The 226,212-nt window shown below is 37.3% G+C and overlaps 2 protein-coding genes and 2 pseudogenes across 2 annotated transcripts; 3 read left to right on the forward strand and 1 right to left on the reverse strand.

Annotated features, from left to right (window-relative positions):
- Positions 1-60,040: 60,040 nt before the first annotated feature.
- Abcb7 (ATP binding cassette subfamily B member 7) lies at positions 60,041-201,268 on the reverse strand. The gene is made up of 16 exons (XM_034485184.2): positions 201,015-201,268; positions 125,690-125,767; positions 123,704-123,790; positions 107,202-107,321; positions 81,923-82,055; positions 80,781-81,049; positions 79,664-79,752; positions 79,487-79,574; positions 78,031-78,205; positions 76,955-77,112; positions 76,235-76,398; positions 75,954-76,083; positions 73,199-73,370; positions 72,394-72,497; positions 70,363-70,470; positions 60,041-63,415 (listed from the first exon to the last, which is right to left on the reverse strand). The coding sequence occupies exons 1-16, from the start codon at positions 201,255-201,257 to the stop codon at positions 63,200-63,202; spliced, it is 2,334 nt and encodes a 777-aa protein (XP_034341075.1). The 5' UTR covers positions 201,258-201,268; the 3' UTR covers positions 60,041-63,199.
- LOC117694217 (large ribosomal subunit protein eL13 pseudogene) lies at positions 141,593-142,211 on the forward strand (annotated as a pseudogene).
- On the forward strand, positions 148,766-149,625 carry LOC117694343 (TIP41-like protein pseudogene; annotated as a pseudogene).
- On the forward strand, positions 162,958-163,705 carry LOC143435570 (uncharacterized). Its single transcript, XM_076918747.1, has 2 exons — positions 162,958-163,187; positions 163,373-163,705. Exons 1-2 carry the CDS (start codon positions 162,996-162,998, stop codon positions 163,601-163,603), a joined length of 423 nt encoding a protein of 140 aa, XP_076774862.1. The 5' UTR covers positions 162,958-162,995; the 3' UTR covers positions 163,604-163,705.
- Positions 201,269-226,212: the final 24,944 nt, after the last annotated feature.

Below are 226,212 nucleotides of genomic sequence, written 5' to 3' on the forward strand. Positions count from 1 at the left end.
ACAGCGCTGCTCTCGCTGCGCTGCTCGCCCGCGCCGGCACTGCTGGGCTCGCCGGCTGCGCGCCGCGGTGCCCGGAGGAGCCCGCTCCGCACGCGGTGGCTGCAGCTGTCGGCGAGACGGAGACGAGGAGGGCGGTTGCGACTGCCGCTAGCGCTGGGAACGCTACTGCTAAATGCTGCCACTGCCGCTACTGCCACTGCTGTGGTGGTGGCGGCGGCGGTGGCTGCTGCTGCTGATGCTACTGGTTTTCCTTCCCGGGTTCTCCCCCCACTGCCTCGGCCCCCTCCTCCCCCTTTCTCCTCCTCCTCCTCTTCCTCCTCCTCCTCCTCCTCCTCCTCCTCCTCCTCCTCCCCCTTCTCCTCCCTGAGCTGCTTGGCTCAGAGCCTCAGCGGGCTCTGCCTGCTCTCCTCAGCTTCCAGAGCTGCCTCTGCCCATTCAGAAAGGTGCCCAGAGTGGGGCTGCCTCGGCTGCCACCATCGCTATTGCCCCTGCCATTGTTTCCTCCAACACGGCAGTTCTTGTTGGACTCGTTCCCCTCCCTATCCTCCTTCCCCACCACAGCCCTCCCTTTCTTGCTAGCTCCCTCCTTACCCTCTCTGCGGTCCCTTCCTCGTGTGTGCCCCCTCCCACCCTGTCTGTCTGTCTGTCCCTCCCTGCGGTCCCCTCAGACGTCCGGGAGCGCGCACTGCGCGGCCACCTGTCATAAAGGGCGCGCACCCCCCTTCCCCACCCCCACCCCGCCCCCCACTCACATTCTTGCAGCCCGCCCAGTCCACAGCGCCACTGGCTTGTTCTTCCCTTAGCAGACACGCAGCCGGACACCACTCTCCCACGCCTTTGAGGGCAGTTATGTTTTCAGAGAGGGGCGCTCTGAAGTTTTAGGAAGAATATCTGAATGGCTCCATGTATTAAGCATCTATCCATCCAACCTACCCTTAACTTCAGAGCCCAAGCCCCGGGAAGGTGGATTGTGCTGGAAGGGTTGTAACAAGGCAGAGAATTGGCAAGAGATGAGTTTTTTGGGTTTTTTGTTTTGGTTTTTTGGGGTTTTTTAGGAAGTAAAGGAGAGAAAAGGGGATTCTGAATATGGCTGGGAAGGAAATGGGATCTGACAGCTGTCACAGGAAAATTCCTTAAGTGGTCATTTCCCTTTTGACGTCCTGGGAATCCAACAGTACAGGAATGGAAAGCGACCCACCGGGAACACGTAGTATTCAGTGAAGCCCTTGGTGTAAGGTTGGGTCCTGAGAGCCACAGTCATTGCCACTAGAAACCAGGGTGAACGATTAAGTGTCGGCGCTGCTAGAAGGAGAGAATAAAGCTAGCTACTTTGTGTGCACTTGCTCCAGCAAGTCCATGCCACAACCCAGCTTCCCCAATCACGGAGAGCTCAATTTCAGATTTCTCTGCTTCCACCCTACAGTCTCATTTTCTAAGGTCAGACTTTGAGATCTGCAGTGTGTAACTCCTATAACCCTTCACAGAGCCTCTAGCCTGTCACCTAACCCCTCCCCAGAAACAGCACAGACACGGATAATGTGTATGGGTCGGGAGGATGGGGGGGGGGGATTTTTCCAGGCAAAGTAAAAGATACAGAGGTGGGGCTCAAATTAAAGGAACACAACCATGGCTTTTTCATCCTTGAGGAATAGAGTGCCTGTATGGGGTGGGGGCAGGCTTTTAAAACGTAGTCTCGCTTAGGGGACACACTTCTGGGTGTATTTTCAGGGAGGTTTAGCTAAAGTCTAACGTTCCACCTTCTTGGAATACTCCTTGTCAGTCCCCTTTTATATTACAGAAACTGATCCGTAAATAACGGCCCATTTCTCGAAGAATCCAAACTTTGTGAGTGTTTACCTGTGTGACAACCACTGTGGCAAGCAACCTACAGCCATCCTTTTGTTTAATCCTCATAACAAACACAATTTTACTACTTTCATTTTACAGGTTAGAATAGTGAACCATGACAAAATATACACATCTTGAAAATAGGAATATTGCTTACAGTGCAAGTGCATGTGCCTCTTTTAGGCACTGAGATAAAAAATAAAATACAATTTGACATCCACCCTCAAATGCAGAAACAAATGTTAAGCATATGAAATGCCACCATCTATGGCTGGATTTCAATTGCCAGAATGAATTGCTCTTTGCCCATTTGATTTCACCTTGGCTAACCACATATGCTATTATTCTTTTTTTTTAAGTTAGTTGCTAGCCAGTGAGATGGCTCACTGAGTAAAAAGCATATGCTTCAATTCTGATGGTCTGAGTTCCACCTGAGGCCCCCACATGGTTGAAGAAGAAAAGCAACACCCAGAAGTTTTCTTGTGCTTCTACACATGTGTCATAGTATGTACAAATGTGTGCCCACACACATGCACACACAAAATGAATGTACAAAGGTTGTTTATTGGTAACCAGTTACTATTTTGTCAGTGTCTACACTCAAAGACAGCAAAGAACACACATTTGTAGTGAAATGGTTTCAGTTTGTTACTAGTTACAGTGAAGGAGAAGATACATCATAAGTCTACCTATGACTGAATTGTGTCCCACACCAATACTGTGCTGAAGCTCCAACCCTTAGTATCTCAGGCTGTGCCGTTTTGAAATAGAGTAGTTAAAGAAGTGATTAAGATAAAATAAGGCCAAAGTGTGGGCTGCAAGCCAGTCTTGCTAGTGTACTTAAGAAGAGGACATTTAGACACACACAGAGATACCAGGAGCTCCCACACTGGGAAAAAGAACACGTGGGACACCATTAGAAGGCAGTCATCTGCTAGCCAAGGAGGCTTTAGGAGAAATCAAACCTGCCAACAGATTGCTCTCAGATTTTTAATCTTCAGAATTGTGAGAAACCAATTTTTTGTTTAAGCCACTCTATCTTACAGTATTTTGTTATGGCACCCCAAGCAAGCTAATATAATAACTAACCATGGCATAAAGAGATGGAGTAAAGGGTCTATTATACAATTTGGGATTTGGTCAAATAAACTGGACAGAGGTCTAAGGAAAGTGGAGATTTGTTTCATGTTGAATACTGTCACAAAGGAAGGGATATGTATAAAATACCATTTTAATAAGTCTTATCTATATAGAGGCCAGACTAAAGTGGGAACAAGGCTTCTATTGGTGGCACTATGACCTTTTGTCTATGGTTAGCACTATGAAGCAGTCGTGTTTTGTCTCTCTTTATCATGCTCTCAGAGGAATTTTATCTAAAGTTGGTATTTTTTAAAGGTCATTTCATCCAACAGAAAATTATGGCTTGCCTATGAGTACCAGAGGCAAGTTGGATCTGGTGGCACAGGCCTATAATCTCAGATAGTTGGAAGGCTATGGTGGGAAGATCAAAAGTTGAAAACCTGCTTCAGCTACATACAGTATGAGAAAATTATTGAGACTCTGTCTCAAATTTTAAAACAAAGAAGCTAGAAAGAAGAAGCTTTGGGATATAGACCACAGATAGTGTGTGCCTCATGTGCACGGAGCCCTAGGCTCGACCAACCCCACGTACCAAAGTAAATCAATAAAAAGACGTTAGGAGCTGCTGCTGCTTCTTTCTCACCTGTGACATATTAATGCCATTCATTAACTTTGTGGTTTTTAGCAAGTTTTTTAACCTCTCTGTGCCTCAATTCTTTACCTGTGATTGAGAAAAAGGAGAGTAAATATAGGTTGTTATGGGAGCTGAATATATATATGAAATAATTATGAAATAATTAGTTGTATATCACCTATTATACATTTTTGTTATAAAATTATATATAAATATATATTCTAAGGACTACATAGTCTTTAGAAAAATGCTTGGCACATAGGCATCCTTCATCAAATGTGGATTTTCACCATGTTCTTTTCTTTGTCTAGGGTGGATCTCACATCAGGTCAGCCTTTGCACTATTCATCACTCTCCATGTTTTTTTAAGACTAAAGAGGTGACAGAGAATCTCTTATAGAGTGATCTTTCTTACAAAGCACATCCAAATGACAAAATCACTGTGAGTCTACAAAGAAAGATATTTTCATTTGTGAGCCAATGAGCCCTGTTATTTAAGAGCCATCGGTAGTGTATCTATTAGGGTTAGGTGGGATAAAAAGAATTTGAGAGTAGGCCATAAGAGCTTGGATTTTGACCTTTATTCTGTCAAAACCAAGCTGTGTCATATTCAATTAGGCAGACTTCTTTGAATCTGTGTTTTTCTATGAGGCATGCAGAGAGCACAACCTATGTATTTACTAAAAATTAGAGCTTGGTAAGAAAAAGTAGAGTTTACTGTAAATATTTCTTTTTAGAAAAAATATTTAACTCCTTTATTACATTCATATTTCATATCAAGGACTCTGGAACTAGTATTACAAAGTAACCAAAGCCTTTCAGAATGCTAACCAAAAGCCCAAAATACAATGTTTTCCTGCTGACTTTATCACCACCCTAACGGTCCCACAATACCACCTGCTCTTAGTAAAAGGAGGTACAGTGTCTGGAAATGTTTGAGGGCTCAAGAGGTGCTGCCATCCTGGAGTTCAGTCCAGAAGCATCTTTCTATCATGCTGAGGATAGAAACAGGGTGTTATTCAGTCCAATTTAATGTAATGCCAGAAGGGTAGAAGTTGAATGACATAAATAACATTATTTTGCTATCATATACATTTACAATAAAGGGAACCATCATTTTTCATATAATGTACTGCCATGGTACCCAGAGACTATATAGAAGTCATAGAAATGGCCTCTGGCTAAGGGTTTATTGGACCTTTCCCTGATTACTTTCAAAGAATGAAACAAAATAACTCAAAGACATCCAGATTCAGAAGGTTGAACAAATTGAAACCAATAACAGCTATTCCAGTTGCTTGAACTGATACACCTGACATGTTAAGAGAGTCATTTAAATGCAGTGGAACCAACAAGCTGCCCCCAATAACCCTCTCCTTTGTCTTTAACAGCACTGGAAATGTATAGACCTTGTCCTCCTCACAATGGACAAAAGTTTTCATTTTTTCCTTTTCAGCAGACCTTGGAGGGGCCAAGATATCACTACTCTATAGGTTATTCAACTATGATTGTTTGAGGCCTGTATTAGATCTCCAAAGTTGAAAGAAATAACTAAAAGTGCCCCCTTTTTGCTTCAAAGAGGCCTATAGTCTAGTGGATGGAATGTAAACAACGGAAAGGTAAACTCTTAAGCTGTACAGAATGAGGGCTAAGTGAAAAGTAAAAGTATCCCAGAGCTTCATGGGAACAAAGAAGTTTCAAAGATCCCGGAGCATTCAGCAAGTATGATAGCCCCAGGGAAGTAGAAGCATGCTACATAGTGAGAAGAGCAGATGGGGCATGTGAAAAAGCATGGGCTTAGGAAGTGCTGAGGCAGGATAGTGAGCAATGTGTTTGGGAATTAGTGACATTTCCAGCATGACTGAAACCAAGAACTTGCTCCAGGGAACAAGCAAATCTTGGAGGGGATAAGTCAGACCCACTAAGTAGGCGTTGAAACTCTAGAATACTTTACCCTTAAATTCCCATTCTCTGCTTTATAAATGTGTAAAAGAAAGATCATGGACACACACTAAATTGGTGGTCATGTCAGTGAGTGACCTTTAGGATTCACATAATAGCAATGATGAACCTCGTGATTTATGATGTGTTTTTACAAACATCACGTTATCTATTCATGACCATCTATTCAAAGGCCCTGCTGCAGAGAATCTAGTCTCCACCCTCCTACTTCCTTGAAATGAACATCCATAATTATCAAGTTGAGCTCACTGTCCTAAGCTGCTAAGTCTGCTAAGTCTTAATTGCTGGAGGAAGAGACAATGATGGGGCCCACAAATCAAGCCACATAAGGAAAGCAATGGTACTTATCAAGTATCTGGAATATTTTATCCCCATCCCCACTTCCTTAAATGATTTGAATACTGTGTTTGAAATCAGTCTGAGAAAGGACAGCTACTGCTACTTGAAACATTTTCTTTACAGCAGTGTTTTTCAACCTTCCTAATGCTGCAACCCTTTAATACAGTTTCTCATGTTGTGGTGACCCCCAACCATAAAAGTATTTTTGTTGCTTCTTCATAACTGTCATTTCACCACTGTTATGAATCAGAATGTAAATATCTGTGTTTTCTGATGGTCTTGGGAAACACTTGTGAAAGAGTCATTCAGTCCTTAAAAGGGTGTCGACTCACAGGTTGAGAACTGCCTTACAGGATGAGACCTTGAAACATACTAGAACAGGCTGAGTCACTTAAAGTTATAAAACTGAAATCTGGGGAAAACTATTTTCATCTTCAAGAGCAAATAGCCACTGGGAGAATCCCCAGATGAAGCCAGCACAAGCAGTTCAGTATGCCCCCCTTTCACAGTTCCAGACTCTGTCCAAAGATGTTTGTGGACTGGCAGCACTGGAAAATTTAGAAGTAAGAGTGGGGTGAAAGACTATCAAGACCCAGGGCAGGACCATGGACAGAGATCAGCAGGCCTTATTAGCAAGATCTCATGAAGTGCAACTCTCCACCCATCATGAAGCTCTGTGCCTCAGTGGCACTGCAGTTTGGAGGATGGTGTATAGAATGTGTGGTGTCAGTTTGGAGCTACCCTGGGTTGTGCACCTCCATAGCACCATGCACAATGTAAGCTCTTTATTCCGCTCTCAGGCATAATATGGACTTTATTTGGTATAGGAGATAGTCATTCATAGTGCTAGATGTGCACTCCTGGGAATTACAATGTTGTATCATGGATTGAAGAGTAGTCCTAAAGTGAAGAAACAAATACACTAAGCTTAGTTAGTTCTATTTCTGGCCCAGGGCTTCTATTCCATTAATAGAAGTACCTCAAAACTCTTTTATTCATGTAAAAAACCAATACCTCAAAATACCCCCACCCTTCTTTACAACAACAACCCACATGAAGAAAAGAATGAGCTGTGTTTTTGGAATCAAATAACCTGACATTCTGCCCCTTATTAATATAATCTTGGAAATAGTTACTGAGTTTTTTCAAAGCTGTGTATTCCCTCCATTAGTAAAAAACATACTGACAGAAATAATCTCTATATCACAGAGGACTTGTAAGAGAAGCTCATGAGTTAAGGTATACAACAAACATCTTACAAGGAGCTGAGGTGATGCTGAGTCAATAGAGAGCTTAGCACATGAGGATGAGGACCTAAGTCTGGATTCTAAGTACCCACAGAAAACTCAGGACAGGAGAGTGCACATCTGTAACTCCACTGTTGGGAAGGCAGAAATAGGATTCCTGATACTTTCTGACAAGCCATTTTAGACAAATTGATGGTTTAGTGAGATGCCCTGTCTCAAAAGACAAAGTGGTAATGGGGCTGAAAAGATGACTTAAAGATTGAGAGTTCATACTTCTCTAACAGAAAGGCCAAGTTTGGTTCCCAGCACCTATGTCAGGTGGCTCACAACTACCTGTAACTCCAGCTCCAGAAGTTACCCCTTTTTCTGGATTTTCTGTGTGCACCCCATACACACAAGTACACACAACTAACTGACTTCTGAACTTCACATGCACGTGCACACACACGTGCACTCACATACACCTATGTACAAACACACACATGGTGAAAGACTTGCATAGAATAAATGTCTATTTACAGAAAAATTCCCAAAGCTCTTGAAATTTCCCTTCCTGCAAGGGGCCGCCTCAATATTTTTTGTGCAGAAGGTGTGAATTTGTTTCTGTCTGTACTTGTAATTCTTAATCTGTTTTCTTTTTACTCTGTTAGTAGCTGTTGATGTTGATAATAGGGGATAATAATGATGGTATACTCTGGAGAATAATGACTGTCTGATACTATGGACTAAATGACACCAAATAAAAGACAGTAAAAGATTAATTTAGAAAGGAAACAGAATCTCTGTCCAGTTTTAAGATCTTACTTTTCCTGAGCTAGCATCCCAGATTCATTCACATAAGCGTTCAAGCTAAAGTCCCAAGAATATTACACTAGGGATTCCAAGCAAAATGTGTCTTAAGAAACCCCTACCAGGGGAAATGTGGAAAGGGGATGGCATCATAAATGTAAATAAAATATAAAATAAAATAAAATAAAATATCCTCATAGAAGCAGGAGGAAAAGGGATGGGATAGGGGGTTCCTGGGTTGGAAGCAGGGAAGGGGATTAAATCTGAAATGTAAATAAAATATCCAATAAAAAAATTTTAAAAAAAAGAAACCCCTACCAGAGGGGAGGATGACATTGTCAGGCATAGGTGGGAGAAGAGATCCTTGGTCCCCTGAAGGCTGAATGCCCCAGTGTGGGGGAATCTGAGGGTGTGAAGGTGGGAGTCCGTGGGTGGGTGGGGGCACATCCTCATAGAAGCAGGAGAAGGGGGGATGGGATAGGGGGTTTCTGGGTGGGGGAAATGGGAAAGGGGGATAATATCTGAAATGTAAATAAAATATCCAAAAAAAAAAAAAAAAAAAAAAGAAAGAAAAGAAAAAAGAAAAAAAAACCCTACCAGGGATGAAGGGTGTGATTCAAAAGAGTAAGTGCAGGATAAGGTAAGGAAAAGGATGTTTTTATTCATGTCTAAAAAATGCAAATTTTGTGGCCATACACAAGCTAACCTACTGGCACCTATGACATGTGGAGTCAACACACACCCTATGTGACTGTCTGCTCAGAAAAGACAATACTTGTCTATAACTTGGTTAAGTTACAGAAAATTCTCTTTTCTTTTTTTATTGGATATTTTATTTATTTACAAACACAGGCAGAAATTCTCTTTCCTTATTTCATGCCCTCCAAATCCTCAGTGGCTCTTTAAAAACTCAAAAACAAATGTCAAAATCCCTAAGCTAATAATCATGAAACAGCCCCAACCTGTTTTTCCAGCTCCACACAGCTGGTGTTACAAATCCAGGGACATTCTCCATTTTCTATCTCCATGTCTTTGTTTTGGTTATTCCCTCAGTCTAAAATGCCCTTTCTGTCTCTTCCCACATCAAAATGTTTTCCTTCCTTTAAGATTTAGCTGAAATATCATATCCTTTTTATGGCCTTTCCTTGATTTTTCCAGGGATGCTACCACAAATTACTGCACTCTTGGTGACTTTAAACAACAAAAATTTGTTATTTCATAGTTCTAAAGGTCAGAAGTCGCCAGAAGAGCCACACTTCCTCCCGCGTGTCTAGGGAAGAATCCTTACATACACCATCCAGATTCTGGTAGTTCTTTCTAGTCTGTGACTTAAGGCAACATAACTACAATCTTATCCTCCATCTTCCTGACCTTCTTCCTTGTGTTTTGTATTTCTTATTTTATATTGGCATTTTTATTGGGTTTAGGCACCACTGTGTTAAGCTAGAATGCTCTTATCTCAAAAAATGCCACTTAATTATTTCTGTAAAATCTTTTTCCTGAATAAGTTTATACCCAAAGTGCCAGGGACTAGAACTTGGACACACTTTTAGATATCCACATTCAACTTACTACCCTTTCTAGAACAAATTCATATTCTTTTCTTTTGACCTAATGCAGCACATATTTTTGCTCATAAGATTTTGACTTGGCTATACTTTCTTCATAACAAGTATGTGAATACAAACCCCCATCTCTCTCATACACACAAAGATTTTTGGGCAGAAACTATCTTATTCATCTCTGTGAAACACATTGCTAATCCCAGTGCTTGACACACATGGGTGTTAATTCTTGTTTAAATTTTAAGGTGGCTGGCTTTTCTTATAATTTCAAGAGACAGAGGGAAATAGCTATAAAAAGGCAGTAAGGAAGTAACAATAATGAGGCAGGTTATCACAGTAAGTGCTTGTCTGTGGGAAATGAGCAGATTTTCTATAGAAGACAACTCTAACTTCCTATGATATTATAACCCAAATAGGAAGGGTTTCTATAGAATTCCCAACTCAAACTATTCTGTCTCTGAATGTTAGTATATATTTCAGTGATGATTTACAGGTATAGCTATGAAAAGGAGATGCATATATGGCATAGAAACAATCATTTATGAAAGGATAAATGCATACAAGTTTAGCCTTTATCCATGAGAAAGACATGATCATCTATCAAGAGATACAACTAGCAAAATACTGTCAATGATAAACGTGAAAGTCCATTGCTCCAATAGCACATACACTATAGACTTGGTCAGGAATACCTACCATTTTTTCTTAACACAACATCCATTTGGGGAGAGGGCTCCCCATGAAACAATACTTAATGGTATATATTCTGCACCCACTGCATGGATCAGAAAACATATTTGTTTACATAATTCTATCTAATCACCAACCTTTTAAACACCAGAATAATCCGGCCATTCATTTTACACTGAAAGCATATGGGTTTACAGAAGACCACAAGAAGGTATATTTGTTATGTCTGCAAGGCTCATAAAACTCTGAAAGAACATTGTGAATAAATCCTTTAAACTTACCATAGGGATTCCAGATGCTGGAATTAAGAAAAAAGTGGTAGGCTAAAGTCTTGCTAGAATTCCCAGAGTGAAGGGTGGTGGAATGAAGAGAAGTTAAAGTATTTATTCAAAAACATAAGAAAGAAATAAGAATATTTGGACAGGAGAAGGGAAACATTCTTGTCACATATTCTCCAAGATATACTGAAGAAAAGTACCCATGGGGGTGAGAGTATGGAGTGATTGGCCTCAACACTAAGCTAGGCGAGAAGAATTTGGAGCCAAAAAGCTGAAAACAGAATTCATATACTTCCTTTGGGGTTTTGGTTGTGGCCCAGAAGATCTGTAGGATTACCAGTGCACATGCATATAGTGCTTTCCAATTATAGCTATTTCACACCTACTTTCATGTAGCGTTTAAAAGATGGAAAGAATAGAGAAATCCACACCCTCACACAGTATCAAAATTTCATGTTAACTATTGCATTTGATACTCATATAATCTTTATGAGATATATAATGCAGACAAAATTATTATTATTATCAGCATTATTACACTTACCAGTTAACAGAAAAGGAAGCAAGAAGGGCAAGTGATTTGTTCCCAGGCACACAGTTGATAAGTGACAGAATTGAACCTTTACCAGAAGAAAGCAACCTACTGCTTCCAGAAGCTGTGTGCTCTTTCATACTGTTGTACTTTTGTACACGCACTTTGCTCTGCCTGGAAAGTCTTTCCCTCCTTCTCTGGTGATCTTCTGCTCACTATCAAGGCTTAGTTTGAATGGCACAGCCTCAGTGAAGCTTTCTTTGGCCTCTTACATCATCAAGAAGAATAAATGGAAAAAAACTAATATGTTCAGTTTTTAAAAATAGACTACTTATTGATGGCTATTTCCTCAGGGCTCTTATGCCACCTTGTACAGTATAAATATTTGTTAAAATATTTACCATATGCATTTGGTCATATTTTCTAGACTAAGAATTTCTAGCTCCCTGAGGTTAGGGAACATGCTTTCTTCTTATTACTTCTCCATTATTTAGATGTTCCCAGAAACATTTCAAGAATTAGGTGTCTAACAAATTGAAGATTTCCTGCACAGTCTACTCTAGCAATAGCCCCACAGATGACTGCTCCCAAGAAATGTCACTAAAGAACACTAAGTTCTTTCTTGTACATGACTCAGTCAACAAATTAATAAAAAAGAATTGACGAATCCGGGCCAATTGCCAGGTTCCTCATTCAATATGAGGTCACTTTGACCAGGACCACTATCTTTGTAAAAGGTTCATTAAGTTTCAGGGTTGATGTGACCCTGAAGGCAACTCGTCCCACTGAAGATGTCCTCATGTCTTTCTGCCTGAATTCAGATGGTCCTAGAAAAGGAGAGCGTTTAGGAGTGGAACCAAGAAGGGGAGATAGGAGAGTAGGAAAGAAAAGAGAAAGGAGACAACAATTGATATAAGGGTGAAAGACAAGAGCTAGAAGGAAAGGGATACCAGAAAGCGCCAGATGTGCCTCCTTAATTCATAAGGTGGACATCATGGGAGTTTGAAAGTGTCAGCTAATTGACACCACCTTCATGTAAAATAGTATTAACTGAACTCCCCAAAGCATACAGTTGCTGCATTTAGTCACATACTCCCACCCACACAGTGCTGGTGATGACCTCCTGTGCTCCTTACACTTCATATGATTGGTAGCAAGGTGCAGTAAACAGAGGCTATGGTGTGAAGCAGATGTGAATTTACATCCGGAGCTGTGTGATGTTGTCAAGTCAATGTCTGAGGCACATTTGCCTCATCTGTCACATGAGCATAATAATATTTACCATGTAAGGTTAACTAGATTATGAAGATTAGTGGTGCTGTACACAAAGTACTTAGTAAATATCCAGTCAACTGATGCTAGCTACCATTATGATGCTGTAGTCAGAAAGCTGCACAAGGGAAAAAAATCAGTCTTTGGAATCAGATTTTATTTGAATTCTGTTTCGGCTATGTATTTAGCTGGATTCCATATCCCCTCAGAGCAATTAACTCCTTCCTCCATTTCCACTGCTACTTGTGCAGAGTTGTATGAAAGTTACGAGTACAGCTCCTGGAGTTCTAATCTTAGCTCTGCCAGTTAGTGTGGACCATTAAGTAAATGAGCTAATCAGCCTCTCTCTTCTTCTTTCTGTCTTGGTGCTAGGATTTAAACCTGGAGCTGGATGATATTGTCAAGTAATACTCTCTAATGTTCATTTTCCTCATCTGTCACATGAGGATAATGTTTACTGTATAAGGTTATCTACATTATGAAGATTAGTGGTGCTGTACATGAAGTACTGAGTAAATATGCAGTCAATTGATGATAGCTTCTATTATGATGGTGTCAGAAGGCCACATATTCTGAGTGCTGGGATTACAGGCAAGCATCAGCATATCTGGTACCCTGTCCTCCACTCTAAGCCCTGATGCCTACTCTATTTCTCAGTGCTTTTCTTGGAATATCATATAAAATGTCAGGAACTCATTCTGGATATGCAATATAGGTTTATTCTTAACAAACATGTTAATGGCATCTGACTTGCCTGCTTGTTAAAAGAGATGTGGCTTCTGAACACTGAGCTACACATAGCCCTTCCTATAAAGCCAGGTATACTGCTCCTTGTCTAGTAGAAGTCATAGAATAGTGTCTATCCACAGATATGAAAATTGTCTTCCTATGCACATTTGGTCATTACATCAACATGCTTGAAACTTTGTCTGACCTAATAAACTAGAATTTAAAGTTCTAAAATGTTAATGTCCACAAACACATTTGCAAAACAGCAAAGTTTACTAAAAGTACATTTCTGTACAAAGAATCCTAATTTTCGGATTTTTTATTGACCCCTGCTATAAAGTTGAAAGCGTGTTCCCATGGAAACTGTCCCCAAAACACACTGAGTCAAAGCTTTTGGTGAAGAAGGGTCAGCTCTTCTATGTTGGCAAGGACTGGGCAAGATTGGGCAGTGTGAGAAATGATGTACATAAAAGCAAAGTGATACATAAATAGAAAACAGTCTGAGGAGTTAGCAGCAGGACAAGGATCCACTCTCGGCTGCATAGCTATGCTTGCCTCCTTCCAGCCTATAGGAAGGATTAGGAGCTTCTACTTTTGGCTTTCATAGACTGCATTCTAACCCCTTTTTTCTAACAGTACCTTCTCCCATCCTTATTCCTTTTATTACAATCTCCAAAGCGCCTACTACTTAACATACCAGTTATTTTACACATTTATTTATTTTCTCTTCCTTTTCTGTAAAAATGTAAGTGACACGAGAAAACAATTTAGGGTTTTTTTTTCCTCCACCTCTGTATCCTTATCATTTGGAACAATGCATAGTAGATGCTCAATAAACAGTCGCTGAAGGAGAGAAGAAATCAAAGAATATTGTTCACTCTACTCAAGAAGTACCTTTCTTTCTCTCAAACTCCTTTACCTGGCTAACTTCTTCATTGCTGATGCATCAGATCTTCAGGGACTTTCCTGAATCTTACATCTTAGCCTGAAACAATTCTCTGCCACAGAAGTCTATGCCTTCCTATGAAATATAACTAACGTGTAAATATGTTTTCTTGTTTGTTTTCTATGCCACTTGAGACACAAGTTCCATAAGGGCAGGGATTGCATTCATTTACTAATGCCTACAACAGAGCCTGTCTTGTGTAATTTAGTCAGTTACTCACTGGAACAGGACATTTAAGCTCAAACACTTATGGCTCATTATTGAATTTGGACATAAATTGACATAATTTGGACATAAAATGAAAGACCCTGAGTGGTCTTTCAATGGGTGGTTTTAGAAGAGGGACTGAGAAGCCTTCTGATTAAGAATGCCCTAAAAAAACAGGTAAACAGTGAGGGGAAAACGCACTAGAGCACTAGTTGTAGGATCTTACCATTCTGCTTGTTCTTTGATACAGATCTTGGGACACTCAAGCCTGAATCAGAAAGGGAATGTGACATGAAGAATAACAATGAAAACAGGCCAAATACAAAAACACCAGGCAGTCTTGTTTGGAGATCTTTCTTTTGAAATGCAGCCTGAAAATGGAGGCATGGCCTGGCTCAAAAGACAAGCCACTGCACAGACAACATGGCCACCTAAATCCCCTCTTCATGGCAGTCCCATCTTTTACATATATATTGACAGAGGTGGTTGTAACAACAGCTGTGCTGGAATACTAGAGACCTACAGATAAGTTCCATAGGAAAGAAGAATATGGTAGATAACACACTGTGATTAAGATTTAATTTCCTAAGAGTGCTCTGAAAAAATTAAGGAAGGTAAGATGACTCAGAGGGTAAGATCAGTTGGCACACAAGCCTAACAACCTGGATTCAAAACTCTAGATTTTACAATGAAAAGAGAGAACCAACTTCTAAAACTAGTCCTCTGGCCACACATAATCTAAACAACCATGAATCTGTAGTCTGAATCTGCAGATTTGACTATTCTGGAATTTTTTTATATGAATACATGATACTATATTTTGACTTCCATCTTTCATTTAACGTGGATTCCAGATTCATGCATCTTATGCCATGTACCCCAAAACAAAGCAAAATGAAACATAAAGTCTATAAACATACCATGGAGTCCATTTTGTGTTGGCCAGGTACTCCTAGGCATAATGCCTACCCTGAAGTATGGTTGATATATATCCAGTGACATTTCATTGGGGAAAACTGATTTTTCCTTTCCAAGCAGTTATCAAATATAACTTGTTTCTTGGTTAGGGGTGGAACTTTGTGTTCATTTCCTCTTCTCAGTGCAGGGTTTGATTGGGTTTGAACTTATGTCAGTTTTAGTTCATGCCTTCACTGTCTCTATGAGTTCACATATGTATCATCCCTGTGGTGAATGAAAGACATATTTTTCTTGGAGTCACCTATCACCTCTGACTCTTAGAATCTTTCCATCTTCTTTTCTGCATATATCCCAGAGCTTTGGTGAGAAGTGGTTTGATAAAGACATCTAATTTAGGGCTGAGTGATCCATAGTCTGTCACTTTCTGCACATTTTCCAGTTGTGAATCACTTTTATAATTCCAATCTGCTGTAAGACACTTCTCTGATGAGGACTGATTGATGCTCCGCTTTATGGGTATACCTATGTCATCATATATACCTATATGTTCCTTTGGCAGAACAATAGGAGTAAGTTTTCCCCTAAGCACATGAATTATATAGTCTCAGGTTCTTGGCCACATCAGTGATGTAAAGTGGGTTACATGTAATCTGGGTTCTGGTGTGGGGCTTAAATCAAATAAAAATGATTGGTTGCTCCCATAAAATTTGTGCCACTATTGCACCAGCATATACTGCAGTCAGGTCTCAGTGTAGGTCATAAGGTTTGTATGTAACTCAGTAAAGTTGATGATTACTTTTCTCTTCCAGTAGAGTTCTAAATTCCTTATAGCACTATGAATGCTAATCTGTAGGAGTGAAGCTTCCAGTTAGGCAACAGCTAGATTTCTCAGTGTTTGACTACATAAATAAATTTAGCCGTCAGTGATATGTATGGCCTTGTCATTAGGTTAAGAAGAGTAACCAATAGCCATGGCAATATCCTGTGATATTTGAGGGGGGCATCTATGAAAGTCCTTTGGCCAACAACTTGAAATTCCTAGCAATGGAGATTTTACTTTGTGGCATAAGATGTCTAATTTTAGGCACTACCTTCTCCATTATATGGTTACTCCATTTAAACTCCTTTCATAAATGTGCATACTTTGGGAAGTTTCTCTGTTAGTAGGTTTCTACATGGCTCTTCAAAGAGCCCTTAGTATTTAATTGTCCCTCCACTGTTCCTTTCATTACCCTAGAATCCTATTTCCCTCCCCATTTAATACCCCCTATTTTAGTTTCTTCTTTATCTTTTTATAAAACTACATCTTATTTCCCCTTCCTTTGGAAGGTCCCCATCCTCCTCTTCCCCATCTCTTGCTACTACCTAACTTTGGTGGTTATTTAGATATAAATACACATATATAAAGCTTAAAAATGAACATTCACATATATGGGGAAACATGCAATATTTGTATTGGGGGAGAGGAGTTTGAATCACCTAGTTCAGGGTGTTTTTTTTTTTTTTTCAGCATCATCCATTTACATGAAAGTTTCAGAATTTCATTTTTTTAGCAGCTGGATAGTATTCCATTGTGTAAATATACTACATCTTCATTATGTATTCATCAGGTGATAGACATCTAATCTATTTCCATTTCTTGCTATTATGAATACAGTAGCAACAAACGCTGATGAGCAACTGTCTCTGGAGAGGTGCAGAGTCCTTTGGGTATGTGCCCAAAAGTGCTATAGCTGGATTTTGGGGTAGACATATTCCTAGATTTCTGAAGAATTGTTACATTATTTCCATAGTGGCTGTGCCAGTTTGTACTCTCTCCCCTTTCCTGCATCCTCGTCAGCCTGTGCTCTCATTTGTTTTTATTAATCTTGGCCATTCTGACTGGATAAGATGAAATGTCAAAGTAGTTTCAATTTGTATTTCCCTGATGACTAAAGATGTTGAATATTTTTTAAGTGTTTTTCAACCATTTGCATTTCACCTTTTGAGAACTCTGTTTAGTGCTGTGTTCCATTTTTTAAATTGTTTTTTTTTTCTTAAAGTTCAGGAAGGATGTTAGTTTTTTATAAATTCTAGGTATGAACATTTTATCAGTTCTATACTTAGTAAAGCTTTTTTCCATTCTGTAGGCTGCCACTTTGCTTGAAAAAGTATCCTTTGCTATATAGAAAATTTTTAGTTTCATGGAGTCTCATTTGTTAGTTGTTGGTCTTAATGACTGTGCTATCAGTGTTCTGTTCAGAAAGTCCTTTCCCTCACCAGTGAACTATTTCCTACTTTTTCTTCTCTTGGGTTCAGAATAATTTGTATTACAATGGGGTCTTTGATGCATTTGGAATTGAGTTTATGCAGTGTGGTAGGTATGGATCTATTTTTATTCTTCTACTTGTAGCTATGCAACTTAATCAGCACCATTTGTTGAAAATGGTGTCTCTTCTGCAGTGTGTATTTTTGGCTTCGTTATAAAAAAATCAGGTGTCCACAGGTGTGTGGAATTATGTATGTATCTTAATTTAATTTCTATCCCACTGATCAACTTAACTGGGTTTTATACCAGTATCATGTTGTTTTGTTGTTGTAGCTCTGTGTGGTACAATGTGAAATCTGGGATGGTGATATCTCCAGATGTTCTTTTATTATTCAGAATTGTCTTTGCTATTCTCTCTCTCTCTCTCTCTCTCTCTCTCTCTCTCTCTCTCTCTCTCTCTGTGTGTGTGTGTGTGTGTGTGTGTGTGTTTCCATATGAAGGTTTTTTCCAAATTCTGTGAATCATGTTGGAATTTCTATGGGGATTGTATTGAATTAGTAGATTTCTTTTGGTAGGTTAGTAATTTTCATATTATTCCTACATATCCATGAGCATGCGATATTGTTCCATCTTCTTTATCTTCTTAAGTTTTTTCCTTGATATCTTACAAGTGTTTTACTATACAAGTTTTTCACTTGATTGGTTACTGTTATTCCAAGATATTTTTGAGGCAACTGTAAAAGGTATTGTTTTCCCAATTTCCCTTCTTGGTTTGCTTGTCATTATATATAGGAAGGCTATACATTTTTGTGTATTAATTTTGTATCCTATTACTTTGCTGAGAGAATTTATTTACCTGGTGAAGTTTTTAGGATCACTTATGTATCCTATCCTATCATTTGCAAATAAAGATATGTTAATTTCATCCCTTCCTATTTGTATCCCCTTGATCTCCTTCATTTGTCTTATTGCTCTAGCTAAGCCTGCAAGAACTATAGTGAATAGGTTTGTGATGGTGTCCTTTACTGTGCTATGCTCCCATTTATTGTTACTCTTAGTGCCTGTGCGATCAGTATCCAGTTCAGAAATTCCTTTCTTTTGCCAATGAGCTCAAGCCTATTCCTTATTTTTTTCTTTTACGGCACTTGATCTCAACCTTCCTAATGCTATGACCCTTTAGTATAGTTCTTAATGTGATGAAGCCCAATTATAACATTATTTTCATTGCTACTTCATAACTGTAGCTTTGCTACTGTTTGAACCCCAAAAGAGGTCTTGAACTACAGGTTGAGAACTGCTGTCCTATGAGATTCAGAGTATCTGGTATTACCTTAGGGTCTTTAATCCATTTGGAGTTGAGGTATGAAGAGAGATTAGACATTCTTGTCTTGTTCATACTTTTAATGGAAATACTTTGAGTTTCTGTGTTTGTGATGATCCTGTCCATGAGCTTGTGGCAAATTTATTGTGTTGAGGTATGTCCCTTGTGTTTCTATTCTCTCCAGGACTTTTGTCATGAAGGAATGCTGGATTTTGGTAAAGGTATTTTCTGCATCTAATGAGATGATTATATGGTTCTTGTCTTTGAGTATGTCTATGTGGTAGACTATATTTATTAACATAAGTATGTTGAACCACCTCTGTATATCTGGATGAAGCCAACTTGATAGTGATAATTTTATTGATGTGTTCTTGGATTTGGTTTTCAGGTATTTTATGGAGAATGTTTACATCTATGTTTATAGGAGATATTAGTCTGTAATTCTATAATTTGGGGGTTTGGGGGAATTTGTGTGGTTTTAGTATCAGAGTAATAGTAATCTTTCAAAATGAATTAAGTTTTTCTTCAGTCTTTGGTTTGCAGAACAATTTGAGGAATATTGGCATAAGTTCTTCTCTGCAGGTCTGGTAAAATTCTATAATGAATCCATAAGCGTCTGGGATGTTTAGGTGAGAGGTTTTAAATTATGACTTCTATTTCTCTAGGTGTTATAGGTCTATCTAAACTGTCTTTTAAGGTTGCATATATCAAAGAATTTGTCTGTTTCTTTTACTCTTTCCAATTTGGTGAAGTACGGATTTTTAAAGTATGCCCTTATGATTCAATGAATTTCCTTGGTGTCTATTATAGTGGCAATTTTCATCTTTAATTGTATTAACATGGATCTTCTCTCTCCATTTTAAGTTAATTTTGATGTTTGTCAATTCTGTTGATTTTCTCAAATAATCAACCATTTCATCAATTCTTCATATTGTTCTTTTGTTTCCATTTCATTTACTTTTAGTACTGAATTTGATTATTACTTCTTGTCTAATTTTTTGGGGGTGGTATTTCTTCTTTTTATTCTAGAGCTTGCAGGTGTGCTGTTAAGTTTCTCTCTAATATTTTAAATGTAGGCACTCAGTGCCATCAGCTTGCCTCTTTAAACTGCCTTCATTGTGTTCCATAGGTTTGAGTATGTTGTGTTTTTATTGTCATGTAATTCTAAAAGTTTTCTTTCTCTGTTGATAGTGAATGATAGTTTTGCTGGATATGGTAGTCTGGGCTGGCACCTGTGGTCTTTTAGAGGCTACAAAACATCTACCCTGGCTCTTATGACTTTCAGAGTCTCCAGTTTAAAAAAAAAAAGTCAGGCATTACTCTTCATATATGACTTCATCTTTTCCCTTGCAGCTTCTAATATCCTTTATTTGCTCTATATATTTAGTGGTTTAATTTATTGTGTGTCATGGGGAGGTTGTTTTCTGATTTTTATTTATTTAGTGTCCTGTATTCCTCTTATACCTTGACAGACATTTCTATCTTTAGATTGGGGCAAATTTCTTCTATAATTTTATTTAAAATATTTTCTGTGCCTTTGACCTGAGTTTCTTCTTTGTCTTCTAGTCCTAGTTTTAATTTTTTTGTCTTTTCATACTGTCCCAGATTTCCTGATTGTTTTCTGCCTGTTTTTTTATTTTCTTTAGCTTTTCTTTCTTTCTTTCTTTCTTTCTTTCTTTCTTTCTTTCTTTCTTTCTTTCCTTTGACTTAATATTCTCTTTGACTGAGCTATTCATTTCTTCTACTTTTTCTCCAAGACCTGAAATTTTCTCATCCATGCCTTTAATCTGTTAGTGAGGATTACTGTAAGGTTTTTGTTTGGTTTCCTGAGTTTTTCATTACCAGTTTTATTTCAATTCAGGTTTACTTTAGTGGTTTCATTTCTTTGTTAATTTCTACTTTCATGCCTTGAATTATTTTCATTATTTCATTCAACAACTTGTGTTTGCACAGTCTTCATAAAGGCATTTATTCATATCCTTTTAAAGGTCTTTGAATATACTCATGCTATTTAGAAGTTTGTGGCTTCTGCTTTGGCTAAATTGTTTTCCTTGAAGACTGCTGGCTTCTTGAGGAGGCAACATTGTCTTGTTGTTCATGTTTGTGCTTTTGTACAGGCATCTAGGCATCTGGAATTATGATGTTTGAGGTACTTTGTGGTGTAGATATTTGCTCTTTCCTTTGGTGTGTGGGTGTTTCATTCTTTGTTGTTGTTGCCCAAACTGAGGCAAAGCCAAGTGTTGTGGCTGTGGCTCCCAGGACAGAGAGAGTTTCTGTGAGTCAGCGGAGTCAAAAAGGACTGGAGATGGGCGAGAAAGAAACAATGGAAGTCACCATCAGGAAGAATTAGCAGGACCCTTGGTCCTCACCAACAGGCCAAGTCTCAGGGATACGGATACACATTGTAGTGAGTTTTCAAAGTAATTGAATGAAACTAAAGATTCTGTGTGAAAATTTCACCTTGGCATGACCGTGAGTTAGAAAGACACCGGTCCTTACTTTTAGAAAACTAACTCAGCCTTTCTTAAAACCAGAGTAAAACTCCAGGAAAATAAAAAGATGACCTCCGTGTTTAAGAGAATATCAGGAAGATTTCTGCATACACCTCACTAGGTTCTCATCATCTGGAGGGCTAGAACTTAATCCTGTCTCTATTGAACACTTTCAAGTCCTAGCCTAAAAGAGTAAGCACTTAACCTAATGACCATTGGTAACCAATGTATATGCACTGACTGTGTATGAAGACTCAGTAGAATATAAATGATAGTTTCCCATTATTTAAAGCAAAACAAATCAGAAAAATTTCTTTGCAAATCAGCAGTTCTCAAAGTTTTGTAAAGTATTGAAACATTGGACTAGCTCTATTTATCTTTTGTTCTCTTTTAATAGATTCTAGCAAAGGTGAAAGACAGTCTGGCACCAATATATGTGAGCATCTTGCCATAATACTATCTCACATATATTTCTGAACCAAATAAACATACCAACATGACCTCTTTACCTGTTTCCTACAAGTGTACCAGACTACATTTATCTTCTTTGTGATTATTATACCCTGTGTCCCCTGAACCCCAGAATCATCCTTTCCTCTTTCATCTCCCTCATCTATGTTTATTCTATCTCAGAATGTCCTCACACTTTTTCACATTTTGTTCTCTTTGCTCAGATTGCCCTCTCCAATCTTTCTGTGTAATTAATAAACCTATTTATCCACCCTCTCAATTCATGTCAATTTCTTCATGACTTCCTAAGGAGAAGGAAGTAGGTAATTTGTCTTTTATGTTACATACATCTCAATGATAATATATTGTATTACTATAGTTTTTTTTAAATCTCTGATACTGTCACTAAATTCAAGGTTCTCGAGTAGATTTAGATTGAAATCATCTTTATATTACCAGGTCCTAGTACAGAAGCCATTAAAGATTCAGACTCCTGAAAAAATTGTTAATGATCATTACAACAAAGTTACCCTGGCAAATAGATAAACACTTTAAAAACACTTGTATTTAGATGCCCATAGTGATGGATACAGGATTTAATAGTACAACACTTTATATACAAATAAAGGGAAATTTCTCTTTATTAGTTATGTTCTAATGTTATGATAAAACCATGACTAAGGCAAATCATGTAAGAAGAAATTTGTTTGAGCTTATGGTCAGAGAGATAAGAGTTCATGATGGCAAAGTGAAGGCAATGGGATCAGGAAGCTGAGGACTCATAAGTTGGACTACAAGCAAGAAACAGAGAGAGTACACTAGCAGTAAGTAAAAGCCTTAAGCTCTCAAAGGCAACCTGCAGTGACATATATTTTCCAAGCAAGGCTATACCTCATAAACTGCTCCAAACAGCTCCAAATAGCTGAAGACCAAGTATTCAAACAGTCAAAACTATAGAGTACATTTCTCACTCAAACTACCATACCTCCCATAAGGTTTTTAAAAGATACTGTCTCATGTAGCTAGTGTTGAATTCTTGATCTTTTTTCCTCTACCTCACAATGCTGAGGATTACAGGGCGTAGGCCACTGCATCATGCTCAAAGAAATCTATTTTTATCTGAGATTTAAAAAAAAAGAAAGAAAGAAAAGAAAAACAGTAGCCATGTCTTCAAGTATACAAAAAAGGAAGCTGTGGATGAACACTGGAATTTTTACATAAAATATTTTTAATTCAAAAAAATGAAAACTTTATTCAAAATTATGGTTAACACACACCCCCTCATTACGTAAACAATTTGAGAGTTCATATTCACATCTTGTTAAAGCAATTATACATGTTTTAGCAAAGAAAAAATCCCATAATAAGTTGGTTGTTTTGTTCACATGAAATATCTTAATTTTCTTTTTAAATATAGTCTGGCAAAAGAACTCATCACCATTATTCATTATTAACCTGCTGAATAGTAAATGATTTTCCTCTGGATGACCTCCCAAGTATGTGCTTCAATTAGCTTTGGAAAAAATTCATTATTTACTTTCCTTATGTAGATGTGAAAATAGCCTGAAAAGAATAAAAAAATGAGTCATTGCTTTAAGTTTTATTAGAGTGTACCTTCTAAAAGGAAGCCTGCTTCTACCACTAAGTTGAAGAAAGTGCATTAGGCTCTAGCAAACAACAGAAAAGCACTTTTCCAGGAAAAATGTCAGGACTGTTGTAGTTAATAATCTGATTCATGAGTCAGATAGAAGGCTGCTCTCAGTGACCTCTAATTTCCATTTCAATGCCAATATTTGATGGTCTATAAAATCAAATCTTCCCAACCTGCAATTTGAATATATTTAGTTTAAACAGAATCTACCTTACCACAAGCCACATCTGTGAATCAAATCATATTGTCAATGTCTTTCATTACAAATCCAAAACCAAAAGATGCCTTTCATAATACAATGACCAGTTTAAAAGCACACACTAGTTCTTGGTGGTAGGGAGAAGAACTCTATGATATAACAGTTACAAGCATGCATGAAGCTGAGAGTTTCCTATCTAGCATTGCAAGAAAAAATAAACAGTACATACTCAATAATGCAGAACACTGAGATAAATATGATGGTACACATAGAATCCCAGCATGTGGAAGGCTGAAGCAGGAGGATCCTTGTTAGTTTGTAGCCAGCCTGGGCTACATATAATAAATGCTGAGCATGCCAGAGCTGTATGAAGATACCTTGTCTTAAAAAATACAAATGCAAAGTGTGACAGTTCATATCTGGGAGCCAGAGGAATGAGAATCACCTCAATTTTGAGGCCTACGAGTCTACATAGTGAAAGCTAAGCCAGCCTGGGCTATACAGTGAGACTTTATCACAGGAAAAATAGCACTGTGAGGACAGCTATTGTTAAATTATCTGACATGTAAGCATTAGGACCTGAGTTTGGCTCCCCAACACCCACATAAAAGCTAGCGTGGTACATGAGAGAAGACAAGAGGATCCCTGGAGCTCACTTGCCAGACAGTCTGGCTGAATAAGTGACCTCCAAGTTCAGTGGGAGACCCTGAGTCAAAATACAAGGTAGAGAGAAACTAAGAAATACATTCAGCATTAACTTCCACGTGTGTGGAGAGCAGAAGACAACTTTCAACAGTCAGTTCTGTCCTTCCACCATATTGAGGCAGTGTGTCTCTTATTTCTGCTCTACTTGGTCCACAACCTGAGTGATTCTCCAGTGTCAACCTCCAAAAGAGTTCTAGGATTGTGGATGTGCCCATTCTAGCATTTTCTGTGGGCTCCGACATCATGCCATCATGTTTTCAAGGCTTCTACTGTTACTCACACAGTCACCACCCCACCTCAAGCACTGATCTTTGAAATGTTTACAATTTGAAGATACTTTCTAAAATTTCAGACTATACCCAGGGCACTTTTTGAAAGGACCATCTCTTATCTCATTTTTTTTAGGGCTAATTTCCCCCGTGCCTTTGTCTTAGACATAGAAATGTCTTGAGAAAAGCTTTAAGAAGCACATAATTTTGGCAAATTCACCACTGGTTTTGATACTAATCAATTTTGTGGATTTAAAGTCCCCCGTGTCTAAGGCAGACTCGTTAATTTAACTGAAGATCAGATTCATTAGCTATAAACTGGAAAGTAAAATTATGTTTTTCAAATAATGTAATCATTATTTATTTTGCTGAAGTCCACAAATGATCAATAACATCTGGCACTCTTTGAGATTTTCACCAATGCTCTTTAATTTATAAACATTTCACTTTTAAGTTTTTCATGTGGAAACTTTGCCTACTGTTGTAGCACAAAGAGAAAACAAAATAGGGCAGAGATTTTAAAGACGATTTTGTGTGATGGACTTTCCTGGAGAAAACAACAGAGAGAGAGAGAGCAAGAGCGAGAGCGAGAGCAAGAGCGAGAGCGAGAGCGAGAGAGAGAGAGAGAGAGAGAGAGAGAGAGAGAGAGATCTACTCACCCCAGATAGGGAGCCTACAACAGACCAAAGTACAGATACTCAGATACTACAAAAGTCCAACTTGACGAATCAATGACTTTTGTTGGGGTTAGTTACAGAATTGTAACTAACTTATAGCAGCAGAAAAGGCTCTAAGATAGTTGCACTGCCAATGCCCACCCCAGCATCGGTGAGAGCTCACAAAAGTTAGGAACCTGGAACACCGCACAGCCTGCAAGCAGCTCAACAGGTTGCAGAGTGTTCTTTCCAGGTGCCTCAGTTGGTTTAAACCTCTTCTGGGCAGTTCAGCAGGTTTCTGCCCCTTTTATAGGTTACCTGGCTGGTTTCTGCTTCTTACAGGTAGCAGGTCTGGCCTGAGACTTCTTTGCAGCCTGGTTCATCTGACTGAATCTCAGCTATCTTTGTTTACTCTTGGAAAGGGAGGTGTCTAGTGTATCTGATTACCTTTATAGCTGAATATATTTTAAGTTGTTTACTTTCTGTTTTAGGGAGCTTCCAGGCAGGATGGAAGTTTTTCCAGTTTTGATCTGGAAGAAAACCACTACAGAACACTGGGCTAAGCTTTCCTACAGACCACAAGCTACACCCACTGATCTCTAAGCATAGAGATTTTTTTAAAACCTCAAGCGATATTCAGTTAGAGCCTCTAGAGATATTAGCTGTCCACCTAAATTTACAAATCTAATCTTATTATGTGATTGCTTTTCACTATAGGAGGTGTCAGATATCCTCATTTTACATACCCAAAACAAGGAAACAGAAAGAAAAATCACTAGCCTAATTATTTTTAATAAAAAAAAGAGGGTAGTGGGCTTGATTACTGCTGGTATAACAGCTTTAATTACATTAATTGCTAGCACCACTGCTTCTGCAATTGCTGTGACACAAGAAATTAAGACAGCTACTTTTGTTACTAATGTGCTGAATATACAAGAGGATTTAGATAGGCAGTTGGAAGAATAGATTGATGCTCTTTATCCTATTCAAATTATTGGAAGGAGGTTCAGAGTTTAAGGATAAGGAGCCATCTCGGGTGTCATGCCAAATACCATTGGATTCATGTTAGTTCTAAAATTTACAGTGCTAGTCATTATAATTAGGAAGAAGTTTAAAAAACACTTGCAGTGTATTTGGCATAATTCTAACACCTCTCTGGATGTTTTAATGATACATAGTGAGCTTATGAATTTCAAGAATGCTGCTCTGCTGACTGTTGATGTGGTAGATACTACAGATAAAATTACCCATGGCCTGAGGTCAGTATATCTATTTTGATCAAGCTTCAAGAATGGCATATATAGCTTGATCATGCTATCCCTTTTTGTCTTGGGAATACTTTTATTCCTGCCCATCGTGTTAAAGCTTGTCTTTAACAACATCAGCATGTTGGCAGCCAAAGTACATGGCTTGAACCTGAAAATGTACCCCCAGACAGAGTTATTAAATTAACAGGCTTGCAAGCCAAGGACGTGTAAGATTCTGCACAGAGCCTTACCAACCTAAGACAAAAGTATATTGCTTTTGATAATGCATATTCCATGACAGGTAAGGAAGGCATTCTTGTCAGAATGACCTAAAACAGGCTCAGTCTTGTTAATGAAATAAGAAATGGGGAGAGGCAGAGATCCTTTGGGGCTGCTTGGCAAGAATCTGACATGGGCCAAGGACAAGGAAAAGGGATGTTTGGCAGAGTATGACATTGGCCAAGGACAAGGAAGTAGGCTTCAGGCAGGAATCTGACATTAGGCTAGAACAAAGAAGTGATTTCAGACAGGAATCTAAATTTTAGGCAAGAACAAGGGAGTAGGCTTTGGACATGAAAATGACTTTAGGCTAGCACAGGGAAATACACTCAGATATTTTGGTCATCCTGATAAGCCCTTAGAAACAGTGATCATGGGAGTGTTCACATAATTGGGTTTAATGCCTTGCTTGTTCTTTGACTATTTGTGTTTATTGTCTTGCTTGATTCTTGACTATTTGCATCTATTGTATTGCTAGACTCTAAACCTAGAACTGACCTTAATACTTGCATGTGATTAAAATGGTATAAAAGAAAAAAGGAGGAGGGGTGGGATAGGGGGTTTTAGGGAGGGGAAATGGGGAAAGGGGATGACATCTGTATTGTAAATAAATAAAATATCCAATAAAAAATTTATAAAAAAAGAGCCAGCTGATTCACTGAGTGGGTAGTTATTTAATTTGTGTCTGTGCTGTGTGGTTATTGTACACATGGTTTTCTAAGTTCAAAGTAGATTACCATCATAGAAGACACAAATTTTAAAAGTTTTTAAAAGATACAAATTCTCAAAGAGACTCTAGTTCAAAAAACACTACTTAACGGCAGGTCCTATATGCTAAACAACAAATGGAGTAAACACAAAGTAAAGTCAGTTTTTCCTAATGTCTGGAAATAGCTTTTGACATAGCAAAGATTTTTTTTTTACTTATTTAAAATATTCATCCTAACAAGATTGAAATTTTCTTTCCCATCTACTTAAAAACAAAAATAGTTTAGCTATCCATGCCAACGAAGAAAGCAGAAAGTCCTCAAATAAACAAAGTGTCCCATTTTTTGTAGTGGTTTTAAATTCTCTCACACAAAATTCTGTTAAATATTATTATTCAATAGAGAGCCAAACAGTCTTCCACTTCTCTGGAAGGTACAGTATGCTTTTCTTTTTTATTAACTTGAGTGTATTAACACATTTCTAGGTCTCTGAATAATCAAAAAGATGAATTGTCCTGGGAAACGCAAACACTGAACTAGAGACCTGAATTTAAGTGCCATTTCCATCACTAACCAGCTGATACACATAGTAGGTAAAATCCCTTGCCTGGCAAGCCTTTCACCCCGTGGTTGAGCCTCAGAACCCACACAAAAACCCTGATGCAGTAGTGTGAATCTATAATTCTAGAACTCCTACAGTGAGATGGGAAGCAGAAACAGGAGAGTCTGCTAAAAATTCATGGGCCAGATGGGCAGTAACAGAATCAAGAGAAATCCTGCCTCAAAACAAGTATCAGTGAGAATCCACATGTGCAACACACACACATACACACAAACACACACACACATACCACAAATAAGTAAATGAACAAAATAGGGATAGTACTACTAATTTTGTAAAATTAATTACAATTACTATAAGATCCAATTATGAAAGTTCCTCATAGTCTTCTTGTTAAAGACTAAACATTTTCATTATCTGTCACCTGTTGTTTCATGTCTTGACTACTCAAACAGTGCAGCAGTGAGTGAGGTAATGTAGACAACTATTTATCACACCTGCTTTATTTGCTTGGATATAATCTATAAGGGGACTGATGAATTACACCGTACCTATAATTTTCAGTTTTTTGAAGGATCTCCCTAATGCAGACTAGCTATGCCAAATTACATTCCTGTCAATGATGTACAAAGGCTCCATTTTCACCAATGCTTCCTAGCTTTCATCTTCTCACATGTGAGGCAATATCTCATTGTGGTTTTGGTTTGTGTTTTCCTGATGAGGGTAAACATGTATCATCTGTAAGTCTTCTGTTTGGATCCTTTACATATTTTTTCTTTTACGTTTCATTGAGTTGTTTGTGTTCCTTATGTATTTTATATATTAATTATTATCAGATCTATGCTGTAAAACATCATTTGTGTTTCTTACCTGAATTAATCCTATTCTCTCTTTTGAGACAGGATCTCACTATGTAGCCCTAAGTGGCCCGGCTCTCACTACATATATAAGGCTGGCCTCAAACTCACAGAGAGTCACATGGCTGTTTCTTAAGTGCTGGGGTTCCATTTACATCACTATGACCAGCATAAATTACATCTATTCTTTATTAAATTAAGCTCATGATTATCCTAAAAGAAGCTGACAGATTTTTGGTGCATCTTGTTTACACATCTGTGTGAAATACTTAAGAGACTGGAAATTACTTATAATCTTTATGTGATTAACCAGCTTAAAGATAGGATTATGGCTAGTATAATAAAGGAGACTACAAGGTGATGGTGATGATAATGGTGATGATGATAGTGATGATGATAATGAATCTTGAAGACATCAAAGTTTTAGAAATTAAATCAATGTAGTCCAGCTATCTCATTTTATGTTTAAGAAAACAGTGCTAAATGACACAAATGAACTGTTATCATAACAGATAGCATTTGCTGACTATATACTATATGCCAAGCACAGTTTTAAGGGCTTGATATGCATTATCATATCTAATCCTCATGATAACTCACTAGTATAATTATGTTAGAACACAGTCCACGTGAGTGGAGTCATGTGAGGAGTATTCTGAGTGCTTGTGAGAAAACTCCAAGAAAGCAAGAGTCTTGTGACCTCTATTTCTTCAAAAACCAGAGTTGTTTTTGAAATGTGATTGCATGCCCCTCAGGTTTATCAGATAGGAGTAAGTTTACTTCAGATTGTTCAGTATAATTGGTTTTTGTTGTTGTTGTTTTGTTTTGTTTTCTTCTCATTTTTAAATTCTTACTTGATTATTTGGGAATCTCACATCATGCATTCCAATCATGCTATGGTCAAATCCCTAGTGGCCAGCCCCACCAACCCACCCACTGGGGAGGATGAATCTTTCTCCACCTGCATATGCACCATAAGTCATCAACAAAGAGCCATGTGGCTGTCAGCTCTCCCTCAAGCGGTGGGGGCCAGCTCTCTCATGAAGGGTGGGGCAGGCTCTCCCATACTGGAAAACATTAGTGTGGCTTCAAGCAGCAGCCCAGACCACAGACATCCACATGGGCTTCGGTGGTAATAAAGGCTGCATACATCTACACAGCCCTTGGGCATATCAGGACTACTCACCAGTCACTCAAGGCCCTCAGTAGCTACTCTGGCCTTGCATCTTAACATGGACTTAGGTGGCTACACATGCAACTCACATCAGAATGCTTCCCTCCCTGCCCCCTAAGACAGTAAAGCCAGAGGACATCACCAACTGCATACACCCACATGGATCTCAGGCTTCATCAAGCCCTGGGGCAGCAGCATGGGTCACAGTCATCACGATGACTCTGGTGGCCACCATGGTCCTTTGAGGAGGTCAGATCCAGGAACTGAACCTTTTTTCATCTCAGGCTTTCATCTTAGCTCTGAAGCAGGAGGATCCTGCTCCATCTGCATAAGCTCCAGGCCGTTGGACACTATCCAGTTGACCCTACTGGGCAGCATGTCACCCTCAGTCTGTCACTGCCATCATGTCCCCAGTTCCTCCTCACCTCATAGAGGTGTAAGAGTCCATTTTTCTATCTGTTTTATGTCTCCGCCACATATTTGTTTATGGTAGTGGTGTCTTCCTGCCCTGGGTTTCACGGTTGGGGCCAGGGCTTTTTTTATTTTTTTTTTTTTTTTTTGGTTTTGTTTTTTGTTTTGTTTTTGGTTCTCCCCACCCCCACCCCCACCCACCCATGAGACTCGGGTGGAGCTGCGCGCCAGCCTTAGCCGCTGCGCCACCGCTGGTTCGCTGGGTTTTGGTTTTTTAAGACAGGCTTTCTCTCTGTAGCCCTGGCAACCCTGGAATTCACTCTGTAGACCAGGCTGGCCTCAAACTCACAGAGATCTGTTTGCTTCTTCTTCCTGAGTGCTGAGACTTGTTATTGTTTTTTCATGCTTCTATGGAAATACATGTTTTCTCCACGTGCACCTTATCCTTGTGACTGTATAATTTACTCCCATGACTTCTTAACCTTCACAGTATAAATCATCTAATGCTCTGATAAAATTGGCTATTGCATGAGACTTTAGTCTGCCTCATTTACGGCTCCATTCTCCCTGGTCCCACTAACTTTAGAGTAGTAAACACTAGTGTATGCATTTTAGGGATGAAGAAGTTGAAGCACATGGAGGTTGACCTGCTTAAAGTCATATCATTAGTGGGTAACACAACAAATGTTGAAAGAAATTTCCTTGGTATATTCTTCATATATACATACATATGTGTGTGTGTGTGTGTGTGTGTGTGTGTGTGTGTGTGTATGTATGTATGTATGTATATGTCACTCAAGAGCCTCCATGATCTGGTTCCAGCCTATTTCCACAACCTTGATTCTTGGGCCTTATCTTCACAAAGCTTATGCTCCAGCCAACAGTTTATTGCTGTCTTGGTGGTGATTGATGTCATCTATTCTCTTTCCTGCTACTTCAACAGGTCCAAAGGTACCTCTTTGGTCTTCTGAGTCCCAATCAAATGTCATCCAGTTCACTTACAAGTGACTTCAACCTACTGTGTTTATCTAAGGGTCTTCACAGTGCACTTTGGCACAGGAAAAGCTTCTGTGATGGTTTTGCCAGGGACAGGGGAAAACAATAGAGCCTGTACTTTATTGAGTCAGTTTCCTGAAGCCCTATCAGCTGGCTGGTTTATCAGAAAATATGAGACAATGGATTGAAATGGGCCTCTTAGGCAAAGACAGGCGGATTTCTGAGTTCGAGGCCAGCCTGGTCTACAGAGTGAGTTCCAGGACAGCCAGGGCTACACAGAGAAACCCTGTCTTGAAAAAACAAACGAAAAAGAAAGAAAGAAAGAAAGAAAGAAAGAAAGAAAGAAAGAAAGAAAGAAAGAAAGAAAGGGGTGTCTTGAACCATGTCATCACTGTTTGGCAAAGCAGACAGACCCCTTTGGATATGGGATTATTTTCAGATGAGCAAATTTCCATTTTTCATCTACATTAAAGAAAACTGGAAATGTCAACATTGAACAAAGAGGCAAGTAGTAGAAAGTAGACTTTTAACTGATGCATACGCAATCATGATCTTGAATTTATGTTGTTTGTATGACAGAGAAACATGGAATGACTAGAAAAGTGAGAATAGTTTCTTAGAATTAAGTATGTAAACTCATAGTTTGTGTTTAATTTCAAAATCTGTGTTCATTTAACAACTCTAAGGAGAGGGCTTATGCCCTTTGCTGTTAGAGTGCTAAGGCCATAATGCTATGAAATGAAGGGTGGCCACAAGCCCAGGTTTTATTTATGTCTATGTGTGCACGTATAAAAACTACCTCCTTGTTAAAGGATGGCACTCAAAACCCTTTAGAGAGACAGTGACATCTGCTATGGGGGAGTCACACTTGGGACAAGTTGATTGACCATTTTTGGCATATGCTGGTCTAAATTGGCTCATCTATTGGCTAACAATCTTTTCTGAATTAGTTCCAACTCTCCAGCAGGCACATTTCCATCTGGTTAAGTTTAGAACTCAAGCTGTGTTTTTTTTTAAGGGGAAAATACATACCTTACACTGATACTAGTCTAGGCAAAAGGTTCTTACTGCTATCACCACTGTCCTCCTTTAAAATACATTTTTTTCATTTCCCTTTGTTTAGATCTTGAGGTGAATGGTGTGCTTGTTGTGATTTTTAGAACCCAGGTTTTGAAGAGGAGTAAAGATGGTAGACTTTTGAGTTTGTCTTCTTTTGAAAATAAAGACACAGAAGGAAATAGGGAAGAAAAATGGATACATCTGCAAATCCTGTTACACTTGCAGGTATGTCAGGTGTCTGCATTCTCTCAGGGGAGGGAGCTGGACCTGATAAACAGATGCTTACTGGAGACAGAGCCTTCTGCTGTGCAGTTCTCCCATTGTTTCTACCTCATATGCTAGCCTGTGAGACAGTATATCATAGTGTAAAGTCACACAGATGATAAGAAGAGAGATGACAATAAGAAAAGTCATTCGGTGCCTGGTATATACCAGCAGGATAGTAAATCAGAACCCTGAAGGCTTTGTGTTACAATCAGCTTAACAATGAACCTGTTGACCTTTTCTTAACAGTCTGTTCTGAACTTCAGGGTATAAATTCCCATAGCAGAGTTGACTGGGTTAGCAATGGAAGGGAAGGATGACTTAGAAGACTGAGAATATGTTCACAGCCATGATCTTGACAAAATAGTCAGAGGTGCATCTAAGTACTCTGTGGCTCTGTCATAGAGTTGGGGTTTAGCAGGTATCTCACAGTTGTTAGTGCATGAAGCTAACAATTTTGGGTATGGAGCCAGAAATCTAAGTGTTCAGATTTTTTTCAATCAAATATTTTAAATTGTAAAATAAATCAAGGCTCACACAGTGTTTCAAAAATAATGATATAACTATAAGCATAACTATTTAAACCAGAAAACTCAGAGTACCACAGGACTACTAACTGAACTCAGATTTCATTAAGATTCATTGGTGGGGGTGGTATTCCTTTTTACAGTTTGGGGAATATAACACAGAGTCTCACACACAGTAGGCAAGTTTTCCACCAGTTAGCCCTTGGAATTATAGTTTTTAAGTTAAATTTTATTACATGTAACTATTATTATCACCTGGATTCAGAAACTATTTTAGCACCAGACAGAAACCCCCTTTCCTTTTATAATCAGGTCCAACAAGAGTTCTCAATCTGAGCTAAGTTTTAACCTCTCTAATGTGGTGACCTCTGTCAGGAAATACTCCCTTGAAACTGTGTTCCCAGGTCAAACAGCCAGCCATACCTGATCTCTAGAAGAGCATGATTTTTCTATTATATCCCTGGCATAAGTACGAACAGTTTCTACATTGCTCGGTTTCCCTTCAAAAAGCTGCAAAGTGAAAGATTAACATTTTTAAAATTAATTTGTTATTTTATTTGTTTACATTTAAATGTTGACCCTCTTCCCAGTCGCCCCTCCACAAACCCCCCATCCCATCCCTCCTCCCCTTTGCCTCTAAGAGGGTATTCCCCTAACCACCCATGCACTCCCACTTCACTCCTCTAGTACCCGCCCTCTACGTTGGGGTAACAGTTTTAAGAGTTGGAAAAATATATGAAGAAAGAATACAAAAAAGCAAAATACACCATGCATGCACATATGTACATCAATCATCTGAATTACTTATTTCTCACTTCACATTAATTAACTTGCATCCAAGTGTCTCAAGCCATGTTTGACAGTTTATTCTGTTTTCTTAGATGTTTCTCCTTCAGTCCTTGTGTTTTGCCATTATAACTTCCTAAACCCCTGGGCAGCTCATTTGCTTTCCAAATTTCCACAGGGCAGGTGCCAATCTATATCCTGTTATTTGTAAAATGGCTATTCCTTCCTTTCTCTTCTTTAATCCTATGTAAGTCATCCACTAGGTATGGTTTCCCATTTGACTTTTTAATCTAAGTAATTGGTGGCTAACATAACCTATATTCTTGTCTTGTAGATGAGGCCTCTGGTAGTAATTAATATGGTAGTGACATAAAGCCATGTTAAACTATCCTAGTATAGACTTCCATAAAATGATAATGGCTCAAAGTTACACTAAGAGGCTCTTCTCTATACATATAGACCGACCAGGAGAAAAGGCTATATTAATTTTTACTTGCAACGTAACAACAACAACAACACCCTACAAACTTAACTGCTGAAAACTACACTTATTTATCACTTTCCAGTTTGAGAGCAGCCCAGGAATGGTGGAGCTACAGTTCTCTGCTCAGAGTCTCATGAGACTGAAATAAGAATGTTGGCCAGCTGCATGCCTTTCCAGAGACTCTGGGGAATAATTTGCTTCTTAGCTCATTCAGGTTATTGGAGAATTCATTTCCTTACAGCTATATGACAGAAGTCCATATTTTTCCTGCTAACTGTTAGCTGGGAGTGTTCTCAAGTCCTTCGGGGTGTCTGTCTCCATAAGAAAATCACAATAGAGATGGTTGTTTTAGTCCAGGCTACATGAAACACATCTTTTTTACCACCTCCCCCAATCTCTGTACCTTGAGATTAAATGTGCCACATGACACAATCACAAAAGGAATATGTGTCATTTCCATGTTCATTTCATATGAAATGTACTCAAGGTAAACAGCAACTTTATGGGAAACTTTAAAATCCTGGTTTACATAGGACTTGCTTTTTTTAAATGCAAGGTCTCTGTAGTCATTTCCATGTTCATTTCATATGAAATGTACTCAAGGTAAACAGCAACTTTATGGGAAACTTTAAAATCCTGGTTTACATAGGACTTGCTTTTTTTAAATGCAAGGTCTCTGTATGCAGCACTGGTTGGTCCAGAACTTGCTATGTAGACTGAGCTGGCCTGAAAGTCACAGAGATCTGACTGCCTCTGCCTTTGGAGTGCTAGTATTAAAAGGTATGCACCATGATGCCGGCACATTTTCTTTCTTTTTAAAATTCTTTCCTCCCTCTCTCACTTTTATTAGTTCTTTGAGATTTTTGTACAATTATTTTTATAACATTGCCCGACCATACCTCCTACTTCTCCCAGATCCATCCTCTCCATCCACACCCAACTGTGTACTTTTTTATTTTTTTAGACCCATCAAGTCCAATTTATACTGTCTGTATACTCTTGGATGAGTGGTCCTCACCAAAGAAATCTGACTCTCCCTTTCCCAGCAGCTATCAATTGCTAATAGGGGCTCACCTCCCCTTTCCATACTGGAATTTTGCTTGTGTGTGCCATCTCGACTGTCATGAATTCATATATGCAATTGCCCTTCTGTTGCCAAAAAATACCCAAATTGTTTCTTTGCCATCCACCTTCTCTCACTCTTAAAATTTTCCCTCATCCTATCCCACAATGATCTCTGAGGCTTGGGATGAGGGGTGTGATGGTAATGTTTGATTTAGAGCTGAGCATTCCAAAGTCTCTTATTTTCAGTACCTTGACCACTTGTGTATCTCTGTGTAAATCACCATCCACTGCAAAAAGAAAACTCTTTGTTGAAGGTTGATTAATGCATTAATCTATGGGTATAATGATAAGTCATTAGAAGTCTGTTTAATATTATGTCCATTTAGCAAAATAACAGTAGTATATTCTTCTCTAGGAACTATAATCTGTCTAGTCACAGGTTTCTGGCCTCAATGATGCTAAAGAAAGACATGTCCATCTGGGTGAAATAGGCCTACAGAAGATCAAATAGACAGGACCAGGAAAGAAACTCGCCATGACACATTGTAGTCAAAATATTAAAAGCACAGAATAAGGAAATGTTATTGAAATCTGTGAGGAAAAAGGTCAAGTCACTTAAAAAGGCAGACCTATTAGAATAACACCCGATTATTCAGCAGAAACCTTTAAAGTCAAAAGGGCCTGGAAAGATGTACTCCAAGTCCTAAAAGACCACAACTGTCAATCCAGGCTATTAATACCCAAATTAAAGCAAATGGAAAGAGAAAAAAAATTCCCATGATAAAAACAGATTAAAGGAATTTATTTCTACAAAGCTAGCTTTTAAAAACTCCTTTGAGTAGCCAATTCTCCATCAATAGGTAACAAAATCGATCCCACAACAATTATTTCAGCCCTTGGGAACATGGATCAGAGCTTGCAAGGACATAAACTCCTAAGCCAGAAACAAATTGTAGAATCTGCCTTACACACTTCAAGAAGCTGCAAAAATCCCAAAATTTCCTATGTGTGCATGCCAGGAAAAGTGTCATGTTTCTGCATTTACTTCATATGTACTCACATATGAAGGTTTAAAGCTAGGAACCTCAGATGATACAGAACATGCACCATTTGGCCTTCTGGGTCTAGGTTACCTGATGTGTACATAACATGAAAAATGTCAAAAGAAACTATTCAACCAATATGAAATATGCTAAGAACTTAGATCTGATGTCTCTCTATTGGAGGTTTATCATGATATTCAACATGCCTTGAACTTGCAGGGTACTATTTAGAATATAGTAGTCATACGCCTAAGATTTGGGTGTGTTACTGGAGGATGTAGGGAAAAAGAACCCCCATTTGCTGTTGCTGGGATTTTAAACTAGTGCAGCCACTCTGAAAATCAATGTAGATAATCCCCCCAAAGCTGAAAATAGATCTGTCATATGACCAAGCTCTACCACTCCTTGGCATATGCCCAGAAGACTCAACATCCTACTTCACAGACACTTGCTCAGCCATGTTCATTGATGCTCTATTCACAAAAGCTAGGAAAGGGAGCAGGAAACTGACAAATGGATAATGAAGACGTGGCACATATACACAGTGGAATGCTAGTCATCTGTAAAGAAAACTAAAATTTTTAGTTACATTGATAAAACTAGAAAAGATTATTAACACACTCTCTGTGTCTCTTGCTTGTGTATCAAGATGTAAGCTTTTAGCTACTGTTTCAGTGCCATGTCTGCCTGCTGTTATGCTCCCTGTCATGGTGGCCATACATTGACCCTCTGGAGTTGTGAGCCCAAAATTAAATACTTTCTTTTGTAAGTTGTTTTAGACATGGCATTTTGACCCAGCAATAGAAAAGTAACCAAGATATTTACTAATTGCTGAAATGTTATTGTTTTCTTGTGTTTCTTTTCTTTTCACTGATGCCTCTTTTGATTTAGATTTCCCATTTCTTGTCCATCATCTCTTGATTATCTTTATCTTTCATTTATAAAGTAAGTTTTGTTTGAATATAGCTCTCATGATTCTTTCCATTCTTATCCTAAAAGGAAAGAAATCTCTACTATATGTAGTTTACAATTTTCTAAAGGGAGAAGGAAAAAGAGATAGGAGCCTCATCAGGATTTTTTCCATTTGAAAAGTTGTGAATATAGTTCAGGATTTCAGTTAACAAGAGTTTAAATAACAGAAGCACAATGAGAATATAGAGGAAAGGAAAAACTGGAGATCTCACAGGAGCACATGTTTAAATGAATAAGCAAGGTTAACTTAAGGGGCTACTTTGGACAAAATACTGTATTTAAAGTGATTGTGAAGGTGTCATAAAGACATGGACAATGGAGCTGATTTTAACCAAGTTAAAGAATAAAGGAAGGATTTGCTTGTGACTAATCCACAAATCTAATAAAACAAAAACCATTGTTTTGTTTGTTTCAAATATGTCCTGTTCTGAACATGTCTTTGGACAATCAATGGAGTACCAAACAGGCACTAGAGTTTAAAATAAGAAAAAGTTCATACTAGTGTTAGTTGGGCACATCTTGTTTTTTCTTAAATCTTTCATTTTTGCAGTTAATCCACAGGATATTTTTCTGCAACATTCAGATATTTTAAAATAGCTCTCCATACAATTTATAACAGTAAAAGTCTGAGCATCTCTTATACTTGAATATAATAGTAAGGAGAACAAGCTGGGAAAAGAACAGGAATTAAAATAGAGCCTTATTTGTTCATTGGAGGTAGGGAAGACACTTGACAAGCTATTACAGGAATTAAAAGGTAAGAAACTCTACAGTCAGTGTTACACTGGAAATCAATTTTATATAACATACATTTACTGACTGCCATAGCAAGGGCCTTACAATATGATATGGGAGTTACAGCAGTGAACAAAACAGTATGTAAAGAAAATACAGCACGCAAGTTGGAAAAACTGGAAAGGCAGCTGATGCTTTAATAGAGGGAAGAAAAAGCGCTACATTTGTCTTGTTTTTCATAATGAATTGCTTGATTCTCTTGGTTTAGATCCATAGTTGTTGCCTGCCTTAAACTTTACACTTTATTTTAATAGCTCTCAAGTCATGTAAAAAATAAGTTATCCATCAGAATGTAAGAGAACTTTATTCTTCAGTCTAGTTGTATCACTAAACTTTTTATCTTAAGAAGTTCAATATATATGCTTTTGCATACATTCTCACTCTCTTCTGCTATTTCTTTAAGACTCCAGGAAACAGACATGATTTAGAGTATACAATGAAGTCATCTCTCTAGGGATCCTCAGGAAGAATCCACAGCAGAGCCAGGCCTGGATGCATCCTTCTTCACTCCGCTCTAAACTTTACTTCATTCTTTCTGTAGACTATACTTTTTAAAAGTTAAGTCAAACTGTTGTCATTTTGGAAACTGTTGACTATAGTTTGTTTAGGACAGTTTATTTGTTCCAAACATTAATTTCCAGAAACGTTTTAAAAGATACTACAATCAGAATTTACTGGAGGCGGATTTCCGAGCTTCCACAGCCCTGACAAAGTTTAGAGTCAAAATGTTCAACAAGTTCCACTATTAATGGGGACTTTTAAAAGTGTGAGGTGTGTGATATTCCCTGTGAATTTCCTGAAGGGTAGGGCAAAACCTGACCTTAACAGCTGCTTTCCCTTAAAACTTGGATCCCATTTTGATGCAGGGAATTATTGTCCAGATGCTTTTGTTAGTCATGTTCCTATGAGACTACTCACTCAGTCAACAAATTGAGTTTCTATTACCTGCTGGGTGTGATATAAATTATAATCTGGCAAGGATACATGTAATCAAAGAGGAATAGAAAACCTACCTTGGGATTATTAAACATCTGACCCTTTCTTGGGATGCCAGTTCTTGAACATGATACATACATGGTTATAATTTCTGTGTGTTTGTGGGTCTATATATGCTATATACAAGTGTATACATAAATGCAGATATGATATACTTGAATATGCATATAAAAACATATTTGAAATATTGTTTCTGATGACTACATTGATACAACACAGACAAAATAAAACTGAACTCAAAACAGTATTCCAAGTAAAATGGAGAAGAATAAGGTATAAGATTTTGTGTGTTTTTTTTCTTCTTTTGAAGAAAGACACACTATAATTTTATATAGAGAAAAGAATAGAGTGGGCCTTAAGTTACCGAAATGTTTTTTTTTTTATTGTAAATAATCTGTCTTTCCTGATATAAGTATATTTACTCTTGTTTTGCCATAATATGATGAAGCCATGTAAGAGTAGGAAAATACATTTATTTTCAAGCGTGAACTTGCTTAACCTGCACAGCATTCATATATGTCATTCAAAGTCACAGTTAAGACCATGGCTGTCTCTGCCCACATTTGACAAGAGGCTACATTTCTGACAAGGCTTGGAGCTTCAAACCACAAATCCGCATCTTATATTCCCCAAATGTTTTGTTCCCAGGATTATTGTCTTCAGACTACTTGGAGATGCCAAACCACAGATGACTGTTTAGGTAGATAAATATTTTCTATACTAGATATTAAATTTTAGAAAATTTAATGAATCTGTTTATTACTTTTACTTAAAATAGGAAATCTACAACCCAACAAAGTTATATTTTTAAACATTAAAATGTGGCATTTAATGGAGAAAACAACAATTTACAATATGCTATTGAGAATAGTGTTATTGTTTTACCACTTTTCAAATCTCTTTTCATGTGTAGCTTGATTTCATGTCTACTTGTAAGTTCAACCTTCTGTTTGAAAAAATTCAGATTTAAATAATTTTATGGTTAGAAAAGAAAGAAATGTTTTAATAGCTTTGTCTGATAATTTTGGATATTCCCTTTTGATTCTGTAACAAAATTGAAAGTTAGTAGTGATTTCTAGATGAAAGATGACAGCATGAACTCTGAGATGCTTATCAATTCAGATTCTATTACAATGTTATACATTGGTGTATCTTATGCCTTGGGTGGAACTTTTACCATGTGTGATTTCAGAACAACATACATTAATTATATGGAAAATATTTTGAAACTTTGGACAGGTCTTCCAAATACTGCATTTCATTATAAGATATCTAGAACACCATACATGTGACCATCACTGATCTCTTTAGAAAAGTCACTGATTGGGAAGCTGTCAGGCTCATAGCGGTAGATTCGGGTTTTTACCAAAAGCTTAAATGTCACCTTTAGTGACAACTATTGTCCATTGTTTTCCTTGCAGTAACATGGCTTCTTCATTCAAGTTTGAGGCAATGCCTGCTAACTAGCCATGGTTCTTTTGCCAGTTCCCAGAGGACTAAGCAAATCTTTGTGGCCCATCCTTCTTTCCTCCCTCCTTTGGACCTTCCTCAGCCCTAACTCCTAGACCATCCCCATTCCCAAGTGTCAGGCCCCAATGATAACACCTTGTATATGGGAACCCCCAGTAGTGTCACTTAGCAAGATTTGAGAAGAATTACCTACCAGGCAACATACAGTGACTTTTTTATTCACAGATGATATGAAAGTATACATAAGGAATCCTAAAAATTCCACCAGGTTACACCTACATCTGATAAACACTTTCATCCAAGTGTCTGGATACACAATAGCTCTCTTATGTGGAAAAAAAAAGACTGAGGAAGAAATTATGGAAAACACATCTTTCATAATAGCCTCAAATAATGTAAAATGTCTTGGGGTAACTCTAACAAAGCAAGTAAAAGACTTGTATGAAAAAGAGACAAGTTTTTGAAGAAAGAAATTGAAGAAGATATGAGAAGATGGAAAGATCTCTTATGCTCATGGATCAGTAGAATTAACATAGTAAAAAAAAATGACCATCCTACCAAAAGCAATCTACTGATTCAATGTAATTTTTCATCAAATTCCAACACAATTCTTCTCAGATCTTGAAAGAGCAATTCTTTTTTGTTTGTTTGTTTTTGTTTTTTGAGACAGGGTTTCTCTGTGTAGCCCTGGCTGTCCTGGAACTCATTCTATAGACCAGGCTGGCCTTGAACTCAGAAATCTGCCTGCCTCTGCCTCCCAAGTGCTGGGATTAAAGGTGTGGGCCACCACCACCCAGCAAGAGCAATTCTTAGTTTCATATGGAAATAAATACACACACACACACACACACACACACACACACACACACACACACACACACAAGAAAATAGAATAGCTAAAACAATCCTGAATGACACAGTCCTTATATCAGACAGCGGTATCACTGTCTTTGATTTCAAGCTGCATTGCAGTAATATAAACAGCATTATACTAGCATTAAAACAGTCATGGTGATCAGTGGAATAGAACTCACGACACACATATAATTCCACAAACCTATGTACACTTGATTTTTTTTTATAAACAAGCTAGAAATGCACACTGAAAAAAAATAGGATCTTCAGCAAATGGTGCTGGTCAAATTGGGTATCTGCATATAGAAGAATCCAAATACAAGCATACTTACTAAAAACTCAATTCTAAACGGATTACAGACCTCAAAATAAGGCCAGATACACTTAATATGAAAGAAACAAAAGTAGGGAGATAACCTTCCACACATTGACACAGGAAAAAATTTTCTGACCAGAACACCAATGGCTCAGGCTCTAAGATCAACAACTAATAAATGGGACCTTAATAAACTGAAAAGCTTCTGCACGACAAATATACCATTATTCAGAAAAAGTTGCAGCCCACAGAACTGGAAAAAATTATCGACTTCATGTCCAATAAAGGACTAATATTCCAAATATATCAAGAACTCAAAATACTGCATATCAAGAAAACATCTCAATCGTTAAAATGAGATACAGATCTAAACAGAGAATTCTCAATAGAAGAAACTCAAACGGCATCTAAATGTTAAACATCCTTAGTTATCAGGGAAATACAAATCAAAAGTACTTTGAGATTTCACCTTGCAGCTGTAAGAATGGCTAAGACCAATCAAATAAATGACAGCTCATGTTGGCGAGGATGTGGAGTAAGGGGAACACTCCTCCATTGCTGGTGGGACTGCAGACTTGTACAGCCACTTTGGAAATCAGTATGGCAGTACCTCAGAAAGATAGGAATTGAACTGCCTCAAGATGCAGCTGTACTTCTCTCTTGGACATATACCCAAAGGATGCTTCATCATACTACAGAGACACTTGCTTAACCAGGGTTCAGAAATTGAAAACAGCCTAGATGTTTGTCAACAGATGAATGGATAAAGAAAACACAATGGAACACTACTCCAACAAGTAGGAAGGGGGAGGGAAGAGGGGGATGAGGGAGGAAATATGGAGAGGGACATCTAAAATTTAGGGGCATTTGAAGGATTGTATGGAAACCTCTTACAGAAGAAGCTTCCTAAAATATGTATCTATATGAAAGTGATCTAAATGAAATCATCAAATAACAGGGGAGACAGAGCCCCAGTTGGATATCTTTCATCTCTATATGAAGTTTCAGTACTAGAAATGGATTGCATCATATTGAGTTGTTGGCCAAAGGGATCCCATGTGAATTCCCAAACAAACCAGGCTATAAGTTGTACTCCACAAACTGATGCTGAAAATAATGCCCACACAACTCATTGAACATTGAGCTGCTGCCTGTTTGCAGCCTTTACCACTACTGGTTAGTGTTCTTGTTCTCATAAGGTTCTCTGCATGCTACCAAAAGAGAAAAGTAAACACCAACCCAGTTCCAAACTCTGGGGTTTACACTGGTATCCTGCTTGGAAGATACACGATTGCAATGGTAGCACAAAGCTTGTGGGAATAATCAACAAATATCTGATTTGATTTAAGACCCATGCCATGAGATGGAACACATACCTATTGCAGTTTGCGTAACCAAGAACCTGAGTCTAGATAGCCCATTGACCTAGGAGAATACCAAAGACATCTGTTCTATAAAAGGAATGTGGCAATAAGATGATTTCTAATACCATTCTTCCATACCCATAGATCAGTGACTTGCTGATTCATCCTCAGAGAAACTTTGCTCTGCGGTAGATGGGAACAAATACAGAAACCCATAGCCAGAAAATATACTGAGTATGAGAGACCTTGGATCATTCAGCCCTAAATGGGATGTCTCGATTAAATCCATGACGTCATGGCTCAGGGAACCCTGCAGAAGAGGAGGTAAAAGATTATAAAATCCAGAGGGGATAGAGAACACCAAGAAAATGACCTTCTAAACACACAGAGAGGGGGGCAGTGTACACAGGAACTGCACCAGTATGCACCAGATGGAGCTTTAGAACTGATAGGAGATCATATGCCAACATTCCTATCTCCAATTGATAACCACTTGCAAGTGAAAATTTAATTTTCTTCAAGGGAGTCTCACTGGGGAAACAAAGCACTCTTAAGGGTGGGCCACTGGCCCTACAGAGACTTGATATGCCAGGGTAGGGTGATATTCAGGGGGGGGGTCCTTCCTCTTATCAGAGGAGAAAGGGGAAAGGGGGGCCAGCTATGTGAGGGGGTTATTGGGAGGAGAGGAAGACCTGATATTGGGATGTATAGTGAATGAATAAATTATTGGGAAAAAAGGGTAGGCCGCATGCCCAGAAATAGATGGCCAATAAAAAACGAACTCAATTCCTTGTCTTATAATGTCATGTCAGAGCCACCAATATTCTGTTTTTCTTCCTTCCTTCCTTCCTTCCTTCCTTCCTTCCTTCCTTCCTTCCTTCCTTCCTTTCTCTTTCCTTCTTTCTTTTCTTTCTTTCTGTCTGTCTTCATTTTGCTGTTTTTATCTTTCTGTCTTTATTTGATTTATTTTTACCCTATAGGTTTTGTATATATATTAGGGCTTCCAGCTTTATGACTTTATGGGATTCCAGAATGTGATAACAAGTATGTCTCTGTGTTTCTGTTTTCTGTGCCTTATTTTGGGATCTTTTCCTTCTGTTTGTTTGTTTTGTCCCATTCCACTTTGTTCATTTTTATTTTATTTTATTTTATTTTTTGTCTCTTAGATTCTTGCTTGTTTTCTGATGAAAGACAGAAAGGGGGTGGATCTGGATGGGAGGGGTGTTGCGCGCACCTCCCGTGACCCCCCTCACCCATGGAAGAGAGTACACATGAGGCAGAATTCGGGTAGTTACCACAGACGAGGCTTTACTCTGTATCACACACGTGGAAGACGCGGAAGGGCTGAAGACAGGAAGAGGCCCAGCTTAAATACACCCTAGAGTGACGTATTCACTTCTGATTGGCTGTTCACTCATCACCCAATATTACGCCTCAGGATTGGCCAGTGACTTTGGTGGGCTTTCTGCCTTTGCAGCTGCGAATTGTTTACTAGTGGGAAGGACACGATGTCCATGCCATCTTGGAATGGCGAATTATACCACAGCTTAACAGTGGCTTCCTACAGAGGGGAGGTGAAGAGGAACTAGGAGGAGTAGCGGGAGGGGAAACTGTAACTTAGGGAGGGGAGGATTGATTTTGACTCACAGTTTGAAGGTATAGTCCGCTGTGGCAGGATGGCATGGCAGCAGGAGTGTGAGACAGCTGGTTACATGGCGGTCATATTCATGAGCCAGAAAAAGATGAATGCTAGCATTCAGGTCAGTTTCTCTTCTTCAATCCAGGACATGGAGTGATTCTCTAGAGTTAGGGTGGGTCTTCTCATCTCAATTAACCCATTTTAGAAACTTCCTCATAGATATGCACAGAGGCTTGTTTCCTAGGTGATTCTAAATCATGTCAAGTTGACAATATCAAGCATCACATTCTACTCTTTATCAGTTCCACACGTTGTCCTCATAGGCTCATGGTCATCTTATAAAGTAAATACATCATCTAACTTCTAAAGTCCCCCTAGTCTTTAACAGCTTCAACATTGCTCAAAAGTAATTAATCTTTTCTAAGACTTAAGAAATCTATCAACTGTGAGCCCTTTTTATCATCGAAAACAAATCACAGAGTAAAGATTCCTGTTCAGTGAGACAGGAGTGGAGGAATGACCAGATGTCTGTCTTTGTAAAGCCAATTAAAGACACAATTAATAGTGAAAAACAGGAAAAATGTACTCAATGTGGCCACATAAAGAACAAAGAGATTCAGTAATTGACACCCAAGCCTATCTTCAGGGTGTGAACATGAGGTTCAGATACAGATATCCAGAGGTATTCTTAACTCAGCGGTTAGGGCAATGTGTGATTCTACCTGTCACCAATGTCTCTGCTCTAGTCTCTCCTAAAAGGTCATCTGACAAACTATAAATCTTTTTTTCCAGGACACAATTTCTGCCTCGAGCTGACCCAGGGTCTCAGACTTCTCAAACATTTTTTCTCCCAACATGAAATTCTTAGAAGAATTTAAGTTTCTTGGGGTCCATTGTTTCAATAATTGGATAATCAAAGGTAGGGGCAAGCAGGTCTGTTTTAAAATATCTTCATTCCTGTCAGGACAGTTAAAGCCCGATAGCCTATCTGCAGAATCATGGGGTTGCTGGTCTCATGCATCTATATTCAGTAAGGAGAGAGAAAGACAGTGAGAGACAGAAAGAAACAGAAAGAGACAGAGAGACAGAGAGAAAAAGAGGCAGAGAGACAGAGAGAGAGAGAGACAGAGACAGAGACAGAGACAGAGACACACAGACACACAAAGACATCCAGAGACACACAAAGAGGCAGAGAGAGGAAAATACTGGTACTCAACTTGGTTTCTCCTTTCTATTCAGATGGGGACCTTAACCCATGGTGCAACCCACATTTATGGTAGATCTTCCTACCTCAATTAACTTAATCTATTAACTCCCTCACGACCTTATGATGTTGGCCATGGAAGCACAACTGTAACCCCAGCACTTTGGTGGATGAGGCAGGAGGACTGTGAGCTTGAGAGTAGAAGAAAGACCTCATGTTCCCAGATATGGAAGAGTAGTTCCCACACAGCCTCAGTAAGAGAAGTAATGTAGCATATGGAAAGTTGGGGTTGTTGTTAGGCTTGTTTTATTGCCTTTATTGTCACAATACAGCTAAATTGTATAAGCTAGTGATTGGGCCAAAATCATCAATGAAATAAAGCCCAAGAGAATATATTAGATCACTCATTGCAACTGATGGTCTCCTATCCTAGTAATTATGTAACCTAATTAGCTCTGTGGTTTGACACCATCAGACCAGAATGAATTCTCACATGGCTTTTTCTCATCCTCATCACATCTTTAGAAATTATGACACATTAGACCAAGGTTTCTCACTCTTCCTGGATCCTTTAACTATGTAGTCTGAATTAAGGAACTAAAGAGCATTCTCTGACTCCTACAAAACTCGAAGTCCTTTGGGCATTTGAGATTCAAAACAGATCCTGCATCTGCTTAGTGTTAGTTGGCAGGCTCTGGGCTTCTTACTTAGTCACTCTGGACCTCTAGTCTGTCAAAATCCCAGAGGCTAGAAATCCAAAGCCAAGTATATATAGGGCCAAGACATTGTGTCTTCAGCTTCTTGGCAGCCTCAGCATTTCTTGTGTTTATCTTTACAATTTTTCCTCTATGATATTTACTCAGTGAGTGATATTACTGAAAAGTCCTTCACACAAGTCCCAATTACTAGAATCTGAAACCAGTTCACAATCAGGTTAAATTTTATTAGAAATCTCTACCATATTCATGTTCTATCTAGTCAATAAAATCAGCATGGCACTTAATTTGCACAAATATTTTTTCTTTTTCTTCTTTTTCTATTGGATATTATATTTAAATTTCAGATTTTATTCCCTTACCCCATTCCCCCCACCAACCAGGAACCCCTTATCCCATCCCCCTCCTCCTACTTCTATGAGGGTGTGCACCCACCTACCTCCCATTCCTACCTCCCCACCCTCAGATTACCCCCCCACACACACACACATGAAGTGCTCAGCCTTCATGTGACCAAAGATTTTTAGGAGTCAGATGTTAACCACCACTTCTTAGGCTACTAATTATAATTTCAAACATTAAATTGGGATGGCTATAAAGAGAGATGCAGAGACCACACACAAATAAGTTGTGTTCTAAGCTATAGGTTAAGTTAATGTATTTCATGTCATCATAAAATATGAAGAGTAGTATCAGACTTCTGAGATTTTGTAGATGACCATTTGAAATTAAAACGAAGGCTTCACTTGAACATATTATATTTTCCACTTTTTCTTTTTCCTAAATTCAGACCACAAGAAATGGCAGGACTTTAGGTAAACCAAAATTCTGTACTGAAATACAAGTCCTGAAAAGGACACTTGTCAATAAATCCAGAAAGCTATATCCATTTTCCTTTGAGTGCTCACCCCAACAATTCTGCATTTAGGACAAGGTGTTTGTATCTTCATCAGAAAGCCTGACTGGCAGAGATTTATCCAGTGAGATGTCTGCTGGGGAACCAACTTGTTTATTTGAGCAATTCTATTTCTTGCATAGCAAAAATTCCTTCCCAGGCTGCTACTGCCTCAAAAATTTCCCTCTGTTTTGTAGACCTTTGGTCATTTTGTTGGCCCATTCTGAGTAGTTTTTTATGTTAATTACTCTGATTTGGCTTAATAATTATTTATGTATTTCATGTATTTCTCAGAATTCTTGACTCCCATGAATTCATCTGATAACTGCTTCTGTAATCACTATTATTGTATAAAAGTTTGTGATACCCCCTTAAGAGGAAATAACATGTATGGCTAGAACATATACAAGCTATATTAAGGAAAATAAAGAAGGTATTGTGTGTTTGGATGGGTTTTCTACAGACAGTAGGTAAGATTATGTTCTGAGAAAAAAAGCATTAGATAAAGACAAGAAAATTACCTTTTGATATTGTTTGATTAGAGAAAAAGCGGGAGGCAATTAGGTTTTTTATATATTCACAACACAATAATATTCAGTATTGCACACTAGTAACATTTAATGACAATAGATTCATTTATAATAGGTAAACAGCACCAAGACTTTATTACCTTGATGCCAATTAAGCAGTACTTGGAAATAGCCTTATCTTTTAAAAGGTCAAAAATTGGTCACAGTAGCAGTACTTACTTATATTTAGTATGACATCTGAAAGCTTTGACAAGATGAAACATGTAATAGGACAGCAGGGTTGTTATTTTTATTATTGAAAACACAATATGTTTTCTTATTAAAAGTTTGGAGTTACTCCGTTTTCATTACTAGAATAAAATATTTGAGATAGCCATCTCTATGAAAAATATGAGGTTTATGTAGCTCAGTTTGGGGGGTTCAAGGGCATAGTGATTGCATCATCTCAATACTGAGAAGGGGGCTTATGTGTGACACATCTTGGTGGATGGTAGTGCTGGCAACCTTTGTTGGAGTAAGCACATGTTAGGAGGCTTGCTCCATGTATAACAGCTCTCTCCTAAGAACTTACACTCTCAATTTCCATGGTGAACTGGGCTAAAGTACATCTCTTCTATTTGCCTTTGCTTTCTAAAAGGGGAAGTAGGGGAATGGCTGGTACTTGAAGGTGTATTTTGTAAATAAAGTCTTACTGGAATCCAGTAACCTTCATTCATTTCTGTACTGTTTACATAGCTGCATTTGCACTACAAAGTCAATTAGTTGTGAAACAGATGAGCTGGTCAGTAAAGTTTCAATATGATCTGTTCCTGTCTAGGAAAAGTTTTTTGACTAAACTCTTAGATTTCTTTCTACTGTGATATTCTACACAATATGAAAATATTAGTTACATACTTTACAGTTGGATTCTGTGCATAAAATTTCAGTTTCTAATTTATGCAATAGCTCTTCTTTATGAATAACTGGGCTTTGTTCTTCATTTTTCATGACTACAGTCAAAGAGGCTACCATCCCTGAAGATTTTCTATTGCTTCTTTTATATAGAGATTACAACAATAATTACATAATTTCCCTCTTCCATTTTCTCCATCCAAACCCTCCCACATAGACCATATTATCTTAGACTGATTTTTTTTTTTTTGCTTGTTGTTTTGAGACAGGGTCTTGCTATGTGACTCAGGGTAGTCACAAACTGTATTCATACTGGCCTTGAATTCACAATCCTCCTGTGTTACCTTCCAAAGTTCTGTGAAGACAAGTGTGTGATATTATACTCTGATCCTATGTAGCCCAGGATATCCTCACACTAGCTGTCATTCTGTCTCACCTTCCTGAATGCTGGGATCACTCACAGGCATAAAGGGTTATGAGGATCTCACCATATATGGCAACTCAGGCACAGAGTATAGCCATCTGAAAGTCTATTCCAGCCAGCTAGGACTATGCCCAAGTGTCCAGGAACCTAGGTATGGCCCCAAGAGTCCGGAACAAGAGTTTTTGAGGGCAGAGACCAACCGAGCTTCTTGCTTGGCAGCTTCAGGGGGAAGCTTTGCAAAGCAAGCAGTTTGAAACAAACAGTTTAACAGAGGCCAAGATAAGTGGTTAGCCAGAGGGAAGGGGTTTCTTCATAAACAAGCAGCTAAGCTGAACAGTTAGCTGTAGGGGGTTCTGCATCAACCGGCAGTTTTAACAAAGATAGCTAGGACATCCTGACCTTTGGTTCCTAGAATAGAGTTGGCTAATTTTCCATGAGATTCTTTATCAAGGAGATCAAAGTCCAGTTAAACCTAGAAATGGCCTCAGCAAGACTACAAGATGGAGGAAGCTCCGCACTGTCTTTGCCTTGTCAATAATCCACCATACCCAGTCATATGATGATTTTAGGTATTGTGAATGAACCTTATAATGGAGCATCTAGAGACTACTATGATTAAAATAAGAAGAAAAACCTATTTGGGGACTTCGGTTTGTTATTTCAATGGCTTGACTTTTAAAAAGAAATTCTCACAACATATTATAGTATCAGTATATGTACAAAACACATTTTGTATAATGAACAACATACAACATAGTCCATTGCCAGTAGTAAGCCATCATATGTGTTAGCTGTAATCTCCCCATTCTCCCACGACACACTCTAACTCAAAGCCCAGCCAGAGGCAAGCTCTAAGATATCTTCCAATTCCATAGATCTGTATATCGTAGAATTTCAGAAGAATACAGCATGTGGGCTTTTGTGACAGTTTCTCCTTCCTTCTTTCCTTTCGTTTTCCAGGACCAGCATTTCGGCAAGAGTACACAGTGGACTACTGCTAAGAGCAGCTGTGAGTAGGGGATAAGGAAGTCTCTCCATTCTAAGAGGATGAGAATAGTCATGGTGACGAGCCAGGAGGTTACCAGACCTTACATTCTTTATGAACTATACAAGATGAGTTTGTATATGAGTCAATTTAAAAAAAAAGTATTTTTAAAACCTTGCACTTACATTAGAAAAGATCACAGAACCGTCATCTATGTACTATATATAGTTGCTAGACCAAAGTATTGAGGAACTAAATTACCCATTTCTAATTTTTTTTCAAAACAATCAATATCTTTAAAGTGCACTTACATTGCTTTCCATTAGGAAAATCCATAAAGAAACTGAACAGCCTAAGCTTCCCTCAGCTCCAGAGACCTTGAGCCACAAGTGGCCCTGCCAGATGACAGTGGCCATGGTTTGAGCTTGGCACAGCTGGAGAACAGAATGCTGAAACACAACAAAAGAGGGAAATGTCTTTGATTTCAACTGTGGCATTAACTAAAAGAATCAAAAAAGATGAAAGCATGCAGCTCTGCCAGCTAGGCTGGGCAAAACAAGGGACATAGGTGACCGTGGAAGCTGACTTCAAGACTGCTGGAAAGTGGACCTGTTTGGAAATCTGCGTTTCAACGATGATTAATTCCTTTGAGTTTTACAAGGTTAATCAGTGCTATGTTATGTAGTCTCAATCCACTCTTTTTCTATTATCAAATAATTATATGTAGGCTTGTATCATAACTGAATTTAATTTTTTTGACATTGTTTAACAAAGCATTTGCACTTCTGTGTGCCCACCAGCAGCTATAAAGGTTCCAATTTGTCTACATTCTTACCAGTATTCTCATTATCTGCTTTTTGATGACAACCACCCTAGTGATCCTGAAGTGGCAATTCACCATTTTTGATTTGCATTTCCATAATGGTTAATAATGCTGGACATCTTTTCATGGGCTTATTGGCTACTTACATATCTTCTTTGAAAATTTTCTATTCATTTCTTCCTCCAATTTTTATTGGGTGAGATCCTGGCTTGTTTTCTATTGCTGTAGTGAACACCATAACCAAAAGCAACTTGAAGAGGGAAAGGTTTATTTCACTTCCACTTCCCCATCATATCATCACAGAGGAAACTAGAGGCAGAAACCTGGCCAACCTGGGCCCTCCCACATCAATTAACCAAGAAAAAGCCCTCTAGACTTCCTCCTGACAACATTTTATCAGTGGAGGTTCCTCTACCCAAATAACTCCTTCTTGTGTAAAGCTGTCAAAACAAAACAAAACAAAACAAATTAACTAACAACTAACCAGGATGTGTGACTTTTTAGAATTCTAATGTAATTTACAATCATTTTTATGTTTCTAAGGCTGTCATTTTACATTCTTAACAATGTCTTTTAAAGCACAAAAGGTAATTTAGAAGGCTGGAGAGGTAATCCACCAATAAGATACTTGCTTTAATAAGCATGCTGACCTGAATCCATGTTTTAAAAAACGTCACAGTTGGTGGTACCCTCTTGCAATGCCAAATCTTGGAGGTGGAGACACAAAGGTCCGGGCTAGCCAGCCGAGCCTACTTAATAAGTTTCAGGCCAACAAAGAGACTTTGTTCCAAATTAAAAATGTGGACAGTATCTTAAGAACAACACTTGAAGTTATGTGTGACTACCACATGCACTTGTACACACATGTACACTCCTTCATCCCAACACACACATCAATTTTTCTTTTGTGTAAATTTCACTGCTTGTATCATATCTACAAAACCGTTACTTAACCCAAGGTCACAAATATCTACTCAAGTATTTTCTCCTAGGAGTTTTTTGGTTTTGGCACTTACATTTCAGTTTCTTATCTATCCCAATACTGACATTTTCATACATTGTGTGGACTCCACCTTCTTTAATTTGCATGTAGATATGCGGTTGTCTTGGCACTCTTTGTTGAAAAGCCATTTTTTTCCATTATTGAATGATCATGACAATTTTATCAGAAATCAATTCACAATTAATATGAGGGGTTATTTTGGGCTGTAAATTCTATCATAGCAATGTATATTTCTAGCTGCATGTTGATGCCATATCTTGGCAAGTTAGGAAGTGAGGGTTCTCCGACTTGGTTTTCATTCCCCAAATGGTGTAACTAGAACATTCAGGAAAATATTTAATTGAAACAGTTAACTAGAAATACACATCCTTGTCCCACTTCTGACTTAGGAGCTCAGAATTTAGCTTTTCTCCATAAAGAAGTACTACCTAAGTTGGCTCAGCAGGTAAAGGCACTTGTCATGCAAGCCTGACAACCTGAGTTCAATCTGAGTTAATTTGTAGGGCTGGAGAGGTAACTAGAGCTTATGTAAAAGTGGAAGGCAAGAACTGACCACACAAAGTTGTCCTCTGACATGCTCATTCATGGCATCTGTCCTCACCATGAACACACACTCAATACTAATACATAAATAGATAAATATCCGGGGGCTGGAGAGATAGCTCCGCAGTTAAAAGCACTTGCTCTTCTAGAGGACCAGAGTTCATTTTTCAGCACTCATATCTGACAGCTCACAACTGGCTGCCACTCTAGCTCCAGGGGATCCAAAACCATCTTCTAGTCTCTGTAAGCACCCACACAAGTGGCACACACATACTCCTAGGTAATGAAAATAAATCTTTAAAAGTCTATGTTTTTTAATGACCTTTAACAAGTTAAAACATTTTTCTTCAGTGCCTAGTTTATTAAGCATTGTTTTCATGTAATGGTACTATATTAATTATTTTTTTCTGAATATTGAAGTGACCATATCAATTTAGTCATTTATTTTATTAGAATAATTTTTACAATGATTTTTTTAGATGCTAGATTATTTGGCAGATCTGAGATAAACCCCTCTTGGCATATTGTACAATCTTTTTGAAACATTATAGGATTCTGCTATGGTTTGAATTTGCAATGTTCCCCCAAAGGCTTCTGTTTTAAAATGCTTGTTACCTAGCTGGTGGTGCTATTTTAGCAAACTGTGGAACCTTTAGGAAGTAGGGACTAACTAGCAAACAAGTCACTAGAAGGCAGCCTTTGAAGGGTATAGCCTGGTCTGTGTTCCAGACCTGGAGGTCTGTTCTATGAGCAGCTTTACACTTCTTCCTGCTGGCACATTTGCTAGTACTTTAAAAAAAAACTGCACTTACTAATGTTAGAGATACTATTCTCTGTGTTGTTGTCTTTAGTTGTATATCAGAATAACAATGAACTGTTAGGAGTTTCATTGTTTGCAGTTTGGGGCAAGTTTTTGTTGTACTGGTATTAGTTAATTGCTTCTTACTGGTGGAATTCAGTGATGAAGCTGCCTAGGCCTTGTTTGTTTTAGTGGATAGTTTCCATTACTTAAGGTATTTGTTACAGATCTATTCACAGTGGGTATTTCTTCTTGCATCAGTTTTGATGGGTTGAGTCTTTCTTCATTTATTATTTCTATTTTTATCTTCTGATCTACATCATCTTATTTCTTCTCCCCAATCCTGACTCTGGCAAGCAGTTTTATTCATTGCTATTCATTTAAGTTTCACATGTAAGAACATACAATATTTTCTGTTTCTCTAGTATATTTAAGTAAACATACTGTTATCCTCTAAGTTTACTCATGTTATGGAAAATGGCAGAACCTAAATATATATAATGAAGTTTAGAAAAACTCGTGATTTTCGCTGTTTACTCAGTTTCTGCTGTTTCCTTAGCTTTTGCTGTAATATTTGTTAATTAATTTATGATCACTTATTTTGTTACAGTTTCTTAAGATGAAAATTTAAATTATGCTCTCAAAACTGAAAAAAATACAGACACGTAAAAGATGAACATCCCTGGACCAAAACCTCTCACTGTGTTTGATCATTTTCACTACTCTTGGAGTATTTTCTAATTTCTCTCTCTCTCTCTCTCTCTCTCTCTCTCTCTCTCTCTCTCTCTCTCTCTCTCTCTCACACACACACACACACACACACACACACACACACACACACACACATTTCTTCTTTGGCCTATAAAGTACATTGTTTAATTTCACAAATCTCCAAGTTTCTTTGTAATGATGGTTTCTAATTTTATTCTTATTGTATATTTTCAATTATTTTAAATGTACTGAGGTTTGTTTTATGTCCACCACATGTGCTATGCAGAAGGATGTTCAGTGTGCACAAGAAGATAGAATATATTGGTCTGGGGTAGCGTGTTCTGTAGGATCAGTTAGCTGATGCAGTGTTCACATTATAAAATCACTACTTCTGGTTGTTGCTATAAAGTATATTGCCTAATATTTGCAATATACTTTATATAAATTACCAATTTTATGGTTGATATTTTCATGAAACACTTTCCCTACCCTTTTACTTTTAACCCATTTAGGTAACATCTCTTACAGATGACATACAGTAGGACCTTGATATTTCAATCCAATTGACACTCTCTACCTTTTGTTTTTATATTGTTGAATAGCTACTGATAGTGATCTGATATCAACAGTTGTTGAGTAAACTTTTATACTTTTGATTTTTTCTATATGCTTTCTCCTTTAAAAAAATGGACTCCTCTTCCTCTTATATAGAATTCTTTAGTAATTCATAACCACTGTCTAGTATATCACTTTATACTATTAATGATGCTTTAAGTATATGCTTAGAGTTATTTTCTTATTTTTTTTCTGGGACTTCCACTATATAGTGTAACTTAAAAGAATGCACTTCATAATTACACTATGTAGCCCAAATGAAATAAAGCACATTCCTCTATTGCTCCTTTATAGAGTCCCATTTTTATATTATTGTTCTTGTCAAAAATTGATACAATATAATCACTACTATAAAATAGCAGTGAGGAAGGTATAGATAGGCTTGTGATATTAACTTGTTGTGTAAGATGTATGGCTCTCTTCGCTTGTTCCTATGGATCTGAGATACCATTAATAACCCATTACTCTAAGACAGCTTTATTTTCACTCCAACAAAATAATGGTATAGATTGTTTTATGTAGTTCCTCGTAAGTTAAGGAAAGAAAAAAGAAATGTTATATTTTTATGTTATGCATATAAATGCTATAGAAAGTATAAATGTTATACTTGTTACACTGTCTTAGATTGTCTCTACAGGTACTGTTTTTCTCCTGTATATTTGAATTACTTCCTGGGTTGCTTGTTTTGGACCTGCAAATGTTCATTTGTATTTCTTGCAAGTTTACTGACAATATATTTTAATGGATGGTGTCTGGAACCCTTTTGATTTTATCTTCAATTTAAAATGATAGCTTGAGATAAAATTACAAGTAACATTTTGTCTTTTTTGAAAATTCCACACGTATATGCAATGCATTTACTCTCCTCCTCCAATTCCCACCAAACCCTTCTAATCAACACATCCCCCTCCCAACTTCATAGCTTTTTTCTTTATAACCCACTGAGTCCAATTAACACTCCCCATATACACATGGATATAGTCATTCGCAGAAGCATGAATAACCTACCAGTAGTCTCACTCCCCAATAAAAATTCCTCTTTCCCCCAGTAGCCATTCATTACCAATAGTTCCGTGATTAGAGTGGGGCTGTGGGATTCCCTCTAGTATCCATGTGGGAATTTGGACTGGCTTGATCTTGTGAAGGTAACCACAGTTGCTATGAGTTTGAGAACAATGGTCCTGCCATCTAGAATTACACAGCATTTCTCATCTTCCAGCTTACTTTCTTTCCAAGCTCCTTTTCCACAATGTTTTTGAGCCTTTTGTGTGTGTGTGCATGCATGCATGTGCATGTGTAGAGGTGGTGGTAGTGAAGTTTTATATTTATACACACACACACACACACACACACACACACACACACAATTTAAAGCTGAGCACTCAGTCACATAGTCTCAGCATTGGCTAGTCTTTTTTTTTTTTTTTTTTTTTTTTCATCAATAACTGACTACTGCCAAAAGTTGTTCTTCTGACCAAGGTGGAAAACACGAATATCGAGAAGGCAGCTTGACAGAATATTCATTTAGCAAAGCAGTAATAGTAGGCTCCTCCTAGGGCCTATGACCTCAACTAGACATGGGCATTTGACATGAATTCCTTCTTGTAGAATGGGCCTTAAATCTAATTAGAAGGTAATGGAAGTCATGCCACCACTGTACCAGTGGGCACATCTGGCTGGAATATAATATTTTTGAATGGAACACTATTTCAGCAATTTGAATGTCACTAGTTTGTCTTCTGGATTTTTTTGCACCTGATGAACTGTTGTTAGAAATCTGGGATTTCTTTGTATGTGATGATGACTGCCCCACTATGGCAGTACCTAGTATTATGTTCTCTCCATGTTTGGAGTAAATTCTCTTGTTTTCTTTTGTGCCCTACAACATTCTTCTTGTACCCTGGATATTTTAGATGGACTCCTGTGGCAATTATAGAAACAAATTTTCTCCTTGATGATTTGTAATTGTCTCAACCTCTAAGTTGACTGCTCCCAGGAAGGCTTTCCCTCTTTCATTTCTGCTCCTAACATCCTGGCTACTCCTCTTTTTTTTTCTGCCAGTTCCTCCTAATTCAGCAGGTCTCAACTTGCATGTTGAGATCCTTTACAGGGGTCTTCTAAGATCATGGGAAATAGATATTTTCATTATGATTCATAACAGTAGCAAAATTACAGTTATGAAGTAGCTATGAAATAGTTTAATAGTTGGGGGGGTCACACCATGAGGAACTGTATTTGAGGGTCACAGTATTAGAAAAGTTGAGAGCCACTGACCTAATTCATCTATTCCAAGACCTCTACTGCTTTTGACAATGTCTTTCCTAAAGGAGTTCTCCATGCTTTCAAATGAAGTCAGTTACCCAACAAATGGATCTATGAGTTTCTCTGACCTAATCACATACATTTCCCCTTGATCAGAAATTCTGCAATATTGAACTGCACTGGAGTAGGACCAATTTTGAGTGAAATTTCCACCCTATGAGTAAGTTGGAGAAGAAAAATTAGCATCTTGTCCTCATACATGGAATATAGCTTCTACTCAACCATAGTTTAAATGTATACTTCCAAGTTTCACGTGTTGAAAAAAGTTCATGTTAAGTGTATTTGGTGGTGGGATCCCAGGAAGGTAAAATGAGATCATGACAGTGTGATGCCCATGATGGTACCATTGTCTGTGTAAGAAACATGACCAGCATGCTTCCTCTCTCTCCCAGCTTGTGTCGCTTCTACCATGCTATGACACAGCAAAAAGGCTTTCATTAGATAACAATCAGATATTGGCATCATATGATTAGCATCACAGCCAAATAAAATTCAAATCTTTATAGCTTACTTGTTCATGTTTCCCTATGGCAGCAGAAAATGGGCTAAGACACACATAAGGGAGGAAAAGACAGGATGTAGATTAAAGAACACAGGTAGCTCTGATGACAGAAGAAAACTTCAGTCTCAAGTAGGGAACTGGGAGAAGAGGTTGTAGGTACCCCCACTATCTTCATGTCTTTCCCATACCTGCTCAGAGCAGAACGCCCAGGGTAGAGCTTCCAGCACAGAGCATATGGAACATAGCATTTCTTAAAGGCCACGGTTTCTTGCTGTTCTTAAGATGAGACTGTCTTAAATGTTTCTCCATTTCCTATATGTCCTTAGGGCATTTTCAGAAGCTTTCAATAGACTATTTTTTCAAGCAATTAAAAATAGATTTATTCATATTTTAAAGTATGTGCATGCAAAGTGTGTTTGTGTGGGTATGTGCACATGAGTATAGGCAGGTGCCTTCAGAGGCCAGAAGAGGGTGTTGGATTCTTGGAAGTGGAGTTACAAGCAGTTGAACTGCCTGATGTAGGTGCTACGAACTGAACTTGGGTACGTGTTCTTAACCATATACTGGAGCAATCTCTCCAGCACCTAAAACAAGTTTTAAAAGCAGTTATATTTTGAGATGGGTGAGTGGCTCCATTCTGCAACCATGTCTATCCACTGGACATGGTCCCTACAGGTTGTCTCCCCTTTGTTGGGTATTTCAGCTAATATCATCCCTGTTGGGTCCTGGGAACCTTTTGGGTCCCTGGCATCTGAGACTTTCTAGTGGCTACCCCCAGTTCCTCCATCCCATTTGCCCATCTCAAAAATATTAATCCAGAATTGCTCCTGTCAAAAGGAAATGCAGGGATAAATAGTGAAGCAGAGACTGAAGGAAAGGCCATCCAGAGACTGCCCCACCTAGGGACCCATCCCATCTGCAGACACCAAACCCAGACACTATTGGTGATGCCAAGAAGTGCTTGCTGACAGGAGCCTTATATAGCTGTCTCCTGAAAGGCTCTGTCAGAGCCTGACAAACACAGATGGGGATACTCACAGCCAACCATCAGACTGAGCATGGGGACCCCAATTAAAGGAGTTAGGGGAAGGACTAAAGGAGTCTGCAACCCCATAGGAAGAACAACATTATCAACTAACCAGAGCTCCCAGAGCTCCTAGGGACTAAACCACCAAGCAAAGAATGAATATACATGGAGGGACCCATGGCTCCAGCTGCATATGTAGCAGAGGATGGCCTTATCTGGCATTAATGGGAGGGGAGGCCTTTGGTCCTGTGAAGGCAGGATGCCACAGCGCACGGGTGGTGAAGTGGGAGTGAATGGGTGAGTGGGTAAGCACCCTCATAGCTGGGGGATAGGGCAGGGGATAGGGGCTTTGTGGAGGGAAAACTAGGAAGGAGGATAACATTTGAAATGTAAATAGATAAAATAACCAATACATTTTTTAAAAAGCCGGTATATAGTTGCTTTGTTGACTAGCAGGCCTGTGGAGTTGCTACTTTTCCATTCTCAATGCTGACCTCAACTTATTTTCAAATGTGATTTCTGGGTGAAACTGTGGTATAGCACAAGGACTCTCAGGAACTGGGGTTTTCATCCAGTGTTGCAGTTTCTCTTGAAGCTCAGATTCCTCATTTATAGAATGAGAAAAAAAATGTATTAAATGACCTTTCAACCCTATGGTTTTATGAAATAGAATCAGAAAGGTACCAGTGAACATTTTACTGTAGTTATATGAGAACATGAAATATGGAAACAATCTGTATTTTTTTTAAAGTTCCAATCTGTTTTTAATTAGAACATAGTTTGTCTCCAATTCTATCTAGGTAATCAAAATGCAGGCAAGCCATTTCTGCACCCCAAGCTTTACCTCCTAATCATTAAAACTGAGAAACTCGGGACAAGTAAGAAACTAGGGACCTTTCACTGGTTGGCTATCAAAAAATATGACAGCTTAAGGCTAAATAAAGCCACTATAATTTGCCACCATTTTACCTACATAATGTACTCTGCAAATGTTTACTTTGCTTCTGAAAAATGGCATGTTTTCACTTTTTGTTTAAGCTGAAAGGCCATATTCTCAGAGTGCTTAGTAATTACTTGTGTTTATTCCAAGTATATAAGGGACAAAACATCAGCTTCCCTGAACATTGCAGAAAAGTGATTTCCATCGGATACTCATTTCTAGGCACAAAGACATCATGTTTATTCAGTAATGATTATCTGCATAGATTGCTATAAACATGAGAACTGTGGTAAGGTAAATGCTTGGCTGAAATGTTTTGTCTTAATCATCTTTATCCAGAGTGTTTCACTCAATGTTATGATTTACCGTACAGTTTACATTCCAAATCAATACACTCAAAGAGAAGAAAAGAAGAAATTTTTCTATAATTAAAAAGAAACTATACAAACATATTTAAACACTTTAAACTGCTAATTCACAACAGAATACCTTGTAATAAGTTACAAGATGAGGAAATTAGGAATATATACTGGCAAATTGCTAGTTGGTGATGTGTTCAGAAAGTAGGAAGAATAGGAACAAGATGGCAGTAGGGTCTAGAAACAAGGAATCACAGAATTTTTAAATACCTGGCCTTTAGACCAAAACAAATTTTAAAGAACAACCATCTATGGAAACTGAGATCTGTCAACATAGAGGGGAATATAAGAGACACAAAGCCCCATAGAGGAAAAGTCAATGCGTATCTTGAGCTTGTTTTTGCCCAGATGTAAAGATCTCAGTGATGACAAAGAGGCCCATCTGCGCACCAAGAGAGTCCTATGGTAAGGACAACCAGCAAGGCATCTGGCCACCTTTTTTATGATCTTAAATTACCTTGGTTTCAAGTTAATCTTTGTAAACTGAAATTCCCATAGGAAGTAATGTTTTTAATATTTAAAATAAAGCGATTGTGAGAAATGAACCCCATCATTTTCCTCTATTTTCAGAGCTCAAATTTGAAAACTATAGTTTATTCCTAATACATTTAAAAAACATTGCTGCAGCACTAATTTTTTTAAAATGTATACACATTATCCTTTTGTGTAATTATGTAATGCTGTGATGTAAAATTAGAATATTATAATTAAATGCCCTTTTCTTAGCATTTCCTATAACTGAATCATCCTAGGAAGCTTTTCTTTCATCTCAATCTATTATTTCCCTCTATAGAACTACCTAAGGATGATGTTGTTTTTAAAAAGATGTCTTTAAGATTTAGTTATGGCCTCTGCACTAATTGTTTTTTTCAGATAATTTAAGTTTTGTGAGCTGATAATAGGTTAATGACTACAGTGGCTTAGGGACCATCTACAATCATATGAAAAAGTATTTTTAAAATCTTAGTGGGAAAATTTTCCCTACCCTGAAAATATTCCTACTTCCCAGGAGTCAAATATTCTCCATATCACAAAATAACTTTCTTTGAACACTACTGTGTACTGTCAAGAACAATTCTTCCTAATAATTATCACACACTGCTAGTCTGTGGAACTGACTTCCATCATGTCCAGCAGCATCAGTGGAAGTGTAGGAATTAACACAGAAGTACGATTTTTATAGAAGTTTAACCACCTCTCCAGTAATGGAACCGATTTATTCAAAGGATGTGCTCCCTCTCCCCTTGAGAACAGCACTGATATCTATGTCTTGAAAGTAAGAAATAGCAACAAACCAAACTAAAACTAGTTCCTAGTCCAGGACACACTGAAGTATTACCTCCAAGTTTAAAGGCAAGATCCCACATAACTTACTTTGCTATCAAAGATTAACTGAAATACTGGCCTCAGATTATCAAACTAATGTAATATAATTGAAGATATTTATTAACTAATACTAATTTACAAATCAAAATATTAATTTCTCCCACTCTAAATTGTCACTTAAATACATTAAAACCACAATGTAATAAGCAGTTTAAGACCTTTCCTGAGAAATAAAACCACATTACAAATGATTATGTGGCAACTCATGAGATACACAGGTTTTGAACGGAATGGGTACTGTCAAACAAATTTAATTCATACTGAATCAACAGAAGAACTTTTTTTTTTCTTTTTCAGCTTTAAGAGACAGGGTCTCCCTATATTGCCCAGGCTAGCTTCCTGGCTTCAACCTCCTGATGCTGAGGCTTCAGGTGCATACTACCATGCCTGGCTTAAGAGAACAACTTCTAAGTGAAATGTGTATCTCATTTTAATAATTATTTCTAATAGGTAAAATGATTTTCTATTTTTTTAGTAAAACTTGAATATATCACTTAGTCTCTTTTTTATATTAGACTTAACAGAATTCATTAAATTATGAATAAAAAGCCTTATAATAAACATAGCAATTCTGAGGTATCAATATAGATTAAGATACCTGGTCATCTAAAAAGTATATATGGAATCCCTTCCTATTTACTGAATGTTTTATAGTTTTAAGTGGGCACTGATTTATATAAATGTATGAATTGTGTACACAGACACGTGTGGTGGACACACAACATCCTTTTTTCTTATGTTTCTGTATAACTTCAGATAGCAAAAGCAGTGCACTTAAGTTGGAAATAGAAAAGGCTATTAAGCATTAGGGATCATTCGCAGTATAATAACTCTCAAATGACATCAAGGTTTGTGAGACTTTAAAGAAAACTTAATTTTCATCCAAAACAAAAATTTGGGGGTAAAAATAAAATACTAATCACTAGATAAGAGCAGCAGTGGTGATTACAGATAATATTCTATCCATCAATATGAGTTTTTCCTCCAAAAAGGGCACAATAAAAACTATAATTATAGGTATCTAAAAGTAAAATGCCCAACGTAAAAATATAGTTCATTTTTCTGTAAATTCTAACTTACGTGTTTTCAAACAAACTTTCAGATTGACAAGGAAATATAACTGGAGGGAGAAAAACTACACTTCTCTTTGTATTCCTGTTTAATTTTAAGAGAAAAAATGGTCTCCCTACAACTTGTCAGCTTAAAGGAGTTTTTAAAAGACTACTTAAATTCAGAAACCACTATAATTCATCTGGTTATTGATATCAAATGGATGTCAGACTTCAAACATAGTTGTAGGGTAAAATCAAATGGTAACAAAAACTATGTACTGAGCACACTTGGGGCAGTAACAAGAAAATAATTTGGGGATAATTATAGATGTCACGTTCAAAAGATGGTGAAAGACATAAAAATCAAACCCTCCTTTAAATAAATCATATTTAATGGGATTAAAAGAATGGGAATGTATGATTTGTGTTTTTGTGAACTGGTTTTACTTCAGTGCAAATGCATACTTCAAAGCCAAACAAGACAACAAAAAGAAAGATGAGAAAATGTCTGTGCTCCTTAGCAGGAGCAATTCCCACAGCCTTTCACACTGTTGACAATTTCTTCTTGGAGCTTCTTTCTTTCCTCCTCTTTGGAGAGACTCTCTTTCTTTGCATCCCATCCGAGGCTATCCTGGTTCTGTACACGGCTGCTTTGTGTATGCCACATCTCTGAATAGATACTGCTAGAGTTAGCAAGCAGACCATAGTGGGTACCACGTTCAGCTACCTTCCCCTACAAAGGAAACACAAGGTAAATGTGGACAAATGTCAGTTAACTAGCATAATATCTAAAACTATATAGTAATTTATGAGGAAATATTTGAAGGACCTTTATTCATTAAAATACTTCTAATTCCTCATCCATAGCCCCAGTGAGGAAAAACTGAGGTAGGAATGCTTCTTTGCTGATACATTATCCAGCCCCTGTAAACAGAAATGATGAGATTTCCAATAGCATAAACACCACTTTATGTAAAGAAAATTAAGCTTTATTGTTTTATTTTCATTTTGGAAGGCATAAAGAGAAGATTAAAATTCTAAAAAGGTGATATTTTCTGTAATCGGCAAATGTTCAAATCAAAAAGCACTGTTATTTATACAGGGATTTAAAGGATTTAAAATCAATATTGTGAAATCCATGATAATTTTGAAATAAAATTTCATGAAATAAAGAAAACTTGAAAATGAAGTCCATCCAGTATCTCTCTCTGCTAACAATACCTATTAAAGACGGCATTTCATTAATTTGATATGGGTTCCAAACATTGACCCACAACTAATTTGTTAAACACAATGAGAGACAAAAGGAATTTGTCACTTTCATAGGCATTTCAATGACAGGATTTTTCTAAGTATTTCTGCAATATTAATGAAGTTTGTGGCAATGCCCAAGTGCTGGATTTGCACACATATGGCTATACACATATATGTTCCCATTTGTTTCTGGATTTATTGACTTCTGGCATTTTTAATCAACTTGTTAAGGAAGTTGGAGAGTTGGCACTCTAATGACCCCACATCCCCTCTGCTGCATTTTTCACACATTCTGGTTCTCTTTATTTTGTTATGACTATTCAAGTGTTTTGTGTTGTTTACTTTATGGACTACAAAGTTTCTGTTGAATCATGTAGGTGCTGGGATTTTATATACATTTTCTCACAGGTTTTTTTTCTATGCAGACTTACTAATTACTTCATTTACTACTATCATGTATATGTGTGTGTGTATGCACGATGTTACTTTACCTATATACACACACTATTTTTTGTCAAACAATCTGAGAATGGGTTGTAGATATCAATTATATTATAATCCTAAATATTTCATTAATATGTATCTCTTAAAAATAAGGAATAATTTTATATGCCTGGTATAATAGAAATTTAACAATGACACATTACTCTTATCTAACATATACTTCATTTTTTAACTATTACTGTTAATCCCCTTTATTGCTTTTTTCCATCTAGGATCTGATGGAAACCAACATATTGAACTTAAATATTTTTAATTTTTAAAGAAATGAGTGTAAATCATGGGACGTAGATAGAGGGAGTGACCTGGGAGGGAGAGAGGAGGGGGAGGGAAAAGAAAGGGGGCAGGATCAGGTATGGGAAGAGACAGGAGAGAAGCTGAACAGAAATATGTAGCAGTGGGGAATGGGGAACTGGGGTAGCCACTAGAAAGTCCCAGATGCCAGGAAAGCAAGAGGCTCCCAGGACCCAGTGGGGATAACATTAGCCGAAATACCCAACACAGGGGAGATAGAACCTCTATAGACCATATCCAGTGGATAGTCACAGCCCCCAGTTGAGGGATGGGGCCACTCACCCATCTAAAAAATTTTAACCCGTTATTGTTCCTGTTTAAATGTTGAGACAAAAAAATGGAACGGAGACTCCATCCCATCTGGAGACAACAAACACAGACACTATTGTGGATGCCAAGAAGAGCTTGCTGACAGGAGTCTAGCATGGCTGTCCTCTGAGGAGCCTAATATATTTGTCTCCTGAGAGGCTCTGCCAGCACCTGACTGAGACAGATGCAGATACAACCAACCATCGGACTGAGCACAGAGATCCCAATGGGAGAGCTAGGGACAGGACTGAAGGAGCTGAAAGGGATTGCAACCACACCCCCAGCTCCCAGGGACTAAACCACCAACCAATGAGTACACATGGAGGGACCCATGGCTCCAGCTGCATATGTAGCCTTGTCTGGCATCAATGGGAGGAGAGGCCCTTGGTCCTGTGAAGGCTAGATACCCTAGCATAGGGAGATGCTAGAGCGGTGAGGCAGGAGTGGGTGAATGGGTGGAGGAGCACCCTCATAGAGGCAAAGGGGAGGGGGGAGAAGGAGATGGGATGGGGGGTTTGTGGACGGGTAACCGGGAAGTGGGACATTTGAAATGTAAATAAATAAATAAATAAAATACCCCCCCAAGAACTGACTGCAATGCAAAATTCACATATCAAGTTGGTAACTATTACTAACTTCTTTCTTTTCTCTTGTGGCCCTGACGTTTCTCAAATGTCCAGGTCTAAATGGTTTATAATTTTTTACAAGGACTGCCCTTCACTTTGGATTCATCTAGTTGCTCCTGATTATTAGATCCGGGAGAAGCCTTTTTTATAAAATTAGAAATAGGTCATGTGGGTCCAGACATGGCTCTACTGTTCCTCATCTTTTGGAGGATCTGAGCCCACCTTGGGCAGCTCATAATGGCCTGCAATTCCTGCTTCAGGAAATCCAAGGCCGACTTTGGGCCTCTTCTGACTCTGTACTCACACTTACAATCCCCATACCCCGCAGACAGACAGACAGACAGACAGACAGACAGACAGACAGACACACACACACACACACACACACACACACACACACACACAGAGAGTCAATTTTTAAAAGGGTAAAAATGTCTTCAATGCATCATAACATCAGAAGGTACAGAAACCAGTTTGTTCCATTACTGATAGGAAATTTGATCACATGCTTAAGGATATCTACACAATTTCTCAAATTAACCGTCAAAATTTATCTCTGCAATAATAAGTAATCTATGGGATTTACTTTTAAACTGACTGAATAATCTCTTCCTCAATAGTTTAATCAGCCTGTGATGACTGTTTTCTAAAACAATTACTACAATGGTAGTCACAAAATCTGATCCCCTGAATTTATCATTCCTTCTCCAGGCTGGCTGGTGGTATTCTTAAAGGGCTTTCCTTTTCCTCTTGTTAGTTCTTGTTTTAAAAGTATCATCATGAATAGAGAAATTAGTTTTTTATTCATTGTGTTACAACTCATTAGTGCCATTATTCTTTTTACTGCTCTAATTATCCCACATTTGGCCAGTGGGAGGTCATTCAAAGTGGTTCCTGTGTTCCTGTGACATGTGTTCATTAGTTTCCCAGCCCCAGAGCAGCTTTTATCGAAGGAGGTTTGGTTCCTTTTAGTGAGAAACAATAATTTAGTCCCCAAGATCTGTGCACCAGGAATGCTCATTCCTTACAGACTTTCATTGCTCCCAGGCTTTTCAGTGGACAGAAATTTATATAGATAATTCTGTTAAAACATAACCTTGTGAGAGTCTTCCTTTCCTTTGATGATTTTTTACTTGTATCTTTCTTCTCCCAAGTAAGATCTCTGATCTAAGAGCAGTGCATTTACCATATGCTGCTCAGTCTTGTACAGAAAATAATTTCAAAATGGGTACCTCCACAAAATCACCAACCATTTCTTTTGGATTATTTATCCTTATAATACATTTCTGCTAGATCCAAAAATATCCTGGGTTTTTTGTTGTTGTTTTGTTTTTGTCAACTTGACACAAGCTTAAGCATCTTGGAAGAAGAAACCTCAGCTGAGAAAATCCTTTCCTAAGATTGGCTTGTAGGCAAGACTGGAGGGCATTTACTTCATTGATTATTGTGGTAGATCCCAGCACACTGTGGGTGGTGCCATCACTATGCAGGTAGTTCTGGGGTGAATAAATAAGCAGGCTGAGCAAGCCAGGGGGAGCGAGGGAGTAAGTAGCATTCCTCTATAATCTCTGCATCAGTTCCTGCCTTAGCTTCCCTCAATGGCAGACTGTAACTTGTAAACAAAGTATAATCCTTTTTGGTCAGTGTTTTTATCACAATAACAAAGAAGCAAATTAGGACATTTAATAATAAGAGTGTATAATTGGAGTACTGTGTTAAAAATTACATGGGTTGGTTCTATTATTAATGTAACAGTTCTGCTTCCTGTTAGCATTCAATATTTATATTTTTGTATCTTTGATTTTATTTTCATGATTTTAGTTAGCAAACAATGAGCTTCATAGATGCTATCATTAAGTTATATACCAGGGCCTCTCTTACATTTTTACTTTTAGAGTCTTAGTAAGTTGCCCAGGCTTTCCCTCCCTAGTAGCTGGGATTACAGGCTTGTGTTAACAAGCCTGGCTTCTATTTCTTATTATAAACACGAATTCTGCTATTTTAGCCTCATACTCATCTTCACTTTCCATAATATCCTGATGCCTCCAGTTTCTGAGCCATTTCAGGTTTTTATAGTATGAACCAAGTCACTTTTAAAGATTGCTTTCTCTCTATTTTGGCAAATCATACTATTCAAATTTCTTAGTCCTTTTAATCTACCTACTTAACATCTTCCCCATATCTGCTGATATCCTTCGTCCACTGTTAATTCTTTCTCTAGTGCATTTGCTGATTTATAATTATACTCATTTTATTCCTTCAGTTTTTGTTTTATTTTGGATAGAGCAGGGGAGACAAATGTGTCCAATCTTCCATGTTCAATCAGATCTCTTGTAGATATGCCATTTTTATAGAAATGTCATCAACAAATTTTGATAGAGTGCCTGAGGTGACAGATAGACCATCAGTTGAAACTAAGGTCATATAACTAAGCAATTTTACAGACCCAACAAACAAAAATACTAAGATTGTATATGTATATATAGATACTATTACTGTATTAATACACTAATTCTAACTCAAAACCCAAGGGTTTTGAATGCTGTGAAATAACTGCACAGATACATGGAGATAGAGTATTTGCTAAGAAAGTCAAACACTTTTTTTTTCCTTCCTCTTTTCCTTCCTTCCTTCCTTCCTTCCTTCCTTCCTTCCTTCCTTCCTTCCTTCCTTCCTTCTTTCCTTCCTTCCTTCCTTTTTTTTTGGTTTTTTGAGACAGGGCTTCTCTGTGTAGCCCTGGCTATCTTGGAACTCACTCTGTAGACCAGGCTGGCCTCAAACTCAAAAATCCCCCTGCCTCTGCCTCCCAAGTGTTGGGATTAAAGGCGTGCGCCACCACTCCCCGGCTAACATTTTCTATTACTAAGTAAAAGCTTGAAGAGCACAATTGCATACAGTTGGTTAAGCTTAGTTAAAGATCCAAAATATCAGATTTTAAATAGCAAAGATAAAGTAAGGTTTAAGTTACCATTTAAGATACTCTGGTATAATCATATTGGGGACAAACATCTTGTCTAAAGAATGTAAACATTTATGAACTAACTAATATGTTTAAAGTCACAAGCATACAAACCCCTTATAGAGCAGAATATAGCCATCACAATACCGAATACTGTCTAAGCTTTAGTAGAATGAAAAAACTACACTCTCAGGCTGGGAATATAGTTCAATGGTAGAACACTTGCTTGCATGTATAAGGCTCTGAGTTCAATCTGCAGCATCATTAAAACATCCCTCTTGATTACTCAGAATTATAGAAAGCACATAATTGCTTCCTATCTCTTAACTCTCAGTACACAGGCTTCCAAAAACAATAAAGAATTGAAGTATTGATTAGAAGAGAAAAATAATAATGGAAAAGGCCCTGAATGTTATATGAAAACTGAACAATGTTAGAAATAATCAAACACTAACAGGTAGGGAAAGAGACCCTTACAAAAAGGAATAAAGGGCAATAATTAAACATTTTCAACTCTTCCAATCACAACAATGATATTTTGATTTGCTGAGAACATGTGGCTAGTAGTAAGCTTGTATAGCAAACCCTAAGACATAAAATAGGATATCATCTTACTTTGTGTATAAGAAAAACAAAAATGTAAGTGGTCATGTTTAGATGATCATTTTTATTTTACTGTAATGTTTAGAACATTAAGGTTATGTACAACACTAGAACAATGAAAATACATCAAAGACACCATGCAAAGATTTATTCAAGACTAAAATAAATGCAGAAAAATTATTTTTATATAGACAACCCTTGAAAACATGCTTCCATCATGAAAAATACTTTCCTGATCAAAACTTTTAGTTTACTTTTAGTACTTTAATCAAGAGTGAGTTACTATAGTTTATTCTTCTTCAAAATTTCATGCATTACTTCCTACAAAAGGGACTAATCCCAGTATACTATTAGGATCGAATGTCATCCAAAGAACACAAATTCTGTAATATTATTTTAGACACAATAATTAAATTTCAGGTATCTATAACTTGTTTCAATTTTCTTTGAATACTATCATTTTTTCTTTTTATATCTTCTATTAAGTTTGTTTTTTGGTAAGTTTACACATATATTTAAAATGTATTGATTACTCCCACCAACCCTCCTGTATCCTTTCACCCCTCCTACCTCCCTACAAGTGCACTGCCTTCATTCATGTCTTTTGATTTTGTGACCCATTGATTTTTACCAGGTCAGTCAATGTGACAATTGGTTTCAAAATACACACTGAAGCCTGGTAGGTTCATCTTTGGGTATAAAAGTGAAGACAATGACTGCCCTCCCCTCCCACATAATCTATAGTCAATAGTTCCTTGGGGAAGGGTATAGCCCTGTGAGTCCTTCCTATACTCATGATTTGACTGCTGACTGGCCCAGTTTTGTGCAGACCTAGTTCAGGTAGCTGGAGCTGCTGTAGGATCATGATTACAAAATGGCTAACATCATTTCATAGCTGTTCTCACTATCTTTTGGTTCTTTATCCTCCCAATCCCTGCCTCATTCCTCCATGTTCCCTGAGCATTAGGGCAAGTGGTATACATGTGCTGTTTAGGGCTGAGCACTCAATTGTCAGATACTTTTCTGCACCTTGAGCAGCCACAAGTTCCCAAATTCAACTATCATTGCAGAGAGAAACTTCTCTAATTAATGTTGAATAGCAATGAATACTAAGTTTTAACGTTTATCTCTTACCTGGCTCAGGACGATAATTTCATCTGCATCAACCACTGTTGACAATCTATGTGCAATGAAAATAGATGTTCTGTGCTTGACCACATCCCTCATGGCACCAAGAATAGTCTACAAGTTTGACAAAAGTAGGAGAAAACCAAACCAGAGCTCTAATTAGGTTAGTGTAAATGAAAACAATCATATTTTCCCTAAAGGAACTTAGGATTTTATAGCACCACTAAATACTTCTACCTCTAATACTTACTAAAGGAAATAAAACAATGACAAAAATCAAAGAATATTGGGAAGTAAACATAAGTACACCATCATAAAATGATCATTTAGATAGGCAGCATGTCACTAAAATTTGTGGAAGAAGGCAATATTTTCTGTTTTAAAAACCTTTGGTGATATGAGGAACATAGTCATATATAATCTTATCAATAAGAACACAAGTAAAGTAAGAAACTATTCAAGAAAATAAGTTCAAAGAAAGACAGCAGTCTAATAACTTAGAGGAACATCTGTTCTTCCTTAGTTTAAAGGCAAAACACATCTATGTACTTTTTTCACTCGAGGAACCCCCTTTTTAAAAAAGCATTTTGAGTTCTTGTTTGGTTTTGAGACATAGTCTTAGTATGCAGCCCTGGCTAGCATAAGACTCACTACATAGATCTGGCTGGCCCTAAACTGCTAGGTCCATATCACTGTACCTGGACACATTAAGTTTTTAATACCTTCTAGAAAATAGATTTTGTTTACTGCCTATGAAGTATGAGACAATTATATACATATTCAATTATCCTTGGAAACTTGGGTCTAACCAAAGCCAGTTGGGTAGAGAAGACAGTGTAGGTGATGAAGATATACTCACTAACTTCCTTCTCACATGTATTTCTAGACATTTAATTTTTAAAAGCATGTAATTACTGGGAGCAGACAGTTTTCTTTACTAGGATAGACTAATGATCAAGTATACAGCCAATATTAAACAAAACAAAACAAAAACCTGATATTTATAGATAGTCCCTTTCCTATATAAAAACTTAAATTCTGAATCCCCTGTACCTACTAAAAGCACTCACTGAAGCCCATCAAAACATCTTCCTCTGAGGAATTTGTTGTAAATGCTTACTGGGTTATATTCTCTGACATAATAATGCTATGCGACTTAAAAATGCTGTTATAAATTCTATCTTGTTTGCTTGAAACATATTGTACAACATATATTTAGATCTAAAGTTCTCACAAATAGGCTGCTATTCTCTTTTGAATGGGATCTAGTCCTCTTAAATGCTCACTCAAAATATAATACATTCTCAAATGAATCTATTTTGAACAGTTTACGTATGCTGCTGATAAAATAATGTTTCCTAAAAAACTTAATTCTAAATGAAAATATTATATTATATTGCTGGTAAAGCTGAAAGAAGACTTCTACCTTAACACAGTTCTATCACATATTAAGTGAAAAGTAGACACTTGCATATCTTTGGTTGTAGATTAAGCGACTTGAAATTATCATTGCTGTTGAAGCTTGTGTGCATATTGTAAAGATATTGTTACTAGCTCTAAGGGTTGTATGTGCTTTGCTTGCATGTCAATGGTAAGTGAAAAGCATTCTGGTATGTACTGTGTCACAATCACTTACATGACTTCTATTAAGGGTTGCTAAATGACAAGACAGTGACTAAAAGTCTCTGTGATGTGTACAGCTTTGCAAGATGCAAGTCTATAATAATAGCATAGAACATTACAAACTTCCAAGTAAAGAGGTTGTGACCTATTTGCGGGGGTTGGATGATTACACAGGGCTGCATATCAACTATCTTGCACATCGTATCTTTATATTATAATTTATAACAGTAGCAAATTTATAGTTATGAACTAGAAACAAAAAATAATTTTATGGTTGGGGTCACCACAACACGAGGAAGTATATATTAAAGGGTTGCAGTATTAGGAAGGTGAAGAACCACAATATAAGTAAGGCAGATATTGTACTGAAACTTCCAAGGAAAAGGTTGTTTTGTTATTTTCATTGTCATTTACCTCTTCAGTAATTGAATCTAATGATGAAGTTGCCTCATCATAAAGAATAACTGGGGGATCCTTCAAAATGGCTCTTGCAATTGCTACCCTTTGCTTTTCTCCTCCTGAAAAAGAAAAAAGGTTAATTTAAGGACATATAATACAAGAATATTATGTTTCTAGCATTTCTGTTGATTAAAACCATCAAGTTATATTTGCAACATTTATATCAACTCTTTATCACTCATTATTTTACTGAATTTTATTGTTCAGTCTAACTCTATATATGATATCCTTTGACAAACTATATTCCTTGGAATACAAATACAATCTTAATGAATCTGATTCATGTCAGTGAAATAAATAATGAGAAGTAACAACTTTGATTCTGAAATTATTCTTACCAGAAACATGTTTATCATATTATTTTATATTATAAATATTTCAATATGCAACAACCTTAGATAAAAATTCCAATAGCAAAGAATCAACAAAGCAAAAGGCAAATCCAATATCTGAAACTGGAAAACTGAAGAACATGAAACCATAAGTATGAGTATCTAAATTTATGAATTATAAGTGGGAGGTTTAAACAACTGAGCCTAATCTAGGAAATGAAATGAGAGATACACGATTCAGCAGTAAACTACTTAACTCTACTTTTGCTCTTTTCCAGGTGAGTAACAATCTTCGCTTTCCTTAAATATAAGGGTTATGGATCATATATTAACACTAATATACCTGAACTTCTGTCAATAATATAAGTGTTCCCAGTAAGTAAGTCTGAATAGAATATGCAAGTAAAAAATTTAAAATCTTTGATCACCTGATAGCTTGAGTCCTCGTTCTCCTACTTGCGTGTCATATCCATGTGGCATTCGAAGAATTGCATCATGAAGACCAGCTAATTTTGCTACTGCATATACTTCCTCTGGTGAAGCGTTGATGTTTCCATATAAGAGGTTGTAGTAAATAGTATTATGGAAGAGGACGGCATCCTGAAGCAGATTTATATAGACACACATGTATGTGTATGTACATATATATTTAAAAACATAAAGTAATAGTAAATATCAAACCATGGCAATCCTTTTTATTTGAGAAGAGTCCTGAAGTCTCAGGTCCCTTCGTGGACCTAATTACCATATATGATTTGTTGTGTTCATTCCAGACTTATTTCTAGACATTTATATGTTTAACCATATACTTTTTCAATACAAGGGAACTCTACACAAATTATTTTTAAAAATTGCTTTTTAATTTAACATTTGGTAGAGACTGTCCATTCTGAATAACAGAAACATGCTTCATTGTTTTAACAGTAATATATTTCCTACTACAGATACAATTTACTTATTCACCTATTAATATACATTAATGTGATTAACATGTTGGAAGAAAATAGCATTTTATAAATGGCTTTACACAACTGAGTCCTACATTTCAACTGATAGGTCAAAGGTTAAGTTTATGTTTACCTGACAATATTACTGCTTAGCTATCTTGCAAACGTAGCTAGTAATGTATGTGCATGCTCTACTCAGTGCTATGTAAGGCTGCTAGATCTCCACAGGTTTAGCAACTCAAGTTATTACACATTTTCACTTGTTGTGACTTTTAGAGTGAAGTGTGCTTTTTGTTTACATTCGCATTTCCTTAATTACTGATGAGGCAAAATATATTTCCATGCATTTGTAAGAAGCTTTTACTTTGGACTTGAAACTCAGCAAACAAATAATTTGTTCATCATGTATGTATGTTATTAGAGGAAGTCTACTGCAAGCTTTCATTGGATAATTTAACTTGTTCTGATATAGCATAGTAAAGATAATTTATTTCAAGTGAGCATTCATCTGTATTTTTTTATCAGTCTCTGAATGGCTCTAATTGTTAATATTCACCAGGGAACCCAATAAGGTCTTTTACATAATTTTCAGGCTCAGAACTTCAGATATTATTTCAAAAAATATTCTAATCATTTATATATCTACTATTAATATAAATTTGTCATACTGAGTTGGTATCAAATAAATTCAAAGTTCTATATATAGAACTATTTTATAATATTTCATATTCTGAAAAAATTAACAAATGCTAACTGAAAAAAAGAAAAACCTAACAGAATTTGATAAAATGAACACACACTAAACAGGCACGGTAGCCCACTCTTGTAATCCCAGCACTTGGAACTGGATATAGAACCATGAGCTTGATACTAGCCTGCACTAAAGAGTGAGACCCTAACTAGAAACCATAACACAAATGAAGGATTTTCATGTTTTGCTAAATATTCTTAGCACACAGTAAATATGGGTAACTATGGGATATGGTTAAATTGGTTAGTTTAATTTAGATAAGCATTTTATTAAGTAACCACATTACTATCTATAGGTTATAACATGGTATGTAACTTATAAATAGAAATTTTACAAATTTAAGAAACTAAATAATGTATTACTTTATTATCAACAGAGGTTGCTGGGCTCACAATGTACTCCACCATTAAAAGCAGAGCACATGAAAAAGGAGTGGAATTTCAACAATTTCCCTAGGGTTATACCCACTAAAATTTGGAATTGTCAGGAAAACACAGGATAGAAAAGAGTGTCATATGCTGGAGCACTTGGGGACCCTTGGGGTGTGTGTGTGTGTGTGTGTGTGTGTGTATGTGTGTGTGTGAATGCGTGTGTGTGTTTTAAAGACAAAATCTCACTCTGCAGTTCCTGGAACGCACTGTAGCCCATGCTGCCTCAAACTGAAGTCAATTATCCTATCATCACCTTCTGAGTGCTAGACTTCACGTGTGATCACCACTTCCTTCCTGATGACTTTGTTACAGGTTTTCTCCTCTCCTTTCCCGATAGAATCTGTTCTCACAGAGATCTGATACTGGTTTCAGGAATCAGATAAGTACTCTACCATTTAGACAGAACCTCTGATTCCTTTATAGATTTTCAAGATAAAACCATATACCCTATAAGACTATTTACTTCTTGTCTTCTCAGGCTTTGCTTTAAATTTAAATTTCCATTCCTGGCCCAACATCACTCACTAGACATTTAAAAATTATTACAATGAGTCACATATTATATGCCTCAGCAAAGAGGGCACACAATAAGGCATAAAACTTAAGTTTGGTAGATAAACTACTTTGTAATTATAAACTTAATATGTTGAAAGCTATTCAAAATTACTTTTAACTTTCTGAACATTTATATTGTGAGTATTGTGTTTGGTGTGTGTGTATTCTCTAGAATATAATAATAAATAATATCTATTTATAATGAGGAAACTGAGATGAGTACCACAGAACTGATTAGTCTTAGACCTAGGGTTAGACTCCATGTCTGCTTGATTGAGGGAGGTGGACTACTATGAGGACAGTTTCATTCATATACTGAGTTACATGCCAGCTAGGACTACATGGTGAGCCTGTCTCAAAAAAATATGCTCGGTAGCAGAATTTTACTTGAGAGGTCTAACATTATCTACTTCATTAGCATATGGTGACTCTTCAGATTCAAATTATTATAGTAATATATCCTACAACCCTCTAAGAATTACATTCTGTTTTTAAATACCTGAGGTACTACTCCCACTGCCCGCCGAAGACTTTCCAGGCTCACATCTTGTATATTTTGACCAGCAAGGTAAATGCTACCCTTTTGAGGCTCATAGAAGCGAAACAGCAGCCTCACTATCGTGCTTTTCCTGAAATTGGAGATGAAGAAAGGTTAATCAGCATCTGTTGTCATTAGGGAAGCTCTATTTAACTACAGTAATTATTTCCCTATGATAAAAATTCACATCCAGAATTATAAAGTCAATAATGTAGAATTTTATAAATAACTAAATTACCCACCCTGACCCACTACCTCCTACAATGGCCACTTTTTTTCCTGCAGGGACTTCAAAAGATACTCCATTAAGGACTTTCTGTCCTTCAATGTATTCAAAATGCACATTATCAAAGGCCACCGTGGCTGTCTGTGGTGTTATTTGAAGGGGAGATGCCATCACTTTGTCCTAGCAGGGAAGAAAAAAAAACAAAAAACAACTTAATATACTACTTTGAGTAAGCTCTGCATACAATGTTTTAATTAACAGACAGACAAGGAAAACTATGGGAAAGGAGGTTTATGTAAATGAATAAGGCCATGTACACATTCTTTTTTTTCATTCCTCAGTGCATACAAATATGTGGGTAAGAAATTCCTATATATTTTGATTACTAGGAACATATTCTTGGTGAGGAGTTGTGGAAGAAATGATGGTAAAGAACCTGTTTGTCTAACATAGTGATATAAGAATAGTCTTTTAGAACAGTAGTTCTCAACATTCTTAGTGCTGTAACCGTTTAATACTGTTCCTCATGTTGTGGTGACCCCAACCATAACATATTTTGTTATACCTTGATAACTGTAATTTTGCTACTGTTGTAAATCTGATAGGCAGGATATATGGTATGTGACCCCCTAAAGGGGTCATGGCCACAGGTTGAGAACAGCTGTTCTAAAACAACCCAATATTCATGAGAGAATGTTCATGTTCTTTTGAAAAGGCTACTATATGCATTACTTACTTTAATCCGCGTGTCTACCTTGAGCAGAGTGAACAAGGTGTTCATATCTATGAGTGCTTGCCTTGTCTCTCTATATACAGTTCCCAGGAAGTTAAGGGGTAATGAAAGTTGAAAAAGCAGTCCATTCACCATCACTAGATCTCCAACAGTAAGGGCACCTTATTATACAATCAGAAAAAGGAAATGGTATAATCTTTCCTAGCTTAGGACAGAGTTTTATAGCCAATTTCTATGACAAATAGTTCTAAGTCTACATAATGAGCAGCATTTAAACTGACACAAATTATACAGCATATGAATGCATAAAGTAGGTAATGTAGGAACTTGGTGTACATTATATAAAAAGGAAAAAGCATACTTATACGCTATGTTTAATATACAAAAAGGATGATTTAAGTAATGATAGAAGTGGAAGGTTAAAAATACTTCTGTTTTTTCCTCTAAGGTGTAAATAAATATTTCTTGTACGGTATAAAAAAGAAAAATTTTAAAAGAACATATATTAAAATTTGGAGCAAATGGCTATCATGACCAAGAATAATGATATATCTCATATTAATGTCATACCAAATGAATGAGGAGAAGGCACAGCTATTACTTGTAAATGAAAAAACTACAAGATAGATACTGGTAATTATAAAACAAGTCCTTTGAACTAAATAGTAAATTAATGTCATTACTTTCCTGGTCTCTAAGAAAAATTAAACATGTTAGATACTAAAAAGGTCTCAAATTGATTTGATGTCTCAAATTAATAAAAACATTTTTAAAAGGTATCATTTTACATGGTTATCATTTACATGGTTAATTTTAAAAAAAATGTTTCTCCTAAACAATCAGGTTACAGCCCCATAAAATGCATAAATAGTAGAATTCTTACCTTCAATGAGTAAGTCAGTGTTAACCAAAAGGAAATAAAAGAATTATCAATAAAATACATTCTGATAGGAAAAGAAAAAGACTCTAAGATGACTAAATATTTTGTTGAACACACTTTACAATTAACACAAAACATTTATTCTTTTCATTAACACATTTATAATAGTCTCTAAATGTGATACCCATGGACCCATTACCTGCCATAATTCCCTGACTGGCAAGCACCATTATAGCTGTTAATCCGACACTGAAGATAGCATTTTGGCCAAAATTCAGCATAGCAAGAGTAGAGGTACTTTTCAATGAAGCAGTCTCATATGTCTTCAAGAATCCATCATATCTTTGTGCTTCATATTTTTCATTATTAAAATACTACAAATACATAAAAATAGTAACTATGGATTAATCAGAACATATACAATTGGTATAAATTTTATTATACTTGGTACATGGATATACTTTACTACAGATTCTTTATAAAACTGAATTTTGAATTTTGATGAGAGAGAGAAAGAGAGAGGGGGGCCAGACATGGAGACAGATGTTCACATGTCTCTGGCAGTGAAAGATAGTTGATATATCTAGGTTGGGTATTGGGTTACACTTCTGATTGATATTGAGCATTACCAAACTTATAAAGCCTTTGGTTAACATTAAAAAAATTGTATAAAAGCAAAAAGGAGAAGGGTGCATGGGATAGGGGTTTTCTAGGGAGGGGAAATAGGAAAAGCGGATGGCATCTGAAATGTAAATAAAATATCCAATAAAAAGTAAATTAAAAAAATGGGTCAGCAGGAGTGGGAAGGGGATGAGAAGGGATAGTGGGGGGGGGAAGTGAATAAAATCAGAATACATTATATACTGTATGAAATTGTCAAAAATAAAAACAGAAATATATATACATATGCATATATATATACACACACACACTTTCAATATTAAATTATGGTATTTCTGAAAGCTCTCAAATGATGGATTATGTTAAAAATTCATCCAATAAACATTTAGTAACTAGCTAATCAATTGGAACCTAAAGCTTATTATTTAAACATGCTTTCTATTTGTGATACTTCCTTCACAAAGCCTTGCCATGATGCCTTGAATTCTCAGTTCCCACTGTCCTCACCATATCATCATGCCTTTTTGATGAGTCATCTGAATACTTATTTTATTTTTCTAGCATATTATAAAATTACAGGAAGTCAAGGATAACATTGTGATGTACTTTTATCACCTTCTCCCATTATAGCACTTAGCATAGTTTTTTTTGCATGAGAAGAATTCAGTAATTATTCAGCAAATTAATGCAAAAATGAATGAAATAATTAAGGAAAAGCACTATACTAGGTACTCTGAAGCATAAAAAGAACGTGCACATCAGCTTAATTAACTAATATTAATTTGAAGTCAGGATGCTAATCATATTTATGATCATTTATAAACTAATTCAGAAGGTAAAATTCTGATATTTCCAAATAAAAACTGAAGAGGAAAGACAGAGAACATTTCTAAACAAAAGAAAAATAAAGTAGTAGTATTTCATCATACCTAGAGATCCTATTCTAATCTGATATTCTTATGGTGACCATTAAATTACATAGCAGAAAAAATCTTGGTGTGAAAGGCAGACAACAAGATACTTAAATAGCTTACCTTCACAGTTTCATAATTCAGCAGCGAGTCAATAGCAGCATTACCTGCATCATTATCTGCTTTGTTCATTTCTATTCTAAATCTAGTTCTGTAAGACAAAGATTTACATAGCATCAAACATATGCTATACCATAACTAATTTCTGCACTCTTGACTAGCCTCTGGGGAATATCATACCTCCACCGTGTAACTGCAACTGTGAATGCTGTATATGCACCCAGTGTTCCTAGGGTTACCAATGCGAACTGGGCACCACATTTGTAATACTGAAAAAGAAGTCAAGAGAAGAAATGAGAAGTGCTTAAATTGTCTTTGACTTTAATCATTTACCAATAAATGAGAGATTTATCATTTCAATTTATGGACCCTAACATGTTAAACCTGTGTAATCTTTTAATTAATTCCTCTTTAGGCTTAAACTGTTTCGGTGTTAGAATTTGATGGTATAATCTCTGGCAGTATTCTCTGTCATGTTAAATAAAATGGAATAAAGTAGCATTGTAAAAATGTGAAAGGTTATTTTAGTAAAATATGATTATGAATCATGTTTAATTATATTTTGAACCAAAATTATAACTGGATATAGCAGTTTCATTTAAGTCTAAAATTTGGCAAAATAGAAAGACTGTAGAGAATATTATTACTTTCCTTGAAAGTGTTATTTAAAATACTATCCAGTTCAGATAAATACAAAACATTGCTTTTCTTAAAATTGTTTTAAAAACAATAAAATTAAATAATTTTTTTTGAAAAAAAAAAAAGCAGTTGATGTTCTTCTCACTTTAAAGCATCACAGCAGCAAGTTTCTGTCAAAAGATATTTATAAAGACTACGATGCTGGTATGTTACCTTAATCAATAGTGGATTGATAATTAAATACCTTAGACAATCACTCAAGTTAACAAGAAAAGAAAGTCAAATTGTACCCGCCACAATTATACCATCAAATTCTAACACGGAAACAGTTTAAGCCTAAAGAGGAATTAATTAAAAGATTATGCAGGTTTAAAATGTTAGGGTCCATAAATTGAAATGTAAATACTCTGAGCACATCAATCCAATATGTGACATACAAAATTCTCGAAAAAAATTTAGAAGCACTAATCAATGATCTAGGCGTTTAAAAGAAAAACAGAGAATTTAGACAGTCCTTTGATGCTTGTGGCAAAATAATGAAACAAACTGCATAATCTTTCTGGCATCATGGTGTGCAGAAGCATAACAGCTTCAAATATTCACTTGCTATTAATAAGACTGTAAGATAAAAGCTTACTATGAAAAACGTATTACTTACCAAAACACTACTGACAAGCGTCATCTCAAACACAATAGGGAGAAGATTAAATACTAATGCACTGAGGACAAAGCTAATGCCCCTTGTTCCTCTGTCAATAGCCTTAGATAAAGCTCCTGTCTGTCTGCTCAGATGGAAACCCAGATCCAAGTTGTGAAGATGAAGAAATACATTTTTGGCTATTCTTCGGATTGAATTTTGTGCTACTTTGCCAAATACTGCATTTCGAACTTCATTGAAAAAGGCAGCTCCAGCTCTTGATACACCATCTAATACAACAAAAGAAAAAATTAAGGGGGGGCATAGAAACGCTAGAATCATAGCAGTGTAAGTGGCAAAGCTGCAGGAAAAAAGATTTCCTGTACAATGAACAGTTCATCCAATAAACAAATATAACAGAATATTTACACTAAAAGAAGCCCAGAACTCATCTACTCTAATGAATACTAACCTTTTCATCATCACAAATCCTTTTCCATGTTATTTGACCCTAGATTTCAGATTCTGAAAGATTTTTTTTCCAATTAAAATACTTTTAATGTAGAATAGCCCAGATGGCCTCATTGTGGGTAAGTGCACAATATCTAATTCAATTCTCTCAAATAACAAATGTGAAAGGCTTAGATGCTGAAGAGTCAAGTGCTTTTAGCAAGCCCTTGCTTCTGCTCTGAAGTATTATAAAATGTCCTTTCAAATATACGGGGCTCCAGTGCATTTGAAAGAACATTCTATTATTTTCAAATTGTATTTGTTTGTCTTGGTCACTAAGTATATTTTAACAAAGCATGAATGTTCATATATCATTAATTAGCTACTTTCATATAATATTAACAGTGAGAAAAGAACTGGGTTTCCTAGAAAGGTATCTTATAAAAAGTCTAGTGAAGGTGGCAGCAATGCATTTAATGTCTTGTTTTATATTATCCTTTTTTCAAACATGGAAAATATTGCCGTATCACAGAAGTTTTGCAAAGCATATCATGCAATGAATTTTTGAAAACAGATCAAAAAAATTTCACACAAAATAATAAAAATCCAAAATGCTAAGTTGTATTTGTAGTTAAAAGGTCATCTGCTCAAATATGATGAAACCTTCTTGAAGAAAGTCAACACCTGTAGACAGATTAAAGAATCACACATACAGCCAATCAGAACTGCTGTTGCCATGGTTGCAACTGTATTTGGTGCATCACTCAGGTTCAGCATGTTTCCCGACATCTGGTTGAGGCTGTCTACAGCATATTTAAACATGAAAGGAACCACAATATTCATGGCCTAAAAATATAAAAAAAACATCAATTACCCATCATACATAAAACATTTATTATAAAAGTACAAATATTTTCCTTAAATTATTATTTCTGGTAATGTTTACTGGAATACATTTGCTGGAATTGAAATGATTTTTCCAATTTATAAAGATAAAAATCTTTGGCACTGGAAGCTCTGCTATTTTAGGATTCCTATAATACACTGCCATGTTAATATTAATTTACAAACTATGTTTTATATTATAGTTATCTATGTATATATTTTTCTTTCCAATTATATCCTTGAGGGTTTACATCATATTACTCTTTTTTTTTGTTCTACCCCTATAGAGTATAATGTTTTACATATAGGAGGGGATAAATATTTCAACATGATTTTTTTTACCAGGCAAGTTGAAGTTGAAATTATATACCAAAGAGGATCATAAAAGCTAAAATGTGATAAGTATCTGTGATTGATTCACTATTGGGGAAAAATACCACTGCCAGATCTGTTTAGCCCACAATAGTCTTTGTTCTACCATCATACAAAAGAAACCTATCAAGCATCAAATGGTTCCATTTGCCCTGTATTTCTTTTAAAATATACTAAAAAGGTTCTAATACAGAAAGCAACACTTAAGTTCATCAAATTTATCAGACTATCAAAGTACTTCTGAAAAGATTAAATTACAGACCTTAAAAAACACAATGAATATGGCCTATTAAACATATTGAAAAGGTACCACCTGCTTTATTGCTATGCTACTCTCTTGTTAAACATATGAATTAACTATTTCCTAATAGAACCTATGTAAATCTCCCTGATCAAGATTTCAACTAACTATGTACTACCTGTACTATGGAATGGTACCAGGCTTGACTTTTTAAGGTTTCTACCTATCCACTCTTCCCCACTATTTTTTCACTTTCCAAAGCTCAATCTAAATCTCTTATCATTCATAACACTTTCTTAGAACTTGCAGCACATTTTATAGTTTATACTTCAATATTATCACTCTTAGGATATACTTATGAACTTTTAGGCATGTGCATGTTATACACAATATCTGAGGAAAGGCATGTGCTATGGGGTTTAATGACATTAGTGGTAAGCAGCAGAGGTGAGATCAAAATAGAAGCCTGGTACCTGAAGTCAGAAAAATTTCCAGTATGTTACAGCTTGTTACAAGGCAGAGCCTATATATTTTACTTCTTTTGTAACTTAAAATTAGTGTTTTCATAATACACTATTGAAGTCATTGTAAATTATATCATAAGTAATTTAAATAAATTTAAGATGATTCCAGATTTTCCATATAATGAAGTATAATTTCCTCATCTGCATTCCAATACGGTTTTTTTGAGTAGAAAGAAAAGTGATAGTTAAAACAACCATGCAATTCTCCTAATTCACAGCTTATTATACCTTTGCCCAGCTACAGTGACTAATGACAGAATTTAACACATTCAAGTTGTACTATTTTACTTTCTTGAAAATGTTTTTTAGGTTTGGTCAATTTGGGGAGCACATTCCCTTAAGTATGCAGAACATGTAAATGTCATTTATCCTGTGTTGTTATTGGCAGAAAAAGCATAGCGCATAGCACAGAACAAGCACTAAACCTAAATGTAACTGGGGAGTTATATTATGATTTTTTTCCCATGAAAATACTCTCAAAAAGCAAAGAAATCTGTGTACTTAAATACTAATAAAGTAGGAGAGGTTATCTTCCATGTAGATCTTTCATTTTGGTATGTTTGTGTTAGTTTCCTGGCCTTGCAATACAGTAGGGCAAGGTGTGGCAAATGGCTTTCCATATTATTCCACTTTCAGCATAACTAGAAATTAAACCATCCAGACAAATGTGAACCACTAATTGAAACCTTTTATTTCAAACAGTCATATCCTCAAAGGAAGAGAGTTGACCAAGATCTATCTACCCTTCAAACAGCAACCTGTATGATATCTAATATACTTCCAGTTCTATATCAAAACCAGGAATTTAACATTGGTGCATTACTATCAAAAGAAAATATAGAACTCATTCTGCTTTTCAACATATGTAACCTGCACTCACCAATATATGAATATGATGTATGTGTTTCTATGCATCACATGTCTAGATTCAAATAAACATTATCACAATCAAGGTACAGAACCACAGCACCACAGAACTCTTTGTGCTTCTTTGTATGTACTCTCCTCTGATCCTGTTCTGAAAACTTGATTCAATAAAAAGAAATATAGAAGAGAACAGAAGTTAAAAAATGAAATGAATTTTTAAAAACTCAGTAACTCAGGTAAAAACCTCAGCGGAGGGTGGGGGGATTAAGTTGTACAAGTAGAAAGGATTAAGTAGAGGATAGAATATCAGGACTTGAAGGTAAAATAAAATAAACTAGCTCACAAATATAAAGACTATTTAAAAAGTTAACAGATGAAAGGAATAGGCATGAAATTTGAGACCATACAAACATCAAATCTTTGAATTATAAGTATGGAAGAGAGAGCAGAACCAGGTCAATGACATAGAGCAGATCCTCAGCACAATTAGGGAAGAAAAACTCCCCAAACTAAGGAAAAACAAATGAATACAGATATAAGAAACACACAGAACACAAAACAGAAAAGATCAGAACAGAAACTTCCTATGGCATACCATACTTTAAGCATTACTAAATATATAGAACAAAGAAAGAGTACATCATATATCAATAACTACAAAACTAAACACACACACACACAAATCCAAATGACCAATCCATAAATAGGTTAATAAAATAAAGAGTTCTCAAAAGATACTTCTGACAGAATTTTAATAGCTAGAGTATATAAGCTACAAAATTAAATAACAACAAATACACCCAAATGTAATCAATAAATGTGTTAATGAAATGACCAGACAGTTCTCAAAATAAGGGATACAATAAACATATTGAAAAGAGTATAACATCCTTAGTTATCTGGTAAATGCAAATTAAAACTATGCTGAGATTCCATCTTATTCCATTCAGAATGGGTATCAACAAGAAAATAAATGATGGCTTGGCGAGTAAAATCACATAGCTCACTCAGCAGCAAACCAGGGTGACTGAGTCAAGCAAGGAGCAAGAAGAGAACTGATAACTAGGATGGTCCTCTAAGAAAACAAATGACAACATATGCTAGTGAAGATGTGGGGAAAAGAACCTTTAATCACAGCTGGGTGTGTCACCTGGTAAAGCCATTCTGGAAATCAGTATGAAGTTCATATATATAACAGGACTACCATAATCTTTTCTTTCTGAAGTATCAACTTTGGGTATTTTGTTATATCAATAGAAAATGGACTAAAAACTACGGTATACTAAAGATGGGAAAAATATAATGAAAGGGCAAATCAATGTTTTCCAGCTGTTAGGGTTCTAGAATAGGGTAATATAAGGGAGATTTTTTGAGGGCAATGGCACTTTTCTGCATCCTGACTTACAGTGTGTACATGTGTGAGTGCCTGTATGTGTGTTAAAAACCAGAGATGTATAATAATAACTGTTCTGTAACAGGTCACAGCAGTCCTAGGTATAGAACATACATGAGACTAAGAATATATCATGTACTTCTAAGTTTCATACCTCTATTTCCTTCCTCAAATAAATAAACTGATTATTTTTTACTAGATTTAAATATGTGAAAATATTCATTTAATCTGTAACTACAATGTACAATAACCTAAATATTAGAAAAATAAAGGGACTTATCGTTATAAAACTGTTTCCTCTCTTAGACAAAAATTTAAATCTGCTATTAGTCTTGAATTTCCAGAGCCTGCTATATCTGTAGGAAACTGAACTTATATGGGCAGGGTAGCTCTTATCTGTAATCTTAGTACTTGGAGAACTGCTCAGGGAGATCATAGGTTTGAGACCAGTCTGGGCTACATATTGATACCCCATCACAAACGAAATAAAATGAATTTGCCTAATTTCTAAAATTGGGGATACTAATTACTTAAAGAACAGATTTAAGGAAAAAGATAAAATTAACATAATGTGGTGTGGGTTAAAAATGGATCAGGATGTATCTCTCAGCTACTGCTCCCACACCATTGAGTGATGACATGTTCCCACCACGATAATGAACTAAATTACTAAAATGGCAAGCAAACACCCAACTAAATGCTTATTAAAAATAAGAGCTGCCTTGGCCATAGTATCTCTTCACAGTAGTAGAATAGTGACTACGAAGTTGGTACTAGGGAGCAAGGTATTACTATGATAGGTTTGGTCATTTTGTTTGTTGGAAGAATATGGAAGACTTTGGGATTTTGGATGAGAAAAACAGTTGGACACTTTAAGTGGGGCTTAATGGGCCATCTTAATAGGAACATGGAAGACAATACTAAGGGAGATTTGAATTGTAGGGACCCAGACCAACAGGCTTCAGAGGGGAAGAAGCCTGTTAAGTGCCTTAGAGATCATTCTTGTGATATTTTGGTGAAGAATTTGGTTGTTTTTTGCCCTTGTCTTAAAAATATGCCTGAAGCTAAATTGAAGACTTTTGGATTAGTGGTGTGGGCAGAGGAGATTTCAAGATAGCTCAGTACTGATAGAGTTCCTTTGTTATTGGTAGTCACCTTTATGCAGATCTATAATGAAAAAGAGCTAGCTGAGTAACAAAAAATGCAAAATGTACAGATTGAAGAGAAGGAGCACCAGAAAATATAATGTTGGAGCCAAGTCGAGTGCTCAAGGAGACAAAAAGTTTAAATGGAATAAAGGGAGTGGTGGCCTCAGAGCAGGACCTTACTATAGCTAAGCTTCCAACTTATGAAAATGAAAGCTCAATCAGTTAAGGAAGCCAACAAAAACAGAAAGCTGATGAAAATATAATTGAATTGGGGGGTGGGTCAAATTCCAGCTACAGCAAGTAGCAAAACTTGGCAGCTTTGGTCACATGGTTCTGGCTTTAGAGTCAAGAATACAAGAAAAAGGGCTGTAAAATCTCCCTTGAAGGCTAAGGAAAGCCAATGAAGCCACCAGGCTTAGGTCAGAATTGTCCCTGCATGGAAGCCCAGAGAGGCCATGTTGGGAAGCAGTGATGCCTGGATTGCCTTGGAGATCTCAAGATGTTGGAGATGCCAGAGTTGTGGGGATATCTATCAAGCAAAACTGGAACCAGTCCAAGAGAAAAGTAGAGTGTTGTGCTCAACAAAACTGAAAGATGTTGGAGAACTGAAGAGTGTTTGATATCAGACATGGAGATGCAGAATTTGGGAGTTACTGCTTTGTCCAGTATTTCCTCACTATGCTTCATTCTCACCTTTTTAGGGTGTTAATGCATATCCTGTGCCATTTTATTTTGGAAGTATGTGGTTTTCTTTTTGCTTTTGATTTTACAGGGGGTAACTGTTAAGACACTGCCTGAGTCTCAGAAGAGACTTTGAACTTTTGACTTTTCAATAGTTCTAAGACTGAAAAACTAGGAGGACTTTTGAAGTTGGACTAAATGTATTTTGCATTATGATATGACTACAAGCCTATGGGGAATGTAGTAGTTTGAGTAAGGATGGCACCCACAGGTTCATTTGTTTGAATGCTTAATCCCCAGGATTAGGAGGCGTGGCCTTGTTGAAGAAATTATGTCACATGGGGGGTGGGCTTTAAAGGTTTCAAAATCCCATACCAAATCCAAAATCTTTCTCTCTACCTACAGAGATCATTATGTAGTTCTTCCATGTTGACATGATCCTTATCGTTATGGTAAAGGGTCAAACCTCTGAAATTGTAAGCAAGCCCCTAATTAAATTTTTTTTATAAGAGCTGGCTTGGTTATGGTATTTCTTTACAACAGTATACTAGTGACTAAGACAGAACATCTCCCTAACAAATCCATGTGGGAATTTGCTTGTTACTGTGGCATTGTTTGGAAACAGTACCTTTTAAGGAGAAGAATCCTGAGAAGGATTTGTACAGGCCTTATGGAACTCTTTTAATTCTGGAGGCAGTTACTATGGAGCTCTAATAGGTTTCCTAAGACTGAGCTGCTATAAAACAAAGCAATTGCTAGGGACTGTTCTATACACATCCATTTGTCTTGCCTTTGTATTTACTAGAGTTGATGCAGCATGATGTCACTACCAGAAGCTGACTAGATACCAGCTCTATGCTTTTGAACCTCCAAGCCTTCAGAACCATGATCTAAAATAAAATGTTATTCTTCCTCTCCCCCCTCTCTCTATAATCATAGCTGTCCTGGAACTCACAATGTAGACCACCAGGCTGGCCTCAAATTCACAGAGATCCACCTGTCTCTGCCTCTCTAGTGCTGGGATAAAGACAAGTGCCACAACATTTGGGCATCAAACTACCTCATCTCAGATACTCCACTGTAGCAACAGAAGCTGTAATAAGGCACCATAAAGAACAGCCAAATATATGCTATATGCTCTATGTATATGATACCAAAGTTACTAGCTAATAAAGTCAGTTTGCTTAGTCCCTCAAGAGCCAGTTAATTATGACTTTCCTTTTTCTAATCATAACTATGTCATGTAAGGAACCTGATTCTTTCAGACTCTTCAATATCTAAAGTCTTCGATAATTAATTTTGTTCACTGTGGCCTCTGTTAACTAAGGGCACTGAAAGTACTGCTGCCAAGAAAGAATAAGTATCTGAAAAAGCGAAAGAGAATTTTGTTCCTTTGTTAACTGCCTCTCTAGTCACAAAAGGAGGGAAAAAAAGAAAAATAAAGACCTGCAACACTACAGGGATATTTGATGAGTAAGACAAAACAATGAAAAAAAGAGAAAGAGAAAGGTTGTTACACACTTTGTAAGGATTATCAGGTAGTTGTAGGGCCTTAACACAACTGAAGTCTTTATTCATATTAAAGGGAAAATCTGAGACAAATATAAAACAAAATGATTTGAAAAGCTCACATGTAAAATCTTTCATGTTTTATAAAGTAAGTAATTAACTCACTAAAATTAGGTTTGAGAAATAAAGCAAATGTCTTAAAAGAATTCTATCTCTTAGATGAAGAGCTACAGGAAATTAACCATTGCTTAAGAGAGGAAGAATCAGTCTTCTCTGGAAATGAGCCCTGATAGGTTATGTAATCTCAAGTGATTAGCCACAAACACATGTCCATATGAGCAACATTAAATAGAAGCAGCAAATTTTACTTAAATATACAGACCTGTGTAAGTATGCATGTATATGTAACAACAATAATTAAAGAAGACATGAAGTTGAAAGGAACTAGGAAGCACTCAGCAAGAGTTGTAGAGGGGAAACTGGGTAGAAATGATATCAAGTACTCATATATAAAATCTTAGAAAAATGTGAAAAAATAAAGATTTTTATCATACAAATACAATTCTTCTAACTTACTGTCTTAGCAAGGGTTACAATCGTTATGATAAAACACAATGTGACCAAAAGCAACTTGGGGAGGAAAGGCTTTCATTCAAACTTCCATATCACAGTTCATCACTGAAAGCAGATAGGACAAGAACCTGGAGGTGGGACCTGATGCAGAGACCACTGAGAAGTAATGCTTACTGGCTTGCTTTCCCTGTTTTCTTATAGAGCCCAAGAACAGCAGTCCAGGGAGTAGCCATAATGGGCTGGGTCCTCCTTCCCCATCAATTACTAACTTTAAAAAGGCCCTATAGGCGTTTCTTTGGCCCACTCTTAAAGAGGCATTTTCTCAATCGAGGAACCCTCTTCTCAGATGACTCTTGCTTGTATCAAACAGAATATAAAGCTAGCCAGCACACTTGCATTTAAAGTTTATATTGGGGAACTGATAAGATAACTTAATGGGCAGGAATTTGTCACCTAGTTTGGCAACATTACTTCAATCCATGGGACTACACAATAGAAACAGAGTTGTACTCCAGCAGGTTGTACTCTGACCTTGCAGGTATGAACATACATGCACAAATATGTGTACATATAATCAAATAAGTAAATAAATAAAAAATGTTTTTAAAAGTTTACTTTGCCTATTAAAGAGTAACCAGAACAGTAAACAACCTATTAAATCATACTGTTGCAGCATATTTGAATATGGACTTTGAGAAAGTGATGTACAAATGATTTGCAAGAATAACACATAACAAATCTCCATATGAAAGTGAAACGTTATATTTGTAAGAAATTAGCTCAATGTTTTACTCAACATAATAGTTTAATCAGGGAAGTATTACACATACAATGGTAAGAAAAATACAAAAAATATGTATTTTGTTGGCAAATAACAGATACCAAAACCATGCTACAGACAAGTCAAAAATCTATGGGTCAAAATAGCCACAAGAAAATGATTTATTTGATTTCATAGCTAGAACACAGAACCAAAAACAAATTAAAGGACATGGGAAAGCAATTAGCTCATATATCTTTACCTCTAATAATCAAATCTAGTAAATATATTTTCTTATATAAGTCATCTAGGAGACAAAACTTTAGTATATCAGACTGATATTTAACAAAAACTACAATGTAAGCATCTTTTAAAAGTTACATGAAGTTTTTACTTTATTCATTAATTTGTTTGAAGCAACATCAGCATTTGGATTAACTGCTAATATAAGCCATCCTGTCACAGGCAGTTTCCTGTTTGATATATAAAGAACATAGAAATCACTCTTATACTTACAATTATGAAAGTTATACTGAATAACTATAACTTTTCTTGGGTCTAACAGAGAATTGAGAACAAAGGGCACTCTATCACCCCAAAACAAAGAGACAGATAGATGTATTTGCAAAATCATAAATTTGAGGGAGAAACTATATATATATATATATATATATATATATATATATATATATATATATATATATAATTAAAAAGGGAAATCACAGGTAAACTTAAAGTCTAATTGTTGGAGATAGGGAGGGCTAGACTAAGAGAAGATACTACTGGGGGCCCGTATAGTCATGACTTGTAAGTCATATTTCTATAGAAATATACTGATTGACTCAATTAGAGAAAAATGTTTATTTTGGCTCATAATCTTGAAGCTTTCCATTTATGGTTGTTGGGCACCAGTGGGTTTTGGCCTGTGATAAGTACATCATGGTAGGTATACACAGATGAACAAGCTGCTCAACCCATGAAGGCCAGGAAAGAAAGGGAGATAGAGGAGGAAAAGGGAGAGGGGCCAAGATCTTAAGCCCTCATATGACCATAAGATTTCCAAATAAACTCTATCTCTTAAAACCATCTTCTAGTGATGCTATGGGCTGGGGAACAAGCCTTCAATACCCAAGCTTTACAAGAGGAAAAAATATCCTCATTACTTAAAAAGCAGGGTGAAGGGGAAAAATAAAAGTTTTGAAATATGTTCAAAGTATTGGGTTCTCATTAATAAAGTATTTTCCTCAAGGGAAATTATTTTACTAAAGACTAACTGACTTGAGTTTTACAAATATATAGTAAACCCTGAAGAAGGGAGATACCCACTCTGCCTCTCGAGCCTCCCTGTCTAAGCTAATTGCAGAGGTAAAAGCTGAGAGGCAATTGTAAAAGGTGACAAAAGAGTCAGAGACTCATTCCAAATCTAAGACCTGATCATGGGATTATAGAAGTATTTTCTTTAAACCACTTATAACCACATCAATAGAGATCCTTAAGAATAGCAAGGGATTACAGCTGAAGAGACTTCAACTTTGAGAACCCATTTTAAAAGGAAAGATGGAGCAGTAGTTAAGAGCACTTGTTGCTCTTGTAGAAGACCTGGATTCTGTTCCCAGTACCCATGTAAGGAATTCATACAAATCTGCAATGCTAGTTCCAGTGGATAAACTCCCACTTCTAGCTTCTGCACACACCAGAACTACACACTGTCCACATATACATGCAAATAAAATACTCATACTAATAAAATAAAAACAAATCGTTTTAAAATGAAGACTCTAGTAACAATCAAAAATAAAATAAAATAAAATAAAATAAAATAAAATAAAAATAATTCTAAGGAAAAGGGACTGGAGACACGAATCACGTGTTACTCTTAGAGAGGACATGCGTTCAGAATTCAACACCCTCTTCTGTCCTTCATGGGGACATACATACATGCAGCATTCACTTACACAGTTACATACACATTGATTAAAAAATGTTTTTTTAAATCTTAAAACAAGTAGAGACAAAATATGAAATTTTGGCTGTTATGTATAGCTACAATAGATGACAGACAATTCTACACATACAAATATAAAACTTCACACTAAAGGCCTATTTACCTTAGTACCTTTTATTCAACATATCATGTTCAGATTTCTAAAACAAAATTACTGTGCAAAATAAAAGGCAATAAAAATCTAAATAGACAAAATAAACATTAGAGTAAGACTTGGATGGTTTGTAATCAGATCAAGAATATATTTATTTTTTATTGCAATATTGAACCTAGGCTTTGCATATACTACACAAGTACTCTTTTATTGGACTATATCCTCAGTTTAAAAAAAAAGATGATCTTTAACAAATTTGAGATAGTATGTCACTAAGTTCCCTAGACTGGCCTTAAATTGCTGGCCCTCTTGTTTCAGTCTCCCAAACAACTTAAATCACAAACCTATAGAACCAGGCCAGGCTTCAAACAATAAATTTAAAATTACTTTTAATATATTAAATGCATGCTTCAGTGAAAAAAAGATTGAATATAAGAACAGATGGGTAATCTATGTAAAGAAAAGGACCCTCCATAAGAATCAAAAGGTTAGGCTAGAAATCATACTATAACAGAAATAAAGAGTATTTGGCAGATTAATTCATAGGCATAAGACAATCAAAAACGTAGTGAACTTGAAGACATATTTGAACAAAAATTTTACAATGTGAAACAGAGGAAATGAAAATAATAAAAAAAATTAGAAGAAAATGTTCAAAACCATGGGACCATTTCAAAAGCTGTTTTACACACACACACACACCCCGAGAATATTATAATAAAAGGAAAAGAAATATGATATCATAATGGTTATGTTTTCTAAAATTATTAACATCAAGCCAGAGATATAGGAAACTTATCGAACAAGCAGGAGAAATAAAATGTATACCATAGCCGATCACTTTCAAGCCACAGGAAATCAAAGACAGAGATAAAGTTAAAAGAAGCCGAAGAGAAAAGCACTCTATCTGTAGACGATAAAATATCATATAAAATATAACACAGATAAAAATAACATTAGACTTGTCTTCTGAAAACATTTAAACAAAAAGACAGTGAAGTAAACTACATAAATTATAAAATTAAAAGTAAGTTCTACAACCTAGAATTCTGTACCCTTTATTTTTATTTATTATTTTCCTTTAAAAGTAGAGAAGAAATACTTTCTAAAATGCAAAATTTGAAGGAATTCATTGTCATGACCTGTGGCCTCTAGGAACTATTTTAAAAAGTTTATTAAAAAGAAGAAACAATGACCAAAACTTTAATGTACATAAAATAGATATTTGTTAAAGAGAAAAATAAATGTACATAAAACAGACATTTGTTTTCATTATTTAACCTAAAATATAACCAATTCTTCAAAATAATACAACAATATTGAATAATCAGAGCTCATGAACAAACCAAATGAATGACAACAATGCCTAAATGACAGGAGGACTACACTAGAAACACTATTCTTTACATTAGCCATGCAACAGTACCATGCTATATGAAAGGAGACTTAGGTTAGCTATAAATGTTTAGTATAAGCTTCACAGCCAACAGAAAACAATAATTCAAATGTTAAGAGACACAGAAAATAATCATAATGCTCAATGACAGAAGAAATAGATTAAAAAGAAAGCAAAAGCAAAGCCCAAACAAAAGAACAATTGTCTTACTTGCTTTCTTACTGCTATGACAAAACATGGCGACCAAGAAGGCAACTTATAAAAGAAAGGATTTAATTTGTGAGGGTCGGGGGGGTCATGGTCCCAGAGGGTTAGAGTCCTTGACCCTAATGGAGGAAAGTATGGCACCAGGCAGGCAGGCATGGTGCTGAAGCTGTAACTGAGACTTATATCTGATCCACAGGAAGGAGACCGAGAGATACAGCACTACTTGGGAATGTGGTGAGCTTAGTGATACAGTTCATCCAACACCATACCTCTTAACCCTTTCCAAACAGTTCCACTACTAGGAGCCAAGTATTCAAACATATAAGCTTATGGGGCCATTCTCATTCAAACCACTATAACAGTAAATAGAAAAATTACACATATGGTCAATATTAATAAAACAATTATAACAAAAGATGGTCAGGATGGATTAACAAGCATCACGACAGAACTTTAATTTAACTAAAGCACAAAATGTATTTAAAGAAAATAAAGGAATACATACCATAGTAATATTAATTGAAATTAATTTAAAAAGCTGAAGCAAATTTGATCTTAAAAAGCGAGTTTCGTATCAAAGAAATATATCAGAAATAAAGAGGGTCACTGTCATCATGAAATGACCAATTCTAAAGAATATAACAATAGTAATGTGTAGACACTTAACAAAAAGCCAAAATGTCTGAAGTAAAATCTGATAAATAGAAAGAAAGAAAGAGAGAGAGAGAGAGAGAGAGAGAGAGAGAGAGAGAGAGAGAGAATCCTCTATTATAGTTGGAGACTTCCAGAACCACTTCATTAGAAGTTACTAGAAGTAACAGGCAGAAAATAAGTAAGGATATGGTTGAAGTAAACATTATCAATCAATGATATATAAAATATTAATACTTGATCCAACAATAGCAGAACACACATTCTTCTCAAGTTCACAAAAATCGTTCACCAACATAAAGCACATTCTAGGCCAAAAATAAATCCTAACAAGGTAAAAGAAATACATATCATATAAAGTATGTTCTTAGATAACAACAAAATTAAATTTAGATATCAGTATCAAAATGATAGCTGGCATATTTCAGATTAACCAACACTTCTACTAGCATATAGGTTTAAAAAGTTTCAAGAAAACTTTTAAAAGTATTTTGAATTATACAAAATAAAATTACAGGCTGGAGATAAAGCTTAGTGGGCAGAGTGCTTGTCTAGCATGTATAAAGGTTTGAGCTTCATCCCTAGTATTGAATAAACTGAATGCTAAGGCACACAGCTGTAATCCCAACACTTGGAAAGTAGAAACAGGAAGAGCAGAAGTTGAAGGCCAGCCTTGGCTACATTGAGTATTAGAGACCAACCTGAGCTACATGAAATCGTGTCTCAAAAAATCCCAAAACAATAAAATAGAATTTATACCCTGTTCTGAAAGATATCTGTACTCCCCCTGAACACCTATGCTCCTGTGTCATCCCCTTCCCCACATCCTGAATTTTTGTGTTTATAACCCCTGTGTTAAAAAGTAAAAATTATGATTTGATAATTAAAAAAATAAAAAATGTTCATAAGCAAACATAAAAGTAATAAAAGACAGAAAATGAAAAAAATACCAAATGACAAGCAATACAAGCCCATGGGAAAATTAATCTTGTGGGGAGGGGCTCTTTGAAGGAGGGTCCAGGAAGAGGGAGGGACTCTGTGAGGAAGGAGCCAGGCAACATTTGGGGTGGTAAAAGAAAAAAAGAAAAGAAAAAATAAAACTAATCTTTGTCTTCTAAAAAAAGAATTTATAGTTTATCATTGTGTGTAGGACACAGACAGACAACACAGGGGAATTTATATAATTCAAAGTATATATTATAAAAGATCTAATCTGGATGGTATTCAATTCAAACTGAGAATATGAACCTAACACTAAAAAATAGACTATATGGAGGTTAGAAAAACTAGCATATAATGAAGCCTACATTAGTACAAAGTATTCGTAAGTCAAAATATGAATTAAGTTTTGAAGAAAAGTAATCATGGGATAAAAAGCACAACAATCCATCTTTGCAAATCAACTACAAAACAAATGTACCACAAGTAAGATGGAAAACAATTATCATTTTTAAAAAGATTTGGAACATTAATAACTTTTAGAAACTAGAAAATGCTGTCTAGAACGATCACTGATATACTACTATGTTCTAATGTCTCAAATTACCCCTCATAAAAAGAAAGACTTTTTTTTCAAATAACAGCTCATGCTGACAAGGATATAGAGCAAGGGGAACACCCCTCCGTGGCTGCTGGGAGTACAAACATATACACCCATTATAGAAATCAATATGGTGGTTTCTCAGAAAACTGGGAATCAATCAACCTTAAGATACAGTTGTGCCCTTCCGCCCCTGGCCCAGATACCAGTGGCTGGGGCAGTCTCCCAGCTGATCTGCTCCCCTCTGGAAACTGAGTCCGAAGGCACCCAAGGAAGGTCACAGACACAGAGCTGCAGAGGTACCCAAGAGAGGTCAAGGACCGCAGAGCTGCAGGCATCCTAGAGAAAACACTGCCCACAGAGCTACAGAGCAGGGGACACCATATCCTGAAGGATCATAGAGGAGCAACTACATTCAGAGTAGCAAACCTAGCTGGTCTACTACCGTGGAGACACCATATCCTGAAATATCCTAGAGGAACCACTGTACCCAGAGCAGCTGGAGCAAAGGATCATAGAGTCATCTGGACCCCGAGGAGTTCTGACACAAGCAAGATAACTGGAAAGGCAGACTCTAGTCAGAACCAGTGAGTGGGAGTAGCACTACAGCTAACCAAATGGCAAAAGGCAAGTGTAAGAATGTAAACAATAGAAACCAAAGTTACTTGGCATCACCAGAACCCAGTTCTCCCACCATAGCAAGTCCTGAACACCACATCACACAAGAAAAGCAAGACTCAGAATTAAAATCACTTCTCATGATGATGATAGAGGACTTTAAAAAGGACATAAACAACACTCTCAATGAATTTGAGGAAAATGCAGGTAAACAGGTAGAAGCCCTTAAAGAAATGCAAGAAAACACAACCAAACAGGTGAAGGAATTACACAAAACGGTCCAGGATCTAAAAATTGAAGTAGAAACAATAAAGAAATCTCAAAGGGAGACTACCCTGGAGATAGAAAACCTAGGAAAAAGATCAGGAGTCATAGACACAAGCATCACCAACAGAATACAAGAGATAGAAGAGAGAATCTCATGTGCAGAAGATACCATGGAAAACATAGACACAACGGTCAAAGAAAATGTGAAATGTAAAAAGCTCCTAACACAAAACGTCCAGGAAATCCAGGACACAATGAGAAGACCAAACCTAAGGATAATAGGTATAGATGAATATGAAGATTTCCAACTTAAAGGGCCAGAAAATATCTTCAACAAAATTATAGAAGAAAACTTTCATAACCTAAAGAAAGAGATGTCCTTAAATATACAAGAAGCCTACAGAACCCCAAATAGACTAGACCAAAAAAGAAATACCTCCCGTTACATAATAATCAGAATATCAAATATACAAAACAAAGAGAAGATACTAAAAGCAGTAAGGGAAAAAGGCAAAGTAACCTATAAAGGCAGACCTATAAGAATTACACCAGATTTCTCACCAGAGACTATAAAAGCCAGAAGATCCTGGACTGATATCATACAGGCCCTAAGAGAACACAAATGCCAGGCCAAACTACTATACCCAGCAAAACTCTCAATCAATATTGATAGAGAAACCAAAATATTCCATGACAAAACCAAATTTACACAATATCTTACCACAAATCCAGCACTTCAAAGGATAATTGGTGGAAAACTCCAACACAAGGAGGGAAATTACAACCTAGAAAAAGCAAGAAAGTAATCTTCCAACAACCCTAAAAGAAGGTAGCTATACAAACATAACTCCACTGCCAATAACAAAAATAACAGGAAACAACATTCATTTTTCCTTAATATCTCTTAATATCAATGGACTGAATTCGCCAATAAAAAGACATAGACTATCAGATTGGATACATAAACAGGACCCAACATTTTGCTGCATACAGGAAACACACCTTTGTGAAAAAGACAGACAGTACCTCAGAGTAAAAGGTTGGAAAACAACCTTCCAAGCAAATGGACCCAAGAAACAAGCTGGAGTAGCGATTCTAATATCAAATAAAATTGTTTTTCAACCAAAAGTAATCAAAAAAAGATAAAGAAGAACACTTCATATTCATCAAAGGAAAAATGTACCAAGTGGAACTTGCAATTCTGAACATCCATGCTCCAAATGCAAGGGCACCCACTTCTTAAAAAGAAACTTTACTAAAGCTTAAAGCATACATTGCACCTCACACAATAATAGTGGGAGTTCTCAACACCCCACTCTCAGCTATGGACAGATTGTGGAAATAGAAACTAAACAGAGACACAATGAAACTAACAGAAGTTATGAACCAATTAGACTTAACTGACATCTATAGAACATTTCATCCTAAAACAAAAGAATATACCTTTTTCTCAGCACCTAATGGTACCTTCTCCAAAATAGTTCATATAATTGGTCACAAAACAGGCCTCAACAGATACAAAAAGATTAAAATAATCCCTTGTACCCTAACAGACCACCATGGACTAAGACTCGTCTTTGACATGGCCAAAAACAACAGAAAGCCCACATACACGTGGAAACTGAACAATGCCCTACTCAATGATAACTTGGTCAAGGAAGAAATAAAGAAAGAAATGAAAGACTTTTTAGATTTAAATGAAAATGAGGACACATAATATCAAAATTTGTGGGACTCCATGAAAGCAGTACTAAGAGGAAAAATCATAGCTCTAAGTGCGCACAAAAAGAAAATGGAAAGAGCATACATTAATAACTTGAGAGCACACCTGAAAGCTCTAGAACAAAAAGAAGCTAATATACCCAAGAGGAGTATATGGCAGGAAATAATCAAACTCAGGGCTGAAATCAACCAAGTTGAAACAGAAAGAACTACACAAGATATCAATAAAACCAGGAGCTAGTTCTTTGAGAAAATCAACAAGATAGACAAACCCTTAGCCAGACTAATCAAAGGGCGCAGAGACATTACTCAAATTAATAAAATCAGAACTGAAAAGGGAGACATAACAACAAAAAGAGAGGAAATTAAAAAAAAGTCAGATCCTACTACAAAGGCCTATACTCAACAAAATTGGAAAATCTGGATGAAATGGACAATTTTCTACATAGATACAGGTACCAAAGTTAAACGAGGAGCAGACAAACCATCTAAACAGTCCTATAACCCCTAAAGAAATAGAAGCAGTCATTAAAAATCTCCCCACCAAAAAAAGTCTGGGACCAGATGGTTTTAGTGCAGAATTCTATCAGACCTTCAGGGAAGACCTAATACCAATTCTCTTCAAACTACTCCACAGAATAGAAACAGAAGGAACAATACCCAATTCATTCTATGAAGCTACAATTATGCTCATACCTTAGCCTCACAAAGACGCAACAACGAAAGAGAACTACAGACCAATCTCTCTTATGAATATTGATGCAAAAATACTCAATAAAATTCTTGCAAACTGAATCCAAGAACACATCAAAGCAATCATCCATCATGATCAAGTAGGCTTTATCCCAGGAATGCAGGGATGGTTCAATATTCGGAAATCCATCAATGTAATACACTACATAAATAAACTCAAAGAAAAAACCCACATGATCATCTCACTAGATGCTGAGAAAGCATTTGACAAAATTCAACATTCTTTCATGTTTAAAAGTCTTGGAAAGATTAGGAATTCAAGGTCCATACCTAAACATAGTAAAAGCAATATACAGCAAGCCAGTAGCCAACATCAAACTAAATGGAGAGAAACTTGAAGCAATCCCACTAAGATCAGGGACTAGACAAGGCTGCCCACTCTCTCCCTACCTATTCAATATAGTACTGGAAGTCCTAGCTAGAGCAATTAGACAACAAAAGGAAGTCAAAGGGATACAACTAGGAAAGGAAGAAGTCAAAATTTCACTATTTGCAGATGATATGATAGTATACTTAAGTGACCCTAAAACTTCCACCAGAGAACTCCTAAACCTGATAAACAACTTCAGTAAAGTGGCTGGATATAAAATCAGCTCAAACAAATCAGTAGCCTTCCTATACTCAAAAGATAAACAGGCTGAGAAAGAAATTAGGGAAACGACACCCTTCACAATAGTTACAAATAATATAAAATATCTTGGAGTGAATCTAACTAAGCAAGTGAAAGATCTGTATGACAAGAACTTCAAGTTTCTGAAGAAAGAAATCGAAGAAGATCTCAGAAGATGGAAAGATCTCCCATGCTCCTGGATTGGCAGGATTAATATAGCAAAAATGGCCATCTTGCCAAAAGCAATCTATAGATTCAATGCAATCCCCATCAAATTTCAAATCACTTCTTCATAGAGATAGAAAGAGCAATTTGCAAATTTATTTGGAACAACAAAAAACCCAGGATAGCGAGAACTATTCTCAACAACAAAAGAACTTCTGGGGGAATCACCATCCCTGACCTCAAACTATACTACAGGGCAATAGTAATAAAAACCGCATGGTATTGGTGCAGAGACAGGCAGGAAGATCAATGGAATAGAATTGAAGATCCAGAAATGAGCCCACTCAACTATGGTCACTTGATCTTTGACAAAGGAGCTAAAACCATCCAGTGGAAAAAGAACAGCATTTTCAGCAAATGGTGCTGGTTCAACTGGAGGTCAACATGTAGAAGGATGAAAATCAATCCATTCATTTCTCCTTGTACAAATCTCAAATCCAAGTGGATAAAAGACCTTCATTTAAAACCAGATACACTGAAACTAATAGAAGAGATGGTAGGAAAGACCCTCAAATACCTAGCACAGGGGAAAAGTTCCTGAAAAAAACATCAATGGCTTATGCTCTAAGATCAAGAATTGACAATTGACAAATGGGACTTCATAAAATTGCAAAGCTTCTGTAAGGCAAAGGACATTGTCAATAAGACAAAATGGCAACCAACAGATTGGGAAAAGATCCTAACCAATCCTACATCTGATAGAGGGCTAATATCCAAGATATACAAAGAACTCAAGAAATTATACTCCAGACAACCATATAACCCTATTAAAAAATGGGGTACAGAGCTAAACAAAGAATTCTCAACAGAGGAAACTCGAATGGCTGAGAAACACCTTAAGAAATGCTCAACATCCTTAGTCATCAGGGAAATGCAAATCAAAAGAACCCTGAGATACCACCTCACACCAGTCAGAATGGCTAAGATCAGAAGCATGAGGAGGGGGGATGGAATAGGAGGTTTCTGGGTGGTGGGAGGATGTGGGGTAAGGGCATAAAATCTGAAAGGTAAATATAATACCCAATAAAAAAAGAGAGATGAGAAAAAGGAGAAATAAGAGAGAAAAAAAGAAAAATAGGAGATTTAATAACACCAAGGGAAGGATTTAGAAATTTAGGAGGCAGTTTATGTTAATGGAAACAGTATCACAGAAACTGGAAAATCACACCCTCATAGAAGCACAAGGAGGGGGGATGGGATAAGGGGTTCCTGGGTGGTGGGGGGAATGGGATAAGGGGATAAAATTTGAAATGTAAATATTACAACCAATTTTAAAAAGGGAAAAAAAAGAAAAGTTGTTAGAACCAACATATTTTAAAAAATGTCGGCCCTCTAGGAAAAAAAATTTTTTCTTGATACTAAAGTTGTTCTGAGAATTGTATATTGCAGAATACACAACCTTGGTGTATCTACTCATCAAGCATACTGAGCAGACCTGCCCAAACCTCCGATGTCCTGGAATTCCATTGGGATGCAGTGAAGACACAGTGTCAGAGGCTTATCAATTTACTCTTCCCTCCACCCCCTTCTAATATCTCAACGCCCATAATCAGCTTGAAGAAGTTAAAGAAGAGTCAGCACCCCTATTCCCTGGGCTTGGGGACTAAGGTGGTTAATAGTGGTCTGTCTTTCTAGGGAAAAGTAGTGGTTTTGTTGGAACAGGGAGGATTAGGTAGGACTTACTGCATAGCCATAACCTATTGGTAGAAATCTGTATAATTAATATCAAGATGAAGTTATAATTTCTTAAATGGTACAAAATTTACTTTGATTTCAAATTTAAGGTTTTCATTGGTATGAGCTTCTTATTGATACAAAAGTGAGATGAATATTGATACTCTCATGGGCATTGTGCCTGTATAACACATTTAGGAATACAAGGCTTGGACCCAGTCCTTCTTTAACTTTTTTAATTGATTTGGGACAGTTAGCCTATGAGTTAAGGGACTATAGCAAATTCAGGGCTTTGAGTTTATTGTTAGGGTGTTTTCCATATTTTATTTAGAAATAGCTGAGAGGAGTTAACAGACAACAGTTCAGGTTACCTTACATGGATAGTTGGTTTTCAAAACGTCAGAAGTCCATAGAATTGCCATTACAAATATTTCTATATTAATGTTCATTTTGATTAGAGACCTGTCTGCTCCTGACAGCTTCCTGTCTTGGATTCTAAGAAGAAATTGAGCATCCTTGGAGTTACTCCAGTTGTGTGGTGACAGCCACTAGGCACGAATTGCCTCTTTCCATCTACAGACAAATTACTGTCCAGAAAAGGACACACTTGCAGAATAGTCGACTGATTCTATCTGCCTAGAAAGAGTAATCAGCCCTTAATAATTCTGCATCACTAAGGTCTGTCAGATGATTCTGGGCCAGAAGGCTGAAGATTTGATGCTCCAATGTTTGATAGTATAGGGGCTTTCCAGGTGTTCAGCGGTCTCTATAAATTGACTAAGTTTTAGAAGCTATGCTTAGTGCTTCTCATAATTTCAGTTAACTCAGTCATTCTGGATTTCTGATGGGGTTGAAGACCTATAGTCTCATAGCCAATCCTGGCTACTTACTTTGAGAGAATAGATCTGAGTGGATGGCTTTCAGCTGACATTCTTTCTAAAGCCAAGAAAAAAGCCAGGTTCAAAACTAAGTGTTTTAGTTAGGAGAGATGACAGAGGTTCTGGTTAGTCAACAAAATGATGGACTGGGTATTAGGACTATCTTGTACCTCACTGGTACAATTAGGAATAATTATGCTCTAATTGCATTTTGAGAGAAAAGTTTTATTTTAACAGGAAGGGTGAAGCTAGGTGATGAGAGAAAGAGAGAGAAAGAGAGGGGTGGCATGGAGGCAGACGTTCACGTGTCTCCACCAGTCAAAGATAGTTTATATATCTAGGTTGAGTATTGGGTTACACTTCTGATTGAGCATTATCAAACTTATAAAGCCTTTGATTAACATTTTAAAAAATTGTATAAAAGCAAAAAGGAAAAGGGGGCATGGGATAGGGATTTTCTAGGGAGGGGAAATGGGGAAAAGGGATGGCATCTGAAATGTAAATAAAATATAAAATTAAAATAAAAATAAAGAATTGAAAAAAATAGATTCAGCTGTACCACACCTGGGCATATACCTGAAAGATATTGTACTACTGAACATATACCACAAGGGTACTTGCTCCACTATGTTCTTAGTAGCTTTATTCATAATATCCAGAAACTGGAAACAACCTAGATGTCCTCATTGGAAGAATGGATACAGAAAATGTGGTACATTTACACAGTGGAGTACTAACTACTCAGCTATTAAAAACAATGATGACACCAGGAAATTAGAAGGCAAGTGAATGGAACTAGAAAATATCATCCTGAGTGAGGTAACCCAGACCCAGAAAAATAATGCTGTGTTCACTTATAAGTAGATATGAGCTGTTAAATAAATTATAATCATGCTATAATCCATATACCCAGGGAGGTTAAGTAAAGAGGAGGGCTCTGGGTAGGGGGAGGGGGCAGGCCAGCATTTGCCTGGGAAGGGAAATAGAATAGATTTTAAGGGTGGAGTGGGGGGTGGGTAGAAACAGAAGAGGGGTACCATGTGATGGGATGAAGAGAAAGTGTGGACAGAGACGGCTGGAATTGGGGGATATTTGATGGTATTGAGTAGTAATGGGGACACAGAGGCTGAACTGGCCGTCTCTAGTAGCCAGACAAGGCTTCCAATGGTGGGACTAAGTTACATTCAGTTGAGTTTTTGGCCAAGGGGGTCCTATGAAGACCTCTAAACACCCTAGGATGATGGTAGGCCAAAGGTTGCTTTCTAAAATTTGACAGCAGGGGCCCAATTGTCAAGGACAATTTCCACTCAGGTCATTGAAAATACTTGTAAATAAGTGACTTTTCCAATCAGCAACAGAGAGGCTTCCTCCAGCAGCATATGGGAATGGGTGCAAAGACAGTCAGACATTATGCATGTGCATGCGCACACACACACACACACACACACACACACACAGAGAGAGAGAGAGAGAGAGAGAGAGAGAGAGAGAGAGAGAGAGAGAGAGAGAGAGAGAGAGAGAGAGAGAGTTAGAGTTGGAGGTCTCTATTGGGTCCGTCCCCTGGAGCTCAGAGACCCTTGTCAAAAAGAGGGAAGAAACACTGTAGGAGTTGGAGGGGATGAAGGACACAAGAACACAGCCCACAAAATCACTGAAGAAGGGCTCACAGAGACTGAAGAGACAATCAGGGAGCTAGGTCTGAGCTAGGTCCTCTGCATGGATGTTATAGTTATGTAGCTTGGTGTTCTTGTGGGACTCCTTACAGTGGAAGCATGTATCTGACTCTTTTGGCTTCTCTTGGGATTTTTCCTCCTATTGTGTTGCCTTGTCCAGCCTGAATAGAAAGACTTTTGCCTTGTTTTATTGTATCTTGTTTGGTGGTTGTTTCTTGGAGGTCTGTTCTTTTCTGAACAGAAATGAAGTGGAGTGAATCTGGGAGGGTAAGTGGGGAGGAGCTGGGAGGAGTGGAGATAGGGGAAACTGTGGTTGGGATATATTGTATGAAAAAAGAATCTATTTTCAGTCTTAAAAAAGTATTTTCTATATGCTACTTTCTATAGGCACTCATAATGTCCATTTACCTCTTCCTTTTCCAGATCTAAGAGAAAGCAAATATAGTTTTAAAAGCATTTCTCTATACATTTTAGTTGCCTTCTAATTAGCTTGCAAGAATTTGGAACAGCAATTTTCATTCTATGAGTTTTATTTGTTGGCTAAAGAATCAAATATTAGGGTTCTAAAAATATTTTAATCATCAACGATGTTAGCTTAGCTAGATTTCACACCTTGATATTGACCTGTCACCAAGCAACAGAAATCTGTATTTCTGAAGGACTGGGATTCACTCTAAAAATAAATCCTAATGTAAATGTCATTACTGAAGGCTCCTCCCTTTAGCTAGACTAATTAGTCATGTTCTAACCTGCCCTCTTCAATTCACAAGAAAGTCCAGAAAACCATCTGCCTTTTACTTGTTAACAAGGTATATACATTTAGCTAATAAAGAAATAAAGATCAATTCACTATTTCTCCCTTAAATAGTAGCTCAGAGTCATCTTTCTCTTTAATAATGTGTATGTAAAGATAATTCACCAGCCAACAATGTGGAAAAGTGTACATGAATGTTAAAAATTTCAACATTAGCTACAAACTTAATTTCTAATAATGTTCTCTATTCAGCTTAAACAAATACAGTGACGTATAGACTGTTGCTCAATCACTTGATTGATACTCTCCTCAGGAATGGGACAAGTGCAGTGGGAAGGTCCTCAACAGAACCCTCAGGCGAGAAAAATATGAAAATGAAGAGTCTGGCTATGGCTTTACTCTTTCTTTCTGCTTACTTCTGTATGGAACAAAGGTTCTGTCCTCAATTGCCCTGTTCATGTCTTTGGCAATCTCCTTAATTTGTAATCTTTCAACTATCATCTCTTTGTTTCTCCAACCTTGGTCTGTCTCCTGGGCTCGCTCTGCAGTTGTATTCCTGAATGCACTGCTCTCTATCTAGACGTGCTAGCATCTCAGCACGTCCAAAAGTGCTATCTCCATTCTACAAACACAATTTGACTTACTACCTACTTGTGTTGAAATCATTAGTGCATTCCTGGCATCACCTTTGATTTTTGTTCCCTGTCACCAACCTGTTGCTATGTCTTAATACTGCCTCACAACATTTCTGATATTTTTTCCTCTCATAATCATTTTTCTACCATGACTTCAGTACAGTCTACTGTTACTTCTTGCCTAGACTATCACTGGTTTCATGACTAGTTGAAACTATTTGCCATATGAAAGCATGGAATGGATGGATGGCATCCCTAGAGTAGATCTGGTACAACTTTAATCCTCTTCTACAACAGAGCCAGATTAACTTATTAAAGCATACTTCTAAACATATTAGTATGTTTACTCAATATTAAAGCTCTTATTTTTCACATTATGAATCTTACATTATGGTGAAGGTATTTTATATTAGGAACATATTCTCTCTAGATTTACTACTACTGTTTCAATGGAGCCAAGATGGATTATGCACTTCTTACACATACTATATGTTCTCACTAGGCCACTGTCCAAATTATCTCTACTTCTCTAACAATCTGACTTATACAGGACTTTAGTCATTCCCTTTGCAAAATCTTTCCTCATTCTTCACCATGGTGATTGTTACTATCTTTCCTCTAAAACCCCACAACAGTAGAATAGTACTTCTTTAAATCATTAGTGTCCCATGCTGTCTCTCAGTAATAAAAGAAAATTGCTTTGCCCTTGTATGATTTGAGAGAAGAAATTTGTCTTATCTACATACATCACTTACATTTGAGTATCTATACTCTGGTTTCTCTTCAGATTGTATGAATCTTTTAGCTTTTTCATTTGGATACTACATAGTGAATATCAAAACAGGATTTTGTATACATTCTCAAGATATTTCAGGGCAGGGGAAAGAATGAGCAAATAATAGGACACATGAATTTAAAACTGAGGGGTGTCTTTAAAATATCCCGTGGGTTCCTACACTTAAAACACTGAGAGCACTGAGGTTTTGTGGCTCTTATGACCACAGATGTGCTTTGTCTTTTCCTTTTCAATTTATCAGAAATAAGCTCCACCAAGGCTCTAAGGAACTTCTTTTATAGAATTCAATATGCTTTCTTACAGACAACGTTTTTGCAGCTTATATACTTATTTTAAGAATGAATTCCATTAACTTATGACTCAGATTTTTGATTCAGAAATCATCTTGTATCATACAATTTCTACTCAATGAATAAAATAATTATATAAAGAAATGAAAGTCCTCAAAGTTGACCATGTTCCACTGACAGTAACTTGCTTAGACTAACCCAGAGTTTATCACTAGAAAAAGTTATAGTATCTTTTAACAAAACAGTCTTACCTTTGCACCACCCAAAAATCCCAGGGAGATGGCAACTCTGGCTCGTAGATCTGGCCTGTCTTTGGGCCACACATAAGAAAGCATGGCTTTAATAATTTTTCTAGTATCAACATCCTTTAACTGTTGAAAGAGAGAAAACAAAGCAGTAAATAATGCCACTTCAAGTATAAACAATTTTCCCTATATTATAATGAAATTATTATAGTATATTCATTCATTCATTCATTCATTCATAAATCTCTCTCTCTCTCTCTCTCTCTCTCTCTCTCTCTCTCTCTCTCTCTGTGTGTGTGTGTGTGTGTGTGTGTGTGTGTGTGTATGTGTGTGCAAGGCAAAGCATGCATGTGGATGTCAAAAAATGGAATTTTTTAAGAATCAGTTCTTCACTTCTACCAAGAAGGTTCCTGGGAAGGAACTCAGGTTCTCAGGTTTGGCAGCAAACACCTTTATCTGCTGAGCAATTTTACTAGCTATAACCAAAATTTAGTAATGTAGAATTGTATAAAAATCTAGGAAATGCAGAAAAACATTGCAGATATCCACTTCTGAAAACTTCTGCTAAAAATAATCTGACTACTGTGTTCTAAATTGAATTGATTTTACCTGAAAGATCTCTTGAATCTGTCAAATTCTTTCCATTTCCAATCACTAGTATAATTCAAGTAATCATTAATTCTTACCAAATAAACCCCCAAATCACTGTAATAGCCTCCTAACTTATCTCCCTGTATTCACTCTATTCCATATCTAGTAAGTTTACCCTATAATCAAAGGTACCTTTTCTGTCTTCGTGATTCCTTTCTTTAAAAGGATCTATTTCAGTCAGCAACTATATAAATAGGGCCAGCTAGCATCAGGTAAGGACACCTGCTACCAAGGTTAATGAAGTAGGTTTTATCCCTGAGATCTACATAGTTAAAAGAGAACTATCAACCTCTAATCTTTCCCAGAGGCACCATGGCATGCACCACCCCCAAATAAAAAAATAAGCAAACAAGTAATTTTTTTAAAAACTCAGTGTGTGTGTGTAGCAGTACAATTATTTGACATCTGCTTCTACTAGAACACAAATTCCATTTGAACATTAACTCTATTTTGTATTCATAGTTACAACTCAATACCAAATGGAATGGCTGACAGCATATATTTAGTCAATACTGAATGAAGAACACATATTCAAACATATACTTTGTTTATATATAAGTTAGAAGGGGGACTATGTGCTAAAAGGAAAGGGTCTACAAGAAGAGAAGACAATGACATAAGGCAGTATTGCCATTGGTGAAAATGAAAATATCACATTTTTTATATGAATAATTGAAATTTAAATATGTTGTGTAAGTGGTCTGTACATGTGAAAGCAGGTGAAAGGAAAGGGACTAGTAAGCCAGAGAAGAGGAGTTGATATAGAGTAAGTACAAGCCGTGCACAGTAAGATATGTGTTTGAAAATCTCATAATGAACCTCACATGATGAATAAAAATAAAATTTTAATAAAGAAAACTTTACACCAGAGTTAACTAAAATTTTAAAAATACTAAATAAGGAAACAAAAATTTGTCTATAATAATGTTTATGCCTGGGTTGTATTAATAGAAACAAAATTTTAAAAAATACTCTAAACGCATTAACAAAAGAGCTCAAGTGAAGAGAATAACTAATAAATGTTTATATTCTTTTACAAGTTTGTATTTCCTGTAATTCGTATTACATACAAATTCAAATTGATTTCTAAAAAGAAAAAAGTTATACAACTTAATGTGATTTTGTATAGCTTTGAATAGGCAGAAGCTAACATACAACAAACCCAGGACAGTATATCATAAAACATAGGGGACTTTTATATCATGATCACCCTCATAAAGTTCTGAAAACTCCTTTGCTTGTATTTTAGACAGTTTATTGTACAAAGAGGAAGAGAAATAAAACTGTTCATATTATACAAAACAGAAAGACTGTCATCCTGAGCTGTTTCAAATCCTTAAGATGGCACAAGTATAGTTCCTGTGTTTTATTTTACACATACACACATACTCATGAGTTAGTAAGGCATTTTAAAAAGGAATAAGGCAATAATTTTAAAATCCACTTTTTCCAATTGAACAATCATAAAATAAATATAATTTAATGCATTATAACATAAACGGGGGCATTTCAACCATTTTCCCATTTTACAAGTTTTGTCTGCCTAATTTTTCTTGATGGAGTAATGGAAAAAGGGTCCTGTTTCCACATATCTTTAGGAACATTCCCTCCTGTCAAAACCTTCTACAACACACCCCAGAAATTTTTCAATAAGGACACAGAGAAGTTACAGCTAAGAGCAAGAAAATTATTCTAGTTGGCTTAATAGTGCATAAAATGTCACCACTTCATTTAACAAAATGGGTTCTGAAGTTGTGTAATCATGCATTATGAGTCCATTAAGCTGTAAAGGACATGACTTCAGTTAGAGTTTTGATAAACTATAAAGTTTGAAAAATGATTTTTTTTAAAAGTAGAGGCTAAGTCAAAGAAGTGTTTTAGGGCCTGAGATAGTTTTAAAGAATTTTAAACCAACTTATTCCTACTGCACCAGAAAAAATAAAATTGGGACCATCATGTAGACCCTGAAAGGTAATACATCATCTTCCAAAAATACCAGTTATTTCATGCTAGACAGCCAGTAGTAATCCTGACAAACAAACGCATTTTATCTACAGCTAGAAAGAAACCAGCCAGTAGCTTAAAACTAATTTATCACCTTTAAATCAACTATGCATCATCACTTCAACTCAGTTGAATATAGTTGTATATATAAATAATGCTGAAAGAAATATACATACCCACTTTAAGATAACATTCTTAAAGAAATGGAATTATCAAGATGATGACAATAATTGTTTTTTTTTTTTTTTTTTTTTTTTTAATGTGAGATGGTGCTTGCAACCAAGTCTGATACCTGGGTTCAATCCCAGAAACCCACAAGGTGAAAGAGAACTGACATCAGCAACAAGTGGTCCTCTGACTTTCACAAATATCATGGAACACAGATAAACACATATAGACAGGCAGACATATACACATAAACACAATAACAAAAGGATTTTTTTAAAGATGAAAATATACTTTCTATACTTGCATATAAAATATAGAAAAACTATCAAGCAATAATTAAAGAAAATGAAAGGGTAGAAGTTGCTGAAGTAACTGATGATATTCTAGCAGCTTTTCTTGAAGTGACTGATATTCTAATACCTTTTCTTTTAGTATCCCTTACATATAAGCAAGAACTATAAAATTCATTTTCAAAAATAATTTTCACAATAGAATTTAAAAGCAGTATTTTGAAACATAATATTGGAGGCAGAGGCAGGAGAATCATAGGAAACCAGCCTAGACTCCCTAGTAAGATTCTAAATAAAAAATAAAAAACCAAAACAAAATGTACTGATGACTCTAACATGACAGCAAAAGCTCTCTAAGGTTGAGTGCTATAGAGATATATTTTAAAAGACTACAAAAGTTGGAGTGGCTCTTCTTTCCTCCACCACTACAAGAATGTATACACTGTAGCTCTCCTGCTATAGCTAAATAGCCTTACATTTAAAACCTGGCCATGATACTCAGGCCTCATTACACTGCAAAACTAGTAGTGAGTATGAGTCTTAACAGGCACTTAGAAGCTGCTTTTGCTTACAAAACAAAACACCCACCAAAGCTTTGATTCTTTTGGGACCCAGAGTGAGTGAAACCAGGATGAAAGTTTGGTAATTCTACATTCACTTTATGTCTCCTTTACTTTGGCTGATGCCTCAGACTTTTTGTTTGACTCTACATAGACATATAGAATGTAAATGTAGCTCAACTCATCTTCAAAATTGTTTTTTTTTTTTTTTTTTTTTTTGAAAAACGAGTTTACAAGAAAATATTTGGAAATCTCAGTGAGTTAACAAAGGGATGAAAATTATCAAAAACAAGTTGGCCCAAAGGGGAGAAAAATAGATACAGTTATTAGAAACACAAACTTACTGCATTTAATACTCTTTCTTTGTTTTGTGTATTTGGTGTTTTGATTATTATGTGACGGGAGGTATTTCTTTTCTGGTCTAGTCTACTTGGTGTTCTATAGGTTTCTTGTATGTTCATTGGCATCTCTTTCTTTAGGTTAGGAAAGTTTTCTTCTATAATTTTGTTGAAGATATTTATTGGCCCTTTAAGTTGAGAATCTTCACTCTCATCTATATCTGTTTCTAAGGGTTTATCAGGATGACCAAAGTATCTGAGCCTACTTCCCTATCCTAGCCCAAGGTCATTTTCATGTCTGAAGCCTACTTCCTTGTTCTAGCCTAAAATTTAGAATCCCATCTGAAATCACTTCTTTGTTCTGGCCTAATATTTAGATTTCTGCCTGAAATTACTTCTTTGTTGTAGCCTACGATTTAGACTCCTACCTAAAATTACTTCTTTGTTCTAGTCTAATATCAGATTCCTGCTTGAAGCCTACTTCCTTGTCTTTGGCCAATGTCATATTCCTGTCAAGCAGCCTATTTCCTTGTCCTTGGCCCATGTCAGTTTCTTCCGATCTGGCACGAGCACTGAGCAGATCCTGGGCAGCAGCTCTGCCCCCAATCTCACAGAATCCAGAGGAAGCGGGGCTCCCAGGAGCTCTAACCCAGGCAGTATCTTAGGTAAGGAGAAAGCAACACCTGCCCCAAATGGAGTAGCTGGGACCCACTAGGACCCACAAATTCACTGCTGGCCTGGAGCACTGGTTCCTTCCTGTCTGTGCCTGAGCACTGAGCAGATCTTGGGCTCCAACTCTAACCCCAGTAGTTACACCCACCCCACAAAGTTCTGATACAACCAAGATAATAGGAAAGACAGGCTCCAGTCAGAGACAGGGGAGGTACCACTAAGGAGATCCAGATGGTCAAAGGCAAGCACAAGAACATAAGCATCAGCAACCCAGGGTACTTGGCATCATTAGAACCTAGTTCTCCCACACAAGAAAGTCCTGAATTCCCCCTATCAACTAGGAAAGCAAGATTCAGATTTAAGATCACTTCTAATGATGATGATAGAGGACTTTAAGAAGGACATAAATAACACTCTCAAAGAACTTGAGGAGAACACAGGTAAACAGGTAAAAGCCGCCCTTAAAGAGGAAACACAAAAATCCCTTAAAGAATTACAAGGGAACAAAACTATCCAGAACATAAAAATGGAAGTATAAACAATCAAGAAATCACAAAGGGAGACTACCTTGGAGATAGAAAACCTAGGAAAGAGATCAGGAGTCATAGACTAGAGCATCACCAACAGAATACAAGAGATAGAAGAGAGAATCTCAGGTGCAGAAGATACCATAGAAAACATTGACACAACTGTCAAAGAAAATGCAAAATGCAAAATGCAAAAAGTTCTTAACACAAAACATCCAGGAAATCCAGGAGACAATGAGAAGACAAAACCTAAGGATAATACGTATAGATGAGAGTGAAGATTCCCAACTTAAAGGGCCAATAAATATCTTCAACAAAATTATAGAAGAAAACAATTCTTAATGTGTCAAATTAATGAACTTACACATTTAAGTAAAATCCAAAACATTGGGTTGGATGGTGACCAGCATACAATGTGTATTCTACTATTTTCAGAAACATTAGGGAAACTGATAACTTCCTCAGGACATCATTTATTTTTCCTCTTTTCAGTGGTTTATCAACTCAGATATTAGCTTGAAAGGGATGGGTTTAAGACATTCATGACTGATCAGAGGATTAATTTACAAGCAGACTTGGAAGTCCATAGAGAGTAACAAACAGTCTTTTACAAAATTAATTTGTTTTAGTCAAAGGTATGCAATTATTCAGTTAAGAAGTTTTAAAATAGAGCCAGATGTGGTGGTGCATTCCTGTTATCCCAGTACTTGGAAGGGTGAGACAGAAGGATCTCCATGAGTTCAAGGTCAGCCTAGACTACACAGTTAGACCCTGTCTTAGTACTCTCCCCCTCCCACCAACAAAAACAAAAACAAAGAAAGAAACAAAACAAAAAAAAATGAGTTTCTGATACCAAATAAGAATAGCACACCGACTCACTCCTTCTATGATAGCTCCTTCCTTGATTTGATCTAGAGGGTGTTAAACATGCTGCCACCTATGAAGTAAAATTTATTCCATTGTTTTTACTTCCTAAACTGTTGTTTTTTAACATACGAAACTCAACCAAATGAGTGCTAATTAAAGATAATGCAGGCAAAACTTAGGGAAAGAAAGCTTCCCAATGACACAGAGAGTCCCTGGGATAATCAGTCATTGTAATACAAGAATCATTTTCCTGGTGGTCTCATGTGAGGATGATGTCTATCCATTTACCTATGAATGTAATAACTTTGTTTTTCTTAATAGTTTAATATTCCATTGTGTAGGGTACCATGTTTTCATTACCCATTCATCAGTTGATAGATATCTAGGTTGTTGCCAATTTCTGGTTATTATGAATAGAGCATCAGTGAGCATGAATGAGTAAGCATCTCTGCAGTAGAATCCTTCATGAACATGCCCATGAATGGTATAATTGGATGTTGAGATAGATCAGTTTCCAGCTTCCTGAGAAAACTCCATACTGATTTCCTTAGTAGTTTGTAACCATTGGCTTTTCACCCATGCTCCAGTTCCCAAATAACAACTCAGAGTTTATGTATGCATGAATAAATGCCTAGGACATAAGCATAGGCTTGTTCCCCAATTAGCTCATAACTTACATAACCTTTTTATTCTAACCTACATAGGCCACATGGTTGGTTACCTCTCTTTAGTTTCATATGTCCATTTCCTCTGAGTTCAGGAAATCTTTCCATGCCTGTCTTTTCCCAGAGTTCCTATCTCTCTCTGCCGATGTCCCACCTTCTAATCCTGCCTTAGCTCATTGGCCATCAGGTTTTAATTGACAGGTAATGCTTCCACACAGTACACTAGAGATTCTCTCTACAGTAGCTATAACATTTGGTACTTGCACAGGCAAGTGCTTCCCTTTGCCCCCTAATCACTAGCATGCACTGTCATTAGTTTTATTGATTTTGACCATTCTGACTAGGGAAATATACCATATCTTTGTACCCCATTTTTAATGAGGTTATTTTTTCTTGACATTGAGTTTTTTTTCAGATTTTTATGTATTCTAGATAGCAATCCTCTATTGAGTATGTAGTTGGGAAAAATCTTTTCCAGTTCTGTAGGCTGTTGCTGCTTTGCTCGAATGATGGTGTCCTGTGGTGTTCGGAAGCTTTTCAGCCTCAAGTGGCAATTTCATTTATTAACCGTTGGTCTTAGTGCCTGTGCTAATGATGTCCTGTTCAAAAGCCCTTTCCCACGCCAGCAAGTTCAAACATGATGCAAATATGAACTCACAGAGACTGTAACAACACGCATAAGAATTGCACAGGTTCAAGCCACATGGAGAAGGAAGTGGACTTGGGGTTGTATCCCTAAGCAAGAAGCTATATGTAATTGATACCCAGTGGTAAAGGGGAAAAAATCAGTTTTCTTCAGTGGGATGTGTGTCAAGCACACTCCAGGAGGACCTGTGCATGGGAGTAGTTGGCCAACATACAATGAAATCAGTGGTGTTTTTGTAGATTTTCTGTCTCAGCTTGCTCTGTTTGGGCCTTTTTGTCTTATTGGTCTTTTGCTTGTCTATTTTGATTTCTGGCTTTGTGTGGAAAGAAAGAAAGAAAGAAAGAAAGAAAGAAAGAAAGAAAGAAAGAAAGAAAGGAAGGAAGGAAGGAAGGAAGGAAGGAAGGAAGGAAGGAAGGAAGGAAGGAAGGAAGGAAGGAAGGGGAGGAGGAGGAGGAGGAGGAGGAGGAGGAGGAGGAGGAGGAGGAGGAGGAGGAGAAGGAGAAGGAGAAGGGAAAGGAAGGAAGGAAGGAAGGAAGGAAGGAAAAGAAATACAAACTTGACCATTATAGGAAAGAACACTCAATAAGCATTTATTGTGCCATTTTTAAATGCACAAGGACCATTTTTTATATTATTGAGGCCCATGCAATACTTGATTTATTAAATCACTACAAGTTTTGACAGTTTTAAGTGTTTATTTAACTTGGTATCAATACACAGCTTCATAAGCTTAATAAAGATAGGCAAGTAAAACAAATAATAAAAGAGACATCTACTTGTACACAGGAAAACAAAACAGCCTAATAATCACATAGGGCACCCAAGACAAACGTAGTTATACATTTACCTCTTAATAGGAATACATTCTGAGAAATGTAGAATTAGGTAATTTGGTTGTGTGACTATCACAGAATATGCTTATAGAAACTTAGATTCTTTAGCATGCTCTACACTTAAGCTCACCAGTAAACCCCATTGCTCCTAGGCTAAAATCCTGTACAACATGTTACTGGACTGAGTACTGTTAGAAGTTATAGTATAGTGGTAGCTATATGTGTCAAAACATAGAAGGGATAAGGAATATGTACACTTTTTTAAACTATGGTATACCTGTCTAAGGCACTTAAAACCAAGAATGAAGCTTGTAGGATCACAAGTTGTTCCAGTTAAGTCCACGAGTAAAGAGCAAGTAGACATGAAGAACTAGGAAATTAAAAAATAGTATTACAGATTTATCAATGCTCTACACATGATATAATAAATTTGCAAGAAAAAACATAGTAAATTAACTCTGGCTTATTAAAACTTTTTACTTTTAATTTTTTGGAACTTTTTGGGGTAACAGTCATGATTAGTAGATGAATCATGTCTCCAAAAGGCTCATGAGGCTTAGATTTTGTCCTTAGCTGGTGGTGCTACTGAGGTTACTAGATTATAAGGGCACTAACTACATCAATGGAATAGTCCATTGATAAGTTCAAAGACTAATGAGATCTTAAGAGGTAAAGCCTTCGGAACTTAGGCAACATGAGGCATGCCTTTAAAAGGGGAGACTGTGTTCTCAGTCTCCCCTTTATTTGCTAGTTTCAAATTTTGTAAAACTATGAGCCAAAATACAATTTCCTCTTAAATTGTTCCTCTTGGACGTTCTGTTATAGCAGTAAGATGTAACTAACACATGTAGCTTAAACCATATTTTATAGCTGTATAGATGACATTACATCATTTTATATAAGTCTCTCTCTTTCTCTCTCTCTCTCTCTCTCTCTCTCTCTATATATATATATATATATATATATATAATATATATATGTATATATTAAGCTTTTAAATATACAAAAAACACACAACCACATACATTGATCTAAGCTTATTTACTCTCAGTGAAAAATTCTTAGACAAATGGAGCTGTCATCTCCCACAATGACAATTTTTTCTCTGGAATATCTCCAAAAGGACTAACTATGGTTCATCTTGGGAGAGTGTCACTATTTTCAGACATGTGCTCATGGTAGTTTGCTTAGTTTATTTCCTCTTCCATCAAAAACTTGCTTGTGATGAGATAACATGCCATAAACATTCCTGTCTATTAGAGACAACCTTACAGTGCATGTTTTTCAACTTGGGAGGGGGAGCATATGTGGTGTATCTGTGTGTTTGTTGTATGTGGTATATGTGTGCACATTGGGAAGCCATAAGGTAATATCCAGATATCTTCCTCAATTGTTTCTCCACCTTCTTTTATGAAGTGATGTCTCTCACTGAATCTGGAGCTTATTAGTTGGCTAGAATGGCTGGCCAGTGAGCACAGATTTTTCTGTCTCCACTCCACAGCACTGGGGCAATAAGTATACATTATTACTACAAGCTTTGTTTTTATTTTTAACATGGGTGCAAAGGATCTGAACTCATGTTCTCATGCTTGACCAGCAAGTACTTTACCCAAGGAGCCACATCTACAGCCCCCAGGTTTTCCAAATAAATTTTAGTAGTTTTTAGAATTTCATACATGGGTACTGTATTACAACATCTCCTTTCCAACTCCTTTTATGCCCTTTCCCTCTCCAATTCAAGATCTCTTCTTCTTTAGTTATCAAATCCCAGTGAAGGAGAGTTTTTTTCCTTTTTATTCATGTGTTTTTCTTTTCTCTTGCCCCCTCTTCAGACACATAAGTTTACTAAGAAGTATGAATTTTTCAGTTCCATTAAAATCTTAAGAGACCACCACTATCCTCTGCTGACCAAAACCTCATTATGGGGCATGTGATCATGCATAAACAAATGTGGAAGTGTATGAGTTAATAGGATATAACTGTAAAGCCACAAATCATACTTATTACATGAAACAGTATTCATCATAACAATGGATCTTCAACATGGCATAGTACTCAACTTAACAGCAGGAGAGAAATCTCATGATTAAATGCACTACAAAAGGAGACCTATAGTTAATAACTATAAAAAGGGTACAAGAACTTAAAATTCCAAACATCTAAACTGGTTCACTTGGGAGAATTTTCAGATATTAAATATATCTATATTAATAAATTCAATACATATTTTGCTGTTTGGGCAGCTTTGTATTGGTTGCCAAAAAAGTTGTCAAACATAAATAGCAAATGCTTCCATATGGAGTTCACTCATTTCAAGAGAATGCAGTCCACTGAGCTTTGACAATATGAGAATAAGAAATCAGAAAATAGTATTTTGACAAGGTTATAAGAAGTGTCCTTTTCTTAGCTGATGAAAAATGTAAGAATCCTGATTTTACAGACATCCCTTTTTTTTTTACTTTATTTTTATTTTATGTGTACTGGTATTTTGACTATATGTATGTCTGTATGAAGGTATGGGATCCCCTGAAACTGAAGTCACAGACAGTTGTGAGCTGGGAACTGGGTGCTGAGAATGTGGATGCTGGGAATTGAATCCTCTTTAACCACTGAGCCATCTCTCCAGCCCCAGAGATTCCTCAATGTTAAAAGTAGGAAATGGACTAACTTACAAAATCAAGCTGAATTTCAAATAAACTATTTATACATAAAACTTCTCGTTAGAAAGGATTCCCTCTCCCCCAAAAAAGCCCCCAAACCCAAACTTTTACAATAGTTTCTGTTCTGTAAAATCTGGCATATTGGCTGAATGTCATCTCCCTAAAGAACTAATTTAGTATTATTTTTGGGACAGTCAAACCATTCAGGGAAGAAAACTGTCTCTTTAACCAAGCTAAAGGCAACTTCAATTAAAAGAATAATTAAAATGGATACTACAGTTCTGTTAGAGATAACAGTGAGTTGATAAAAGCTAGGTCAAAAGAAAAGCAAGTTCAGTTGATGTCTAACAGAAAGCCCCAGAGAGCAAGCAAAGAAGTCCTCCTACATTATTATAACTGTAATGTGTTTGGAATAGGAGAGGAAAATATAAACCGTCAGAAAAGGCTAGGTAATTATTGTTATTTTCTCTTTACCTCAGGGTTTGTTTTCTAAGCTCGGTTAGTCTGAAATCTCAATAAAGACTTTATGCAGTGGTGATTAGGACCGGAGGTGATAGATTATGCTGTACATGAGATGGATCTGTACCTGACAGTCCATTTAACAACTTATAATAAAAAAGTAACTATCAAGCAGACTGATGTTCACACTTGCCAGTCAGTGAGTTCTTTATCCCAAAAGTAAGTCAAGTCAGTAAACAAATGAAGATCCTCAGGGTGCCTGATGATGTAGGAAATCAGAGTCAGAAAACTGGCTCCCCATGTCCTCCAGGTATTCTTCTGCACTGGTTTGTAGTCTCACTCATTTTAGCAAGCTAAGATATTATTTTCCCAATTTCCAATTTCCAATACTTCAGGATGCCTTTTCACATCTTCTGGTTATATAAGATTTATGCTAAAGTTCTCTGATTGCTCTAGCAAGTGCCTCTTACTATCACCAGCTTTAGACCGTATCCAATCAATGAGAAATTATTTCTAACATAAAAAAGACTATGAAGCGGAGTACTTCTTTTTCAATAAGTAGTCCTTTCCTTAAGTTCAAACTACATTCACCAGCAGTGTGATGTATATTATATTGGTAAATTGTCATATGCTATTTTATCTCACTGAGAAGGCAGCTCTAGAAAAGGACTCTGCTCTGTACCCCCACCTTTCAGACCCATGCATGTTTATGTCAAGTGCCCTCCATGGCATCTAAGGGGAATGACCCTGCTAACTCTGTAACAGGGAGGAATGACAACAGCAAAGCAGCCCAAGAATAAAAAAAAAAAAAACCAAAACATTGTGTCCTTGAAAACATCTAAAAGGTAAGCTATTTTCAACAAGAGGTTACTATTGTTTATCCCATGATATAAAAATACCTACAGTAAGAAAGAGAAGGCAGAAGCTTAGCCATAGCAGGCTCAGTCATAGAGAAAATGCTTAATCAGGAAATCTAGCTGACATCCTCAACATTCCTAATTGGTTTTTGTTGTATAGTATGTTTGATTTGATGCTGTTACTTCTATTATTATTTGTTCATCTGAAGCCTCACCTTAGGGGGTACTCTATTTTACCACAATCTTTCTTGGGAATTCCAGTTGCCTGTCTTAACAGAACTTTCCCCTTTGATTACTGCTGAATGTTTTAAATACTTGATCTGATAATGTATTACTATGTGTGTATGTATATGTATCTATCTATTGACCATTTATCTACCTATATATCATACCTAACTCCCTGCTTGCTATCTATTACTTATTATGGCTTGTTATACACTTAATGAACTTGCTCATTCAAAATAATGATGATGATGATGATGATGATGATGATGCTACTGTAGTTCATCCTACAGATCATACAGGACAGAAGCTCCTACATAAAAGTGTCACTAAAATTCCCAATTATGGCTGGCAAAATGGCTTAGCAAGTAAATGTGCTTGCCATAACGGTCTGGCAATCTGTGTTAAACTCCCCACACCCAGGTCAAAATGAAAAGAATACACGCTACAAGGTTGTCCCCTAACTTCTACATGTGTACTGTGCCATGTACATGCTTGCATGTATTCATACACATTCACACAGAAATAACAAATCATTTTTAAAATATTTTTTTAAAATCTCAATATTCTAGAAAACAATTTATTCATCTATTTTACAAAGCAATATTTTCTTTCTTTTTATTTTTATTTTATATTTTATTTACATTTCAGATGCCATCCCCTTTCCCCATTTCCCCTCCCTAGAAAACCCCTATCCCATGCCCCCTTTCCCTTTTTGCTTTTATACAATTTTTTAAATGTTAATCAAAGGCTTTATAAGTTTGGTAATGCTCAATCAGAAGTGTAACCCAATACTCAACCTAGATATATAAACTATCTTTGACTGGTAGAGACATGTGAACATCTGCCTCCATGCCCCCCTCTTTCTCTCTCTTTCTCTCATCACCTAGCTTCACCCTTCCTGTTAAAATAAAACTTTTCTCTCAAAATATAATTAGAGCATAATTATTCCTAATTGTACCAGTGAGGTACAAGATAGTCCTAATACCCAGTCCATCATTTTGTTAACTAACCAGAACCTCTGTCGTCTCTCCTAACTAAAACACTTAGTTCTGAACCTGGCTTTTTTCTTGGCTTTAGAATCCATGACAGGAAGCAGTCAGGAGCAGACACGTCTCTAATCAAAATGAACATTAATATATAAATATTTGTCACGTCAATTCTGTTTTGAAAACCAGCTATCCATGTAAGGTAACCTGGACTGTTGTCTGTTAACTCCACTCAGCTATTTCTAAATAAAATATGGAAAACACCCTAACAATAAACTCAAAGCCATGAATTTGCTATAGTCCCTTAACTCATAGGCTAACTGTCCCAAATCAGTTAAAAAAGTTAAAGAAGGACTGGGTCTAAGCCTTGTATTTCTAAATGTGTTATACAGGCACAATGCCCATGAGAGTATCAATATTCATCTCACTTTTATATCAATAAGAAGCTTGTACCAATGAAAACTTTAAATTTGAAATCAAAGTGAATTTTGTACAAAGCAATATTTTCAAGTATTGAACTACCATTCCTTTTTCCACAAACCCTTTATGATAGCCATGTGAGATAAATAGACCACTTAAATATACTCTGAAATCAATTGTAATTGTTAATAGCAATATTTGTAAAGAATATACAAGTGCAAATTAATTTAAAAATTAAGCTGTAAGTGTTTCAGTTTCTGTTATTTGTTATGCTAGTAAATATGCTATCTAGTATATATATATATATATATATATATATATATATATATATATATATTCTGAGATCTCACCCGTTAAATTTTAGACAGGAGGGACTTTGTCTTGATAAGTACTGTAACGCCCATACCTATCATAAAGTTAGGCACAAAGCAAGTACATAACATAAACTTTAAAAAATTAAGTTTCTTCATATATATATATATATATATATATATATATATATATATATATATATATATAATTGTGTGTGTATGTATGTACACATGCACACATGCACAGAAGCCAGAGGGAAACACAAGGGATGTCAGGCTTGACAACAAGCAATTCTACATGCTGAGCCATCTTATTGGCTCAGACATATACTTTATAAATGAATACACTGTGATTGAGGAAGACCTCACACTATAACTGTACCTAACATTTACTGAGCACCTCCTATATGCTGGACAGTATTAAAAGTTTTAACATGGTGAGAAGAATCACTTCAGTTAAGTTCCTTCTAGTATGATTAGTAACTCTATTTTACAGAAGACCCTTAAGCATCCAGAATTTCAGGTTTTGTTCAAGGCATTAGGAAGTGATGGAGGCCAGACTCAAATCCAGTATCAATCCAGAGCTGAGGCTCTCAACAACAATTACATACTAGGTCTCTTTCTCTTTTCCATTTGAACAGCAAGCCCTATTATTTTATGATTCCATTTAACCAACAAAGTTAAGGTTATATAAAGATAACAAGAGAAAAAGAGCTGTAAAGAATAATATAAAATGTGACAATTACAATTGCTTTGTTCTGATTTTTCTGAAAAGAAATTATCTTAGAGTTTATTCTGTGTCATTTTTTAATGTACCAATATAAAAATTGTATTGTTGGATGAGAAAATACCGTCAACATTTAAACAATACAAAATGTATAAGATTCTTGTTCAGTGCAGGTTAAGAGAAGTGCCTGTTTCTCCTTTATTAGTCACCATATTTTTGGTCATAGAGCATTATTACCAACTATCCTTAAGAGTCCGTACTGACAGATGCTCCTGAAAACTGACAAATATCATGCCAAAGAATAACACATGGATAAACAAATATCACTACTTGGATAACTTTTAAAAATTTTATCATATTATACTGTGTTAGTTCCAAAGATACCCATGAGGGTTAGTGACATGTACAGAAATGAATGGAATGAGTATAATATACTTTCATTTACTTGAAAGTAAAGAGCAACACTAAACATCAAGAAATAGAAAGTTCTCTTACTAATTATCCACTATCAATAAGACAGCTCATATTCACTTAGCACCTATATTTTACAGATATTCTTCATAATATTTTGTTTCATTAACTCATTGCTACTTCGAAATACCATTATGTCTATATGAGAAAGTGAGAGAGGGAAGGGGGAAGGAGAAACAGAAAAAGAGAGGTAAGAAGAGAAGAGAAAAAAGAGGAAGAATGAATAGGTAGAGGCAAGCCCCAAGAAAAAGAAAAGATGAAGAAATATGTAACATTTTCATTCACTCAGTGAAAGTATAGTCCAAATAAATCTTTTTATTTCAGAAGCTCTACTATTTAACATGCCTATATGATAATATATACAATGATAATGTTAAAGAATATCAGTAGTAGCTGGATCATGCAGATAGACGATTTACTATGAAACTAATATTCTAAGAACTAAGCATGTAAAGGGAAAATACTGACCTTAACACACACAAATTCTTTATAATTACTAACCCTAATTTGCCTATTTATTTATAAGGTTAGGTTACATAACAAAGTCAGCTAATGTTACCTTAGAGATCTAAAACATTTAGAAAAGGCGTGATAGCATAAACCAGTGTCTGAGAGATTAAACATCAAGATCCTGAGTTTGAAGTGATAATGAGATGTATATAGTAAGACTTTGTCTCCAAAAAAAGCAATAATAAAAGCAACCGCAATAGAACACTGAAGTTGATGGATAATTTTTTCCCCTTTTCAGTGAATAACAAAGATCTTCTGGGAGGTGGGGTGGTTCAAGACAGGATTTCTCTGTCTTGGCTATCCTGAAGATCACTCTGTAGTCCAGGCTTACCTCAAACTCAGAGATCTACCTGCCTCTGCCTTGTGAGTGCTGAGATTAAAGGCATGCCCCATGAATATTGTTTTTAAATTTTACCCAGTCATGAAATTTTGTTACAAATCAAAGATCTCATCTGTATAATATTCGCCAGTTTCTATAGGGTTTTGTGCATGAGAAAGCATCATTAGATGAGCTAATCAAACAGTATTAGACTATGACAATGTTAAAGACATATCTTCTACTCAAATACAGTCATCAACACCAATTTCCGGTTACCTGTCATCACTCTTTTTAGAATTAGTTTGTAAAGTTAGCATAGGAAGGCTTGATAGTCCTTCTTACCCCTTCTTTTGGGTCTGTGTGGAGTCCTCCTCCTGCGTGTCCATGCCAACATGTTCTCTTTTCTATCAATGGCCATGCCTGGAGAACCTAATTAAAAATGATACCAAGCCATCTATTTATTAGGTATTACAGAATTTCAGATTGTCTTAATCTAATGTAACAATTGTCCCTAAAATAAATTAAAGGCATTGCATCTAGCATGGCATAGTAAAGCAAAACACTTTTAAACTTAGCATACAGATAAATTTATATGAGGAATAATTAAATATAACAAACACTCAAGTTACTTTCTCTAAATAGCTTTTGAAATTAGTTTAAGTGATTTAGCTAACATTAGTTTTACTTAATTTATCCTGACTCCCCTTCTATCACTCACTATAATGCTGTAAGCAAGCAAGCAAAGCTAATACAGTTAATGACTCATACTTCACTTGCTTTCCTTGCATAGATACTTAATAATCTAACTTATGATCTACTATTTTACATACATGTTTTTGTTTTTTCTATTGCACAGTAAATTTCTTAAAAATTAAGATAAATACTTTTTGAGTCATTTTTATCTTCTATGGTACATATTATGTATTAGGCAAAATAGATGTTAACACTTCTGGATTCACTTAGAAAATAAGAGCTACATACACTCTCCCAAGTAGCCTTATATAATATCTTATCTACTATAAAATTTTCAAAGGTTTTAATATTATTGCTAAAGTCAGAGATATAAAATAAAATCATTTGGAAAAATGTAAGAATTAATAAGATAATGACAAATAGGCTTAATACTTACATTTTCTAATACTGAAAGTTTTCATGATTAAAATACTAAATGAAGTAAATAGACTTAATAATGTTTTTGTGGTATTCATAACAATCAACAATTAATGCAGAGAGCATTGTTCTTTATGAACACAAATATATATTGATACTATATACAGTATAACAATATCAGCTTAGAGCCAAGGTATGAAAATAGAAGTATAAAAAGCTAAACTATCTTCTTATTCTTACTAATGAGACATAGAAAATAACTGTCATAAATGTGTTATTGATTTTTAGATTAACACTCGTAAAGCACTTGGTAAGAGGAAAACATCAAAGGGCGATTTTTATTCTGACAGCATCTTTTTTTGACCTTTTCCCTTTAAAAGGCTAAGCAACAAGTTTTAGTAAGGGTTCTGCTAAATGTCACATAAGATGTTGAGGTCTACAATGAAGTAGAAGATCGAAATATAAACAAATTCAGTGATATCTTGGATAATGAGAAGACTGAACATATTTTCTACTTAAAGATTTAATTTAATAGTGAAAAACAAATTCATTTGCACAGTCTCTGCATAAATTAGAACAATGCTTTGTGCCTTAATGGCAAACCATTACTAAACAAAGGGAAAAAATAGAGTTCCCAGGATGCAAATAGCCTTATAACTTTTTGTTCTTTTTCTATCACAGAGATTTACATGTCTCATTTTGAAGCAGTGGTAATTATAAAAGATATCTTTCACGTAAATTAACAATGAAAATAAGCCTCATCAATATTTAAACTCAACATCACTTATCCCCGGGGCTCTAACAAACTTAAAAATCCCATGGCATTCTACTATCTGAACATCTTCTAAGGTAAGGGAATGTTCTGCATTTGAAAAAAATGGCAATATTCTATGTATTAGTCACAAATTAGGATAAATTTAGATGTCAACAAGCTGCCATTACATTTACAAAAGCTTTCTAAAAATGTTACTCTAGTTGGCACTAATCTCAAGGGATGCAGACAGATTTCTGCAGTGGTAGATAATACCAAGATTTTTTTCCGCATTCTTAATAGAAACATACCTTTCTGCCAGTATCTGTAAAAAGAAAAAAAATAAGAAAAAGGAAAAGCATTTCTGAGCTGTAAAACCTGTAGTAAATATACAGCATAAATTGGTAAATGTTCCATGGGCTTACAAACTTTTCTTACTAGCTGTACAAATGTTGGCTAAATCTTACCTTTGTAGCATCTAGTAACTGTCTTGAGTTGTCTTTTCCCCATCTCTGTTGTGTAGTATTTCTTAATGATTCTGTAGTCTATTGAAGAGATTAAAAAGTTAGGATAGAATTTCAGGGTGGATACTTAAGATTATTATTTTGTTCAAAAGCATACCTAAAGTTAAAACCATTGTCAATGTTAACAGGGATGGTTATATCTTTAATACATGCCTAAAATGGCAGATAAGGTTTAAATTATATTACTCATTAAAATATCCAAGTAGATTTATTTACATATCCTATCTCCTTTACTTGTCCTTTTTATTTGTTATTATTTTATACCTTTGCTTTTAAAATCCCCAAAATCTTTAACATCACTTCCTTTTTAAATGGCTTTTACATACCAACCAGTGCCTAGCCACAGTATGCTGCCAGACCAGAGTTTGAGTAAGCTGTCAGGCAGGTACTCTCTCCTCTTGGTCATGGGTTTCACAAGAAGAAAAAGTTGCAGAGAGACAGACTTGGCTAAAGACACACAACCAGGTTTTGGATATACTATAACATAACCAGAGATATGGCCACTGGAACACAGATTGGGGTAACAGATGTAGAAGTGAGATACAGGAGTCTGGAGATGAGATTTGTTTCCCTACATACCCTAGAGTTAATAGCTTAAGAAGACATCACACCACCCACTGCTTGGGCAAGCTAGGGGAATGGGAGAAGAAAGATGCTCAACATGGCAAAGCCAATGGATGCTACCAGAAGAAGCTAATCAGTGAGAAGCAGGCAGGCCCTCTACACTTCCTCAAAGCCTTAGTCACAGAATATTCTATTAGTAGAAAAAAAAATTATAAAATACTAGAAACAAAGTTGTAAATAGTAGGTGAAGAGTCTCAATCTGGGGAATTATGGGAAAGTATAACATACACATGAAAATGTAACACAGCTACAGAAGACAATCCAAGAGGAGAGAAAGCCACATCATGCTGACTAGGAACAATAATAACTGTGGTTATAATATCTTTTATTTTATTTTATTTCTTATTTTTGTTGTTTTGCTCTAGACTTTTATACTATAATCATTGTTTTATTTTAGCTTGTATCATAGCTGAACAAGCTTTTAGGACTAATGTCCCCTCCATGTGTGTGGGGGGGTGTGTGTGTTTCTTTGTTGTGTTTTCTTGTGTCACAGCCAGAAGCTCCTGAGTCCTCAGTACCAGAAAACAAACATCAGAAAGGTACCCCATAGGAAGAACAATATCAACCAACCAAACCCCCCAGAGCTCCCAGGGATTAAACCACCAACCAAAGAGTACACATGGAGGGACCCATGGCTCCAGCCACATGTGTAGCAGAGGATGACCTTGTTGGGCTTCAATGGGAGGAGAAGCCCTTGGTCCTGTGAAGGCTCGATGCCTCAGTATAGGGGAAAGCCACTGTCTTTCCACTAGGAGACAACCATTGTTGAAATAGCCAGACCACAGCCTATAAGGCATTCTAATAAACTCTCTTTAATACATTCATTCTCTCAGTCATGTTGCTCTAGAGAACTCTAATACAACAATCATGCTGACTTCAGTCTAGGAATGCTCAACAAAGGCAAATGTGATACAATATGTAAGATGACTTAAGACAAATTACAAAAAAAAAAAAATACAAAACCAAAAACCAAAAACAAAACAGACAAATTACATGATCATCTCAGTAGACTCAGAAGACAACTGACAAAATGTTCAACTAAAAAGAAACAAAACTATAGCCAAAATTATATGAAATGGCGAAAACTCAAAGACATTTCCACTAAAAACTGAAATGAGACAAGTGTCCACCTTCTTCACTCTTATTCAATATAGCATGAAGCTAGAACAGTAAGACAATAAAAAGAAAATAAGTAACATCAACCCATATTCAGACATGATCCAATCTTAGAAGCATCCCAAACACTCTACTGGAAAACTCTCAAATCTGACAATACCAACATTTAAAAAATCAGCACTGTTTCTATATACAAATAAGAAACTCACTAAAAACAAATTAGAAAACTATTTCATTTATAAGAACTACAAAAACCCCTATAACTGAAGACTTTACAGCAGTTTAGAAAGAGGTTGAAGACATTAGAAGGTGGAAAGACCTTCCATGCTCATATTAGTGGAATTAATATTGTAAAAATAGCTATATTAGCAAAAGAAGTTTATAATTTAACACAATCCCTATCAAAATTCCAACTATATTCTTCACAGAAATGGAGAAATATCCTAAAATGTGTAAGGGAATATAAATGATCACAAACAGCCAAAGCTACCACAAACAGAAGGAATAATGCTTGGGGTATCCCAATACCTGACTCAAATTACACTGTAGTGACAAAGAAAATGGGGAGTGTCGCAAAAATATATACACAGGACAACAGAACAGAGAACACAGAAATAAACTCACATAGCTAAAGAGAAACACTTTTAACAATTTATGTGTATATGTCCATGTGAGTTCATTTATGCTATATGTGTGCAGGAGGCCATGGTTGTTAGAAAAGTTGTCAGTTCCCTTGTTGTGAGCCACCTGATATGGGTGCTGGGAAGCAAACTAAGATCCAAACCCAGCAGTAAACCCTTCTTTTAAGGCATTTTCTTGATTAACAGTTGATGTGAGGGGGGCATCCTACTGTGGATACTGCCATCCTTGGGCAGGTGGTCTTTGTTTATGTAAGAAAGCATAATGAGCAAGCCATGTAAAACAAGTCGTAAAACAAGTCAGTAAGCAGTCTTCATTGTCTTTGCTTTATCTTCTGCCATGCTTAAATCCTTGTTGTCTGTAATTAGGACATGTAAGTCCAATAAACCCTTTCCTCTCTAAGATGTTTTGGGCCAGTGATTTATTCCAGTAACAAGAAGCAAACCACACACCCAGACAGAAATTAGTATGGGGTATTGCTGTGATGGACCTGACTATGTTGTGTTTCCTTTGGGGGTGGGGTGTTTCTGGAAGAATTTTTTTTAGAACTTTGGGATATAAAAGATTGTTGAATGAGATGGTTTGTGGGAGCTTGAAAAATAAGAACGCTGAAAGCAATGTAAACGATGGAGGCTTGACTTACGAAGTTCATAAAGACAGTTTCAAAGTCCTTCAAAGAATGCACTGGGGATGTTTGTGTGGTGTTGTGGATAAAAAATTTGTGGAAGTAAACCTTTGCTTCATTATGACATTAGATGATAGTCATCTATGTTGAAAAATCATTTGTGATTAAGAGTTCAGGTAAAATCTTCTGGGGAGTATTTCCTCAGGGTCAGACCACAAAAGGTATGGTTCAGTGTAGCCACAGCTATATCTTATACTGGCAGCCAAAACTGGTAGTAAGAGGTTCCCAGTGATGGTGGTTTTGGCAGCATGGATACTTCAGGACTGAAAATGTCATGGAGAAAGGCTGAGGCTTGACACCATGTGACAAGGTCAGAGTTCCTGAAGAAAGATCAGAAGGCCATTGGTAAAGGGGCCTAGGTTGCAGCAGATACTACAAGACTTGAGGATATTGTAAATGCCAAGACTGGGATGACAACCATGAACAATAGCAGGTATGAAGAGGAGCTGGTATGAGCCTGTGTTACAGATGCCAGAACTGGAGAGAGGGGGCTACCTAAGCCCTTTGGAAGCAAGAAGACCACGAGTAAGTCCCAGACATCAGACATTGCTAGACTTGGGTTTTACTTTGGTCTGAGTACGATATTGCTCTGGTTATTCCCTTTAGGAATAAAAAAGTATTTAACTTGTTTTTGTTACAGGAACTTACAGTTAAGAACTTTGTTTTTTTAAAAGACTTTTGACTTTAAAGTGTTTAAAAGTTTAAAGGTTGTAGGACTTTTAAAATTATGTTTTGTACTATGATGTTAATATGAGAACTTGAGGATAAATGAGAAATAAAAGTTTATGACTTAGTGGTTATGTGTTAAGAGTGTCGAGTTGGCAAAGGTTCAATTGTGCCAGTTGGTTTTTGCCAATTTAATATAAACTAGTCACCTTGGAAAAGGAAACCTCAATTGAGAAACTGTTTCCATCGGATTGGTCTGTGGGCATGTCTGTGAGGAAATATATTGATTGATGGCTATGTGAAAGGGTTCAGCCCACTGTAGGTATGTACCACTCCTGGGCAGGTAGTCCTGGGTTAAGAAACCAGGTTGACCAAGCCATGGAGAGCAAGTTAGTGATCAGCATTCCTCCATGGTCTGTGCAGCAGTCTCTGCCTCCGTGTTCCTGTTCAATGATCTATCAACCAATCCTGATTATGATGTCTAAGCCATATGAAATAAACCTTTTCCTTCCCAAGTTGCATTTGGTTTTACCACAGCAACAGAGAAGCAAATCAGGACAGGACTCTAAATCCTACCATAATATACTTTGATACCCATGTTTTACTCTTCACACTAGCCAGGAAATGGAACCATGCTAGATGTCTAGTAATAGATTAATGGATAAAGAAAATGTGATATATTTTGTTGTCTCCATGCAATAAGTGTTTCTGTGTGTATGGGGTGGGGGTGCAGGGAAGGTATATTATAAAAGTAAATAAGGGACCATGAGAGAAGAAATCACAAGTGAGGGGTGGGAAGGGGAAAAACTAATGGAATACATATAACATGTAATCAGACGGGGGCTAATATGGGGTAAAATAGACCACTAAGAGGTCAGCCTTTTGAGTTCTTGGCCAGAGAAGTCCAAGATAAGCCTCGAATATTACAGGCTATTGCAGTTGCCCTTAGTTGCTGTCTAAGAGTGAAGGTAAGTATCTATTGCTGAAGATGTTATGTACTTTGGATACAGACCCTAGAAATTCTGAGCTCAATCAGACCTGAAAGCTTTTTCCCTGAGAACTGGCTTCCATGTCACCAGAAGGGGCAGTGCAAGCTACTAAGGTAGAAAGGTCACTAATAGTCCTACTCAGCTATAACTCCAATGAATCACAACCAGCATAGCACATCAACCTTAAGGATTTTGCACAACAAAATAAATGCAAAATGCCATAATAAAGTCAATTACTTTGTATGGTAACTTAGGAAACTAATTTTTCTAAATAAAAACAAATGAAAAAATAATTTGTCTGTGGTATCACCAGATAAATATCTGTAAAATTGACAAATATTTATCTGAAATACAGATCAGCTCAGTGAAAAGGAATGTTTCTTAGGTTCAGTCTCTCACCAAAGGCAAGAAATAGACTTTACTTAAGCCTTCCATGGATTATATGTCAATGTTATACATTACAAAAATACCAAAAAATCTAAATCAATGAAAACGTGACATATGCAAAAGAGTGGACTACGAAAGTAAGTTCATTTGTATATATAAAACCAGAGAAACTCTTGATATCTATATGCAAAGTGTCATGATAAACCTCTCTTATTTCAGATAATCTCTAACAGATCATCTCTAACTAAACCATCCATCCTCAATGTTAGTTCTAGTTTCATGTCTGTTGCTGTGATAAAATACCCTAACAAAAAAGCAACTCTGGGTAAAAAGGGGTTTATTTCAGCTCATAATTTCATTCAGGCCATGGCCTATCATTGTGGGGCAATTAAAGCAGGAACTTCAAACAGCTAGTCAAATCACATCTATCATCAAGAGTAGAGGGAAATAATTCATGCATGCTTACTTGCTTGTACTCAGCTTGAATTCTCTACTCTTATACAATTCAGTATCTCATGCCTAGGGAATGATGCCACTCATAGTGAGATGGGTCTTCCCACATCAATTAACTTAATTCAGACAATTCTACATAGGCATGCTTACAGGTCAAAAGAGTTTATTTGTGCTGGCAAATAACTCCTGAGCATGTAGCCTACCCTGAACTGTGGTTAATATAACCAGTGAGATTCCGTACCACCCACTTTCAGCACTGAGAACCCATTTGGCTTGAACCTGTGTAGGCCCTGTGCATGCTGACACACTGTCCCAAATGATTCTAGGTTGTGTTGTGTCAGTAATTAAAATGAACCATCACAATGTGTTTCAGGCACTTTACTTCTTTCCTCACAGTTCTCCACATTCCGACCTTATACAAGCTTTACTCCATCTTTCTGTTTCTTGTAAGCTTCTAATTCAAGAAACTGGACATCAAAAGAAACAATAAATTACATATTACTAAAGATAATGGATGTGACAAACATGCACAAATACCAAAGAAATTCAATATGCAGAAAATGGCAACCTGTCTCTCCATTTTCGGAGACAGTTAAGATATATATATATATATATACATGTAACATATATGTGTGTATATATACATGTATATATATTATATATATGTGTGTATATATACACACCCTGGAGACCTATATTTATTTCAACTTTTAAAAGCTGGAAAAACTGAATTTTAAGGAATCTATGATTTAAGCATATTATATACTCCCACTCATACTAATAGCATTCATCTACTAACCATTAAGCATACCATGCCTTATGTAGATGTTCAATAAGGATTTTTAAAATGAATACCAATACTAAAAACAAAGACCTACTAAGTAAAACTATCTCTATGTAAATGTGACCAAGACCCAAGAGATTAGACTAACAAAATCAAAATTTCTTTTCATTACCACAGTTCAGGGTAGGCCACATGTTCTCTCTTTCCATGTTCTCTCTTTAAGGCAAAATTCATCCTTTGCAAAAATAATACTAGTAATATTTATTTAGCAATTATTGTTTATATTATTTTACAATAGTTAACTTTTATAATGAAGCTCATGTTCATGATTTATGACACCTAAAGATTTAACTAATAGCAAAAGACATTATAAAGGTTGGGATTAGAAAGGTATGTAGGTCAATGATAAACAAACTACCTGGTATTCACAGGCCCTAAGTTGAGTTCTAAGCACTGGAAAAATAAAAGAGAAAAAACCCACAAGGGATCTGAGTCATTTACATATTCTCCATTCGGGAAACTTTAGGAACAAAAGTAAGCTTACAATTATGTATTCTTGATGCTTGTAATTTTTAACACTATCTATAAGTCATGTGTGAATACTGTTATTATCTGATCATTAGTCATTTGTAATCAAAACATAAACATTTAAAATTAACCTCTCAGTACATTCTTAAAGAAAAACAGCTGTGATATAAACCTATTATACATTTAATCAACTTTAAAGTATTAAAAATGTGACTGCCATAAAATCTGGTTTTCTTTCCAACTACTGAGAAACTAGAGGTGAAGAGTAGGGGGAGTAAGTGAAAACAAGAGAAGGGGGAGAGGAAGAGAAATAGCAGGCAAACTTCTTTTGTAATTACAATTCTCAAATGAAAGCTGGGCGAAAAAGGACTTTTACTGTGTTGAGTACTCAAAATGACTGATGAATACATAGAAAAATGGTAGCACAGCATTAAGAATTTTGGACAATCATTACTTAGTCACAAAACCGTGATTCTAGAATAAATGTTGGTATTTTCAAATCTTTTAGAATAATAATAATTATTAAAAGTGGTAAGGCCTGAGACACATAAGAACTCAGACTGTGTCAGCATGCACAGGGCCCACACAAGTTCAAGCCAAATGGGATGCCAGTGCTGAGAAGGGAAAATATGGATTCTCACTGGTTATATTAACCACAGTTCAGGGTAGGCCACATGCTCAGGAGTTGTTAGCCAGTACAAATAAACTCAATTGTATTTTTGTAAACTTTTTGTGTCATATTGCTTTGTTTGGGCATATTTTTTTGCTTATGTATTTCAGATATTCCATATTTTGTGAGGTTGTATGTGTGTATGTGTGTGTGTTAAGAGAGAGAGAAGCAGAGAGAAAGAAGCAGAGACAGACAGAGACAGAGGAAGAGACAGAGACGAGGGACAGAGAGAGTGTGTGTTTTGTTAAGAGAAAAGAAAGGGCATGGAGATGAATGGGCAGGAAGGATCTGAGGGAGAAGAAAAGCATGATCATAGTGTATGAAAAAACTTTTTTCAATAAAAATAATAAGGGTACAGCTAACTTTATGGAATATCACATACAAGTTAAATATAAAGCAAAGCATTTCCCTCTAATTTCTATGCCCAGCATTGTTGTATTCAAATGAATATGTACAATATGATAAATAAGGAGACAATTACATGTAAGTTAATTAATCGTGTAGCTATCTCCTCACAGTTAACATTTTGTATGTGGTCATAGTACCTCAAATCTACCCTTAGCAAATTTCTTATATACAATATGGAATTACTATGGCTAGGAATATGGCTCAGCAATTAAGAACACTGGTTATGCCGGGTGTAGAGGCACACGCCTTTAATCCCAGCACTTGGGAGGCAGAGGCAGGCGGATTTCTGAGTTCGAGGCCAGCCTGGTCTACAGAGTGAGTTCCAGGACAGCCAGGACTACACAGAGAAACCCTGTCTCGAAAAACAAAAAACAACAACCAAAAAAAACCAAACCAAACCAAAACCAAAAAAACCACTGGTTATTTTTCCAGAGGACCCTGAGGTTCAGTTCTCAAACCCCAATGGCAGCTCACGTGTATCTGTAACTCCAACTCCAGGAGAACCAATACCTCTGTTTGGCCTTACAGGCACTGCATGCATGTGATGCACAAATATATATATATATATATATATATATAAACTTTAAAAGATTTTTAGTGAAAAGAAAAGCAAACCCAAAACCCAATATGGAATTGTTACCAACAGTGGTGCTGCTGTACTAGCCCTGCTTGTTTTATATTACTGCATTTTTGCCCTTTTTGGCCAACACCTGCCATTTCCCTTGCTTCCTCGTGCCCCTCCAAAAACTGTTGTTCTACAATGTATATCTACATACTCACAGTTTTAGCATTCAATACAGGAGTGGAATTGTGTGATGTTTTTCTGGATCTGTTTTGATTTTACATAATATTCTCCAGATTAAGTACACTGTTGCAACTGGCCAATTTTCCTATTTGTTTAAAGCTACATAATACTCCATTACATGCAGACACAAATGCGCACACATATACACACACCAATTTCTATTCCATGTATTCATCCACTAATACTATGAGCAATGCTTCAATGAACATGAGAGTGTCAGCATCTCTGTGACATGCCAAATTCATATCCTTATGGTATACAACCATAAGCAAGATTGTTGGACCATGACAGTTTCAATTTTGATGAAATCAAAACCCCCATACATAACAGATATAACAATTTATGATCCTATAAGCAGTGTACAATGGTTCATAGTCTCTGTTCTCCACAACCTCAATTATTTGTTATCTGTTATTTTCTTTAAAATAGTCATCTTAATAAGTATGATTTCATTGCTGCTTTTATTTGAATTTCCATGGTGATTTAGTGATTTTGAGAAATTTTTCATATAGCTGTTGGCCATTATATTATTTCTTTTTAAACAATATCTATTCAGATCTTATACTCATATTTTAAATTTAAAATAGTTTTCGCTACTATGTTGCATGAGAACTCCTCACAGAGTTATAATAATTGTTACTCATTAGATATATAATTTGTAAATAATTTCTCACAATTCATAGGCTCCTTTATCACACTGTTGGTTGTTTTTACTGCAGAAGTGACTTTTGATCTAACGTTATCCTATTTATTTTAATTTTGGCTGTCTAAGCTTGTGATGTTACAGGCAAAAAGTCATTGCCAATGCTAACTAAGTCAAGGATATTTTCTCTTTCTTTTCTTTAAAAGTTCAGGTAGCTTCACTTCCTGGAAACACACAGGCCACTCTGGTCAGAGAAACAGGTAGGCTAAGTGCAGACTTCACCTCTGTCTCACCTCTTCACAATCCAGTCCCCAGCTGTACGGCCAGCTCTGGAGCAGAAACCTGTTGCAGCCTCCCCAACTCCGATCTCCAATGGATCACACAGATCTTTCCCTAACATCCCTCTCAACATTCATTGCTTTACCACAGCCTCCAAATGTTAGCAGACACTCCCTGGAAACCCACAAGCCACTCCAGCAAGGGAAGCAGGTAGGGCAGATGAAGACCTTTCCTTCTGCTCCTCCAAACCAAATGCCCCAGTCTCATCCCCAGCTGTGCAGCCAAACAGCAGTGGCAGCTTCCCAGCCCCAACCTCATCTCCAGAGGATCTCGGAGATCCTCTTAACCTTCCTCCCCAACTCATCACTTAGTCCCCCCAACACACACGACGTTTTATTGGATATTTTATTTACATTTCAGATGCCATCCCCTTTCCCCATTTCCCCTCCCTAGAAAACCCCCATCCCATGGCCCCTTCTCCTTTTTGCTTGCATACAATATTTTTTAAATATTAATCAAAGGCTTTATAAGTTTGGTAATGCTCAATATCAATCAGAAATGTAACCCAATACCCAATCTAGATATGCCAACTATCTTTGACTGGCAGAGATGTGCAAACATCTGCCTTCATGTTCTCTCTCTCTCTCTCTCTCTCTCTCTCTCTCTCTCTCTCTCTCTCTCTCTCTCCTCTCATCACCTAGCTCCTCCTCTGCTTCTCCTCCTCCTCTTCTTATTCCTCCTCTTCCTCTCCTTACTCCTCCTAACTTAGCTCCTCCTACATATCACCCTTCCTGTTAAAATAAAACTTTTCTCTCAAAATACAATTAGAGCATAACTACACCAATTTGTGTCAGTAAGGTACAAGATAGACCTAATACCCAGTCTGTCATTTTGTTGTCTAACCGGAACCTGTATCGTCTCTCCTAACTAAAAGACTTAGTTCTGAACCTGGATTTTTTTTCTTGGTTTTATAATGAATGTCAGTTGAAAACCATCCTCTCAAATCTTTTCTCTCAAAGTAAGTAGCCAGGATTGGCTATGAGGCTATAAGTCTTCAATCCCGTCAGAAATCCAGAATGACTGAGTTAACTGAAATTATGGAAAGCACAAAGCATAGCTTCTAAAACTTAGTCAATTTATAGAGACTGCTGAACACCTGGACAGTCCCTATACTACAAAACATTAGAGCATCCGATATTCAGCCTTCTGGCCCAGGATCATCTGACAGACCTAGTGATGCAGAATTATTAAGGGCTGATTACTCTGTCTTGGCATATATAACCAGTTGACAATACACACAACTTTAGTAGGCTCTACCTAGGAACCCTCAGGCTACACTGGGCAAGAAACAGGTTGGCTAATAGCAGATCTTTACCTTCCCCCTCTGTCCTCCAAAACAAATCCACTACTCTTATCCCCAGTTCTGCAGCAGATCAACAAACCCCTCTTCCCCTTCTGTACCCATCCCCCATGGATCACCAATATCTCTCCCTTCAATCTTTGTCCCCACTTATTGCTCTATCTCAGCCCCCAACTCCAGCAAGCAGTCCCTGAGAACACAGTGGCCACTAAAACCATGGAAACAAGTAGGCTAACTTGAGATCTCATTCCTCCAAGCACAATCCCACAGTCTCATCCCCAGTTCTTCTGCAGTGGCCTTTCCTCACTCTCTGCCCCCATTCCCAGGGAACTGAGAAGATCCTGGCAGAACACCATACTTTCCTCCCTTTGTGAAGCCCCTCCACTGCCCCCAGCCAATGATCATTCCTAAGTCTCAAGTTGCAATAACCAGGAACACATTTTACCTGGAAAACCCAATGCCCACACCTATCAGGATCCCAGAAGATTTTCCTACAGAAAAGGCACAGCTGCCACACACTCCTAAAATCCAGAGAAGAAACAGAAGCAAGGAACAAAACACCTACCCAACAAAGACAAGACCAGATATCAGCACCTACAATAACAATTTTCCCAATCCCAGAAGACTAGACATCAGCATAAAAAACAATAAAATCACAACCAGGACAATACAGTCTCCACTAGAGCTCAACAACCCGACCACAGCAAGCCATCAATATTCCAACATAACTGAAGCACAAGAAAAATATCTTAAATTAGCTTTTATGAATATGATAGAAGTCCTTAAAGCGGGAAACGAATATACGCCTTAAAGAAATCTATGAAAACAAACAGTGGGAGGAAATGAATAAAACAATTCAAGACCCGAAAGTAGAAATCAATATAGTAAACCCAAACTGAGGTAAATCTGGAAATAAAAAACTTTAGGAATGCTGAAAGGAACCACAGAGGCAACCTTCACCAACTGAATACAAGAGATGGACTAGAGAATCTAGGATATTACAGACATGACATTGTCTTCTTTAGTCAAAGAAAATGTTAAATCTAAGAAATTCATGGCATAAAATATCCAGGAAATCTGATACATTATAAACAGATCAAATCTAATGGTAGGAATAGAGGAAGGAGAAGAAATCCAGATGAAAGGCACAGAAAATATGTTCAACAAAATCACAGAAAAAAGTCTCTAACCTAATGGAGATGGCTGTCAAAAACAAGAAGCATACAGAATGTCAAATAGATTGAATCAAAAAGAAAGACTTCCCGGCAAATAATAATCAAAACACTAAACATACAGAACAAAGGAAGTATATTAAAAGCTACGAGGGAAAACCACCAAGTAGCATATAAAGGCAGACCTATTAGAATAACACCTGAGTTCTCAATGGAGTCTGTATAAAACCCTAAGAGCCTGGACAGATGTACTTCAGATTCTAAGAGACTGCAAATCCCAGTCCAGAATGCTATGCCCAGCAAAACATTCAATTACCATAGATAGAAAATAAGACATTCCATGATAAAACCAAATTTAAATGCCATCTATCTACAAATCCAATCCTACAGAAGGTGCTAGATGGTAAATTCCAACCTAAAGAAGTTAATTACAACCATGAAAACACAAGAAATAAATAATTTTAGACCAGTAAAATTAAAAGAAGGGACACACAAATAATAGGGGAGATAGCTCCAACTAGTTATCTCATCACCAAACTAAGTTTCCAGTTCTAGGATTGGGTAACATCTAATTGAGTTGTTAGCTAAAGGGGTCCCATGGGAACTCCCAAACAACCCAGGCTTTTGCCAAGACCCACTGCTCTTCGCAAACTGATGGCAAGACTCTATTGCTGAAGACAGCACCCACACAACTTATGGAACATGGAGATGTCAAGCTGGTGCCCACATAGAGCCTTCATCCCTATATTCTAATGTCTTTGGTTCAGGGAGGTACTCTGCTGACTACCAAAAGAGGAATGTAAACACCAACACAGCTACAAACCCTTTATCTACAAAGGTGTACTACCTGTAAGATCTGCTAGGGCAATGGTGGCACAAAGTTTGTGGGAGTAATTGAAACTGGGATCACTCCCTAAGATAGAACTTATATATGACACTGCTTGGGTGACCAAATACCTGGGACTAGAAACCCAGTGACCTAGGGGAAAAATCCAGGACTGTTTTTTAATAAAAAAAAAAAAAAACATAGAAATAAATTGACTCCTAATGACATTCTGCTATACTCATAGATCAGTGCCTTATTCAGCTATCATTAGAGAAGCTTCCTTCTGCAGCAGATGGGAACAGAGACCCACAGCCAGACATAATACAAGAGTGAAAGACCTTGGAACACTCAGTCCTAGAAAACAAGGCCTTCTAAATCAACATGATCAATGCTTATATGAACTCAGAGACTAAAGCAGCATACACAGGGCCTGCAAGGTCTATACTAGGTCCTCTGTCCTTACATTATGGCTTCCGGTATAATTTTATGGGATTCCTGTATGCAAATTCCTGTATGGGTCTCTGATTCTTGTGCCTTCTCTGGTGTCCTTCTATTGGTCTGTCTTGTCCAACTTCAATAAGATAGTTTTTTGGTTTATCTTATATTTTATTTTGTTATATTTTTTTAAAAGTGATTGAGAGAGACAGAGAAAGAGAGATGGAGAAAGACAAAGCGGGGGGCGGGGGAGAACATGTAGTCACTAAAATAAAGGTAACAACTAAACTATCATTTATATATGCTGGGAGAAGGAAAACTGGTTTTCTCCAATGAAGAAAGGCCTTATGCTCAGGAGTAGTTGACCAACAGGGTTTTTGTGTGTGTGTGTGTACATGTATGGTTTTTATTTGATTACTAAAAGTTTAGTGTTTTTTTTCTTTTTGGGTAGCATTTTATTTTTTTGTTCCCTTGTGTGTGGGGGGGTTGTTGTTGTATTGGGTTTTTGTTAAAGTAGAGTGAGTAGAGAGTATGAGAGGATATGTAAGAATTTAAGGGAGAGAAAAATATGTTCGAAATATGTGTAAAATTTAAAATTATTTTAAATAATAAAAATATTAAAACATTATAATAAAATAAAATAATTAGTTGTCTTCAAATCTTAAGCCATTTTTCCATTCTTAGGTGATTCTTCTCCATGGTGTAAGGATCCAAATTTTTTTTCTTTTCTTTTTTCTTTCTTTCTTCTTTTTTTTCTGCAGGTACATATATATATATATCTAGTTCTCTCAATACAATAAAGAGACTATTCTTTGCACACTGAATTGCATGCATGTAGGTTCTTCTCGATTGGTCTGTGTGTCTGTATTCATACTAGTACCCTACTGTTTTATCACTATAGTTTTGCAGTACAATTTGAAATTAAGAATCATGTGCTTTCAAGACTTTCCTTAATCAGAATCTTTTATGGTTCTATACATACATTAGGATTGTTTTTCAAATTTGGTTTTAATAATTCTATGAAAGTACGTGTGTGTGTGTGTGTGTGTGTGTGTGTGTGTGTGTGTGTATTATCAGAAATCAAGCTCAGGGCTTCTGCACACTGGGCAACTCTTCTAGAACTAAGCTACTTCCCAATACAGAAACTGATCTGATATAGACTTAAACTAACTATATAATATTGTTTGGGGTATTATTGAAATTTTGGTGATATTAATTCTTCTAATCAATGAATACCATGCAGGATACATTTCCTTTTACTTCTGTCATCTATTTCTTTTATCAATATTTAACAATTTTGAATTCTGAACAATCTTTCATCTCCTTGCTTATATTTATTCCTTTATCTATTCCATGGTGAAGTATTTTACTCTTTTTTGATGCATAGTAAATGAGAGTTCTTCAGTTCCTTTTCCAAGTAGTAAATAGTTGAGGGTTTGCAGGCATACACTCACTTATACAACTATTCATCATGGCCACTACAGTATTAAAGCAGCAACAGATAACACATAAATGCATATGTAAGGCTCTTGGTTCATTTGACAGAATCCGAAGAGTATAAAAAGACAAGAAAAAAAACTAAACAGTACAAAAGTCAGAACCAACTATTTTTTAAAAGGAAACTAAGGAGCAAACACAGTTTACTACCACACCATGTAAATTTACTGAGAGCCCAGTTAACAATCAATTATCTCACTAAGCTAAGATCCCAAGAATTTTAGAAAGTTCATAGCAATCTCACACTACTCTTAAAGTTTCCAGCTATACTATGCTTATATATAGTTTATACATACATATATATACATATATGTGTATATATATATATATATATATATATATATATATGAGTCATTATTGCACAATATTAATACATTTCCATGTGCAGCAGAATCCTGAGATAATATGAAAAGAATCAAAGAATATGGAATTGGGCCTATTTTTGGTACTTAACAATTTCACATTTGGGCAATATGATAACCTTACTCTTTGTGTTTACTTAGAAGAGAATCCTCAAACAACATTTCTAACCCTCATTTCCATAGCTTTTATGGAAGATCAACCACTTTGTTTAGTTATATTTTTCTATAAATGCTCATTTGTGTGTGTTGCTTTCTAAGCATGCATCTAAGCTACTAAGGACTAAATTACCTGGAAAATTACCCTAAATTCATAGAAGACATTTTTCTTTTATGTGGGTCATTCTACCAGGCTTACTATACAGGTCATATCCAAAACACCTCAATTCTCTTTATAAGCATTCCAGCAAATGCTGATACTTGGTACCCCTTTGGTATGAAATTCAAGATATAATTTGCTTATAAGAAAGAGGTGTAGACTAGCCTTTCTGCTTGGCCGTTCTCCTGTACAGGAGGCAACCATGGTGCCCAGGCAGAATGGCATGACCCTGAAGCCCCACTTCCACAAGGATTGGCAGCAGCGAGTAGGCACTTGGTTCAAGCAAGGCACATAAGATCTGCAGATGCAAGGCCCAGCAAGTGAAAGCATGCCACACTGGCCCTCATCCCGCATCTGGTCCCATCAGGCCCATAGTGAGGTGCCCTACAGTTAGATACCACACCAAGGTCTGGGCTGGCAGGGGCTTCAGCCTGGAGGAACTCAGGGTGGCTGGTATCCACAAAAAAAAATGGATTGCGCCATCGGCATCTCTGTGGACCCAAGGAAGTAAAACAAATCCACGGAATCACTGCAGGCCAACGTGCAGCGTCTGAAAGAGTACCGCTCCACGGAAGCCTTCTGCTCCAAAGAAGGTAGACAGTTCTGCCGAAGAACTTAAACTGGCCACCCAGCCGACAGGACCTAGGATGCCCATCCGGAATGTGTACACAAAGGAAAAGGCCAGAGTCATCACAGAAGGAAGGAAGAACTGTAAGGCTTTTGCCAGTCTCCGTATGGCCTGTGCCAATGCCCGGCTCTTAGGCATTTGAGCAAAAAGGGCGAAGGAAGCTGCAGAACAAGATAGTGAAAAGAAAATGTAATGCACGGTTGGGGAGTTGCAATAAATTTTCCTTAAAGACAAAAAAAGAGGTGTAGACTAGGAGATTATCAATGTAAACACAAATCTAAGATCAGGGATTACAAATGGTACCTAATGAGTTCCTGATTATCTCTAAAATGAGAAGGAACATTAAAGAACATATTTGGTTTCCTGAATTTTAAATTGCTTTTAGCTTATATATACACAGTGTTTACAGCATGCTGAAAGCTCCTTTGTACTAAAGAAATAAGTAAAAACAGGCCTTTGATGTAATTTCTGATACTACTCTGCTATTCTCCTCAAAATGGTACCTTCTGTCTCCTTCTAACCCATGTTTTGTTTCTTTTTTTAATGTTCATTGATTTTTCTTTCTTGTTTTTAATTGATAGTTTAGTGTTGCTAATGGCACTCAAGCCTGAGGAAGGTGCTAACCCTTCTTCCATTATCTCCTCAGAGCTAATTGTACAAGGACGTGGAACAAAATGGGCTGTCTTTTTCGGATAAAAGTACTATCAGCCAAACCAACTGAATCAGCTCCTTCAATTAAAAAAAGGGGTAATTTTTCCAAAATATATCACAAAATCACCCTCAAAACAAACATATAGAAAAATATCTTAATTTTGCTCCCGCTCATTTTTTGTAGGTCTATTTAAGCTCTGAAAATCTGTCACCTTTTTTTCTAAAAATATCAACTCTTCTTTACAACTGTACTTCAAAAATTCTCAAAGGTGACCATAATTCATACAACAGTTAGAACACTTGTTTTCACGTAATGCCAGGAAGAAATCTGACAGCTCTCCTAGAAGCATTTTAAAAGCTGAAAGTTTAAAGCTGCCTTGAAAAGAAGTACCTAGAGCCTCCAAGTCACTTTAGAATGCTTTAATGGTAAACAAACCTTGGACCAGGGAGACGGCTCAGCAGGTAAAAGCACTTGCCACGCAAACCTAATGACCTGAGTTTGAGCTCCTGAACCCATGCAAAAAGTCAGAAGTCACAGCTCACATCTGTAACTTCAGCACTCCTACAATGAGACGGGAAATTTGCCCAGAAGCTCTCAGGATAGCTAAAGTATGATGTGCAGTGAAAGAAATAAGACCCTGTCTCAATGAGATGGAAGATGACAACAAATTCCCAAAAGCTATACTTGGACTCACTTCTACATGCATTCTCTCCCCCTCCCACATACATTAAATTTCAAATTAAAGGTAAACAAATAGTAATGTAAACTGTCCAAACAACTTTGTTAAATGGAGCTCACTTTTGCAATATAAAAACCAATGAGTTTTGTCTTAGACATTGGACAGAACAATGATTTTAAACACATGGTCTTTATGCTTTTAGCCTAAAAGAGAAAGATGCAGAAATAAATGCCACAGCAATACAAATATAACAATGAGATAGTACCTTGACTACCTTACTACTATCATCTACCCTAAAATTCCTGCTAGTTTAGTTCAGCAAATCTATTGTAGAACAATGTAGTATTTTATTACATTTTATAGTCTCATTTTGATCTCAGCTTGCTAAGGTATGCTTACATTATATAGACTATTTATTAGGAATAGCTATTCTATAATCACTTTAGTAGAAACAAATATGGCCACTATTTCTTAAGTACATGCTACTTGGCAAGCACAAAGCACAATATTACATTATATCATTTCCTTCTTATAGCCCTGCAACGTAAGGTCCTACTGCTGCTCCTGTTATTAATATTCCCATTTCCAGGCAAGAAAGCCAGGCTCAAAGGCTGCTTGATTAAGACTATACTGTCAGTAAGTGGCAGCCTGAATATATCCATCCTTAACCCTATCACTACTAGCAATATCAGCAATTCACTTGAACTAGTGAATTTACAACTTAGGAATTGTCATCTTGCAACATCTAGGCTGATTTTTCTGCTAACAAGGCACCTCTCATGAAAATGATAATTAACCTTACAAAAATTGTCAGACATGAATCAACTTTAACTGAACTCTGGAGTCTAATGAAAAACTAAAAACAACTAGAGAATATCATGAAAAGAAGAAACAAAAGGTGTTGCGAATTCTCAGAAAATAGTGTATGAGATTTGTGCTTACTCACATATAAGCTCCATCCTCTATAGACATAGAACCTACATTTCCGGCATGGCTTACTGGACCACATGGGAAAACATGGTAACTGTGGTTACATATTTTGACCTGGCAGGTTCCTGAAGCACAGATTCACAGGCTTACCAAACTAAACTGAACCTGGACTGGACTTCTATGATCATTTGCTGAAATTATATAAAGCCATGTGCCTGAGGCAAGAAGGACACTAAAAATCCCAGGAAGAAAGAGGCTAGGAGAAGATAAGGGCTTTGAACAGAGAGCAGAAATATTAGCTACTGAAAATAACAATAAATCAAAGGACTCAATACTCTATATTAGTATCTATTTAATAAGAGGATAGAAAAAAAGAAACGGCTGAAATGGAAAGAAATATTTACAAAAAATGCCAAAACTAAAGATAAAAGAACTCATACCTAGAAGAGGCCATAAAATGCCTAGAGAAACAAAAACCACCTAAACACAGCCACAATAAAACTTAAAAATATCAAAGGTGGGGTGGGGGCAGGCTGGAGAGATGTCTCAATGGTTAGAGCACTTACTGCTTTTCCAGAAGACCTTGGTTCAATTCCCAATACCAATATGCTGGCTTAAAATCATCTGTAACTCCAGCTCCAAGGGACTGATGCCCTCTTTCCAGACTCCATGGTTGCAGGTTAAACATCCATATACATAAAAGTATTTTTTAAAGCAAAGTAATAATGATATATTCTAAAAGATTCTACAAAAAGCAAGTAACAAATTAAGTTTAAAGAACCAGAAGGACATCAAGATTTTTCATTGCTATACTGGATGAAAATAAAAAAGATAATGGAAGGAGGTTTTCAAAACACTAAAGAAAAACATTGAATTAAAAAAATGTTCTTTTGAGACATTCTTGTTTTAGACTCAAGTATTAGGATTAACAAACATGTGCCACCACACAATGAAACTAGATTTTTAATATAACTAAGTTGTTTGTTCTATTGTCATGGCATTGTAGACACAAATTTGCATGGAGATATTCAGTTTTTTTTTTTAAAAAATATAAATCAAGTTGTACACTGAGGATACCTGCATTTTCTAACTCATTTCAACAGTGTTAAAATCATAAGACAGGATCTTGAGATAGTAGGATAAGTAGTGGACTCAACTACATAACAACTTGAAAGTCTGTCTTGACTACATAAGCCCCTATCTCAAATATTATAGCAAACAAAACACATACCAAACAAACAAAAGAAGAATGGCGGCCTGGTAAACAAGAGATACAACAGAAAGACCTGCTTATAAAATAGATCAAAAGTAAAAGTGTTAGGACTGGAGAGATGGCTCAGTGGTTAAGGCTCACTGCTCCTCCAGAGAACACAGAGTTTAATTTCCAACACCCACATGGTGGTTCTCAACCAAATGCAACTCCAGTCCTAAGGGATACAGGGGCCTCTGCTGAAATCCTCAGGAGCCAACCATGCAAGTGGTACACTAACATACATATACATAAAATAAAACTCAAGTAAATAAAAAATGAACTTTAAAAAAAGGTAAATTCTTTCTCAATAAGATGAAAAGAAATTAAGACAATAATACAAGGTATAACATAAACCAAATTATGTAAACTCAGAATAAGATTAGAGAACTTGAAAAATATTAGAAAATAATATTTTTGAAGCTCAAATCTGAAAAAAAAAAGAACAAATAAATAAACAATGAATAACATTGTAAGGATGGATAGGATTTGATAAAACTTAGAGATAACACATTTGTCTACCACTAGAGACAATCAGCACTACATAAAAATAAAAACAAAACAAAAAGGGAAGTGTGAAAAAAAATGGGCAGTACTTTAGAATACACAGCCTTGGTGTATCTACTCATCAAGCAAGCTGAGCAGACCTGCCCAAACCTCTGATGTCCTGGAATTCCAGTTGGATACAGTGAAGACACAGCGTCAGAGGCTTATCAATTTACTCTTCACCCTGCCTGCCCCTCTTCTAATATCTCAACGCCCATAATCAGCTTGAAAAAGTTAATGAAGAGTCAGCATCCCTATTTCCTGGGCTTGGGGACTGAGGTGGTTAGTATTGGGCTGTCTTTCTAGAGAAAAGCAGCGGTTTTGATGGAACAGGGAGGATTTAGCTAGGATTTATTGCATAGCTATAACCTACTGGTAGAAATATGTAAAATTGTTACTAAGATGAAGTTATAATTTCTTAAATGGTACAAAATTTACTTTGATTTCAAATTTAAGGTTTTCATTGGTATGAGCTTCTTACTGATATAAAAGTGAGATTAATACTGTTACTCTCATAGGCATTGTGCTTATATAACACATTTAGGAATACAAAGCTAAGACCCAGTCCTTCTTTAACTTTTTTAACTGATTTGACGTGGTTAGCCTGTGAGTTAAGGAACTATAGCAAATTTGTTGCTCTGAGTTATTGTTAGGGTGTTTTCTATACTTTAGAAATAGCTGAGAGGAGTTAACAGACAACAGTCCAGATTGCCTTACATGGATAGTTGGTTTTCAAAACAACAGAAGTCCACAGAATTGATGTTACAAACATTTCTGTATTAATGTTCATTTTGATTAGAGACCTGTCTGCTCCTGACAGCTTCCTGTCTTGGATTCTAAGAAGAAATTGAGCATCCTTGGAGTTACTCCAGTTGTGGTGAGACAGCCACGAGGCAAGAATTGCCTCTTTTCATCTACAGACAAATCACTGTCCAGAAAAGTACACACTTGTGGAATAGTTGACTGATTATATCTGCCAAGACAGAGTAATCAGCCCTTAATAATTCTGCATCACTAGGTCTGTCAGATGATCCTGGGCCAGAAGGCTGAATATCGGATGCTCTAATATTTTGTAGTATAGGGACTGTCCAGGTAGGTATTCAGTGGTCTCTATAAATTGACTAAGTTTTAGAAGCTATGCTTTGTGCTTCCCATAATTTCAGTTAACTCAGTCTTTCTGGATTTCTGATGGGGTTGAAGACTTATAGCCTCATAGCCAATCCTGGCTACTTACTTTGAGAGAAAAGATTTGAGAGGATGGTTTTCAACTGACATTCATTCTAAAGCCAAGAAAAAATCCAGATTCAGAACTAAGTCTTTTAGTTAGGAAAGATGACAGAGGTTCTGGTTAGACAATAAAATAATGGACTGGGTATTAGGTCTATCTTGTACCTTACTGACACAAATTGGTGTAGTTATGTTCTAATTGTATTTTGAGAGAAAAGTTTTATTTTAACAGGAAGGGTGATATGTAGGAGGAGCTAAGTTGGAAGGAGTAAGGAGAGGAAGAGGAGGAGTAAGAAGAGGAGGAGGAGGAGAAGGAGAAGAGGAGCTAGGAGACAAGAGAGAAGGAGAGAGAGAGAAAGAGAAAAAGAGAGAGAGAGAGAGAGAGAGAAAGAGAGAGAGAGAGAGAAACATGGAGCCAGATGTTTGTGTGTCTCCACCAGTCAAAGGTATATCTAGATTGGGTACTGGGTTATACTTCTGATTGTATGGGCATCTTGATATTGAGCATTATCAAACTTATAAGGCCTTTGATTAACATTTTAAAAAGTTGTATAAAAGCAAAAAGAAGGGGGATGGGATAGGGGTTTTCTAGGGAGAGGAAATGGGATGGCATCTGAAATGTAAATAAAATATCCAATAAAAATAAATAAAAAAAGAGAAAAAAGAAAGAAAAAAATTGTACAAAAAATTCAAAGCCAAAAAAATTCAGGAAAAAATGACAAGATTGATTCTAGATAAAATGACACAATTGAACATAGGCAAAGAGAACCTAGAACAATATCCATGAAGAAGAAAAAGAAAGTACACTTCCCAATTCCTAAAGTTACCACAAAACTACAGTAATCAAGACAGTGGTATAGCTTGATGGAATAGAACTGAGATTTCAGAAATAAATATGTAAACATTCTGGATTTGTTTACTTTTGTATGGATGCCATGAATGCTAAAATAGACAAAAACGGGTTTTTTCATCAAATACTCTCATTATAACCATATCCACATAAAAAACTTTCAAAATATCCTGCATACCACCCTGAAAGAATATGAAACATAAAATGTCTAGAAGAAAGCACATTGAGAATCTGATCATGACCTTGAATTAGGCAAAAGTTTATCACACAAGATATAAGCATTAGTAATAAAAGGAAACATTTGGATAAGCTGAACATAGTCAAAAATTAAAACCGTTGTGCTTCAAATTATGAAACAATTCACAGAACAGGAGACTAAGCATGCCAATTATATCACCAGCAAGGAAGATATCAAAAATATAAAATGTACATTTATAACATGAGAAAGGATAACCAAACATAAAAACATTCAATCAATGATTCAATTGATGTTTCTCCAAAAATGTTCTAGAAAACCTAAGAAAAGATGCTTAAAACCACTAGCCATGAGGGCCATACTGTGACAGCTGCCACAGGTGCTTGCTCCAAGTAGCCCTTGTGGCTCCACTTCTGCCATGATGATCCATGGCTTTCAGAGCAACCACCAGGACTTTTCCATGGAAGCTGACTGCATCCAAGACCCACATCATGAAGTCTGCAGATGTGGAAAAGTTAGCTGATGAACTGCATATGCCATCCCTCCCTGAAACGATGTTTGGAGACAATGTTCTAAGGATCCAGCATGGCTCTGGCTTTGGAATAGAGTTCAATGCTACGGATGCACTGAGATGTGTGAACAACTACCAGGGTATGCTCAAAGTAGCTTGTGCTGAAGAGTGGCAGGAAAGTAGGATGGAGGGTGAACACTTCAAAGAAGTTATTAAACCATATGACTGGACCTATACAACAGATTATAAAGGAATGTTGCTTGGAGAATCTCTTAAGTTAAAGGTTGTACCTACAAGAGATCATATAGATACAGAAAAACTGAAAGCCAGAGGACAGATTAAACTTTTTGAAGAAGTTCTCCTATTTGAAGATGAACAGCATGATCATGGCGTTTCCAGCCTGAGTGTGAAAATTAGAGTAATGCCTTCCAGCTATTTTCTGCTGTAAAGGTTTTTCTTGAGAATTGATGGAGTGCTCATCAGAATGAAAGACACAAGGCTCTACCATGAGACTGACAAGACCTACATGTTTCGAGAATATACATCCAGAGAGAGCAAAATTGCTAATTTAATGCATGTTCCACCTTCCCTCTTCACAGAACATAATGAAATATCACAATATTTACCAATTAAGGAAGCAGTTTGTGAGAAGTTAATATTTCAAGTAAGAACTGATCCTAACCCTGTGGACTCACAAAGTATGCCCTCAGAATAAAATGTGGTACAGCATACTCTCCATGTGGAACCTGACTGAATACCTTGGCTATTTGTAGGGGTATTTTTATTATGAGAATTATTTTCCTTGCTTATATGCAGATTTTCTGTAGCCTTCAAGGAAAATAAAAGATTGTTGCAGGCAGGTTCCACTCAACTCATATTTATACTGTTTTCAAGTTCCTACTCCAGAGAGATATGTGCTCTGGAACTTAATTTAGATTCTTAACTCATCACAAATTGTGACCTCAACAGGGATGGTATGTGTCTCATGAGAGGGACATAATCTGCATCCATCATGAAGCATCATCGTCTTCTACTGTGAAGAGGCTGACTTGTAAATGCCATCACTGAGCCCCGTGCCCGGTGACTTTCTTAGGATTCTGAATGCATGCTGATGTGCTACTCTGGCTCTAGGCTGTGGGCTTTCTGGTGTTTATCCGCACTTCTGGAGAGTTGTGACTCATCACCTATGAAATTAATCTTGTATTATTCATTAGTTGGAGTTTTGGGGCAACATATTTTGTGTGTTTGTACACACATGTATTTTTTAAATCTTTTCATTTAAATGTATTTGTCTCTGAGTAGTGTTAGATTACTTACTTTGATAATTCATTGTTAAAATCGTGGAGAATTACAATAAAATAATTGACTTTTTTTAAAAAAATAAAGAGGTGGGTGGTGGGGAGGAGGAGTGTGCTTCTGAAGATTGTATTGGTGTATCCCTGTGAGGAGTACGAAGGTGTGTCCTTGGCCATTTCTAAATATGACATGTGTCATTTTATATTTATTTGTCCAAGTGTCTTTTGTAAGAGGAGAATAAATAAGGAATTATGAAAAAAAAAAAACATTAGCCATTAGGAGACTGCAAGTTGAAAGCACAATAAAACACCACTCTATTTCTACCAATACAGCTGAAATACAAAGGACAAATATTAACAAGGATTGGAGAAACTAGATTTGAGAACCCTTTTACATATACAGAACTCCCTTCTTTATCTCTAGGGGCATGTTTCTACTGCCTCTGAACAGTACCAAACCTCATACAGTTTCATTCTTATAGTAGATCTTTATAACTTCAACTTACATATATATTTTATTCTCATTAAGTTGTAAATTTTTGCCTTTTACAGGTAGTGCTCTGAGGCTTGACATATTATTGGCATATTCAAACTTCCAGAATCACTACTCTAGTGCTTTGGAAGACAGTACTCTATAAGAATTACTTGCAGATAAGCAGTGTGACACTGTAGTCTATCAGATAACCCAGGAAGCTAAATGACTGGTAGCACATGCAGTATAGAAAAGCCAGTGTTATGGTTTGAATGCAAGATGCCCACAAGTTTATATGCTTGAACACTTAGTCCCCAGGTGGTGGGCACTATTTTGAGAGGTAGTGAAACCTCTGAGGCACAAGTAGGCCACTATGGAGTAAACATTGTATATTATAGTGGGCCACTGTTTGCTGCCCAAGCTTTCTGATTTATGCCATGTGAAAAGCAACCACTGCAAGCTGTGCTGCCACGGACAAGAGCTAGTTCTACCACCAGGCTTTCATTGACATGGTGGACTGAATACTCTCAATCTTAAAATAAACCTCTCTTCCCTTAAGTTGCTTGGGTTCTGTATTTTGTCATAGCCAAAAGGAAAGTAACTAAAACAACAAAAAGAATACATACAGTAGCATGATAGCACTAAACTTCCTTACACCAGGAAGAATGGCACATAAAACTTAGGCACCATTTCTGGAGCTTTCCATTTAGTATTTTCAGAATGAACATGAGCAAGATAACTGAAACTACAGAAACAGAAATGTAGATGAGGAGGTATATATACACATAAGGACTGAGAGAAAAAAGGGAGGTTTATTCTGCAGCTACAATATTTGTATGTGTACATACATATACACATACACAAAGTCTAAGTGGGTGATTGGGTTAGTCAAATATATGTTTAGTTCCTTTTCTTTTACTTTTGTCTACTTCAGAATTTTTCTTGACAAAGGTATTCATATATATTTTTCTAAACAAAGTATTAATGATAGTAATTAAAGAAAATCGATATATCATTTTCTAGCTACTATAAAAAATTGATATATAAAACACATCTTCCCCCCCCCCTTTCCTCAGCTTCCTTTTCTTTTCCTTTGTCTTTCCCTTCTTTTTATCCTGAAAAAGAGTCTTCTTATGTAGCCCAGGCTGGTCCAGAACTCACTTCAAAACACTGCCTCAACCTCATAAGCCACTACACCTAGCTTCTGTGAATCTTTTTAAAGACCTCAAGGTAATTCTTATTTAGCTATTACAATACTTGAACTTATTCTTCAAACATGCTTTGAACTTTTATAGATATCAGGTCTCTTGCCTAAAATGTTTTCTCCCTTGCTATTTAGCTGAATCTATCCATCAAGGCAGGATTTAAAAAGGACAGAAAAAGGAGTCTGGAATCAATAGTATCATTAGACAGCAGAAATCAAGGCCAAACGCCAGGCATTGATGGCACACACCTGGAACCTCAGTGCACACAGGAGGCTGAGAAAGATGGCAAATTCCAGGCCAGCTTGGACTGCAGACTGAGACTTTCAAAGAACAAAAGTGAAAAAAAAAACCCAAGGCCAATTTCTTTCTCTTATTTTCCCTTCCTCTATAGCAAAGTCTTGTATTCTTTAATACTTTACCCTCATAAAGGTTAAAAACATTTAACTTCCATATGTTCAGTATTCACCATGGAGCACAGAACAAACAAGCTGAAGTCACCTCCTGCATGTGTACATCTTATAATTCTGTCAAGCCTCATGGGCTGAAAGCAGCTCTGATTCTAGCAGCTGCTTCCCTGAGAAACTGGAAGGATACAGCAAAAGGGAAATGATAACTGGAATCTTAAACTGCATGTTTACTTTAACATACTTCAGCATCACAAAAACAAGTCAGGTTCATTACAGAACATTTGGAAAACAGAACAGAAAATAATAATCATGCATCCATCATCCTACCACCCAAAGACAGAAAATTCTTTTATATTCGGGTTCCTGCCATCTTTTAACCATCTTTCCTTCCTTCTTTCCTTCCCTCCTATCTGCCTTCCTTCTTTCCTTTGGAGACATGGTCTCTTCTCTATCACCCTGGCTGTCCTGGAACTTGCTTCTTAGATCAGGCTATCCTCGAATTTACAACGAACCATTTGCTTTTGCCTTCCAAGTGCTGGGATTAAAGGCATGCACCAATATAACCAGTTTAATCCTATTTCTCAAACATACATTTTGTCATAGTTGAAAAACTGGAGAATGCTAATTACACTATTATGACCATTACACATTGCATATGTACTGAATTATCAGTGTACCTCATAAATATGTATATGTCGATTAAAAATTAAATTTGGGACCTGGAGAGATGGCTCAATGGTTAAGAGCATTGGCTGCTCTTCCAGAGAACCTAGGTTCAATTTCCTGCACCCACATGGCAGGTCATTACTGTAACTTCAGCTCCAGGAGTTCCTACACCTTCATACAAACACACATGCAGGCAAAACACCAATGCACATAAAGTAAAAAAAAATAATTTAATTTGACCCAGACACAGTGTAATTCTAACTAACACTGGGAATTTAGAAGATATTGAGTTGAAAGCTAGCCTCAGATTTTAATTTTAAATATTAAAATCATTTGGCCTATTGAATTTTGTGTCCTGGTTTTCTTCTCTCTCTCTCTCTCTCTCTCTCTCTCTCTCTCTCTCTCTCTCTCTCTCTCTCTCTCTCTCTTTCTGTGTGTGTATGTGTATACACACATACATATACATACATGCATACATACACACATATGTGTATTTGTATGTGACACAGAGAAAAGAACATACTTGGTGGCTGTGTAGAAGATTCAGTAAGTAAAATGTTTGCTACACAACTGTGAGTGAGTTTGTATTTGCAGCGTCCAAGTAAAAGTGCAGTGTAAGGGTCCATGGTCCATATCTGCAACCCCAGCATAGGGCAGGGAGAAAAGCTGATCCTTGGAGCTTGTTGGACAGCCATGCTATGGAGCTCCAGATTCAGTGAGAGACACTGCTTCAAAAATTAAGATGAAGGTAGCTCATCCACCATCTTTGTCTACTAAGCTCCCATGTCCCTCACCAGCCCTGAAGCCATCTTTATACTCCCAAGCCTAACTCTTAATTCATCAGTTCAAGCACTGGCTGCCCCTGGCCTACCTCCTGCACTGTCCCAATCTGCAGAAGGCTAGAATCTCACTTCAGATATACAACCAAAGAAAGAAATTTGCATGCCCAGCTCATGTCACAAAAATACAAATAATATAAAAGGTCAAGATAATTTGTTCCCCTCAAACCCACCAGCTCTAAGGAACCCCAGAATTTTTTTAATTCATAAATTTTATCAAAGAATTCAAGTTTAAAGAAGATATAAATGGAGCATAATGAAATTAAGTAGGAAAACAAGGAAATATAAACATACAAAGTGATAAAGAATGAAGAATGAAGAAAATTCAGGATTTGAAAACTGAATTCAGTAAAGAGACAGAAATACTCAAGAGAACTCAGGCTGAAATGAAGATGGAAATGAAAAACTCAATAACCCATCTAGAAAACTCAGAAAAGCCTTACCAGTAGAATGTATCAAATAGAAGAAAAAAATATCAGTATGTAAAGATAAAGTAGATAAATTGAATCACTCAAGCAAAGATTATGAAAAAAATAAACAGATAAAAGAAACACATAAGAACTGTGGGACATCATGAACGGACCAAAGTTTTAAAGGCTGAATTAATCATTATGTGATCCCACCACCTATTTGCTACACCACATGGGAAGCTATACTTTATTTTGTTCAGCCTTCAGTCTAGATAAAGAATTAAAATGTAAAGGAAGAAAATGACACACTACTCCCTCAGACATGTCATACCAATACATCTCCAAAAACAGCGCCTAAGAGTTATTTCATTACACCAACACTGGCATGTGTAGATCTATTTTTATCAATATTCATCTGTTTATTCAATAATTGCTCACTGTAAACTTTCAGTATATTAAGAATATATTAGGGCTTATATATAAAACTATATGTTGTATCTAACATGTAATACTAGATTTTTTAAAAAAAAAATTTCAGAGCTGAGGACAGAACCCTTGCCTAGCAAGGGCTCTACCACTGAGCTAAACCCAACCCCTAAAACTTTTTTTTACTTACTCACTTTACATCCCATTCACTGCTCCTTTCCCCATCACCCCCTCCCACAATCTTTCTCCCCTCCCTTCCCCTTTTCCTCTGGGCTGGTGAGGGCCCCCTGAGTATGCCCCCATCTTGGCACAACAAGTCTCTATGAGGCTAGGTGCTGCCTCTCCCACCGAGGCCACACAAGGCAGACCAGCTAGTAGACCATATCCTGTGGACCTATTTTATGATGCTTAATAGACCTGACTTTAAAAGATTTTACCACCTTTTGGTTTTCGGCTGGCTTCTACGTTTTGCAGTACTGAGGGGCAAACCTACAGCCTGTGTGTGCTAGGCTGTTTCTCCACTAAGGAATATCAAATAGCCCACTGTATTGCTTTCTGATTTTACAAATGAAATGGATCATCTTTTCATGTATTTAGTGACTGTGCATTTCATGGCTCTTGCTCTATGAATAGCCTGCTTAACTCTTTGTTTGATATTTGATGTTCTCAAAAAAATCATTTATATAAGTCCTTTATATATTATGGACATCAACTAACTAGGCCTAGCTGGTTTTAAACATTTAGGTTTTCTAGTTATCTATGACAAAGACAGTTTTACAGGTTGGGCACGGTACCACATACCTTTAGTCCCAGCACTCAAGAGGCAGAGGCAGGTGGATCTCTGTGAGTTCAAGGCTAGCTTTGTCTACAGAGGAAATTCCAGAACAGCCAGGACTACACAGAGAAACCCTGGCTCAAAGATTTTACATCATCAAATTTGTTCATTTTATTTGTTTATTCCTTTGTTCTTATTCTTAAAAAAATCTATTCTTTCTCTGGAATAAATATGTTTATCACTTCTTTTCATTATTTCAAGGTTTGATCTGATCTTCACTAACTAATCCATGAACAGTTTGGGTTGGTACTAACATCTAACTCTAGTGATATGAATATTAAAGAATATAGCAACATCTATATATTATTTACACATACTCCATTTCATATTTGCTCATGTTAATATGCCTGCCTATTCATAAGCTGTTATCACACTATTTATTTATTATATAGTCTAATAGCTAATGGAATTATTGTACATGCAAATATACAAATGTACATGCATTATATAACTCTTCCAAAATATTCTTAGCTTATTCTTCCAGAAAAATTATCAAAATAATCACATCAAGATCACCTTTTAAAAAATCTTTGAGGATTTTTATTAAACTCTATTAAATCTAATATTTTTAAATCAACAATGTTGAATAATTTAACATTTTTTTCCATGTATTCAAAGTTAATTTACTTCAGTAAAGTGTTTTGCGTTGGCCAAATGGGTCTCAAACATCCTACATTAATTTATTATTGGTGTGCATATTTGCTATTTATACTGTAAAAATCCCCCTCATTATATTTTCTATGAACTAAATGTCATCTTCGTAAGAAATGAAATTATTTAAAAATTGTTGTACTAGTCTATACTAATTATATAGTATATAGTATATAAGTCTATATATAAATTGGATATGGTAGCTAATATCTGTAATTCCCAGCAACTTTAGAGACCAAAGTAAGAAGAACCTGAGTTCAAAAGTAGCCTGGGATATAGAATGAGACCCTCACCTCAGTCTCAAAACAAACAAACGAACAAACAAACAAACAAATTGTCTGTGAGATACACAGATCATGTTCAAGAATCAACTGAGGCTCTTAAAAAATTATCTTCACCCTCATTTCACACCTAAGGCAAAACTTTTTTTGATACTTTGAATAACTCATAATTACCTAAGAATAGGTTGCTATAATTACTAAGATTAGTCAGCTTATTAATGTGACTCATAATAGGCCCACAACAACTTTTCTTTTAAGATTTTATTTATGTGTATGCATGGTTTGCTTGCATGCATGCCTGTGTGCCATATGTGTGCCTGATAGTACTCAAGGAGTACAGAAGAGGGTGATGGATCCCTTGGCACTAGAGTTATAGTCAGTTCTGAGAGTTGTGAGGTAGCATGTAGGTTCTGGGAACTGAACCCAGGTTCCCCGGAAGAGCAGCAACTGCTCTTAACCACTGAGTTGCGCGCGTGTGTGTGTGTGTGTGTGTGTGTGTGTGTGTGTGTGTGTGTGTGTGAGTGAGTGAGAGAGAGAGAGAGAGAGAGAGAGAGAGAGAGAGAGAGAGAGAGAGTGTCTCAGATATTTTAGGCTGGACTATATAATAAAGGATGATGGCCTTGAATTTCTGGTCTTCCTGCCTCTAGTGCTGAGAATATCAGTTTGTGCTAGTATGCTCAGTTCAGGCAGTGCACAGGATTGAACCCAGGGCCCTGGCATGTTAGGCAGGATTCTACCACAGAAGCCACATCCCTCACATTCCAGTGTTTTTGAATCACTTGACCCTGTGCCATCATACCAACAAAAGAACATAAAGCTTTAGTACATGTATTTTCTCTGTCTGCAATTCTCTCCTTTTGTTTCTTTGCCCTAATTAACTCATATTCATCCTTCAACTAAGGATCCCTATGGCCAAGAAGGCTTTCAGAGCCACCACCTCAGCCCTGGATCTTTACTTTTTGGCATCATTTCATGTCTATGTGTCCACTGACTCATTAATTTAGTTTATTGGATCCATGAAGGGAAACAATTCTGTCTCCTGTGATTTCCAGAGAACTACCTTTCTTGGCACACGATATAGTCTTTTTATGAAAGTCTGTCAAGTAAGCAAAGAATAGACACAGTACATCTGATATAAGTTGATATTTCTATTACTAACAAATCTTTTACAAAAATGGTTCAACTTCTTAACTTTGCAGATGGTTTCAAGCACAGGAGGAAAGCTTCCTAACACTGGATTATGAAGACAGTGAAGACTAGAAAAGGAATGACAGCTTTACCAGTGCCTGAATTCCTGGGTTTCTTTTCTCTGTTTAGCCCTGGCTGTCCTGGAACTCGCTCTGTAGACCAGGCTGGCCTTGAACTTAGAGATCCACCTGCCTCTGCCTCCAGAGTTCTGGGATTAAAGGTGTGTGCCAACACACCCAATTCCCTAACCAATTTTTCACTGCAGTAGCCTTGGGTCAAAATTCCAAGAACTCCAGGGTTAATATACATAAATGTCTGCTTACATGAACTGAATTCAAAAATCCCAAAATGATATGGTGGGAGAAGCATTCTACTCTAAGGTAGCTCAGCTCTGGTTCATTCATTATGTCACTATTCTAACAACTACATGATTCTTTGGTTTCTCAACTGTACAGTTAGTAAAGCAGAATGCATTATCCCCACAGTTTCCTTTAATGATGAGATTAAAAAAAACCTTACCGTTCCATGTAAAATCACTTCTTGAACTTAAAAAAAGCAACTGTCTTTGCTGGCAACTAAAACACAAGTTAACAAGCCATTGGAAATGTCATCCAAATAATATTAACAAAGTTTAGTTAAATGAAACTTGGAAAGAATAAAACAGTTGGCTTTCCAATACAACAACCATTGAAATCTGTGTTTTTATTCACTAAAGCTCTATTTTTAAGTAGAATTTTTACAAGAAGGCCTTCTGCAATTTCAAAATTAGTAAATCAAAAATCAAAGTAAGCTTAATAAAAGAAAACTACATTATGTTTTCAGCTGTTTTAATGAATGTAAATGTTATATTATAGGCTATGATAATAAGCTGAAAGCCATATTAGCTCTAAAACCTCATTACTTGCTGTTCACAGTTTTTCTAAAATAAGTGACAACTTAAACTGCTAAAGTACAAAAGTTAAAGTTGTTAGAAATGAAGAATAATCTTGGTGTCATACAAAGAAACACATGAACAAAGCAAAAGTGGCTCTCAGCTCACTTGGTGTTTATTCAAATCTGGTGGAGACTATGTCTTTTTGCCATGGGCTAGGATCTGACCTCACCATCCTTCACAATTGGCTGGTTTTAAAAGCATTGGTTCAGGTGGGAACCAATTGGGAGGTATTAGCAGGAGGATCTTTGTTGAGTTCCAGGACAGCTGTGGCTACACAGACATTGTCTGGAAACACACACACACACACACACACACACACACAGTTCTAAGAATACAAGGTTGCCTTTGTGAAAAGCAAAGTTTTACCAGGTGAGGGGACTAAAACATTTACATAAAAATTTTACAAGATGGAGGAGATAAAATATGTGAAGTCCTTATAAAAGTTTTACAGTGTATAACATAAAAGACTAATATTTAATGTTTCTTACAAAATGAAGGGCTTAGAAATATTGCTGTGTTAGTAGCTAAGATACAGGAGTCTAGCTATTATAAAACTAAGTAGGTTAAGTTTGGTTATAAACCTCAAAGTGTTGAATTTATTCCTAGAAAGCAAGGATGATTCAACAGATAAAAATCAATCAATGAGGGAAGGATTTTTTTAAAAAAAGACACAGAAAAGGCATTTGATAAAATTAAATAGCTATTCATCATAAAACTGCTTAAAACAAATAGGAAACTTCCTTAATATAATAGGATTGATATATGATAAACTCACAGACAATATGCACAACAGTGAAATTAAAAAATTATCCTATTAAATCAAGAATGAGGTAGAATGCCCATTCTCACTATTTCTATAAAATATTAATACTGGATGTTCTAGCCATAGGACTTCCAAATTAGTCTGGAATGAAAATTATCTGGCAATAGATGACATAATTTTAAATGCAGAAATCTTTAAAAATGCCTCAAAAACAACTACTAGAGCTAAAAAAATCGACAATTTTATAAAAACACTAAAGAAAAATCCACTGCATTTTAGGTACTAACCATGGTCATTGTGAAAAAAACCTAAGACTATTCTATTCATAATGGTGTGATAATATTTAGTAACAAATTTAACCAATGGGAAAGACATGTCCCTGAAACTATAAGACTATAAAGTACCTCTGAAACTAAAGAGGACACAAAGACATCTCAGGCTTATGGAGTGAAAAAACTTTCTATCCCTTCAACTCTTAGTGATCTGTAAATTCAGTGCAGTCTCTATCAAAACCCTAATGGTATTTTTCACAGAAATAATAAAAAGAAGTACTCAATTTCATGTGGATTCTCTAGGGATTTATAGGCAAAAAAATTCTCTAAAAGAAAAATGTTGAAGCCTGACAGTTTTTCAAAACTATTACAGAACTATGTACAAAAGAATGTAGTACTACCATAAAGGCATACACACCAATGGAACAGATAGAGAAGACTAAAGAGCAGAACAAAGATGATGCAATGGTATTTGAGGAGAGTGCCAAGACCAGATATATGAGAAACAACTGCTGGGAAAATGGATATACACATGCAAAAGAAAGAAGCTAGATTCTTACCTTATACTATACACAAATATTAATTTAAAATGTATTAAAAAATAAAATGGAAAACCCATCACAATAAAAATTCTAGAATTATACTTGATAAAAAAAAACTTCATAACAGTGAATCTGGCAATGAATCCTTAGAGTTAACATAAAAATCATAAGCAGTAAAACATAGGACTAATCAAAGAAAACCATTTGCACATAAAACAATCAACATAATAAAATTGACAACTCATAGAATAGGGAAAACATCATTTGCCCACATGTTTGTGAGTTTATTTCTAGACTTTTAATTATTTGAATGAAGTTAGGCTTATGTCTGCCCTTACACCAATATTATATTGTTTCTATTACTGCAGCTATGCAGCAGATTTTGAAGTTGGTGTAAATCTTTAAAATATTAATTCCCTATTAGATATAAAAATTATAAACATCTTAGCTATCATATTGACTTTGATGGTATTGAAGTGATCGTTTGCAAGTAACCGTTATTTTGCTTAATAATGGCTCCAAAGCACAAGAGTCAGGATGCTGACAATTTGGATATGCTGAAGAGAAGCCTTAGAGTATTTCCTGTAAGTAAAAGGATAAAGAAAAAAAAAATTGACATAAGGACCATCCACATAGCCCTGACTTTTCCTAAACTCTCTATGTAGATGAGCTGACCTCAAATTCACAGAGATCCATCTGCCTTTGCCTCCAAAGTGGGATTAAAGGTGTGCACTGGCTGAAATAGTAAAATTTTAGTAAGTTGATTACGCAGGGAATGAACAGTCAATAGGACAAAACAGCAACCTACAGATTGGGAAAAGATCTTCACTAACCCTATATATGATAGAGGGCTAATATGCAAAATATACAAAGAACTCAAGAAGTTAAAATGCCAAAAACACCAAATAACCCTATTAAAAAATGGGGTACAGAGTGAAACAAAGAATTCTCAACTGAGGAAACTTGAATGACCGAGAAGCACCTAAAGAAATGTTCAGCATCCTTAGTCATCAGGGAAATGCAAATCAAACAGACCCTGAGATTCCACCTTATACCAATTCATGGCTAAGATCAAAAACTCAGGTGATAGCAGATGCTGGCGAGGATATGGAGAAAGAGGAACACTCCTCCATTGTTGGTAGGAATACAAGCTGGTGCAACCACTCTGGAAATCAGTCTGGTGGTTCCTCAGAAAATTGGACATAGTTCTACCTGAAGACTCAGATATACCACTCTTGGGCACATACCCAAAAGACACCCCTCCATACCCACAAGGAAATGTGCTCCACCATGTTCATAGCAGCTTTATTTATAATAGCCAGAAGCTGGAAAGAACCCAGATGTCCTTCAACAGAGGAATGGATACAGAAAATGTGGTACATTTACACAATGGAGTATTACTCAGCTATTAAAAACAAAAACATCAGGAATTTCACAGGCAAATGGATGGAACTAGAAAGTATCACCCTGAGTGAGGTAGCAAATACCCAAAAGGACATCCAGGTATGTACTCACTGATAAGTGGATATTACCCTAAAAGTACAGAATACCCACAATACACCCCACAGACCTGGGATGTGAGACTTACCCAGGACTCAATGTGGGTGACCTTAGCCAAAATGCCCAACAGTGGGGAGATGTAACCTGAAGAGAGAACTTCCAGTGGTTGGATAGGGCTCCCAGTGGAAGGATGAGGACATCAACCCACCTTCAAATTTTTGACCTAGAATTGTTCCTACCTAAAACAAATTCAGGAACAAAATGAAGCAGAGACTGAAGGAATTGTGGACCAGTAATTGGCCCAACTTAGGACCCACCTCAAGGGGATGCACCAAAGCCAGACAGTATTACTAATGCTATGTTGTGCTTGCAGACAGTAGCCTAGTATGGCTGTCCTCTGAAAGGCTCTACCAGCAGTTGACTTAGATAGATGCAGATACTTATAGCCAGCCAACCATTAGACGGAGGTCATGGACCCCTTTAGAAGACTTAGAAGGAAGACTAAAGGAGCTGAAGGTGATGGCAACCCCATAGGAAGACCAACCATGTCAACTTACCTAGACTCCTGGCAGCTCCCAGAGACTAAGCCACCAACCAAAAAGCATATACTGGCTGGTCTGAGGCCCCTGGCACATATGTAGCAGAGGACTGACTGCCTAATCTGGCCTCAGTAGGAGAGGATGTGCCTAATCCTGTGAAGACTTGATGCCCCCGAGAAGAGGGATGGCCAAGGTGGCATCCTCTCAGAGAAGAAGGGGAGGGGAAATTAGGTCAGGAACTCTGGGACAGGGGGACTGGGAGGGGGTAACATTTGGGATATAAATAAAATAATTTTTAAAACCTAACCATCACACCATGTAACCAAAAGTGTCAGCTTTGAATGCCAAATTCACCATGTAGGAAGATATTCATATATATTGTTTTAATTTATGGGGTGATTCACATATACACTAATACTTCAATAATTTTGGAAGAATTTGGAATTAAATTTGGAAGGTATAATATACCAAAAGTCTAGCTAACTTAATAACTAAGGAGGAGATGTGACAGAATGAACCATTGAATGGGGGAAGGGGGGGCGTGTTTCAAGAAAAGTTGATGGGGAAAATCCTCTGCCTCATGTTCTATCACAACTGAAGATGGGGATATAAAAGTGTGGCATGAGTCTCTTGGAGATGTTAAATAAAAACCTCAGGTCTGTATCCAGACACTATTGCCTTCATAGCATCTCCCCCCCCCCCCCCCGCCCCGCCAGAGTGATCTCCTCCTCAGTGCCTGCTCCCATCGGGCAGCAAGGTGCTTTGTGATGTCAAAGCAGCCTCAGCCACTAGTAGCTGAGAAGGGTCTTGCTGACCAATCAGGGCTCAGGGGTGTGGCCTCCCATTGTTCAGGGTGGGCTCATAAGAGGGTGCCTCTGAGCGCTCTGGACCAGAGCACCATAGGGCTTCAACATGGCAAAAGCAACCAAAAAGACAGACAAGCCCACACCCGATGTTCAACCATCAACCTCAGGTGCTACTAAGTCTTCAACTTCAAGTGCTAAACCTAAGAGAGTGAAGATTTGTCGTTGTCGTTGTCGTTGTCGTCCCCAAAACAAACCTAAGGAGAAGAAGTGTCAGTCCGGTCCCAAACGTACTGGAAAGGTAAGAAGGCCCAAACTAAGCCTCCTCCTTCTCCGGTGGTTTTCCCTCCCCAGCACTCCTAACCCTCTCTTGGACTGGCATTTATCCCCGCTTCTCAACCCATAGCCCTTCTCCTATAGTAACCCCTTCACATATTCCAGCCTTTCGAAGACTCATATGCCCTTGTTACTCTTTTGAACTTCCAGATTCAAAAAGCTGCGAGGAAGAGCAAGAACACCCTGCCAAAATTCTCAAAGACAAGGACCGATGAGAAAACCGCACCACCTACAAAAAAGGCTAAAAAGGCAAAGGGGAAAACACTACTTGCTCACTACCGCCAACTGATGGAAGAAATATTAGCAACTACCAGTATAGACCTAGGCTTGAGCAGCACTGAGAGCTCTAGCGTTTCATCAAGTGATCAAGAAAGCCAATAGACTCAGTTGCCACATAGAAATCCGTTCAACAGTCCGGCAGCTGAGCAGTGTCAAACTGTGTAGACAGAAGTGGTACTGCACTATGCTTTGATCTTGAAAATAAAATCAATCTGATGTGAAAACTATGTGTCTCTGAGAATCTCTGATGGAGCAAGGAAGGGGAAGGGGAAGAAGGGAAAGGGGAAGAAGGGGAAGGGAAAGAAGGGGAAGGGGAGAAGAGGAAGAAGGGGACGGGGACGAAGGGGAAGAAGGGGACGGGAACGAAGGGAAAGGGGAGAAGAGGAAGAAGGGGAAGGGGAAGAAGGGAAAGACGGGCACGGGGAGAAGCGGAAGAAGGGGAAGGGAAAGAAGGGGAAGAAGGGAAAGAAGGGGAAGGGGAGAAGAGGAAGAAGGGGAAGGGAAAGAAGGGGAAGAAGGGGAAGGGAAAGAAGGGGAAGGGGAGAAGAGGAAGAAGGGGAAGGGGAAGAAGGGGAAGAAGGGAAAGAAGGGGAAGGGGAGAAGAAGAAGAAGGGGAAGGGAAAGAAGGGGAAGGGGAGAAGAGGAAGAAGGGGAAGGGAAAGAAGGGGAAGAAGGGGAAGGGAAAGAAGGGGAAGGGGAGAAGAGGAAGAAGGGGAAGGGGAAGAAGGGGAAGAAGGGAAAGAAGGGGAAGGGGAGAAGAAGAAGAAGGGGAAGGGAAAGAAGGGGAAGGGGAGAAGAAGAAGAAGGGGAAGGGGAAGAAGGGAAAGAAGGGAAAGGGGAGAAGAGGAAGAAGGGGAAGGGAAAGAAGGGGAAGGGGAGAAGAGGAAGAAGGGGAAGGGAAAGAAGGGGAAGAAGGGGAAGGGAAAGAAGGGGAGAAGAGGAAGAAGGGGAAGGGGAAGAAGGGGAAGGGAAAGAAGGGGAGAAGAGGAAGAAGGGGAAGGGAAAGAAGGGGAAGAAGGGGAAGGGAAAGAAGGGGAAGGGGAGAAGAGGAAGAAGGGGAAGGGGAAGAAGGGGAAGAAGGGAAAGAAGGGAAAGGGGAAAAGAGGAAGAAGGGGAAGGGAAAGAAGGGGAAGGGGAGAAGAGGAAGAAGGGGAAGGGGAAGAAGGGGAAGAAGGGAAAGAAGGGGAAGGGGAGAAGAGGAAGAAGGGGAAGGGGAAGAGGAGGAAGGGGAAAGGGGAAGGGAAAGGGTGAAGGGGAAGAACTAGAAGGGGAAGGAGGGAAGGAGAGAATAGGAAGAAGGGGAAGGGGATGAAGAGGAAGGGAAAGGGGAACAAGGAGTTGGTGAAACAGAAGAAGGAAGAAACGCAGGTATACAAGAAGCAGGAAGTATTGGGTCCTACAGGTGTGGGAGCCAGACAAGAAAATCTAATGTCCAGCAGACAATGAAGATTAAGGCTGAGATAGCATGGAGCACTGAAGACAGTTTCTCCTGATACTTTCTTTACCTCAGGCCAAGGATGAACAGGGTTGACCTTTCCTTGGAAGGGGAGGGTGTACATATGTGAATATGCAGGTGCATGTGTCCATGTCCATTCCTAAATAGGTCAGAGCCAATTCAGCCAGGCAATCTCTGGGATTCGCCTGTCCCCACTCCACAATGCTAGGTTACTGGCATGGTGCTTGTGGGTGTTGGGGATTGAAATTCAGGTCCTTGTATATGTAGAGCAAATGCTATTAGCCACCGAACCAATTTCCCAGCCCTTAGGGTTGAGTGTTCTGTGTGTTCTGGCAGGGTGCAGGAACACTGCTTCAGGATATAGACTGTAGAACCTACAGAATGAAAGATATGGGGTCATCAGTATCGTCCTCAAAAACAGCACATCAATTATAGGACACCTACCTCCTTGTGGTGTGTCTAATACCCTACCCCATATTAAGCAACTTAAAGACCTTCAGAATGTCCAAACACCCTAAAAAATATATCAATATAGGTTGAGGATGTAGCTTGTCTAGCATGCATGAAACCCTAGGTTTGAACCCCAGCACTGCACAAACTGGTTACATGTTTAGAATCTCAGAAATGCACTTGGAAAGTAGAAACAGCAGGACCAAAGCAAGTTCCAGGCCAGCCTGGATATATGAGAACCTGTCTAAATAAATAAAGTACTTAATAGCACTCCCAAGGAAAATGATAGTGTTTAGAAGCCAAAAAGATGTGGAACTGATACCCCAATCCCTTCAAAACGTTGGACTTTGGAGGTAGAGTTAGACTGTGGATTGGTCTGCCTCCAATGCTTTCAATGAAGCAAGGAGCATTATCTATACCCTCTAAAGAACTTTAAAATACTATACCTGCCATTTCAAATACCTCTACCCTCTATTTTTTAATTTTTTTCATCCTTGGAGATAATGTCATCTAAGAAAAAGAAAAAAACAAAATGTGTGTGCTTATAAAATGTGTAGTGTTTGATTAATTTTGTCAGGGGTAGATACTGAGGAAAACATTACCAAAAGAATAAGAGTGAACATCTTCTTTCAGAAGATAAAAGCTTAATTTTAGCAAATTACTTAAATAAATCTTGGAACTTCTCAAATATTTATGTATAATATCCACACTTTAACTGATTTAGGCCAAAGTATAAATTAGTTACCTATAAAGTTACTGAATGAGAGCATGTAAATAAACTAAAATTGCTCACTTTTTTTTTAAAGAAAAATCTGTCAGAGTCCCTCTTACTATCCATTACAAGCCCAGTCACCTCCCTTCTCCACTCCTGGAATTTAGAAAACTCTTTTGCTACTGTAATTGTGGTATTCCAAAAGTGTTACACAAGGGGAACACTTGACTTTGTAACCCAACATCAATCTTTTCACTCAGTACAAGTCGCTTGACTTGTACTCACTTAAGCTGTATATAATAGTTGTAGGGAGAGGGTGTGTATTTTGTTTTTGAGTAGTAGTACAAGGTATCGATTTATCACAACTTAATCACCTTTTTATTTGTTTGAGACAGAGCCATGTTATGTAGCCCTGGACAGCCATAACTCACAATCCTCCTGCCTCAGCCTCCTACGATTGGTAGTCTAAACATGTATCGTCACATCCAAGCCCATTATTCATTTAAGAACACTGTATTATGGTTCTCTGGTGGTGGTGGGGAATGGGGAGGAGATAAGACTTATAAGGGCAATTCACTCGTTCTATCTGAGTGCCTAAGATAACTTGCAACATTGATCATTTGGTTTATTTAAATGAGAATGCACAGCATTGAATTCGTATTAGATTATGACATTTTCAAACAAAAATCAGTTTTGTTGCTTCTCCTCCCCCATCTTCTCTCCTGTCTTAGTGTTTCTCTTGCTGTACTAGAACACCATGACCAAAAGTAACGTGGAGAAAAGGGTTGATGTCAGCTTACAGCTTAAAGTCCCTCATGAAAGGGGATCAGGGCAGGAGCTCAAGCAGACCAGGAACCTGGCAGCCAGAAATGAAGCAGAGGCTGTTGAGAAATGCTGCTTACAGGCTTGTTCCTCATGTCTTGCACAGCCTATTTTCTTATACCATCCGGGACCACCAGCCCAAGGTGGTACTAACCATCATGAGCTAGCCCCCTCCCCACATACAGTAATCATCAATCAAGAAAATACACCCCCCCACAAGCTTACCTACAGGTAAATTTGGTGGGTATGTTTTTTCAATTGAGATTTCCTCTGCATCATTTCCCGCCTTAAGTTTCCTGCCTTGAGATCCTGAGCTGAATTCCATCCATAGTGGACTATGATGTGGGAGTACAAGGGAAGTAAACTCTTCCCTCTCCAAGTTGCTTATGATCATGGTGTTTTATCACAGCATCCATTAGAGCTGTTGATAACATAACAAAATATCAACTTATAGTATTAAATATTTAGTTATATATTTGTGTTTAATATTACACAAATTATAAGCTAAATATTAATTAGTAAATATTGTTCTCTCCTCTTAATTTTTCATACAACAACTTAATTCTCTTTATTCCTGTGCTTGTGACCACCAGAATCATGTCTGGGTCTTCTCACAGTGATATTTGGAATCTACATTCAAGAGCATAAAATCCCAAGACGAGTGACATATACATGCAGAATAAGATAAGGACCTTCCAAGTGGTACATGAAGGCAAATGGAAAGAAATTTTTAAATGGTTTTTGTTTTGTTCTTTTGACTTTTGTTTGGCTTGTTTTGATTTGATCAATGGAATAGAATCAAAGACCCAGAAATAAACCCATACACCAATGCACACTTGATCTTTAACAAAGACACCAAAACCATATAGTGGAAAAAAATCTTCAACAAATGGTGCTGGTCTAACAGGCAGTCTGCAAGTAGAAGAATGCAACTTGATCCATATTTATCACCTGCACAAAGCTCAAGTTCAAGTGGATCGGGGACCTCAAAATTATCTACACTGAAATAGCTTAATATTCAAATAAAAGCTATCTTGATAAAGGTAGCTGGATAAAGATCATGCTATTAAGCCTTCTTTTTATATTTCATAGTGTCTTGTAATTTTTGTCTTTTTAAATTATTTTATTACAACATTCCAAATTTTGCTCCCCTTCCTGGTCTTCCCTCCATCTTCCATCCCCTTTGCCTCTGATAGAGTGCTCCCTCACACCATGATCAGAGTAAAAACCCTTAGCCACACAAGTCATAATCCCTAAGGTAGAACCACCTACTATTATTTTGCTGAACTATCATACTATTAAATTGACTCCTTATGAAGTTCCATTATGCACCTAGATCAATGCATAGCACAACCCTTATCTGAGATGCCTGTATTCGTAGTATATGGTGATTATCACAGAAACCCACAATGGGCTAAGGTGCACAGAATAAGAGACCACAGAATGCTGAGCCCTAAATGGAACATGTAAGTCAGACCCCTCCTCCCACAGCTCAGGGATCATTGCAGAAGAGGGAGGAGAAAAAGTTCGAGGGCTAGAAGCAGTGAATGGCAATAAGAAAACAGTATATTCAGGCCACATATGAATTCACAGCAGTTAGGGAAGCATGTACTAAACCTCAGCAAGCTCATGCCACACCAAACCGCAACATTGAGATGGAAGCTGGGAGGGAAATTCCACCACTAGCTATGGAGCTATGGGTAACTGCTAACTGCTAGGGTAGGAAGAGACAGTCTTCTCTAAGAGTGTAGCATCTGGTTAATCAACTGTACTCCAGTGGAAGGCCACAGACCCAAGAATATTCGAGCAGCACAACTCACTCTTAATGAGTTAAAAAAAAAACCCACAACGTTGGATAAGTAAAGTAAGGAAAGGTGGGTCTGAAAAGACATACAGGGAGTGAATATGACCAAAATATATTGTATGAAACTCCCAAATAACTAATAAAAACGTATCTGAGTTTTAAAAGAATTTTTAATGCTCATAACACTAAAAGGATATCTGAGGTAATAATATGCCAGTTACCTTGATCTGATCATTACATATTGCATACATATATTAAAATGTCATGCTGGACTTCCTAAATATGTACAATTAGCATGTTTCAATTAAATATTTAAAAACTGGGTTAGGGAGATGGCTCCCTGGTTAAAGTTTCAAGCAGTAAGTATAAGAATCAGAGTTAGGTCCCCAGAATCCATGTAAATGCTGGGTAGCCTGCCATAACACCAGTGGGAGGAAGACAAAGACAAGGAATCCCTGAAACAATCGACTGGCTAAACTAGACATATTGGTGAGCTGTGCCTTCAGCTGAGACACACTGCTTCCATCAGTACTGTAGAGAGTGATCAAGAAAGACTCCTGACATCCATCTCGGGTACTCATATACACATACATGTGCGTTCACACACATGGGAACAGATAGGTATATGCTTACCACACACACACACACACACACACACACACACACACACACACCACACCACAGAAACTTTTTAAAAAGTAATGATTTAAGATATGTTTTCCAGGGCTGGAGAGATAGCTGAGCACTTAAGAGCATTGACTGCTCTTCCAGAGGACATGGCTCCAATTCCCAGCAACCACATAGTGGCACACAACTATCTGCAACTCCAGTTCCTTGGAATCTGACACTCTCTTCTGACATCACTGTGTACTGCACACAGTACACAGGCACACATGCAAGTAAAACACTCCTCCACATAAAATTAAAAAAAAGTTTAAATTTATTTTCCAATAAAAATTTAAAAATCACAATTTTAAATGCTTAGTAAATCCTGACCTGCTGGTATTGCAGCACAAGTTAAAGTGCTATGAAGGGAAGGAAACAGGTTTTTAATTCTTTGATGTGTCTGCTCCAAGGAATAAGAACAATGCCCAATATATAGTAGGTGTTTACTAAATAAGAGACAAAAGAAACTGTTCCAAACATATCCTTAGCACCATCATTTAAAGCAGCTGAAATCAAATCCAGAAACAGATATATTTGATTTATCTGTTCAGGCGCTTATGTGGAATCTGCCATTCACCAGCACAGCAGTGTGGTTCAGCTTGGATTTCTGCTGTTTGCCTGTTTTCACATATGATTTCCCAAATGATCATGAAGACTTTTATTACATAAGCCACTTGGCAGGTTTGCAACAGAAAACAGCCTTAATTGTGTTAATATTTTAATTTATTACAAAAATGCTAGTAATAAAGTAGTGAGCACTTTATGGAGTAAACAGGAGAGGTGGTAACTGGTATCAATGTGAAGCCACAGGGCCTTCAGACACAGTGGCCCTTATTCTACTCAGCCAGGCTCTAAATTTTAGTCATGTGTGAACAACTCTCAAAGTATGGTTGAATAATAGCATGCTGACTGCCAGTTTTATTAAGAAGCATTCCCTAAGGACTGGAGAGATGGCTCAGCAGTTGAGAGTAGTTACTGCAGTATAAGAGTTACAGTTCAGATGGAAAGGTATCCTGGCAATCAGAGCCAAGGAATACCACAAAGTATGATCATAGCGCACACCAAACCTCACACTACAGATTTCATGGGAGGGGAAAACCCAGGAGGCTGGCTGCCTCTGCTCAGGTGGGAAGCAGCAGAGAACTGAACAGAACACAGGGTTTATATAGGGTTTCTTGGGGGTGGGACAGGGCTTTACAGGGTGGCCTGATTTGGGGGCATGCTCGGGTATTGGTGGGATTTTTCTGTAGTTTGGGAGCTGGTTACTCTCCTGTCTGGGGTTGGGAGTTGTGAACGGCTGTAATGGCAGTTTGAGAAGTCTGTGAGTGGAGCCTGGCCAGTGAAACTCCTTAGGCAGGGCCCTGGAAGCTTCTGTGCCTCTAGGGGTTAGGGCTAGCTTGAAGGGGCCCCTGCCACCAATGTAGTCTTGCCTGGTGGCAAGAGGTCTCTAGGGACAGGACTGACAAGGAGTCAGTGAGTAGGGCAGAGAAAGCCCCCTGCCACCCAGTTGTCATAAATAGTCAACAAGCTGCTTTTGCAGGGGACCCAGGATTTGGTTCTGAGAATCCACATAAGTGGCTCACAATCCCCTGTAACTCCAGTTCCAGGAGTTCCTTTAGGGACCTGCACTCACGTGCACATAAGCTTACCTGGAAAACCATGTGTCGTAGTCAGGGTTACTTTTGTTGTAACCATGACCAATATGGTTGAGGTTGGAAGGGGTTTATTCAGCTTACACGTCCACATTTTAGTCTTTCATTGAAGGAAGTCAGGACAGAAACTAAAGCAGGACAGGAACCTAGAGGCAGGAGCTGATGCAGAGGCCATGGAGGAGTGCTGCTTGCTTCTCATGGATTGCTTAGCCTGCTTTCTTATAGAACTCAGAACCAACAGCCCAGCGATAACACCACCCAGAATAGACTGGGCCTTCTCACATCAGTCACTAATAGAGAAATGCACTACAGGCTTGCCTACAGACCCATCTCATGGAGAACATTCTCTTAATTGAGGTTCTCTCCTCCCAGATGACTTTAGCTTGCACCAAGTTATCATAAAACTAGCAACATTCCGCCATCACTGGTGGGATTGCAGACCACTCTGCAATCCTGAGGGTACAACCACTCTGGAAATCAATCTGGTAGTTCCTCAGAAAATTGGAAGTGGTTTTACCTGAGGACGCAGCTATACCACTCCTGGGCACATACCCAGAAGATGCTCCAACATATAACAAGGACATATGCTCCACTATGTTCATAGCAGCTTTATTTATAATAGCCAGAAGCTGGAAACAACCCAGTTGTCCTTCAACAGAATGGATACAGAAAATGTGGTACATTTACACAATAAAGTATTATTTAGCTCTTAAAAAACAAGGACATCGTGAATTTTGCAAGCAAATGGATGGAACTAGAAAATATCATCCAGAGTGAGGTAACCCAGACACAAAAGGACATGCAAGATATATACTCACTGATAGTGGATATTAGCCAAAAGGTATAGAATACCCACAGGTTACAACCCACAAACCATAAGAGATTTAACAAGAGGGAAGGTCCAAGGGAGGATGCTTCAATCCCACTTAGAAGGGGGAGGGAAGGAGGGATCTGGGTGGGAGAGGGGAATGATTGGGGAAAGGGGGCAGGATTAGGTATGGGAGGGATGGACAGGATTTTCTCAGGCCAGGAGAATGAATGAAAATATGCAGCTGCCAGGGGTAGGGGTGAGGAGAACCTCTTGAAAGTCCCAGAGATCTGGGACATAAGAGGCTCCCAGGACTCAATGGAAGTGACCTTGGCTGAAATATTCAACAGTGGGGAGATGGAACCTGAAGAGACCACCTTCAATAGATAGGCACGGACCCCAGTGGGGTCACCAATGCACCTTTAAAATTTTTGTCCCAGAATTGTTCCTGTCTAAAACAAACAAATGCAGAGACAAAAATGGAGCAAAGACTGAAGGAAAGGCCATCCAATGACTGGCCCAACTTAGGATTCCCCCCCACCATGGGCAGGCAGCAAACCCTGACACTATTATTGATGCTATGCTGTGCTTGCAGACAGGAGTCTAGCATAGCTGTCCTCTGAGAAACTCTACCAGCAGTTGACTGAGAGACAGATGCAGATACTTATAACAAAAGACTGGACTGAGGTCCATATGGACTGAACCCATATGGAAGAGTTAGGGGAAGAATTGAAGGAGCTGAAATGGGTGGCAACCCTATAGGAAGAACAATATCAACCAACCAGAACCCCTAGAGTTCCCAGAGAGTAAGCCACCAACCAAAGAGCATACATGGGCTGGTCTGAGGCTGCCCATCACATATGTAGCAGAGGACTAACTGCTTTGTCTGGGCCCAGTGGGAGAAGAGGTGCCAGAGAAGGGGGATGCCCAGGGGTGGGGGACCCTCTCAGAGATGAAGGGAGGATGGGATGGGGAACTCTGGGATGGGGGACCAGGAGTAGGGCAATGTTTGAGATATAAATAAATAAAATAATTAATATTTTAAAAAAGAAATAGTACTGGGACAAAAAGAATGAAGTTGGACTACCTCTTATCATATATAAAAATTAACTGAAAATATATCAACAATATAAAACCATGAAGAAAGAGAGGAAGAAGATCTTTGTGATTTTAGACTGGGTAATAACAGAGTCTCAACATCATTATTCATTAGGGAAATTCAAATCATAAACCATTTGCAATCTACGAGAATGGCAACACTAGAAAATAAAAATAAACACTCAGAAATTAAGAAGTGTTGTCAAGGACATGGAGAAACAGGAACCTTCATACAAAGTGGTTCATCTGCTGTGGAAAACAGGTTGGCAGTTCTCGGTAAGTATCTCGATAAATATAGACTTTCCTTATGACTCTACAGTTCTACTCTGAGGCATACATCCGCAAAAATGGAAAACAATAATGGTTTCACTTACAGTGGTGAGAAGGTTCCAAATAGCACAAATGTCCTCACCAGGAAATGGATCTAAAATTTGTGGACTACTACACAACTACTATAAAGATAAGCCCACAGCCATGTTTTCAGGTGTCTTTCTTTCTGAATACCTCTTTCCTTCTTTTAGCCTTCTTGCTTACATTCCAAATGTCATTTCATAAAAACCTCAACTCTGCTTCAAAACAAATATTGTGTGGGAGCTAGGTTAGAGAGTTGGCTCAGCAGTTAAGAGCACAGGCTGCTTTCGCCTTCACGGAGAACCTGAGCTTGGTTTCTAGCACTCACAGTGTCTTCGCAATCAGCTGTAACTCCAGCACCAAGAGATCTGAAGCCTTCTCACCTTCAAGAGTACCAGGCACACACATGGTACACAAACATACAAAAACACAAAACACTCTTACACATAAAAATAAATATTTTTTTAAAATTTGCGAACTAGACTGATGATGCATCTCAGTAGCAGTAGAATTCTTACCCAGCATGTCCAAGGACCTAGTTTTGCTCCCAGAACTGCTCCAGAAAAAAAAGGAATATATCCATAGAGACTACTTACCAGGGATTAGGGATTGGCATGTGATAAGAAAATGCTCAATACATAATAAATTTTACTGTGGAGTAATGGAAATACCTTGAAACTAGACAGAGGTGGCAGTTGCACCCCATTATTCACTTGAAAATTGGTAAATTTCATATTATGGAACTCTTACCTCAGGAACCTATGAAAGAATTATATTTATCAAGGTCCTGAATTAGAAGTATGAACACTTCAACACTTATAAATTTATAGTGTTTAGCAAGTAAATAATCTTAGATTTTAAAAAAACAAATGTTTATAAAGGTAATCCTCTCTATCACCTATTTAGAGTAAAGGATTTCATAGGTTTTATGAGAAATTAAATAATTAGCAATAGTAAGTAAAATTTTATAAAACTTTATTAGAAGGCCAGAAATGCATTTATTTATAGATAGTAGCAGTCTCTGGACCTTATGAACCAATTATGTCTTCAAAATGTATAGTCAAGAGACAGGTATGACAGTACACACACACACACACACACACACACACACACACACACACACACACGCTTGTAATTACAGCACTTGGTGGGTAAAAGCAGGAAGATCAGGAATTCAAGGCCAGCCTTGGCTACGTAAGACCCTGACTCAAAACTTAAAAAGTTTAAAATGTAGTCAGACATGATGGTGAGTGGATGGAAGTAGGAACATCAGATCAAAGAAATCCTCACATTGAGTTTGAGACTTGGGGCTCCTGAGACTTTGTCTTAAAAGAAAAATGGGAGGGAAGGAGAGCAGGAAGCAGGGAACAAGGGTATAACCAAAGGACACAGTAGCCAAACTTAAAGTGCTCAGTACCCCACAACTGAAACAACAGAGTAAGATAAATAATGAGTATATTAGACTATTACCACACAATATGGCTTATTAACATATATGGGTCTATCCTAACATAAATAAATAACAATTAAATAAGAAAACTGGATGGCTTTTTTTTTCAGAAGAATTCCAATTAAGAAATGTAAAAGGAATGAGAGAAACAGAAAAATGTAATTATGCAAACACCATAGTAATAACTGCTGTAGACAAGATCCACTGATACTTGCTAAAATTAGCTAGTGAAACTTTAGGGAGAAACATGATATTTGCATATTCAAAGAATCTTCTCCAAGGTGTTTTTAATTACAAAGAAGAAAATAATACTGTCTAGGACATAGAATATTAACCAAGTGGTAGGCATAGCACTCTCATGGTCCTGTGATATGACACACTAAGAAAGACAATGCATAATGCCTTACTAGTCAAGGCATTATAAGGTGGCTTCAACCCATATATGACTACTGGAACTGTTTTTACCAGAATACTAATCGAGCTAGTAATTTTCAAACTCAAAAACACTTTACGTGTTCATATTACACTCCGTGTAGCATAACACTATTAATAATTTCCCCTTCTCCCTTGGCCTCTAGCAATTTCAAATTTCTACACTTGATTCGTCTCTTTGTCATGACTGATTCTGGTCCTCCCTTTTCATATAGTGGTAGTTTCAGAGATTGGCTCCTCAAGTCCTATTTTTTTCCTTATCCTATAATTTCCAGAAATTATGCACTACGAAAATGTACTCCCCTGAAATGACTCTCAAACTTTATCTTAAGCCTAGACCTTTCTTACCTACCCAATATATTTGACATTAGAGTCTAGATAAATCAAACTAGACTTGAGTTTATTTTCTCCATCTTCTTTAAATTGTTCAAAATTGTTCTTCTCTATCTTAAATAATAGCATCACTAGCCACTCAAGGTGTCTAACCCAGATACTTGGGGTTTATTCTCTATTCTTTTTTCTTTACTATAAACTACCTGCTAACTTTTGTCAACTTTACCTCCTAATGATCTTCTTTTTTTTCAATATTGCAATAACACTTCACTGTGTTCCTATCAAACAAAAACTCTCCATACCTCCAACCTTGTCTACCTCCAAACTAAAATTTTTCAAAGACATGTTATTATTTCTTATCCCCAAATCTTTTTCCTAGTCATCTACCAGGCCAACACCTACCAATATGTCTTCAATACTCATCTACAGAATTATCATCTAGAAGCTCTTCTCTGTCTTCTGTCAACTAAATATGCTTCTCCATTTCCAGGTTCCCCTAAAATCTTACATACAGCACTTTTAAAATACTTGTCACATTTTATTTGAACTGTTAGTTTACTAAACTGTTTTTTCCTCGAAATCTTGATTTGTTAAAGGGCAGGTTATGATTCATTCATTGTTGTAGCCTCAGTGACTAGTTATGTCTACCAAATGACAAATGCCTAACATATTTATTTAAAATTTTAATTTGTTCCCAGTACTCATAAAATAATTTAAGATGATAATGACATGCTCCTTTTTAAATGTGGAGCTGGTTTAGGTCCTGATAAACTCTAGTTTAGAATGATTTTGCTTTGTATGCATTTCAATATACTAAGCTACTAGTATAGAACAAAGACAGTTTTACAACAGGTTTATTCAAATAGCTATAAACTAATTTTTCAGCCAGGAAATAGAAAATGGATATATAAAGAATCAAATACAATAAACAGACAGTATACTTCATCAGTGAGAGCTGTCAATCATAGAGATATTCGGATGAGAAGAAATAAGTAAGTCAAAAGACCTGGTTTGGGGCTGAGATGGTTCCACAAGTAAGGCACCTGCTCTAGTCCTAGGTCTTCACATCCCTAGAACGCATACGAAAAAAGCTGAATGTTGCCATGTTATAACCCTTTAATCCCAGCAGCATGTTAGCAGAAACAATATGATCACTGGGGCTTGCTATTTACAGCCTATCTCCAAGTTCAATGAGAGACCCTTCTCAAAGTACTAACAAGGAAAGTGGCAGAGGGTGAATAGTCACTGTTTTGGGCCTCCTTGCACATGTACAGGTGAATGCACTCCAACACATTCATACACATACATACAAAATAAAATTTAATTTTAAAAGTCCTGGGTTATAGTTGTGTCACTAATTAGATGGACTACAACTGGAATGCTTGAGAAATGTTCATAATATAAATAACCACAATAGCCCAACCATGTAGCACACTACAATCTCCACAAAATCTATTCTAGAGTTGCATTTTATTACAGAACTATAAGCTCAAAAGCAATAGCAAACTTGAAAGAGTTCCAACTCACGAAGTACTTTCCCCATATTTCATCTCTTGATTCTCCCAAGAACTGTATGAAATAGGTAAAGTAAGTCTATTCATGTGGCCATTTTATGGTCTAAAGCACTAAGATACAGGCACAGTGATACTCTCTTGCTGCAATTCTGTCCTCTATCCATGATACAAGAATGTCTCATGACAAATCTTGACAACTCTCACAGGCAGTAACAGGCCTTTATCACTTCTGTCCTATATTACTTCAATATCCTCCTAATTGATGATATCCCTGTCTCCATTCTCTGTCTGTTTCTAATATATCCTTCAAATTGTAACCAGAACCATACTCCTAAAACAAATTTGACAATATCATCCCTCTGTATCCATAGAGGATTAGTTACAAGATGCCTCTCTTCAATATAATCCAAATCTGAGAATACTCAAGTCTCTTACATAAAAGGGTATAGTATTTGCACATAACCTACATATTTCTTCCCAATATATTTAAACTCATCTTTAAATTACTTATAATAATTCATACAAATGTGAATGTTATGTAAATAGTTGTGATACTCTGTTGTTTAGGAAATAATAAGAAAAATGTGTCTTTGTGTTAAGTAGCTATTTAGATATTAGCAGGACGGAAGGTCATTGAGGATGGGTCCCTCTCTCATAATCAGCAGCTTATAAAACTAGTAACTGCAGGATTCTGATTAGTCAAAAGAATGAGATCTGAATACTGTTTATCTGTAGTCCAGATGAAATTTTTTCCTGAATTTTACTTATTTACTTACTTACTTACTTACATGTGTGCATATACATGCATGCTTACAAGCTTGTGTGTGTGTGTGTGTGTGTGTGTGTGTGTGTGTGTGTGTGTGGAGGACAGAAGATAACTTGTAGGAGTTGGTTCCTTCCTTGTGCCATGAGGTTCTAGAGATCAAACACAGGTCATCAAGCTTGGCAGCCTTTACTCACTGAGTCATTCACCTGTCTGTCTATTGCTAAATATTTTTAATCTTTAATAGTTAGTTGAATCCATAGATGTGAAACCCATAGATATAAAGAGCCAATTATATTTATTAATAGCCCATAAACCACAGGACTTCCTGTGATGAGAGAAAGACCACTCATCTGTTGTGTGGTCAAATATGATGGACACTCATGCATGTAACTTAGCACTCTATGTCTACTGAGACTAAGTAACAAATTTTCATTGTAATTAAACTGATGTTTACATAGCTATATGCAAACCAATATCTACAGTACTGGACAGTGAAGCTCTACGAAGTAGGGAGCCTTTTTTTTTCCAGTCCTGGTGAATAAATAAGTAGACACAAGAAGAAGTAAAAACTGAAAGCATTTTACAAAGAGCTGCTATTACTGTAAGTACAGGTTATACCTAAATGCCAGTATGCTGAGTGCTGGCAGAGCTTTTCTGGGCTTTGTTTTTTCTACTGCAGAAGTGGGTTTATACAGTTTGAGGGTTTATATAAGAAATATATATATATATATATATGTATATATACATATATATACACATACATACATACACACACACAGAGGCAGATTCAAAGACAGAATGTCTGTACTGTAATATAGAACTCATTAATATGAACAAAAACACTGAGCCCCAATCTTTAAAAAATACCTCAATTCCCCCAATAAATTAATAAAGAAAAACTCAGATAAATAAGAAACAGAATACTTCTAGGAAAGCTTTCTTAAGCATGTTAATGAATACCTTGTGTTATCTTTTTTAAAAAGAAAAAAAAAGATATATTCAGGGTTGTTAAAATACATTACTAGGAGATAAAAAACCAATAAGACTTCAAATAAATTAACATTTCAATACAACCTATTTGAAAAGGCCAGTTCACTAATTGAAAAGTGTAATTGTTCTGTATTATAAAAACAGATTAAACTGCCCAAGTATCTGTAAAAGCAAGGTGAAGTTTGTCTTCCAGCCTAGTTTTCTAACCAATCTTTCCTCTAGAGGTTTAGAGTACAGCCTTTTAACTTGCTATGCTTTGCTTCTGTAGCATGTGAGCATGTGTGCATGCACGAACACACACACACACACACAATTATAGCTGCAATATGCTTGCCTCCATAATTCACATATTGAAGTGCTAACACCCCAGTATTTAGAATGTGACTTCATTTAGATATGCTTTTTAAAGATGTAATTAATAAAAAAGGATAAAGATCTGGACACACATACACACTCAGAAGACCACAGAAGACAAAAGAGGCAACTACAGCAAACCAACACACAAATACACATATGGAGTTATATAGTTGTAAAGTCAATATACTTAGAACAATTGGAGAGAGTTCATACCTGGCAAATACAGATATACCTAAAATATAAAAATATATAACAATGACCAGTTATAGCACAAGTTATTCAACATCAGTAAAAATAATTGGTAAGTAAAGAAAAACAGGTTTGAAAGCCAACTCAGATAAAAAAAAAAAAATCAGTACAGGAAAAAACTAAATTTACACCCCTAGGATATACTTTCTCCATTCTAACATCTTTTTCCCCTCTGGAAATAGTAAAGAAAATCTGATCAGAAGACTAATGAGCATAACAAGGTATAGCCTGCAGGTAAAATCTTTACAACAGGTAGATTTTATGTACTACTCCTCAAAGAGATCTATCCTACAAGCCATTTTTCTTAGAATAAGATACCTATAAAAAGGTATATCAAAAATTCTGGATAGGTGATGATGTAGTTCAGTGGCAGTATGCTCAGCTAGCATGTACAAAGAAGTCCCTGGGTTCAAGCCTTAGCACTTCCAAAAAAAATAGGATAAAAAGTATGTGAGCTTTAGTTATAGAAGTAAAAACTCACATTCAAACTGGGTGGTGGTGCTGCGCACACCTTTAATCCTAGCACTCAGGAGGCAGGGGTAGGCGATAAATTTGAGGCCAGCTTGCTGTACAGAGTGAATTCCAAGACAGGCAGGGCTACACAGAGAAACCCTGCCACGTAAAACAAAACAAAAAGCCCAATTCAAAGTGATGCTACCCTACCACAATACTGTATATCAATGACAAAAATGCAATGGACTTATTTATGAGGCTCTTGTCAAGAAAGTGAGGCTTTGATTCTAAATAACACTGAAGTAAATATTATTCTTTGTTAAGATTTCAATTTAGAAGAGTTAAGGATTTCATCATTCATTTCACAAATGAATGCCTATATGAAAGCAAATATGCTGAGCTCTATGGACAACAAAAGATGAGAGAAATGTAGTTGTCACTTTTACCCATAAAATTGTATCTCCTCCACAAGACATATATAATAGTTATATAAGAATTGGTGTTACCGGTACTCAGATGAGAAAAAACAAATCAGTGTCTTAGGAGCCTATACAAATGACACTCTAGAATAAACTTACTCTCAAACTAAGATCTGAAAACAAGCAGGGAGGAGTCAAAAAACGGATACCAGATAGACAAGGAAAGCAAACATGAAGAAAATGAAAAGGCACGAAGATCTAAAAAACTAAGAAGCAAATCTGGGTAGACAGAAGATCCAAGTATGTGTTACAGAAACAGTTAACATCGCTATAGAACATAATTCATAGCTTCAGAACATAGCTTTAGAACTTTACCAAGCCACAGGATAAAGACCACTGAAATTTATAAGCAAGGAAGTGACATGGCAAAGGTTGTGACTTGGGAAGAGGGGCTGTATGGGATGCATCAGAAGAGCGAGTCCTTCTTCTATAGAGTTGGGGACTGAAGTTTTGTGTATAATAACAAGGACCCAAAACTAGGCCAGAAGCTGAAAAACTGGAAAGGACAGAGGGAGCTAACCCTTTTTAATGACTAAGTAATAATATATAATATAGAGAGTATGATAGATGTGTTCTATGTCTGTCATAACAATACACACTATTTTGCATAATTAATATATATATATTTTTAAAATCACCTTTTTAAAAAACTAAATATTTACCTATGAAAAATCTCCTAGCTAAGTGTAGTGGCACATACCTTTAATTCCAGTTCTTGGGAAGCTCTGAGTTCAAGGCCAGCATGACAGAGTTATAGGATAGCCAGCAATACATAGAGAAACTCTGACTTGAAAAATCAAAAAACAAAACAAAAAACAAAGAACAAAAAACCAAAAACAAAACAAAAAACTCTAAAATCTTAATTAAAAGACCTACCTACCAGTACAGAGATCAAAAGGGTAAACAGAAAGTTTAAGACGTAGGGTTGATATTTTTACTGTGTTTTCTTAAATATTGTATTATACAATTAAAAATGCAAATTATAATAAGGATAAAATATAGATGATATTGCTTTACCTGTTCTATACCTTATTTTAGAATATGAAAAGGTATACATTTCTTTTTCAAATTTTATTGTACTTCTATTTATTTGTTGGAAGGGTTGTATGCCACATGTGTATGCACACATGTATGTGTGCTTGCACTTGCGCACACGTGTGTGTGTGTGTGTGTGTGTGTGTGTGTGTGTGTGTGTACACATACCTACCTCAGTGCATATGTGGAGGGCAGAGAAAATTTTCAAGAATTGATTCTCTTGCTGGGCGGTGGTGGCGCATGCCTTTAATCCCAGCACATGGGAGGCAGAGGCAGGCGGATTTCTGAGTTCGAGGCCAGCCTGGTCTACAGAGTGAGTTCCAGGACAGCCAGGGCTACACAGAGAAACCCTGTCTCGAAAAAGACCAAAAAAAGAAAAAAAAGAATTGATTCTCTTGTTCTATCATGTAGAATCCAAAGATCAAATTTAAGTCATCTGACTTGGCAGTAAGTGCCTTTACCCAGTGAGCCATCTTACCAGACCTCATATTGCATAACAACATAACATGGACTTAATAAAAAAAATGGCGTCAGTTTCCATTCCATTTCAAGCATCACTACTCAGAGACAGGCTCCCTTTATCCTACCACTAATAAAGAACTTCACTAGAGACTTACTAACCTGCATGTTATATCAGGGTTTCTTTTTTTAAAAAAAAATAAGTGTGTGGTAGAGAGATAGAGAGATCAGAAAGCAAGTTTCATTTGGTTCTCTGCTTCCACTATGAGGTCCAGGGACTGACCTCAGGTCAGGTTATCAGGCTTGTGCAGTAAGCATTTCTACCCACTATACCGTATCATCATTCCAGTCAGGGGTTCTTAATCAGGATGACAGGCTTCATAATCCCCTTGAAAGTATATTGGAAATTAAGCATGCATGTATATTTATTTTTCTAAGAAAAAGAACATGGTATTTTTTTTAAGATTCTCAAAGAGCCTAGTGTTATTATAATTTAGAAACATTGTTAGAAACTTTTATTCCCCTCTATAATCTTAATAACTAATTCAAAATAATGTGTCAAATGCTAAGAAAGTGTTAACTTATTCAACTATTCTGAATGCATCTTCAATTGATCTTCTCAATCTCCAGTGCCATTTTCACACTAAAACTTTTTTTACCTTTCCTTATCATTCCTTGTCCCTGGAAGTTTCATTATTAATAATAATTTTTGTAACACTGCTGCTATTCTTCCTTACTACTGAGGAAGTGTCCTGACTATGTCAAAGGAAAAGCTACATTGAGTACATGCCTACTCCATAAAATGAAGCTGTACAAAAGTGATAGCACATGGCTATAATCCCAGACTCTGGAAGCTGAGGAAGGTAGGTGAGTTTGAAGTCAGCCTGAGCTACACAGTCAGATCTTGCCCCACTCCCACCCTGGCCCTCCATCCCAGGGGGGGAAACACTTCCTAACAGTCTTTTTCTAATTATTGTATATTGTTTAATGATTATTTTCTATTATCTCCAATCACAATCTAACTCTTGTGACCAGTCTTTTACCTATGTTACTTCTACTAAATTAGCCCACAAAGTGAGTTGCATCCTTGAATGATACAAAGTCAATTCTATCTTTAGAATACCTATTTAGAATTTAGGGCTTGAGAGGTGGCTTAGTGTTAATTACTCTGGCTCTTCCAGAGGACACCTCCAGTTTTTAAGGCCTTTTGTACTCACATGCACAAACCTTACCCACACAAAGACTCATAAACAGACAGACAGAAACACACACACAATTTAAAATAACAAAAATAATATTTAAATTATGATTAATAGATATTTATTCTGCCTTTAGAAACTAACATTGTATAGACAATGTATGTATATATTTCAGAGTTCAAAGCCAGCCTGGTCTACAGTACAACTTCTAAGTTGGCAAAGGTTAGACGTGAAAAAACATCAAAAACAGAAAATTGGTGAAAATGTACATGTTGAAGCCCCAGCAAGCAGCAGAACTTAGCAGCTTCAGTGATTTGATTCTGGCTTTGGAGTCAAGGACACGAGAAAAGGGTTATAGAGGCTCCCTTCAATACTAAGGAAAGCCACTGAGGCCAGGCAAATGGCAGGGATGTCTGCATTGAGGCCCAGAGGGGACAATTTGAGAAGCTGTAAAAGTGATGCCTGGACTGCCTTGAAGACTCCAAGATGCTGAATATGCAGGAGACATAAATTATCTGCTGAGGAAAGCTGGCAATAGGGAGTAGAACCAACCCAAGAGAGAGAGAGGTATGTTACAGTCAAAAACCTGAAAGGAGTTGCAGATCTGAAGAGCACTTGAGATGCAGAGTTTGGAGTTTGCTCAGCTGGCTTTCAATTTTGGTTTGGTTGAGTTATTTCCTCATTATGATACCTTTCCTCCCTTTTGGAATGGTAATGTATATTCTGTGCCATTATATGTAACAAATATGTGGTCTGCTTTTTGATTTTGATTTTACAGAGTGTCAAAATTAAGAGATTCCTATGAGTCACAGAATTGAGTTTGAACTTTGGACTTTTAAACAATGTTGAGACTCTTACAGACTATGGGAACTTTTGAAGTTGGACTAAATGCATTTGCATTAAGATAAGGCTACAAGCCTATGGAGTGTAGGGAGTGGAATGTAGTTGTTTAAATAAAAATGGCCCCCACAGAAGCTCAAGCCAGGTCCATCATGGCTCCCTCTTCTTGCTACCTGCAGATTCAGATGTAGAACTTTCAGTTCCTTCTCCAGCACCATGTCTGTCTGCACACTACCATGCTTCCTGCCATGATGATAATAGACTGAACCTCTGAACCTATTAAGTCAGCCCCAATTAAATGTTTTCCTTTTTAAGAGTTGTTGTGGTCATAGTGTCTCTGCACAGCAATTGAAACTCTAATTAAGGCAGCACCTAAAGAACAAAACCCATCAAACATGTATATGCACACACACACACATGCTTGTACAGAATTAAAAGGCTGAGGCCACTGGGAAATAAATAGGGCATAAGAACAGAGGCCTCATGAATGTAATTTGTGCCCTTATAAATGAGGCCACACAGCTAGCTTCCTTCACCTGGTGAATATCTAGCTGAAAGGTACCACCAAGAGCCAGAGAAACGTCCTGGATCAGACACAGCATCTGCTGGTATGCTGATCTGTGGAAAATAAATTCCTACTGTTTATAAGCCACCCAATTTATGGTCTTTTGTTACAATAGCTCAAATAACAATGGCTATTAGCCTAAGATATTCTTTTCTTGTATGTATATTACATTGCTCTTGCAGTTACTTCCATATCTCTATGTTATATATAACCTATGTCTCCAAAAGTATAGCTATCACAGAAGTAGTAAAACAAATTTTTAATTTTTCTGTTATTTTAGTTTTGACTTCCATTACATTTGGGCTTTTCTCTGTAATCACTGTAGTTTCTTAATATGTACCTTTTGTTATGAAAGTTGAATGTGAACTAGGATCTCTGAAAAACAGAATCAGAATTATTTGTTGCCCAGCGTTGTTGTTATAGCCCCACTTCATTGAATCTATATTTATCCAGAAGCAAAGTCTTTTATCCTGTTTATTGTTGGTTTACTATCTGTAGCTAGTGAGATGTGGAAAAATGAGAAGGGACTTAGAGCCAAATAAAAGCAAAGCTCCAAACCTCTGTTAATGGGGTCAAGGCCGACAAATGAACATAGTAGGGAACAGTGTCACATGCCTTTAATTTCAGCACTTGGGAGGCAGAGGGAAGTAGACAGATCTCTGTGAGTTTGAGGCCAGCCTGGTCCATATTATGAGCTTTAGGATAGCCATGGTTAATGTAGAAATCCTTCCTCAAAAAAAATCTATCTTAGTTACTTTTCTATTGCTAATATAAAACCCTATCAAAGCAATACACTTTTTAAAAGCATTTAATTAGGCTTATGACTTCAGAGGATTAGAGTTCATGATGGCAAAGCAAAGGGACAGTGACAGGAACAGCAGTGAGTTCACATCTCAAAATGCAAACAGGAAGCAAAAAGCATACTGGGAATGGCAGGCCTTTTAAAATCTCAATGCCTGATGATGTGATAAACCTCTTCTAACAAGGCCACACTCCTAATCCTTCTCAAACAGTTCTAACAACTTAGGACCAGTATTTAAGAGTATGAGCCTCCTTCCAGTCTGAGCCTGTGCCCTAAGCAGACCTTGCATGCTGGCTCCATATCTAGTCCCACAATAACCAAAGGAAGCTCAACTCCCAGGGATGCGGGAACCCATGCCTGGCCAGTGCCACGGGTTCCTTTGGGTCCAAACCTGCACCCAGAGCATACCTGGGGTGCTGGTTCTGCATGCACTCTTACAATACCCAGAGGGATCCCAACACTCAAAGGGAGCCTGACTCCCAGGATCCCAGGATCCCAGGATCCCAGAGAAGCTCAACTCTCAGGAGATCAGATACACCCAGGAGCACTGGAACTCTGACACACTCAAGATCACAATTGAGGCCACAACATCTTTCCCAACACACAGTGTAACTGGGACCCCACAGGAACCAGAAAAAAAACTACCCCTGGTCAACCAGAGACATGGAGTCCTTCCAGCTTGTACCTGTGGCCAGAGCAAACCCAAGACTCTTGCTCCCTATCCAACTCTGCAATACCCAGAGGCAGCTTGACTGCCAAGAGCTCTGACACACCAAGGATCTCAGGATCACGGGATCCCAGAAACAGCTGGACTCTGAGGAGTTTTGACACAAGCAGGATCACAGGAGATACAGGCTCCAGTCAGAGACAGGAAGGGCAGGTAGTATTAGAGAGAACCAGATGACAAGAGGCAAGCACAAGAACATGAACAACAGAAACCAAGGTTACTTGGCATCATCAGAATCCAATTCTCACACTACAGCAAGTCCTGGATACCTTATCACACCAGAAAAGCAAGATGTTGATTTAAAAATCACATCTCATGATGATGATAGAGGACTTTAATTAGGACTTAAGTAAGAGGCATATAAATAACACCCTTAAAGAAATACAGAAGAACACAGGTAAACAGGTAGAAGCCCTTAAAGAGGAAACACACACAAAAAAAAAACCCTTAAAAAAATTACAGGAAAACACCACAAAAAGGTGAAGGAATTGAACAAAGCCATCCAGGATTTGAAAATGGAAATAAAAATAATGAAGAAATCACAAAGGGAGACAACCCTAGAGATAGAAAACCTAGGAAAGAAATCAGGAGTCATAGACACAAGCATCACCAACAGAATACAAGACATAGAGGAGAGAATTTCAGGTGCAGAAAATACCATAGAAAACATCAACACAACTGTCAAAGAAAATACAAAATGCAAAAAGCTCCTAACCCAAAACCTACAGGAAATCCAGGACACAATGAGAAGACCAAATCTAAAGATAATAGGTATAGAAGACAGTGAAGATTCCCAACTTAAAGGGCCAGTAAATATCCTCAACAAAATTATAGAAGAAAACTTCCCTAGCCTAAAGAAAGAGATGCCCATGAACACATAAGAAGCCTGCAGAACTCCAAATAGATTGGACCAGAAAAGAAATTCCTCCCGTCACATTGAAGTTATGAACTAAATGGATTTAACAAATATCTATAGAACATTAAATCCTAAAACAAAAGAATACACCTTCTCTGCATCTCATGATACCTTCTCCAAAACTGACCATACAATTGGTCACAAAACAGGCCTCAACAGACACAACAAGATTTAAATAATCCCATGCAACCTATCAGATCACCACAGACTAAGGCTGGTCTTCAATAACAACAAAAACAATGGAAAGCCCAAACAACATTCTACTCAAAAATAATTTGGTCAAGGAAGAAATAAAGAAAGAAATTAAAGAATTTTTAGAATTTAATGAAAATGAAGGCTCTTCATACCAAAACTTGTGGGATGCCATTAAAGCAGTGCTAAGAGGAAAACTCATAGCTCTGAGTGCCTACAAAAAGAAGCTGGAGAGAGCATAAACTAACAACTTGACAGCACACCTGAAAGCTTTAGAACAAAAAGAAGCAAATATGGCCAGAGTAGTAGTAGATGGCAAGAAATAATCAAACTCAGGGCTGAAATCAACCAAGTAGAAACAAAAAGAACTACACAAAGTATCAACAAACCAGGAGCTGGTTCTTTGAGAAAATCAACAAGATAGATAAATCCTTAGCCAGACCAACCAAAGGGCACAGAGAGAGTATCCAAATTAATAAAATCAGAACTGAAAATGGGAGACATAACAACAGAAACTGAGGAAATTCACAAAATCATCAGATCCTACTACAAAAGCCTATACTCAACAAAACTGGAAAATCTGGATGAAATGGACAATTTTCTAAACAGATACCAGGTACCAAAGTTAAATCAAGATTAGATAAACCATCCAAACAGTCCCATAACCCTTAAAGAAGTAGAAGTCATTCAAAGTCTCCCAACCATAAAAGGCCCAGAACCAGATGGTTTTAGTGCAGAATTCTATCATACCTTCAAAGGAGACCTAATACCAATACTCTTCAAAATATTCCACAAAATAGAAACAGAAGGAACACTACCCAGTTCATTCTATCAAGCCACAATTACACTTATACCTAAAATACACAAAGACCCAACAAAGAAAGAACTTCAGACCAATCTCCCTTATGAATATTGATGCAAAAATACTCAATAAAATTGTCACAAACCGAATCTAAGAACACATCAAAACAATCATCCATCATAATTAAGTAGGCTTCATCCCAGGAATGCAGGGTCGGTTCAACATACTGAATTCTATCAACGTAATCCACTATATAAACAAACTCAAAAAAAAAAAAACCATGATCATCTCATTAGATGCTGAGAAAGCATTTGACAAAATTCAACATCCCTTATGTTAGGTAAAGTCTTGGAAAGATCAGGAATTCAAGGCTCATACCTAAACATAGTAAAAGCAATATACCGCCAGTAGCCAACATCAAACTAAATGGAGAGAAACTTGAAGCAATCCACTAAGATCAGGGACTAGACAAGGCTGCCCACTCTCTCCCTACCTGTTCAATATAGTACTGGAAGTCCTAGTCAGAGCAATTAGGCAACAAAAAGAGATCAAAGGGTGACAAATTGGAAAGGAAGAAGTCAAAATATCACTATTTGTAGATGATATGATAGTACACTTAAGTGACCCCAAAAATTCCACCAGAGAACACCTACAGCTAATAAACAGCAAAGTGGCTGGATATAAAATTAACTCAAATAAGTAGCCTTCCTATATTCAAAGGATAAACAGGCTGAGAAAGAAATTAGGGAAATGACACCCTTCACAACAGTCACAAACAATATAAAATATCTTGGTTTGACTCTAACCAAGCAAGTGAAAGATCTGTATGGTGAGAACTTCAAGTCTCTGAAAAAAGAAATCGAAGATCTCAGAAGGTAGAAAAATCTCCCATGCTCATGGATTGGCAGGATTAATATAGTAAAAATGGCCATCTTGCCAAAAGCAATCTACAGATTCAATGCAATCACCATCAAAATTCCAATTCCTTTCTTTATAGAGTTAGAAAGAGCAATTCTCAAATTCATTTGGAATAACAAAAAAACCAGGATAACGAAAACTATTCTCAACAATAAAAGAACTTCTGGGGGAATCACCATATCTGACCTCAAAGTGTATTACAGAGCAATAGTGCTTTAAAAAAACTGTATGGTATTGGTACAGAGATGGGCAGGAAGATCAACGGAATAGAATTGAAGACCCAGAAATGAACCCACACACCTATGGTCACTTAATCTTTGACAAAGGAGCTAAACCCATCCAGTGGAAAAAAGACAGCATTTTCAACAAATGGTGCGGGTTCAACATGGTGCTGGTCAGCATGTAGAAGAATACAAATGGATCCATTCTTATCTCCTTGTACAAAGCTCAAGTCCAAGTGAATCAAGGGCCTCCACATGAAACCAGATACACTGATAGAAGAGAATGTGGGGAAGACCCTCAAATACATGGGCACAGGGGAAATTTTCCTGAACAGGATACCAATGGCTTATGCTCAAAGATCAAGAATTGACAAATGGGACCTCATAAAATTGCATAGCTTCTGTAAGGCAAAGGACACTGTCAATAGGACAAATTGGCAACCAACAGATCGGGAAGAACTCTTTACCAATCCTACATCTGATAGGGGGCTAATATCCAATATATACAAAGAACTCAAGAAGTTAGACTCCAGAGAACCAAATAACACTATTAAAAATGGGGTACAGAGCTAAACAATGAATTCCCAACTGAAGAATCTCAAATGGCCAAGAAGCACCTGAATAAATGTTCAACATCCTTAGTCATCAGGAAAATGCAAATCAAAACAACCTTGGAGTTCCACCTCACACCAGTCAGATGCTGTTGGTGAGGATGTGGAGAAAGAGGAACACTCCTCCATTGCTAGTGGGGTTGCAAACTGTACAACCACTCTCAAAATCAGTCTGGTGGTTCCTCAGAAAATTGGACATAATACTACCAAGGAGAACCCAGCTATACCACTCCTGGGCATATTCCCAAAAGATGTTCCAACATATAACAACACCATCTCCCTATGTTCACAGCAGCCTTATTTAGAATTGCCAGAAGCTGGAAAGAACCCAGATGTCCTTCAACAGAGGAATGGATATAGAAAATGTGGTATATTTACACAATGGAGTAGTACCCAGCTATTAAAAACAATGACTTCATGAAAGTTGCGGGCAAATAGATGGGACTAGAAAATATCATCCTTTATGAGGTAACCCAATCACAAAAGAACACACATGGTATGCAGTCACTGATAAGTGAATATTAGTTCAAAAGCTCAGAATACCCGAGATACAATTCACAGACCACATAAAGCTCAAGAAGGAAGACCAAAGTGTAGATGTTTCAGTCCTTCTTAGAAAGGGGAAAAAAATAGTCACAGGAGGAAGCATGGAGAGAAAGTGTTGAGCAGAGAGTGAAGGGAAGGCCATCCACAGACTGCCCCGCCTGGGGATTCATCCTATATACAGTCACCAAACCCAGTCACTATTGTGGATGCCAAGAAATGCCTGCTGACAGGGGCCTGATAAAGCTGTCTCCTGAGAGGCTCTGCCAGAGCCTGACAAATACAGAGGCGGATGCTGACAGCCACAACCACGGGACTGAGCACGGGGTCCCCAATAGAGGAGTTAGAGAAAGGACTGAAGGAGCTGAAGGGGAATGTAACCCTATAGGAAGAACAACAATATCAACCAACCAGACTTCCCAGAGCTCCCAGGGACTAAACCACCAACCGAAGAGTACACATGGAGGGACCCATGGCTCTATCTGCACATGTAGCAGATGATGCCCTTGTTGGACATCAGTGGGAGGAGAGCCCTCAGTCCTGTGAAGGTTCAATGTCCCAGTGTAGGGGAATGCTATCGCAGTAAGGTGGGAGTGAATGGGTGGGCAGGGGAACACCCTCATATAAGCAGGGGTGAGGGGAATGGGATAGAGGGGTTCTGGGGGGGGAGTAACTGGGAAAGGAGACAACATTTTAAGTGTAAATAAATAAAATATTCAATATAAAAGAAAAACAAAGAATATGAGCCTAGAAGGACCACTGTCATTCAAACCACCACAGGATCTAAAACAATTTTCACAAGAAACACACAAAATAAGCATACTAAAATAGAAGGTAGCCCAGCACTGAGACTATGTCCTACAAAGGAAAGAGTACAACAAAACTGTTTTGTTGACTTCAGTAAGGGCATGAGATTATCAATAATGCATGACTGTAATTCTAGCAGTAGGGAGGCCAAGACAAGAACAATCACTGTAAGTCTGAAACTAGCCTGGTCTATATAGGAAGTTCTAAGCTAGACAGATATATAAGAGCAAAAAGAAGACTCTACAATTGATATGAACATAGTTACTAAAGTAGGCCCTTCCCAGCAAAACTGGTAAAAAAAAAAATTCATAAAAGAGCTACTTAGCATATGAAATAAGATTTGTGTTAAAGTCTCCAAGGGTTCAGAAAGAGTAGTAAAACGACTTAAGAGATGACCCAAAACCCATTCCCTGTTTCCCTCCCAAGTCACAGTCTAGAAAGTCTTCTTGAGATTGGCACAGAGTTACATCTGACGGTTTTAGTCTAATTGCTACCTTTTTGAGAATGACAGAACATCAGCATTGCACCCCCTTGACCCCAGTGACTGAATTCTGAAGCTAAGCTCTGATCTACTGTGCTCAAGAGCTAAATAAAACTCTCTCTACCTTGAGTATGCCACTATTGAGAAGGAAGATCAATTACCTTGGTCCTGGCTTATACACATTGGTTCTATATGAGGTAAGCCACTGCTTCTACTTCTTCACTCCAGCACTCAACTCCCAAATTGGTGAGGCTATCACTCCCAAGTAAACCACCACTGCCCCTTCCAGCTTCAGGCTGTTTTGCTAGAGAGATTTTGCTAGGAATAAGAATTGACTGCAGCAGGGGCTGGGGGCCTGGAATGATGGCTCAATGGTTAAGAGCACTGATTGCTCTTCCAGAGGTCCTGAGTTCAATTCCCAGCAACCACATGGTGGCTCACAACCATCTGTAATGGGGTCTGATGCCCTCTTCTGGTGTGTCTGAAGATAGCGATAGTGTATTCATGTACATAAAATAAATAAATAAATCTTAATAAAAGAATTGACCACAGGGGAGATGGAGAGATGGCTCAGAGAGGTTAAGATCACATACTGCCATACTGCTCTTTCAGGGGACCCAAGTTCAAACTCCCAGCTCCCACTTCAGAGGGCACACATTTCCTATGACTGCAGCTCAAAAAGAATGACTAATTTCTCTGACCTCTGAGGTACCTGAACACACATGCACATACCTACACACACACATACAAATGCACACATACACACAAATGTACATACATACACATGCATAGTTAATATAACAAAAACAAATTTTAAAAATAATTGACAACATTTGCCACTAGATATAAAACACATCTGAGACTAAAAGTTGTTCTTAAAAGCAAAGACAATTAATTGGGAACGGACTGGTAGAATTATAGCTCAGAAGCTAAACCAGGTAAGCTGGTGTGCCTGAGAAAACCAAAAAACTGAGGAGTGAGACAACCAGAAAAGGCATTCTAGGAGTCAGAAAAAAATGTCTCAAACACCTACCTTAGCAACCATCTCTTAAAAAAAAAAAAAAAAAAAAAAAAACAGTTTTGAGTAAGTGCAACAATTTATACCCCAGGGCATGTTGAAAACAATCTGCCAGCAACTACTGTAGGTAACTGGGCAAGACACAAAGATATCCCTGCCCAAACCATTATCATCCCAGGCTGACTGCAGGCATACAATAAATAGACTGTGCCTCCTGAGAAGCAAAGTAAGAGGGTTAATAGAGGAGCCAGCAGTAATAAGGCAGAAAGCACTAAAATAACCCACTAGTTTCTAAACAAATAAGTGAATAATGGGCTCCAGGAGGGGCAGACCAGTACACAGAATTGCTGTAAATATTATCTAAAATGTCCGGCTTCAAAATCCAAAATAAGCATGGCACAAGTTAAGAACCAGTAAAATATGACCTGGAAAAAACAGTCAAAAGGAAACATCTATGGGTGTAAAGAGATATTATAAGATTAAAGAAAGGACCTTCAAAATAGTAGTTATAGATATGCTCAAAGACCAAAGTGAATTATATTGAAAAAGTAAAGAAAAATGTCATGACAGTATCTTGTCAGAGAATATCAATAAACTATTTTTTGTTTGTATCATTTGGTTGGTTGGTTTCTTTTTTTATTTTTTTGTTTTTAAGACAGGGTTTCTCTGTGTCATCCCTGGGTTCCCTGGCCATCCTGGAACTCACTCTGTACACCAGGCTGGCCTCATACTCAGAGATCCATCTCCCTCTGCCTCCCAAGTGCTGGGATTAAAGGTGTGCACCACTAACCCCAGCTAATAACTATCTTTAAAAGGAACAGAAATACTGGAGTATAAAGTGTTATAAATGAAAAATTCATTAGATGAGCTATACAGTATATTTGAAATGGCAGAAGATTTAGTGATTGTAAAGACAGATCAAATTATACAAACTGAGTAACAAAAAACAAGTGTGACAAAAAACAAACAGAACCCAAGAAAAATAGGAGAATGTTAGCATGCTATATACCAGATATAGAGTAGAAAAGTGGAAGAAAAAACATTTGATGAAAAAATGGCTGAAAACTCCCCACGTTCATTAACAACAGAGCAATATAAACACCAAAGATGTTTAACAAGTAGAAAAAACACAAAACACCCTCAGACACCTATACTAAAAGCCAAAATCAAGACGAAACTCTTCAAGGAAACAACTTCTTCCTAACAAATGACTCCCCAAATTAAGAGCAGATTTCTTGGCAGGGTAGAAAAGGAAGCCAGAGCACAATCAGTTAACACATACAAATATTCTTAAAGGGTGGAAAAAGCTATCAAGCAAAGAGACCATTCAAAACCTGCAGTAAAGCCCAGCATGGTGGGACACGTCTTTGTTCCCAGCACTTGGGAAGCAGAAGCAGGCAGATGGATCTCTGTGAGTTTGAGGCCAGCCTGTCCTACAGAGTAAGTTCCAGGATAACCTGGACTATACAAAGAAATCCTATTTCAAAATAAAACAAAACAAAAACAAACTAAAAAGCCTAGAGTGAAATAAAAATATTCCCATAGGAGCAAAAACTGGGAGAAGTGGTTAGTAAAGAACCATTTACTAAAGAACAACTGAGAGAAATTCTAGGACTGGAAAAAGGGTCAGCTTAATAATAATTGAGGTTCATACACACATAAAAGATCAGAGCACCAGAAAAGGTAATTATCTAATTATAAAACAAGGATAAATGCATAATTTTTCAGTTTTCATATTTAATCTGATGTAAAAAAAAACTATAAAATCACTGGTGTATTTATGTAATGTGTTAAAAGTTTAGCATCTAAGCAAAGCATTTGCAAATGACATGACAAAGAAGATGAGTAAGAGTCCAGCTCCACTGAGCAAGAGAAATAACACCATTAAGTAACTCAAATACACAGGAGCAAGTGAAGAGAGATAGACATGATAAATAAGTATTCCCTGATAATATGCCAACCTCACACAGACCAGGAGAGCAGGTAGGCTAACTGCAAATCTTCACCTCTCTCCTCTCCTCCAAATCTAATCCCCCACTCCCATCCCTAACTCTGTAGCAGACCACCGGCTGCAGCTTCTCCTCACTCTCTGCCCCATTCCCAGGGAACTGAAAGATCCTGGCAGAACACCCTGCTTCCGTCCTTCTATGTGAAGCCCCTCCACTGCCCCCAGCCCATGCCCATCCCTAAGTCTCAGGTTGCAATATCCAGGAACACATTTTACTCAGAATCCCAGAGTAGCCTCACCTATCAGGATCTCAGAAGAATTTCTTACAAGACAGCCACAGTCTCCTAAGAATCAGAGAGAACAACAGAAAGCAAGGAAATACCCACCCAACAAAGACCAGATATCAACACCTAGAATTAAAATCTTCCTAAACCCAGATGCCTGATACCAGTATAAAAACAAAACAAAAAAAAATGATTAACAGCCAAGACAATAAATGTCTTCACTAGAAAGTCTACCAAAGTAGACCCTTAGTATTACAACATAGCAGAAGCTCAAGACAAAGACCTTAAAACAGCCTTAATAAATATGATAGAAGTCCTTAAAGACAAAATGAATAGTCCCTTAAAGAAATCTATGAAAACAAACACACAGTATAAGAAAACAAATAAAAACAGTTTTCAAGACCTGAAAGTGGAAAGAGAATCAAGAAAACCCAAACTGAGGGAAATGTAGAAATGAAAAATTTAAGAACTTGAACAGAAAACTCAGTGGCAAGCCTCACCAACAAAATATAAGAGATGGAAGAATCTCAGGCACTGAAGATACAATACAAGAAATAGATACATCAGTCAAAGAACATGTTAACTCTAAAAACCCCTGGCACAAAACATCCAGGAAATCTGTAATCCTATGAAATGATGAAATCTAAGAATAATAGAAATAGAGGGAGGAGAAGATCAAAGACACAGGAAATAATTTTTAAAACGTCATAAAAGAAAATTAAATGTCTCTAGTCTTTTTTTCTTTTTTGGTTTTTCAAGACAGGGCTCCTCTGTGTAACAACCTTGAGTGCACTAGAACTCACTCTGTAGACCAGGCTGGCCTAAAACTCAGAGATCCACCTGCCTTTGCCTCCCAAGTGCTGGGATTAAAGATGTACGCCACCATACCAAGTTTACATTTTGTTGTTGGTTTTAAGACCAGTAGTACTTGTTTTTTACCTTAGGTCTCTGAGCTATCTACTGGTTCCTGGTAACCCAATCAATGTCTCATGTAGGTTCCATCTCATGAAGTGGGCTTTAAGTCAAATCAAACTTTAGTTGGTTACTCCCACAAGCTTTGTGCCAACATTGCCCTAACATATTCTGCTGTCATTACAGCATTGTAGATCAAAGGTTTTGTGGCTGGGTTGGTGTTTAGGTTTCTCTTTTGGCCTGCAGAGTACCTTCCCATATCAAAGATACTAGAACATAGGGATGAAGGTTCTATGGAGTTACTAACTAGCTAGATTTCTCTATGTTCAATGAATTGTACAGGTGTTGTCTTCAGCAATGGGGCCTCCCTGTCAGTTTGTGGGGAGCAACCTATTGTCTTGGCATCAAGCTAGGTTGTTTGGGGGGATTTCCATGGGACCCCTTTGACAAACACCTCAATTATCCCAGTTCTCATATTAGAAGCTTCATTTGGTGACAAGAAATGGCCAACTGAGACTTGGTCTCCACCATCATTTGGAGACTTCATTAGAATTGCCTTCAAAGATTGTAGGACGTTTCCACTGTACTAGGTTTCCATACTACTCTTCAATACCTATTCAACTCTACTTGCCTCTCCTCAAATTTCCCTCCTCATCCCCACTTCCCTTCCTTATCCCCACCTGATTCTCCCACTCCCATCCTTCACTCATAAAATCTATTCTATTTCCTCCTCCCAGGAAGACCCATGTGTCCCCCTGTGCCTTTATACCTAATGATGTTCTTTTACTTAGCCACCAGAGAAGCTTCATCTTGCAGCAAATAGGAACAGAGAGACCCACAGCCAGACATTGACACACACACATACCGAGAGAGAGAGAGAGAGAGAGAGAGAGAGAGAGAGAGAGAGAGAGAGAGAGAAACACAGACAGACCTTGGAACACACAGGTCTAAATGAAATGTCTCCGTCAAATCCCTTCCCTCAGGGCTCAGGGAACCCTGCAGAAGAAGAGGCAGAAAGACTGTAAGAGCCAAAGTGGATGAAGGACACCAGGAGAGCAAGTCCCTCTAAATCAACCAAGCAAAGTTCATATGAACTCACAGATACTGAAGTAGAAAGCTCAAGAACTGCAAAGGACCTCTGTGTATGTGTTACAGCTCTCAGTATTTTTATGAGACCCATGAGTGTGTGTGAACAAGTGGATCTCTGATACTTGTGCCTTCTCTTGGGCTCTTTCCTTCTGTTGGTTTGCCTTGTTTTATCTTACTGTATTTTATTTTGTTATAGTTTACTATCTCCTTTTTAATGAGACAGAAAGAGAGTGGATCCAGATGAGAGGGAGGGAGAGAGGGAGGAACTGCAAGAAGTATAGGAAAGGGAAACTGTAATCAGGATATATAAGATGAGAAAAGAATCTATTTTCAATAAAAGAGAAAATAAATATTTTTTTAAATTTCCCTAACCTAAAAATGGGCATACAAAACATCAAATAGACTGGACCAGAACAGAAAGTCCCCTCAACATATAATAATCAAAACACTAAATGTACAGAATAAAGAAAGAAGGAAAAAAAGACCAAGTAGCATATAAAGGAAGACCTACTAGAATAACACATGACTTAGCAATGGAGACTCTAAAAGCCATAAGGATTTGGACAGATGGTCTACAGACTCTGAGACTACAGATGGCAGCCCAAACTTCTATATACAGCAAAATGTTCAATCAAAATAGATGGGAAAAATAAAGACATTAGATGACAAAACCAAATTTAAGGAATATCTATCTACAAATCCATCCCCACAGAAGGCATTAGAGGGGGAAATCCAACCTAAAATGGTTAACCACGTATAAGAAAGCAAAGGAATAAATAATTCCAGACTAGCAAATTAAGGAAGGGGAAACACACAAATACACATATATACACACCACCACCATTACCACCAGAAAAAACAATAAAATAACAGGAATCAACAAACACTGCCTATTGACTTCTCTCAACGTCAGTGGTCTCAATTCTCTAATAAAAAGACAGAGAGAAACAGAATGGATGGGAAAACAGGATCCATCCTGTTGCTGGAACATACCTAACATCAAGGAAAGATATCAACTCAGGATAAAAAAAAATGGAAAATGATATTCCAGAGAAATGGACCTAAGAAGAAAGCTAGAGTCACCATTTTAATATCTAACAAAATAGACTTCAAACAAAAACTAATCAGAGTTAGGGAATGACATACTCAAAGGCAAACACTACCCAGAAGACATTGCAATTTTAACATCTATGGCCTAAACACAAGGTCATGCAAGTTGATAAAAGAAACACTACTACAGCTTAAACCATGTACTGACCCTCACACACTGACAGTGAAAGACTTCAAACCCCACCCTCAGCAATGGACAAATCATCCAGACAGAAACTAAACAGAGATATAGAGCTAACTAAACTTATGAGTAAGCAAATGGGCCTAACATATTTACAGAACATTTCATCCAAGCACAGAAGAATTTACCTTCTCAGCACCTCACGGAAATTTCTCTAAAAATTCCCACATACTCAGACACAAATCAAATCTCAACAGATACAAAAATACTGAAATAGTGCCCTGAATCCTATCTTACTGCCAGATTAAGTCTGGATAGCAACAACAGAAAGCTTACAAACTCATGGAAACTGAACAACCCTCTAGTGAATGAAAAAGAACATGTCAAGACAGAAATTAAGTAAAAAAAAATTAAAGACTTTCTAGAGTTGAATGAAAATGAAACACCACATACCCAAAAACATGTGTCAGAATAAAGTACCTACATAAGTACCTACCTAAAAAATTGGAGAGCTCTCACACTAGTAACTTAATTGAGTAACTGAAAGGCCTACAACAAAAAGAAGAAATCACACACAAAAGGAGTAGACAGCAAGAAATCATCAAACTATGTGGCAGAGGGATGACTCAACAGTTAAGAGCACAGGCTGGTAAGAGGACCTGGACCTGGATTCAATTCCCAACACCTACATGGCAGCTCACGATGGTCTCTAACTCTACTTCCAGGGGATCTGACATCCTCATACTGACATGCATGCAAGCAAAACACCAATGTACATAAAATAAAAAAATAAACCACTCTTAAAAGAAAAAAAGAAACTCAGGGCTAATCCTAACCATGCTAGGTATGGTGGCACATGCCTTTAATCCTAACACCTCCATGAGCTCAAGGACAACATGGCCTACATATCAAATTCCACACCAGCCAAGACCAGCCCATTAAAAAAGAAAAACCAAAAAATAACCCTTGTATATGCAAACCATTATTTGGCCACAATAAATAATGTAATATGTACATATACCATAATTAAAGTAACCCTTTGAAAATAATGCAAAATCAAAACAACAGTCAAAAAAAGTCATATACTGAGAGGTGTGGTAGGTAGTCCATGCCTTACAATCTGTTCAAACATAGATTAGGCTACATAGAAAGTTTTCAAGACCAGTCAGCCTTAGTTACAGGAGACAATGTTTTAAGGAAACTACAACTTATACAAAACTCATGGACTGGGGATGTAGTTCAGTGGTAGATTGCTTGCTGAGTTAGTATAGGCCTTGGATTCTATCCCCAGCACTGCAATGTGGTTTATAAATCTTTTTAGTAGAAATAATATAGTACGGTGGAAGCTGTATAATGAACTATATAGTTAAAATAGTAAAAAAAAAAAAAAAATCCTCCGATTTAGTACAAGTCAACATTTAATGTGTCCTTGGTGCCTACCAGAGTCTTATTTCATAAGTACCTGACACAAAGAAAGTAATAAATGAATGAATAGCCTTGAAGGCTTTACATTTATCAATTTTTGCAGCTTAGTTTCCTCATCTGCAAAATTAAAAGGGCTAGATATCATATCCTTTAACACCATATTGTTCAACAGCTTTATCTATGTTGTCGACAGGTACCAGCCACACCTGGCCATACCTGGAATGTGGCTAATAGGACCAAGAAACTAACATTTTTTATTTTAATGGCCGAATCAAGCTAGTGGCTATGGTTCTAGAGCACAATGCAAAAAAAAAATACATTTCATAGCCCATCCCAGTAATTATAAACTGCAGGAATATGTGAACAAAAGTGCCCAAAACAATTCTTCCCTCACTATTCAAAAAGCCTAGAGTTTCTTTTCTATATTACTTTATTTCACCTAAAAAAAAAAAAGTGCTGATCTAACCACTAACATTTCATAGCATTACAGTAAAGGCTCTTTTCAGCTCTAAAATATTATTCTCTATACTAATAACAAATGTTCACAATGAAAACTATACCAATTAGTCTAAAGTGATCACTTATATACATGTATCAAATATCACACCACACTCCATAAATATACACAATTATTTGTCCATTTAAAATATTTTTAAATTTTAAAACTGCGCTCCTTGTCACTTTATGCTTGTCATCCTAGTACTCAGTAGGCTGAAGCAGGAGGATCACACGTTCAATGCCTAACTGGACTACAAATCAAGACCTTGTCTGCAAAAACCAAACTAGACCATACAATCCTTGAAGGCCTCTATTGTCTAATCAGTAGTAGATTATAGTAGTTAGTTGACATTAAATATTTGTTGACAGGGAGTCATAATTTACGAAACTGTTCACTTTCCAAAGAAAAATGACAGTATCTTAAGGTTATACTTTACGTGGTGGCAATTAAAATATTGTCAATATATGAGAAAAATATAAACTGAAGTACAAGTACTACAGACGATTTTTAAAAACAAACTACTGTTGAATGAACTAATGGAAGCCACTATTCCGAGGACCCATAATCACTGCCACACTCCTAAGGAAGTGCACCAAGAACATAATTGAATAATCATAGCAAAAGCTAATAAAGCTTCTGTCTTAGAGCAGTGTACATTTTGGAGAAAAGGATAATTATGGTTTTGCCTATGAGGAAGCTCGCCTGTCAGTGAGGGAGTTAACGTACCAATTAAATGTGCTACTTGTTTATAGGTGGCGTACTGTCCCGTTGAAGTGCACCCGCAATTGCTTACTTCCGATTTAGTACAATCTGAAGCATGGACCGTTTAGCACCAAATTCCATGACTAACTTTTGAAAGTAGCTGCGTCTGCCTTACATGGAGAAGCCAACCGGCAAACCCCTACAGGACCCTGGCACTGCAGGTGCCCAGTGTCTGAAACCTCCCGGCTTTCTGCTGTCCCCAAACGTGTTCTTCCTCTCCACCCCGAATTCCCAGCCCTAAGTTCCTACACTCGCCTCCACTCTGAGTTCGCCCTGACGATCTTTCTTCAGAGTGCTCCCTCTGACCTAAGGTCGTGAGGGCAACCCTTTCCCTATCAGGTTCCCCTGTCCTTCACCCTACTTTCCCAAGCGCCCGGCAACACACCTGGGACAGCCGAGCGCTTCCTGAGGCGCCGTGCCGGTACGAACTCCACCGCGGCCCTGAGCCACAGATGGAGACTAGAGACCGGGCCAGAACTGCCGAATGCTTGTGCTTTTCGAAAGCAACCGCCGCGGCTGCCCAACGCCAAGAATGTATCGCGAGCAGCGCCATCTTGAGCGAGGAAAAAGGAACCGAGAGAGGAGGATTGTGGGACGCCGGCGGACTGAGCGCCGCGGCGGCTTTCATTGCTTCTCCCCTCCCCCCGCTCGCGTCCGACACCGGAAATAGCTTGTGTCTGAAGATGCCAGTGCTTAGGCAGAGCTTTTTTTCTTTTCTCCCGAGACTCGGGCTTTCTCTTCCATGGCCCAGAACTTCGGGCTACCATTGTCTTTCTCTCTTTTCTTAGCGTTGCCAGATAAAATACAGGACTGCCCACTTAAATGTTATTTAGATAAATAACAAATTATTAGTATAATTAAGCCCCAAGTATTGCTTTGGTAAATATGACAACCCTATCTTGTCTGTCATCCTATTCCTTTCTTGTCTCCAACTCAGTGTCATGCTCCACTCTCTCCATAACTCTCACTCTCCTTGTACATTAATATTTAGAATTAAAATTCCCCTGTAGAAGGTTTCATAAGCGAGAGTAGCTGCCTTTATCGTAAAACCTTTTATTTTCCTGATTTGCCTTTGGTCTTTTGCTGTTGGGACAATGAGCTCTCGGGGTACACACATATTTTACTCCATTAATTTGCTTCCTTGTAGCTCTTCCCTTTGGTTTCTTCAGAGTCTCTTATTTTAAAACTGCTAGGTGGATGGTAAGTGAACATGTTATATAGTAAAGTGCATATTTAAAGACACATTTGTATTATTTTGTCAGCACTATAATCAAACCAAATACCATGGAAATATGTTTACATGTATCTGGGAAACAATTTCCAAATATAAATGCTACTTGAAAACCTGGAGTCAAGAAGGTACAATTTTATTAATGTGTTCTCAGAAAATCCTTAAACATCTCTCTCTCTCTCTCTCTCTCTCTCTCTCTCTCTCTCTCTCTCTCTCTCCTCTCCCCATCTCTCCTTCTCTCCTCTCTCCCTCTCTCTCTCTCTCCCTCTCTCCCTCTCTCTCTCTCCTCTTTATGAAGCCCTGGCTACTATGGAACTTGCTATGTAAAGCAGGCTGGCCTTGAATTCCAATGTCCCCCTGTCCTTACCTCTGGAGTGCTGGAATTAAAGTCATGCATAACCACAGCAGGCTCATTCTCAAACCTTTACCCAAGGCAGACAAGTAATCTTGAATTAATTCTGTAGAAGCATTATAAACTAATGAGAGATGTCATGAAAAAAGACAAAAGATATATATGGCCCATGCAGCTAGCTTCATTTTCTTCTGAGATCCAAATCACACACCAGGTTTCTGGGGAAACGATAATTAGAATTTCAGATTAAAGAGGTTGACTATCCCTCCCCACCATGTAAAGAAGATGGTTATATTAAAAAAAAAAAAAAAGAAGAAGGAGGAGGAGGAAGAGGAGAAGGAGGAAGAGGAGGAAGAGGCATAAGCAAACTCTCATGCTCAGGGGTCCAGAAAGTGTATGGCAAAATAGTAGGAGATGAAACTGGGTGAAATAGAAAGTCTTCATGGCAAAAGCCTTCCATTTCGTTTTAAGACATTAATGCTGTATACTGCAGCTATTGAATGCCTTAATCAGGAGAGCAAAATGATCATACTTGTATATCCATGAAACCACTCTGGCTTAAGTGGAAGTGTTGGATTAGAAAAAGGTTCAGTGGACCTATAATTAGTTGTGAGTTACTATCTGTATGGATAGGAATTGAACCCAGATCCTTTGCAAGAGCAACAAGTGCTGTTAACTGCCAAGCCAACTCTCCAGCCCTCATTGCCTACTTCTGAAACATAAAACTAAATGAAAATTTCAAGAAACCATGTAAAATCCTATATTTCAATCAGAAAAAGATTTTAAATTTGTGAAATACCTACATGGAAAGATGTTTTGACTGGTCTATGGAAAGGCCCGGATCCTATTTTAATAAGATCCCGGGGAGCGGTCTGTGTGTTTCCACAGGGGGAAGACAATCCATTTTGGCTGCCAGAGCGACTGACGCGGCGACTCGCGGTTCCTGAAAAGGACCCCCCGAAGGATTCATCTGCAGACGCTCTCAGCTCCCATTTGGACTCTCCAAAATCGGGTTCCTAGTATATACAGTAAATTTAGATGGTTAACCTATCTGCTTCTCAAAAACCTATGCCCTTGCCTTCTTAAAAGGCGTTGCTGCTGCTAACTTGTACCAATGTAACTCGCTTTATATTACAGTGCTGGTCTGCTTTTCTATAAGCAGGTCTAATAGCCAGTTTACCACTCTGATCCCTATCCCCGTTCAGACGTCTGAGACCTTGATTTTATCCTGACAAGAAAGGAGATTCTAATATAACTGCAGCCCTTATCGCTGCTATTACCATCCCTACAAATTGCAGCTGTAACAGCTGACTCAGACATGGTTAATCAAATCACAGCAGCTACTGTTGCTAATCAAATTTCAGAAAAAACCTCTGAGGCTTTTGACCCTCCCACAGAAAGTGGATGTGTTGGTCAATCAGAGAGTTTATTCGCTCCAAGCACACTTGATACAGCTCGCAGATATGGCTCAAATGAGCTGTGTCTCAATGACCCCATATCCAGGTATTTCACCTCTGAGATTTGTGAATGATACATTTATTTAAAGCCATAATCTTTCTGCTTACTTAAAAGGAAAGTGGAATGGGAAGTTGGACCAGATACAGCCGTGATTACAAGCTCGGATTTCCAGCGGATGAAACCTGCTGCCCGTGGAGATTTTACTTCTTAAAAATAAATTTCTTCTGCCTTTTCTTTCCTTCTTTCTTTCTTTCCTAAGAGCCGGAATAGGCCTGCGTGATACACTTCTAGGATGTGAACTAGTATTCATAGATGGATGGTTTGTAAGCTCAAGCCCAGCAAAAACGTGACAAGGTAGCTCTAAGCCTAAGCACGCGCAGCCCTGGGGGCAAGCATCCTCCCTGAAATTTGATGATCTAGGCTAGAAATAGCCTATGACAGAGACATTCTCAGTCTATGCACCCCAAGAGCTCGGCTCATTTGCACTGGGTAGATGAGAAGTCTTGTCCAGTCAGCTCTTGCCTAAATAATTGTGATACCAGATAATAGGTTGACAGCCCTTGCACTCCTGGGAGCTATATATATACTCCATTGCACAGGGATGGGTGTCAATTCTCTTTATATTTTCCTTAGCCCATGCACCCAGAGGACTCGTTTCCATGGCACCTGGAAGGGTAAAGAAAAAATCTTCGGGCTATAAGCTCTTGATCGCTTACTCCCCCCCAAGATGGAGTTTGCTTGATCGGGTTTGAGTTCGAATCTTATTTGGTACTACATTTAATAGGCAAAAGGCTGTTTCATATTAATAATTTAAACAGGGAGAGATGTAGTGAGCCGCTGTGGCTGCACACGTGCGTTTTCCAACATGGCGCTGGCCGCATGGTTCCCCAGCAGTAAACAATCATTCTGCGCAGCTGCTAGGCAGAAAGAGCGCCAAACCACTGGCCTATCCCGAGGCGTAATACTGGGTAGTGAGCAAGCAGCCCTTCAGAAGTGAATACGTCACTCTAGGGTGTATTTAAGGGACCCTCTTCCGGTTTCTTGGGTCTTTCCGCTTTATCGTGTGCGGTAGTAAAAAGTTCCTCGTGGCAGTAAACCCGTATCGCCTCCTGTCCTTATTCGCAGGCGAAAAGGGATTTTGGGGGCGCGCGTTACATGATACTATAGATAATTTCTTAAAATCTGGGCTTTTACTGGAAATACCAACAAGTATTATCAACATGAAGCAATATTCTTGAGGTCTCTAAAGATTTATTTTTAAGGTGATAAGAAATTAAATTAATTTTTCATCTGAAATGAAATGAGAAAAAATACAGGAATTGACTTGACAAACACACAAAAGTTTCCTGACGTTGTTTTTTCTCTCTTTTTTATTGAGAATTTCATAAATATACACATATAATGTAGTTTGCTCTAATCCCCTACTCCCCCATTCTCTCCCCTACAAATGATCCCCTATTTCCACTTCTCTCTGCAAACTTTATGTGCTTGTTTTTTTTTTTAATTCATTGAGTCCACCTAGTGCTGTCTATACGTGCAAGAGCATAGGACCATATACTGGAGCATGGACAACTTCTTAGGGTGGTCCTAGTTTTCTTTCATACCTCAAGAAAACTGGCCTTCCTTGCCCCAACAGTTAACAGCTGCCAATTGTTCTACTAGGAATTGGACTTCCAAACCATTTCCTTCCTCCATGCTGGGATTTCGTCTGACTTGATCTTGCACAGGACATGAGTATGCTGTACCAACCACTGTGACTTCATATGTGCAGTTGCCCTGTTGTGTCCTCACCTGTGACTCGTATGTTATTTCCTCTTCCACAGCAATCTCTGAGCCCATAGAGGGAGTCATGTACTATAGATTATCCCATATAGGGCTGGTCACTCCATGATCTCTTATTCTCTGAATGTTGACCAGATATGTGTCTCTGTTTTAATCTCTACTGCAAAAAAAAAAAAAAAAAAAAAAAAAAAAAAAGATAAATGACGAGATTCTCTAACAAGGGTTGAAAGAACTAGTGATATATTAATATAATGTTAACTTATTAGGAGTCGGTTTAGTATGTGTCTGTGTCTGCTTTTTGTGCACATGAGTTCTGGTGCCCAAGGGAGCCAAAAGAGAGTATTGGATGTCCTGGAACTGGAGTTTACAGGTGGTTGTTAGCTGCCTGACATGCATGCTGGGAATTAAACCTCAGTCCTATGAGAGAACAGTAAATACTCCTAACTACTGAGCCATCTCTGCAGACTCAGTTTTGAGGTCTTTAAAGGGAGAGAATGTATTTTACAGTAGTGTTCATTTTAATGAATGATGCTAGGACCGTGAGGCAGGTGGGCAGGTGGATGGGGGAGCACCCTTGTAGAGGCAGCGGGAGGGGGAATGGGATGGAGGTTTTCAGAGAGAAAACCAGGAAGGGGGATAACATTTGAAGTGTAAATAAACAAAATAACCAATAAAATATTTTTAAAAAGAGAGAGACTGAAGTAGATGCAAGAAAAGCTACTATAAATAGCTGCTGCAGCCACAGATCGCACAATAATACTTTATGCAATAATTTCACCTAATTGTAGATAGCATTTTGCAACTCATCAAGCGCTCTTTTCATACCTTATTTAATTTTCACATCAACCCTGGAAGATGGGTATTATTTATTAGCAGTTTTATCGCATATTTATGAGGAAACAGGTTGCAACTTGACAGAGGTTGCAGAGCTAATGGGAATGAAGACTAAACCTAGATTTAATGACTCCAAATACAGCGCTCTTTCCACTTATTACTACTGAATTTAAAGAAAACAGTCTATTTTGTGAAGACCACCAGGATCTTTCTGTTACTTGAAAATGCCAGAAGTTCTTCTCACTTCAGGGCTTTTGTACTTGCTTTCCTCTCTGCCTGGAACATCTCTCCTGCAGATTTGTTAATGACTTTTTCTTGCCCTTCAGGTCTCAGCTCAAATGTCATCTGCTTAAAAAAGCTTCCTAAGAGTACCTTATCTACCCCCTGCCACCATTGCCTCTCCACATTGCCCTGTTTCCATTAAAATCTTCTTATTCAAGCTGGGCTTGGTGGCACAGGCCTGCAATCCAAACTACTCACTAGACTACTGCAGAAGGATTGAAACTTTAAGGCCTGCTGGGGAATTAGTTATTCTATTTGTATTAATTCTTTGAGAATTTCACACAATGCATTGTGTTCCTATTCACCCCCATCTCCTCTCAGATTCACTCCCACCTGCACCCATGCGACTTCATGTTCTTTTTTTTTTTTATTATTTATTGAAAGTAGGTTCCTCTCTCATGCAATACACCCCAAAGACAGTTTCCTCTCCCTCCACTCCTCCCAGCTCCTCTCATATAGTTGGGTTTAAAGCCTCTCTCTCTCTCTCTCTCTCTCTCTCTCTCTCTCTCTCTCTCTCTCTCTCTCTGTGTGTGTGTGTGTGTGTGTGTGTGTGTGGTGTGTGTGTGTGTTTCAGCTATTTTGAAATATTCAGGGTCTGCTGTGGTGAAATACCTGGGCTCTAAAGGAAACATGTTACCATAGCTGTTGTTATATCTTTATTTCTAACTTCTCCAGTTTGTTCTTGGATGTGGATCCTGCTATAGAGCTTGGTTAGCCTAACAGGAGATACACCCTTAAAGAAAACTGACTCTTCCTTTTCAACAACTGTCAAATGTCAATAGTTCCTCAGCTAGGGATGGGATTTTATACCCACCTTCTTCCCCTTCCCTCCCAGCCAGGAGAGTTTAAAAAGCCCTATCTTAAAACAAAATGTGAAAAATAAGGGTTTCTGGGAATGTAGAAATACAAGGGTATTGCACTTGTCTATCATGGACAAGGCTCAAGGTCCTAGATGCAATATATAACAGTTAAAAAAAATAATGAATCATTTGTTGTTTGCTGCATGTAGTGGCTCAGCACTTGGGGGGAGGGGTGTATGAAGCAGATGCCTGGCCACAAGTTCAAGGCAAGCCTGGCATCCATAGTGACAGCCTAGTCTGATTTGCCTCTATAGTAGGTCTAGAGCAGCCTAGGCTACAGAGTAGCCCTTTCAAAGAAAAACAATCTTTCTATTCATGAATCACCAACATTCACATTATCATTGAGATTCACATTATCATTGAGTATCTCAGGTCTCAAACTCCATCTAAAGATTCAAGATTTGGAGTTAAGAACTTTTCAGATAGCCAGGTCATGGTGGCACACACCTTTAATTGTAGCACCCAGGAGGCAAGACGGAAAGATCTCTGAGTATGAGGCCTGCCTGGTCTACAGAGAGTTCCAGGACAGCCAGAGTTACACAGAGAAACCTTTTCAGAGAGAGGGGGGAGAGGGGAAGGGGGAGGGGGAGCGGGGGAGGGGGAGGGGAGGGGGAGGGGGAGGGGGAGGGCGAGGGGGAGGGAGAGGGAGAGGGAGAGGGAGAGGGAGAGGGAGAGGGAGAGGGAGAGGGAGAGGGAGAGGGAGAGGGAGAGGGAGAGGGAGAGGGAGAGGGAGAGGGAGAGGGAGAGGGAGAGGGAGAGGGAGAGGGAGAGGGAGAGGGAGAGGGAGAGGGAGAGGGAGAGGGAGAGGGAGAGGGAGAGGGAGAGGGAGAGGGAGAGGGGGAAATGTTCAGGTTATTCATATGCCCATTAAAGTCTGAAAGCTCTTGTAGACCACCTATCACTTTCTGGAACTAATATTTAATCATGGCTGAAAATTGCAAAAGAAAATACAAAGACTTCCCTGTACTTTAACCTAACTTAGCCATATATCTTATCAAACTAGTTGACAAATTTTGTGTCATACCTCTCTGCTCCTAACTTCTTTTTCTTTTAGATATATTCCTGTTTTTTTCTTTATGTTATTTTGGTGGTATCTAGAAAAAAATATAAAATGTTGTATTATTTGCCATGGTTATCTGCTTTACTGTGGTTAACTGTCCTACATATTCAAGGATAATATAAATTTAATCCCAAATATGGACAGGAATTACACAAAGTCAATCTTATTCATGAATATAAAGAATAAAGTAAAATGTTAAATTATTTCTGTATTGGGTAAAATATTTTATCATTACCAAGTAGGCTTTATTACAACATTACAGAGTTACCTCAATGTATACAAAAAGCATATATTTATTTATTATTAACATTCTGTACTTGTTGGAAATAGTTTTTCTATTACAGCAAGGTCACTTTACAGCAAGATCACTAATTGTTCCTACACTAGACACATATTTTTGGTTTTTAGTTTTTGAGATAGTCTCTCTACATTGCCCTAGCTGTCCTAGAATTCTCTATGTAGATCAGATTAGCCTCCAGCTCATAGAGATCCACCCACCTCTGCTTCCCAAAGGCAGAGTACTGGAATTAAAGGTATGTGCTACTATGCTTAAGCAGACACATTTTAAAGAATAGACATCATGCCAGGAGTGGAAGGGCATACCTGCCTGAAAAAAAAAAATAATATCATATTAAATATATAATTCAAAAGTGATATTCAATATAATTCAGTATATAAGATTTTTAAAATTATAGTTTACTAGTTATAGAAAGACTCTTTTCTGATATCATATAGTATATACCTCCTGCCAAAGTAACCTACTTCAAGCAGTATCTTTATTGATGATACTATATAGCCAGGGTCTGTGGACTCCCAGTTATTTCAATGTGCTATTAACCTCAAGCTACATAGGAGTGGAAAAAGGGTTTGTCTACAGAAGACCATGAAAGAATGCTGGGAATGGCAAGTGTAAAACTATTCCATGTCTCGATTATAAAACTTTAAGAATAATACACTAATAGTATAATGTTACTTTATATACCTTAACTTCCAAAAGAAAATGAAAAACCCCAGATTTTGTCTGCCATCCAATTTGATGGTCAGGTCATACATACACCCTTCCTTTCTAACATCCAGAGAAATCTTTCATTTTTTCTTTCAAGTTCAATTATTCATATTTTAAATAATTTTGAGATTTACTTTTTATTTTATGTGTATGATGTTTATTTTATGTTTATAATGTTTTGCTTGCATGTATGTCTGTGTACCATGTAAATACCTGGTGCAGGTGGAGGCCAGAAGAGTATGTTGGAACCCCTGGAACTGGAGTTACAGATGTCTATGAGCCACTATGTGAGTGCTGAGATCTGAACTAGGGTCCTCTACAAGAGTAACAAATGCTCTTAACTGCTGAGCCATCTCTCTAGCCATGATGGTGCATATTTTAAACAGTGGGGTTTTAAAAATCCACTTGTCTTAAGTGTTTGAATACTTTGTGAAAATGTTTCTCACATTTGCCACTTCACTTTCTTGACTATATTGTATAACTTTTGAATTTGAAATTTATACTTTAAGGAAATAAAGTCCAAAAATCAACTCTAAAGAAAAACTAGTTGAATGGCATAAAGATGTTTATATCAGTTTTATTCATGAGGGTATATTTGAAAATTGATCCCAAATATTCTAAAATCAGAAACTACATAAAATACATGTATGTATAAATCTGTTCCGATATGTAAAAGAGTATTACAAAATAATGTTGAATAAATCTGATACAAAAAGTACATAGGCATTTGTTATCTTGGGATTTCCAGAGAGTATAGTCCAAAATAAATACCTGGTGTTTTAAAATTTCATTCATCACCTTTTCTCTCTTTTTTTTAAAAGAACATTTATTGCTCATTTATTCTGTTTTAAGCACTGCACTAGGTTCAAGTAGTATCATCCAATTTAATTCTCTCCAATCTCATATAGAGTAGTTCCTGTTATGATCCCTACTTTATAAAGACAAGGAAGGTTAGGACACTTGTCAAAGTAGCTTAGAAGAGGTACAGTGAATATCCAAACCCAGGTCTGAGTCCAGAGCCCATGTTTTTATCACTATGCCTATCTGTTAATCATGCTTTTTTGTGTAAACTGGATTTTAAAAATTAAGTAAGGGCCATCAAGATAGCTCACCTGGTAAGGGCACTTGTCACTAAGCCCAACAGCCTGAGTTCAACCCCTAAGCCCCACACATTGGTAGGGGATAACCAGGTATTACAAATTGTCCTCACACCATAGCACACACTAAATCAATGTAATTTTTAAAATTCATGTTAATGTTTTCTTGTACTAGGGACCAAACCTAGGACTGTATTCATCCCAGGCAAGTGGTGTGCCACCAAAGCTACATCCCCAAACCTGGTGCAGTGTTGAAGTTATATTTTTTAACTTAATACAGATTTAGATATTTTAGTAAATTTTGATTCTTAATTTAAGGAAGGTTGAAAATTTTGTGTATATGTAGTAATGAGCTGCATCATTGGCTTATAACAAAATAATCATGTTAATCTTTTTTCATGTATAATAACAGCTATTACTTATAGAGTGTCAATCTGTAGTAGGAACTTGCTCCATGCTTTACATGCATAAACTCATATAAATATTTTTTGTTTGTTTTTTTCAAGACAGTGGTTTTTTTGTGTGTAGATCTGGCTGGCTATAGGGTTCATAACAGAAACTATTCTGTATGATCTTTGAGAGACTGAAATTGGATGATACTATTTGAACCTAGTACACTGCATAAAGCAGAATAAATGATCAGTAAATGTTCTTTTAAAATAGGGAAAATCTCCTTCAGTCCTTCTCCTAGCTCTTCCTTTGGGGTCCCTGGGCTCAGTTTGATGGTTGACTGAGCATCTGCATCTGTATTGGTCAGGCTCTGGGAGACCTCACAAGGGACAGCTATACCATGCTCTTGTCAGCAAGTGCTTCTTGGCATCAGCAATAGTGTTGGGGTTTGGTGTCTGCAGATGGGGTGGATCCTAAGGTGGGGTAGTCTCTGGATGGCCTTTCCTTCAGTCTCTGCTCCATTTTTATTCCTGCATTTCCTTTAGATAGGGAAAATTCTGGATTAAAAGTTTGACATAGATGGGTGGCCCTATTCCTCCACTGGGGGCCATGCTTATCTACTGGAGGTGGTCTCTACAAGCTATATCTGTTGGATATTTTGACTAATGTCGTCCCTGTTGAGTCCTGGGAGCTTCTTGCTTTCCAGGCTTCTGGGACTTTCTAGTGGCTACCTGCAGTTCCTCATCCCACATGGCTACATATTTCTATTCAATTGCCTAACCCTCTGTACTTCTTTCCTGTCCCTTCCCATACCTGATCCTGCCTCCCTTTTCCCCTCTCCATTCTCCCTCTTCCAAGTCCCTCCCTCCATCTACCTCCTTTAATTATTTTGTTCTCCCTTCTATGTAGGATTGAAACATCCACACTTTGGTCTTCCTTCTTCTTAAGCTTCATATGATCTATTAATTGTATTGTGGGTATTCTGAGCTTTTTGGCTAATATCCACTTATCAGTGAGTAATACCATGTGTGTTCTTTTGTGTCTGGGTTACCTCACTCAGGATATTTTCCAGTCCTATCCATTTGCCTGCGAATTTCATAAAGTCATCGTTTTTAATAGCTGAGTAGTACTCTATTGTGTAAAGGTACCACATTTACTGTATCCATTCTTTTGTTGAGGGACATCTGGGTTGTTTCTTGCTTCTGGCTATTATAAATAAGGCTGCTATGAACATAGTGGAGCATGTGTCTTTGTTATCTGTTGTAGCATCTTTTGGATATATGCCTAGTAGTGGTATAGGTGGGTATACTTTTCTGAGAAACCTCCAGATTGTTCTCCAAAGAGAACAGCTTGCAATCCCACCAGCAATGGAGGAGTGTTCCTCTTTCTCCACATCCTCGCTAGCATGTGCTGTCACCTGATTGGTTTGAGGTGGAATATCAGGGTCATTTTGATTTGCATTTTCCTGAAGACTAAGGATGTTGAACATTTCTTTAGGTGCTTCTTGGCCATTAGAAATTCCTCAGTGGAGAATTCTTTGTTTAGCTCTGTACCCCATTTTTAACAGGGTTGTTTGGTTTATGGAGTCAAACTTCTTGAGTTCTGAAGAACAATATCAACTAACTGGACCACCCAGAGCTCCCAGGGACTAAACCACTAACAAAAGAGGGAAGGATCCATGGCTCCAGCTGCATATGCAGCAGAGGATGGCCTTATCTGGCATCAGTGGGAGGGGAGACCCTTGGTCCTGTGGAGGCTTGATGCCCCAGTGTAGGGGGATGCTAGGACAGTGAGGTGGGAGTGGGTGAGTGGGTGGAGGAGCACCCCATAGAGGCAAAGGGGAGGGGGGAATGGGATGGGAGTTTGTGGAGGGGAGACTGGGAAGGGGAATATCATTTGAAATGTAAATGAATAAAATAATTAATAAAAAAGAGGGGAAAGGTGATGAATGAATCTTTAAAACACCAGGTATTTATTTTGGACTATACTCTCTGGAATTCCAAACATAACTCATGCCTTTGTATATTTTGTGTCAGATTCATTCACCGTTGTTTTATTCATATTCTTCCACATATCAGAACAGATTTCGTGCATATATGTATTTCATATAGACCAAGCTGGCCTCAAACTCAAGAGAGCTGCCTGCCTCTGTGAGGTTTAGGACTAAAAGTGTGCACTACCACTCCCTGGCAAATATTGTATAAAATAGGCAAGGTTGTAATGACCATATTTTTCTTGCAGAGGAAAACTGAGCTGGCCGAGGTGAGAAATGCACTCTAGGTTACAGTTGATCACTGACTGCATAGCAGATCCAAAATCAGACCTAAGTCTGAACCTGCCATCTCCACTGCTCACCTAACCTGTGCTGCCTTTCATGTATGGCATCAGCCTCAGACTACCAGGGACAACTGGTGCATTGCAAGGCAATGGCCAAGGTTATTTTTGTTTGTTTTTGTTTTCCTGAGACAAAGTCAGCTACATAGTCCAGACTTCCCTGGAACTCACCATCCTCCTGTTTAGGCCACCCACCCTAGTGCTGGAGTATGTACTATCATGCCAACTCTATGGACCAAAGTTTTCTTTAGAAAGACTTATCTTAAGCTGAGGATGTAGCTCAGGGTAGAAATGCCTATTTGTGGAAAGCCCTCAGTTCATTCACCAGCCCTGTTCTTGCAAAGCTTCCTACTGTGGGAATATTCGTTATGGGAACAAATACAGCTAGTACAATAAAGAAATCTTGTTTAGTACATATGATGGCACACACCTTGAGTCCCAGCCACTCAAAGGATGAGGCATATATACTAGGGAGTAGGGATCACTGGAGCCCTCTTAAAATTTTACTCATAACAACAACAAAACCCCTGATATTCAAGATTAAGTTGTCAGTAAAATATACCCATTCAAATATTTGTACATAATAGACTAAATAGAGAACATCCCAAATGTCTATCATTAGGTGACTAAAAGTGTCAAAAAGTCATGCAATGAAATAGTATCCAGCCATACAAAGGAATGAAGTGTTGGTACAAGATGGATGGACCTTACAACATTCTGCTTAGTCAGAAGATCCAGAAAAAACAAATAGTGCATGATTCACTTGATATGAAGTGGTCAGAGTAAGCAAATATACAGAAAGACTGTACATCAGTGATTGCCTACAACTAGGATTAAGTACTTTTTCTTAGGTGATAAAAATGTTCTAAATTTAATGGTGGTATGGTTGTAAAACCCTATGAATATACTAAAATCCCATTGAATTGTATGCTTTAAGAAGTGAATTATTTCTTATAAAATTATATCTGTTAAGCTGCTTGAATAATCAAATTTTACTACCTGCTAACTCCTTTGATGTTTGGAAATTCAAACTCAGCTTCCTCATCCTTATATGGTTATAAGTGAACACAATCCTGTCCTTAATCGGTTATAATGTCTACTTCACAGGTTTTATGAAATTTGAATAAGTAATTATAAGGAGTAAAGAGAATAATAATTATTATACAAAATACTATGCAATTTCTAAATTAATATGCATTCTATTCTGTAGCTTTGCAGTCAAGAAAGGATCTCTGTTAATTCTTTTCAAAGGCTGTCTTGATAACAGCACCAAATACATCAATTCTGAAGGCTTGATATAATTTCTGCATTTACAAGGCAAAGATCCTTCTTATCCCAACATGTATGTTCCCTTTCATTTTAAAATAGAAATGGAGAACAGTTGCTCTGTCCTGTCTACCCTTTTCCTCTACTCCAAATCTTTTATTTAAAACCCCTCAATCCTTCTTCCCCACATCAATAAAATAATCTAGTTTCAAAGCTAAACAAGTCCAATTTCCTTAACCTTTACTCATAAATTGAAATATCATTGCCCTTCATATAATCTTTTTATAATATGAGATAAATGAGGACTGCAGGCTTAAAAGTAAGATTTACTCAGGAATCTGTCTATGCTGTGTAATGTTTAAAGCAAAGGTCAAAGGAAGATGAGAGTGCTAGAAGAAACATTTCATTTTATTAAAACTAAGAAGATCGTGTAGTGATTAAAATTCTCTAAAATTTTAAGCAGCAGATGGAAGAGTTACAGGCAATTATTGGCTGCAAAGAGAGGAAGAATCAGTATCTCCAGGGATGAGCCCTGATAGGTTATATAATCCCAACTGGTCAGCCCTAAACATATATACATATAGGCACAGGTCATTTTTAAAACTTTCGTGGTTTTATAATATTTCTTTTGTTTATTAAATAATAAATGTAGGCCAGGTATATTGGCAGACGCACTTAATTCCTGGCATTTGGGAGATGGAAGCAGGAGAATCTGCAGTTTACAGTCATCTTTGGTGACATAGGGATTTCTGTGCCAGCCTGGGCTATATGAGATTCTGTTTCAAAAACACTATCACAACTACTACTACCATTAAATATAAATTTAAATGATAAGAGAATTCACATGCCATGGGAAGTTTCTGGAACACAAACTCATTCTACAGTGTGTTTCTGGGTAGGATTAGGGTGGAAAATCATCATCCAAGTACATAATCAATACAAAATGTTATAAATGGAGAATTTTAAATATAATGTGTTTTCAGCACTAAGGCTAGAATACACCTGAACAAATGTAACAGTGGTTCCTTCACATGCCAGAGATATGTGCAGGCAAACGTGACTCCAGGGAGTCCAAAAGGACTATGTCCAGCTGGTCATCCTGGGAAGACATTTAAAATGAAGAAAGAAGAATAAGAAGGAGTCTTATTAATAGCATGGCAGCACAGGTAAATACACAGACCTACTGAATTCATTTTATCTTCAGAGTGCTTATAGTGACCACAGTACTGGAGAAAGGAACAAAGGCAAAGATTGGGAGCTTTCATAGTAGTAGTTCAGCTCATCCTAGTCTGGGCATAATCTGGGAAATTACCTCAGGCCATCATTTCACCATGAGCTCCCAATCTTTGCCTTTTGAGCATGATTATTATTTTTTTTTTGAGACAGTGTCTCTTATATCTCAGGTTGACCTCAACTCGGAATGGAGCCAAGAATGATCTTGAACTTCTGATTCTCTATCGAATGCTGTGTTCCCACTCATGTGCCACAACAAGCTGGTTATGCAGGACTGCAGATCCTACCCAGGACATTGGACACTCTATTAACTGACTAACTGAACTACATCCCCAAATCCTTCAAATAGTTTTTAAAACTTATTTCGCAGGTGTGTGTGTGTGTGTGTGTGTGTGTAGGGGTATATGGGAGTGCAGGTGCCTGCAGAGGGAGCTGGAGTTTGTAGGTGATTGTGAGCTGATTGATGTGGGTGCTGGGAATTGAACTCATGTTTTCTGGAAGAAAAGTACATGCTCTTCACTACTCATATTGTATTTTAAACTTTTCCATCCTCTTTGTATGTTAAACATTTGCCCTCAGCACCCTCCTTATTTGTCAGGTTTTTTTTTTTTTTTTTTTTTTTTTGAGGAGAGATTGCATTTGAGAAGAATGACAGTGTGACAACAGCCAGGACATCAGACTTCCTGCTCAACAGGGAGAGGTTTGGAGAGCTCAAATTTGGCAGGTTCTCTTTAACGTTTGCTAGAGAAGAGGAAGCCTGGAAAAGTATGACATCCTTCTTCATAGCGAAGGTAACTACATGATAAGATGGTTTGATGCCCCATTCTTCAGGACAACTCCGATTCTCTGGGCAATAAATAGCATTTGACACTGAATAAGGTCAATACTGTGGCGCCAGTCCTTACAAAAAGAAAAAAACTTTATTGCAAGGAAAACAAACAAAAATCTCAAACTCACTTTTTTTTTTCTGATATGTTACTATAGGGGTATTTACAAAAAAGGAGTGGGAGATGCTTCTTGTTGATGGAATGGTAAGAACAGAAGGTATTAGGCTCCTCCTTCTTCAGGGTTGCACATTTCTGCTCCACAATCATCAAAGTTATTTGAACTTCAGTATCACAAGGTCATTGAACAAGAGGTCTTCTTTTGTGTGTATTTCTTCTTTGAAAAGCCAGTTTTAAACTGTCCTGAGAATAGTATAAAGGCTTTTCCCAGAAAACATTGAAGCACCTTGCTATTAAAGGGATGTATGACTAGGATGTCTAAACCTTAACTGATTTTACCTTCTTTTCTGGGTTTCCCAGCAATGCCAAAAAACAAAACAAACAAACAAAAAAAACAAAACAAAAAAAACAAAACAACAACAACAAAAAACATAATTAAAAGCATGAAATGGAAATGAGCATCTCTGTGAATCCTTTTCAAAAATTGACCATATTCCAAGCAGTCTCCAGTCATAGGGGAAAAAATGCCTAGAATCATACAGAAAATAAAGAAACTTTTAAATCCCTTCTTTAGTTATTCATGCCCTTATTTTCAACTTTATTAAATAAACTTTATTTAATAGATTGTCCTAGTTAGGGTTACTATTGCTATGATGAATCACCATGACCAAAAGCAAGCTGGGGAGAAATTTTGGCTTACTCTTCCACATTGTAGCCCATTGCTGAACGACTCAAGCAGGGCAGGATCCTGGAGGCAGAAGCAAATGCAAAGGATTCCTTGCTCAGCCTGCTTTCTTATAGCATCTAGGATGGCACCACCCACAATAGGCTGGGCCTTACCATATCAATTACTTATTAAGAAAATGTCCTACAACTGAATTTTATGGAGGTATGTTCCCAATTGAGGTTCCCTCTTCTCAGATGACTCCACTCTTGTGTCAAGTTGACTTTAAAACTAGTCAGCACATTGACTCACACAGAGATTTTGGGCATCCAGTATCTTTTTTACATTTGTTTGTTTGTTTGTGTTGGAGGGAGGTGGCCTATGCCACAGTGCATTTGTGGAGGCCAGAGGACAACTGAGGATAGTTGGTTCTTTTTCTGCCATAAGACCTTAGGTCAGCAGGTTGACACCTGAGACATCTTATTGGCCATACCCAGTATTTTTTTCCAGAGACAAGGCCTCACTACATAATCTGTTCTTTCTTTAAATGTATGGTTTTCTGCCTCATCTTCTTAGGTGCTAGAATTATATGTGCACCACCATCACCATATCTGGCTCACATGTATTTTTATTTTATTATGACTTTTGTTACATATAGTATTTTTGCCATCATTCTGTTTATGAAATAAATCCTGATGGTTGCACAAAATCTTATTATATATTTTTATTATCATGTAGTATTCCTTTGTATAAGTATGCCTCATATGTTTTTCTGTCCTCTTATAAATAATGGGTTCTTGTGAATAATCCCTTGGTGCATACACTTTTATTTCTGTGTTCTGTTGTATGATGGTATCTCCATACTTCTATTTTTTTATTTAGTTGGAATTTATAAAACTTTAAAATATATTTTCATATTTGATATATCCTCTTTGAAATACTTATTTACAGCTTTTGCTCACTTTTATATTCTTTTTTATTGTTGTTTTACATTTTTGAGATGGAGTCTCTCTGTGTACTTCTGAGATTAAAGGCATGAGCCACCATGCCAGGCCCCAAGGATTCATTTGTAATATTTGATGATAAGCCTTTGTTCCTTTACTTAGAAAATTTGTTTTTATTCTAATAACTCTATATTCTTTTGTGATTATCAAAATCCCCTACATTTATCTCAGAATTATTTACTTTCCTCAAATTTATTATACATTATCTTATTTAAGTGGTCTGCCTTTGTGTTTAATTGTATTAAATACAGACATTTTCAACCACCACATACCATATCTTTAAGCAAAGTATTTCAGTAAAGATTGGTGTGGGGAGGACTTCAGGTAATATTTTGCAGCCATAGTTACTGAATATGTTTAAAGAAAAGCCTCCTCCTAAAACCCTTGGATATATTAACATTCAAAGTCATCATCATCAATATCCTTGCCAACGTTTGAGCAATGATACCAGACACTAGGAATTGTAACAAGGATTGTGTGACACTGGAATCATTTGTATGCAACTTGCAGCTGATGCATATTGGGCCCTTTAGATAGTGGCAGCCATGACACTCTGTGGTTTAAAATGCCAAGGAAAATGAATGAGCTGTTACTTTGACTTAAATGAAGACATTTTTGTGATTGAAATTCTGTAACCGTGTATATTTTTAGATAAAGAACTTTTAAAATGGTTTGTTGAATTTAGATGCCAATATCTGTCTATATGGTCTGCCAGACCCTCAACTACAACATGTTCCAGATGATACTCACTCCCTTTTCCCAAACTTCTCATCCACCTACCCCAAGACCTATTCCTCTATAGCCTCTCTTTTGTCTAAGTATACTGCCATCTTCTCAGTCATCATGATTGGCAGTGTCCTTACTTCTTTCACATTTCCCATTTAGCAATCACCAAATCCTCTCTAATCTACCCCTACATTATTCAATCTGTTCTCTTCTCCTCATTCCCTCTACTACTAGCATTTTCCAGTCCCTCATATCTTTTACTTAAACTGTTCCCTAGCTTACTAACAGGTTTCTTTGTTTTTCCTTAGTATCCCTTCTTCTCAGTCACTGTCCTCACTCTTACCAGTTAGCTTCCTAACACAAGGTAAACCATAGTCATGCTCCTCAGATGACTTCTCCTTACTTACAAAATAAACCCCAATATCCTGAAGTAGCAGGGCCTAGTAATTAAGAGCACAAACCTGAGAATAAAGCAGATCTGGGTCTGAATTTTTGAGAGACTACTTCCCCCTTGTTAGCTCTAAGGCTAACTTCTCGGAACCTTGCTTCATCCTTCCTAAAATATGTACCCCAGAAAGCTTACCAGATCATGCTGGATGTTTATTATAGCATAAGAACTAGTAAGCATCCGTTTTAATATAATTAATTATCAGACTGCCATAATCTTAACTTGTCCTACCCCCACAGCCTCACCTGCCACTACATTCCTTTTACATTCTTGTACTGGCACCTTTTGTGGTTCATTAACCTGGAATGCTCCTCCCAACACTCAGTCTCATTTCTCTCATATTAGAATTCTATCCTTCCAGATTCAAGTCAACTACATTTTATGTCACAATGATTTTCTTCTCTCCGGACAACTCAATCTTTTTTCTTTATTCTTCCAGTTGGTTTATCTCTTACTCTGGTTTTCATTTCTTGTTTACTTTGCCATGCCCTTTGCTAAAGTTTGAATTCATTAAAGGACAATGATCCATTACTGTGACATTTAATTTTTGCACCAATTACGGTGCTTTTTAAATGTTACAGTGCCTTGTTATACAAGCGTTTGAAAGAAAGAAAGAAAGAAAGAAAGAAAGAAAGAAAGAAAGAAAGAAAGAAAGAAAACACATAATGTCCATTAAGGGGGAAAAGGAATCTTTTATATTTACATACTTTCTTTTAAGTTGTAGGAGGTCTCTTACAATTATCATAAAGTTTAGAAATCCACATTTTGACATCATTTCAATCCTTCAATGGAGTGTGAAACATAATTGCTAGATATACAAGTCACAAAAATCTCGTACAGAAAAGCAACAGGAAATAAATTAAGAGCAGTAAGGCAAGTTCTATGGCCATATTCACAAATAAGGAAACAATAGGAGAGCAAATGATAATATAGAGAAGGGTATCAAAAGAAAACTGACTAAACAATCAAATGAATTTCAACAATTGTATATTATGGGTACAAAGATAAGAAGCTCATTCTGCCCAAAGGGGTTGTAAGGACCCCTTTGGGTCATACGTGGTAATCACCATTGTATTTTCCCAATGGCCTTCTTGACTTAAGTATTCTACAGTCTTATTTGGTATTCTACAATCTTAGCACGTTTCTAGTTTTGTTCAAATAAGGATTATTGGTTATGTTAGAGCTTCTCTGGCTTTCTAGGGAAAGTCGTTCATACATGTAACCACAGTACCAGAGAGGCTGAGGCAAAAGGATTGCTACAACTTTTAGGTTAGCCTTGGCTAGATGGTGAGTTCCAGGTCAGTTTAAACTGTATACAGGAGATAACAGATCTGAAAATAAACAATGAAAAGAGCCTCATCTGCCTTAACATAATTACTACTATCAACTTGAACTCTTTGTGTATTGATTAGATTTATGTGAATCTTGCAGTAAGTATAATTTTACTTCAGCTGTGGCATAGGTATTGTTTCTCTTAATCTTTTCAATTGAGTACTCAATCTTTCTAGCCTTGAAACCATTGTGCACATGAAAATTTAGAGAAGTCCTCTTTTAAATATTGTAGGGGGAAAATGTTATATAGTATAGTTTAACAATTACCTTTGAAAATATTCATATGTACAAAACAGTCCATGACATTTAAAGGTTACACCGAAATCAATTACCATCTTCTTCAATTATATAATCTAAATCTTGCATGTTAGTCACCTTCACATTTCTGTAACACAATACCAGGTAAAATTAATTTACACAAAATAAAAGAGTATTTTGGTTCACTGTATAGAAGTTCCAATCCCAGACCAGCTTGTTGCTTTGGACCAATGTCATAGGTCATCGCATACCAAATTTCTTGTATCGACAGGAATCAAATAAAAGAGATGAGATATTGTTGAGACATTTCCATTAGCTTTATACCCTCAATGATCTAAGAGTCCAACATAAAGCTCTATCTCTCAAATGTCCTACTACTTACCAATAGGACACCATTCTTGAGACCAGGCCTTTAACATAAAGAGATGAATTGTAGCTAATTCCTATGAATTGAAACATTCTTTCCCAGGGAAAGGAGAGGGGATCATGAGTCTCAGAAGGCAAAGGTAAGTAAGACTCAGGAAGGACTGGAAACTTACAATATTCGTAAGAGCACTCCCCCAAGGTTGTATGAACAGTAAGCAGTTACTGGGGAGAAAAGATACTCCAACTAGCTAAGCTTCCTAAAAGTTGTGCGGGGAGTTCTGAGGATAAAGATTTTATGAATCATCACACATGCTAGGATGGCCTTTTCTGTGATACATTTTCAGCCACAGTGCCTTTTCTGTGAGTATCCTCAACCATACTCCTGTGATTGACCCCAGTATATTCACTGATTCAATCAGCTAGACTTGGGAAGAATCCTGTATTAGGTATGGCATCAATGTCCTTTCTGGTATAAAGATGCTTTATCATGTTTTCCCAGAAAAAGTCATAAAACAAGGCTGCATTCAGCATATAAATCATAGCAGTTTCAACTCTGTTTGGGGGCTACTGTGATGGTTTAGTTTCTAAAAGATGCTTAAAGACACATAATGTTCAAGTCCATGGATCAGTTAAAAAAATGATCACCCTGTGTGTGTGTGTGTGTGTGTGTGTGTGTGTTTCTGTATGTCCGTGTGTGTGTTCCTAAATATAAAAGTACAACCTTCTCAGTCCATATGATGTTACTTGTATGTATGTGAGTTCAGGGCCAACCACTTGATGTTAGATAAACGTTTGGAGCCTCTTCCCTGAGAAGACTATCTCTCTGGCTCTCTACATTCCTTCAGGGAAGATTCCTAAAGAGGGAACACAAAGATTGTAAGAGTCAGAGGGACAGGAAATCTCCTGTGAGATTGCATCTCCTAGAACTGTCAGGGAAACTACACCCATGAATCTCAACATTCATTTCTTAATGACTATTGTCCACAAGCCACCACCTACTCTTGTTTGGTCAGCCTCAGTTCCTTTCCATGTAAGGTTGAACAATATGCCAATTTTCTTCTTTTTTTTTTTCAATTTTATTGGTTATTTTATTTACTTACATTTTAAATGTTATCCCCCTTCCCAGTTTCCCCTCCACAAACCCCCTATCTCCTCCTTCCTCTGCCTCTATGGAAGTGCTCCGCCAACCACCCACCCACTCCTGCCTCACTGCCTTGGCATTCCCCTACCTTGGGTCATTGAGCCTCCACAGGACAGAGGGGCTCCCCTCCCAGTGATGCCCAATAAGGCCATCCTCTGCTACATATCCAGCTGGATCCATGGGTCCCTTCATGTGTACTCTTTGGTTGGTGGTTTAGTCCCTGGGCACTCTGGGGGGCGGGGTCTGGTTGGTTGATATTGTTGTCCTTCCTATGGTTTGCAAACCCCTTCAGCTCCTTCAGTCCTTCCCCTAACTTCTCCATTGGGGACCTCGTGCTCAGTCCAATGGTTGGCTGTGAGCATCCATCTTTGTATTTGTCAGGCTCTGGCAAATCTGGAAGATCCCTGAGGGGATGTAGGTAAAAAATAAAAAATGGCTGGGGAATCCAGGGTTCCTCCAGCTGGAAGTTAAGCCCCGCTGCTCACTAACTAATGGCCTCTCCACAGTTCCTCACGGTGCAGCCCCAACACACGAGGAAGTCCTTAGGTTTCCAAAACCAGTTTATTGACATGGCAGATGGTGGCTGGATCTGGATGTGCTCCCCCTAAAACCCAGGGTGGACCTGAGTTAAATAGGGAGGGGAAGAGGGAGGAGGGGCTGGGAAGGAATGCTTAATTGACTCCACCCTCTGGCCTTCAGGTACCTTATTAGTATGTAAATCTCTCTAGGGCCTGGGGCCTGTTCATCATGCCCTCCACCTGTGTAAGTACAGGTTGAATGGAGATTAGACCTCGTGACAGGAGCCTGGGTTCTGGGGGCATGGCCGAACCCACAACCCAAGAACCAGGATACCCTTCCATGGCCCGACAAGGGGACAGCTATACTAGTTAATTTTCTTCTTAAAGCCAATAAAAGAAAATAAGAAAGACTCCCATCAAGATGGGTGCTGCATTTTTATATGTGTTGTTACTTAATTTTGTGTAGCTATATCCCAATACTTGACAGAAACAACTTAAAAGAGGAAATACTTATTTTGGCTCACAATTTCATAGGGTCTTCCCAATGCTCACTTGACATATTTCCAAGAGAGACAGGGCATCCAGACAGTGGGAGCATGTGCTAGAAGCTGCTCACTGATGGCAGAAAGCATAGAGAAAAAAACCTAGAACTTTCAAAGATATACCTCCTCCATCTCCCAAAATAGTACCACTATCTGGACCAAATATTCAACTTAGGAACCCACAGGTAATATTTCATATATAAACCATAACATGCTGGGTGTCCCGGCACAAGCTAATCTTAACATTCAAGAGACAGAGGCAGGTGGATCTTTCTGAGTTTGAGACCAGCCTGATCTACAAGTCAAGTTCCAGGACAGCTAGGGCTGTTACACAGAGAAACCCTATCTCAAAAACCCAAACAAACAAACAAACAAACACATAGCAGTAGTTAATCATATCCATATCATAGAATTCATTGTATTCTACAAGAAAACTATACAAATGCCTGAATTTTGGGGTCTACCCTAAAATTTGTCTGCTACGAAGAAATGTTTGAAATCTATTTACCTGGAGAAACTTGTACATGTATGCATCAAGAGAAATGGAGCATCACTATTTGTAATAGATAAAACCTTTAAAGAAATCAAAGATTCATAGAGGATTGGTTGTAAAAATGCATTGTAGTCATAAAATAGAGTATTTTGAGGAATGAAAATGAATGAAATGATAGCTACATGTAACAATATGAACCAATCTTAATGATAGTGAGAGAGAAAACAAATGGGTCTCCTAAAGTACCTGTGTCATGATACTACTTCTATAAAGTTTATACAGACGTAGACAGCTAAAGATGCAATATAATAAATAATATATTCAATATAATAAATTAGGAAGGAAAGCAAAGCAACAATAAGGGCAAATTTTGGCTAGAAGCTATATCTGCAGAGAGAGCAGAGGCAATACAATTTGGCATGGATTCATGATTCTCACAAATTGGGTAGACAGAGTATTTCAGAAGTATGTGATTTCTGTGGCCGAGATCAAATTTTAGGCATCATACATGCCAAGTAACTATTTTACAACTGGGCTTTATTCTCAGTTCCAAGAGATATGTGATACTTTGTTTCTGTATGTATTTTTTAAAACATTGCCAACTCATTATTAAATAAGAACAAGTTTTAAAACTCAAGTTCCCATTTGTTAATATACTTACCCATTTTGGTGGTCTTTTTGTATTGAATTCAAGAGGATTTGAAATATTAGTTTTGCAGGATTGTTTCTCTGTGTTTTCCATCACCCCCTCTAAAAAGAAGGGCCAAGAAAAATTCTTTCTCCATCACTGTCTAAAGGTTCACTTTTAAGTATTCCAATCCCAGAGTAAAAAGAAATAAAAATTTCATTTCTCGAGGATAGTGATTTCCCACATCCCTTTCTTAAATCTCCAAGTTCTTTCTACGTGGCTCTCCTTGTCTCACATGTTTTAGGCAGTCTACTGACAGATACATAAAATGTCTTAGCAGCATATGTAGAATAAAATCTTGTCTGTAAAAATTCATCACCTATGTGTTCATAGGAGATTTGTGCAGTGACACAGAAGTTCTTAAAACAAGGGAATTTAAAATCCAGCAACTTACACATAAAATAATAAAAATCAGAAAAATGCACCAGCCTGCAAGGTTACTGTGCATCAATATTGGAAAGCATCATTTCCAATGAAAGCAAGAGCATCATGAGCAGCAAGTGTGTTATCAGCTGAGTGCTCTAAACTAGCTAATTCAGAGCAGGAAAAGTAAGAGACAATTTTCCTATTGAGTGATCTCATGAATTTTTAATAATTTCATTTCTATACTTCAGGTAATTAAAAGAGTTTAGTGAAATAATCCCACTAATTACTTTTAGCCACAGTGTTGTAAAACTATAGAATGGTTTTTTTGAGTCTAGCCATGCATAATGGTGCATGACTATAATCACATTCAGTTGGAGGCAGGAAGATTGAGAGTTGGAGGTCAGCCTGGGCTACATGGCCAGACCTATCTCATAGAGTAATAGCAACAAACTAACCAAAACAAAAAACAAGACCCTTTAAAAGAATCCCAAGTCATAGATTCTTTTCTTCACTTAAAATAGAACTTTGTTCAAAGTATATAATGTTGCCATGTTTGATCATGGGATCTCCATTAGCAACTGTGACTGTCTCTTTTCTCCAGATACACAGGAAATGCAGTTGTTTTGGTTTCTGTACACTCTGCTAAATATTAAATAATGTCTCCCTGTAGAGTAAGAGTCTTTTGATTTTTTTCCAAGTAAGTTACATTCTGATCCTTTCAAACAATGATATGTGAGACAAACAGAGGGTAAATAATAAAACAAATTAGTATTTGAGATTCTTCTATTTAAAAGCTTAACCCATCAACACAAGTAACTATACATGAAGTGCAATTAAAGTAGCACCTTGAAAGCTAACTAGCCTTATGTCTGTTTCTATTGAAAGATTATTTCCATCTAAGCATGGTG

Source organism: Arvicanthis niloticus, chromosome X (genome assembly GCF_011762505.2).
Source record: "Arvicanthis niloticus isolate mArvNil1 chromosome X, mArvNil1.pat.X, whole genome shotgun sequence".
NCBI classification, from domain to species: domain Eukaryota; kingdom Metazoa; phylum Chordata; class Mammalia; order Rodentia; family Muridae; genus Arvicanthis; species Arvicanthis niloticus.

Bases quoted from the DNA above. Each gene is read 5' to 3' on its own strand.
- LOC143435570 (XM_076918747.1), top strand. From the start codon at position 162,996: ATGGCAAAAGCAACCAAAAAGACAGACAAGCCCACACCCGATGTTCAA. The intron at 163,188-163,372 runs GTAAGAAGGCCC...TTGAACTTCCAG, and splicing joins GTCCCAAACGTACTGGAAAG to ATTCAAAAAGCTGCGAGGAA.
- Abcb7 (XM_034485184.2), bottom strand. From the start codon at position 201,257: ATGAAAGCCGCCGCGGCGCTCAGTCCGCCGGCGTCCCACAATCCTCCT. The intron at 79,575-79,663 runs GTATGATATTCC...TTTGTCTTACAG, and splicing joins GTTGCAGTTACACGGTGGAG to AACTAGATTTAGAATAGAAA. The intron at 76,399-76,954 runs GTAAGTAATGCA...CTTCCCTGCTAG, and splicing joins AGGTAGACACGCGGATTAAA to GACAAAGTGATGGCATCTCC.